The 283,754-nt window shown below is 49.5% G+C and overlaps 4 protein-coding genes across 8 annotated transcripts in view; all 4 read left to right on the forward strand.

The window, feature by feature from the left end:
- Positions 1–29,484: 29,484 nt before the first annotated feature.
- Positions 29,485–43,774, forward strand: SALL4 (spalt like transcription factor 4). 3 transcript variants are annotated; one of them, XM_066561528.1, is made up of 4 exons: positions 29,485–29,560; positions 37,134–39,665; positions 40,256–40,563; positions 41,631–43,774. In XM_066561528.1, the coding sequence occupies exons 1-4, from the start codon at positions 29,491–29,493 to the stop codon at positions 42,051–42,053; spliced, it is 3,333 nt and encodes a 1,110-aa protein (XP_066417625.1). In that variant the 5' UTR covers positions 29,485–29,490; the 3' UTR covers positions 42,054–43,774. The 3 variants fall into 3 exon arrangements, with proteins under 3 accessions (XP_066417625.1, XP_066417626.1, XP_066417627.1); XM_066561529.1 differs by lacking the exon at positions 29,485–29,560 and having other exon boundaries at positions 37,115–39,542; XM_066561530.1 differs by lacking the exon at positions 29,485–29,560 and having other exon boundaries at positions 37,115–38,177.
- Positions 43,775–52,881: 9,107 nt separating this feature from the next.
- ATP9A (ATPase phospholipid transporting 9A (putative)) lies at positions 52,882–101,194 on the forward strand. 2 transcript variants are annotated; one of them, XM_066561886.1, is made up of 28 exons: positions 52,882–53,039; positions 58,883–59,027; positions 59,341–59,454; positions 60,878–60,986; positions 66,068–66,126; positions 67,021–67,072; positions 67,621–67,715; positions 68,044–68,124; positions 68,300–68,375; positions 70,404–70,480; positions 71,088–71,248; positions 71,920–72,062; positions 72,798–72,910; positions 75,001–75,213; positions 80,125–80,286; positions 83,696–83,788; positions 84,699–84,782; positions 86,690–86,860; positions 88,588–88,686; positions 88,942–89,031; positions 89,992–90,136; positions 90,609–90,673; positions 91,425–91,580; positions 91,932–91,996; positions 92,752–92,860; positions 94,098–94,155; positions 95,999–96,202; positions 97,331–101,194. In XM_066561886.1, the coding sequence occupies exons 1-28, from the start codon at positions 52,972–52,974 to the stop codon at positions 97,465–97,467; spliced, it is 3,144 nt and encodes a 1,047-aa protein (XP_066417983.1). In that variant the 5' UTR covers positions 52,882–52,971; the 3' UTR covers positions 97,468–101,194. The 2 variants fall into 2 exon arrangements, with proteins under 2 accessions (XP_066417983.1, XP_066417984.1); XM_066561887.1 differs by having other exon boundaries at positions 75,004–75,213.
- A 16,059-nt stretch (positions 101,195–117,253) lies between these two features.
- NFATC2 (nuclear factor of activated T cells 2) lies at positions 117,254–190,369 on the forward strand. Its single transcript, XM_066561587.1, has 10 exons — positions 117,254–117,413; positions 125,371–126,397; positions 127,725–127,893; positions 138,408–138,610; positions 140,438–140,610; positions 149,729–149,869; positions 160,689–160,744; positions 161,527–161,653; positions 163,186–163,878; positions 189,839–190,369. Exons 1-10 carry the CDS (start codon positions 117,254–117,256, stop codon positions 189,892–189,894), a joined length of 2,805 nt encoding a protein of 934 aa, XP_066417684.1. The 3' UTR covers positions 189,895–190,369.
- Positions 190,370–281,423: 91,054 nt separating this feature from the next.
- Positions 281,424–283,754, forward strand: part of KCNG1 (potassium voltage-gated channel modifier subfamily G member 1) — an 8,993-nt gene continuing 6,662 nt past the window's right edge. For both annotated transcript variants that reach the window (XM_066561524.1, XM_066561525.1), the window contains exon 1: positions 281,424–281,626. The gene's annotated coding sequence lies outside the window, so the exon portion shown is untranslated. The remainder of the gene's footprint in view (positions 281,627–283,754) is intronic.

Below are 283,754 nucleotides of genomic sequence, written 5' to 3' on the forward strand. Positions count from 1 at the left end.
TCAAGCCTTGCTCAAGAGAAGTAACCAGATCCAATTTTCATGTTAATTCTCAAACTTGATTTAAGAGAGAGGAGTAAATTTATGAAGAGTCTTGATTCTGCAGACTGCAGGCTCCCCATGGGGGTGTTCAGTGATTTTCTGGGGAGTTCTGGTAACAGACTCAATTCCCACAACAACAGCTTGGCTCTTACTGGGGGATTTCTGCTGTTGCTACATAATAAATCCCAATTCTTATAATAAAAAAAAAAAGAAAATCTACCAACATTCAAATCATTGATAGTTAAGCAACTGTTCAGGTTTTGGGAAGCATTTTTTTTCCCAGACAATATAAGAAAGTCTTTCTGGGACAGAGATGAAGTAAATATCTCAAAAATACATCACCATGTAAATCAATGGCAGTAGGAGAATGACAATCTGGTTTTTCCATTGCCATTCTGTTTTTTCATGGAGCCCTTCTAAAACTGTGCAGGAGGAATTGTCTTATTGAAATTGTCTTATTCAGTTGAAATCTATGGAACTTTGTTCCATGCTTTTGGTGCAAACTGGGATTTCTCAACAGGAGGAGATGGATCCAAAGCTCCTGTCCATACAAACCAGGATGTCACAGTGCCCAAAGAACCTTCAGATATCCCATTTACCACAGGATGCCTGCAGGCCTGGCTCTAAATTAATAAATATTCCAGTCCCCTGAATGAGAGAATGAAGGAAAATTTAGAGGAGCTAGAAAACACCTCTAAAACTTAGGTGATAACATCACCAGGCCAAAATCCTGCATCTTTCTGGGAAGGAAAAATGAAGAAACATCAGTGCCAAAACTCTCACAGGTGACTTGGGCAGCAGCTCCCTTGGCCAGGAGCCCTGGGATGGGCCCGGGGTGCTGGGGCCATGGAGGTCACTGGGATTTGCCTCCCGAGCAGGGGGAGCCACAGGGGACGGGGGCAAGGGGCAGATGTGTCTGGGACCCCCACACTCCAGCCTGGTGCTCCTCCATGGCTTGCACTGCTCAGGAAACTCGAGTCCAGCACTTGGCCCCTGAGTGGGGAGCGTTTCCTGTCTGGAGACACCAAACTGTGCTTCGAGCACGGCCAAAGTGCATTTTCTTTGTCTGTGGGAAGGTCAAAAGCACTGAAGCACCAGACCTGCAGTCAGAGCAGTGCAGAAGGGAATTGTGAGTATAAAAACTGGCAAATGTGAGGCAAGTCCAGGAATATCTCGTTCCTGTTTGTTTCTGCTCCCTCACTCCCCAGATATTTGTGTGTTGCCAGCACAGCATCAGTATCTGAGTTGTTTTGGTTTTTTTTTTAATTTTCCTCCTGAATTAAGCATCCAGAATCCTCCCAGAAATGCCCATGAGATTTGAAGTTAGCCTGGAAATCTTTCAAAGAACCCCAAAGATAACTGCACTGGGTCTTCTATTGCATTTCCATTTTATGGCATCTTTTTATATTCTGCAGTAGCCTTTTCTGAATAAAAATGAGACAGCCTCTTAAGAGGCCTTTTTATTATTTGCATTTGGCAAAAACAGCCTTAATGAGCTGTTAAGAGTCATTCCCCAGTCCTATTGTTGGCGATGCATGGGAGCCTGTAAAGTGCTGAAAAGCCAAAAGACAATTTATGATCCCTGATGCTATCCCTTCCTGAGACAATCCCACAGAAAGGAAGATATCAGGGAGTAGGAAGTCCCATTATTTAAATGCCTGGGTAAGTTTTACTGGAGTCATAACTGTGGAATTTGCTATTTTCATTTCAGAGCTGCCCCAGCCCCTGCTCCCCGGCAGAGGAGCGATGGCACCGAGCTCCTTCCCCTGCGCACAGAGTGGGAGATGGCTTAGGGAAATCTCCCCATTCATTCCCGCATGGAGAAATGGCCCCAGATTCCCAACAGGCAGAGATCAGTTGATGAATCTGCTGGTTTCTGCCGGCTGGGGCAGCGGGTCTGTGCTCACTCGCTCTGGGAAGGGCAAGGAACTGGAATTTCCTCAGATAGGGCACAGGAGGTGACTCAGCACCGGGCAAACCCCAAATGCAGAGTCTCTGCAGGCTGTGCAGCCGAGGCATGGGAGGCTCTGGGGTCCCTTGGGAAGGGGCAGCAGCCAGCACCCCACCAGTGAAAAGGAGAGCAGAGGAGCCCAAAAGTGTTAGAGAAGAGGGCTTGTGGCCAGCTCCAGCTCCTTGCCTGGCACTGATTGACAGAGGGAGCAGCAATGGAAGGTTTGGTGAATTTGGGCTGCAGAGCCACCCCCAGCCTGGCACACGGGGACTCATCCCTTCCCTTGCCTTGGTCCTTGGTGGGTGCTGGGAATCTGCAGTGGGGATGGAGAGAGCAATCCCTGATTTTGGGACACACAGACCCAGCACTGGGCATTCAGGCCATTGCTGCACTTGTCTCTTCACCTGGTTCCAAAGGGCACTCTGTGAGCTTTATTGGAATTGAAATGTATCATTTACAACCTATTTTTTACTGAATAATCAAATCTGTGACTTGATGATCTTTCTGTTATTGTGACATGTAGTAGCCATGTTCTGCACGAACAGAACAGTTCCAAAATGAAGAGCTCAGGCCCACTTAGAACACCAGCACAGGTTCTGCTTTCCATCTCTGTCCCCCAGGAAGTTTGATAAAGGATCTCAACCTGCAGTGGTTTTCCCACTGATCTATATTTTTTTCAGGCACAATTGAATTTGATTTTTGAATTCCCCTGAGACATCAGGCTCTGACTCTGACCTGGCATCCCAAAAGGAGCTGAGTGATTTAAGATTATCCCTTCCTGCACTAACAGCCCTGGAGCTGCTGTATAATTTTTTCTTGCAGTGGGGATCTCTGTGCTGCTGCTGGGTCCCAGGCCCAGCCCTTTGTGTGGAATGCAATCATCAGCAATTCCCCATGTGCCCAGCATTTTGTCACAGCTCCTTACAGCTCTCAGCCACACCAGGGAACTCCTGGGAGAAGGGTGACAATAACCTGATGCAAGCCCACAGCAGCTGGATTCTTGGCACTTCACTTGGCTTCTGATTCTTTAAATGTTCTTTCCTTGGGGAACTTTATTTGCATGAAAACACAGCACAATAATTTGACGAGTGCTCACCCTCGTGATGTGCAGAGAAACAAAGCAGCTCAACAGTGAACTAAGCAATCAGTTATATTTAATTTTTTTTTCTGAAATCACACCTCTCACTTTCTTTCCTCTGCTGTGACTTACAAAGGTGACTTACAGTGCAGCTGGGTTATGCAGTAAAACGAGGAACTCAGAGCTGCTGAAAGAAAAGGATCATTCTTCTGTGAGCTGGGGGAACAAAGCTCCCCAAGAAACGTCCTGTTCTGCCTGCACCAAGTGCTTTTGTGCAGCTCTCAGCCCCAACCCCGCTGCTCCCAGTGCTCATCCCAGCAGCTCTCTTCAGTGCCTAGCTCAGTGAGCTCGCCAAAATAATGGCTGTGGAGCAAATGTTCTCAGCCTTTCCTTGCAGACTGAAGGGAGAATTGTGCAAATTGTGTATGGGAATGGAGGGGAGCAAGGACAGCAGGACCCCAGCTGAGGATGGGCCCATGCACAGGACAAACCTGGGGCTGACAGTGCTGTCCCTGCCTCAGTGATGTCCCTTGTCCCCTGTCAAGTAGGGACACTTGCTGGGAGATGCTGCTGGCCTGAGAAAACTGCAAACAGCCCAGGGGCTGAGAACCCAGCCTGGAGAATGAAAACCCAGCCCAGAGAATGAGAACCCAGCCTGGAGAATGAGAACCCAGCCCAGGGGCTGAGAACCCAGCCTGGGGAATGAAAACCCAGCCCAGGGACCAAAAACCCAGCCCAGGGACCGAAAACCCAGCCTGGGACTGAGAACTCAGCCCAGGGACTGAGAACCCAGCTCAGGGAATGGAAATACAGCCCAGGGATCAAGAACCCAGCCCAGGGACTGAGAGCACAACCCAGGGACCAAAAACCCAGCCCAGGGACTGAAATCCCAGCCTGGGGATTGAGAACCCAAGCCAGGGACTGAAAGCCCATCCCAGCTGCTGCCATGGAGAGCACCCAGTGACCTTCCCAGCCTTGTTCTCAAGTTAAAGTTCCAGCTCTAACTGCCAGCTTTGCCTAATTATTATCCCCCAGATGAAAACTGTAATTATTTATGTGCAACTTTACACAGGAATGGATCAGCCCAGTTCTCCCTTCTCAGAATAAATCTGTATAAAAAACAGAATAAATCTGTATAAAAAGTCCTGTGTGAAACTTTGGGGGGTCCTTCACATCACCTGGGGTCCTGTCCAAGCTCTGCCTCCAATCTGGCCCAGCAGAGCATCCCAGTGCCGACCCCAGGCCTGGCAGCTCCTCGGGAGGGAGGCAGAGCAGGGCACAGAGGAGCAGCCCCTGCTCATTTGTCTGCCCATATATTTATATTTACATTTATATTTACATTTATATTTATATTTATATTTATATTTATATTTATATTTATATTTATATTTATATTTATATTTATATTTATATTTCTGTTAAAATATGTGTGTTTATATTTATATTATATTTAACAAACTGGTTTTTCTTCTGATGTTTGGAGGGCAGACTATCTATATCTATATCTATATCTATATCTATATCTATATCTATATTTATTTGCAGTTCTATTTCTACTTTCAATTACATTTATATTTACGTATAAAATGACATTTACTATTCTATTTATAGTTATTTTGTTTTCATGTTTACATTTTCATTTCTTTGCGTGGACACGTAAATTCCCGGCGGAGGAAGGGAAAAGCCGAGCCCCGGCTTGGAAGCGGGGTGGGAGATGGAGCAGCAGCTCGTGCTTGATGTGCATGTGATAAAGCGGAGCACAAAAGCCGCTTAGGACCGGCCCGCGGAGATTAGCTAACAAGAACCGAGCCTTTCTTTTCAGAGGCGTTATTAGCATATTTTTCATCAATACTACACTTAACAGCTCCTACATAGCAGGAAGTGGTATTTAACCTCTTGTTCCAACGTAACGAGATTACTTTGGTGGTTATGTTCCATTCCATTCATAAAGAGCCTCCTGTGCCCGGTTAATGAGATTCGCTGGGCTCCAGCTGAACTGGGAGCAAGGCTCCAGGATGGATTCGGAATATTGACATTTTAACCTGGGCTTGTCTCTCAGGCTGCACTGAGGGCGGTGTAAAACTCGATGGTGGCAGATAAGGGGTGTCTGTCGCTGGAAAATCCTGCCAGCTTCTGGTACTTAACTCTCATTCTGAAAGGTAAACGATGTTTGAAATACATGAACATCACCTGAGGTTTGAGGCACAACCAGGTGAAACTAGGTTTTCCTTTATTTGGATATAAAACTCTGAGCCAGGGGAACTCTGCTGCCACAGAACTTTGCTGTTTCACTGAATTCAGTGAATTGGAAAATGACAGAAGTAGAGTTTGGAATAAAACTTCAAAGCAGGTGAGCCTTATGGGATTTCTGTTTTCAACACCTCCCTGCTCCTAATAGTTTCCTTTTTTAATTATTTTTTTGCCCTAGAGAGTTTGTGGGTTGCAAGAAGGGTACCAGCAATGTTTTTGTTACTTGAAGGATGCAGCATTAATTCATAAAAAATAACCTGAAAGAAAAAAATACTTGCAACAGCTGAATTTAGTTTAGTAGAGAGTTACAGCAGCATCTCCCTCCTGTACAAACTGGTTTGTTCTTCTACAAAAAAAAAAAAAAAACCTTCCAAAATAATTAAAGGAGTCTCCTTTCCCATCTTCTGTAAGAACAGGGGTTTACCTCTGGGTAAAAGAAAGGAATAAATATAAAAGCTAATTAAACTCAGCCATTTAGCTTAACAATGCAGCTGTTTTGCTGTTTGGCTGTAGCGTTGCATGCAGCAGCAGCACAAAAGAGACACTTTGGATTTTTATCCCACTCCCACCCACCTTCCCAAGACTCATCAGCACAGCCCTGACCCTCTGCATTGTCTTTAAGCCAAAGGAAAATCTCCAAGTGAACAGTGACAATGAGTTTTCATGCCCAAGATTAAAATTACAAAATTAGGAAAAAATCAAGATGGGATTTTTTTTTTCCTCCTCTATGCTGCTGCTTCAGAGAAAGTCTTTAAACCCTTTTGTTTGTGCATCTTCAGCCTGCAAAGTTAATTTAAAGGGGCACTGCCAAGGTTAGCAAGCTCAGAATTTGATTTGACTGGCTGTGCATGTTCCCTAATCACTGCTTGGAAAGTCTGCATAGTTCTACATCTTTTTATCTTGAGGGAGGAAAAAAAAAATCCTCCAGGAAAATACATCAAAACTGCAGGTCTGACTCCATGGGCAGCCCTGCAAAACCTGCCCAGCCTTTGTACAGAATAGAGGAAAACATTTTTGAATGAGAAACAACTTCCTTTGTAAGGTTCCCAAAGGAATGAGTTCAGTCAAAAAAGAAAAAGGTGACTGAGGAGGAGGAGGAGGAGGGTTCTGTCCGTGGTGTGCAATGTGAAACCCAAACCAGCACAGCAAGGACTTGTCAGTGGGTTTGGGGACACTTTTTATTATTCAAATAAATATTCTGAACAGCAGCCCCAAAGTTATTTCCTTCATTTTGCTCTGAAAACATTAAGTATTTACTCATGACTTGGAGTTATAGTCAGATCCCATGGAATTATTCCTGCAGAACAGAACATGGAGCACTGAGCTTTCTGTGTCCTCCCAGCTCCTGTGGGTTTTCCTGGGCCACTGCAGAGTGAGGGCTGAGCTGAGCTGAGCCCATCCCCTCTCAGTGCTCAGGTGAGCTGAGCTCTGCGGGAGCTGAGCCCATCCCATCCCATCCCCTCTCAATCTCAGGTGAGCCGAGCCCATCCCATCCCCGTTCATGTGAGCTGAGCTCTGCCGGGAGCTGAGCCCATCCCATCCCATCCCCGCTCAGGTGAGCCCAGCCCATCCCATCCCATCTCAATCTCAGGTGAGCTGAGCCCTGCCGGGAGCTGAGCCCATCCCATCCCCTCTCAATCTCAGGTGAGCTGAGCCCATCCCATCCCCTCTCACTGCTCAGGTGAGCTGAGCTCTGCCGGGAGCTGAGCCCAGCCCATCCCATCCCCTCTCAGGTGAGCTGAGCTCTGCCGGGAGCTGAGCCCATCCCATCCCATCCCATCCCCTCTCAATCTCAGGTGAGCTGAGCTCTGCCGGGAGCTGAGCCCAGCCCATCCCATCCCATCCCCTCTCAGGTGAGCTGAGCCCATCCCATCCCATCCCACCCCCTCTCAATCTCAGGTGAGCTGAGCTCTGCGGGAGCTGAGCCCAGCCCATCCCATCCCATCCCCTCTCAGGTGAGCTGAGCTCTGCGGGAGCTGAGCCCAGCCCATCCCATCCCCTCTCAATCTCAGGTGAGCTGAGCCCATCCCATCCCATCCCCGCTCAGGTGAGCTGAGCTCTGCCGGGAGCTGAGCCCAGACCATCCCATCCCATCCCCTCTCACTGCTAGGGTGAGCTGAGCCCAGCCCATCCCATCCCATCCCCTCTCAGGTGAGCTGAGCTCTGCGGGAGCTGAGCCCAGCCCAGCCCATCCCCTCTCAATCTCAGGTGAGCTGAGCTCTGCGGGAGCTGTCCAGCAAGGGCTGCCCCGAGCAGCAGCTCCTGCAGGGATGCTGAGAGCCCCGGGTCCTGCTCTGCTGCTTTGCACTTGGGAAAATCGCAGGGAAATTGGGGACTGGGCGTTTCCATCTGCTGGGAATGGTGCAGAGCCACAGCTGCTGCTGCAGGGATGAGTCTGAGGAGCACAAACTCAGCCAGGGCCATGTCCCCGTGCCTCAGCCCTGCTGCCAGCCCTGGCTGTCCCACCCATGCTGATTTCCAGGCACTTTCTCCTGTGATTTCTGAAATGTTTAAACCTGGGTACGAGCATAAGCAGTTTGTTGAATCAGGATGTGAAGTGGCACCTTCTGCTCTTATAAATTGCATTTTAAAGCTCGTTTTGGAGCATCATGGTAAAATAAATCCTTATCTTAGTGCTAATAAAAACCACTATTATTGGGACCTTTCCTGGAGGAATTTATGGGAAGAGAAATGCTGTACAACTGCAGCTGACCTTGCTTCTTGATCAACCTGATAATTAATAGGAATAGGGAGAAAGCCCTGTATTTCTGAGTGCTGATCAGGCAGCAAAGGCACTCCAAACATCTGAAGAAAAAACAGTTTGTTAATTGCTGTCTAGACAGTTTATTGCTGCAATAAGATCAAAACACAGAATACTGAGGTTTGTGGTATGAATCATGCAGACTAAACAATTGTTTTATTGCATTTACAGAGCACTTGATTTATAATGCAGTCAGCTCGGTAATAAAATTCCTCCATTGTATATCCTGAATAATTTCAGCTCGTTTCACATCCCCCTGGTTGGATTCTATATGGAGATGTTTTAAAAATGCCTGGATGGAGAGGGGATTAGTGCCATGTGGGTATAAAGTTCCTTATCTGGGGTCTCTGCAGGATCATCAGAGGCATCCAGTGCTCAGCCAGCACTGCCTGGATCAGCTGTGGCACTGGGGACACCCCAAGGAGCAGATTTATGGGGCTGCAGCCCCAGAGAGGGCACTGCAGGGACAGCCAGGCTGGCCCATGGCAGGAGAGCTCATCCCATGCACCTTCAGCCAAAAGGGATCAATCAGACAAGAGGCTTTTCCCCTTTTTTTAAACTTTATTACTATTACTTTCTTTTACTAAGAAGGAAGATTTATCTGTCTGCTTCTGTGGGCATCTCTGGGGGTGAAAGGAGCTTCTTTGGAAACCAAGAAACTTTTAGGATGATGGAAATTCCTCTTTGTTAAGCACTGAGCTGGGCTAAGGGAATAACTGCATGACTCTGAGTCTGTGCAGAGTGCCAGCTTTCCCTGGGAGCACCAAGTGATGTTCCCTGTGCTTTGGGTGTTTGACATCTTTGTATTATTTTCATTTCCTAGTTTTGACAGATTATAATCATCCCAACATCCCTGAAGACCAAAGAAGTAACAGCTGAGATTGTAGTTCTGGAGCAAAGTCAAAGCAGAATCCCAATTCCCCAAAAGCTGGGCTGCCATTCTGCCCCAGTGAGAGGAAATGCAGCCTCATTCCCAGAGGGATGCTTGAGAGAGAACCTGAGATGCAACCAGAGCCCAGAAATCCAGGAACTGTCTGCTCCTTTAGAACTAGAGATTTTCATTAATAGAGTTGTAAAGGAAATCCATAACATGGATGTCAATAATGCAGAACTGTAGCTTTGCAGTTTTGAATGTCCAGACAAATTATTTGGGTACTTTCTAACAAAAGTGAGAATCTGTTGCTGCCTGGGAGGATTTGACACTAGATCTGCAGGTAAAAACAGCAAATATTCTATTTAGAGCCCAACTTCTCTGCAGGTGGAGTAAATGTCTCCAGAGGGGGGGTGTGGTTTGGTGTGGCAGGGCACTGGCCCACGCTGCTCCAGCTGCCACAGCTTCTGGGTACAAATTCAGGCAGTTTTGTGCTCAGGATGTGCAGCAGGTGTCAGCCACCAGCACCACCCCTGGGAGCACCCATGGGCTCCCCAGAAGGCTCTGACCAGAGTCAGGGCACTCTTGTGAAGAATTTTAGGAGAGAAATATGAGAATTTGGTTTGCCCCCTTTTCAGCCTAATTTTGATGTTCTGCTCCCTGATGGCCTTGAGGATTTATTATTATTATTATTATTATTATTATTATTATTATTATTATTATTATTATTATTATTATTATTATTATTATTATTATTATTATTATTATTATTATTATATTGTGGTTGCTATTGTAATAATAATAATTTTATTAATTTATTTAATTATATTAATTTATTTAATAATAATATTATTATTGTTTTATTGTGGTTGTAATAATAATAATAATAATAATAATAATAATAATAATAATAATAATAATAATAATAATATTCTACAGAGAACAGCTTCAGAGTGTGAGCCCAAGCAGGAGGGTGGCACAGCCAACGTGCCCTCTGCTCCAAAGCTGTGCTGGGGACAAGAAAGCAAATGAATTTATGATGGGGAAAGAGAGAGAGGGAAGGATTCTCTCTGAGGAAAGGCACCAAAATTTTGGAGAGACTGTGAGCAGCACATGCAGGCTCTGGAAGGCTCCCAGGCAGCCCAGGGTGTGCCAGTCCCTGCCCCTGGCAGGGCACCTTCTCCCCCAGCCCAGCCCGAGCTGTTCCCAGCACTCAGCCCTCCGTGCTTTATTTTATTTTTTACGTGCCTTTAAACGCTGTGAGCAGCATTTCTGTCGTTTATTGCTGCTCAATAAAGTTTTATCTCATGGAACTCCTGATTTATTTACTCCATCTTGCAGAACAGACACGTGCTCTCTCCCACATCAGCACCCCTTTACCAGATTCATAAAACGTGTTAACAATTCATTTAAAATTCATGCAGGAGGCAGGCCCAGCTCCCTGGCAGGGCAGAGCAAAGCAGCAGCAGGGTCCCTGAGCGTGGCACAGGCTCTCAGGGGCTGTCTGAGCTCCCTGCCACTGCTGCCCTGTCCAGCCGGCCAAACAACATCCCCACGCTGCCCACTCACCACCCAGCTTCTGCTCATTTTCCTCCTCAGCCAGCAGGAAAGCACAGACTGTGAGAGTGCCTGGTCAGGAGTTTATCTGCAGCCTTTCCGTTTCTGCTCTCCCTGCTCAGCAGGGCTTTCACCTGCCCTGACAAGAGGCAGCTTTGCCGCTCTGCCTGGGGGTCAGCAGCACAGAGGTCAGCCGAGAATCAAAATGAGGGGGTTTTATCCCTGGGGAAAATCATCCCAGCCAGTAGCTCTGGGGATGGCTGTGGAATACCCTGGTGACTGCTTGGCCCCGTGCATGGGGTTACTGCCTGCAGCTGCTCTCAGCACTGCAGTGATTGCATTTCCCTGCTCTCAGCACTGCAGTGACTGCATTTCCCTGCTCTCAGCATTGCATTTCCCTGCTCTCAGCACTGCAAATTGCATTTCCCTGCTCACAGCACTGCAGTGATTGCATTTCCCTGCTCACAGCATTACTGCAGATTGCATTTCTTTGCATTTCCCTGCTCACAGCACTGCTGTTATTGCATTTCCCTGCTCACAGCATTGCTGCAGATTGCATTTCTTTGCATTTCCCTGCTCACAGCACTGCTGTTTTATTTTCCAGCACCAAAGGACCCTGGCTCTGAGCCTGAGCACCAACATCCCACCCCAGGCTGCTCTCAGCAAGCTGCCCCACTCTGACCCTTGGCCAGCCAAAGAAGATTTCTGGGACACCTCAGGCTTCCTTATCCCCTGCAATCTCATGGTATTTGCACAATTCCCAGCCCAGGGAGATGGGACTATCTCTGCTTGTTCCCTTCTATCCCAAACCTAGCTGGAAGAGACAGTCTGGTGTTTGTGAATTCCAGGGGGGGAATTATTGGCAATTATTGTGTGCTGCCCCAGCTAGGAACACAAAAATAATTGTGTGCTGCCCCAGCTAGGAACACTAAAATCTGGGCTGTGGGCAGGTCCCAGGCGTGTGCTGCAGGCACCAAGTGTCCTTCAGAGGAGCGCCCAGCTGGGTGTGCATTCCTCACCCATTGTACACACACTTGTGCAATATTTGGCTTATTTGTGCAACATAATTAATGAAACATGTCTCATTTGCACCAGCATCCCCAGGGACCCTAAAGCAAATGGGGGCCTTTGAAGCTGAGAGGCTCTTAAAAGCAGAAGATATTTCCCACAAGTTTATTAAACCAAGCTTTACTGGTGCTAAATGAGCAGCCTGCAGACAGGCCCTTATCTGGCAAAGCTGGCACGGATCTATTGGAGAAATACAGCAACAGTTTGCAGTGTCCACAGCAGCTCTCAGTCCTTCCTTCTGCACTGCTGGTGCACTTGGCTACCAAAAGCCCCAGGTTTGGGGTGAGGTGTCCCTGCCTGAGGCAGCCCCTCTGCAGGAGCAGCCCTGAGCCCCAGGGCATTGCCCACGGGCAATTCCCAAAACCCAGGGAAGATGCCAAGCCCTGTAAAGCCCCTCGGGGGGTCACTCCTGCCCCCACAGCCACTGCCCCAGGCCTGAAGTGTTTGAGAGTGTCAGGACTTCTGGGACACTCAGGCTTCCTTATCCCCTGCAATCTCATGGTATTTGCACAATTCCCAGCCCAGGGAGATGGGACTATCTCTGCTTGTTCCCTTCTATCCCAGTCCTAGCTGGGAACAGTCTGGTGTTTGTGAATTCCAGGGGGGAGATGATTGGTAATTATTGGCAATTATTGGTAAGTTTTTGAGGTGCCCCAGAGTGTCAGGAGCTGGGCTGGGGTGCTGGCAGTGCCCACCCTGCCCCTGCAGGTGATGGGAGCTCCCTGTGCTGCTCCAAGCCCTCAGAGCACTGGGGGTGTTTGTGGGTTTGCACATCCCTCACCCCACCCCACTGGATGGCAAATGGTCCTGGAGCCTCTCCTGAGCTGCTGGACAGAGCCCATTGTTGGAGGGTGCTCATCCCTGTGCTCTGCCCAACACCTGCCCCTGGAGCAGCTGTGGAGTGAGCTAATGTGAGAACTGTTTGCTGCTATTTCTCTCTGGGTTTTAATGGCATTTGTTCAGGTGCACAGCTTTAAAAGGGGCTTTTTCCTCATTGGTCCAAATTTCAGCTGGAGCAAGAGCCCTTCACAGCAATCTGAAGGTTGATTTTTAACAGTGCTCTCCAAATTTTGTGTTGCACCACTGAGAATTGCTCAGTTTTATTTAATAATGATGTGTTTGAGTATCTTAAATATGTTTGATAGGTGGGGGCAGTTTGTGCCAGTGCTAAAAGAAGCCAAGGCAGCTGAGGATGTGTGCAGCTATTCACATTCATAAGTTCATTTCAGTGCAAATGCTGTCTTAGTTAATAAGCAATTATGTTTAATTGCAGAGCCAAGCCTCATTATGTGGCATTCAGCCCAATCCTCATCCTGATAACCACGGCAGAGCCCAAACCTCTGGGCTGAGGCTGTGCCTCCATGGCAGCAGGGCTCAGTGCACCCTTGCCCCATCACACCTTTCCCAGTCTCATCCCTTGGTTTCTGAGTCTTTTCAGGCTGGACCAGTTCCCTGGGCAGGTGACAGAGCTCAGAACAAGGGGGGCAAGCACAGGAAGGATTTTGGTGCATGGAAAGGAATCGTGGATAATTGGAAAGCAGAACTGTGCCCAGCCCAGGCTGAAGGGATCTGCAGCTCAGGTGGGTGATGGCCCCAGCCTGCCCTGATGCCTGTTCCCATGGGAGAATCCCTCCCAGCAGGGCTTGATTCTCTGTCTTTGGAATTCCTGGAGGGCTGAAGCTTATTTGTACATCAAACAAGGCCCAGTTGGAGTCTAGCAGGCAGAATTGTCCCCCTAATATAACTCAGCTGTGTGTGTATTTCATTGCAAAGAAAATACAGCCATGGCTTGCACCAGGTTCCCTCATCAGAGGCCACAGCATCAGTGCTAAAAGCTCATCTGACTTCTGTGTGCTGAAAGAGGGGCAGGAGTCTGGATAAATGCAAATTTATTCAGAATCATCTGAGGTATTTGGAGGTACAGGCACAGGAGATCTGAGTCAAGCCACTTGTCCTAGTTTCTGTCACCCAAACACTAACCCTCTATAAATCATTAATTTCCAGACTGTTTATTATCCAGGGGAAGTAACAAACCAGGAGTATCACATAACACATCCTAAGAATGCCTTGTTCATTTTAAGAGCAAATAAAACTAAATAGCACCAAGTTGTTAGTGATGCAGCCTAGGAGGCTGAGCAGAACACAAAAAGGGGCCTTAATCAGACAGAGGCCACAAAATAAACAGGGAAAAAAGAAGGGGAAAAGGCTTTGGACAAGAGTGAGCACACGTAGCCTCCCTCACATGGATATTCTTTGTTTGCTGTCCCAGGAAATGCCTCTGCTCCTCCTGTGCTGGGCTTTGGAGCAGCAATGCTTTCCACAGCTGCTGCTGCCCCAGCCTCCTCCTCACAGCCCTGATTTCACTCCTGTCCCCAGGCAGAGAGCAGGGCAGAGCCTCTGCTTCAAGAAATAATCATCACAATTCATTACTGCACGGGGAAAGCAAACTTGTGGGTGTTTGGTTAGCAGGGCCACCCCTAATGTCCCTAATGTCCCTAATGGCTTTGTCAGGTGCCGCACCAGGAGCGGGGCAGGGACATGAATTCCCAGCTGAGGATGAGGAGGAGCAGAGGCAGCTTTATCTGAGCCCTGCCTCGTCTGGAGCTCACCCTCCAGGGCAGTGCAGGGTCAGAGCAGAGCCTGCCAGGGCACCCAGGGATGCTCCAGCAGCCAGCCCAGGCACAGGGGCCATCCCCTGCTCCAAAGGGCCACCACAGAGGGGCCAGCAGCGACAAGGAGTGAGATCCACGAGGCGGGAATTGTGATTTATTGGGTGGCCTTTCAGTGGATAGTGCTGACAGCTGGGAAATGCAGATCCCCTGGCAGCTCTGCTAATGCAGCCCAGCCAGGCTCTGAGCTGCCTCCTCCTGCTCAGCCCTCCCAGCCCCACTTTCTGTCCATTTAGCTTAAATGCCTTTCAGCTTCCCCCAGTAAAGTCCTTTTCTGGGCAATATTTCAGAGCTCCTAGTGAGCTGGGTGTTCTGCTGGTCACACTTGTCAGGAAGGTATTGTACTTCTGAAAGTGATGGTAGCAAAACTGTAATCCAGGCCTCACATGTTATTTTGCTCCATATGTTATTTATTTTAATCCTTTAAGGTCCCAAAATACTATTTATTTACAGCTGCCCTTTAAAGTTATTGTTAGTTACAAAATATTAGAAACATAGTTTCATCTATAAAATGTATAATTAAATTAATCTTTACCATACTTTTTCTTACCTCACACAGGAAGCATTTTAGGCTGATGAATACCATGGACATATAATTAGTACTTTATACCATAAACTAGATTATAACTTACACTGTCCACCCTGGCTCCAAAAATCCTTGCAGATTTTAATTCAATTGCTGCCCTTTATCTGCATGAAAGCTTTTGAATTCAATTATTGGTTTGATTCTCCAGGGGGGGTTTGTGCCTTTGTAGGGGTGGTAGTTTTAAACTTGGGTTTAGTGGAAGTCTCAAATTAGGCACTTGTATCTATATTTAGGCAACTAGCAGAGTTTAAATGCTGAACATCTGATTTTTCCAGCTGAGGTTTGCCTAAGTTGGGGTTTAATGGGAATCGAGGCTGCACATGAGAGTGAAGGGAAACAAATTCTGAGGTGTGTCTGAATTCCAATGGGAACTGGGCACCTGAAATGCTCAGGCTCTTCTGAAAGCCCCCTCCATGCCTAACTCCACCCTGCAGTGCCTAAATCCCTTTCAGAACCTGGCAGGACACTTGGAGGAAATGTTTACCAGCAAACCCAGCAAAACCTCCTCATTCTCTGTGACTTGTCCTTTCCATGCCTGAGAAATTTCAGATATTTACACCCCCTGGGGCAGACCTGCCCTTTTGTATTTTAGCTGGAGATGATGGGTGCAGTTGAAATACATTTTGGACAGGGGCTGGGAACCAGCCAGGGTCTCTGCTCCGGGGTTCTCTCCCAGCTGGGGCTGCTTGGGGTTGATGCTGCAGGTCCAGGCTCCGTGGGACAGAGCAGAGCCAGCCCATTTATCCTCCTGGCCCTGCAGAGCCAGGCCTGTGTTTATAGCAGCTTGTTTAGTTTACCCCTAATGCACATCCTAGCACCCACCTCCCATGCACATCCCCAGACATGTTTATGAAAATTCTTTATAAGCAAAATATTTTACTCGCATGGAGCGAGTTCAGCTACAGAACAGCCTCAGCACCAGGGGCTGGTCCAACCCTCCCTGTGCATCTTTTATTTGGGAATTCATCCTTCAGCCCACCCACATCAGCACAGCAAAACTGGAGCTGCAGCACGTGTGGAACACCCTGTGCTGGTTGTGCTGCAGTTGCTCTGGAGATTAAACACCACTGGAGAGGCAAAGGTGAGCTGGCAGTGGAGAACAGCAGCTGGGATTTGGACCCAGGTTTGGATTGATTCTTTAAGTGTGTCTTTAGAGCAGGTAGTACATCCAACAGGGTTCAATAAAGGCAGCATTGAGCTGCCTGAGCATCCACACCTGCCTTGGTCCCAAGGAGATCTCAGGCTCTCACAGAGCTACTGACTCCTTTTGTGGGTGCTCAGCACTTCTGAAAGTCTGGCAAGAGGCTTTGAAATATTAAATAGCCCCACTCCAGCAGGAAGTGAAATCATGTAAAATTAGCAGAGAGACACATAAAAAGGGGACATGACATTCAGGAGATATTTTATTATATTAGACAGCAACTTCATAGGAAATGCTTTCTAGGGAAGTGATTTATTGGACTGTGGGACTCGTGGCCACCCAGACAAGGTTTTTAGAAGTTTCATGCACAGACTGGATGACAGAAGTATCTTTGTTTAACTGGTGGTGTTAATGGCATTTCTGCAAGGCTGGTTTAACCTCAGGCTTCAGAATCTGATCTACACTGAAAACAGAACCAAGTGTGGTGCCTGGTTATCTTGCTGGTCTTTGACACCATCTTTCCTGAGCATCAAGTGATGCCCAGTGTCAAAACTCATTACTGGATGAGACAGGAACCTTCCCCTCCTCCTGGTTTAGTTATTTCTGTCCCACACACTCATTTCTGTTCTCCTAAAATCAAATTTTGGTGCTCACACTCTGCAGGAAAGGTGAAATGTCCCTCAGAGATGGAGAGGATGAGCTCTAGAGCCAGCAATCAGCAGCAGCTCAGACAGGTCTCCCTCCCTGGATGGAGGTTTGTGCCCACACTGATCCCACCTGCCCTAATTCCAGGCTCATCAGGATTCAGGGGCACCACTGAATGCTGCACTCAGCCTTCTGCTGCATTATTTATGGTAATTCTTTCCTGAGGGGGGAAAAAAAAAGAAAGAAAATAAAAAATAGGTGCTTTTTAAAGGTGCTTTTTAAACTCATAAATATCATGAATCAAAGGCAGTTTGGCAAATCTGTTTGATGGCTTCAGGCCCACTGGGGATGTGCCCACGGTGAGAGGCTGAGCCTTGCTGAGGGATCTGTGTGCCTGAGGGAAGAGTCACAGGAGCCATGGACCAGGAATCCTTCCCTTTATCCACCACTCCCTCCCTTCCTGCATCCCCCATTTCCTCTCCTTACTCTTGATACCTTTCCCAAGTTGTAGCTCCACAATCCATTCACCTGCTGTGATCCTCAGACTAAAAGCAGAAAGGGACTGAAGCTCAGATTCCAGCAGGCTGAAATCTGATTTCCTGCCTGTTTTATTCACCTGTCATTGAGAGGATCTGGAAAGCTGAATATTCACTGAGTTTGGATGAATAAATTCCGCATAAGAGATAAACACAGCATTATGCTCATAGTTCTAGGAGGAAAAATTCCCTATAGAGCACAGGCATACATGCTCACACTGCCAGATATTAGCTTAAATTATCCCCCAAAGCTCCAGAATTACCTTAAAGTTATCTGCGACTTTAATGCATATAAATAAATATATATATATATACACACAGAGAGGTCATATATAAATACTGGAAATATCTATATACTAGAAATATATATACTAAAAATGTTCTGTTTACTTTCTGAGGGTTTATGACCTTAGGATGAACCCCACATTTTCAAGCTCTTCTTTATTTTCCCGTATTTTAAGATTACTTTTGAGATCTGCAGAAGAAAGGCTTCTCTGACAAGCATTTGTTTCTCCAGGAACTCCAGTTCTAAATGAAACCTCAAATATCGTGGGAGCTGGAAACCCGAAACCCCAGAGTTTGTATCAAGAACCTGCTGGATTGAACAGTGAGGCTCTGAATATCCTCATTCATCTTCAGAATCACCATCAGCTGCCTCTGTAACTGCAGAGCCCCAAAATTATGGAAGTTTGCAGAAATATCCCCTCACACCATGGATTAAATTCATTTTTCCTTGTTTTTGAGCACACGCGGATGGAACTTCCATCGTGTTTCACAGATAACAAAATCCCATGGAAGGCTTGGTTTACAGGAGTAAACCAAGAGTTTGAGTGGTTTACAGGAGTAAACCAAGAGTTTGAGGGTCACCTGGACAAGACTCTCAGGTGGGGTTGTTGGGGTGTCTGCAGGGCCAGGAGCTGGGCTTGGTGATCCTTGTGGGTCCCTTTTAACTCGGGAGACTCCGTGGTGCTGTTAAAAACGGGACCACACTCCCACTACTGAAAGTGATACCTATTTTGGACAGTTCTATGAAATAAAATCCATTTTTCTTGGAGTAAATGTTGAAGGCAGAAAGGAGCTGGTGGGTCACCAGCACTGTGGGCTCGGAGCCTCAGGTGTTCCCCATCACCCCAGTGCTAATGAGCACCCCCATTTATCCCACCAGGGCCATCCCAGCCATCCCAGGAGGGCTCTGGAAGATGGGGCTGGGAGAAGATGCTGTTCTCTGGCTGCAGAATGAGAGCAGAGCTGGACATCCCACTCCTCAGGACTCAGTAAGTGTGAAAAGGTGAATTTATGGATTCCTCTGTCCTTCCCCTCCTGTGTGGCACCCCCAGGCCAGGCTGGCAGAGCAGCTTCAGGGAGGGAATCCCTTGCAGGGGAGGCTGCAAACACCCCTTGGGACAAGAAGTCCAGGGACGAGATCAAGCCTTGCCTTGTTACACCAAATTTCAAGGCCTTAATAAGTTATGTTTCTATACCAAACCATTTTTTGCCGTTCCTGCCCCTGCTTAGCTCTGCAGACACCTCAATATTAGAAAAGCTGCTTCACCAAGGCAGCCCCCAGAGTGCAGGGAGAGGAGGATTTTAGGGGATTTTAAGAGTTGTGCTGTGCAGTCCCTGGGGAGGGAAATGCAGCCTGGCCCAGGAGATGCATCCCTGCATCCCTGGCTGTGTGAGCCTTGCCCGGGGCTGTCCCAGCAGCACTCCCGGAGCTGCAGCAGCTCTGCCCACACAGGCAGGGGCTGCAGAGACAATCCCTGCCCTGGGCTCGGCCTGTTTGACAGCACTCCCTCACTGCCGGGACCAACAGAGCCAGGCAGAGCTGCAGGACAAATCCCCCGGTTCACGTTTACAGAACAGGCTCCCCCTACTCCGGAAGAGCTACAAAATGCATTAATTGAGCTTCAGGGTGGCTGATAATTACATAATTGCAGACTAATTTCCCCTTTCCTAGAGGTGAAGTTACACTGGTGGCAAAAAAAGACCCACAGAGTCTTTTCAGGAGCAGAAATGTTCCTGCACAAACCAGGCCTGAGCCTGGCCTGGGGGGGGCCTGAGCCTGAGCCCGGCCTGGGGGGGCCTGAGCCCGGCCTGGGGGATCTGAGCCCGGCCTGGGGACAGCTTTGGGGCTGGGGGGCTCCAGCCCCATGTGCAGCCTCCCCTCCTCCCTGGGGGGACCCACACACACTTTTTGTGGCCGTGGGCTGAGGAAATGACCCAGCTGAGCCTGCAGCTTTTTTTTTTTTTCTTTTTTTTTTTTTTTTCCTGGGTTATTTTTCAGCCAGTGCAGCACAAAATGAACAAAAGCGAGCTGGGAGCACAGGCTGGTTTAGCAGTGATGCTGTTCATGCTGAAACTCCAGTGGCACTGAGCTGAACTGGGGGGTTTTGGCTCTGTGGGCTCAGAACCCTGCCCAAACCCTGCTGCCACCTTCCTTCCTGTGCCCAACCTGTAACTTCATCATCATCATCATCATCAGGGCTCCTGGCTGGGCCTCCTGGGCTTTGCCGTGTTCTGGTTTAACAGCCCTGAGCACACCCAGGGCCCAGAATAAAAACCAGGGGCAGGCTGAGGGGATGGGGCTGCAGTGGTTCCATTTCTGACAGAGCATTAGCACCCAAAGTTCAGGCTCCTCTGCCTTGATTTCACCCAAAATTCACATTCCTTAGCCTTGATTTCACCCAAAATTCAGGGTTCTTGATTTCACCATTTCTCATCTGAGTTCAGTGACTCCCTTTGAAGCCAGAACCAGCCCTGGGTGTTCAGAGGGGGTGATGAAGCTGTTCCACCTCGAGCTCTTTCTCACCTCACCTGCAGGTAACACCCCACACCTTGATCAGCCCTTCCAGCCCCAGGCAATAACTTTATGCCGCTGTAGGGAGGATAAAATCTGTGTATTTCTTGGGATGACCTCATCTGGTCTCTGAAAGTCCAAGTGCCTCCCAGTCTTTTGCTTTTCCCCTTCAAGAAAATAACAAATATTTCTCAGTCATTTTAAAACTTGTAGCTTCATACTCCAATAACAACTTGGAAAGGTTTGTAGGAAACAAGTCTGCAAATGTATTTAGTGTATGGAAAATGATTTTTCTGAAGAACATACAAGGTGTTCTATTTCACCTAATTCTCTGTATTGATTTCTGTGGCATCATCTTCTTCCTTCCCTTTTTCATCTTTTAATGCATTTCTATTTCTTCCAAACACACAAAACTCCCCGGTTCTTTTACAAAACAGAACAAAGAAGTTTTCCTTCCCAATCAGTAATTTCGTTTTCTTTTGTAATTGTAAAAAGAAACTCCTGAAAAATCAATACATTGTTGCCAAGTCGTACAAAACCGGGAACGGATCAAGGTTAGTAAATAAAGGAAATTGCATTTTCTTCCTCTCTTTGGTCACCCCTTTGCACACTCAAGGTGACTGCCAATCTCTTGGTGCTTCCACCCCAGCTATTCTCCCTTCCCTCCCTGGAAATTTCCAAGTCAGTCTTGGAGATGAAAAGAAAAGTTTGAAAAGAATCGTTCTTGGAGCCCAAATTGCTGATGTCCCGAATGACAGCAACCCCCACCCGGGATGGCTGGCTCCGGAGGGTAACCCGAGCCCTCTCAATTAACCAGCCCGAGATAAAGATTGCTCATGCTAAAGATGTCACATAACACCGGCCTTGGAAATTGGAAAGTCTCAGCGACAGGGAAGATACCTGCTCGGCTGGATCAATAGTTTCAACATATATCAATATTTGGAGACGATTTACTCTCTTGATGTGCAAAACTGAGTGAATTTGTACAAGGGCAGCTTCTTGTGGAAAAACCTCTTTAATTAAAATGTGGAAGGGCCCATTTACAGGTGAGAGCTCAGATCTTTCTGTGAGGCTTTTTGCCATCTGTAAATCCCCACTCGGATTTTGGGAGCTCAGATGTGAGCTGCTCCCAAATCTGAAGGGGCAGAAGAGATTTGTTACCAGCTTGATTTGCACCTGCAATTAAACAGACACCCAGGCCAGGCCAATTTACACTAAAACTTAATTGCAAGTATAAATCTTGTGTATACAAATGACATATAAATAAAACCTCTCCCAGATACCCGTGATCTGTTACACAAAGGAGCCAAGAGCCCCATATCTCCTTTTTTTTTTTCATGGTTACAGGTCTCACTTTGGGCCACAGAATCACTTTAATGCATTTGTCTTTTTACCTAAAAATACCTAACTGTGGGATGTCAAAGAAATAAATCAGGACCCAGTGTGTCCTGGCACACTTTTAAACAGTGATGTTGTTCACAATTAATCAGCAAAAGAGTGTGGGGGTTACAATTTATTAACTGTTGTTCCAGTGTCTGTGAAGGGGCTTTGCTGCTCTTGAGTTTTGGTGGAGAGAGCCAGGAGTGAGTGTTGTGAGGAATAGGTCAGGGATTGTGGTTTGCTGAGGCTGTTTTTTGTTTTCTAACCCATATTTCATGTGTGGAAGGCACTTTGAGAGCTCAGGGCTGAGCTCTGCAGAGCTCCTTCTGTGAGTGCCAAATTCCTGTGCAAGGAGAAGGTGAAGAAAGGGAACATCCAAAAAAGAGCAAACAGCAAAAAGAGCAGCCCAGGCTGGGTGCTTCCCCTGGAAACGCCTCTCACATAATAATGTACAAAATTGAGTGTCTGGGGGCTTTGGGGAAGCCTGGACTGGAGATTGGAGGGGGGTGAGATGCGAGCTGGAGTGGTTTGGTGCCTGGACCAGGCTGGAGCATCCTCCCAGGAGTGTTGGGATCTCCAGGGAGGCTCACACCGAACCAGGGCCGGCTGTTGGAGGGTGGAGCTGTAATTTCCTTCGGTCTCAGGGCTGGTCCCTGCAGAGGCAGTTAGATTTTTGGTTTTCTCCCCAGACTGTACCCAGGAGGTTTTTTGCACTGCTGTTGTGGTGATGAGCCCGTTCTCGGTGTGCCCTGCGTACCCAGGGGCTCACAGCAGTGACAGACCGAAGGCCACAAACAGGAAAAGATATCATATGAAAAAAAAAAAACCAAAAACGTTTTCAGCTTTTGTCCTTTCCGTGCTGCAAGGTGTCAAGCGCTGAGCCGGGCCGGGACCATTGTTCACCCAAGTGCCCCTTTCAAATGGAAATTTGCAAAAGCCACATCCACCAAAGGGGTTCTTTCCCTCAACCCTGGCTCCTGCTTCTACCCCAATAAAACCTGAGGCCTCTTAGTCCATACTTAGGACTTGTTACTAGGTTTTAAAGCTTCTTTCAGGCACAGTTTTAGCCTAATCTGGCTGTACCACCACCACGGGCAAGATTAAAATAAGGCAAGGTTACACTGCCTTCTACTTGAATGTAAGGCAGGAATCTGATTTAGGGTTTTTACGAGTGAACTGTCTGTTAAAAAATATCTTTCTGGAGCTCCACGGGCCTGGCTGTGTCCCCACAGGAAACAGGCTCAAGGATCCCCAAAGGTTTGTTGATTTTTCAGCTTTCATGCTCCGAAGATGTATTTCCTTTGAAGTGTCTCAAATAGGGTAGTATCCAATTATATTTGTAATCCCAATCTAATTCAATCAGGGGCTCCAATTATAGCTGATCTGCCTCTTAATCTAGTTAAAATCTGTAGAGTAGACTGGACCTTAGCAAACAAAACTACATTAAAATTTAGCTGTTAACAGGGATGGCCAAGTTACAAGACACAACTAGCTGAAAAGTGGGAGGTTGGCAATGGAAATGGGTTTATCCTCCTTGAATCCAAACCCTGCACCAGCTCTCCTTGCAGCCAAATCCCTGCCAAGATTATAATTATGAAGGGCCCTAAAAAGTACTTTTGTTCTGAGTGAAATACAGCTGATTCAGCCTTGGCTGCTTGTTTTCTTCCTCCTGAATTCTTCATCCCAGCTCCCCCCACAGAGGAAGAGCCTCAGGGGCGTCCTCTTGGAGTTCTCTGGAGCCCTGCACCTGCCTGGCACCTTCCTGCTCACCTTGGCACAGCCGGAGCAGCCAGGGGTGCCACAAACCCACCCTCCCCTGGCACCCCAAGAGGAACTGAGGAGCTCAGCCGTGCCCGGTGTGAGCCGAGATATCAAATAATATTAAAAGTGTAACCCTGACTTCAGCAGGCTCGCTCTGCTGCGGCACTTCAGCATCTCTGAGAATGAATCTCTGAGGGTAAAACCCCTCAGTTCATTTCAAGGGGTGGTATTGGAAATGTCATCCAAGCTGGAGATAATGCACTGAAATCAGCTTTTTGAGGTAATTATGGCAGCAGAGCACAGCACCAGCTTTGAGTGTTGGACAAGAAAAGGCCTGTAGGGAATGGGGAGAAGGAAGGGATGGGCTTCCTTCACCCCCTACTCTTGGTACCAGATCTATACATTGTGAGACAATAACACTCTGTAAATTATGCAGATGCTGAAGGGTGATCATTCTGTTCTGACCCCTGCATTTCCCCCTCCCTCCTGGCATAGAGAGTAGAGCACTAAATTTGATCATTTTAGGTGTTCAAGTCATCATTCCAAGCTAACACTTCATAAGAAACCAACTCATACATTTGTGTCCTTTTTTCTATCAGCTTCTATTTGGATAGTTTTGTGTTGATTTCTATTCATGCTTTTAAGTGTTAATGTTTTGGGTTGGGTTTTTTTCCTATTGACTTCCAGCCACAACAGTTGAAGACAAGGGGCTTGGTGATTTTTTGTTGGTGATAATATTTCTTTTTTTTTTAACTAAAAGTTGAGTTATCGAAGAGCAGACGGCACCTCCCAAACCTGCTCTCAATCTCCACTAACAATTGGTTGCCAGTCCTTCTCCAAGTCTGGCATGAACCAAATTCACCCATATGGAGAGTAGCCAAATTTAGGACTGGGTTATAACTGATAAAAGTAATTGGAAAAACTGCTGTAGCAGAAGAAATGGAATTAGGTCTACCACATTCAAAAAAATGTTATTAATCATAGTCATAAAAGCAGAAAATGAAAGCTAATTTTACTAAGTAAAAGCCCCCTGCTAAGTGGTATTTTGACATCTGAAAATAATTCAGTTTCGATCCTGGTGCTCCGCTGACACGAGCGAGGAAATTGATAATTCTCTCTCGAGCTGCTGTTTCAAGTCATCCCCACATGGATGATTTTCTCTGCAAGCAGCAGAACCCAGAGCTGGAGCCCAACTCAGCCCTTTGCTCCACGTGCCTTTCACCAGCTGCTTTTTGGGATAACACAAAGTGTGACAACAAATGGATTATGGAGCAGCACTGCCTCAATATCTGAGACAAGGACACAGGAGGAGGGAGTCCTCATTTGCTACCCACTAAGTTGTATTTTTATTGCCATCTGGTTCAATATTTCACTGGCACATTCAGATATTGCTTGGTATTCACTGGGAAAAAAAATCCAATTCCAAAGCATGCAGAGGATTGAGCCAAGGCTGTGGCAGCCCTGGTGCACCCTCACACCACTGCTGTAAAAAGGGGAATAATGAGACATCTCCCTAGGCTCCATTACAGCCCCGTGCTAAAGAAAGGGTTTGTGTACCTTGTCTGGGAGGAAAGGATCTCACAGGATTCCTGTTACTCTCCCTGATGTATCACTGGGCCATGAAATTCAAAGAAGACAGCAGACAAAGCCAAGTTACACCTACCTCTGATCTTGGGTTTATTCAGAAGCAAGTAAGTGTTTGAAATTGAACAAATATTGCAGAGGAGGGGGAATGTTATTCACTTTACACCCAGGTAACCCATTCTGAAATATGCAGGTACTCCTGGGGAAAGCTGGACCTCTTGCTCTCAGCTTGCATCTGACATCCAATACAAGACATTGCACAAGGACACTGAGAAATCAGAGCTGATAGAGCATACTCCTGCACAGGTGAAGTGCTGAGGCATTTTCACAAACACCCAGAGATTTGTTTGTTTACCTGCCTAACCCACATGCCTCTCATTCCTCCTGGCTGGCAGCTCCTTGGTGGCTCTTTCAAAACTTCCAGTTCCTGTGATATTCCCTTCCCTTGTGGGGGAGAGCTGAGCTTGGAAAGAAGTTTCTAACGTTGGCCTGAAGGGTAGTAAAGAACAGGGTACCCTGTGATTATATGGGCCTGAAAACACATTTAAAACCAGGAACATGGCCCAGCTGACAGCTCAGTCCTGTCTGCATTAACATTAATTCCCTCGTGGAAGGAGGGAATTCAGCTTCTCCTCTTTCAGCAGTGCTGTGCTGCATTTTCTGCAGCTGGACCCAAAGCACCACCAGGAAGAGCAGGGAGCTGTTCCCTGAGGCTGCTGAAGGATTGGTCTCCATCCTTCTCCCCCTGCTCAGTCCCACTTTGGTGCCTCTGCCTCGCTGGCTGCTGTCTGGGTAAGTCTGAGACCTAACTCTGCTTCCAACAGCCACATTAATTTGGATATTTCTTCTCTCTCCAGGTGATGATTGCCACACAATGAACACAAACTCATGTCTTCAGAACTTCTCCCCCGTGACCAGGTTTGACCGAGGTGCTCAGCAGCTTCTAGAATGGAGGATGGACTGAGGGAAAACATAACCTTTATTTTGCTATACAGGAGAAAAAAAATACAAAAAAAAAGTCCCTCCGTTATCACAGTTATAATGGTATAAAAGGTGTTTAAGGAAGAGTCTCCCGGGTTTGGATTGGGATGGAGTCTGCTCTGGAGGAGTCACTGCCCTTGCCAACATTAGGTTTAGCACCCTTATGAACTGCCTCTGAATTTGAATGTCTGAGTCTCTGCACTCAATCTTGATAAACTGGCCCGACCATGAATGTTAATCACCCTGATTTACATTGCCTGCAGAGCTATGGACAACTTCATATCAGCAACCTCCAGCTCCCTTGGCATGTTCCAACGGGGAACTTCCCTGCTGCCTCCCGGGCACTGGAGAGGAGCACTGGGAGTGAGCACTGGGAGTGAGGGAATGAGCACTGGAAGCTTTGTCTGGAGGGAGCTGCAGCCAGGAGCAGGGCAGGAACACCCCAGCCAAGGGCACTGCTGTGCCTCAAAGACCTTTCTCTTTTTCTGCTCTCCAAGCTCTAAAGATGTAGGTAACACACAGGAAAAGACATTTTCAGTTATATTTGGATTCTGAACACATAAAGAAAGACTTAAGTTTGAAACTTGTGTGTTCTTCCCAGCAACGAACGGAGCTGCTCAGAGGAGCCAAGGCAGGATTTGAGGCAATGTCCTCTCCCTTGGTGGGAGTTAGTGAGTGAGCACAGGGAGATAGACACAATGCATGCATCTTCAGCAAACACCTCTATCCGGTTTTTCCATGGATGTAACCATCTTGCAGCACCATTCCAGAGGACAGGAATTTCCAGGGCTGGGCAGAGCTGGCTGCTGGCGGGTTCCTGGTGGCAGGAGCTCCACGTGCTGCTGGGGCAGGGTGTTCAAACATCTCCTGTTATCACCCGAGCTGCTCCTGGAAATTCGCCTGCCAGGGACGCTGCGCAGCTCCGTTGGTGGTAGAAGATTGTTCCTCTGCACTTTTCTTAAAAAAATAAATAAAATGTCAAGCCCGAAAAGGAAGCCTGCTATTTTTCAAATCCGGGAGCTGTAATCATGCTAATCCATATGATCGTGCTAAAGCCAAGCAAAATGCCTTTTGCATATGATGTAATCAGCCAGGGCAGCCTATTTATAACCACCACGGGCTGGGAACACCTTCCCAGAAAAATACAATCAGGACAGCTTTCCCTTGGTCACGTTCTTCCTCCCCGTATTTTTCACTTTCTTTGTGCTCTTTCCCCTACTTGTGCTGTCTTCCCAGCCTTAAATACAGCAACTTTTTAATTTTTATTTTAAACTGATGCTTCCCATGCATTCTATTTTATCTGTGCTTTAGAGCCGTGCTGAGTGAAATCGCAGTCCTGCGAAATCAATACCAAAACTTCTATTGATTTCATATAATATATTCCTTTAAATTCAGTACAAATGCTCCACAGGAGTTGTCTATTTTAAGTATGGATCTACTGTACAGGGCTGTCAGTCTCTCAGCTGGATACATAAACCAGCGTGGTTTAATAAATTCATTGGTGTGGCTCGGGAGCTTTCCGTGTAATAACTGAAAATCTGTTGGTCATACTGAGCATATCAAGTGTAAAAGGAGAGGATTCATCAATGTGAATATCTATCTGTGGATCGATTGGTATCAATCTTGTTTAACAGTCTATTTCCTCAGGACACACTTTGGGAACAAAGAGCATTTCAAACTGTTGGTTAAACAAACAAATATAGAGAAGCTCTTTGGGCAACATGGGGGTGGAGTAAACACCAGAGAAAAATGGTCAGCAATTTCAAATACTTGGTAATCTCTCCCATTTCATATTAGTAAATACAGAGTTTCTCTTGATGTAATGTGCCCATTAAAATGCACCAAGAATGCTGGTTTTAAACAATTTTTTTGATTGCAGAAGAAAGTGGCCTGGAAACCAACATTTGTCCCCTGACCTCCATGTTCAGAAGTTGTCCAAGGAGGAGGGTGACACCTTCTGCTCTGCAAGATTTGTGTTATCCTTAGCTAAATAAAACCCCCTTATGAGACGCTGTAAAAACAAAACCAAGCCCCGAGAGGATACACGAGCTAATTAGATCAGGATGCACTGCTCACCTCCATCTACAGCAGCAAGAGATTTCATGCCTGTCCCATCCAGGTCTCCCCCTCCTCAAGCACCCCCAAAATAAAGAAAATCCTGACCAGTACTTGACATGACTGTGCAAAAGCACACATTTTGGTACAGAGTAAAGGTTGTACAGCCCCCGGGGGTTTTGCAGGGTAAAAGTGCCAGTGAAGAACCAGGAGAAAGGAGCCCCTGGCGTTGTGCAATGCCCTGTGGCAGTTGTGCGGCTGCCTGAGGTGCCATCGCTTCCTCCCTCCGCCTGCCGAGGCAGATTTGGGGTTTCCAGCGTGCACCACCCTTGTGCACCGCCCCGTGCCCCGGGGTGGATGCAGCGCTGAGCCGAACCCTCCCTAAGCTGAGCCCTCCCTGAGCCGAGCCCTCCCTGAGCCGAGCCCTCCCTGAGCAGGCAGGAAACTGAGGCACAGACCCCGCTCCATTGCTCGCCGATGAATGCAATGGCAAGGGCAAACCCAGTGTGCCTTCAGCTGGACCTGATTCTCCTGAGCCCTTATCTCACGTCCCCCTCCTCCAAATCAACATCATCATCTCTTCATCAAATAAATCCCCAGTGTTCTCCAGCAAAGCACTTCATTTTTCATAGACGGACCTGGGGTGTGCGTGTTGTTCTACGTTAAATCAAAAAGCAATCATGTGTCCCACAGAGATTTCACAGTTTTTGGAGTTGTTTGGAGTGTTTGCAGGTTTTGGAGATGTGCAGTCCACATCTCCTCACATTCAAGGATCCTCACATTTTTGCTTTTGTGAGATCAGTGACGGTGCAGGGGTGACTCTGCCTGTGGCACTCGGGGGCTCTGCGGCACAGTTCAGTGCCAGGCTCAGCTGAGCCGGGTCCTGCAGCCGCACGGACCGTCCCCAATGTGCCACCCAGCGCCGGGGGCCACCCGGCTGGGGCTCGGGGGAAGATTTCCGCGTGGCTCACGTTCCCATGGAACCCAACAGCCGAAAAGGGGAGTGAAGATGAAAATTATTCCGCTCTGCATTAACGCAGCCAACTTAGTGTGGGAAAACACTCTCAAAGCGCCGCTGCTTCAACTTTTTCACACGTGCCTCACGTCTTTATTTGTTGTTAAAAATACTACTGTCTCAGCTTCGCCTGCTTCCCAGAAATCGAGACTTTAAAGCGTCCTCAAACAGCTGAACCAAACCAGCCTAATTACGCTCCGTCTGCATCCGCTTTTAAAGCCCCTCCAGCCGCCCTCCCCACCGCGGGACCCCGCGCTCGCCCCTTGCAGCTCCCGGTGCTCTTCCCTTGCCACCTTATGGAGCGACAAAGGGAAGAATGAGCATTGTCCCGGGCTGCTGCTTGCTTTAGGGGAGGGGGGGGAAAAACTCTTTAAAGCACGATATAAACCGCGCAGGTGAGACAACAAAGGTACTGTCGGTGTGCGGCAGGAGAGCGGCGCTGCCCGGTGTTTGTTTACCGGGGGTGGCCCGGGCTGCCCCGGCCCCGGGGGCTCTCGCCTTTGTCGCCCGCCGGGGCGGGCCGGGCGCGGGGACTACATGGCCCAGCGTGCCCCGCTGCGCGGATCAATGGGGCTGATTTGAATAATCTGTGAGCCCTTGGACTCAGGCCAATCAGCCGTCAGGGACCCATGATAAATCGCAATGCATTATTGATAATAATAATTACTCTGACATGCGCATTCCGCCCAAATTTCCCAACTCTAGGAATTTGTTGTGAAGAGGAAAATAATTGCTACTATTGCATGCTCCCGATGCTGGTGCACCATGTCGCGACGGAAGCAGGCGAAGCCCCAGCACATCAACTCCGAGGAGCAGCCCCCAGATGCTGCAAGTGGTGAGCGCAGAGGGGCGCGGGGCGGCCGCGGCTCCGGGCTCCGCTGATGCGCGGAGGCGGCGGCGGGAGCGAGGGGCGCTTCCCGGGGCGCTTTTTCCACCCTCGTGCTTCACCCCCCGCGCCTTTCCCCCCGCGGGCTCCGCCGCCCGCCGGCCCAAGGCTCGCCCCAGGTTTTTTTTGGGGGGCCGAACTCCCCGGCGGGGCTGAGCGAGGCGCGGGCTCCTCGCTATTTTCGGGGAGGTTCGGCTTGGGGCGGCTGCGGAGCGCAGCACTGCCCCGCATTGCCCCGCGATGCTCCGCACGCTCCCCCCGAGCCCGCGGAGCCTCCGCCGGGTCCCGCGTGGGGCCGCGGCCGCGTGGGAGGGGAGCCCCAGAGGCTCCCCGAGGCGGAGGGAATTGGGGGGATGGGGCTAGAGGGGTGGGGGAGCAGGGGGAGAATTTACAGAGAACTTCGGAGGGCTAGGAAATGGTTCGGGCTGCGTTTCCTCGGCGTGCTTAGCACTTTGTCGGGAGTCAAGTGAGAATTTTTGTGGGGCTTTAAAAAAAACCCAAAAAAACAAACAAAAAAACCCACAAAATTGGGGGGGGGAAGGCTCCACGCTCGGACTATTTTTGTTGGAGATCACAATCGCCCTGGACCTTTTGTAGCTTGACCTCCAGCCATCTTTGATTTCCGACTTCCTAAAATAACTCCGGTGAGCTAACGTGGGGTGTGCGCGAGCGCTTTGTACTGGGGCGGCGAGGGGGACCCGGCACCGCCGATCGCTCTCCCCGCTCTTGGGGAGCTCGCGTTCCTGGGCCGCGCTTCGGGAAACGCAGAAATCCTGGCTGAAATCGGCCGGGAGCGGCCGTGGGGTGGGCGGGCAGGGGAAGGGCAGGGGGCACTCGCCGCTGGCCCCGCGGGAGCGGCGCTGCCGGAGCGGCATCTCCCGAGCCGGGCTGCGGGCAGGCGGCTCCCGGCTCTTCCCCCGCTCGCCGCGGGGCTCGGGGCGCTCCCGCCGTGCCCGGGACGCTCCCGGGCGCAGTGCGGCGGCACCAGGGCACGTCCCGGCCCGGCCGGGAGAGTTTGCTCGGAGTTGTTGCGGTTGTTGTGCCCAAATGATTCCGTGTGCCCCCCAAGACCTTTCTTTGGGACCTTTGCTTGCGTTTGGGACTGGTTTTGTTTCCGTGCCTAGAACTGATCAAAACCCATGCACGTTACGGGAGCTGCTTATTCCCAGCCCGCAGGAGGTTCGGGCTCTTTAATTTTTTTTTTTTCCCTCCTCCCCCTTCTCTTCTTTGAGTCGAAATGTGCAATTGTTGGGTCCGGTTAATGGTGACTTAAGAAACAGCATGCTGGCCAGAAGGCAATAAATCCCATGTTTAATGCATGACTGTTTTCCTTTGTGCATATGGTTAGGTTGGGGGATGGAGGTGATGTTTCCACATGTAAATCTCTGCCCGCTGCTGGAAAGGCACCTCCGGCCCCGCGCTGAAACAAAAGGGTTAATCACTCCTGATGCGGCGCTGGGGCGGGGGAGGCGTGCGGGAGGCAGGGAGGGAGGATCGCTCCACACCGCGCTCTCCGGGGCAATGGCCAGCTGCTTTTTTGTTATTGTTGTTCGGGCTTCCCCCCCCCCCCCCCCCCCCCCCGTCCCGTTCTCAATTTTAACAACCAAACCCTGGATGAAATCCCTCCGGAGCGCTCAGCGGCCGCCCAGGCCGGCGGACTTGGCGGAGCTGTGGCCCCGCCGGGGGGATTCTCCTGCTGCTCGTGGGGTGCTGTGGATTTTTGGGGTCGGGGCAGGTCCCGTCCTGCGGGATCTCCGCTCTCCGAAACGCAACCCGGGGCTGCGGCTCCGACGGCTCGGACCGCCCGCCAATCTCCCAAATAATCTTGATATTCCCCGCTCCAGGTGTGCCCGTAAATAATAAGTGATGAAGTTGCATAACAAAGTCGAAATTCCGCAGGGATTTGTCTGGGGCATTAGCGAGGATATACACATACTCGTAATAATAAAATCAAGCCCTTATCTCCTTTTTTGCAAGTATTCCCTTTTTTCGCAAAGCGATTTGGGACCCACCCCTGTGAACAATGCAGCGGGTTAAAGTGTCCCGCGAACCTGGGGTTCCATTAACAGGTCAAAAAATCAGCAGGTGGTCACAGGGGAATAATGCTACATACTGAAAATTAGCATTTCCACAAAGGGCTTGAAAATGCCTATTGTGCTGGATTGCTGCCATTAAAAATCGGATTCATTCTTAAAAATACAGTATCAAACTGCAACTTTTTTTTTTTCTCTTTTTCCTCAGGGTAAAATTAGCGTAGCTTTGCTTCAATTATATCTCCGATTCGTGCGCCGAGTTCTGTAGGACTGGAGAGGGATGTTGGCCGAGGAGAGGTTGAGCAAGGAAAGCCCAAGTTTTGCGGTGGTTTATCCTGGGTTTGTTTCGGCTGCCCGAAGCTGCTGGCGCGGGCCGGGAGCCCCGGGTGCGGGAGCATCCCCGCCGTGCCCGGGGTGCCGCAGCCCTGGCCAGGGGCAGAGGGTGCCGGGGGGCGATGCCCGGCTTGCTTTTCCTTTTACGTAAGTGAAACATTATATTCGTGGCGGGGATGGAGCCCTTTCGCCGCGCTCGGCGGCATGTGACGTTTTGACAGAGCTGCTGCTCTAACCTTTGCCTCCTCCTGCTTGCTGTGGGTGGTAAGTTGATGTCAGGCTCACAATTAGGACTCTCATGCAATTGACCTTGGCAGCGGGGTTTGTGCCGTTTAGCTCGCTCTTAAACACCGTGCGGGTGTTAAGTGTGCTCCAGGTAGGGCCGGGCGGGGGGCTCGGGGGGCCGCGGGCTCGGAGCCGGCCGGAGCCCCCCCCGTGGCCGCCGAGCGCGGAGCGGGGCTCGCTGGCACCTCAGGTGGGCCCGGGGGGCGGCGGCCCCGCCCGGGCTGGTGGTGCTGGCCCGGAGGGGCCGGAGCGCGGGCCGTGAGTGCCCTCCACCGACCGGCCCCGGCAGCGAGCACCGGGGGCTCCGAGCACCGGGGGCTCCGAGCCGAGCCCGGCCCCGGCAGCGAGCACTGGAGAGCTCCGAGCTGAGCCCGGCCCCGGCTCCGAGCACCGGGGGCTCCGAGCTGAGCCCGGCCCTGGCTCCGAGCACCGGGGGCTCCGAGCTGAGCCCGGCCCTGGCTCCGAGCACCGGGGGCTCCGAGCTGAGCCCGGCCCTGGCTCCGAGCACCGGGGGCTCCGAGCTGAGCCCGGCCCTGGCTCCGAGCACTGGAGGGCTCCGAGCCCGGCCCGGCCCGGCCCTCCACTGACCGGCCCCGGCTCCGAGCACCGGAGCCTCCGTGCCCGGCCCGAGCGGGGTGAGCCCTCGGGGGGCAGCGTCTCCGCTTTCCCCGCGGGTTTTAGCGCTTATTCTGCTCTTCACAAGCGCCTGTTCGCTGTGGTTTTTACTGTGTTCGGCTGAATATCTCGTTTGAAGTTGTGGATAGGCCAAAGGGGGAATTAGTCGGTAGATAATCAAATAGTTGAAGCATTGAGAGAGAGCCTGCAAGGATGTGAAATGGTGATTGTGGGGGAAACGCGTTTCTGCGTCCTTCTTGGGTAGAAAAACGCAGCTGATGAATTCAGCGTAGAGAGCATCGAGGCCTTTGGAATATCTTTAAGTTGTCAGTCGTGCGTTTTACTTACTCAAAAAAGTGATTTTGTCACAGTTAAAATGCACTAAATGTTGTTTGAGAGTGGGAGAAGGGCGATTTGGGGCAGTTAGGAGCTTTTGGAAGCCCTCTCCTTTGGAGAAGGAGAAAAGCATCAGGGACCCTGAGAGCGACAGCGAGCTGATGGCAGAGGGTTCGTGTCTGGGAGTGGAGGGTGGAAATCAATCCTCCCTGAGTTAATTTAAACCGGGGAGGTGCATGGTCTTTGTTAACCTTAGAGTAAAAGTAGTTGGTCACATGTAGGCTGTGGGGAAAGTAAGCTCATGAAAGGTATCAAAACTCCTGAATAAAAAACGTGGGTGGGAAGGCTTGAGTTTTGTTTCATCCCAGTTCAAGTGAAATAAAGTTGAGGGAAAAAAAGTCACTAATGTCTTAGATGAGTGGTAGGCCAGCAGCACCCTTCTTGAAATCACATCAAACCAGATTTACTTCACTCCTTTTACTGTTTTCCTTAAAAAAAAAAATAAATCATTTGAGCGGTGTGGATTTTATCAGCCTTCCTCGTCGATGACCGCCTTGTCCTACACAATAGTGGATTTTATCCATCCATTTGCCAGTGATTCAATCTAACCCCCCTGCTGGGTTTACTGCATTCTTCTAACTTATTGGATAACTAGATGCTGAGAGATAACATTCCTGAAATTCGGGGGTGGGGAGATAAAAAAACCACAGCAGAAGTCCTGTCCCTTGGAAGCCTTTGGAGTGGGTTAAGTGAAGTGCAGAGGAATTGTCGTGGCAGGGCAGTGCTGGGTAAATCCCCATCGGTCGTGGGCAGAGCTGCCTTCCTAGCATGAAAAACCCCGAGCTGAGGCTGTTGCTGCATTTCGGGGGCCACTGGTGGGCTCAGGCAGCTGAGGGGCTCTGATGGCAGCACTTGGGGCAGGGAGAGGAGGTCGTTACAAATCACCATGATTTTCACAGAAGCTGTTGGGTTTTTTACAGAAACAGTCAGTTGCTCCTTTGTTATTCCAGCTACTGTGAAAATAACCCAGCGCCCTACTTGAGAATTTATCTAAAACCCTTTCTCTAAGGTAAAAAGGAAAATAATGCATAACTTCCCTATTTGTCATGCAGCAAGTCGTTTCAAGCTCTGAACTGAATTTATTCAGAGTCCAGCTAATGCTTCACTGTCAGGGAAAGGAGAATATGTGACAGGGCAGGGCTGCCAGCCTCTGGTGCCCAGCTCAGGCACCCTCAGTGCACTGGAGTCTCTTTCTCTGAGATGGCCACTGCTGCTCAGAGCCAGCAAAGTCACCAGAGCTCCTCAGAATTACAAAAATGAGGAGCGTGGGCTGTGCTGGAGATTGGGAAAGGGGCATTTAATTGAGTGTGATCTTATCAGCGCAGAAGTAGAAAAATAAGAAGTATTATCATGGGAAAGGAGATAAATGATCGGATGCTTTGAAGCAGTTAAAGTTTGAGGACTTGTCTAGACATTATCCTGGAATATCTCCTTGGGGGTGGGCAACAGTGTTTGGTGCAGACATTTCTGTGCCACTGGAAAAAGTAAAAGCTGAGGTTATTTTTTATTATTTCGTGACGTGGAAACAGTGTTGTTCTGCCTGGGGGATGGGACTGGGAAAGCCCCAAACCCTGGAAGGATTTGGAAGCGATTTTTATGTTTTAGTATTCTATGAAATTCTAATTTACTATTCTGTGAAACAGGAAATTAGTCAAAGACCTCTCAAGTCAGCATAGAGTAGTTCTAGAGGTTTTCTCTTTTTTTAATCCAGGTGCCTTCTTTCCAAGTGTATCTGCTCAGACTCCTGCAAAACAAGTTTAAAATAATCTGTTCTTAATCCTGGTTGACTCTGTTGATCAAGTTCTGAATTGTGCAGTAGATGTACTTGTCTGCAGGCTGGGGTTCCCTGTGTGTTTTTGGAGTTAAATCAGCTTTAGAGACATCACTTTAACGATATCTGGGGTGGGAAATGTGTGCTGCCATTCTTGTTTCTGTCACTTGCAGGAGTTGTTTGGGCTGAAGGGAAAGTGTTTAATTTTCCCTGCTTAAATGGGAGGCATCCAAACATTTTTGATCGCATCTGTGCTGAGAACTCCCTTCCTTCCCATTCAAGGACTTGTGCGGGTTTGGATTTATTGCTCTGCAGATCACAGCAGAACAGGCCTCTGATACTTGCGAATTTTTGTTATTGATCAAATGTTTATTTTTACAAGTAAACTTTCACATGGACTTGGTGCCACACAGCATTAAACGGTTGAAGTTTGCTCTGTTGAGCACACACAGTGCCCTTGTTGAGGTCGGAAATGGCGAGGGTTGCCATATCCTCCCTCAAGCAGGGTGATGTACTTGAATTGTCACCTGGCCATGGTCCCTCCACATTCGGGACACACCCAGGTGTGGTTTGGCCGCACCTTGCACAGACCAAAGCCACAAGAAGCTCCTGAGCTTCACCTCGTCCCACCCTGGGGGCAGCTGGGGACTGGGGCTGGAGCTGGGGGGTGTGGGCAGGGGTGGCACCCTTCCCTGAGCCCTCTGCGCCCGTGGCACCTTCCCTGAGCCCTCTGCGCCCGTGGCACCTTCCCTGAGCCCTCTGCGCCCGTGGCACCTTCCCTGAGCCCTCTGCGCCCGTGGCACCTTCCCTGAGCCCTCTGCGCCCGTGGCACCTTCCCTGAGCCCTCTGCACCCGTGGCACCCTTCCCTGAGCCCTCTGCACCCATGGCACCCTTCCCTGAGCCCTCTGCACCCGTGGCACCCTTCCCTGAGCCCTCTGCGCCCGTGGCACCTTCCCTGAGCCCTCTGCGCCCATGGCACCCAGGGAATAGGAGCAGAGCCAGGGGGAGCCCATGGGGGCCCAGCCCTTTCTGCCTCCCCCTCGCTGGGAGGTTTTCCCTCCTGCCCTGAGCTCTGCCCCACCTCCAGCAGCCTGGGAGTTTCTTGTTTGAGGGATGGCAAGGCTGAGCAAAAACATCCTGTTTTGGTTATAATTTCTCTTAACCTCTTGCAGTTCAGATATTTCCCCGATTTTTTTTTTTTTTTTTTTTTTGGTCCATGTACAAATTCTGCTCAGTCTGAGCTGTGGCGTGCTGGTGGTGGAAGGGCAGGAGAGGACTCTTGGCTTTCCCTGCCCCTTCCCAAAGTGGGTGAGTTGTGGGTGCAGCTGAAGGAGGCCTCCTGCGAGGTCGGAAATGCCCTGGTGTAGTTTTGTGAGCAGGACTTGTTACTTATATTATTGTTTAATAATCATAGGTATCAATGCAGGCGCATACTCGAGTGTCAAGTTCCAGATTTAATCATTCTCTGCTACTGTGTCCATGTAGAGATTATTAGTGGGGTGGGTTTGCTTTCAAAGGATTTCAGAGCTAATATTAGCCTTGCTTGGCTGTTGTCAGCCTTCTTGGCTTGTAATTACTTTCAGAATGGCAGAGCAAAACTCGTTTAGATCGGTACAGTAAGAATTGCTCAAAATTCCTGTGTTAACGACCTTTTATGAATTTGTGAGAGATGGTTTAGAAAGAGTTAGAACCTGAAGTGTAAACAGCAGATAACTCATGTGTGGTGTTTTGCTCGGCGCCTCCTCTGTCCTGGTGTTCCTTTTAAGCTGTGGTGCAGGTGCTGCCTTGCAGAACTGTTCCAGGGGATTTTTACCTGTATAAAGGGATTTGGAATGAATCTTTTTTCATTGAGCCTTGTGAGAGTTTTTTTAAAATACGTTTTTTCTTGTAAACTGAACTGAGATTAATATTTATTTTGGGTTGTGAAGGAGTTGGCATCAAAACAAAGAGCAGTACTTCAGCTTAATCTGCAAACTTGATTCCAGTGTCTTGTACTTTAATTTGCAATTGGGGTGGAGGCAGTGATCTTAATAGTGAATGCTTGATCTAAATCTGGCAATTAATAATGTGACTTTCTTTTATTTTAAGGGAGTCCACAAGACGTCCCAGGTGATAGAGATGGTGAAATGAGTTCCAAAAGGTGCCGCACGGAGGAAACCAAAATCTGTGAGAAATGCTGTGCAGAATTCTTTGTTCTCTCTGAATTCCTTGAGCATAAGAAAAATTGCACTAAAAATCCGCCTGTTCTAATCATGAACGACAGCGAGGGAACAGTCCCCCCTGAGAGCTTCTCCGAGGCTCCTCTGGGGACCTTCCCGAGTGACCGCATGGACGGCAGGACACGCAAGGACATTCAGGCCAAGGGCTGCACTGCCTCCGTGGAAAAGAGAGAAGGAAAGATGGATGCTGAGCCGGTAGGAGGAATGTACCTTAAAATAGAACCCCCCCTGACGCCTGCGGCTCCCGGCCTGAGCTATCTACCAAAACCCAAAGTACCAAACACTAACGTGACTTTGCAGACCATCCGTGGCACTAAGGTGGCCGTCAACCAGCGGACGTCGGACGCCATCTCCTCCTCGGCGGCCGGGTTCAACGCCATCCCCATGATCCTGGAGCAGCTGGTGTGCCTGCAGCAGCAGCAGCTCCAGCAGATCCAGCTGACGGAGCAGATCCGCATCCAGATCGCCATGATGGCTCCCCACGCCCTGCACCCCTCCATCGCAGCTGCTACTGACCCGCTCAAAGCTCTGGGTGCCCACATGTCCCAGCAGCTCTCGGCTGCCGTGGCTTTAATCGGACAGAAAGCTGGGAGCCAGAGCCTATCACTGGAATCCTTGAAGCAAGGAAAACTACCTCATTCTAACACTGGCATTGCAGCCGCCAGCTCGCTGGCTGCTGGGCTCTCCTCCTCCTTCCCCCTGAAGCCAGAGGGGAGCCGAGGCCTGCCTGGCTCCATCTCTCAGTTCCCAAATCCTTTGCTACCTCAGTCCTCCGGCTCGGTCATCTTCCAGAACCCGCTTTCGGCTGTCTCGTCCGTGATGGATTCCTCAAAGAAGGGCAAGGGGAAACCGCCCAACATCAGCGTGTCTGAAAGCAAACCAAACGCGGAGGAGCCGTTCTTCAAACACAAGTGTAAATTCTGTGGGAAGGTCTTTGGCAACGACAGTGCCCTGCAGATCCACCTCCGCTCCCACACCGGGGAAAGGCCCTATAAGTGTAACATCTGTGGGAACCGCTTCACCACCAAAGGAAACCTCAAAGTGCATTTTCAGCGTCACAAAGACAAGTACCCCCACATAAAGATGAATCCTTACCCAGTTCCTGAGCACCTGGACAATGTTCCTACCAGCACTGGAATCCCATACGGGATGTCTGTGCCACTGGATGAGTCCAACCTGATTGTGGACAGCAAACCTCTCCTAACAACTCTGCCTACCTCTGCGGCCACCGGCGCACCTCAGGCCATCTCCAGCCTGGCAGGCATCAAGGAGGCTCTGCCTGGTACGTTCTCAAGTGAGCTGCAGTCGAGGCCCTCCCCCGAAAGCGAGGGTGGCTCCTCCTCATCGGGGGCGGTCGGCCACGAGTCGGGAACGGAGCAGAGCTTGAGCTCACCGCAAGCTGCCTGCAGCGTGAGCATCTTCCACGTAGGTGGGTCAAACGAGCAAGGCTCAGAGACATCAAAGCTCCAGCAGCTGGTTGAAAATATCGACAAGTCCACTTCTGACCCCAACGAGTGCCTGATCTGTCACAGAGTGCTGAGCTGCCAGAGCTCACTGAAGATGCATTACCGCACCCACACCGGGGAGAGGCCATTCAAGTGTAAGATCTGTGGCCGTGCCTTCTCCACTAAAGGGAACCTCAAAACCCACTATGGTGTCCACAGGGCCAACACCCCCTTGAAGATGCAGCATTCGTGTCCCATTTGCCAGAAGAAGTTTACAAACGCCGTGGTGCTGCAGCAGCACATCCGCATGCACATGGGCGGGCAGATCCCCAACACCCCCATGCCAGAGCCCCCCTGCGACACCGAGGGGGATCCTGCCGTGCCCGAGAAGAACGGAGACATCGGGCGCCCGGAGGAGATCGTGGAAAGCATAGACATGGAAGATGACATGGACTCTCAGGATGGCCCCAGGAGCTCCTCCAAACCTCCTACTCCATATGATGCACAATCAGAGTCGCCCGCCGCGGCCGCCACCTTCTCTGGGGTTGGAGCGCTGGAGAACCAGATGAAGATGGTGGCCTCCTCGCTGAGCTTGCAGCGGCAGAGCAGTCTGAAGTCCAGCGACAACGGCTCTGCAGAGAGCGACGGCATGACCAACGACTCGTCCTCGCTGGTGGGTGATGCTGACTACCAGAACGGCCGGAGCCCCGCCGCCTCCGAGGCCGCCTCGCTGCAGGCACCGTCCCCGGCCAACAGCCAGGCTGAGAGCGTCAGGTCCAAGTCACCTGCCTTCAACAGCCAGGAGGATTCGGGCCCGGGGAGTAAATCAGAGGGTGCTGAGAATGCTCCTGCAGAAGTGGAAGGGGTTGTTGGAGCTTTGGATTTAACGTACGGCAACATCGGGCGGAAGGTCATCAAGGAAGAGCCTGGGCTACACTTTGCAAATGGAGAATATGGTGAGTAATGCAGAGTGCTGGCAGGGATTTGGGGTGGGGCAGTAGGAAATCAATCCTAAAAGGAGCAACAGGAAACCAAACTTCCTCAGCTTTCCCCTCTTCCTGCTCTTCTGTTTGGATAAGGGCATAGGCCCTGTAAAGTTTTCCTAAGTCAAGCCCAAAATTCTAAGGCTTAACTGCTGTCATCTCCTTAAAATTAATGTAGACTGTGCCCTCTCTGTCTTTCATGGGCTCATTTGGTATCTCCTTATAGCTCTTTAAAAATACGCATTTATGTGTTTAAGGGAAAACTGCTTATCCCGAGAGTGTGATGTGGAAATTCTAAAATAGTCTGTGAGGTTTTCAGGCTCTGTAGCAGTGAGCTTAAGGTTGATCTAAATTTGACCTGAAAGATTTTCTATCTCCTAAGCTCAACAACAAACCCAGGGATGAACTGATTCCTTTTGGGGTATCCTAGGAAGTGTGGTGGCCTCTGCAGATGTGCTCTTCAGGCGCATACAGCTTCAAAGGCAGGGCCTGGAGTCTCAGCCAGGCTTAAGCTTGGAAGCAGAATTAGGCTGGGATAAGCACCACCTCTGCTTTCTTTCCAGGTCGAAGCAGTATTCCAGCTGCTTTTGTCAGAGCCCCACCAGCCCTGATAAAAATGGAGCTGCCCGGCGATCGTCCCCTCAGCACTGGCCACTTCATTGGCCCCCCAGCTCTGTCCCCCGGCGTCGCCCCTCTGCTGGTGCCGCGCCCCAAGTTCTGCCGTCCTGCCAAACAGCACATCTGCACTACCTGCGGGAAGAACTTCTCCTCTGCCAGCGCCCTGCAGATCCACGAGCGCACCCACACCGGGGAGAAGCCCTTTGCCTGCACCATCTGTGGGAGAGCCTTCACCACCAAGGGGAACCTGAAGGTGGGTCCTGTCTGCTGTCATCTCCTTGGTCTCTGAGACTAAGACTAGGGATTAGAAACTAGGGTTTCTAATATTTGACCTGCCTCCAGCACTGATTTTTCTCTTAGCTCCTCAAATACTTAGTTTTGACCCTTGTCTCCTTCCTGAGTTTCTCCACACAGTTTTTTGTGTAAGTGTTACTGAGATTCACCCTCGGGTCTTTGCTGCTGTCTTTGACTTTCCTTTTGGGATGGAAGGGGAGGCTTAGCCCTCACTAAGCAGATTGCTTTCTTTTTTAATTTGGATTTGGATGTGTCAAGACATAAGCATTTCATAGACTGCTACAAAATGCTGCCTGCTGAGTAAATGCATTACACTGCACTGCTTGAAATTTTGAGAGATGAGGAGGGATAAACTGGGATAATCCTGAGATGGCACAAAGTGCTTGGGGATTGTGGCTAAGCACATGCTGAAGAAGTGCTGTGAGTCTGTCCTTCTGCCAGATGAATCCATCTGTCCCGTGAGGGATTCAGCTCCTTCACTTGCACAGAGGCTTCTCCCTCCCTGTGAGAACCTCTTCAAGCTCTTCAGTGCTCTTGCATAAATGCTGAAGGGGAGAGAAAATACTCTGCAGAGTGTGAGCAGTGCCTTGCTGGAAGCACCAGCAGAATGTGGTGTGGAAGATTTCAGCTTAAATGAACCTCTGCCAAATTACTTGGTGTTTTTTTTTGCATTACCCAGTATTTTTTTCAGTATGGTCTGTTTGCAGCAGATAATGTGGTTTCTGTTTTGAGGGGAGAGAGGGTGTCTTTGCCAACAACACTTATTACAAGTGTAAAACACAGTCCTCCGAGTCCTCTAACAGCCAGCTCCAGAGAACCATGGTGATGTCAGGCAGTGAATGACTGTCTTACACATGCCAGGAAGGGAACTCTGACAAGAACCACCCAACTTAATATTTACCTGAATTCAAACAGAGCAAGCCTGACTTCTTTGGGCTACTTGGCTGCAAGCACAGTAGAATTTGGGTCCACCATGGAAGAGCTGCAGAATTAACGATTCTCTTTGCTTTCCCCCCCCTCCGGAAGGTCCACGTAGGAACCCACATGTGGAACAGCTCAGCCAGGCGGGGCAGGCGGCTGTCCATCGACAACCCCATGGCCCTGCTGGGCAACGACCCCAAGAAGGTGTCGGAGATGTTCCCCAAGGAGATGGTGGCGCCCTCGGTGAGCATCGACCCCGCCGTGTGGAACCAGTACGCGGCCGTGCTCAGCAACGGGCTGGCCGTGAAGGCCAACGAGATCTCGGTGATCCAGAGCGGGGCCCTGCCCGCCCTGCCCGTGCCCCTGCCCGGGGGCTCGCCCCTGAACTCTGCCCCGGCCGCCAAGGCAGACCCGGCCCAGGCCGGCACCGCTGCCGAGGCGGAGAAGGCGGGCAGCGCTGCTGCAGACAGTGTGCCAAAACACCAGTTCCCTCTCTTCCTGGAGGAGAACAAAATCGCCGTCAGCTAAGGACTCGAGAGGAGTTGACCTACAGAAAGAACAAATATATATAGACACAAACATATATTTTTAAGAGATTCCACTTCGGCCTCCTATTTTCCTATTGATGTGCAAATGATTTTATGGTTGTCTTTGTAAGAGTTGCCCAGAGTACAATCATGATATTGCTTTGCAAATAGTAATTAATAAAGAATAGGATTTCCTTCTATTTGGAAAGATGCGGGTCTTGCAAAGTAGTTCTTACGTGTGACTTTAATGTGTACAAGCCTTACAGAAGTTTCTACAACTTGAAATTCCAAAGGTTAGAATATTTACCTCTTTGTTTAGAGTGATAATGGGGGTTTTGAATAGAGTGGAAACAACCTACTGTTGATGGAAAAGCTTCTATTTACTGATGAGAAATGGAAACTATTGATGCGGGTAAATATCCTAGAATGTCTGCCACCCTCTTAGAGTTTTTCTGTTTGGATTTTTGGCTCTGTGTGGTTTCTGAATGTACTTTTTCTTAATAATTGCTATAAAAGCTACAAAGTTTTTTTTTTAATTCCTTTGGTTTTTTGCCTCAGAAGTTCTATGAAAAGCAAGTTGCTGTTTTTCTTTAGTCACTGCTCCTAAGTAATTAATTCTTTGTGTTGTTGACTGCTGCTTATTTAATACTACTACTAGGACAGTCCTTCAAGTATAGTGCCAAAATTCCTGCTTCCAAAGATGTGCAGTTTTTCCTAGATGTTTTATTTCAATACCAAGAGCCCCAAACAAGCATGGGTGGGTATGTATATACTTTTTTTTGTTGTTGTTGTTTCCTCTTGAAAGGGAAGACTTGCCTTGGGAAGTCAGGTCTGAAAGCTCTGCAAGGAACCTCAGGTGACTGTTGCAATTTGCCATGGGAACTGGTTTCCTTAGCAAGAGACTTTTTGTTTTTATTTTTTATTTTTCGTTTGGGTAATTTAGGAGATCAGTCTGTGTAAACCTGTATTTAAATATGAAGTATTCATGCTTAGGTTAAATGTTTTGTGGGTTTTTGGATGGCATTCCTACTCTGGTCATTAAGGTTTTTTTGGTGGTCTGTGAGCTTGCATTCCACCAAAATGGTAATTAATGATCCACGTGTGTTGTATGAAGGTTGCTGGAATAGTCATCTGGATTCTAAGTTATCTACCTCATTTTTTTCCTTTTGTAGTTGTAGTGTCTATTTTTTCTAATAATGACCACTGTAATGACTGAGATCCAAGCAGATGCTTCCATGCACTATGTGAAACCAAAACCTGTTGTATTATTAGTGGAAGCACCTGAGGAGTTGCTGGACTGACCTTTCACTATTCCTCGAATGCCTGCTGGAACTGGATGTGGAGTGGGATCTGAACCAGGCTGCAAAGGGAGCATTTGGTGTGGAAGGACTGAAGGAGGGAAAGAAACCTGGCTGTGGACTGCAGGAAATCTTCAAGTCCAGTCTCTTGTGGAAGGCCCCAAAAATGCAGATTTACCAAAAGTTTGTGTGATGTTGTTGCACCTGATTCTTGCTTATGATCTCTGTATGCCGAGTTGTGCCTTTCCTGCTGGACTCGTGGGTAAGAACATACCAGTACCTGTTTACACTGTAAAATGGATATTGTTACATAGACCACGCAAAAGGCATCCCAATTGTCACATTTCTACATTGTGAATGTATGACTTGGAAGAACTCTGTAGTTTTGAGTATCTACTGATGCGTTTCTGTTGACATTTTTGAGAATAAATTTTGGGATGGCTTTTTCACACTTGGTGCTGAACATTTTTCTGGCAAAAAGCTTTTTGTCTGCTTCACTCCAGGGACCTGAAATCCAGGAGCTAGAGTTAGGCTTTAGTTCATTGCTTAGAACAACAGGGGCTAGGAGGCCATGGAGGAGTTGGAGATCCATTGCTCAGGAACAGCTGGGCTTTGATGCAGGGCTTGGGATGTGCCAGGGGTGTTGATTTCCCCACTAGAATACAATGACAGGAATATGGGCGATCCTTTTTGTACTGTGATCATCCTACAAAGAGAAAACAAATATTAAGTTGTCAAATTGCCAGTGCCTGAAGATGCTGGCTGCTTGGAAAAGGGATAAATAACTTCTCCTAAAGAGCAAAGAAAAACAGTTCTGAGATAAAATGGAAAAGTGCTGAGATCCTGATTCTGGCAACAAAATCCAGTGAATGTCTTTTGCCTTTGGGAGGTAACAGAGGAGGAAAAGGGAACCCTAAAGCTGCACTCTTCCAACATCAGAGCTGCCTGATTGTGGTGCTCCTTGCTCAGTCCTTGGGAGTGCAAAGAGAGGCATGAACAAACACTTTCTCATCTCTGTCAAGCTGTGTTGTCAAGCTCTGAAGGAACGTGTAGGGAGGGCAGGACAAATCTGAGGAAGCTCTGACCCTTGCAGTGATGGGTTGGATTTCTGGCCAAGCTGTGGGGCTCTGGCTACCTCTTCATTACCATCCATAGCAGTGTAATTCCATAAATCCACACCTCTGCTGCCTTCAGCTGTATTGTCCAGCAGGTGGGACAGTGAGGGGAGATGAGGAGGGAAGGAGTTTTATCAAGCCTGAGTGCAGGTCTAGAACTAAACAGGAGGAAGGTGCTGGCACAGCAGGACAGCAGAGGCTGTGCTGGGGCAATGGGGCAGACCCCAAACGCTGTGAGCTGGCCTGGGGCAGTGCAGGGGCTCTGCTCTCCAGGCCTGGGGCAGTGCAGGGGCTCTGCTCTCCAGGCCTGGGGCAGTGCAGGGGCTCTGCTCTCCTGGCCCAGGGCACTCAGGGCTCTGCTCTCCTGGCCCGGGGCACTCAGGGCTCTGCTCTCCTGGCCTGGGGCAGTGCAGGGGCTCTGCTCTCCTGGCCTGGGGCAGTGCAGGGGCTCTGCTCTCCTGGCCTGGGGCAGTGCAGGGGCTCTGCTCTCCTGGCCCGGGGCACTCAGGGCTCTGCTCTCCAGGCCTGGGGCAGTGCAGGGGCTCTGCTCTCCTGGCCTGAGGCAGTGCAGGGGCTCTGCTCTCCTGACCCGGGGCACTCAGGGCTTGGCTCTCCTGGCCTGGGGCAGTGCAGGGGCTCTGCTCTCCTAACCCGGGGCACTCAGGGCTCTGCTCTCCTGGCCTGGGGCAGTGCAGGGGCTCTGCTCTCCTCGCCCTGGGCAGTGCAGGGGCTCTGCTCTCCTGGCCCAGGGCACTCAGGGCTCTGCTCTCCTGGCCCGGGGCACTCAGGGCTCTGCTCTCCTGGCCTGGGGCAGTGCAGGGGCTCTGCTCTCCTGACCCGGGGCACTCAGGGCTCTGCTCTCCTGGCCCAGGGCACTCAGGGCTCTGCTCTCCTGGCCTGGGGCAGTGCAGGGGCTCTGCTCTCCTGGCCCAGGGCACTCAGGGCTCTGCTCTCCTGGCCTGGGGCACTCAGGGCTCTGCTCTCCAGGCTATGTGCCAGGTGCTGGCTGTGCCCCACACTGTCACAGCCTAGTGACAAGGCAGCTCCAGGCTGGAGCAGGGTGAGAACCCTGGCTAAGCCAGCAAGTCCTGGATCTCCCCACAGCTCCTGGGTAGCAGGTAGGACCTATCCGAGCCTGTCCCCACAGCAGGAGCTGGGCCACAGGGACGTTCCTGCTGCAGGGAGAGTGTTTGCAAAGCAAGCTGGGGATTACCTGCCCTCCCATGCGTGAGAGCTGAACCCACGCCTTGGGCAAGTCAGTGTGCTGGCACTGCCCACAGTGGCAAGTGTGCTCAGCTCACAGTAACATCTACAGTTGCATCTCAGCAGTTAAAAGAGACAGCTGATTGTCTTGTGGCCTGGCTGATGTGACTCAGGAGCGAGTTTAGGGGGCTGCTGCAGTGGTGTGAGAGCACAGTGAGCTCGGTGTGTGCACTGTCTCTGCTCATCAGCCTCTCCTCTTGCCTGGAGCACTCTGTTTTTGGTGTTTGTTATTGCTTGCTTTGCTCCTCACTCAGAGAATTTGCAGGCTGTTGCTGGTGTTTAAGTAGCAGATGTGCTTGCATGAGCTAAGGTAAAATCTGGCTTGCTTAAAATGTCAAATTTGAACTTAAACATGGCATTGCTTAAAACAAAAACCTGAACGGTAAGTAAGTACATTTGCTTTAATACATTACCTCAAGTATTCCTCTAAGGAAAGATTTCTTTAAACCTACCCTTTCTGTTCAAAGCCTCCCAAAAAGTCGGTGGGAACTTTGAGGAGGGAATTTGACAATTGTAGATGAGCAGCTCTGGGCTGAGCTCAGCGAGGCTGATTTGCCTTTCCACAGCTGGCAGTGGGGGAAGGACCTGGCTGAGGTGCTTGAACTGATGCGATGGCAGAGAGGGGCTGAAACAACAGGAAAGAGAGGAGTATGACATTACTTTTCATTTTTTTTTCTGTTGAAGGCCATGGTGCTCCTGGCAGGGTTTGCAGCCTGGAGTCAGGGAAGGCGATCATTTCTGTCTGCAGAGACAGAAAGCTGCCCTGCTGTCTGTGTGATCCCCAGAGGTTTCTGCTCAGAGCTGAGGCTTTCTTGGTGCTTTTGTGTGCTGAGCGCTCAGCCCAGAGGGCTCCTCTCTGCCTGCCCTTGCCCTGCCTCCCTGCTGGCCGGGCTGTGCTGAGTGCTGGCCTCACGTGTTTGACTTCAGCTCACATTCACCACTGACCTAGAAAAGCTCCTGGCACTGCACAGCCACAGCAGGACAGGAAACAGCTCAGAGGCACAGAAAGAACCAGCAATTATACACTCCTGGAGCCTATTACCATGCTATCTATGTTGTTATCATGGTTTCTGCTTTGTACACGTTGAGTTCACTGCACATAAGGGGCCGTGTTCTTTGCAGCATTCTGATTGCTGCTGCTGCTGGCTGCTTTATTGGAAAGCTTGTTTGTTAATGCCTGTTCTAAGTGATTTTGTGCTGGACTTCCCAACCACTCTCTGGCAGCATCACTCTCCTTTTAAACTTCTTTATTGACATATCTGATTGTCACATCTCACAAGCCAAAGATTCACTTCTCTGACTCAATTACTTTGTGCAGAAAGTGGAGTCTCAAGTCAGAATGAGAACAGGTGGATCTCATCATGGGCCTTGTTTTCCATACTTGGCTTAGGCAAAATCCAGACATGACAAAACATTTGTGTAAATGACTCCCTAAAGAAAACTAAAACCCCAAGTCCAGTAAAGTTCACAATATCTAGTGCTATTAAATATGTACGTTTGTTTACTCAGAGCTCTGAGTGCCACCTCCAGGAGTTCCTGGGGCACCTCCAGGGATGGGCACTCCAAACCTCCCCGGGCTGCCTTTCCAGGAGGGACAAAACTGAGCAAACTGAGCTCAGTCAAACACTCAGATCATGAACCCATGGGAATCTGAGGGCCAGCTTGTTCTGTTCACACAGTGTGCTGTGAACAGAAGGTGATCCATGAGGAATGTATGGGGAAAAGAATGACAAATAACCTGTATTCTCAGTGTAGTGATACAGAATCAGTCCTGAAATCCTCTGTTCACTGCTTTTCCCAGATACTCCCTGGCTCTGCAGCCCTGTGCGTGTGGTGACAGAGGCTGTTTGTAAATCCGGTTACCTGGGTTGGCTTCACAGCCCTGCACAGTCCTGTCCATCCTCTTGGCAAAGTTTGTTTTAGAAAAATTTGTCTCCATGCAGTCTAGATGTTCAGAATACCAAACATAACTTTTTAAATTTTTTTTTGACACGCTGTTTTGGTTCTCTTTCCCACGAAACCAGTTTGATTACTTAGGTCCTTAAAGTTCAGCACACATTCAGGTGATTTGCTGCCTCAGGGTATCTAAATTTCTGTATGTATTAAAAGTACTCCACCCCTCTCAAGTCCCAAAGTGCAGATTTGAAAAACATCAAATTCCTTCATTACTTATTCTTCTGTCACCCCCTAAATTCTTCCAGTCCTAAATGACAAAATAACTGCATTATGTAGGGATTTGGGGTTTTGGTTTTTTATGTTTTATAAAAGTTGCACATATGAAATGTGTAACAAATATTTTCAGTTTATAGCTTTACATGTTTTATTACACTCGCAGGAGGTGTAACACAAAAACAGCATGGCAAGAATTCACAGAACAGCTACAGCTAATAGTCAGATCATGTCAAGAACTAACAAAATACAAACATAAAATACAAGTGGGAGTGTATTTGTCTGGAAAGCCTTTTTCTTTCTTCATTTCTTAAGCTGACAGCTGTCCTAGCTGAACGACAGTTTGACTATTATCGTTTTAAAAAGTAGGTGCTAAAGGGTTGTTTTCTTCTTGATCCACAACATATAATTATGCAAGGAAGAAAAAGATCCTACACAAAGACTGCACTTCCTCAGAGCAGTATCTGCTCTGAAACTTCATTATGGGAATGCCAAATGTTCCCTGCACAGCAGAGCCCATGGCAGTGGGAGCTTTATTGTAGTTTCCCTTAGCAAGTGTTGATGGATTTATGGAGGGCTTCATTAAATATAGGCTTAAAGGATATCCGCTATCGCCCACTTGTCAAAAGCCAAAATCATATCAAAGCCGTGGCTGCAGCTCGGGGCTGCAGGTGTTAACAGTGCTCGCTAATCTGGGAGTGTTTCAGCCCCCAATTAATGGCAGGGCTCTTGTCTGAGCCCAGCCCTCTCAGAGATAAATTTCCAAGATGAATGCATCCCGTGGAGGCTGAGGGCACTTGTACAGCGATCCCACCCTGCTGATGGCTCCTGCTGGGCTGTCCCAGCTCGGGCTTGGGCTTCCCTGTGGTGCCTTGACAGGCTCCCTGCAACAGGGGCTGGGCAGAGTTAAGGAATAAAGCAGGGATTTATTAAAGGGCCTTAATGGATACACCTTGGGCAGTAAAAGAGCCTGGCCAAGCCTACACCCAAGATGGATGGTGAGTCGTGAGTTTTCACACTTTTATAAGTTTTGGTCCATTTCCATATTGGGGTTAATTGTCTAATTACAGCTCCAGGTTAAGCAGTCCCATCCTCCCAGTTTGCTCTCCTCAATTCCCTGCTGTTTGCACTTTTTGGGCCTGAAGCTACATTGGTTCTAGGGCTGGAAAGGGATTGTTTCGTGTGACTGAGCTGTGAGGAGAACTGGCTAACACTTTATATGCAGTTCAGAGTTATAAACCAATGCAGTCCAGAATCTGGAAAACATGAAAGCTAAAACATGGGGCAGCACCTGGCTCTCAGTGCTCCTTCCCAGCAGTGGCTCCGTGTGTGGAGCTGAGCTGGGAATGGGCAGCTTTGGCAGGTTTGCTCTGATTGTGAGGGACTGAATGCCCCAGCCCAGGCTCTGATTTGGGGGGACTGAATGCCCCAGCCCAGGCTCTGATTTGGGGGGACTGAATGCCACAGCCCAGGTTCTGATTTGGGGGGACTGAATGCCACAGCCCAGGTTCTGGTTGTGAGGGATTGGATGCCACAGCCCAGGTTCTGGTTGTGAGGGATTGGATGCCACAGCCCAGCCCTGTTTCAGTGCTGCTTGGGGAGCAGTGATGTGTCACAGCACCAAACTCTTTGCCTGTCACTGTGGGAATGAGTCGGAGCACAGGGAATTATCCCAGTGCAGGAGCCCAGTGCTGCCCCTTTGCCCTTGGCAACCAAATCCCTTCTCCTGCCTTCCTCACAAGTGGGGCAGCTGCAGACACAGCCCTGGAACAAAGCTGCAAATACCATCTGCAACGGGCTGTGCTTCCAGACAAAGGGGGTGCACTCTGGTGTTTGTGAAACATGCCCTTATGGAATCAGATAAGAACAGGTACAAAGAATAATGGCACAACTCGGGTTGCCCTGCCTGTGGAATTATAAACATTTTGTTCAACCAGTCGTACACCCTTAGTCTGGGCCAACTCCTTAGATGTCAGAATTCTCTATATTTTGATATTCATGGTTAGGGGAAAAAAGTAAAGTAAACAAACCCAAAAGTAGTTCCAAAATTGAATTAATCTTTCACCTTATAAGAAGTCAAAGAGGATATAATTATTATGACTTTCCTCTGTGTTCATCAGGAAAAATACAATAGTCCTATGCATAAAATACCCAATTATTTATTTAGTAGAGAACTATAATGGAACAAAATTTATAGCATATTGTGCTAAACAGGTAATGAGTACAATTTGCAAATGCATTGTTAGAACCACCCATCCATTGTTTGAGTGGGAAACTGGCACCAGGACTTGCTCCTTGAAGGAGTACCCCCAAAACACAATTTATTTACATGTTCTTTGATCAGTGGAGCTGAGAGACCTGGGTGCCTTTGAGGGTCAGGCGGGCCCTGAAGGCCTCATGTGTGGGTGAGACATTGGTGTCATGGGCAGAGAGCAGGGGCCAAAGCCAGGGGACAAGGAGGGGACAGAGCTCTGCACCACACAGCTGAGGGGGAGAAAGGCAGGAGAGGAGGCAGCAAGGCTTCCAAAAGCAGTGGGAAATTGTGGCAGGGACTGATGGACACAGGAATTTCTGGTTTGGTTAAGATGCACCTGCAGCCAGGTGTATCCACAGGCTGGGCTTTGCCAGAATCAGTTTCCACTTGTCTGTGTGAGCCTGAATTATGGGAGACAGTGCACAAAACACAATCCTGCTGGCAAAGCAGGTGTGCTTGTGCTGCCTGCTCAGGAAAAGGCATTAAATCACCCCAATCCACAGCCTGGTACTTTCACCCAACCTCTGTGTTCAAAATGGGGCTCAGCCTTGGACTGCCAATAAACCATTCCTGGGCTAAATGGGATTTATGGGGTGCAGTGGTGAGAACTGTGACTGAGTCTGAGGGACTCTCCCTACAGGACAACCTCAGAGGGGGCCAAGGGGCCCAGCTCTGGTTTTAAGATAAATCACTTGCTGGGATCACAAGGAGGGATATAAACTGCTTGCTCAGCTGTTAATTTAATCATCTGGGGGGAAAAGTCCTGGAAGGAAAAAAAAACAAAAAACAACATAGATAATGATTTAAAATTATGGAAAATATCGTAGCTCCTTTTAATTAGCAGTGGTGCAGTATTAATTCTGGAGCTTGCAGGGCTCCTTTGTGGGCCTGAAGTTCTGTGCTTGCAAAAGTAGAGCATCAAAGCAAGCCAGTGGCATCAGAAAAAAACAAAATCAGTTTTATTTCAGTTGATTTAACAATTCTAACTTCTCAGACTGAGGCTGGAGGTTTTCCCTTGGGCATTCCTTCTCAACAGGAGAATGAAAATCAAAGGCTTGGAAACCAGGAGAGCTCATACCTGCTGTGAGTGCTGCTGAGATCACCAGAGGATCCTTCCAGCAAAGCAAATGTTATGCCAGAAATATGTCAAGGAGTGGGTTTAGCCCATGGGGCTACAGCCTGGTCTAGACCCTCCAGAGTGATTTTATAGCTAAAACCCAAAAGTGTCTCAATACAAGGCAGAAGATCAGAGTGCCCATAAGGAGGCTTTGAGCGTTTTTCTGGCTCCTCAGATGCTGTGTGAGGCTGCAGAGCATCCCTTTGCTCCTCCTGTAGGATTTTTGGGACTGAGTCACCTTGCAGCAGTCAGTGCTTCCTTCTCCCACGTCCTTGGATGTTGGAGTGGGGCAGGAATGATGTGGGGGAGCTTCAGCTGCTCCATGTAAAAGAGAGATGTCATGAAGTTCTGTCTGACACAAAGGTGTCGAGGGCATAAAAGAACATTGGATGTTTTACAAATCCAGTGCCACTTTCACATCAAAGCAAATAAAAATGGCATTTGATAAGTTTTATTTTAATCGAGGCTGGAGGCTCAGACTGGCATTCCAGCCTGTACAGCATTAGGGCAGTGGGTTTGTGGCAATGGTGTGATAAGGTCCTCTTTAGATTCTTCAATTGCTCCTTTTAGGAAATTATAATTTGCAGTGAATTCTAGCATCACATCCTTTCATATTAAAAAATTTCAGATGTAGAATATGAGAAAAAATAGAGCAAATATGTTTCGTGCCCTGAAGTGTTTGTGGGAGAAGGGATTTCTGTTTCTACTTCAGCTGTCTCCAGGAGGTGGTAAGAACAGTAGATTGAGAAATAATAAATTAAAACATGGTATTACTTAATTGAAATACAGCCTAAAAATCAATCCTACAAACAGTTTTTGTAACAAGACAGCCCAAGTTAGGATGGCATTGGAAATATGTGTCTAAACAGTACTGGTGCCTGAAACTGGTGTAACTCTTCATTGTCTTGCTGAAATGTCCTCATTGCAAAATGCCAGGATGACTCTGCTTCAACTGTAAGGGAAAATATTAAATGACAGTTGAAGGTTTTGTGCTGCTGTAATCCATAGTGTAACGAGATGCTTGAAATCAGAACCACAAATGCTGGAGCAATTTGAGCCCAAATTTGCAGAGGACATCTGAATTTGGATCCAGAGACGGGCGTTGAGAGGAGGGGGTGAAGGTCACGGAGCAGGCAGGGTGCGAGCAGCAGCAGCAGCAGGGATCCCATCCCTGTGCCGCGGGTGGGGTGCGCTACAGGAGGGGAGCCGAGCCCGCAGCTGCGCCAGGCGGAGCACAGAGCACGGCGGGGTGAGCTGCGGGCCTTGGGCCGGCCAGGGGCTGCCGAGGCTGGGAGAGAACGGGAAACGAGCGCGGGGCGCCGGGGAAAGGGCACGACGGGTGAAGGGCAGAGCGGGTGACGGCCGGGGACGGGACAGGGCGGGGCAGATCAGGGCGGGGCTGCCCTGCCCTGCCCGGTCCGGGGCGGAGCGGACCCGACCCCACCCGACCCCACCTGGCCCCTTGGAGCCGCCGGGTGCCGGCGCTCGGGGCCGGGCCGGCGGAGCCTCCCTGGCCGCTCGGTGCGGGGTGCCCGGAGCGCGGGGCGGAGCCGGCGGCGGGGCGGGCGCGGCACCTGCGTGCTGGGAGCCGGCGGCGCCGGGCCGGCCCCTCGGCGGTGCCGCCAGACGGCGGCGGCCGGGCTGGGCGCTGCCGGCAGCCGGAGCATCCCCGCTCCGCTCCGCCCCGCCCCGCAGCCGCGGCCATGACCGACAACATCCCGCTGCAGCCGGTCCGGCAGAAGAAGCGCATGGACAGCAAGCACCGCGGCGGGTGAGGGGCGGCGCGACCCCCGGGGCGGCGGCGGGGCCGCGCTCGGGATGCGCGGGACGGGGGCGGCGGCCCGAGCCCGGGCGGGAGGAGGAGGAGAGGATGAGGAGGATGAGCGGGGGGGAGGCAGGCGGGCGTTGACAGGTTGCTCCTGACGCCATTGCCGCGGCACGCCCGGCGCACGGCAGGATGCGGGCGGGCTGCGGGAGCGGGGACAGCCCCGGCGGGGAGCGGCTCGGCCCGGCCCGGCCTTCAGCGCCGGAGCCGCGGACACAGCGGGGCAGCAGCGCCCGGAGGGGCCGGGCCGGGCGGGGGCCGTGTCACCGCGGCCGTGTCACCGCGGCCGTGTCACCGCCGCACCCGCCCGGCCCGGCCCGGCCCGGCTCCTGCTTGTCATCGTCCATCCCCGCTGTGGAATCAGCCGGGGCTGGAGAATCCCCGGCCTCGGCTGGGAGGAGCGCAGGAGCGTCGGTGGTGCGTGTAACAAAGGCCCGGCTCCCATTTACTGTATCAGCTCGGCAATACAATATCCTTGGTGGCGATGTTGCCGTAGCCCGGGCGTGCGATGCGTCCCTAAAGGAGACGTAGGGAAATGTTTATACCGGTGTGCCCATGCAGGAAGTTAAATAAGGAAAATGGTTTTCCAATAGTCTGCCATTACGAAATCGCACCACTGTGCAGACAGGTTGGTTTGCACACAGCAGGGTGTACGTGGTATCCGAGTCACCTGGCTGTCAATTATCACAGCATTTCATTCGTCCCTGGAGAATTTGGGTTTTTTAAATGTGGCGAGTGATGTTAGCGAAATAAACCAAAATATTGACAGAAATTTTCACTATTAGAGCAAGGGGAAATATACACGTTTGCCTTGTTTATGTTTTTGGTTGGTAGTTTGTGTTCAGAGCCCTGTGACTGCCATTGCTGTGCACAGTTTATTCAGCATTAGGTGTTTTCCTTGTTGCCAGGTTGTTGGCGGTGCTGTGGCCGTACCCGGGGCAGGGAGGTGTGTGTGATGCAGCAGCAATCCCCGGTGCCTGTGTCACATGCACTGCTGAGCCAGTGCCACAAGGTGCAGCCACCACGGCCTTGCCTTTGGTGACGTGATTGAAGGGAGCGGGGAGAGGTGAGGGCCTGGGAAATTTCTCCAAGCTGCTCGATTGGATTCTTTTCCTGGAGTTCTGTAATCTCCAGCAAGAGCCTCCTGGGTGTTGGATGTGGTTAGTGCTGCCTAGCAGAGCCTGCCCTCAGCTCACCCGAGCCATGGGTCATTGCCTGTGGATTCTGCCTGATTAGCAGCCACTGAGAGGCTTCCAGTGGTGGCAAAAAATTCCAGCGGCACAGGAAGGAAGCTTGCCTAGGGCTTTTACTCAATAGCAGTTGAAATAAATTGGATTTGGGGTTTCTGTTTGGTGCAGTAATTGTTTGGGGGTGGGATTTGTCAGACATGAGGAACCCTTGTTTTAGTGATGTGATCTCTTGGTGTTTGATCAAGTGATGGATAGCAAAGCATTGAAGTGAAGCCAATCCAAACCAGTGTTAGAAACCACAGAATAAATCATCCAGCAAGTGGAGGGGTCCCTGGTGTCACAGCCAGAATAGAGTCCTGGGAATCCTAGGCCATAATCAAGGCCTCCTTTCTTCTGTTCCCTCTGAGGAAAAACCCACACGAAAGCCATCCAATTTATGTTCCTTGGTGCATATGAAACCCAGGATGAGCAAGTGTTGAGGGGCTTCACTTTAGCACAGCCCCAGCTGGTTCCTGCTCTGGGGGTCCCCCAGCAGTGGGGGTGAGTTCTCAGACAGATTTTTGTTGGTGTGGTCTTCTGGAGTGGGGAGCAGATTTCTGGTCATGAATGCCTCCATAGAAATCTTGATTTCTGTTAAAATAAAAGCAAGAAATGGCTAATTCACCTGTAGGGCAGGTGCCATCCAGCAAGGCTTTCATTTCCCTCAGCTTCTGGCATGCTTGGAAAGGAAGCCAGGGAGGAGCTGGCTCAGGAACCTTGCAGAGATGAGTGATGGCTCAGACAGCTCAGGTCTGTGCTGGAGAGAAGCCATGAGCTTAAAGAAGCGAGTGGGAGAGTGGGAATCTGTTCCTGAGCACAGCTTCAGAGGGGCTGAGCTCTCAATTCCCATGCTGTGCCTTGATTCTGCCCTGTTCATCCCGAGGCTTTGCAGCTCTCTGGAGCCCTGTGAGGAGGGAGGGATGGCAGAACTGCAGCAGCCCAGCTGGGCTGGGGGTGAGCCCGAGCTGCCCAGGGCCCAGGCAGGAGCTGCAGGTTCCTGGAGCACCCTGGGTGCTCTGCTCAGCACGTGACACGAGTGCTCCCCTAAATAGCTCGTGGTGTCAGCCCTCAGTCCTGCAAGGCTCCTTTTAAAGCAGCAGACTGCTGTGCTCATGCAGCTGCTGTGTGGAGAAGGCCTGGCTCCAGAGCTGCAGGGGAAGGAGAGGGAAGGAGGAGCTTTACAGGAACACTTGCTGAGGCTGTGCCACGGTGCTGCCTGTGTACTCTGGCTCTGTTTAAAATGGCAAATTCCATTTCAGAGTCAACAGAGAGGGATGGCAGCTCCTGCCCTGGGAGAGCCTGTGTGGGTGTGCCCTGGCACATGCAGCCTGGGGCTGGGCTGCCTTCCCACAGCCTGGGAATTGCAGGAATTGCAGCTCCCCTGGCCCTTCCAGAGCCATGCCAGCTGCATGGCTGCAGCAGGAGTGTTGCAGAATGTTCCACCTGCAGGGTCTCATGTGCAGGTGCATAAAAGGGTGAGGTGGTGGTCATGCATGGCTCTGGTTTTCTTTAGCCGTGGAAAATTTGTCCTCTGTTTTTGGAATGATGTCACATGGGGGTTGGTTTGTGTGTTAGAGGTGCCAAGCACAGCCCATGAGGGTCACAGAAACAAGATCTGAGAAATGGGCTCGGTTTAAAAGTGACTAAATATGCCAGTGAACTTCAGCACCAATTTGACAAATGCCACCTCAGAACTCATTTGGTTGTAGGTTTGCACACCTACAAAAGTGGCACTTTTTTCCCATTGGGTTTGTTTTACCTGGGAGTATTTTTCATTTGATCCTCAAATACTTCTCTGTCGATCATTTATAAATAAAACCTGCTTCTTGCTAGTGGCTGTTCACCTGGCAGCCACTCTGCTGTGTTCCTGCCTCTTACATCACCACTGGGAATGTGGTTTTGTGAGCAAATATAATCCCAGGTGAAGTGCAGAGCAGACCTGTTCTTCAGTTCCTCCTGTTCATTTGGATCCCTCTGCAGACTGAGGGCAGCATCCTTTACAGGCCTGAGCTTCAGGTACAGTTTGCATCCTGAGAGTTTCTTTTCAGTGGTTGTGACTCTATTTGAGGATTTTTGAGTTTGTTTCCCATTGTTATTTTTGCCAAGTTATGATTTAAAATGTGAATTGCACAGTGCTGTATAAGCTGTCCTCATGTGTTTTTCGTGGTCTTTCTGCAAGGTGATGGTTTTGAAAGTCCATTATTTACCCTCACTTGCTTTTCTATACTTCAGGGTTATTGCAGGACTGTTCTTCAGTCCTTCAGCTTCAAAATGGAGAAGGAGAAATGTTTAGGAACGTGTTCCCAAACTTTTACAGAAACTGTTTACATTTCTGTAACATTGTGATTCCTCTTCTTGGAAAGTGCACGTTCATTTTATCAGCCTTTCTCAGCAGCAATGTAAACTCCCAGCTGTTTTTCTAGACAATCTTTCCCTTTCCAGGATGCAGTCTTTAGATTTCATGATGGAAAACATTTTATTATTCCTACTAATGCAAATAATTCTCTGCCAGAAACTTCCTCCTGTGCCACTGCCTTTGCTCTGAGCAGAGAATTTTGTAGTCATGAAGCCCCTTCCCTCATCATCTGCATCTCTAAGCTTGGGACTTAAAAATAGGGATGGCAGCCAGAGAAACAGCAGATCACAGAACTACACAGTGCCTGCAAAACTCTTGCAGGGAGGAACAAATGAAGTGACTGGAAAAAGCTGCTCCAGTCAAAAGGACTTGATATTTAATGGGCACCAAAGCTAATCAGAAAACGCCTTTGTATGTGCTCAGAGTACTTTGTTTCTGGTGCCCATATGAATAGATTTTTCTTTTTTACATTAAGATTATTCAGTTTCCAGAGGAGAAAGGGAAAGGAGAACTAATAATCTTATTGATTCTTCCCCAGTGAAATTTAAGACATCACTGAAAAGTTTAAAAATAATTAAAAATTAAGGCAATTGGCCACCTTTGGGAGGAGTGATAAACATTTGCCTGGAAGAATGAGCACATGGTTCTGTGCTTGAGAAATTGCTCTGTTCTGACCAAAAGTTCACTTTTAACTGATTTCAGCAGTTCATGGGCTGGCACTGGAGCAGTTATTGTGAGATAACATTCCTGCTGGAGCAGGGTTTGGGCAGTGGATTGCTCTGAGCCCACCCAGCACAGCCCAGGAGGGGCAAACACGGTCACAGGGTGCTGAGGGTTAAACACCAGCACTGGGGTTGAGTGGGTGCCTTCAGAACAAAAATCCTGGAACTTTGTGGGGTAAGAGTCAGGATTTGCTGTCAGGATTTTCCTCCCTGGCACAGGAGCTCCAGGGCTGTGATGTAATGGGATTCCTGAGGGTTGAGGAACCTCCCCAGTTCCAGTGTTGCAACCTGGGGCTCCCAGTGCTGGTTGTAGTATTCTGTTCATTGGGAATTTCAAAATTAAATATTGTACAGGAAGCTCGTGCCGTAAGGCTGTGGAGGAGACTCCCAGCAGAAATTCTGGATATTCTTTACTCTGGCATCCACGCTCCTGATATTTGCCTTCAAAACTTGCTAGGCAAGAAGTTTTCCTTTTGTTTGTTTAATTAGGTTTTCAGTTTGCTTTCCCTGTAATTCAGGAGCTTGCAAAAACTGACTCCAGCCAGGCAGGGATTTCACAAACCTGTTAGTTTTACTCAGCAGATTCTCCCATGCCCTTTCTTGCATATTCTTGGAGCTGCATTATTTTTAGGTTGTTTCTCAGGCCCCGGAGTAGCACAGCATTTGTAAATTACCATTCTTACAGCAACAAGTGTGTTTGTGGGGGAAATGCTGCAAGGGGTCACCCTATTGTAAATATTATGATATAGGTGTGGGGCTATTTTGCTGTTGAGTACAATCCCTGTAAGAGGCCCACCCTCAAAAATAAACAAAGGTAAATGGTTTCAGATGTCTGATTGCAAGGACTGGCTGATTTTTCCTAACTGGAAAGCACATTGTGATGAAATAGGCTGTGTGGAGACCAGATTTGCTCCCTTGGGTAAAGCTTCATTTTGGAGCCTTTTCTCCTTTGTGAAGGAAGGAAAACCACATTTTTCTCCCTTTATTCCTGTAGAGCATATCTATATTCTGTTGGAATCCAAATAACACCATTTATAGCAGTTTCTATTCCAATATATTTGGGATGCAAGTGGCTATTTGTCTTAGGTCTTCACCTGCAAGCACAAAAGCAAACTGAAATTGAAAGGTATCTAGCTCATAAATACATTTCTGTAGTAGAGCTTCTGAATTTCAGTGTTTAACACCAATTTTGCTATTTGTCTGATCTTGGTAACCAGCTGCCTTTCAGTGTGGATTTTATACATAAATGTGGGGGGGAAAGAATCTACTAGTTTGTTTTTTTAACAAGCAAAACTAGTTTGTAGAGGTGACAAAAATTGAGAGTTTCGGGGGCACGCAGAACTTCCTGAAGTGGTTATATTGAGGGTATTTATATTAATTCTGGTTGTATGGCACTCCCTAGGGAGCAGCTGAGGCAGGGGGTGTGTGTGACAGAGGTGTGTTAGGAATGAACTCATTCATTAATGAACGGTCCCTCTGCAGGTGCTGTGAGTGCCTGAGGTGCTGTGGCAGGAGGGAGCCGAGGCCTCGGAGTGTCTGGCTTGGGCACCCAGAGAAGAGAGACCAGAGGTACCCTCGCAATGTCATCAACAACCAGAAGTACAACTTTTTTACCTTCCTCCCTGGGGTAAGCATGACTAAAGTTGCTTTTCATCGTCCCACCCCAATGCTTTCCCCGTTTTTCAGTGGTTTTACAGTCGATAAGTGCAGAATCTGGAACTGGAGAAAACGCTGGGGTTGTGTTTGGTGGAGTTGATGCCAAGGCTGCCTCAGGGCAGCAGCAAACCAGACACAGAAGTGTCCTGAGTGTCCAGGACTGCTTTAAAACTGCCCCAAGTCAGCATTTAGTCACTAGGAAAGCATGCAGAAATGTTTCTGGTGGTTACTTCAACATGCATAACATCCTCCCTTCTCTTTTTGTCTGCTTTTTTTTTTTTTAGGTGTTGTTTAACCAGTTCAAATACTTCTTCAACCTTTATTTCTTGCTCTTGGCCTGCTCTCAGTTCGTGGTTGAGATGAGGCTTGGTGCACTTTACACATACTGGGTTCCTCTGGTAGGTCCTTCAAGGTTATTTCTCCAAGTTTTGGTGTTTGACAAAATTTCTTGTGCTGCCTTTTCTGTGAGGTGTAAGTTTGCACCTTCAATGGTATTTTTAACTTGCTTCCTGCGGCCTGTGCTGTGCATGTTGTAGGGTTTGCCTTTCAGTGCAGTGACATCCCTGGGAAAAGCCAGAAAGGAGTGAAGGGGCAGCTCTGGGACACTGCTGTTAAAATTCTATTTGTTTTAAAGCCTGGATCTCCATGAATTCTCCATGAATGACATGTGAGATGACACAGTCAGCTGGAACACGTGGGAATATTTGGGGGTGATTATTTGAAGGCTCTTCAATCAGCTGAAACCTAAGCTGAAAATAGCTGATGCGTTTTTAGTTTTATTTTGGGAAGCAGGTAGGAATTTCTAGGTAAATGAATGAATGCATTTCATTGTTATATTAATTAATTAGATCACACATTTAGATATGTGTAAGTACTAGAAACCTGCAGTTTCTAACATCCCCTTGCTCCCTTCCTAAAGCTCCTTATTGACAGAGGTAATCAGTAGCTGGTTGCAGCTTTCAACAAAAGTTGTAAAAAGTTCATTTTCTGTGGTGCATGAGGAGTCTTTTAACTGTTTAGTTTGAGCTAATAGTCTCTGGTAGAAACATGACTTTGTGATACCAAGCCCACAAAGAATTGCCTTGCATTTATTAATTATTTTTTATACAGTGAAGGATGGGATGGAGGCATTTCCTCATGGCAAGAGGAATGCTCAGATGTACAGAAGAGTAGGACTGAAGCCATAATCAGGCAAACATGTAATTATACCATGAGCAGAGCACATACATATTTTTAGAGTGTTATTTGTGTAGGTGGAGTGTCTGTGTACATACACATGAAGGCACATGCATCCTCTGTTTATCTGAATATATAAAAAGGGGTTTATACAGATTTCTCTTTACATTGCTATACAAAGAACTCTCCCAAATGAGTTGTGCTGAGTACAGTGGCTCTGAGGTGCTGAGCACTGGGATTAGAGGGGTCTGCCTTACCCTGGATTTCTCTCTCTTGGTTACTCAGCTGTGGGGTGAAATGAGATCTGGTCCTTACATTCTTCAGGTAAACTCCACGGAGGTTTTTTTGGGGATAAACTTTATAAAGATTTGCTTGGGGTATTACCTTTACAAAGATGTGCCTGGGGAGAGCACCCTGATAAAACTGGGAAGTTTCTTAAGCAGCAAGCGTGTTTTTAAGGAGCTGCTGTGGGTTTGGTACTGGGGATTGCACAGCAGCACATCTCAGTGCACCGATGCAGGAGGATCAGCTAGAGAAAGGAAATGCAGACTGTTACATTGGCACTGATAAATATGGCTGTTGTTGGAGGCAGATGTGATTTCTCCCTGACCCTTTGCTCCCTCTGTTTCCCTGTGCTGCTGGCAGGGGTTTGTGCTGGCTGTCACCGTGATCCGCGAGGCGGCCGAGGAGCTGCGCTGCTACATGAGGGACAAGGAGGTGAACTCGCAGATCTACAGCAAGCTCACAGCCAGAGGTCAGCCCCAGGCTGGGAACGCAGCCCTGCTGACAGCCAGAGCCAGAGTTCAGGCCTAGGAGGGGGCTCTGGGCTCCCAGGCACGTGGCTTTGTGGCCACGGAGCCCCGGCACGTGGGGGCTGCTCCTGGGTGGCTCCTCAGCGGCTCTGCTGGAGGTTGGGGTTTGCTGGGGGATTCATGGCATGGGCTGGGTGGGAAGGGACCCTAAGGATCACCCAGTGCCACCCCATCCATGGGCAGGGACACCTCCCACTGTCCCAGGTGCTCCCAGGCCCTCCCAGGCCCAGTGTCCAGCCTGGCCTTGGGCAGTGCCAGGGATCCAGGGGCAGCCCCAGCTGCTCTGAGCACCGGTGCCAGGGCCTGCCCACCCTACAGAGCCTAAAAAGACCCTAAAAATGATGAGGTGTGTGTTTGTCTGCAGCAGCTGCTGTGGTTCCTGAGGACTGGCAGGATCAGCTCCTGCATTTTCCACGTCCATCCCCTTGAGCTCCTCTGCAGCCCTGAGGAGTTTGGAGCCCCCGTTTGGGAGAGAGCCCAGGCTGGGCTCAGCTGAGCCTGACCCTGCTCTGGCCATTGTTTCCAGCTGTGCTGTACCTAACAAAGACATTAAAATTCTCATTTGAACAATCCAGTGCTGCCTCACCATGGAGTTACTTCTAATACCATGACAAAGATGGTGAGGCCAGAGTTTTGTTTCAAAAAGAGAATGACCTGAATTTGAGCAAGTTTTGGTTCTTTTCCGTTTCCAATTTCTGAGTTATAAAAATTTATACCCCTGGATTAAGATGCAGTGATGTAGGTGTAGTAAAAAAATGCTGCATTTGTAGGAATAAGGCTGCTTTTCAAATATAATTGCTTAAGGCTGGATATATTTCTCATGCCAGGAGTTATGAGGCAACTCCAAACTGGGGAGTTTGAGTTTCTGAATATTAAATCCCCTTTTAATAACATGTTCTTAGTACAACACTTAAAATGCTTGGCAACCAACAAAAGCCTCATGCAAGAGGGGTGTACTACATCTATTTAAAGATATAAAAGAGTTGCCTTCTGGATTCTATTCAATGATCTATAAGGGGCCTGACCTCTCCTTTAGTTCTTTTCATATTGCTATTACGTTTCCCATGAATGATTTCCCTCCCCCCAGTCCTTTAACTTCTCTAATTTTTGTGAAAGAAACCAAGGAGGATTGGCAGCTGGGCACTAGCTGAAAATCTCAAGCCACTGTATTTAACATGATCTTTGTGCTGAAACAGGAATGAGACTGTAGTATAGCTCAGAGTAGAAAAAAATGTAGAAAATTATTTATGATTGTCACATGGTTTGGGGAGAAGAGTAATTTTCTGTCTCTCACTTAATCTCAGAACTTATTTCTTTGGGAGAGCTGATCATCTTTTCTGCTGATTAAAACCTCAGCTCCTCTGGGAATTACCTGGGAGCAGGGAAGGGCCTGGTGAGGCTGGGGATGGAAATTTGGGGGTTAATTTATCTCACCCCTTTATACAGTCAGAGGAAGGAGCTGGCTTTTCAAGGGAGAGTGTCACCAGCTCAGAGGTAGAGGCAGCAAATATCAAAATAAATTTGGAACAGCTGATGTGAACAATTAATTTTCAGTGTAGCTGACAGTAGGACTTGGGGTTTTTACAAGCTGTTTCTTTTGTTGCTGCTGTTGAAAAGCACAGGTCATGCTGCAGGGGTTTGGTACAGCCCTGTGCTGAGACCTAATGACAAAACCCTCCACCCTAAACCTTTTTTATCTTTTTACCCAGATGATCCATTTATGTTCCAAAATGACAAAGCCAGCAGACTTCTCGAAAAGTGGGTTTTTTTGGTTTGGTTTTTTTTTTTTTTAGTGGAAAGCTCTGCATTTAAAGGACAGTTGTTTGGATTGTTATAAAAAATAATCAAATTTCAATCCCCTATTCATAAGCCACAAGCCTTCCTGTGTTCAGGGCTCTGTGTTCTGATCTGCTTGATGGAAAGCTCGAACTGTGCTTGCAAATTCCTGGCTTGTTTTTCTTCTCCTGCAGCCCCCCTCCCTGGGTAACACTGCATAATAGAGAGAAACTCCACAGAAAAGTGGGAAGGGACCTCCTACTGAGGGGTGCTACTTAAGATACAGATCATTGGCATTTACCAGCCATAAAAAAAACCAATATTTTCCCAAACTCTGCAAGTCCTGCTCCACAGCATAAGGCTACAAAAGCCAAAAGTTTGGTGCAGCACATCAAACAAACCCACCCCCCTTCTTTTTTTATGTTTTAGATGCATTTAACTTGTTTTAGTAAACCTCTGGCTTCATCTTTAATTCCAGAGTAAGTGTTTGGGTCTGTACTTCAGTGCAGCTTTGCAGATCTATTGTGAAATTTTGACCTAAGTGTTCATAGGGCAAAAAGGGGAATCTTTTCTGGCTAATATATTTATTCCTTGAAATGATCTGCTTTCTGGTGCATCCATCATGCTGCAAATCTGGTGATAATTTCAAAAACCATAGCTTAAATTGGAGCAAACTGTTTGCATTTGATTATGTTTACTTTCTTGTCTTTAAACAAGATAAATCAGGGCATAGCAGAGAATGAAACAAATACCAGACAAATTTTAACAATAGATTTATTTGAATGAGAGCTCAAGACTAGTTCCTTTTAAAAAGTGATAAACACCAACTTCTATTCTGATAAACTTAAGAAAGTACAAGCTGAAAGTGATATAAATGCTGAATAAACCTGTGTGTATTTAGAGGAAGCATTTCTAGTTGCACTTACAAAACCAGGAGTTTATAATTACAAAAATATTTAAATAGAGCAGATGTGGGAAATGGAACAGTTGTGCTTATTAGCTGGTTTTAAACATGCATGAGAAAACATCTGATGTTTAGGTGGCACTTTCCCCACAGAAAGAAAAGGGAATTTCAGAATTCCCAAGCTCAAAATAAAACTAATTCAAGTAAGTTCTTTATGGGAGTCCTGAGTCAAAGGAAACATCTGGTCCTGGGCCTTCTTAGCAGGACGTGTGTGCACACTGCAGAGATGTCACCCACGGGGGCCAGGGAGAAGCAGAAGCAGAATTAGCTACCTAAAAAGGGCATCTCATTTATCCAGGAGTTATAAAAACGTGTGCTGGTTAGAAAGGTCCCCTCTTTGTTTTACCCTCCAACAGCTGAGGTTGGGAGGGTTCCTGAACAAGACAAATCTGCTCCAGCTGCTTTGGGTTTTCTCAAATTGGAAAAATTCTACAGCAGATGATACTGTTTTCAGCATAATGATCCCAAAAGCCTTTTATGTACGTAATGATAGGAAATCATCACATTACAGCTTTGTCCAGGCATTAATTTTTCTTTTGCAGAATGATTTTTTTCCTTGTTAAGGAAAACCTAAAAAAGTAAGTTTGCCTGAACCCTGCAGGTAGCGCTGCTTCTGCTGACAGTCACCAGATAAGTCCTTGTGATCTTGGGGAGAATACAGAAAATATGGTTAAACAAATCCATAGCTTTTCTGCACTTTGGGTCGGGAGTGGCTGTGCCTGTGTGGGGAGAGCACTTGGGCTTTTTCCCCCCCTTCCTTTGCACAGGAGAATATTCAAAAGCACTTTTTGTTGCTTTGTGAATAACCGTATTAAAAGGGGAGGAAGAGATGTTATCTGTCAGACCCTTTTAGTGTCATAGTACCTAACTTTGTATAGCCCATACAGAAGACTGCCAGGGATGCTTTTTTTGATCCTCTTGGAGTGCAGCTTTTCTTTTCAAGCCCCAGCGTAATGGACTCTTAATCCCCGGTTTGCTTCCTGCCCCGGCAGAGATGTCTTTAGCCCAGCATTCGTTTTGTTTACCTTTTTTTTTTTTTTTTTAACCAAAAACCCTCACAAGGCAAACTCCAGAATCCATGAAAGACCTATGAGATATTTGTGAAATGGGCCATGACTGCTTATAATTTGTAGGAATAATTACAGCATGCAAGGAAGTCTGCATTTATTAGCAGCAGTGATGAAGCATGTTCTTAGGCACACAGTGTGTCACCAAAGCAGCAGGCTGCCCCAGCCCAGAATGGCTTTCATTGTTAATTTGGAGCAGAAACACTGAAGCATATCCTGAGAAGGATGCTAATGAAGGGACTGCCAGTAGTAAAATCCCAGTGACCTTTGTGCTTTGTGCTAATTTCTATTCCCCCTCCCTTCCCCCTCATGCTTTCCCCTGAGCTGCTATCTGGCCAGTTAGCCCGTGAATTTTGAGGTACAGTAGGAGTGTTGTCCGTGCCAGGGTGAGCTCCACGTGCCTCCCCCACTTCCACTCAAATCACAGCAGATTAAAGAGGCTTTTGTTGAAATATAACAGACGCGTGGAGGCAGGGTTCAAATTAACTGATTATAAATCACTCGTTAGTCTGAGAAGCCAAATCTAGAGCTGGCTAATGATTTGAAATTACTAGCCAATTGTTAAATTAATCCCCTGTTTTAAAGCAACTGGGAAATGTTTGACAGCTGCACAGGAATAAATATTTACATGATTTCCGTAGGACCTGTTCTCTGCTGGTTTGGCCAGTGCTGCAAGAGGCAAAGGAGAGAGGTGGCAGAGCTGAGCCAGAGACTGTAGCTGCAGCAGGGCAGCAAGTGAGGCTGGATTTTGGAAGGACCCATTGTACTTCCAGGCCTTGGCTTGAGCGAGCTTTGCATTTCCAGGCACCTGAGATAAAGGAGTTGGAGTTGATGGTTCCCTGCTGTAACTTTCTGTTCTTGCTCTGGCACCTGCCTGATGCTGAAAGTGTTTTTGAGTTCATGAGTTAAGCAGTACAAAAAGGAGTTTAAGGAGTTGTTTCAGAGTTGTGACTAAGGAGTGGCTGGGGCTTTCTGCAGCCAGGGCTGGTGTCTGGAGCTGTTACAGGAGGGGCTTCAGCCCTTTGTGGGGGACCCACCCCTTAGTGGGGATAGTGAGCTCAGAAATCCTCCCAGGGCAGCATTGCCCAGTTCCTGGGGTGGAAACATTTCCCATTTTCACCCCCATAGTGCAGGGGAAGGAAGGGAGGGGAGGAGCAGCACACAGCACCCAAACCCTGTCCTGCTCTGCTCTGACACCAGCGCCTTTCCTTTGCAGGGACTGTCAAGGTGAAGAGCTCTAACATACAAGTGGGTGACCTCATCATTGTGGAAAAGGTTTGCCTTTATATTCATCTTTACTGTGGAAAGTTGGTTGTATGGTGGTGGTTTTTTTGTTTTTTTGTTGTTTTTATTTTTTGCAAGACCACAGAAAATGAGATCTTTTGAATTCCTACTTAGTTTACAGCAGGCTTAGAATATCAGGTGTTGAACACAAGTTTAAATATTTAATCACTTTACGGTGTTCTCCCACTTCACCAATGACATCATTATCTTTTCAAATGAGCGTAAATCTGTAGGTATGCCTACAACCTCTTCTTTTACTTATACTATAGCAAGATAAAGAGCTTCCCTATCCTTTCTGTGACCGTTGGACACAGGTTAAATACCTGGAACAAATGCGGCACCCAGGTGTTTCTTTGGGTATAAGCATTGCAGTTTTGGGAGACCCAGTGATCTGTTTGTAGATACTGGTATATACAGGTATATTTCCCCCTTTGTACAACTTTTAATGTGTTTTTTTAAATCCACTGATTTTATGTTTTTCCCACCCACTCTCTGCAAGCAGCCGTGACCTCTAAAACCATTAGTATGAAAATACTGAGCACAAAATGAGAAACTTGGTAGCTGCAGATTCCAGATACAACCTTTCTGCTAGCATGGGACTCCTTGAAAGGAAACCAGCACTAGTTTAAGATTTCTTCATACTTCTAGAATTACTCCCCAGCCCTTTTGTAAACCTAACCCTTGGGTCTGGTCAGTGGGAGCTGGCACCAGTTATTATCGTGCACTTGGAATTCTGCAGGGAAGCGAGTTCAGGATTCAAAGCAAACTGAATCCCAGGCTCCAGGCTGACAAAGGAATCCTCTTTGTGCCTCTGCTGCTCTGGGGAAGGCGCTGCACACGCATGCAGGGCTGGCTGCACAATAATGGCCTTTCTTCTCCCCCCAGAACCAGAGGGTCCCTGCTGACATGATCTTCCTGAGGACGTCGGAGAAGAATGGTAAACATCTGGAACCAATTGTCAAAATAGCCATTAACCTTTCACTGGTTGTTTGGAGAAAATTATCTTTTGGAAATGTGAAAGAAATAGATAATAGTAAAATTTTAGAGAGAGGGGGAACTCAAGTGGTTTTATGGACCACCACTTCTCAGGATGTTATACTCTAGTTTTGTTTGCTAATCAAAGAATGTAGGGGTTCAGTCCAGGGTAAATGAATCTGGTTGTATTTTAGATATATTTACTTACTGTTCAGACTTGCTTTGTTAAGTGTGGGATAAGGAAATGTTTGATCAGAAGGGTTAGAAAACAGATTAATGGGAACATTTCAAGTGTCTTAAAAAAAATATAGCACAGAGAATTCTGTCCTAGTGGAGGGAAAGGAATGCGGTGCAGGAACACCATCATTCCATTATTAACAAATGCAAATCAGCCCGTGTTTCCGGAGGAAGAAGGATGTGGGTGTCCTAGAGGGGAAGCCATGCCCTGAGTTACCTGCAGGTGTGCCTGGCAGAGGTGGCAGGGTCCCTGACTGCTGTTCCCGTCCCCAGGGTCCTGCTTCCTGCGCACGGACCAGCTGGACGGGGAGACCGACTGGAAGCTGCGGCTGCCCGTCACCTGCACCCAGCGCCTGCCCACGGCCTCTGTGAGCACCTGCCTGGCACTCTGTGCTTGGGAGCTGTGGACAGGCTTTACCTGAAAACCTGGGGCTGCTGCAGTCCTGTTTTCAGGCTGTGGTTTCTTTCCTGGGGCACAGATAAGTCCCAGGAGTCTCTCAGGTTGTCACCCCAGGAAATCCCCTGCTACCCCAGGTGTGTTTTCTGGGGGACTCCTGGGCTGCAGTAGGTATCAAGTCAATTCTAAAATCGTGCCAAGTAACTCTTGGTGCAGTATTCTGGTGAAACTCCTGTACATTATAAGCTGTGGCTGGCTGATAGGAGCTGGTAGGGCTGATGGATGTGTCTGTTTGACAGGACCTGCTGCAAATCCGCTCCTACGTCTACGCAGAAGAACCCAACATTGACATACACAACTTCGTGGGGACCTTCACCAGGGTGAGTCAGCTGGCAGGGCCTGAAATCAACCAGGGTTTATGAAAATTCTCCATCCGATCAGAAATCCCTCTGCCAGCTCACCCAGCATCCCTCCCCAAACACCTCTGTGGACTCCTCTCATCCTCTGCTCTTTTCCATTACTGACAAGTTTATTTTTCTCTTTTTCCCATTGTAGGAGGACAGTGACCCTCCAGTAAATGAAAGTTTAAGCATAGAAAACACCCTGTGGGCCAGCACAGTGATTGCATCAGGTAAGGTGGAGACCCATGTAAAATTGTTTTTAAGGGAATATGTTAACAATTTTTAAAGGTATTTCTGTGATGGAATAATAATTCTGTCAGTTGGAGAAATTAGCAGTTGGAATGAGGTTTACCCCTTGTCCTGACACCTCTGGGGAGCTAAGCTGACATCTAATTGCCTCTTGGACATTCCTAGATGAGAAAGAAGTGGAGTGGCCTTTGGGGCCCTTCTTTAGCATCTAGGAGCAGAATAGCACTTAATTGCTCTGCACATTGACATCCTAATCTGTAACAGAAATGGTGTCAAATGGATTCTGGGAACAGAAGCTGAGATGAAAGATTTTCAGGTAAGTGCTGCCATCGAGTTTGTCCTATATACTCTTAAGAAAGGAAAAAAGTCAAGTCTTTGACAGATTTTGACTCATATGTACGATAAACTCCCGAGGCCTGAGATTAATCAATGCCCCCCTGTAGAGGCTTGTCAAAGTAAAAGCCTTGTTCCTCTCCTGCCCAGTGTGTTTGCTGGGCAGTAGCTGGAGGAGAGTGGAATTCTGGAGTCCAGCTCTGGAGTTAAACTTGTCAAATGGAGAGACTTGACAGTGCATTTGCAAATATAATTTCAAAGGGTTTATGCAATTGAGTCTGTTTGAAATGGCCATAAACCAGCTAGAAACGCTCCCTTTTCACAGATCAATCTGTTTTCAAGCTTATTCTAGTCCTGGCAGGTGCTTCCTCTCATTTTGACTGACTGATCAATACAATACTGGATTTTGTTTCTCCTGTGGTAATAACAAATAGCATGTTGTAAGTTATTTCTGTAAGGAGAAAACGTGGATATTATTTTTCTTCTGCTGTCGGGTTGTGGTGCCATCTCACTGGGGCAGCCCCTGTAAGATGAAGCAGAGCAATGTGTCTTTCTCCATCTGCTGCAGGAGGGCTGGGTCTGACTCTGACTGTTTGCAGTGGATTTGGAGTAGCTGTGCCATCTGCTGATCTGAATTGTGATGATCTTACCACCACCTGCCATCTGGCTCCAAGGATTTGTTGTTGTTTTTGGGGGTGTTTTTTTAAAGGAATGTTTCTCAGCATATTTTTAGAAACCACCTCCCTTGAATCAGCCTTATTTTAAAATAAGTCACCTGCAGCTTGTTAAAACTGATCATTAGTGAGAGCAGGGGAACAGTAGAGTATAAAGTAGCAATGTATTGGCATTAGTGCTTTTTTTAGAGTTGGTTTTCTCCATTTTTACAGACTCCTAACTCTGGGCAATAGCAGCTTTTAAGCTGTTGATGGTAGACAGCTTTTTCTTCATGGCTCTTTGAAAAGTCTTTAAGAGAAAACCCATAGAAACCCTGTATTTTATGGTGAATTATGTTTCTGCAAGAAGAAAATTGAGGACTTTGTTGCTCTCAGCTCTTTAGCAACTGTGGGACAGAGCATTCAAATTCACTGATGGGCTCCCAGCAGCTCCATCTGTTCCAGGAAGGTAGGAGTTGGTGTGATTCACTTTGTGGTAGGAGCAGTATTTAGATAAATACTTAAAGTAAATTGTAGATTTTAAAATAAGGTAATTCTGTCTTTGAGCTCTGGAATTAATTAGATTTGCTCTGTTTGTTTCAACCTTTGCCAGTAAATAGCCCTAGCCCAGAGCTGGTGTAATTTGGAGACACAATGAAGGTTTGGTGGAAGGCAGCACCAAAGTGGGATTCCAAGTGGTGGGAGGAAATCCAAGAAATCCTCCATCCCTACCAACATTTATTTATAGTCTGGAGAGACAAATGGATCAAAAGGGGGTCAGGGAAGGTAGAGCAGAGCTGGCTGCTCTTCCCATGAGCTGATGGAGTCTGTGATGCTGCATCAAGTCCAGCCCTGAGACTGAATTACTGCCTGCGAGGATGTTTCCTGTTCCAGTCTGTGTTTTCATAGGTGTGGTGTTGCAGATCTCAGCTTTTTGAATTTCTGCTTGCTTCTGAAATTAGCCTGCTGAAAGTGCTCTCCACCTGAGGAGTATTTTTATGGAGAAAACCTCTGTGTGTGCAGGTACTGTGGTGGGAGTTGTCCTCTACACAGGAAGGGAGCTGCGCAGTGTGATGAACACCTCCAACCCCAGAAGTAAGGTATGGTGAAGAAACAGGTTTGTAATAAATAACAAGGGTCAGAAACAGATCATTTTTTAAAAGGAGATCCTTCCAAATTCTCTATGTACACACTCTAGGGACAACCTCATAGGAATAATTCATATTTTCCAGCCTGTGATTTAAGATAGTTACCAGGACAGAAGCTATTTCTCCTGGATTTCTATAGGATTTTTTTCATCCTACTATACATATGTCATGACACTTTTTTAAGGTTGTCCAAACCATTGTTTTATATGTTTATAATGAGACAGTTCCCATTAGAATAGAAAAGCTTCTTTTGCTGTATTTCTTCCACTGTAGCACAGCTAAGACACAGTGCAGGGATGTTTACACAGCTTTTGGCAGCGTGAGCCCTCTCACACCTCTGCATCCTCTGCTGAGCTTCTGAGGGATGGAAATCTCATGTAATAAGCTGGCAAGCATATTGATTATAAATTTAAATATGTTTGTAGTGTTTTGAAAGAAGAGAAGCTGACTAGTGGGAATGGCTCTTTGGATGGAGTGGCAGCTCACTTCCTTTGTGAATATTGCACTGAGCTGACACCTTCATCTGTGTGCCTGAAATCTGTCTCTCCTGCTGTTCTAGATTGGCCTCTTTGATTTGGAGGTGAACTGTCTCACAAAGATCCTGTTTGGGGCTCTGGTGGTGGTGTCCCTGGTCATGGTGGCCCTTCAGCACTTTGCAGGCCGTTGGTACCTGCAGATCATCAGGTTCCTGCTGCTGTTCTCAAACATCATTCCCATCAGGTGAGGGGACAGCTGGGAGTGCTCCCAGCACAGCACTGCCTGCTCGGGCCCCTGAGCTCTTACCTGCTCCTCACTGCACAGCTCAGCCAGGCCAGAAGTAGAAATGAAGTTAGAACATAAGAATTGCTTTGTAGTTTCTGCTGAATTTGTTCAGTTTATTAACCCATTCACTGGCTCAGACTGTGGATTAGGCATTTAAATTCCCTTCTCTCAGTGTTTGAGATACTTGGTTACTGTGATTAGAACAGAGTAAAAAATGGAAAAGGAGGGTGTTTTATACAGAATGTAGGGGAATGCATTTAGAGGGCAATGAAACTTTGATATTAAATTGTACTGTATTAGAAAGTAGATTAGTAAATTTGGGTGCAGGACTGGGATTCATTTCAGTTCCAGTTTTAATCTGCTCTCTGGTATCCATCACTGTCCTTACTCTGTCCACCTTCCCCTCAAATCATATCTGCTCTTCTCATTCAATTTTGTCATCTGTCTTTGAATGACAGGGTAATTACACTGGCCACCAGAGCACTGACTTTGAACAAACTTCTGAAACTCTCCTTTGGTTCACTGTGGAACTTGTTGTCCTTTCATTGTACTGTGGCAGTTCACAAGGATTTTTTCCAAAGTTTACCGTGATAATTTTTATTTTCCTTTTTCTCTTTCCTCCTGTGCAGTTTACGTGTGAATCTGGACATGGGGAAGATTGTGTACAGCTGGGTGATCCGCAGAGATTCCAAAATCCCTGGCACTGTGGTTCGGTCCAGCACCATCCCTGAGCAGCTGGGGAGGATTTCCTATTTGCTTACAGACAAAACAGGTACTGGTGCAGAAAAATACAGCTTTGAGTCATGGCATGCTGTTTGGATTCTGTTATGTTTTTGGCCAGGAAAAGATAATAATGTGAGATTTCTTTGGACTGGAAGAAATATGAATTTCCTGTCACTTTGACAATATGATTTAATCAGATTTTGAAAAAAAAAGTTCTGCTTTTTTTTGTTCTGAATGTGCTGTAAGTAAGGTAGGACAGGAATATTATACTACTCAAAGGAATACTTAAAGCACACTATTACAACAACAGCTGAGGGTAAAAATAAAATTAAAATCAACTTTTTAGAGCTGGTTTTCAAAGCCAGGTTAAGATAACATATATATAGGCAGAAGCTGTCTGCTGCTGCCTTACACTTTTGAAGCTGAGCTTGAATTGAAGGCCTGAGCTGTAATGAAAAGCTTGGTCTGACATAAAATCCTGGTCCCACTGAAGTAGTTTCCGATTTTTTTGGTTCCAGTGAGACCAGAACTGTGCCTGCAGCTCCTGCTGGCATTGACTGTGGGGTGAATCTCATTGTTACTTATACACTCCCAGTTCCCAGGAGAATGAGCCCTCAGGTCTGTTGATTTTGGGTTTTTTGCCAGCCCTGGCTGTGCTGGGAGTGCTGCAGTGATGGCTTCAGCTGCTGGCCCACATTCAGGTTTCTGTGCTGGAGGCACAGCGGGGACAGGAGGTGCGCTGGACAGGGGGTGTTGTTCCCACCCCATGGTGCTGTTTTCCCAGGGACTCTCACCCAGAATGAGATGGTTTTCAAGAGGCTCCACCTGGGAACGGTGGCGTACGGCCTGGACTCCATGGACGAGGTGCAGAGCCACATATTCAGCATTTACACACAGGTACAACCACCTGCATCCCCTGGCTTCCTCTGCCCAAAATTCCACATCGCTGGGCCAGTGGGGAATTCATGTGGTAGGGATCTGCTTATGAGCTGTTTTGGGAAAGCCTGAAGGTCACTGGATGCTTAATTCATAAATAATGTTGTGATTGCTCGTTATGTTCTGTGGGTTGTTTCACATCACGAGCAAGTGTGTTTTGCTGCTGAGGTCTGAGTCTAAAATAACTTTTATTTGGATATCCAGCTATCTCTTTTCTTTCTCCTTCCTAACATTTAGTTCTTCTCTTGTGTTGAGACCCTTAAATGACAGAACTGTATTTAAAAAAACCAAAAAACAGAAAACCCCCAGACTTCAGCTTTATTTGCCTTCATTTTGTACAGAATCTCTAGAGAAAACTTGACTACTGATTAATTATTTGCCAAAGTGCCCAGTCAGGAACCTTTGGGTGACTGACTAGTCCAGTGTGTGAGCAGTGACTGAGTGCACTTCAGCTGAGGGTTTGCTGTTGGATTTTGGCAGCAGTGCTGATGAGCAGTGATACTAATTTTGAAGGTCTTATGGGTCCTAATCACTAGTGTGGAAAATAACATGTGGAATTACCCTGGTGAGGGATATATGCCTCATAAAACTTTCATAATTACCAAGTGAGATTCCTTATAATGAGAAGCATTTGCTGGCAATGATTCATGTTGAACTGTAGTTCTTATTCTTTGCTCTTATTTTTACCATGTTGTGGCCCTTTGACCTGGAAGTGAAACTTTTGTCCTCTTGACACTAAAGGTTAACAGAGCAGGAAACTGGATCGCTGTGTGTCCCTTCTTCAACTGGGATAATTTAGTAATTGTGCAATTATCTGAAGACTCCCATTCTTATACTAAAAATAGTATTAAAAAATAAATGAATGTAATTAAGATTTTCTAGCTCCATACCAGTCATCTGTTTTGTGTTTTCACCAATTATATTCTCTTGCACATGAAACCCAAGTGACTCTAAATTTCCCAAACCAATGGTCTTTTGTGGAGTAAAAAAGTGGTTTTGCTGAGTCTTTTGAGGCTGGTGTGTCCCCTTTTGGTGGATTTGCACCATTTTTCTTGGTGTACTGTCCCAGAACTTCAATCTATTGGGGCCCTTCAGGAGCAATGCTCCAGGAGCTGAGCTGCACTGGGGTGTTCCTAGGGGACAATGAGTGGCCTGAGTGAGGGGTGGTATGGCAATGCTGCGAGGGCCCCGACAAAGGAGGAATGATGAGGAGGACTCCATCGATATCAGAAAGCTAATTAATTACTTTATTATTCTCTATTATTCTATACATCTAAAACTGAATCTGCCAAGCACTCAACCCTGCACACACTGCCCAGAATCTTGTGACTGTCACCCAATAGTCCCAACACACACACACTTGGCCTTGATAGGCCAAGGAAACAAAACACCATCACTCTGGGTAAACAATCTCCATGTTGCATTCTACTTTGGCACAAACACGGGCACAGCAAATGATAAGAATTGTGTTTCCTTTCTCTGAGGTTCAGAGAATGCAAAATCCAGAAATATTCTTGGGAAGAATCGTGCCTTGCTTTTCTCTGTGAAGAGAAATGTGAGGCTGCAGGGTAGATAGTGTGCCTGGTCTGTCGGGACACGGGCCTGCACGGTCTGTACAAACTGATCCCAAATGTAGTTTTTCCCCTCAGTAAGAGCATGCCTGGTCTGTGGGGACACAGACCTGTGCAGTCCATACAAATGGAACCCAAATATCATTTTTCCCCTCAGTAAGAGCGTGCCTGGTCTGTGGGGACATGGGCCTGCACAAACTGAACCCAAATGTCATTTTTCCCCTCAGTAAGAGCGTGCCTGGTCTGTGGGGACATGGGCCTGCACAAACTGCACCCAAATGTCATTTTTCCTCTCAGTAAGAGCATGCCTGGTCTGTGGGGACACAGACCTGTGCAGTCCGTACAAATGGAACCCAAATGTCATTTTTCCCCTCAGTAAGAGCGTGCCTGGTCTGTGGGGACACAGGTCTGCGCGGTCCATACAAACTGATCCCAAATGTCATTTTTCCCCCCAGTAAGAGCGTGTTGTGTGTCCCCCAGCAGGCGCAGGACCCCCCGGCCGTGAAGGGGCTGTCCCTGGCCACCAAGGTGCGGCGCAGCATGAGCAGCCGCGTGCACGAGGCCGTCAAGGCCATCGCGCTGTGCCACAACGTCACCCCCGTCTACGAGAGCAACGGCGTCACCGACCAGGCCGAGGCCGAGCGCCACTACGAGGACTCCTGCAGGGTGTACCAGGCCTCCAGCCCCGACGAGGTCAGTCAGAGCAGCCTGGGACCCTGCTGGCTGCAAAAACCCCGTGGTTCTCTGGGGGAGGGCTCGGGGTTAGTGAAGGGGATAATATTGTAATGTGTTTGTAGCTCTGATAAGCTGGGAATAGGCTGTGAGTGCCCTCTCAGCTGTTCTGCCTCTCTGCCTGAAGCTCCAGACTGCTGTCTGGCTGTTCTGTCAGCCTCTGCATCACATAATTTTGTCCCTGTTTCTGCACCTTTTGTCCTGGGCGTATTTTTCATTTCAACTCTGAGAATCCCTTTGACTAGGTTAGGTAAATTATGAGCAATCTTATCTTGTCTGGGGGAGGATGGCTTGTGGAAGAGGGTTGGAATGCTCCCTCAGGTCAGTGAGGGAGGTGATGTTCCAGACGAGGGAAAAGCTGGGAATCACTGTAACCATGGCACATCCCACGTGCAGGTGGGCAGAGCCAGTGCCCAGGTTAATTCTGGGGACGGAGTGAAGTGCACAAGTTTATTGGAGAGCAAAGCTGGGCCCTGCCATTCTCTGCTAGCACCCAGTGCAGCCAGGGCTGTGCAGGTGGCATGGTGGGGAGAAGCTTTGGAGCTCTCCAGACACCCCCTGGAGACTTTTATTGAGCATTTGGGAGATCAGGTTCAATACAGCACTTACAGTTTAAGTGCTGTTTGCCACCCCCTGCAAAATCTGAGAAATGTAATTATAGTGTTGTTTCCTTCTGTGACAAAGACAGGAGGAATAAAATGTGGTTTCATATATTGGTTAGGCTTCTTGGATACATCTTTTAGTGCAACAAAAGTAACACATTTTGCTTTCTATCAATATGTACAATTACATTTGCTCTGTGCTGGAGAGACACTGAAGTTTGAGATTTCTCCTGAGAATCCCACTGACTGTGAGATCAAATCACCCTTTTGACTACATTCAAAGGATTCTTCCATGTATTGCCTCAGACAAACCAGCTTTGCCTCTGATAATAACCTTCCCACCTTTGCCATCACAAGAGAAGCTGGCTTGCCTCATTGCTGGAGAAATGGAATTCAATGCACTCGTTGGAAGCCCAGCTGAGTGAGGATTTTGGGGCTGTTGTGCTGCTGAAAGACTGGCACAGAGCTGGTTTGCACATTTACATACATTCAAAATATTCCCTATAGTGTTTTTCTCCCAAAGTAGGCAATTCATTTGTTTCATATATATTTATATATATTAATTTTCTTCCGTGCATCACCCAAAGGCTGCATTTCTGCAGTGCCTCCTGCATGGCTGGGCTGCAGTGAGGTGCCAGCAGCACCTCCTCCCTGGGCAGGGTGTGGGTGTCCTGTCCCACATGGCTGGGGCAGGGTTGCTCTCCCCTGAAAAGGCAGTGTACAGAAAGTAACTGCCTTTGCACTGAAACGAGTTCTGAATGATTTCCAGATGGTCATTTTTGTGATCTGCATCAAAGTTTTTTTTTTTTTTTTTTTTTTTTTCTCCTAAAGCATTTACAGGCTATTTTTGCACAGATTTCTGTTTATTTACATATATACTGTGGTATATTGTGAAGTCAGTGATTTTTCTTTTACTCTTTATACTGTTCTGTCGTTAAAATATTTAGACAGCAATTTGTCTGAAATACCCAGGGGATATTTTTTATTTGTTTTACTATAGCGTGATAACTAATCCTTCCAAGATTATTGTTTAAATTCTTTTTTCCTTTCCTAAGTAGAGAATTACAGCAGGTTCAGAAATCAGATATGCTTTGCTGCACTGAGGAAATCTTGTCTGTAGGTCTTGGATATACAAATATTATTTAGCCGTGTTCTGTATGTCATCCTAGATGGTACAAAATGCAGGAGCTACACAAGTGGAGCCCTTGAGAAGGGAGTAATGCTGTTAAATAACATTCCCTGTAGGGGAATGGCTTTGGACTCCTGTTAAAGCAGCCTTTGAAATCCTATATCAATAAAATATTGCCATGGCAGGGAAGGTCAGTTTATGAAATGAGTACAAAAACTTGTATTCTCTTTACTTTAACAGCAAGGGTAATTTCTACCAGTTGGCATAGGATTCATTTCCTGTAACAGAAAGCAGGATTTCCTAAATTTGTTTCCTGTGCACGCTGCCATTTAGAAGTCTTGAAGTATCTTTATTCAGGTATCAGTTACAGCCTTGGGGCTCTGCGAGCCAGTTGTCAGTTGTAGCCATACAGTAACTAACAGGGGAAATGAAATAGATATAATCTGATCAGAGATAAGAGGGCTGGGATTCCTGGGCAAACAGTCTTTAACCCTGACAAGGGCGGCAGCTGCCAGGACATGAAAGGGTGTGGGATCAATTGGTCTCTGCCTGCTGTCTGCCTGCCTAGGCAGCCCAGAGGGGACCCTGCAGAGCAGCTCATGGCACAGAAGGATCAATTTGTCTCTTTAGAATGAAATTTATTAGTCGATACTCACTTCAGTGGTGGCTTGGGTAATTTAATTGTCGGGGAGAGCAAAGTTGGAGGGTACTGTGCTGGGCTGCTGGGGCTGCTGTGCTTTGAAATGCTCAGATCTGTATCAGGCCTGGCCTGGCTGGAGCTGCAAATGCTGGCAGGGACTTCATTGATTTCCCCCATCAGTGAGCATGGGCTCCCTTTAAGGTGTTCGAGGGCTTTCAAACCTGCTTGTAATTCTCCTTCCTCTAAGTTGTAAATACACGTTTGCATCTTGAATATTTCTCATCTTTCTGCTGTGGCTGAGAGCACCTTGAGTTTTACAGGGGGAGCTGGGATGTGCTCCCCATCCCAGCCCAGTGCCCAGACATGCCAGAAGAGCTGGCAGTGCTTCTGGTGCCATGGGTGCTGGTGTCCCCTGTGCCACCTCCAACCTGCTGCTTATCCGTTTGTCCCTCTGCACAAAGCTTTGCTTGCAGAGCTCTATGGGATGGCAGGGAAGGAGGGAGGAGGTGTTTGTGCAGAGGAGACCTTTAACAGGCCAGGCTGGAGCAGAGGTTTGTACCTCCAGGCATTTGGAGCTCACCAGCACAGGCTGAACAGCCAGGGCTGTTCACACGCTGAACACCACGCAGCATCATGCTGGAAATAATTCCCAATAATTATTTATTAACCAAAGTATTAGAAAGTCAAGCTCCATCTCTGCTCTGGGAGGCTGCTCTAGGAGGATTATCTAACTGCACACTTTAATGCACTGAGGATGGCTTGAAGAAACTTTTGAGAAAGATAAGCTTGAAAGAGCCTTTGATTTGTCGTAATCTTTGGGAGTAAGCCTGCACAAACTTGTTAATATTAAGCCAAATATTGATTCAAATTGACTTAAAGGTCTTTCAAGGCAAAGCAACTCAATTACTTTTTTTTTTTTAATCTGACAATTTAAGACTACTTTATGAAAGGAAAAGTTTGGTTTAGGGTTCTCTTTTAAGCTTTTGGATGAAAAGGAGCCAAGTTCACAAAAGCTTCTTCAGTTAGTCCCGAATGTGTAAATTCATTAATAAAATCTCAACTCAGTGCAAGTATTTACAGGTTCTGATTTTATTTATATCTCTTGTATGGGATTTTCCAAAATCAATTTCATTTTTAACTGAGGTATTTGTGGTCGCTTGAGGCAGTAGAGGCAGAACCTGAAAGGCAGAAGGGATAATTAACCTTCAAGTCGACAGCAACCATGTGCCCAGCACTCTTGTGCCTTTGAAAATGTCACTGTAAAACACTTCCAGTATTTCATGTCTGTTTATCCCTTGATCCTTTCTGGGGGCCAGTGATAGATGGGCTCGTGTCAGCTGCTGCTCCATCTGTTACTGCCCAGACAGCTTCTGCAGCTAAATCTCAGCAAGCTCAGGCTGAGATGGATGTGTCAGCTGAGCTGGGCACTCTGGGGGAAGCAAAATAAAGGCTTTGGTTTTCTGGCATGGCTCTGGTTGCAATTGAGTGAAAGTTTGCAGAGAATTCAGTTTTGTAGATCCTGAAATAGTAGAGGCTGCAATCAAAATGATGCCCACCTCAGTTCAGTTAAACCTTGAACAATCTGGGGTTTTTTGGGGGGTGTTTTTTTGGTTTTTTAATGTTTAGGAAGAAGGGTTCTCTGCTAATAAGTGTCTGAGCCAGCCTTCAGCTGTCTTGCTGATCACTGCAAAATTGTTGAAATTTGTTGATGAGCTGTTACTGCTGAAAACACAGAGAATACCACAGAGCTCATTTTGTTTGGGTGTTTTAATATGAATTTTTAATGTGCTGCATTAGTGTCTCTGGCTTTGAAATTGCAAATCCAGGGTGAATGTGTTGTTTTGAATTCTTAATTTCATAGACAGCAAGCTGGGAAATAGCTCTTTCCAAAAGTAAATGTTTGTAAAGGGGTTTCCCTGATGTGCCCATGAGGTTTGGGCACCCTAGGGCTGGGTGGAGAATTCCAGTGCCTGCCCCTTGCTGAGGGTTGTACTTTGGAATGAAATCATGGAATCATTTAGATTGGAAAAGCCCTCCCAGCCCATTGTGTCGAAACCCTGCCCAGTGCCCACCTTGTCCCCAGCCCAGAGCCCTGAGTGCCACCTCCAGCCCTTCCTGGGACACCTGCAGGGATGGGCACTCCAACCCTCCCTGGGCAGCCCCTGCCAAGGCCTGAGCACCCTTTCCATGGGGAAATTCCTGGTGTCCAGTGGAACATGGCAGGCAAAGGCAGGGAGGTGGCCACGGACACGTGGGCAGTGCCACAGCAGTATCAGACACGAGCTGGGCTGCCTAAAGCCTGGCAGGAAGGGTCTGGAAAAAGCCACTGGGAAAGCCATGGAGGAACACGTGTGTTGTCAGTGGATGTGTTTGATAGCACTGCTAATGGCTGGTGAATTAATGGCTGGTGAATTAATGGCTGGTGAATTCTCTGCAGCCACCTGCTAGCCCTCCCGTCGGGAGCTGTGGCAGGAGCCCTCACCGTGCCCTTCTCCTCTCAGGTGGCCCTGGTGCAGTGGACAGAGAGCGTGGGCCTGACCCTGGTGGGCAGAGACCAGTCCTCAGTGCAGCTGAGGAGCCCAGGGGGGCACATCCTCAACTTCACCATCCTGCAGATCTTCCCCTTCACCTACGAGAGCAAGCGCATGGGCATCATCGTGCGGGTAAGGGCTGCCAGTGCCGGGTACCTGGGGACAGCCACACCTGGGCCAGCCTGGGGCTTCACCTGGGCTGGCCTCCTGCTCAGGACTGTCACCAGAGCACAGTGGGACAGCCAGCCAGGGCTGGGCCATCAGCAAGGCAATCCACTCCCTGCCTGGGCAGCACGAGGGGAAGCACTTGGAAGGCTCTGGAGTAGGAACACATGCCAAGAGCAGGGATGGCAGGGCGAGGGAGCTGAGAGGCTGAGCTGGTACAAACCAATCACTGTGCTAAATCTGGGAGTTCAGAGAGCCACAGGGTGCATTGAACAGACACTGAGTGCTCCCACAAACACCTTGTGCTGCAGGGGAGACCTGCAACAAGTGCAGCGTGCATGCAGTGCAGCAAGGGTAAATTCTTCAAATCAATTGCTTCTATAATGGAAATTATGTGGAGACTCTGGGCAATCTTTTTATGACCTAGAATAGGAATACTGTCAATAGAAGAGGGAGGACTAAAGAACCTCCCTCCCCACTGCTTTTATTGCAAGTGCAAACTTTTGGTGAAATGCTATTTTATCAAAGGTATAAGAAGTGGACAAACAATCAAAGCCAGGGTGAGCTTCATTAAATCGTGGTTTTATGCTCAACAGAAGTGAATGCCCTGAAATTTTCTTATCATGAATGTAAGAGTGTTCCTTTTTCTTTTTCCTTCTTTGATTTGAAGTTTATTCCTTTTAAATTATTTATTTTTTATCTTCTCCCCCACTAGGAATAAAAGGGTTTCTAGTTTGTATTTCTCTGTTTAGATTTTGCCGTTTGTATTTTAGGCAGAACCAGCAAAACTCCCACTTGTGGTCAGTGGGAGCAACATCAGGCCTGGATCCTGACTGTAAATACCTTTAAAGGAGCATTGGTCCCTCTCTGTGAATTGTCTTTATTTTGCAGCCATTCAGCTGCTCTAAGCCACTAAAATCAGCTCTGTGTGTGCTCTGTGCAGAATTAGGGTTAAGTAGCAGACCTTGACTGCCTGGGTATTACTTTGCCACGTTTCTGTATATTCCAAAATCGTATCTTCAAGCAGGGTTTTAATTTCCATTTAAAAAAAGACATTTATAAATAGATAGTTACTAAGTAAAATTTGCTTTAATTAGACATTTATTTTTGATTGTGTAGGCACTCCATTTGGTTTGATCCACAGCTTGAAGGGTGTTCACCTTTTCAGTGTTTCTCCTAAACTGTGCTGCTTATTTAAAAAACAGAAATAGTGGGAGGGAGAGCAGCATGAAGCATCCAGAAGAAAATACCCCCAGGGAGGGAGATGAAGCTGCACCCAGCACTGCAGTGAGCAGAACCCAAAGGGAAACATTCCTGCTCACCTGCACAGGTATTGCCTGTCCTTATAAACTGCAGTTTTCAGGCTCTTGAGAGCCCTGGGAGAATTTTGCCAGGCTTCCTGCCCAGCCTGGGGACAGAGTGTGAGCAGCTCCTGTGTCCAGCCCAGCAGTGCTGGCCCTGCAGGCAGCATCTCCCTGCACATCCTGTCTGCTCTGCCCCTAGGAAATGATCTCCTTCAACACAGCTTCTAGTAAATAAAGCAATAGTTAATAGTGAAAACAAGTGGCAGATGCTGCCTGCTTTGGGATATTTTTACAATATCTGAGTGTTTCCTTGCACTCAACTGTCATTTCTGTACCTGATTATTTCAGTTCTAAGAAATCCTGTTCTACCCAAGCAGCCTCCTCACCATAGTGTGCACTGACTTATCTTCCTCTTTGAAGAAGGCCTGTTTGTTTGACCACAATATTTTCCATTCTTTGTTTGCTTTGTTTTTTTTCCCCATACCCGTGTGGAATGATCTTTGTTGTAGAGCAGAGATAGTGCTAATGTCATATCTGGAATTGAAAAGGAGCCTTTGAACCGTGGCCAGAGGCAGCCCATGGTGGAAAAAGATGCTTCCCCAAAACAATGTAACTGGCAAATCTGTGTGCAGATTTATAGAGTGATCTTGCCACGATCTGAGAACGCACTAACCTCCTCCTGAACTCGGGCAGAGGAAATGACTAATGCAAGGAGATAGCTGATACAGTATTTATATTGGACAAAAAATCTAAACTATCTTAAGCCAGCTCTGCAGCACGGGAAGTGCAGTCTTTATTCAGCTTCCTACAGAGATGTTGTTAGACACTCTTTAATCAAATAATTTCATAGATAAACCTTTACCTTTGGCTACTGCCAGAAGTGGTGTGTTTTATTTAAACAGGTTCTGGTTGTTTTGGAAGAGTGACACCCATTTTCCTCTGGGGATGTGGGATGTGTATCACTCAGTGAGGGTTGGATGTTCCAGGACATTGAAAACCACACTTGGGCTCAATTATGAGCATCTTCCTTGTGAATATCTCTGTGAGCTTGGCAAAGATATTCAGCAAAGGAGCTTCATTATCCTTGGCTACTTCTTCATTTCCTCAGCAAAGACACTTTATTTCTTTGCAGTTTTAGTGTCTACATCAGGTGCTACATTTTGCCAAATTTTTTTTTTTTTTGCTATGGATTTAAACTCTGTTTTGCCAGTGCCACAGAACCTGGGGCTTTTAACCTATTCATGTATGAGAGCCTCCACCACTAATTTCCATAACAGTGGAACAGACTGACCCAAATACTAGGTGAGAGAATGAAGTGTCCACTTTGCTTTTCTTTAATTTTTCTTATTTCTAAAGTTCTTTGGTCCCTTCATTCACAGCTGTTTATTTCAGATCTTCCTGGGCTTTTTGGTTTTGCATTTTAAGTTTGTTTTCCTCCTATCCCTGGTGGCTGTCAAGGTTTACAGAGCAGTTTGTTCCTTACTCATAGTTTTGTCTCCTTTGAGGAAATTGCCAGGGTTTCCATTAGCTTGTAATACTCAGAGCTGTGGCCCCCTCACCTATCTGCCTGCTTAGAAGGGACCTTTTAATTTGTGGTAATGTAAATAGGCTTTGCTTGCAGCCTATAAACTCCTTGTATCAGATAAGACAGGCAGCAGTCTAAGCTTTCTGTGGCAAGCATGAGCTTTAATTATGCATATTCCATATGGTGTAACAGAGCAGGTAAATCAGAGGCATTTTTACCCTGCTAGGCTTTGTGCATCTGTTCTGTTGTTCAGGTAAGCAGAGAGTCAGGTTTCAAGGTGAGGGCTTGAGGTTATTCTGGAGGCACAGGCACTCAGGGCTGGGAGGGCCTGTCTGTGTGGAGATGCTGATTAAAAAGCTGATCCCCCTTGTCTAAAGCATGAATTCCTGCTGGGAGGAGGTGGGTAGGCATCTCCTTGTGGCCCTAGAGCAGGAGCTGAGCTGGTGGCCCCTCACTGCCCCAGAGCAGAGAGCTCTGTGCCTGCTGTGCTGAGAATTCATGGCTCCCTTTGCCCCTGAGCTGTGTGAGTGCTGTGTTGTGTCTGCAGGATGAATCCACAGGAGAGATCACGTTCTACATGAAGGGGGCCGACGTGGTGATGGCTGGCATCGTGCAGTACAACGACTGGCTGGAGGAGGAGGTACGGGGGCTGCTCTGCTCTGCTCCAGCCCATTGCAGCAGGCCTCAAATATCCAACTCACTGCTGAAATGTCTGCAAGCCAGAAGGTTCTGATCCTGGCAGTTCCTTGGATTAGTCCTCAGCCAGATACACCCACAGGAACAAGGGTGTCAGTGGCGAGTTCAGCGTATCGAACGTGGAATAAGTGCTGGGAATAAAATGGGTTTGGCTCAAAATTGACTGACACTCACCAGATTTGTCCTGGGCTTGATTCTGTGTTTGGATCTGTCTTAGCCTGAAGGGTCTGGTTTCAAAACTACATTTGGCAGCTTTGTGCTGGGGTGTGTTTGTCAGGTTAGCAGTAAAGGTGGCACAGAGTTCATGGAATCCCAGAATGGGTTGGGTTGGGAGGGACCTTGAATCTCATCCCATTGCACCCCCTGCCATGGGCAGGGACACCCTTCCCAGGATGCTCCAAGCCCTGTCCAGCCTGGCCTGGGACACTTCCAGGGATCCAGGGGCGTCCTCAAAAGTAGCTTCACTTACTGATTCTCTGGTGTTCAGAGAAATAATAATATCTTGGGCGTATTTTAAAGAGTTGGTTGCCAAAGATGTGAAGTCTACAAATCACAGGCTTGTGCCCTTTTACTTAGACACAGAGAAAATCTAATCAGTGGGTTTGTTTTTGCCCCCCTGGTGTATTAGCGAGGACATTTTTCTTCCTGATCACTGGGCTAGGTCACAAACCACTGGAGATCCCCCTTTCCTCTCGAGTTTATCATGCACTTTATCAGATATTGCAGACTCGCTGGGGTTGCTCAAATGGGATGGTTATTTTCTTAACCTGCTATCTTACACGGGCATCTCCACGCTGCTGTGCATAAATCATTTCAGTGCAGTTTATGGTTTACAATGTGATCCTTCTTTGCAGTGTGGTAACATGGCTCGGGAAGGCCTCAGGGTTCTTGTCGTGGCCAAGAAGTCTCTGACAGAAGAGCAGTACCAAGACTTTGAAGTAAGTTTTTATTTGTTTTTTTTCCTTTGTTTTCAAACAGTCACTGAAGTGATTCTCACAAAACTTCTGTGATAATGCTGCCTCTCACCTCCCAGCTCTCTGCTAGAATTGTTCTGAAATGTCTTGATATTCTTTTTATCAAAGTTGCTTTTCAAGTGATAGGTATGAAGTGTTTATCCCAAGGAAGACCCTCCCAAGCAGTTCCTGAATCCTGAATAACCAGACTATAAACCAGGCAACAATATAAACCTGCCTGGCAACAGGGGCTCCACATGTGGGGTTTCGGTCTCTGCTCAGGGCACTGCCTGGCTTATCCAGGTAGACAGAATGGGAAGGGGAACTGTTCAGTTAATGCAGGGATGTGGTGCAGCTGCTTAGGGTTCTGTGGTGCCATTGTTTCTGGAAGTGTTGCCTGCGGTGGCAGGGAGCTGCTTGCAGGCTCTGCAGGTGCCCCTCCAGCAGCTGCTGTGCCTCTGTGTGCCCTGTGCTGCCCACCTGGAATGCCCAGGGACAAAACTGCAACAGCTCCCTGAAGCATGTTCCACCTCGAGCTCACCAGCCCCAGAGGTTCCACCTTGAATCGTGCAATCAGAATTGCCTGGGTTGGAGGGCACCTTAAAGAGGACGTGGTTCCAAGCTGTGCACGGGGACACCTTTCCCTAGAGCAGGTGCAAGGCCACAGAGGGTGGCTGACTGCTTCCCTCTGGAGCTGGCCAGCCCTGTGTCCCCAGTCCCAGGCTGGCTGTGCTCTGTGTGTCCCCAGTCCCAGGCTGGCTGTGCTCTGTGTGTCCCCTGTCCCAGGCTGGCTGTGCTCTGTGTGTCCCCTGTCCCAGGCTGGCTGTGCTCTGTGTGTCCCCAGTGCCAGGCTGGCTGTGCTCTGTGTGTCCCCAGTGCCAGGCAGGCTGTGCTCTGTCCCCAGTCCCAAGCAGGCTGTGCTCTGTCCCCTGTCCCAGGCAGGCTGTGCTCTGTCCCCAGTGCCAGGCTGGCTGTGCTCTGTGTGTCCCCAGTGCCAGGCTGGCTGTGCTCTGTGTGTCCCCAGTCCCAAGCAGGCTGTGCTCTGTGTGTCCCCAGTCCCAGGCAGGCTGTGCTCTGTGTGTCCCCTGTCCCAAGCAGGCTGTGCTCTGTCCCCAGTCCCAAGCAGGCTGTGCTCTGTCCCCAGTGCCAGGCTGGCTGTGCTCTGTGTGTCCCCAGTCCCAAGCAGGCTGTGCTCTGTGTGTCCCCTGTCCCAAGCAGGCTGTGCTCTGTCCCCTGTCCCAAGCAGGCTGTGCTCTGTGTGTCCCCTGTCCCAGGCAGGCTGTGCTCTGTGTGTCCCCTGTCCCAAGCAGGCTGTGCTCTGTCCCCTGTCCCAGGCTGGCTGTGCTCTGTCCCCAGTGCCAGGCAGGCTGTGCTCTGTGTGTCCCCAGTCCCAGGCAGGCTGTGCTCTGTGTGTCCCCTGTCCCAGGCAGGCTGTGCTCTGTCCCCAGTCCCAAGCAGGCTGTGCTCTGTCCCCTGTCCCAGGCTGGCTGTGCTCTGTGTGTCCCCAGTGCCAGGCTGGCTGTGCTCTGTCCCCAGTCCCAAGCTGGCTGTGCTCTGTGTGTCCCCAGTCCCAGGCTGGCTGTGCTCTGTGTGTCCCCTGTCCCAAGCAGGCTGTGCTCTGTCCCCTGTCCCAGGCTGGCTGTGCTCTGTCCCCAGTGCCAGGCAGGCTGTGCTCTGTGTGTCCCCAGTCCCAGGCTGGCTGTGCTCTGTGTGTCCCCTGTCCCAGGCAGGCTGTGCTCTGTCCCCAGTCCCAAGCAGGCTGTGCTCTGTCCCCTGTCCCAGGCTGGCTGTGCTCTGTGTGTCCCCAGTGCCAGGCTGGCTGTGCTCTGTCCCCAGTCCCAAGCTGGCTGTGCTCTGTCCCCTGTCCCAAGCTGGCTGTGCTCTGTCCCCAGGCACGCTACGTCCAGGCCAAGCTGAGTGTCCACGACCGCTCCCTGAAGGTGGCCACGGTGATTGAGAGCCTGGAGATGGAGATGGAGCTGCTGTGTCTCACTGGGGTGGAGGACCAGCTGCAGACAGACGTCAGGCCCACGCTGGAGACGCTGAGGAACGCTGGCATTAAGGTCTGCCTGGCCCAGGGCTGCTCCAGCAGGAGCACTGAGACCCTCTGGAGCGTGTGGCCCTGTCCCACAGGCAGTGCATTAAATGTTGGGGGGCCCTGTGAGGGTTTTAAACATCACTGTGGGAACAGAATGTGCTGCAGGTGGTAAATCTTAACACATGAGTGTGGCACCTCTTGTGCTTTTCATCTCTTCTGGCACAGAAAGGAATCAGGTGGGCACGAGAGGGGTCCAACAGGAGATTTGGGGCAGTTCTTTCAGGGAGTTGCATGAAACAAGGCAAGTTTGGGCTGTGTTTGCTTTGTAGTACATGAACCCCCATGCTGGGCTCAGAGCTGTGGATATCCACGTTTCAGTAGCCACTAGAGGGGAGTCTGAGCCAAGAGAATCAGGGACTGGATTTTTTTTTCCAGCTTTCTGGGCATCTGTGACTCCACACCTACAGCCTGAGCTGTGCTCAGCTGTGAAGGAGCTGCTGTGGCGCCTGTGTAGGTTCTCTCTCTGAAAAATTTGTCAGGCTTGCAAAAGGGGAAAAAAAATGGATTTAACATTCAGATTTGGGTAAGAAAAGTAGGTGAAAGGTCCTGGTTGTGGTTTCTCTGCTTTAAGTTGCAAAGTGAGCGAAAATCTGAAGCCATGCTGTGAATGCAAAGTAGGGCTGTGTGTTGGGGGCTGAGGTAGGACAGGGAATTCAATACTTGGGATGAGCTTCCAAAAGAGCTTTTTGTTTGGGACCACCCCTGTAAACAACAGAGACTTCAGCAGAGAGGTGAGACCAGGGGAATCAGAGCTCCTCAGTGATGCTGGAGTCCTGGCCCAGCACTCCAAAGGGTTTTCCTGCTTCCCTTTCTCCTCACCTTGGCTGCAGCTGGAGGTGTGGGACGTGCTGAGCACCCCTTGCACTGCAGTGTTCATCAGGGCATTGCATGTGAGGAGTAAATCCAGAGTGGAGGGGGTCTTGCAGTTCATGACTGTCTTGTTAGGATCAAATCTCTTTCCAACCTCAGATTATTGAACAAATGAATGAGTCTTTGTGTGGGTTTTTTTGTTGATGTTTTGGGATTTTCTTAAGGTTTTTGTATTTTTCATTAAATATTTTTGGGCAGTGTCTTGAAAGAATAAAAACACCAGTGGAAAAAACCAAACTCACTGTGATATATTTACACTGGAGAAGGAATTCTCAGCCATTGCTGCTGACATTGCTTTCTAACTCCCTCCCCTCACCAGCACAAAATAAAAGAAGCAGTGTAGATTTAAAAAAAAAAAATCTAAAAAAAACCCTCAAGCAAGTTAGTGTGTTCCAGACGTACACATCAGCACTGAGCTAACCCCAGTTGCATCATCCACATTTCAGGCTGGGCCAGGAGGGATCTTTCTGCAGCAGGGCCCAGTTGAGAAATGGCTGGGGAGGGACACATTAACACACAAATACACATTTTTTTTACTTGCATTTTGTGGGTTTATCAGCAGAATCTTGAAATATTGCAGGTGGGAAAAATGTTACCCAGAGTTTGTAACTTCCTTTGTGTCTCAGCCTCTGTAAGAGCTTTGCTGTCTTTTGTGTGTGAGAATTTTCTTGCGTGTTTTAAAAGAGGGGGTTTTTAGAAGAATAATTTGTACATGTATTTTAACAGTCCTTTTATAAGCCTGAAGGGGCAGGTGGTACTTGCAGAGGTCCTGCAGACGTGGTTGTTAAGCTTCCCTTAACACATGAAATGTTTGGATTTTAGGTGTGGATGCTGACAGGGGATAAGCTGGAGACAGCCACGTGTACGGCCAAGAATGCTCATCTGGTGACACGGACACAGGACATCCATATATTCAGACTAGTGAGTAACACCCACAGACCCTGGCTCAAGGGGCCCAGGCTCTGGGACAGGAGGGCTGTGAGATCACAACTGTTTTCCAGCAGGGTATTTTTATTCTTTTGCCCCAGCTTTCTACCCCGAGTTTTTATTTCTGTGACTGCTGCCCTGACTCAGTGTGCTGCCTGTCCTGGCTGTGTCACTTTTGTTCCCTCTGGGACTCTTTGCTGTTTTCTCACCCCAGTGGAGCACCCCTTGCTCAGTTCCATCCTCCCCCAGGTGACAAACCGAGGAGAAGCCCACCTGGAGCTGAACGCCTTCCGCCGCAAGCACGACTGTGCCCTGGTCATCTCGGGGGACTCACTGGAGGTACTGATGCCTCAAGTGTTAGCTTTCACATTTTCCAGATGCTGGACTGCATAGTATGTAACTCTGAACTGCATATAAAGTGCTAGCCAGTTCTCCTCACAGCTCAGTCACACAAAACAATCCTTTTCCAGCCCCAGAACCAGTGCAGCTTCAGGCCCAAAAAGTGCAAACAGCAGGGAATGGAGGAGAGCAATCTGGGAGGATGGGACTGCAGAACCTGGAGCTGTAATTAGACAATTAACCCCAATATGGAAATGGACCAAAACTTATCAAAGTGTGAAAAATTGTGACTCAGGGTCCATCTTGGGTCCATCTTGGGCAGAGCCATGGCCGGGTTATTGTGCTGCCCAAGGTGTATCCTTTGAAGACCTTTTTAATGAATCCCTACTTTATTAAAGTATTTATTTAAATAGTTTATTTAGTTTATTTATAGTTTAGTTTATTAAATCCCTGCTGTCTAGCCTCTGTTCTAGGTAGCCTCTGTTCTAGGTAGCCTCTCAAGGGATCAGTAGGCCCAGCCCATAGCACAGGCTGGGGAAAGGCTGGTGCCCGCAGAGCAGGTGTAACCCAGGGCTGTGTGCTGTGTGTAACCCAGGTGTGTGTGCTGTGTGTAACCCGGGGCTGTGCAGTGTGTAACCAGGTGTGTGCTGTGTGTAACCAGGTGTGTGTGCTGTGTGTAATCCGGGGCCGAGCTGTGTGTAACCCAGGTGTGTGTGCTGTGTGTAACCCAGGTGTGTGCAGTGTGTAACCAGGGCTGTGCTGTGTGTAACCCGGGGCTGTGCTATGTGTAACCAGGTGTGCCTGAAGTACTACGAGTGCGAGTTCATGGAGCTGGCGTGCCAGTGCCCCGCCGTGGTGTGCTGTGTGTAACCCAGGTGTGTGCTGTGTGTAACCCGGGGCTGTGCTGTGTGTAACCAGGGCTGTGCAGTGTGTAACCAGGTGTGTGCTGTGTGTAACCAGGTGTGCCTGAAGTACTACGAGTGCGAGTTCATGGAGCTGGCGTGCCAGTGCCCCGCCGTGGTGTGCTGCCGCTGCGCCCCCACGCAGAAGGCGCAGATCGTGCGGCTGCTGCAGGAGAGGACGGGCAAGCTCACCTGTGCCGTGGGTGAGTCACAGCAGGGCCAGGCACGCGGGAATAGCAGCTGCCAGCTCTTCTCTCTCACCTTACACCCCTGGAGATGGAGATTTAGGGAGCGGTGGTTCTGTGGGGTCATAGAGAAAATGATGGAAATTTTGCATGTGGAAATTCAATGCCAAACTCCTCATCACCCTTTCAGGTGGCATCTTTGCAAAGCAGAGCTTGGACCTGATCAGGTGAAGTGCCACTGTTAATTTGAGCTGTGTTTCAGCATTGGAGATAGAATGGTACCACCTGCAAGGGAGATATATCAATCGCTGATCTGGGGGTCTATTAAAACAAAACTTAAGGGCTTAAGTTCGTGATTTCTGTTTAAAATCTTGCTTTTGTTGATTGGGTTGTTTCTTATAATATTCCAGTGTGGTGCAGATGACTTTGGTGGGGTTGCAGGTTGCCCCTGTTGCTTAACTCTCAGTTTTGTTTGTGCTCTGCCCTGCAGGTGATGGAGGGAATGATGTTAGCATGATTCAGGAGGCTGACTGTGGTGTTGGAGTTGAAGGAAAGGTGAGATTACCTCATCTTTAATGAGAATTTCTGTGGCCAGTTTTCAGGCCACTCTTAAATGAATCCTCAGATATTTGTGCAAGAAAGGGAGCAAGCTCCCACAAGAACCATCATCAGACCAGTAGCCCTATAATGAGAAATAATTTGGCTATAAAGGAGACTACTGTTAAAGGGAGTTCAAGTTCATTATTTGGTTTTTGGCAGAACCCCCGACTTTGTTACCTCATGGTTAGTTTTGGGGGTTTTTGATGCTCCAAGTGCTGGAGTTATAATTACACTGATAAGATATACCCTACATGCACAATTAAAAACTGCTCACATTAGTTTGCAAAACAAACTCTGGGTTAGAGCTCTGATTCCTGCACCTGGGGCTGTGTGGAGCTGCAGGACTGGGTTGGCAGCAGCAGACAGACTCTGCTTGCAGTGAGCCAAAATTGTGTGAACTTTTGAGACTGAGAATTTGTTCAGCACTGACTTGATAGGAGTGTCACGTTAACATGTGTGTTGTGAATCAGAATCCAGAGGTTGCTTAGAATTGGAGGCCAAGGTTCAAATGGGAATTCTCCTCATATTTTTGCTCTTTGCTTAAAACCCACAGTGGAAGGAGAAGTACTGAGGCAATGCTCTCCCTCACCTAGCATACTGCAAATATTCCTGGAAATTGTGTCAGTGATAACTCAGTAATAACACGATATTCTTTGTTTCCAGTGCTGAATGATCTCACTGTGCTTTTCCTTGCCCTTGTTCCCAGGAAGGGAAGCAGGCATCACTGGCAGCTGATTTCTCCATCACTCAGTTCAAGCACCTGGGCCGTTTGCTCATGGTCCATGGAAGGAACAGCTACAAGAGGTCTGCAGCCCTCAGCCAGTTTGTGATCCACAGGAGCCTCTGCATCAGCACCATGCAGGTAAAGGGGCTGCCAGGAGGGGCTTCCCAAAAGAGGTGGAGAAGCCAAATCATGAAGGAAAGGTCCTGTGTCTCATTTGGAATGATGCTATTTCTTCTCCTGAAAATTTTCATGGGTTAGGACTTGAAATTGTTACTTTGATATGAAAACACATGAGAAAATTCCTGGTGTTGGACAAATACCAGCAACTGCTCCAAAGGAATAGGAAGGGTTGATGTTCCATTAGTCTGTCTTCATTTCAGGAGTTGGGAGAGGCCACTGGAGGAATGTTCCAGTTTGAACAGAGTGTATTTTTAAGCTGTTACTTTTACTGCAGTATCTCAGTGCCTAAAAAGCTCATTTCTTTTCTAGGCTGTTTTCTCATCAGTGTTTTACTTTGCTTCAGTTCCTCTCTACCAAGGCTTCCTCATCATTGGGTAAGAGCTCACTTTTTACTGGTAATGAGGAGAACCTCTGCACAGTGAACACTTTTGGGCTGATTAACATGCGAGCCATGAACATCTCCACTCTGCTCACTGCACTGCTTCAGGAGCTGGGTGTGAGCCTTGTCCCCTTCAGTGCAGACACTTGCAGAAACCTTTCCAGCAGGATGGTTTGTCGTGTTTGTGAAGCAGCCCATCCTCCAGGAATGTTCCTTTGATCCCAGTAAAAGCAGAGGGCCAGCTGTTCTGGGCTGGTGTCTGCACAGCAGTGAGAGGCAGTGCCCAGCTCCTGGCAGTGTCAGGAAGAGAGACAACCCATCCTTAGTTCCTACCCAAAAACTCTCTAGAGCAGGGCATTGCAACTGTAATCCCAGTATGACTTCTGATACATTCTAGTACATAATTTAAAAACCAGCAAATTCATCTCCCTTGCCTTCTGATCAGAATCAGACCTGAGCTCTAGAGCAGACTTTGGGAAGGGCACAGGTCAGTCCTTGGCTCCTTTAAGAACCCACTGCAGTATTTGAGGCTGTCACTTGTGGATGAGTGTTCCTGATCAAAACTCACTCAAAAAGCCAATCCTGATGGCTTTTCCCTACCTGCAAAACTCTGGTGTGCTCCATTTGCTCGTTTTTATAACGTGTACATTATTGGGCACTTAGAGAATATGGTATTTCCTTTCTGGAGCCTAGCATTTGTTTTGCCTCTCTCCACCTGAGATATTTACTGGCCTCCTGCCTTCTTCCCAGGTACTCCACAATTTACACCATGTTTCCTGTGTTTTCTCTTGTCCTGGACAAGGATGTGAAATCTGAAGTGGCAATGTTGTACCCAGAGCTCTACAAAGACCTTCTTAAGGTGTGTGAGACTTTTGCTTGTGTGTTTTGCTCTAAGGCAAGATCCTCATCTTGATTTAAAACTGTAAATGTGTAAAGTCAAATATATTGCCAGGAGATCCAGAACTTTATCAGGCATTTTCAGGCAAAATTCTGTTAAAGTCAAATTTGAATCCACAGATAGAAACAGAATTTCTGGCACTTGTTTATTGAATGCTGCATGAACTGCAATTTATTAAAAACGGCTGGGCAAGTAGAAGTTCCATTCTGTGGGAAATTCTGGGGATTTAATATTACCAATTTGCTCCATAATAAAGGGAAAAGAGAAATTGTTGGGGATTTGGCAGTGTCCTGAAGCCAGAAGAGGGAAGAGGGGAAAGGATATGCTCATTTGATGGAGGCAGGGTCTTATCCCAGAGTTTCTTCAGTAGAAATTTGACTGCAGCATGATCTAAAGGTTTGCTTGTTGTGCCATTTTTGTAGCTTTAGCATCTATGTCAGGTCCTTCTCCTTAAACAAAGAAAACTTTATTTTATGTTTGCCACAGAAATATGAGGAAGGTAGATCTTGTCTTAGGTTCCTTTTTAACTTTTTTTATTCCTCCCTGGAAAATGTTTTGAATAACTGGGGTATGCAGCCTGGGAACATCTTTCTTAGTTGGAGGAAGGGGTGGACTGAGTCTTCCCCAGCTCCCTTCCCTCAAGGATTGCTGTTTAACAGATACTCTGAGAAGCACAGCCTGTTTTTCCAGAGCCTCAATAAGTCTCCATCTGGTTTCACTTGGATGTTGTCTCTTATGTCATAAACCACTAATTCTTCAACCATCCTTAGGCCTGGTCTAAACATAGGGGGTTTTGTGCTTGTATAGCTGTGTTGGCTGGAGATGGTTTTTTAAAATCTATCTGCCTTCAATATGAGGGTGATTTGTGTGTGTCTAGAAATACAGCATTAATGTGTTCACATCGATGTGTGTACACACATCTTCTATTTCATGGGGATTCAACTCCTGAGGCATCTTTGCACTGAATTAATTGTGTGTGCACTGAGGGCCAGGTTGTGCTGAGGGAGCCCTGAGCTGCCACAGCCCCTTCATGCACCCAGAAAAATGAGAGTAAAGGGGCACTACCTGAGCGTTGCTTGATTTGTTTTATTTTCTTTTTTTTTCCAAAGCACCTTCCAGTTCTCTTATTAATTTCTAATAAGTGAATTTTAATAAAAGAAAACCCCAATGGAGCTTTATCTTTCTTTCCCCCACCCAGGGACGACCGTTGTCATACAAAACGTTTTTAATCTGGGTCTTGATAAGCATTTATCAAGGTAAGAAATCAACTTCTGCTTGTGCCTTTAGATTTTGTAGTGTGTGTGGCTATCTAAGGTTTGGTATTGCAGAAGTAAGGCATGAAATGAATTTCCCAAAGCATCCTTGTGCTGATGAATATATAATTTTTTTGTCTCAGAAAATGTCGGTAGTGTTACCAAAGGAAAAAATGATCTAAACCCAAATATTGGCAGTAATTGGTCAATGCTGTGATGTAGAATTCAAACCATTGTGCCTCTTCCCATCAGAGCCATCCACTGTCACTCTGTGCAAGTTCCTTGCAGTGCTGTAGTTACCCCTCTGTAAAGCAGAGCTCATTATTCTCCCTCCCCTTCTTTTGGGAAAAGTTCTCCAATCTATGGATTTTGCAGGTTTTTGTCGACATGGAAAATGCATCATCTGTAGCCTTCTGTATTTTATCAAAAAATGGAAGTGGCAAGAGTTCTGGTGGCTTCACAGGCATCTGTGATTCAGGGTCACAGTCGAGCTCATGTTCTTGATCATATCTGATACGCTCTAATTAGGCTGCTAAAGCAATAAAGTAAATGCCTTAATTACAATGCATTTCAACAGTGGATGTAGTAGTTTGGGTATATATCTAAGAAGATATTTTCTTTCATTTTGTCTTTTTCTAAAATCAAGGACCCTCAAATTCAAATGGTCTCTGTAGATATTAATCAGGGAGTTGTAGAAAACAGGTCAATAATGTGGAGCTAAAAGCTGAAGTGGCAAAATTCCTTGTTTTCTCTTTATCAACAAGAGTGAGAATAAGGGATCAAAATAAGCAGGTAATTCTTACAGATTTAATTAATGTTGCCATCCTCAGCAGGGAGTGAAGTGTAAAATCTCCATTAGCTTTATTTTCTGAACTCTATCACAGGCATCCTACAACAGGGATCAAGGGCTTGGGATGCTGAGTAACACAATGGCAAAGCCAAGGCATTGAGAGAACACTCCCAAGTGGTGGAAGGCTGCAGCCAGAGGGTGATGCACAGGGGGAAAGATTCCTCCTTGAGCTAAGAGCCCTCTCTGGTTACAGGGTTTGGTTAAAGTGACCTCACCAGTGCTGTGCTCAAGAACCAGCAAACAGCGGCCAAACAACGGCGCCAGTTGCTAGCAGAGATGAGCCCGACCAAAACTTGAGCAGCCCAAAAGTTTGGAAAGTTCACAGCTGGGTTTGAACTCCGTGGCTGGAGCTGGGTTCCCTCGCAGGTTTTCCCTTCCGGAGGCGGCCAGGAGTGATGGATGTTGGTGTGGATTACTCATGCTGCTCACATGAGTTATTTGTGCAGGTGGCCTGCAGCAGCCCTGGCCAGGCAGCATAGGAGCACAAACAATGCCTCATTAGCAGGGCTCTAATGGGATTCTCTTAGGGGAGGTGTAAAGGGGAGAGATTTCAGCTCAGGCAGTGCAAATTGAGCCTCACTTGTATCCACTGAGCGTTTCAACACTTGGCTGCCTCTTGGCATGAGGCAGTGTGGTAGGATATAGAAGAATTTGATATCTTTTAGCTTCTGAGTAGTGATCAAGTGCTTTTGTGGGAGGATAGAGTTTCATGATGTTAGAGATCTCCAGTTGCCAAAACAGCATGTATTAATTTCCTATCTCCATGTGTCCATGAACATGATAGACTGTTAGAAAACTTTGGGTACCTCCGCTGTAACTTTTCCCTGCCTTCTCATCAGTTCTGTCTCCTAAATAGTAACTGATTCGTTGTCGTTACATTCATCAGGTTTCATGAAAAACAGCCTCAAGACAGGATTGTTTCAGCCTTTCCAAGACCTAACTGTGGGTTTGAGAGCTGAGCCGGTGTTTGACTGAAATAGTTCCATTCCCTTGCAGGTAGCATCATCATGTACGGAGCACTCCTCCTCTTTGAATCCGAATTTGTGCACATTGTTGCCATCTCCTTCACGTCCCTGATCCTCACTGAGCTGCTGATGGTGGCACTGACAATCCAGACGTGGCACTGGCTGATGATTGTGGCTGAGCTGCTCAGCCTCTCCTGCTACATCGCTTCCCTGGTCTTCTTGCACGAGTTTATTGGTGAGGTTCCATGCTCTCCTCCAGAGTCGGTTCATGGCCTGGATGGTAACAGGACTGAGCTGAGCAGAAGGCTCTTGGTGGGGCCAACAGCAGGCACAGTGACAGTGGTACCACAGTAAGCTCTGTGGGATTTGAAGGCACTTGGAAGATATTTTATGGTTTCTTCCCACAGCAAAATGCTAGAGAAGGTAAAGATGGTCAGCAGAGTGTGCTGATACCCGGTGAATCTCATTCATTCTTTGAGCTCCAGCACATGTCAGCTGTCTCATGTAGCAGTGACCTTTATTCCCATGTGGGAATTTGACATGGAAGGTTGAAGTCTCTGCTATTGGATTGAAAGATTTGGTCTTTTAAACTGGGGGAAGGAGCTGCCTCCTAAAACTTACCTTATTTTATCTGTTCACTGGGACCATTCTCTTATGGGTTTAGTTGTTGGTGTTTTAGTTGCCTGAAGCAGAACTAATCCTATTCCCTGGCTAGAGGAAGAAGGGTGAGGAGTTCCAGATTCCCCCAGTAACTGTCGAATTGCCAATATCAGACCCGTGGGCTCGTTCAGTGTTCATTCAGGAGCCACAAGATGTCACTGCTTCTTCCATAAAGCTCTTTCCTAACTGAAGACAACAGGAATAACTTCCCCCTGGCTGGATCTGTCTCTTGCATGTGGTTATACCAGTTCCATTTTGAACGATGCTTTAACTCTTTTTGTAAAGGTTCTGAGGTGTTTTGGGTCAGGAGCTGGGCTCAGCCAGGCAGCAGAGGCAGTTCCCAGAGTGGGAGGACATGCAGTGCTTGGCAGTGCCAGGAGGATGTCCCTGTTCCAGGTGGGGTTTGGGAGGGCAGTTACCTGTGAGAACCACATTCCTTACACCCCACTGCTCAGCACATCTCTGCATCTTCTGGGGAAGAGGAGGGCAGAGGAGTGAGGAGCCAGGTATCATGTGAGCTTTGATCTTGGAGGTGGGGCAGCTTTAAGAATTGTAAAATTATAGAATGGCCTGGGATGGAAGGGAGCTTAAAGATGATCTAGGTCCAACCCCGTGCCATGGGCAGAAGAAAGCAGTGGGGGATTGAGTTGCATTTCTGCACCCCTTCCCGTGGTTTTGACTCTGTGCTCATTTCTCCACACAGATGTTTACTTCATTGCCACCTTGTCGTTCCTGTGGAAGGTCACTGTCATCACCCTGGTGAGCTGCCTGCCCCTCTACGTCCTCAAGTACCTGAGACGGAGGTTTTCTCCCCCCAGCTACTCGAAGCTCACGTCCTAGGGCTGCTGCTGCTGGCACACAGAGACAGACATTGCCCAGGGCCCCGAGACACCCCAGCTGTTCCTCAATGACCAGGCCTGTCCCTGCCTCAGGGCCCCGTGGTGATCTCTGGTACCTGCTGCTGTGGTGAGGCACTTCCAGGCTGCCCTGGACGGGACCCTGGCACCACAAGGGACTGTTTGGAGGGTGGAGGCTCTGAGTTCATCCAGTTCTTGGCACTTTTGTTCTACTTAACTGGGGTCAAATGCATGGAACTGCGATGGCAATGGGTTTCTCTTGCATGGTTCAAAGTCTGTGGAAGCTGCTACCTGACCTTGGGATTTACATTTGACAATTTGAAGTGAATTTTTTAAGTGTCTGCGCTGTCCTTTGCATTGTGTTACCTTTTGTTAAGTTTATGTTATTCGTCTTTTTGATTCAAGTAGTTACATTCTTTTTACATCTTGGAAATCCCTTAATGTAGGTGATGCACTACACTGCTGACAGCTGATTCCTGATTTATGGCATGTTGTTTCCATAATGGGGCTCCAGCCTGTCGGATCTACACACACTGGAGAATCTGAGCGTGTCTGAGATTTTCCTTCCGTTGAAATGTGGTCACCCCAGTGATTTTGGAGGTATCCAGCCATTGATAACGACAGAAAAGTGGTAGCTCAAAACGAGAAAATTCAGTTTTGTTTAGCTTTTGTGCTTCCTGTTAAAAGGAGCAGTGACATAATAGTTTCACTCTGTATTTATTTGTGTAGGAGAAAATTATCTAAACTAAAGCAAATCCTCTTTGGAACAGAACTTTGCAGTTGATCATCCTTGAAATGTGTCGACAACGTGAGAAGAGTCTCGTACTGTTCTGCAGACAATGTGGCAGACGTGTCTTGAATCCTTGGAGACTGAAAGGAGAGGTCACAGAGCTGCTACTCCTCACAGCTCCATGAAATCTGTTTCCTGTTAGTGTGAAACTTTGAGGATGAGCTGCAAATAAGCAGAGGCACTCCTAGGTGGATGTTTTAATGACATGCTCCCTGCAGAGAGGCAGTTTTTGGAGCCTTGCACTTGCTTGGCTCTAAAAACCAAACCTGAATCACAGGAGTGGGTTCATACAAAGGCATTAGGCTGAGTGCAGAGCAAATTTATGTGGTTTTCATTCTCCAAAATTAAACTCAGTGAGTTCTGTCATTATGATAATTATTTAGTCCACATTGTAATCTCATGAGGAGAGCCACACGTACTTGGGCTTCTCAGTAGAAGGACAGAGACTTACAGGGACCTTTTAGAGCTGGGTTGGTGCATCAAGCACGGATGGGCTTTTAGTGGCAACCATCCTCCAAGAGTCTGAGGCTCTTCAGTCTGTGCTAAATTAGCTGCTTGCTGTCTTCTTCCCACATCAGAGAAACCACGGGCAGAGCTGGCACTGCTTGGGACCCTTGTTCCTTGGCTGCCCAGGGGGGAAAGAGCCCAGGGCCTGAGCTCCTGTCCCAGAGCAGGGCCTGAGCTCCTGTCCCAAGGCAGAACCAGGGCTCCCTTCTGGCAGGTGGGCTCACAGCCTCCTGTGAATTAATTAATTAATGCCTTTTTGCCAGAAAGGTCCGTAACGTTGTCTTCATCATGACTGGATAGTGTTGGCCATGCCACTGCTCTGGAGTCCCCAGACATCATTTCACAGAATCATGGAATGGTTTGGGTTGGAAGGGACCTTAAAGCCCATCCAGTGCCACCCCTGCCATGGCAGGGACACCTCCCACTGTCCCAGGTGCTCCCAGCCCCAGTGTCCAGCCTGGCCTTGGGCACTGCCAGGGATGCAGGGGCAGCCCCAGCTGCCAGGGGCAGCTGTGCCAGGGCCTGCCCACCCTGCCAGAATTTCTTCTATATAAATATCCCATCCAGTTTGCTTTCATTAGTTTACGTACAAGAACCAAGAATTCCTCTTGGCCCCAGGTGGTGACTGAGCAGCCCAGTCCCCCTGGGCTCTGGTGCCCAGCCCTGCCCCTCTCCTGTGTCTTGGTAGTTCAATGTCCTGAAACAGCAACAGTGCCAAGCTACTGTGTGTAAATATTTGAGACATATAAATGGTAGAATTCACTGTTTCCTCAAGTCAATACAGTTTACACTGAGTGGACCATATTTGCAAACTATTAGCTTACACCAAGAAGGGAGTGAACTGTGATTTCATTTGTATTTATTGAATCATAAGTTTAGTAGCATATTTAGTAGAGTTGATAGTGATCTAGAGCTGTGTTTTGGGGTGTGGATTATGTTCTTTGCAGTTTGTGTTTTTGCACAAGGTAGTAAATCCAGAAGTCATTTCTGCCTGGATATATACTACAGTTTTTCAAAGCAGTCAGAGGCTAAAACTGCCATCTAACAAACAGCAGGAAAGAGGAACACTTCTATTTTTCAAGTTTAGCACTTTATGTTCGCAACCCATTTCTCATAAGTTATTTAAAAATGTTTTTAAAAGCAAAATTTAACACACATGTTCCTATTACTGTACATTAAAATAAATGGATTCTCTGCTGGAAATTTCATCTTTTCCTCTAGTATGCCCATAATTTGTACTTTTGGGGAGTGAAGCATTGTTTTCTTCTTCTGTGCAGTATCTTGTTTGTGGCCTTAGTGTTCTTCCTATTCCTTTCTCTGTGTGGGTTGTGTGCTGTGGCAGCTCATGTGTGACCTGTGTGCTTTGGGGCTGCCCCAGGCGCTGCCCCTGGTGCCAGTGGAGTCTCCCCGTGCTCCTGCTGCCCGTGGCTGCCCTCAGCCCGTGCTGAGCTGCTGCAGGGTGAGGTTTTGTGGCACATTCTGCAGCAGTTCCAGGTGTGTCACACGCTCTCTATCCCCTCACCTCTGGATTTCTCTCCTCTGCAGAGCTTGTCCTGTTCACCTGTGCGAACATTTGTTCAGCTCAGCTCGTGGGGCAGTGGAAACACAACATTTTGGGTTCCACAGACTGTGCAGGGTCTGATCAGAGCTGTTTGAGGTGAGGGGTGTTCGGGACCATCCCTGGTGTCCCCCTGGGGTGTGTGCTGGGGGCTGCAGCAGGGGTGTCCTCCTGTGCTCCCAGAGCTGTCCCAGCCCAGCCCCGGCCTCTGGGGCTGCCTGGGGAGTGGTGCTGGGTTTGTCAGGGAGCCCCAGGTCGGGGAACCCCTAAAGCTGCTCTGTGGGGTTTCTGTGGGGCAAAGCTGCTGCAGCTCTGCTGCACCACAGCAGAGCTCTGCCCCAGCGGGGATGTGAGCCCTGCCTTGTGCAGCTCAGTGTCCCGAGCTGTTCCTGTGGGACTGGGCTCATCCCCCAGTGTCCGGGGCCCATTTCAGCAGGATGGGCTCTTTATTTATTATTAGTTAGTTCATAAGTGTTAAACTCTATGATTTGCATGAAATCCTGTGGTTCACAGCTTTGCCAATATGGTCCATTACTACTGCCTACGACAACTTGTGTACTTATATGCCTTTGAGAACAGTTTTCATTGTTAAAATTGTTTAAAAACTCAATGTTAAGTTAATTTAATTTTTAATGGGGAAATGGATTCTGGTGTCAAAATGGTATTTACTGTGATGCCGATGTTTTGTACCTGTCATCCAGCTAAACAACCTGTAAATATCCTGAGTCAAGAGAAACATGAATGCCAATTATTTATTGTTCTGTGGAGTTACATGTCGCAGATGTGTAAGACCTTAAAAGGGAATGTTGTAAAACAAGGTGGAAAAAATAAATTTTATGCAACTTCTTTACTTCACCCCTGTATGATGCACCTGGTTAGTCCTGGCATGGTCAGTCCCAGGCGTGTGGGGATTGTCAGGACACAGGGAAGTTGTACCATGGGCCTTTAACCTGTGGGTGGGAAATGCATCTCCAAGAGGTGATCAGAGCTGCTGTGATAAATTCTTTCCAGAGCCAGCTTTGGTTTTAACAGGGGTGGTCACTGCTGCTGGCAGCCCCTGCTGGGAATGAGGAGGGAACTGTCCCAGGAACACAGATGTGTCCTGCCCTGGGAAGAGCAGTGGTGCAGCAGCATTAGGAGCAGCTATTCTGGGCATGTTCCCATCCCGTGGACATTGGGGCAGTGAGTGCCTCAGCACGAGAGCAGGGCCAGGAGCAGGGGGAGAGGCAGGACTGAACACTGAATATTCTCCACAGGGGAAACGTCAATAATGGTGAGTACAAACACAGTGCAGCCATCTTCTACAAAAATGTAATAGAGCCATAAACACTCCTAGAAACAAGAAAATTAAGAGTGCAATTGGATAAAGTAAATCTCTGACTTGGGAGACTGTTTATTGAAAGCAGTGATGAGCTATCCCTGGGATCACTGGCCATCTATGGAAGTGTTTCTTTTAGATTCTATAGGACACAGATGCCCTTTTTAATGAATAGCTTTTTTTTGTATAAAGTAGTTAATGCAAATATTAAATAAACCATTTTTTGTGATGTTTGCACACATCAAATGAATGGTCTAGACTCCAGAAATCACAGGAACAGACTTTGCTCCCAAGTGTTACCAATTTCCCACTCTAAATGGGTTACATAAGCCCTGGCTAGTGGTTCCTTTAATTTATGGATGGTTTCTTTTTAATGGTGAAACATGTAATTAAAAAAAGCTAGAAATAGTTTTTCTAAACTTACTCTGGAAGGGAAGGAGAATTTCAGCAAAATTTTTTTCACCCAAACATTGCATAATAGTAGAAATGTCAAAGATTTCCATGGGGTTTCATTTCATTCTTCATGTGGCTGTGGTCATGCAAGAAGTTTGAAGACTGCAGGGGCTGGCAGATTTTTGGAAGATCACACATCCTGGGGTAAGTTTTCAGCCTGGGCTTTACCAAAGAATGCCAGTGGCCTTGTTTTCCAAACTGGGGTTGTATTAGACACTGGTGTCTCTGCTTTTCCTTTTTCTGAGGAGAAAGAATAGGTGCTGGCTGGAATTGGGTGTCTTGCTCTGGCCCTGAGCCTGATGGAGCTGTAGAGGCCTCCCTGCACATGAACCATTTGGAGAGAGGAAAACCTCATTGAGCTGCTCTGTCCTCACCTTCAGCCACTGCCTCTTCTCCCCTGCATTGCTGTGGCATTAAATAATTGTCTTACATCTTCACTCCTGTTCCCCTTTCCCAGGTAGGAGAACCAGTGGTCTGTGCTGGCCCCACAGGCAGAGCACAGGAAGCAGAAAAATATTTCTTTTTTGGTGATAAGATTTTCTCAGCACTTTAAACATGGGAGTCAATCTAACAGGAAAATTCCTTCTTCCACAGAGTATTCAGACGTCTGGTTTTAAGTGAGAAATGTGATTGCAGGCTCTAAAAACCTTCTGATTGGGAGTGTTGATAAACCCCAATCCCACCATTTCAGTGGCTTCTCTTCTGTGTTCTTCTGGAGCTGCAGATGCACATCACACCTGTGCTGAATGTTAGAGGTGAGTGCCAGTGGGAGCTGGGGGGCTCTGTGTGCAGCAGGGAGGGCCCCTCTGCAGTGCACAGGCAAACCCAGGGCTGCTGCACACCCTGCCCAGGGGCACTTCCAAAGCAGATGCTGAGGCCTCCTTAGGCCATGAGCATTTGATGGCCTTAAAACTCTCTGGGTGCTGTGGGGTGTCTGGGTTACGTGGTGCATCTCTGAAATGTTGCTGCTGTAATTAAAGCTAGAGATGAGGAGGCTCTTGCAGGATCTGGCTGTGAGAAGAATATCCTTCTATCCTTCCCTCTGCTGCTCTTCCTCCCTTCGTGGCCAAGACCTGAGGGTTACAAAAAGGGCTTTAAAATCACTGCATTCCCTCGTTAAAGCCTCCTGCTCTTGGCTTGCTGGAACTGTCCACGTGAGGCAGAATATTGTCTGCTCTTCAGATTCCCTCAGAAAGGAGGAGTAACAAGAACAAGCTGTGCAAAAGAATTTAACGCAGTAAAGATGGGGGTAATAGTCATTCTCATTTGTCCTTTTATGTGAAACAGATTTTATTTTAAATGTACACTCTGAGTAGCTTAACCATATCCAGAGAGCTGTTCAGCAGGGTAAAAGCAGAGTTACCCCAGGATGAATGAGAGCATGAGTGGAGCTGAGTGGTGGCACCCAGTGAGCCCAGAGCACACCTTGGTGGCACTGGGACACAGGGGTGTCCTGCCCCGTGCTGCTGGCAGGCAGCAGATTGACTCCTGAGCCTCACATCTGCTCCACAGAGCTCTGCTGGAGCTCTGGCACTTCTGTGCCTGCCCTGCTGCCTTTAAAACCTCACCTCAGGCTCCTCTGGTGCAGATGCCACCAACCTGTGACAAAAAGTGATGCAAATTGCTATTGACCAGCACTCCTACTAAAAATAAGAACAAATCAAATGCCTTGTAATGGTCTCACTGAGGCATTTCCCTGCTCCAGCAGCAACGGTGCCACTGCCATGGGGAGAAGCTGTGCTCAAACAAGCTCTGGGAAAGGCAAGGGATGGTGCCCACAGAGGCAGAACTCCTCTGCACCTTTGTATTCCGAGATTAGGGTTTGGAATTAAAGGGCACATTTATAAGGATCAGCATTGCCTCTGTCGGATTTTAATACCTGATTTTTCTTAGAGAGGCTCCAGAAGACAAATTCTGAGTGAAATCTGTTTGCAGCACTGAGCCCTGAGGAGAGGAGCTCCCAAAGCAGATGGAAATGAGCACGGAGTTGGTGTCTGCTGCAAGACCTGGGGCTGGTGGAAAGGAAGAGGTCACCCTCACCCACCCCTCACACAGCCCTCGGGTTTTGCTCAAGCCTGAGCTGAATTCTTGGCAGCGCTCATCACTGGAGTGTGGAGCTGATTCTTACAGGTGCTGTGCTCTCCAGAACTGCCTCCAAAGGAAAGAAGCCTCTTGTGTTTGACAGGTGGGTGCCAGCATCCCTGTGTTGTCCCCCCAGGAGCCCTGATTTACACAGCCCCAGCTCATCCTCCCTGCAGAGCAGAGTGCCACAAAGCCCTCAGTGAGAGCAGAGCCTACAGGAACCCCCAGGTGTTAACATCCACTAAAAGCTGCCACGCTTGGCTGAGCCCGGCCCAGGCAGGCCTGACCTAATGCGGAGCTTTGTGGAGGTGGCAGGTAAGGACTAATTCCAGACCCTGCACTCCATCACGGGCTGAAGGGCCTCTGGTCACCCTGGGGCTCTCTGCCCCTCTGCATAACTGGATGCAGTTGGCTCCTGGAGAAACGGGGGGAGTAAATCTGAGGTGCTGAAAGAAATACTGCAGCAGAAATTACACTGTGGGGAAGGTTTTATACGTGTTGGGGTGAATTAATGAATGGGTTTGGGGTTTTTGGAAAGAAAAAAAACACAACAAACTTTGTGCACAAATACATAGTTTAAAATATATTCTCTTTCAAACGCCAGCTATTTTAACAACAGTGTAAATCAGATTTTACAGACCACATATTTCAAGTATGAAGTTCATTAAATGTGTGAAATTCTAGATTAGCTGCCGGGTGTGGCCAGAGCCCCAGTAATGAATTGTAAATTCTGTTCAGGATATAATATCAGATTCCCTTGCCCTGGCACTGATATGAAAGGACTAAAGCCACCCTTTCAAAACAGTCATAACCTTTCTTTATTATCTTTATTTAGTTTAGCCATCATATGATATAATGAATGACTGAATCAGTGTTTCCATCCTGAACCTAATGCACAGGTGTTTAACCTCATTAATTTGTGGGTTTATTATTATTGAACCAACTTATGTCTCAATGTAACTGAAATAAATGCTATCAGTTTATACATGTTTTTGCCAGTGCCCTGCCAGTGGGTGGTTGGCTGTCTTTAGATTGAAGAATATCACTCTAAACTACAATTCCCTTGGAATTTATGTGAAACAAAATTGATGAATGAATGATGGTGTTCTCATTCCATGGGAGCCAGGTGCCAAAGGGAGCAGCTCTCCCGTGTGCTGCTGTGTGCAGTGACATTGAGGGACAGACCCCAGAGGTGTCCGGCTCCACTGGGCAGGGCAGGCAGGACAGAAACCCAGGTGCAGCTCCAGGGGTGCTGTGGGTTGATCCAGCACCTCTGGACCTGCACAGCCTGGCCTTGTTGTTTGTTCTTCTCCCTTTCCCTCCTGCACCAAAGGGAAGGAGCTTCACAAGTCCTGATATAACCAATAAGGGGAATTTTCCAGGTAGCTGGGCCTGAAATCCAGGGCTAAGGAGAAGAATTGGTACCTCTCATTCAAGAGGTTGGAGACCAACTCAAGAGGTTGGAGACTCTTCCCAATGCAGAATGTCCAATGGTGGATGAAAAGCCAGCTCTCATTGGGAGGAGATTCGAGCAGCTCTGGTTCCAGACCTGGAGAGCTCAGTGTGGGTGATTCCCTGGGCCAGCAGAGCTCAGTGAAGATCCAAGACTCTGTAATTCAGCCAAGGGAGTTGAGAAGAATGTCCTTCATTGAGAAGAGGTAATTTAGACAGGTGCACGGGCAGGAATGAGCCCAAAGCAGCCCCGGGCTGTGAGGATGCTCCAGGGCTGCTCGGGAAGGGGCAGGAGCTGCCAGACTCCAGCACCCGGCACTGCTGGGGCTGAGGGAGCCGGGAGGGCAGAGAGGGCACAGCCCAGGGTGGGAATCCTGCTCAGCCCCGCTCTGCAGCCCAGCATGGACGTGTGGAGGCTGCTCCAGGAGCCTCGGGTGCGGGGGACACTCGGGGAGGGCGCTGTTTACTTTGGAAGGGCCAGCGGCTTTTGTCAAAAATACTTATTGTTGCCGTGAGACTGAAATACCTTTTGCAAGTGGAAAACAGAGATGTCTCCATGAAGTCTCTGATGATAAAATCCAGGCAGCTGCCCCAATGGCCTGAGAGCACATCCTCAGGAAGCCTTGATGCCTTATCTCCTAGAGAGCATGAGAAATAATAATAATTTTTTTAAATAATGGGTTTTATTGCCAAATGCCTGCAATTTGGCAATAAAATTCGGATAGGGAGGTTCATCCTCCAGCAGAGCGATGCTGTGGGTGGCTGCCAGGGGAAGGCAGGGACCCCCCCGGGCCGGGACCTCCAGAGCCCCCGAGGCCCCCGGGCTCCTGCAGCTCTCCCCAGGTTCCTGCAGCTCTCCCCGGTCTCTCCTGCAGCTCTCCCCGTGCTCCTGCAGCTCTCCCCAGGTTCCTGCAGCTCTCCCCGTGCTCCTGCAGCTCTCCCCGGTCTCTCCTGCAGCTCTCCCCGGTCTCTCCTGCAGCTCTCCCCGGTCTCTCCTGCAGCTCTCCCCGGTCTCTCCTGCAGCTCTCCCCGTGCTCCTGCAGCTCTCCCCAGGTTCCTGCAGCTCTCCCCGGTCTCTCCTGCAGCTCTCCCCGTGCTCCTGCAGCTCTCCCCGGTCTCTCCTGCAGCTCTCCCCGGTCTCTCCTGCAGCTCTCCCCGGTCTCTCCTGCAGCTCTCCCCAGGTTCCTGCAGCTCTCCCCAGGTTCCTGCAGCTCTCCCCAGGCTCCTGCTGCTCTCCTCTGCCGGGCACAGAGCTCCTTGCTCGGCCTCCTGGGCTGTGAGCCCGGGGTGAGCACGGGCAGGGCCATTCCCGGGGACAAGTTCAGCTTCCAAATCCTCCCCCTGAGCCGGGGAGCCGCTGGGGTCGGGGCCAGCAGATGCATCTCTGCCCTGGCCCCAAAGCCAGGCACACGCTGGGCACATCCCAGAGGGTGCCACGGGCGTGGGGGGGAGCTGGGTTGGTTTTTGGGGGGTAGGGATGCAGTCCAGAATGTGCCCCTAAAAGGAAGAGGAAGTATTCTCCTAAAGAGGGAATAAATAGCTAAAAATATTAGCTATTAATAGCTCCCTACCTCCAAAAATAAAATCCCTTAGTGATACCAAAATAAGAAAGCAAAGGAAAGTCGGAGGTATTTGGCCTTCCTTTGAAAAATGAAGCTAAAAATAACTATATATATATAAAAATCTCTCGTTTCTAGGGAAAGTCTCTGCCCCCGCATCCAGCCTGCACAGTTATATAAGACTTGAACTACATCCCCCTCTCCTCCGCGGCCGCTCACAACGCGCTGGAGCCGCGGCCAGATGGAGAAAGGTTCCGTCAGGAAAGTTTAACTCAGCGGGGAAGCTGCAGCCAGTGGAGGACACGATTCTCTCGCTGAACTCTCCAAAAGCCTTGGAAATCTTACAGTTGTGTCATATGCTGGTTTGGGGAATGCTAGTCCGGAGGCAGCCGCCAGCCCTCTTTCACTTCTTTATTTATTTATTTCTCTTTTTTTTTATTTTTTTTTTTTCGCGTTGCACTGAGTTTAATTTGGGTAGCAGGATTCAGCAGTTTTAAGTTGGAAAAAACTTAGTGGAAGAAGATATTTTAGGAAAAGCCTGTCATGTGAACTAGCGGGAGCCGATCAACCCGGGCTATTAAAAGAAAGACATTGTATTTTTAAACGGTGCAGCCTAGGGCAGCCAACCTGCGTGCCCGGGGCCGGCAGCTCCGCGTGGGAGGCTCCAGGCCGAGCTTTCCATCGGGGTGGCCCAAAATCCGCTCGGGATCCCCCTGGCCGGGTGCCCCTGCCTTGTGCCCCCCCTCATCCTCCTCGCCCCCGGTTTGCCCCTTCCCGGCTCTGTTCAGTGCCCCCATCGCCCCAAGGCCCGTCCCCACTGCCCCCTGTGCTCCCCAGGCCATTCTGACTGGGGCACTGGGGGCACTGCTCAGAGCACAGCGGGGCTGCAGGCTGGGCTAATTTCTTACTTTTCCCGACTGGTATTTAATTAAAATCGGGTTTTTTCTTCACGCAAAGCAGCAGCTTTGGGAAACCTCAGTTTCCCTTCACTGTTCCCAAACAGGAATCCGGTGATTGTGACTGCGCTGCTGCTGGTGGTGGATGCGCTCAGAGCTGGCGGGGAGCTCAGGTGTGACGGGGGATGCGGGGAGCTCAGGTGTGCCACCTGTGCCGGGGGTGCAGGGAGCTCAGGTGTGCCACCTGTGCCAGGGGTGCAGGGAGCTCAGGTGTGCCACCTGTGCCAGGGGTGTGAGGGAGCTCAGGTGTGCCAGGGGTGTGTGGGAGCTCAGGTGTGCCACCTGTGCCAGGGGTGCGGGAGCTCAGGTGTGATACCTGTGTGGGGGAATGCGGGGAGCTCAGGTGTGCCACCTGTGCCGGGGGTGCAGGGAGCTCAGGTGTGCCACCTGTGCCAGGGGTGCAGGGAGCTCAGGTGTGCCACCTGTGCCAGGGGTGTGAGGGAGCTCAGGTGTGCCAAGGGTGTGTGGGAGCTCAGGTGTGCCAGGGGTGTGTAGGAGCTCAGGTGTGCCACCTGTGCCAGGGGTGTGTAGGAGCTCAGGTGTGCCAGGGGTGCAGGGAGCTCAGGTGTGCCACCTGTGCCAGGGGTGTGCGGGAGCTCAGGTGTGCCAAGGGTGCAGGGAGCTCAGGTGTGCCACCTGTGCCAGGGGTGTGTAGGAGCTCAGGTGTGCCACCTGTGCCGGGTCCGCCTGGGGCTTTGCGGGACCTCTCTCGCGTGGTTCGAAGCTGCTCGCCGAGAGGGCTGTGGAGGGAAAAGCCTCCAGGTCCGAGCCTGAGGGTCCGGTGCAGCTTTTGGGCCCTGCCCCGCCACGCCAGGGCTGAACAGGAGCATCCTCACGGGAGAGAGGCTCAGCCCTGCGGCCGGGGAGGAAAAGGCTCCCGGGAGGGACCGGGGGGTGCGAGGGGGTCCCGCCGCGGGGCTCGGGGGGAGCCGTGGCCAGCGGGGTCCCCGGTTGCATAACGGGGCGGGGAAGGGATTTCCGCCCCGACGTGTCCAAAGATGACAAAGGATAGGAAAGTGAGGTGCGCTGAGTTTCCCTGGGCTGCTGCAGTTGCTAGCCTGCGGGACAACAAACGCGAGCAGCAGAAAGTTTGATTGCGATACCTCCGTCGAGTCGATTTGGGGAGCGAGGGAGTGAAAAATGGAAATGCGGGGCGGGTGCCAGGCCGCCCTCCGCGCTCCCCCGGCCAAGCCCGGCTGCCGTGACTCACCGGGGCTCCGGTGACCCCGGCCGCTCTCCCCGAGGGGCTCCAGAGCTGCCTCCTCCCCGGGGAATCCTTTATGTGTGCGACCTCTGCATCCCTGCAGGAATGAGCTCTGTGCAAGCGCAGTCGCACGGAGATAGCGAGCCCAGCGCCCAGAGAGAGGCAGATGCTCCTCGCACAGCAGTGAAAACCATACATTGTGAGACCGCCGCAGTTCATGACATCCCCGGCTTTATTTTCCTGTTTTCTTTTGCTTTATTTTCCTGTTTATACATCGGACATGTAAACACACACGGGTTGTCTTGGTTTCGGAGGCTTCCTTGGCTATTTCGTTCTTGCTAAGCTCCACGTGTATCAGTGGAAATCCATGGGGTTGCTCCTCTCCTAAATTGATCTAAAAATAGGAACAGAGAGAGGTCTGTGCAATGCCACTAAACAAATTCACCGATTCTTAATTTTTCTTTTCGTCTTTGTATGAAGAATTGAGCCAGTGGTAATTAGAAGCCAAAAGCTGTGCCAGTAACAAGATGGGTATTAATAGAGTGCTGCTGAATTTAAAAGACATAAATATAAGCTGGGGACTTCGCTTTTCTGAATGATTTATTCAAAGGTAAATGCAGCAGCAGCCTGAGCTTGTCTCTGCTGGGAAGAAGGAAAACTTCTGCACAGAAGCCCCGTTGCTTTGAAAGGCTTTGCAGTTCCTGCAAGTTTTGTTTAAAAAGCACACACTGGGATTTTTAACATCATCCATATTTCTTTCTTACTCGCTCTCTAACTTTCTGCTCAACAATTAAGTGCTTGTGCTGCAGACTGAGAAAGCCGCAGAGCTGCCTTGGCCCGGAGCTGGGAGACGTCATGGATTCCTGAGTGTGAAGTTGCAGGAAAGCCCTCAGTTTGGGAGATGGAGCCGATCCAGGGGTTTCCATGGCACTGGGATAAACAGGAGGAAACAGTGAGGGAATCCCGTTATTTTACAGCATTCAAAGACTATAAACACTCGGAGCAGGGAAGGAAGTGGCCTTTCCCTCTCTAGTAACCCTCATCTCAGAGCAGAGAACTGACTTCACTTCAGGAACACGCTCAGCCCAGTTCGGATCCCTCTTTGCACCTCCAAACACTTACTGAGGAGGCGAGCAAGAGGGGTTCCCTCTGTCCGGGCGGCACTGCTTGAAGATGGTTTAAAGGAGATTTTTTTTCCTTCTTTTTTTTTTTTTTAATTTTTTTTTTCTGATATAGATTTTTTTTTTTTTTTTTTTTTTTTTTAATTCCTGATGCAGCGAGAAACTGCCTGCAGGCTGGTACACTACCACCACATCATGAGGTCTATGGATCAAGGTAGGGTGCGAGTGCTGCGTGTCCGGGTGCTGTGTGTGTGTCGCTCTGTCCGTCCCGCGGCTCGGGCCCGCTGGCAGGCGGGTGGGCAGGAGGGGTTCGCGGCCAGAAGGGCCCTCGGGGAAGGGACTGGGCTGCCTTTAGGTTTGCTTTGGTTTGAAGCGATCCGCCACGGCGATACAAATCCGTCTGGAGCAGCCTCCTTTCAACTGCAGCCAGAGGGACTCTCCTCATCCAAGCCATCACCCCAGGAGTCTCTCTGACTAACCCGGCCGCTTAACCCTTGCGCCGCCTGCCCGGCCCGGGGCTGGGGGCTGGCGCCGCTGCCCGGGCCCGGCGGAGGCGGCGGCGGCGGCAGCGGGGCCGGCCGGGGCTCGGCTCGGCGGGCCCGGGGTGCGCGGGGGTCCCGGCGGGGCCGGTGCCGCGGGGCGGGGGCGCGGCCGGGCCGGGCGGCGGGCGGGGGTCGGGGCTGGGGGCGGCGTGCGGGGCTCAGGAGGAGGCGAGAGTGAAGAGTTAAGAGTTAAGAGTTAAGAGCGGAGCGCGGCGAGAGGAGGAGCCTGCCCCGCTGTCAGCCCCGGCCCGCGGCACCGGGCGCTCCGCAGCGCGGCTGTTCCCCAGCCCGGGCTCGGCGCAGCCTTCGGGGATGCTGCGGCTCCCTCGGGCATCCTCCGGGCTGCCCCGCCGGGCTGCGGCAGCGCAGGGCAGGGCAGGGCGTGCGGAGGCGGAGGGGCTCGGACTCGCACGGAGCACGGGGCACGGAGCACGGAGCGCCTCTCCGGGCCGTGCCGGGCAGCGGCTCCGGGCCGGGCGGAGGATGCTCGGTGCGGGGGAGTCCTGGCCGCCGCAGCCCCGTCCCGCAGCGCGGCCGAGCAGCAGCGAGCCCGGGCGCTCCCCCGGCGCTCGGAGCGCTGCGCCCGCCGGGCGCTGCCGCTGCGGGACAGGGGCAGGAGGGGCACAAGGGAAGGGCTCTTCCATCTGGCCGCTCCATCCTGGATTCGCGGTTCCCCCGCCCGCGCTGGCAGCGCCGCTCGGAGCTGAGTCAGAGCCGCGGAGGCTGAGCGGCTCCGGGGGACGCGGCGAGCGCGGCACGGCCGCCTTTGAGGGCCCTTGGTAGCCGCTGTTTGTTTTCTCCTGCCGGAGCGAGCTCCCCGGGCACCTGCCAAAACACACTCGTTAACACCTACACCCAAAGGGGATCATCCGAGAGCTCCGATTCTCGGACAAGCCAATGGAAAGACTCTTGAGAGGCTTTATACCGCCTTAAGATCAGGCCATTGCCCTGCCTCGTGTCTCCTCGGCTTTCTCCAGACAAAACTCCCTCTCTCTTGAGCGCTCCAGCTGCTCTTAGTCACTCTCACAACAGCCCCTGGAAGTTATTTTCTGCGGGGCAGCAAAGGGAACGAGGAGAATTCGTGCTCCTGCCAGGGACCTCACCTGCTCTGCAGGACAGCGGCACCAAAGCTCAGGGCAGCAGCGGGGGCAGCACCACAGCCCCTCCAGTGCTGGGCAGCTCTGCTTTCCCCAGGGCCCTGCAGTCACACCCAGAAGAAAAAGCATTCATTTTATCTCTTATTTCCAGATCGAATATTTGAGAGCACAGTAGCCAGTGGAGCAGTGCAACCAGTTGCACAGAGAGCCTTGAGATGCTCCAGAAAGAACACGCTCCCGGGCCCAGAATGTGTTTTTGCCTTGTGCAAATGCCTGCTCCTGTCAGCAGTGCAGGAGAGATTGGAGCAGTCCCTGCCCCTGACTGTCCTCTGTGTCACAAGGCTGCTCCCAGCATTTCCACAAGGAAAAAGCAGCATGAAACTGCAAGGGGTTAATAATACACGGCATTTTTGGGATCAGTCTCTGCCTCTGGGAGGATTCCTGCACCCACAACAAAGTGTTAGAGTCTTACTAATGCAGGGTGTGTAAATGATGATGTGTTAATAATTTTAAGCCCTTATCCCCTTTTATGACTGGAGCAGGCTCAGGATGAGGAATGAGGGCTCTGCACAAACACCCTGCCAGCAAAAAGCTGCTTCGGTGGCTTTGCTCCCTGAGCTGGGCTTCAGCAAGTCCCAGCCGGGGCAGAGACCTTGCCCAGGTGCCCCTGGGTCCCTGTGCCACCCTGGGGTCCCAGGGCTGTGAATTCTCTGTCACTTGACCTTTCTCTCCACCAGCCTGTCCTGTGGGGCAGCAGCCACAGCCAGCAAATGATTCCAGAGTCCTTCGTGCAGGGCAGGAATCACATTCACAGATGGGACCCTGTCAGAACTGGAGCACTCTTTTATAATATTCCAGCAGATATTCTAAGTGAAATTTCATCACTCATTTTTAAAAAAATAGCCAAGGATAATAATATCCTAGAACTTCTTTTCCACTACTGGTCTAATCTATTTTTTATAAAAACTATGATATGTGCATTCCTTTGGTTTGCCCAGCAGACTTCAGAACTTAATGGGAACGTGGAGATATGAGCAATTTTTCCATTGTCCTTTCTTGCCAAACCACTTTAAGCTTGAAATTGGGGGGTAATATCTCTGACTCGAGCTGACCCCAAAATTGAAAAGTGGTGTGTGTGCCTGTGCCTTTCAAAGGAACTACCAGATATTTCTCCCTTCTCTCTCCCTTTTTTTTCCTCTAATAACACTCCCCACTCTCCAGACCAAGCAACCAGTCACTCACAGGCTGAGCTCATTTTAAAGAGCTTGGATTAAGTCCATGTGCAAGTTTTAGTTGCCTGTTAAATTTCTAATGCCTGCCACATACACCATTAGAACACTTAGATTTTTAAGACAGCATTGACTCATATTTTCTTTGGGGTTTAGCAGCTAAATAGACATGCAGCTTTCTTAATCCACTTTTTCTGCCTCTTTTTCTTTTAAAAAGTTTAATGTGACAGTATTGCAGTATTAGAGGTCCAGAGTAAATTATGTATCATGTGGGACAAATAATAATTAGCACAGACATTTCTGAGATCAAACAGAATTTCTTCACCTCAGAGCATCCTCTGCTCCCTTGCATTAGTGAAATTATTGGTGCAGGGAATACAGTGGGGCAGTACAAGCAGAAACTGAAAATAGTAAATGAGAAGTTACATTGGCAGTGCATTTAAACACTGAGAAATCTGTGGAGTAGTCTCTAACTCCAGTCAGTATTACACTAGAAGTGCTCTTTGTAGCTTTGTTTGTGGATTCCCCGTCCCCCAGCACCTAGGCCGTCCAGTATTCACATTCTTCTGAAGTTTTATTGAAGCACAGCCCCGCCAAAGGGCAGCACGGATCCAAGTCTGTGGAAAAGGCCTGCTCCCATCCTGCAGTTCCCTGAAATGGCAGCACAGTGATTTCCAGCTCTGCTCTGTGTGGAGCCTGCTGCAAGCATACGTGGCTGCAATTTCTGTTAATGCTGCCAAGGACAGGCTTTGCTTCAGTCCTTCAAACACCTTCTTGGCTCATGAAAACAGCTTTAGAGAAAAACCCCAGAGCTAGTGCTGACTCCTGGATCTCAGGGTGGCTGCTGAGAGCCCGAGCAGAGCCGGGACCACTCTCCATGACCCTGACACAGGGGAAATGCATGGAGGATCCTCGGGGAAAGGAAGGCTCTGGTGTGAAAAGGATTGAGATTTAGGAACACCAAGCAGTATTTCTGGTCTTTGATCACTGTACTCCAGCCTTTCACTCCAGCCCTAGTGAAAATCAAGCTTTGGGAAGCATTTGTCACATTATCTGGGTTTTTTCTTTGATGTTTCTGAGTGTATATGCTGGGCTGAAGAGCCCACAGTCTATTCAAGTCTAGGAGCTTCCCTGCCTTTCCTTCACCACTAATTATTAATGACAGACTGTGGGCAGTATTTGTCAGTTATGTAGTTATTAACAGCTAAAACTTAATTTATAATGTTTTATTTTCACTGTGGGCTCAAGAGCCTGTTTTGGGTCTAAACTAAACTCCAAAAACTAGAAGGCTCCAAAAACTACAGCTGTCACTTGAGCTGGATTCTGCAGCTGCCCACACCTACCAGCAGCTTCATGCCCCTCCAATATTTAGGCCAGATCTATGTTCTGTGCATTTGTAACATTTCTGCTCGCAATAACACACAGGTGGGTGCAAACCCAGCCCACAGAGCACTCCAGCTGACATCCCTGTGCTCTCAGAGCATGTGGGAGCTCTGTTCCTGTAGGCTCTGAGCAGTGACCATATGGGACGGTGTCCTGGTGTGCCCTGCAGGGAGGAGCAGCAGGGACACACTGCATTACAGCCCGGTGCCTCTCGCTCCCTGACATCTGTCAGGCTGGGCAAAAATCCCTGAATCCTATCAGCTCAGCTAATTCCTATGTTTCTCTAGCACTTTTCTCACTGCTGTCTTGTCACCCTCGCTCCTGGGCAGGGGCAGGGCTGACGATTCCGTGTGTCAGCAGTGACACGCTGCTCTTGGAAAGCAAAGGGTACATTTTCCATTTGTGGAGCATTACTAATCACACGAGTAGCTGAGGATAAATTTGAAGCTTCACATGCCTAATGGGAAGCAAAGCATGGGATAGAGCTTTAGCAGAAGTCAGGGTCGTCTCCCCATGCCCTCCTGCCAATCACCTGTATCTCACTTGAAAAGCCCAAAGTTTTTGTGTCATTTCTTTCTGAGGCTAACCCAATAGATGCTCTCCAGTCGTGCTCCGTGTGGTGTCAGCTGTGAGGATGACAGCTCTCTTTAGTGCTAAGCCAAGATCAGCAAGTATATTTTGTTTTTCTAATGAATTTTAAATAGAAGAGGCAACGATAAAAGACCAGTGCTCAGCAAAGGGTTAGGATCACTGGATAACAGATACAAACAATCCAATTTAATAGATGTTTAAACAATTCAGAAGAAGCCAGGCTCTCAGAGAGAGCAGCACAGGCTCCCCAAAGGGCTGGCAGTGTCTGTGAATGCCTCAGTGAACATTCTCTTTGCAGGCTCACCTGCCCTTTCTGACAGGCACTTTTCCCTATCCCCTGGCACCTTCCAGTAACAAATTAATGCCACAAGGCCTGACTCTGGTGTGAGTGCTGCCCACCTGGCCTGGTGCAGCCTCCCAGCTGGTTTGGCTGCTCCCTGAGTGCCCTTTCAGCCCCAGCCCTGTGTGGTGGCTCTGCTCACAAAGAGGTGCCCCCAGGAGCTTCAGGGGGACCTGCCAGTCCTGGGCTTCTTCAGAACTCAGTGAAGAACCTGACTGCAAACTACAGGGAAAGTCTGAGTTCTTGTCCTCTGGATGAGCACAGGATGGAGCAAAAGGGTGTGATGAGAATGATTTGTCATTACTTGGCTGGACACATTAATGAGAAAGGCAGTAGGTTATAAACCCAACTGCAGAGATTCTAGTTCATGTGTGCTTTAAAACAGACTTTCTGTGACCTTAGACAAGTAATGTAACTTAAAGATTTGTCTTGCAGTAATGCCGCTGTGCTGACAGGCTTAGCAAATAAAAACAAGCTGAAGTAAACACCAAAATACTTTTTTAATGATCTTGGTCCCTCTGCCTTTGCCTCCCTGCCCTGTCTACAGACTGGGAGCATTTTTCAAACTCACAGACCCGATGACAGCCATCTGCACACTCATAAAGGGCAGCACACAAACAGGTAAGCGAGGCAACCACAGGTGGCTGAGCACACAAAGCCAGGGTCCCCAGCCACCCACGAGTGAAGTCACTGCTGGTGCTAGCAGCCGTCCCAGGGGCAGTAGGCCGTCGGGGGGCAGCGGCCAGCACCCTGTGCAGGCCCAGGGCACATGGGATGAATGCAGTCAATGTGGTGGAGGTGCCGCGGGGACCCGGGGAAGCTGGCAGCACCCGGCTGTGGTCAGCAGGGACCGCGGCGAGCGCCCATCCCCCGAAACGCTGTTTGTGAGCGAGGCAGGAGGAGAACAGAGCCCTTGTGCACGGCGGGCCCGGTGCCTCTAAAGGTGCTCCAGCTAGGAGAGGCTGTCCTGTGCTCTCAGCAGCCGCTGTAAGCGGAGCACATGGCGCGGGATGCGCGAAGCCCGGAGCGGGCAGGGGCACGGCCGCGCTGCCGGGGCGGCGGGGACGCTGCAGCCCTCCAGAGAGGGGCTGGGGCACACAGCCGGTCACACCCGACGAGGGGCACCAGGGCGGAGATGCTCGGCCAAGGGTGCCGTTTCTGGAGCCCCCGAGCCGGAGCAGCCCCGTTATGCCGGTGCTGCTGCCGGAGGGCGCGGGGCCCGTGCGGTGCTGCCGGGCCGGTGCCGGCTCCTCCCCGGGGGCGGCCCCGGCGCAGGTGGCTGCGAGGAGCAGGAAGCTGCCCCGCTACCGCCTGTGCTGTGCCGTGCCGTGCCGTGCTGTGCCGGGCCGAGCAGTGCCGTGCAGAGCCGTGCCGTACTGTGCCGTGCCGTACTGTGCCGTGCCGCCCGGGGCTCGCCGCCCGCACCCGCCGTCGGGGCAGCGCGCCGGCCGCAGCCTCCCCAGCCAGGGCATTTCTTGGTGTTTGCTCGCGTTGTTCTCTCCGTTTCCCCGCTGTGACCGCCCGGCTCTCGCTGCCGGAGGCTCCGCCGGGTCGCGGCTCTCGGGGCAGCCCCGCTCCCGAGCCGCCATGAGCGCCGCGGGCCCCGGGCCCGGGCCCGGCCCCGACCCCGGCCCGCAGGAGGGGGGCCCCGGGCACGGCCCCGGCCCGGCCCGGCCGGACAGCCCGCAGGAGGAGCTCGACTTCTCCATCCTCTTCGACTACGACTACGACTACAAGCCGATCGAAGGTTGGTGAGGGGCCGCCCGGGGCGGCGGAGTCCCCGGCAGCTCCTCGGAGCCGACCCGGCAGGCGGGGCCGGGCCGCGGCCGTCGGGGGCTGCTGGGCCGGCAGGTGCCTGCCCGGGGCCGCTGCACTGAGCGGCTCGGTGTGAGCCGGGATGGAGCCCAGCGGCTCGGTGTGTGCCGGGCTGCGGTGTCGGTCCGGCCGGGGACATCGCCGCTGTCCCCGGGGCCGTGCAGCCGGCAGTGAGCGCTGCTACAGGGCAGCGGAGGCGCTCGGCACAGCCCGGCCGGGCTCTCGCTACCCCCGCACCGTGCCCAGGCAGCTCCCGGGCAGCCGGAGCGCTGGGGCGTGCAGCCCTCGGAGCTGCTGCCAGCCCTGAGCGGCCCTCGGAGCTGCTGTCAGCTCTGTACGGCCCTCGGAGCCGCTGTCAGCCCTGAGCGGCCCTCGGAGCTGCTGCCAGCCCCGTACAGCCCTCGGAGCTGCTGCCAGCCCTGTACAGCCCTCGGAGCCGCTGTCAGCTCTGTACAGCCCTCGGAGCTGCTGTCAGCCCTGTACGGCCCTCGGAGCTGCTGCCAGCCCCGTACAGCCCTCGGAGCTGCTGCCAGCCCTGAGCGGCCCTCGGAGCCGCTGTCAGCCCTGTACAGCCCTCGGAGCCGCTGTCAGCCCTGTACGGCCCTCGGAGCTGCTGCCAGCCCCGTACAGCCCTCGGAGCTGCTGCCAGCCCTGAGCGGCCCTCGGAGCCGCTGTCAGCCCTGTACAGCCCTCGGAGCCGCTGTCAGCCCTGTACAGCCCTCGGAGCCGCTGTCAGCCCTGTACAGCCCTCGGAGCTGCTGTCAGCCCTGTACAGCCCTCGGAGCTGCTGTCAGCCCTGTACAGCCCTCGGAGCTGCTGTCAGCTCTGTACAGCCCTCGGAGCTGCTGTCAGCTCTGTACGGCCCTCGGAGCTGCTGCCAGCCCTGAGCGGCCCTCGGAGCTGCTGCCAGCCCCGAACAGCCCTCGGAGCTGCCACCCGCAGCCGTGGCTCCAGCCTGGGGACAAGCAGCACCAGCTTAAGTTAAAATTGAGAAAAAAAAAAGAAAGGTTTGCAGACTGTTCTGCCTTTCTGGGCTTATGCTGTGGTACTTTAAAGTGCAGTGGCAAGTGTTCCCTGATTTTCTAAATGGTAGCTCTGTCTGTTGTTGGTACTAAACAGGAATATTTCCCATAAAGTATAGATTTGTGTGAACAAGACAAAGCCGAAGGAGAGGACCCAGAGGAATGATTTGTTGGGATGTTGTCTCTAAGATACACTGGTTTCACTGGTTTGGATTCTGCTCAGTGGAGAGCTGGTGTTTCCCTGGGGCATCTCAGAGATGTTGTGTTCCTCTGAAGGAGGAGACCTTTGAGGCCTGAGTCGTGGTGTCATCAGTGAAATGGAGAGCTGTTGCTGAGTTTTATTCTCTTTGTCCATGTTTAAGTGTACAGATGTGCACCAGCATCAAAGCTGCCTGGGGATGGTTCATGCCAGCAGGTGGACAAAGCTGAATTTTCATTCAAGGTTTCATGTAGATCAAAATAAGCTACAATAAATCCACGATGGGGAGGGGTTAATGGTTTTAATGAAAATACACTGAATGTCAGTGAAAGCTTCAGATGCTGGTGTGTTCACATCTTTACAGTACACAGTGCTGCTGTGAAGCCTTAAGTGGGAAGTTCTACAGAATATAATCATACGTAGGTGGGGGTAGAAAGTTTAATCTTCAAACCACATAAATGCGGAGCAGTGTGTGCTTGTTGTAGAAATAACTTCCTTCTTGAGCCTGCTTTCTTCACTTTTGAATGACTGGAAACCATAATTAGTAGTAATTTTGTTCCAAAGATGGAAATCATTAGCATTAAAATAAAAAAAAAAGATCCCAACCATATATATGAGCATTGTAATCTGGAGAACATTCTCCCTGGCTTTGAAAAGGCAGCAGCTCCAGTCTGTAAGCAATCCAGGATACATCCGCAAGCTTTAATGTACAAAAGATTAAAGCGTGTTTACATGAGAGCAGAAAATGGTCCATTTCTGAGCAAGGGCTTTGTCCACGTGCTGCTGGTAACTGATGCTCATTGTTCATGTGCAGTCCTGGCCTCATCTGAACTGCACTTGGGCAAACAGTCCCTGTGCAGGACAGGATTCAAAGTGGAACCAAAACCAAAGGAGTGGGTCCCAGCTCCTCAGTCTGGTTCCTGCATTTGGTTCCTGCCTCCTAGCCTGGGCTGCTCCACCCACTGCTCATGACAAGTCCTGAAATTGCAACTCTATAAGCATCCTAAAAGGGACTTTTTAAATTAAAAAAATACAGGAAAACGTAAATTTGGGGCTCTAGGGATGGATTGGGGTGAACGTTTATTCCTGAGAAACAGTTTTTTGAAAGGTTGGAATTTGACAGTGTCCATCCAAAGTTTTGTTTTAAAAGTAGGACCTATATCACAACTTCTTGTCATGGGGATGCCAGAAATATCCTTCCTGAAAGTGTCTGGCATTCAGTAGTGCTTGTGTGTGCCAGGGACTGATATAAAAGCAACAGGGAAAAGAAGGGTCAACAAAAACCCTGCAGTCAATATTGTTAATATTAGATGTTCCTCTTGAAGCCAGCCATTTCCAAAAGCAGCAGTGCTGTAGAGAGTGCTTTTTACCTTTACTTACCAGACTTTAATTAGCAATCTTCTCAGGATTTGCAAACAAAAAACATCTGCTGAACTCAGGGAAATGTCCAGGTGAACAGGATGTGGGAGTGTGGGCAAGGCATGCACTGCTTTCAGGTGGAAGCTGTGATTTCATTTCGCCATTGAGGATGTTTTCTGTGTCCTTTGAGCACAAAAGTGTGAGATGCATTCCCTGCAGAGTTCCTGTGCAGGTGTTGGTAGTGGTATCAGTGACAGCCCAAATTTTAGCTCATTTCAAACATGCCAGGTGAGCTAATGAGCATTTCCAAGTGAGCTCCTACAAGCAGGGCTCCCAGAGGAGTGAGTTCTGATAGCTGCTGGGTGTGCTCTTCCCTCACACCTGTTGTTGGCTGCTGAGAGACAAAATGCTGAGCTGCAGACAGTGCTGTGCTCCAGCAGCTCCCCTCGGGGTTGCTGGGCTCACTGTGGCATGATCTGCTGAGAGGTAAAGCTGCCACGTCATTTTTAATGCTTGAGCTCAACCCTTCTGGGAGCTGATGCTCTGAGGGGTGTTCTGCAAATCCAAACAAAAGCTGTGTTTAAATGAGATTCCAGATGAAACCCTGAGACAGCAGGTAAGAATGCAGATGGGAAGGAGTATTTTCTGGAGGCTCAGGCCCTTGCTGTAGCTCATTAGAGTCTGAGACTGCATCTGGTGATATGGATCTACAAGGTCTGTGTGTGTGTAGTGTAGGGAGGGGAGGCAGGGAGCATCCATAAATATTAATATTCTTCCAAATGCTTGTTTGTATGTAGACAGGCTCCCAGGGACATTGCCACGTCTTGTAGGTGTCAAGCCCTGAATAATTTGCCTCGTTCCTTTTTTGCTTCTCCCAGATGCAAAGCTATTAAAAGGCAAAAAAACTGAAAGTGCATGCAGTTGGGTCCTGGGGCTGGCTCAGGAACACAGGAGGCAGTGTTCAGCACTGCCATAAGGAAACAAATATGCACATCTCCCAGAGAATTCCAGATTTCACTCAGGAAACCAGCTCTCACTTGCAGCTTCCAAGCAGTTAGTGTAAATAACAGACAACTCAGCTTTTGAAAAATGCAAAGAAGCTCTGGACTGGCCCCTTCAAATGACAATAAGCAAGTTAATTAAAAAAAGAAAATCGACTATTTTCCTTTTGCAAGTAAGGGACTCCAGTTAAATCCCGGGAGCTGCAGCCAGCGGATGTGAGGTCAGAGCCCAACTTGTGCCCCTGGCCTGCACAGGGCTATCTTTAGCTTTTCCTAGAGGATGGTTTGGATAAACCCAGCATGGAATGCAGCTGCTGGGTGGGCCTTTATTCCCTCATTTCATGCTAATTGTCACATTTGGCCGAGTGGTGGCTTTGAAGGCGCTGCCTTTTTTCAGACCAGTGCAGAGCCACCCTCCCCAAGCCATGTGTGCTCACACTGCTGTGGCCTTGGGGAGCCTTTTCCTTTTCCTTTCTGCCGTTCAGAGATGTGTGAAAGAGAGTTTGGTAAATCAGGGGTCAAGTCCTTTGGAACTGTAATCCCTTGATCTCTTTCACCTGTGGTTCACCTCTCCCTGGGTTCCTAAGGGCACTGCTGAGGGTCTCCCCCTGGGGAGGCTGCCTGCACCCTTCCTGGGCCTGGCCAGAGGAGTTCCTTGGTGGTTCTTTGCGGTACAGGAGCATCCAGACCCTGCTGTGGTGAGAGAGACAGTCGTGGGGCTGAGACCTGTGGGAATGCGGGGCAGTGAGAGCTGGCAGCTCGTGGGCAGTTTGGGTGGGATCCCAGAGGGCTTGGGCCACACTGCTCTGGGCAGAGGAGCTGAGTGACACAGGGAAGGGTGTTTGCTGACAGCAAAGCTGACTGAGAGCCCAAGGAGGTGCCAGTGCTGCCTGGGTGTGAGACTCGCTTTCTTTTAACCCCCCTGTGAAAGCAGAAGGATCTTTTGGTACTGAATCAGAGGGTGAATCAGCAGTGAAACCTCAGGCTGGGAAATGCTTGAGTGCAGGGAGGGGGGAAGTGCTGGAGCTGCCCATGCTGAGAGTTATCTGTGAGATATCCATCAGAACAGCAGTGGAGAGGCCAGTGCTTTGCTGGAGTATTGCAGGCTGTGTTCTGGGATGCAAAATGCAGAAATGGATGAACCCTGGATGGTGGCACAGCCTTAGGAACAAAGCTTATCTCTGAGTTACTTCATTCCTTGGAAAACACCTTTGCTGGGCTGATCCATCCCATACCTGTTCTGTGTAAGGGCTCTCCCTCCCTGGGAGCCCAGCTGGAGGGTGGCAGGGCTGTTCCCTGCCATCCCAGTGTGGCAGAGGGCCAGCACTGTGAAGTTTGCTGCCCTGAGCTCCTACCCAAGCTTGCCTTGGCAGCTCAGGGAGAAGTTTGAGTGGCGCTGGGGCCATCTGCCTGGAGCCCCTGCTGTGTCCTGGGCTCTGTGTCCCCACTGGCATCTGCAAGGGCAGGGAGAAAGCAGCTGAGCTGCTGGCCAGCATCCTGTGCCCCTCACAAGGGCAGGGCTGGACGCTGCTCACAGAAGCAGCTGCTGCTGGTGATGCTCCTCTCCCGGGGCTGTTGGCTCTGCCCTGCCCTTTCCTCGAGCAGATTCCTGACCTCAGCCGAGCTGGCTGGAGCAGAGCAGCCAGTCCCCTCCTGCTGAAGCAACAAGCAGCATTCCTGCTGATTTCCGTGGAAGAGCCGTTGATTTGTGGGGGCAGCCGTCGCTGTTTCAGCGCGGTGCCCGCATCCCTGCCCGGTGAGGTCAGAGCCGCTGGAGCATCCCCGGCGTTGCCGTGGGGACAGAGCCGGCGTGGGCAGCAGCAGTGGGACAGTGCCTGCGTTGTGCCTCTGCAGCTCCCGCGGCCCCGAGCCGTGCCCGTGAGTCAGGCTCAGCCTCTCCCCGGCTCGGGGCAGGGTTTGTGTGCCCACGGGCCCGGGCACTGACAGCGTGCCATGCGGGGAAGGTAAATAAACACTGCTGCTGCACAGGAGCTGTGGGTGTTTGCTCGCACGGGCTGTGTCCCGCTGCCGGGGCAGGCTGGGGCTTGCTCTGTGTGTGTGTGAGCGTTGTTATTCACACCTGCAACGTGGGTCCTGCGGGAGAGGCAGTGCCAGGGTGAAAGTGCTCTTTGAAACACGGTGTTTCAGGGGAAGGCTGGGAAAATGTGCGTTGTCTGAAGCCCCGGTTTTGCTGGGCTGTCACTGCGAGGAAGGGGTGTGTTCTTTATTCAGCAGACTTTTAAAATTACACGTGCACGTACAAATACATTTGCTTTTCCCATACCCAACACGAGCCTCCCCCCCGGCTTTGCTGCTGTGTTGAGTTTTGGTTCTGTACCAGTTGTACCTGGCACAGGTAATTCAGTTTAAGGTGTGGGGGGCAGCCTTAGCTGTGGCTGTGCTGAATGGGGAGCTGAAAGGCTCGCCTGCTCCTTGAGGTGAAGCTGTTCAGCCTGGAGAGGTTTCTGCTCCTGCTGGTGCACAAATCCTGCCTCGAGCCTGGCATCCAGCCTGGCTCTGCCTGGGGCCGGTTTTGCCCCTGGTGTCAGCTGGAAGGGGGCTGGTTGTCCCCAGAGCTCTGGGAGCCGTGCTCTGAGGTTGTGGGGGGTGTGTTTCTCTGCTCATTGTGCAGACATGACGAGTTCTGTTCAAAGGGAATCTCAGCAGCAATCTCGAGGCTTGATGTGTCAGACCTGAGTGATGGGGATGACACACTGCTCCTGAGTGCCAAAGCTCTGAAATCAACGGCGCTAAAAATACGTTTGGCTCACAATTCAGTGACTCGTTGCTGTTTTCCTATCCCCAAACCAGCTGTGTGCTGGGATTAAAAGCCAGAGGGAACCTTAAGAAATGTGCAAGCTGGACTGTCGTGTGCAGCTCCCCTCCTGTCCCAGCCATTCTGTGTGTTGGTTTGTTTGCTCGGCTCTTGGGGTTTCCCACTGAACACAAAGGCTCAGCAGTTCCTGAAAATGAACAGAAGCCCGCTGAAAATAAGTCAGAATCTCTCTGCGTGTAGAAGTTTCACTGGGAACTTCTGCTACTTTTGCAGAAAGCTCAGTCAGCTCCTGCTTGGCTTTCTGTATGGTATTTTCTCATGGGAATTGCTGTCTAATGTCATGTAGATGTTAGACAAAATGCTGGAGCAGTAATTTAAATATTTAAATGAAACCCTCTGCCTGTGACATGCACTGATCTGTGCCCAGAGCGAGCAGATAAGGTGAATTAATCCCAAATTGTGGAGCTGTTTCAGGTACTTCCTGCTGGATACACTGAAATCTTTAAAACATAAACAAATCCTGGTAATGTTTTGCATGTTTTTGTGTCATGACAAATATTCTTCAGCTCCGGGGGCTGATGTCCATGGGAATACCTGCCATGGCTCTGCTCTCTGGGATGCCACTGCCATTGCACACCCTCGGGTGCTGGGACCAGACTGGAGCTGGGCTCTGCAGTGCTGGTAGGAGTTCTGTGTTCCCTGGAATCATCCCTGTGCTCTGCAAGCTGGGCAGAGTTTGCAAAATGGGAATCTCTGCAAATTGAGGATTTTGGTACCAGCAGAGAGGGGGTTCTACTGAACACTTACTTGTTATTGTGTATTTTATATTCCCTGTCTGAAAATGTTCCCTGGGCTGAAATTGGAATGTGATTGCGCTTAACCACAGGGCTGGATTCTTTCTCCCTCTCTCTTCTCTAACAAATATTTGTGAATGTGTTTTCTGACTCACATGAAACCCGTCACCAAACTTGCTGTCATGACACAGAGCCAAACAAATCATCACACAGAACTGACTTTTCAATGTAAAAGTTTGAGCTCAGCTTTGGTTCATGAAGCCTTTCCGGGCTGGGTTTGGCTGTGTAAAGAAGGTGTTTCTCCCTTCTCCAAAAGCTGTTCCTCAACGTTTGGTTTTATGTAGACCTGTTTGGAAGCGATTTTGTGATGTGCTGGTTTCAGTCCAGCTCCCGGTTGGCAAAATGTGACCAAAGTCCCAGCACCTGGGGTGTCCCTTGGACAGAGGGGCTGACACGCTGCTGCCCTGCCCAGGGGATCCCTCAGGTGAGGCTCAGGCAGCAGGAGCCTGGCTGGAGGTGTTTGCAGTGCTTCTGTCCATGCTGCACCTGCCCTGAGCACTTGAGCTTCCCTGGCTCTTAATCCAGTACTTCTCACAGGCATTAACTGCAGTGGACAAGAATTAAATAATAAGATAATATCAGATCACAGCCAGTTTATAAATATGCATTTTTTTAATCCATGATTGCTCAGCTTCTGTAACAATATTTACAGTCTTAAAGAGACCCTTCTTTTTCCAGAAGAACCGACTCCACATAAAACCAACAGCCCACCCTCTGGAGTTACATACGCTCATGATGTCTTGGACTGTGGCCTCAAGCCATGCCCCCTGCCTTTTCCTAACCTTCCTGCAGATCCCATGGGCAGATATGGACAGCCAGATAGCATAGGGCCAACACCTACACACCCTGCCAACGCTGCAGGGGCCTCTGCTCCGAGCCCTAGGATTGAAATAACTCCATATCATGAACTGATTCATTCGGGGGGCCCCTTCCGCAGCAGAGACACAGATGTTCTGTTGGCAGAACATCAGCCAAACTCAGCCACCACTAGCCCGAGGGTTACCCTGCCTGTCCCTGGCTTTGAGGGCTACAGAGAACCACTGTGTCTGAGCCCAGCTAGTAGCGGCTCCTCTGCAAGTTTCATTTCAGAGACAAATGTATCTCCTTGCACGTCTCCATGTGTTTCACCAAATAATGGTCCTAGTGATGACCTTTGTCCACAGTTTCAAAACATCCATACTCATTATTCTCCTAGAACCTCTCCAATAATGTCACCACGAACAAGCACCACGGAGGAAGCCTGCTTGGGACGCCACTCACCATCTCCCTGTCCCAACTCAAGGTCCTCGTCGCCAGGTGCAAAGCGGAGGTTCTCTTGCACCGGGCTCTACAGCGCCCAGCTGCCCTGCTCCTCGCCCCGGCAGTCACGGAGCCCCTCTCCACAGGCCTCTCCTCGCCTGCCCCCGAGAGAAGAGACCTCTGCAGCCACTTACACACAGCTGGCCAGCGCTGCCCTTCCCATGGATGCTATGAGCAGCCTTCCCACGGATCCTTCCTGTGGCGTCCCCACGAAGATCTGGAAAACCAGCCCCGATCCTTCACCCATGTCTTCCCACAAAAACAGCATTCCGTGTCACGTCTTTCAGACTGTCGACTTCCACGGGCCCTGTGAGCAGGAGGACAGGAGAAACTCGGGCCCAGAATCCATTCTGTTGGTTCCTCCATCCTGGACAAAGCAGCTGGTGCCTGCAATACCAATCTGCAGGTATGTAATGCTTCCTGTGGGTGTGCTTTCCGTGTTTTTTCATGGTTTGGTGTCCTCTGTCACGGCTGATGATCCCTAGGGAGGGTTTTCTTGGGCAGGTCCTGCTGCAGGCCAGAGCTGAGTGCTCAGGGACAGCACTGGTTAATGGGAGCCTGGTCCACAGGATTCTGAGATGAAAAAGTCAGGGCTTGGAATAAGCATCACCAAACAGGTTAATTGATAGCACAGTACACTACAAATTTCCAAATGATTTGTGTAAATAGCAGTTTGCAGACAGCCTTTGACAAAGGCTGGACACTCTGGTGCCATCCTGCTGCTTTTAAAATAGTGGGATTTCTTTTGTAAAGTCACTTACAAATTTCCTTCAAGGATGAAAATGCTATGCCTGGTTCCAAACAGAGCTCACTGCTCCAGGTCAGACTGAGCGTTCGGTCGGCACTGGTGACGTAGTGTTGGTTGTCACTTTGTCAGTTGTCCCTTAGCCCAAATCTCAGCCCTCCATTGTCTGCCTCTGTGGCATGTGGCAGGACCAAGGGTGCCAAGTGTGTGACTCTGCTCTCAGTCCCTGCTGGCACCCTGTCAGTGCCATCCTGCTGGCACTGAGGTTGTCCCAGGGTGTTCCTGACCTGCTGAACACAAACTGTGAGTGAAGGAGCACAGGCTGTGACTTCCTTGGCTTGTCAGACCGGTCCTGGCAGCAGCCTGTGCTCACAGAGTGAGAGTGGCTTAAAATCCAGTGCAGGCCTTAGTTGTACCTTGCAGTGTATTCATTTGATGTCATAAACCCTTATGTATTTTCATAACAGGAAAACTAGTACCAGGTAAGAATGTTTAGCATTTTATTGATGTGCATTTTAATATTTATGGAAATTGTAACAACTGTTAATTTACACAACTGGTAGGTAGTGGCAAATTGAGTTAATATTTCACAATACCTATGCTGTGATCCAAGTTGGAGACGCACAGCAAAAGCAAGATAAAAGAGGGGGATCTTTGGAGAAACAAAAGCTAGGTAAAAGAGGGGCATCTTTGGAAAAACAAAAGCTAGGTAAAAGAGGGGCATCTTTGAAAAAATGTAACTGCTACAGATATTTCTGTTTAAGAAACAGAAATATCTTACCCTCTTCTGCAAGGAGATGGGCCCACAGAAATTGTCTGCTCAGCAGAGCTTGCAGTCAGGTGTGAGCAGTTCAGCAGAATCTCACGGGAGTTCAAGCAGACTCCCGAACGTCTCAGGTGGGGCGCTGGGAGGAAGGAGGGAGCAGGCTTTGAGAAATGAGGTTCTCAGGAGTTTCCCTGTCGGTGTGTGTGTCTCTCTGTGTCCCAGCTTGCCCGTGCAGTCCCTGCCTCCCCTGGAGTGGCCCCTGTGCAGCCAGTCTGGCCCCTACGAGCTGCGCATCGAGGTGCAGCCCAAGCCCCACCACCGCGCGCACTACGAGACCGAGGGCAGCCGCGGCGCCGTCAAGGCTCCCACCGGGGGCCACCCCGTGGTCCAGGTAAGGCTCTGGGGATCTCCTGGAGGAAAAAGGGGGGCAAGTTCATCTCTGAGATGCTCGCTGGGGGCTGTCCCTGAAAGAGGAGCGCCCTGTGAGCTTTGGGATGTGCTTAAAGTGTGTGAGCTGAGCCATGGTGAGGTCCAGGATTTTGGGAAGGTTGGTTTGGGTTGGCTTCTGAAAGCTCAGAAATGTGGGCAATGTATTTGCTGCCTTTTCTGGGCTGTATAAACCTTGTGTGATCCCCTGTCACGACTGTCATGAGGTGCCTGGGAAGTCACTGCTGAAACAAGTGAGCAAAACTCAGGCTGCCCGTGGTGGAGAGAACGAATTTGTCCCTTTGCTGACCTGAGAGCTGAATGAGCTGAAGCCTTCTTCTGTTTGGAGTGTGAACAGCTTTTCCTTCACCTTTCAAAGGGTGGTATAAAATACTGGCTGAGTAGCTGCAGTGTGGCCAAGTGGGGGCACATCAGTCATTTCCCTCATTTCCCCTGGTTTCAGCCCATGTTTCCTGAAGGAAAGCCAAAGCCAGGCTGGGGTCAGGGCTGTGCTGTATCACTGGGAGAGTGCTGGAATGATGTGTGGAAGCTGAACAGGTCAGCCACAGCTTCAGCCCTCACTAAACAAAGTTGGCTGCATCCCACAGATGTTCCTGACACACTCAGGGCTTGCAGGAACCAGGAAAACATTAACATTTATGTGTAATTTCAAGCATGTGATCAATACCACTAATTTCACTGGGTTGATTTGTACTTAACTTCAAGCATATGTTCAGTATTCCCCTGCAGGCTCACCCCCTTTTAAAATCAAGCCATAAATTGTTAAATCAATGAATTTGTTTGCTTTGATGGAGCTGGATGTACATGTATGGCCTGGGTATTTGAGTAAAGCATGCAGGGTAATAATAAACAGCAGTCCCATTTGCCATACCTCAGTAATGCAGGCTTTTTGGTTTGGGTCTGACAAGCTCACAGCCTCCTGTGGTGTGTTTGAAGCTGCCTGGAAGCAGGAATGATACCAATCAGCACTTGCTCCTTTCTCAGTTGGGCTGCAGCTACAGTATCACTTACCCTCCCAAGGTATCCCTATCAACAGGGTCCTTATTGCAGTGAAGGAGTTTTTGTGACATGGGGAAATAGAATTTGTTTCCTTCCTGCAATCAATATCAATCAAAGAGGCATTTATATTTTCTGTTGAGGACAGGAACCAATATTGCTAGTTTTATCATAATTTGCCATCAAGCTTCAGGATCTAAAACTATAAATTCAAATGTCCACTTGAGTTCCCCAAGCAGATGTGCCTCTGCACAGCTGGGCCTGCATCTGGGGAAAATATGGACAGTTTCTTTCTGAAGGTTTCTTGTAAAGCTGGAAGTATTTGTTGAATTTGTGTTCACTTGAACACAACCAGGTTCATATGGATGCCAAGTAATGAGATAGTTGCACCTGTATGGTTTATGACATCTCAGACTGGGGGAGGCTAGTAAAATCCAAAGTTTTCATGTTAGAAGTTATTTGGCTTTGGGGGATCTGTTTTTTTTTTCCCTCTCTTTCTTTCCCCTCTGTGAAGCTTAACTTTGTCTTCTTGTTAGATGTAAACAGAATATTTTTCTAAAATACAATCCCTTTTGGAACAAATCTGATTTAAAAAAAGCCTTCAATTAACCCTTCATGTGACTAATTACCCAGCTGAACCTGCTGGCAGAAGAGATCATGGCTGGTTTTTGCAGCACAGTGCTGCCCTGCAATATTTATTTTTTGGAAAATGCATTTTGCATGCAGATTTCTTCTTTTGGGTGCTCTGAAGCTACAAACCAGCAGATCTCATATCCTCCAAGCCTTATCTTGTGGTTTATCTTTCTGATGCTGCTTCCTCTTCTTCACGTGTCACGCCTCGAGTTTGTGCCCAGGCTCTGCACCAGTGGTGCACCCCAGCATGGCAGGGAAGGGCCTGGTGGCCAAGCCTCGGGGGAGCAGCGCAGGTGGAGTGGGGCATTGGCTGTGCCAGGAGCAGGGGGAGAAGCCCTGCATGCCATGGAATGTTCACTTGTCTGATTTCAGGGCCCTGTGGAGTCCCATGGAGGAGCACAGGCTCCCAGCTCAGGTGTTTGAGTCACTGCTGGGAGGAGTTTACAGCTTGTGTTAACTGTAGGGAAGCTCAGGTTTTAGGGGTGTGAGTATCCCCTGGATGTTAAGGTGCTGAGAATAGCCAGGAGATGGTTTGTAGCCAGGACAAAGGTGAAGTTTCCATGATCCTTCCATCCTGAGGTCCCCCCAGTCACTGAGACCACAGAGGAGGGGGAGGCACGTTTGGTTCCCAGCTCTTTTCCCCAAAGCTGCTTATTTGTACCCAGCTGCTCCAGTCAAGGCTGTGCAGGAGCCTGTCCATTGGGAAAGGCAGTGGCTGCTCCTGTGCAAAGAGCTTGTGGATGTGACTGGGATGGAGATGGCAGAGCAAACACAGTCCTGGAGTGGAATGGCAGAGGTTAAATACCCACTGTTTACCTTGGTACAACATCCAAATGCAGAGCAGGGCTGCCAAACCCCAGTGCTCAGGTGAGGGCAGGGGCAGGCACAGGGACCCTGAACCCTCCAGCCCTGTGTGCCAGGCTCCCCCTCACTTCTCCTGTCCCAAGCAGGAAAGCTGTGCAGAGAGGGGCTCCTGTTCACCACAGCCAGCCCAACGTTCCCCTGGGTTTAACTTTAAAAATTGTGGTGGCTTTCACTGCTTCTTTTTATTTTTCTTATTAAAAAGAAACTGGAATGGCAGAGTTGTTAGTGGAGCTCACAGGAGCTGCTTTACAATAACAAACGTATGTTCCACTTTCCTTTTATATTTGAATTTTGCCGTCTGTGTTTTCTTGTGGTTTCACAGTCAAAGGAGACATTGTTTCTTAGCCTGGGCTTCCCATGGGGCTCTGACTTTTAACTGTATGTGACTTCCAACATTCAGCTAATTCATTGGTGTGTTAGTGAAACCAGAGCCTTTGATGGAAACTCAAAACCAAATCACAGCTCATGGGGTGATTCACACTCTCACACGTGGGGCCGGGCTGGAGCCGCTGCTGCTGAAACCCTGTCAGCCCTCCCAGAGGGTTTGCTGCCCAGGGCACATCCCAGCAGCTGAGTTTATCCTGTCCCTACCTTCCCCAGGCCCCCGGGCAGGGCAGGGCAAGGCCAGGCTGTGCTGGAGCTGGCTGGTGCTGCGCAGCATCTTCGTGCCACGCTGGCCTGCTCTGGAGCTGGGTTTGGCTCCTGCAGGGGTTTTGGTGTCACAAAGCACCTGCACCTTTCACACCTGATTTACTGCAGGCCTACAGGGCTTGTTTGCACAGCGGGATCCTTGCAGGGGCCTCTTGAGCTTTGAGCTCTGGGCCCTGGGTTTATTTACTGCTGTTCCCCGTGCTGCTGCAGGGATTGATGTGTGGTGGCCAAACCAGAGATTTCAGCTGCATCTGGGAAATTCTCTCCAGAACCAGTATGCCATCAAATGTGAGGGTAGGTCAGCAGCCCCGTGCTGTGCTGCAAGCATGGCTATGATTCTGAGTGGAGGTGAATGGAAAGCTCTCACTGAAACTTCTGAGCCTAACTGAGAATACACAGCTTTTGATGGAGAGGAGTTTTGGCAGAGGTGAGGGGAAGCAGCGTGTACCAGCTGGTTTGAGGGGGATGCCTGTGCAGGTTTTGTGGGTCACAAATACTCCTGGAAGAGGGAGATGCAAGATAATGATTTCCTGTAGGTTCTCACTTCAGGGCTGTGCAGAGGGGGTCAGTGTGCTGTAAAGCAAAGCTGGAATTTCACATGTGGGCACTTCCAGCACAGAGCTCACCCCATCCAGAGCCTGCTGGAGTATCCTCAGGAGGAGTTCACACAGGGTGGGCAGTGTCCTGTAAATTCCCACCAGAGCTCTCTGCTTCTGGGCCTCCCTGCCCAGCTGAGCCTCCAGCTCTCCCTTGCTCTCTCAAGACTGATGTCTGTGCAGTTGGAAGTGCCCTTGTCACCATGGCTGCTGTCAAGCTTTGTGGCACACCAGGGTGGCACAGGGGATGCTCCTGGGGAAGGATGAGCTGAGTGTGGCAGAGGAAGGTGAGGTTTTAGAAAAGCCCTCCTTTGCCACCCTCTGCTCTGCTCCAGCTGGGCTGGGGCTGTTCCACAGTGCCTCTGACAGCTGGCAAGGGTCCAGCTTTGCTAACTGGTGCCAGAGCTCCGTGCTGAGGGACTCCCCCAGTGTGATTGTGTCAAAATCATCAAATTTTCACCCTCTGGTTTCCTGGTGGCACAGTGAGTTCTGTCGTGCTGGGGAGGTTTAGCTCCTTTGTCATGAGTGTGCATGGAAGTGCTTTAATGGCACAGTTGGTTTTCTTAGCCAGCTGTGAAAATGAGAGCTCCAAATCCTCCTCCCTGCACATGGACAGATGCTTTGTGCCTCTTCTTTTAAACTGTCATCTGAGATAGCCAAAGCGTCCTGAAAACAGGAGCAGCTCTTCACAGGGGCAGGGAAACTGGAGCCCAGAGAGGAAACAACTTGCTTACATTGCGGCGTGAGGTCAGGCAGGAGCAAACCCTCCTGACTGCTTTCTTCCAGGGGCTGCTGTCTCTGTCCCAGACAGAGACATTAATTATTATTATATTAACCCCATCTGAAAGCAGCAATCCCAGTAAGACACTGAGGGGGAGTCTGGTTGTCATTTACTGTAAGAAACAGCAGAGCAAGGGAGATTCAACCCTTGGAATTTTGACTAAACTGTCACCAAAATAAGAAACACTTAAAACTGAGTATCAAAAAATTATAATTTAGCAGAATCAGATGTTCAAAGGATTGTCTACAGAGGCCTTTTTAGACAGCTTTGGTAGGGAGCAAAGGAACTAAGGCAAAGATTTCCTTCTGGTTTGAGTTCTTTTGCAGTGTCCCAAGTATATTAAATTGAACAAAACCATGTGAGAAGATTGGGCTTTGTTGCTCAATGTCAGCTCTAAGTGAAGCAGGCAGAGGAGCTGCTACATGATACAGTGGCTGGACGAGGTCTTTGTTGAATGCCTGACAGTTATTGATATGCCGCTCTCCCCGAGACAATGCAGTGACATTTTCCATCTCGCTACGAGTATTGTTGAGCAAAAACCTCCCCAAGAAAATCCTTGTGGTCAGCGGGTATTAACGATGGGGATTAACGATCCAAATCCGAGGCTGGAGCTGTTTGCAGCAGGAAGGGGGGGCAGAAACGGGGCAGTCGGCCCAGAGCATCCTCTCGGAGGGTCCGAAAGGCCCGAGGAGAGCTCGGGGAGCGGTGCCGGGGCTCCCTCCCTGCTGGTCTCGGGCATGGCAGCAGGAAGGGAGCCCCGGGAGGAAGCGAATTCTCAGGGCTCTGTGCTCGCCTCTCGTTGAACGCTGCTCGCCCGGCTCTGCCGGCCGGGATGAGCGCGAATCGCCGAGCTGACCGCACACATGCACATCCCCAGGGACTTCAGGGGACACAGCTGGAGATCCACGGCCACGGACCAAAGCCCGGCTCACCCTGGGCTCAGAGAGCGGCTAGCCGAGTGCTTTCGAGCAGATAAAACCCCCAAGCCTAGAGAATCCATTCCCCACGTTTATACTTTCCTCCTGGCCACGGCTTGCCTTGTCTAGACAGGAAAGTGCTTGAAAGATGCAGCTTTGTCCATCCCAGGGAGAAAGACCCACAGGCAGAGCTCTGTTGGGGTGAAAGGGAAATAAATGACTCCCTTGTACTCTCCAGAGCAGTTGGTCCCACACAGGCTCTTACTGGGACCCTTCAAGCACACCAGTACCAGTTGCAGATGCTGCTGCTCTCATCGTGCAAAGCCAGCACTGCACAGAGGATTTTGATGTGCAGCAGCCAAACCAGAAATCCCCAAGAAAATTTGGCTTGCAGCCCAGCAGTGAACAGGTAAAGCTTGCAATACTGCTGGGAACTGAGGTGCTGCAGCTGCTGAGTGGTGCCTGAAGTGCCAGTTTGGGGTGCTTGCAGGACAGGGTCAGCATCCCCTGTCAGCATCCCCTGCAGCAGGGCACAAGGCACCACGGGTTTCTCACTGGGCTTTGGCTGCTCATCCTCTGCAGGACCTGGGAAATCACTGCCCCTCTCTGGCCTGGCTTCTGGGTAAGAATAAAAAAAAGTTATTTTCTATGAATCCCTCTTCTTCCTGCTAATAATGTAATTCAACATAAATTATAATGATATTTAAATTCAAGAAAGCATATCCCAGATTTAATGATCTAAATTTCAAAATTGCACTGATTTCCCCCTGTATAGGTATGTTGTTATCTACAGATAATTACCTACAGAATCTTTAAAGAATTTGCCTTGCTTTCTGACTCTGCTGTCAATGCATCCCTCGATTCCAGCTCAGCTGAGCAGTGTTGCAGCCTTCACCTGTGCAGAGCTCTGCTCTCTGTGCAGCACAGCAGTGACCCTGTGTTTCACATCCCCCCAGCCAGGGGCACTGCCAGCTGCTTGGGTGCAGGGTTTGGTCATCTCTGCACTGGGTAGGGAATGGTTTAGGAGGGAATTAACACCTGGGCTTTAAGTGCTGTGTATTTGGAGCTGAGGTCTCAGTCTGTGGGGAGATCTGAGTTTTGGAGCAGGTCAGGAGAAGTGTTTCACGTGCCTGATGTGTGCTCCCGATGGCTGCGGTGCCAGGGCCATCACAGGGTGGTGTTGGGTGTGTAACTGAACAAACTCAGCAGCTAAGGGCACATCTGCTCATTTTTGCATGCAGAATTGCACAGGTGCCTTCTGCAAATGGCACTCAAATCCCCCCCTTTCCCAAATTTGACTGGTATTGATCCATGGATGGAGTGCAGAATGAATTTGATTTCTCTAGAGGTGAGATGATGCTTTTAATCGGGCCACACATTTCCATTTTGTTTAGGAACCCAATCATAGCAGCAAACCAAACAAGAAAAGTCTCCTTGTTTTCGGAATGATGTTATTTGTTTATCTGCCAAAGTGCTTTGCATTTCCTCAGGTCACAGACCAGCCCATGTCTGGCTGTGTTAATATTGTAAGAGTTAGGCAAAAGCAAAGTTTAAGAAAAATCTTTCAACTGAAAGAAATAGGATCTTAAAGTCCCAAAATAGAGTATGGAAAGGTACACATCATGTCTGGCTTCTCTTTCCCCTTGTGGCAAATGTGACTCAAAGGAGTTGGGTTTTTTCCAACTCGATCTGTATACAGTTTGGGGGAGTTTTATTGTGAATAGGTCACCTTATAATGCACAAAAATATTTCCTCCCAGAGTTCTGTATTCATAAATCTTTCTTGATCCTCGCTCTCTTGAAACTGAAATCCAGATGATTTTGTTTTCTTCATGGAAAGAGAAGTGAGAAAGAGTGAAGGCACACCTTGGTGTGGGGCTGGTGCTCCCCTGGAAGGGCTTGGAGGGAGCAGCTCTGATGAGCAGAACAACACTGAAGCACAGAGATTTTAGAGCAGCTTGGTTGTTGCTAAGGGAGGAAAAAATGAATTTCAAAGTTAGTATTTTAAAAAGCATTTTAAATCTTCACTTCTCAAGGTTTGTTTAAGGGTCAAATTTATTCCACCTTTGCTTCTCCAAAGAAAAGATTGGTGCTTTGGTTAGATATTAAAGCAGCTGCCTGGTGTAGTGGAGGTGAGTGTTTATTGACAGTGACAATCCTCAGCAGTTCAGCTTTAAGAAGAGACATATCTCTGAAGCATAGCTTTGATATATTCATTCATTCTAGCTCACAGAATTTTCTCTACACAAAAGCAGCACAGATGCTCTGTCCCTGCTGAGCAGGGGCAGCATCACTGTTCCCTGGTGCTGGTAAAGAGAGAGCTGCTGTGACATGACCAGAGCTGTGCTAAATTGGTGGTGAAGATGAGTGTAAAACTCTGATTTTCAGGTTCCTGGAGTGTTTCTGTGAGCTGTTCATCTCTGTTTTTTTTTATTCCTTAGTCATCCTACTGTGTTCATAGCAAGTGAAAGGTAGATGGAGATGGTTATGGTAAATGATCAATATATTGGCCCTGAAAATGCAATCAATTGGCTCAAGGATAAACCTTTTTAAATGGGGACACTTGACTCTTTTATATATATATTCTTTCTCTTTGTATTTGCATTTTATAATGCTATTCTGATTTTACAATTACATCATCCCACAGCATTGCCATAATACCATAAATTACAAAAAAAAGAAGTAATTTTCTTCCACTGACCAAACTGATTTAAAATCTGGTTCTGTGGAGGATCAGGAGGCCTTTTACTGTGTGTTTTATGCCCCTGGGCCAGCAGATGATACAGACAGTGCCCTATGAACAGGGAATCAATTCTTCTCTTCTTTAAGTCTGTATGCATTTATACAACACACACCCACAGGCATGCACATTATTGGACAACCATGAGCAGTTTTGTCTTGGGAACTCATTCTGTACATGAGCAAACACCACTTAAAATTACTTTTAAAGATGGCCAGTAAGAAACCCTGTGTATGTAGCCAGTTCTGTTACAGCTGCTACTGACTGTGCTCACTGGGGGCAGATTTTCTTTTGTAATTTATTATCTGTTTTCCTCCCTTTCAGTCTCCCACCCATAACTCCGGGATTTTGTTCTGCCAGTACAGAGGGGAGAGCAAAAGCTGCTTTGCTGTCCCTGTAATAACCCCTCCTGTCCAAAGGATGCTCTCCTTGTTGTAGCTGGCTCCACCAAGAATTACTCTGTCAGGCATGACAATAAACACACTCGGTGCTTAAAAACTGCTCTTCCCTCACCCCTTGTGCAGACAGGATGGCTTTTGGTGATACAAGGGCTTTGCACTGAAGGCCAGGAAAGGCTGGATATTGAAAGCCCTGTGCTTAGGGTGAGTTTCTGTGTGGTTCCCAGTGGATCTGGGCTGTGGATCAGCAGAGCCTGACTCCTCCATCAGTGCCTGTTCCCAGCAGATCTGCCATTTTGGCCTCTGTTGCTTTTCATCTCCCATCTGCTTTATCCCTTTCTAAATGTGCCCGTGGCTGCTGCTGTATTTCTCACAATCCTGGCCATGCTGTGTCTCCAGTACCAGCCCTGGTGCTCCGAGTCCAGTTCCCTGCTCCTCTCCTGGCTCCCAGAGGCAGCTGAAGGCTTGCACAGAGCCTCCTGCTCCTCTCCTGGCTCCCAGAGGCAGCTGAAGGCTTGCACAGAGCCTCCTGCTCCTCTCCTGGCTCCCAGAGGCAGCTGAAGGCTTGCACAGAGCCTCCTGCTCCTCTCCTGGCTCCCAGAGGCAGCTGAAGGCTTGCACAGAGCCTCCTGCTCCTCTCCTGGCTCCCAGAGGCAGCTGAAGGCTTGCACAGAGCCTCCTGCTCCTCTCCTGGCTCCCAGAGGCAGCTGAAGGCTTGCACAGAGCCTCCTGCTCCTCTCCTGGCTCCCAGAGGCAGCTGAAGGCTTGCACAGAGCCTCCTGCTCCTCTCCTGGCTCCCAGAGGCAGCTGAAGGCTTGCACAGAGCCTCCTGCCCCGTTCCCCTCCTGCCCATCTCCAGAACGCTGGTGCCAGTGAGGTGTGGGATAGTCTGGGCTGTGCCTGGGCTGGGCTCTGCAGTTTGCTCTTGCACAGCCCCTGCCCAGGGCCTGCTGCCTTCAGTGGAGCTGTTCCTGGAGCTGTTCCTGCTGTGCAGGGGAGGCTGCTCCCTCAGCCCTGCCTGGGGGTCTCTGGGGCACAGCCCCTGGCTTTGTTGGCTCCAGAGTGTGTGCTGGATGAGGAGTGGTGGCTCTGGAGAGTGAGTGTCACTTACATCTGCCACACTGGAGGAAGGCTGCCAGCACTGCATTGATGCTGCATGTGGTCCCCTTCCAGGGGGGAATTAATCCTTCTGTGCAAGGATACCTCCTGCTGACTGGTGAAAAGAAAAAAAAAAAGGAAAAAAACCCTGGTTTGGCCATGAATACCATTAGCTTAATCTTCCTTTTCTCTGATCTTCCAGTACTATTTGCTTTGTATGGCTTCATCAAGGTTTTGTATGTGGACAGAGTAATTGAAAACAAATTTGGCATGTCTCAGGCCATAAAATCCCTTTCAGCTCGATCCCTGGCTATGTGGTAGATAAATGTCTGGTTCTCATTTTTGGTTATGTGAGAAATTTAGAATGGTTTGATTTGTAATTTTGAACGTTAATAAGGAAGGAGAAATTTCCTTGTCTCCCTGCTCTATGGAGGCATTTTGGTTTCCTTGCAGCAAATGGTGTTTGTGAAAAAAACAACAAAGAAGACAGAATAACGTGTGTCCTTGAGGCCTAGCAACCCCAGGCTCTGAGGTCAACTAAGCCATCCTTGTGCTGTTCAGTCCCAGATCCAAAATGCCATCTCTACCTGTACAGGTGGTGTTTTAGTATAGTGTAAGAGGCATGGTTGAAGGTGAACCAACAACTGTGGGAAGGATGAACTTCCACGAGCAGTGTGTCAGTGCAGATACCCACATTTGTACATCTGTACATGTCTGCAAACCTCCCTGGTTTCCTGAGGGCTTTGCAGGCCCAGTGTGTGACAGCAGTTTCCATGTCTTGCCAGCTGCACGGGTACATGGAGAACAAGCCCCTGGGGCTGCAGATCTTCATTGGCACGGCGGATGAGCGCATCCTGAAGCCCCACGCCTTCTACCAGGTGCATCGCATCACGGGCAAAACCGTCACCACCACCAGCTACGAGAAGATCATTGGCAACACCAAGGTGCTCGAGATCCCCCTGGAACCCAAAAACAACATGAAAGCAACGTAAGTAGATTTCTTTTTGTTAACAAGGTTGAGGTGGATGAAGCTGGCACTGAAGTTCTTTCTCTTTGGAAAGGAATCACTTAAAGAATAGTGATGCTCTGGAGGGACTCCCCTTTCCAGCACGTTGGGTGGTTTGTGAGGGCAAGACCCTTTTACAAAACCAGCTACAAGCACCTGGGTTAAAGCTGCTGGGACAGTTCCCATCCAGCAGGTGACCACGCAGGCACTTCTGCTCTGTATTCCAGTTTCTGCAGTGACTGTGCTGTAATCACAGAATGGTTTTGGGTTGGAAGAGCCCTTAAAGCCCATCCAGTGCCACCCCTGCCATGGCAGGGACACCTTTCACTGTCCCAGGCTGCTCCAAGCCCTGTCCAGCCTGGCCTTGGACACTTCAGGGTGGGACATCCAGTGTCTCACTAATCCATCATCTCACAGTCAGAATGGGTTTGGAGTGCACTCAGGAAAAGAAGACTCAAATCTCAGGTCCTTGTGCTGCAGGGACACAGTGAGGAGCAAGGGCAGGATGCATTTTACAACGTTTAATGGAATACAAAGCGTCTCTTCTGAACTCAGGCAAGTGCTCTGGCCATGAGATCTCCTCTTGTAACAGGTTAACAGAAAAGCAAGTACAGGCACATCTTGTCTGTATTACTCCTTTCAGTTTTATGGAGGCAGAAGGATGAAGTGGGCACCAGTCTGAAAACTTCAGGCTTGAATGTGTGCCAGGCATGAGAGTGATTGCTCTGCAGAGGGAAGAGCTGTATCTCCATCCTTCAGAGGAGCCTGACAAAACTGGCAGAGCAGTTATGTTTTTAAGCCCCCCTACTTCATTGCAAAATCCACATTCTTTCTTCATATTTTTTTAGAAAATATACCTCATTCCTAACAAGGAACCCTGGAATAATAAACCCCTGCACATATGCAAGGGCGAGGAACAGTGTGGGTGTAGAAGCAGCTTGGGGCTTATACCTCCCCAAACGTGATTTTAATTCATATCAAGAGAAGAGAAATGATGTGTTTTTAGAACTGATATCAAAATGGGCTGGCAGTGCCTGTTTAATAGCAGTGCTCACTGTCTGCTCTGAGAACTGTTGCTGAGCTTGACAAATAATTGTCACATTTTCCTAACACAGGCATGTTTGCAAGGTTACACTGGACTCTGGAGAAGCTAATCTGCACTTACACCAAATACTAAGTTGCAGTGCTGATTTAAGCAATTCTAATCCTTTCATTGCTGCTCAACCCCATCCTACTCCCTGCACTCTCCTTTTGTGCAGGGACACAGTGAATGGGAGAATGAATATCTGCTCTTGCCTTGCCTGGGAACAATGTCCCCGGGTTTTGGAAGATGACACAGTGGCCTGGGCCAGGCTGGAGCAGTCAGGAGGAGCCAGCAGTGCTTTGGAGCTGAATTCCACGTGCCTGGCTGGTGCAGGCAGTGTGGATTCTGTAACCAGCTGCCCGAGCTGCTGTGATTCCCCACGGGGCTGAGCTGCCCTGCCCAGGTGTGGGCAAGGGATGGGATGCTGGGCAGTCCCTGGGAGCTGGGCTCTGGGGAGAGCTGCTGATGGAGGCTCCTGCCCTGGGCAGGGCTCTGCCTTCTGCTCTCCTGTGCTTAGCACTGGGAAACAAGATTTGGGGTTTTAATGCTTGGAGAGCAACTTCTGCTGTGGCCAGAGAGCGGGGAGAGGTCCAGCAGCACCCCTCGTGTGCTGCGTGTCTGGGAATGTCTGGATCCCGAGCAGAGCGTGTCCTTGGAGCTGCTGTGAGCCCCGGGGAGGGAGCAGGTCCCGGGCAGAGCAGTGAGCTGGGCTCTGTGTGTTGCAGCATCGACTGCGCAGGGATCCTGAAGCTGCGCAACGCGGACATCGAGCTGCGCAAGGGCGAGACCGACATCGGCCGCAAGAACACGCGGGTGCGCCTGGTGTTCCGCGTGCACATCCCCGAGCCCAGCGGCAGGGTCGTGTCCCTGCAGGCGGCCTCCAACCCCATCGAGTGCTGTGAGTATCCCTGCACTGCCGCTGCTCTGCTGCCCTGCTCCGGGCTGGCTCTGCCCCCTGTGCCAGCTGTGCCAGCTGCGCCTGTGGGGCTGTGGCTCTGCCCTCCCTCCAGGCGCTCCCTGTCCTCAGAGAGCTTTGGGGGGCAGGTGGCTCTTCAGGGGGGCTTGTGAGGGCAGCAAGCTCTGTGCTGCAAGTCTGGGGCCTGCTGCAGAGTTCATTTATCAGTGCATTGCTGCTGGGTCCTGCTGGCTCTCCTGGAAGCAGCATGGGGGTGTGTGTAGGGACACACCTGTGCTGTCCCTGTTGGTGAAGTGTTCAAGCTGTCTGCTTTCCTGGCTTTATTTCGAGTGGAGGCACAATCAGAATTCGTCCTCCACAAACTGGCAGGTGGCTGGAGGTTTGAACTCAGACTGGGCTGGCTCCAAGCACTGTGGCCAGTCCTGTGCCAAAGGAGTGACCAGAGTCCTCTGGTCTGAGCTGTGGCGGGAGCACAGCTGAAACGGAGGCACAGCCCTGATTCTGGGCTCAGGTGCATTCTGGGCATTGTTTTTTCTAGCTGTCAGTGCCAAGGGGTGCACAGCTCAGGAGGCTGAAGCACAGGTGGTTCTGGTATTCCCCTGAGGGACAGAAGAAAACTGGCAGTTTTGATTTCTGAAGTGCAAATCCCATAAACGTGTGAGCTCACAATCTGCACCTCCCACTCATTATAACTGACTGGATCCTGAGAAAGAGAGGCCTCTGATGAGGCCCCCCGTGTCACAGTCATTTCTGGAAGGGCTCTACCCACTTTACTGGTTCCTGTGCATCCTGTGATGCTTTTTGTTGTTAAATGGTGCCTTTTTGTGGTTTGGGGATTTCACAAATACATAATGAACAGTTTTCCTCTGCCTTTGCTGAATGACTCACCCCTTTAGCAGAACCTGTCTTGCCATAAGTCATGTGAAGAAAGCCATTGAGTCTCTCATGTGTCAGTTGTATTTATTGAGATGCAGACTTTACTTGAATACAGCTGCTTAGAATGAGAGAAGCCAGTTCTGGGTGGGAAATCAAACTGGCTGGTGAATTATTGATGGCAGCTTCTTAAAAAGCAATACAAATGAATAGTCCAGGCAAGGCTGGGAGAGGATGATGGCTATGGATGATCTCTTGGCAGTGTTTCTGAGAAGGTACCAACTATCAGAACGTTTTAGCAGCTGAGTGAAGTCTCTGGGCACTGTGATGGGGAAGGGACAGCAGTGGGAGTAGCCAGCACCTCTGTCCATAGGAAATTGTCCCATTCCTCCGTGGGAGCAGATGGCTGAAACAATAGTGGCCTCCACCCCAGACGTGTCCCTGCTGGAACAAAGGTCCATTTGCTAAAGGAAGCACTCAGAGAGGAGCTCCTGGGGTGGGGAAGCTCCAGGTGTAACTCCTACACCCTGCAGGCAGGAAAACAGCTCCAGCCCAGGGCAGGAGAGGCTGGCCCTGGGTCCCCCAGGGAGCCCCACAGATCACCCCCCACCTACTCAAATTCTCCTCAGGAAAAGCAAGCATGAGTAAGCCAGGCATTCCTGGGGCCCTTCCACAATGGCACGTTGTGTTTGTGCCCATCACTGCATTTCAAGCAGAAATCCAGGCATGGTTTGCAGAATAAATCACATTTTTCTGAGCTGTATGCACACACCTAATTTGCCTGTGCAGTGAGTGCTGTGGCAGAGCCTTGGTTAAGATGTTGAGGCATTTATTCTGAGATGTCTTTGCATTGATGAGTCTTAGGGGTATTAAAAAGCCAAGGGTGGAGATACCAGTATGAGTGGCTTATTGTTAGTGGTTTTTTTTATAATTTAAGTATTAAAATATTGCCTGCATAGAAGACAGCAAAGCTCCTACAAAAAAACAAAAACAAAACAAACAAACAAAAAAAAAAAAAAAACGTATTTGATCCCCAAGGAAATAAAATGAGAAAGTTTGATTTTTGGAATAGTAGATATACAGGCAGTTTGGGGAGATATGTTAAGGACTGTGCTTTTCTGAACTCAAGGAAGCAGGGAATGAAGTGATCTGGAGTACTAAGCCTCTGCCATTTAGTGTGTATGTTGCATATTTAGCTCTGTTTTTGCATTTCAGTAGCACTCCCTATCTCAGCCTGGTTCTGGGAAGACAGTTACAGACATCAGGGGGCTCAGCCAGCATTAGCAGTGCAGCCCAGATCTCACTAGAGGAGGTAACCTCAGCTTGTCCCAGCCAATCTGCACACCTTGCAGGGCTCCCAGGCAGTCCCAGGTAGGCTCAGGTGCCCTGCCAAGAAGGGGCCCTGGGGCTGGGGGATGTTTTCTTCTTGTCCCACCTTCTGTGCTGCTGGGATTCACTTTTTTTCCCTTTGTTTGGGTGTTTTTTCACCTGGCCAGCTGAGAACCCTAATCCCAGGGGCTCTCCTCGGGATCCCTCCTGTCTGGTAGCAGAAATGCTGTCCCTCTGGGGAAGCCTTGGTGAGCAGCAGCTCCAGGATCACGGCCCATTTCCCTTCCCAGGGCTCCCCCAGTGCGTTGCTACCAACAGAGTATCCGAGCGCTCTCCTCCCCAGAAGCTGATCCCCAGGAATTCCCAGCAGTGTCAGCAGATCATTAGCTGCAGTGAAGCAAGAACTGTGAAACAGCTGCTTTTCAGAGGGCTGTTTGATTCCACCTCATCTGTGTCACATTCAGCATTGACAGATTTTCGGAGGGGATTTCACAGGTTCAGAGCATCATCCGGAGCGAGCTCCTCCCCAGGAGCTGTGTGGGAGGACAGGGGGTGATGTGTGGTTAGATGATCACTTGTGCCTTAAAATGGACCTCAGACCCAGACAAGCCTGCACTATTCAGCAGCTTTTTTCTGCTGTTGCCTGTTGATTCATCCTGAAGCCATTGGGGAGGCGCAGGCATTTGAAATCCCTCTGAGAACTGTGGCAGCAGGCCATGGCTCAGGCAGGTGTGGGAGACCACGCTGCTGTAGGTGTGTGCTGGAGAGGTGGGAGAGATCCCTTCTCCTGGTGTGCTGCAGCTGAGCAGTGAAGTGCCAGCCCCACGGGGGATGTGGGGGACCCTGAGCCCGTGTCCTGCCTGCCCTGGCTCCTGCCCCATCCCTGCTCAGGGCTGGCTGTGTCCCCACGTCCGTCCCTGCTGGGACAGCTCGCTGCTCTGGGCTGGTGCTGGGTGAGCTCTTGCTGGGCCAGCAGGGCTGTCACAGAGCTGCTGGTGACATTGCAGGTCAGGGGTCACTGCGTTCACCTGTCCCTTCAAACACAGCCACGTGGAAAACCACCCCTGGAGAGGCTGGACACTTGCAGCCTGTTAGTTTTGAGCTGTGAGGATGATTTCTGTAACATCAGCTCCGTTCCTTTGCCTTTCCCCAGGAGCTGGAGCTCGTTTCTTGGGGAGTGGGTGGGCTCTGGTGTTACAGAAATTGTTAACCTTGGGCTGCCTCTCCAAGGCAGATTTGTCATCACCTCTGGGAGTCAGGCTGGGTGCCCCAATTCCGTTTGCAGTCCTTGGCTGCAGCATCCTGGAGCAGAGAGAGCAGGGTGGAATCCAGGGTAGTAGGGCAGCTCGTTGTGCTGTCAGCAACCAAAAACTGCTTCATGCAAATGTCTGAGTGGGAGGCTCAGGAGTGTCCTACACTGGGCCCCAGGTTTTATTCTAATGAATCCTGTTAAACCTTCCCAAAGTCTGTCACAGTTCTTGCTTTGCAGAGTCCATGTTTGCTGACTCTGAGCTGTGCTCATGAATCCCCTAAAACGCAAACTTAAATTGCACTTGGCACGAGAGAAGAGGACTAAAGTCTTGTTCTTATAATAGATATTCCAAGGTGGTGAAAAGCAAAACAAACAAAACTTATTGCTAAAGAACCGTGTGTCCATCTAGAGGAATGTAAATAGTTTCTATTATTGGCCGTATTTTGTTCCGTTAAATTGGGTCAAATTTCTTATTTCCCTTTAATCAATTTCCCTGGAAGTTTCCTTTATTTTTCTCTCCTTCTAGTAGATTTTCCCATAATATTAGACAATCTGAGCCTATGATTTGTGACACATTAATAACTACAGAGGAAAGAGCTAGTCATGTAAAAGAATGTTGTCTTGGCAAGGCAGCGAGTGCTTTTCCTCAGCTGGGAGTTGTGCTCTTGGAACACAGCAGCAGGCAAGAAGGAGCCCTGCTTTATTCAGATAGAAAAGCAGAAACAAATGGTCTCTTTGCACTAGGGAGATACCTATTTGCAAGTTTAACCATAACCATGATTATTATGGGAGTCTCATGGTTTCCAGTTGAATTGAATGAATTTTTTCCCCCTTTCATTTCAACTTCAAGACAGTCCCGCAGTTGGCTGCCAGTGCAGCTGACAGAAAAACTGCTGCTTTCTCTAAAGAACACCTTGTCTCTCTTGAAGCACCGAATGTAAAAGCTAATTCTGACAACATTTGCCACTCTGAACGTGCAGCTGAAATATTTCAGTCTTTAAAGCTGGAGTCAGAGTGAAGGGGATGCCAGCCTTGCTCTGGGTCAGCTCCTGCTCACTTCTGGTCTTTAGTGCTGCTGTGGTACAAGCCAACAGCCCAGCACACACAGAGTGCTGAGCAGCATTCCAGCAGAGCACATCCCTGCACAAGGATTGAAGGGAAATGCTGTGCATACCCACAGGGATGAGTGACAGAGAGGCGAGCCCAGGCCATGGCTTCCCTGTCATTCATCACACACTGGCTTGCTGAGCTGGCTGCAGTTCATAGAAAGTTTCACACTTATCTGACACTGCTGCCATGGCTGCTTGTCACTTCTCCTTTGCGAGGACATCATAAATTATCTGCAGAGGAGGAGGTGGAGAAAAGCTCTCTATTTTTGGTGCTTTTTGCTTGGATGGCTCTGCACAAACTGCTGATTAAGTCTTGCTGGCAGCAAATTAGAAACTGTTGTCAGTCACACTGTGTTCTTCTTTTCAGAGTGTTGAGACCACATTCTCCAGGTTTCCCCATGAGGGCTGGAAATCAGCTTTATTTACTTGGTTTGTACATCTTCCACTGCTCCATGCTCCTACCAGGAGGGAAATTATGCTGTCCTCCTGATCAGAAATGTGCTTCTCTCTAGGGTGCCTTGCTGATGTCTCCCTGGCTGCTGGAGATGTCTCCTGCCCTTGGTCCTCCCATGGCTGCCCAGCCTTTGTCTTTGCTCCCACTGCAGAGCTCAGGATGCTTCGGGGAGTGATGCAGGGGATCAAAGTCTCTCAAACATTAATGAGTTGGATGAGTGTTGAGCACAGCAGCTCTGTTCCTATCAGTCCTACCTCAGGCAGCTCGTGGTAAATAAACCCAGTGTGACAGCAGGAATGAAATATTTGCTTTGGCTCATTGAGGTTTGCACCGAGGTGGAAGAATTAATCCCATAACAAATTACACCTCTGCTATTGCTTCCAGGGGTCAGGGTTTCTTTAGCAGCAGACATCCTGCTCTAGCTGCTCTTCTCAAGCCCAACAGGAATCAGGGGCTGGATCAAGAGCCTTTGGAGGTTTGCAAAGACATGGCAGGGGTGGTGAGTCCCAGCTCGAAGGCTTCCAGCAAGCTGGGGTGAGCTGGGGCTGCTCTGGGCAGGGTAAGGACAGAGGTGTCCAGAGAGGTTCTGAATAGTTGTTCTGGTGAGGCCACCTCTCTTAAACAGCCACAATTTTGGTTTGTTGGCTTGTGAGTTAATCACAGGTAGCAGTGGCTTTGTCCTCGCTGAGCTGCACTGAGCCTCAGTCCTGCTCCTCCTGATCAGGTGTCACAAGGATCAAATCTCTGCTGTCTCACTGCCAGCAGTGGGGACGACAGAGAACCTGAGATCTGGAGTCAGTCTGCATGTGTGGGAGAGAGTGGAGGGGCTTCGCTCTAGCAGGAGGTCATGACAGAATTATAGAATTATGGGATGTCTTGGCGGGGAGGGGACCTTAAAGCTCCTCCAGTCCCACCCCCTGCCATGGGCAGGAACACCCTCCACCAGGCCAGGCTGCTCCAGCTGACATTGTCCCTTGTCACCTCCCAGCAGCAATGGGTGACACCCTCCTGGGGGACATTTGGAGCTGCAACAGACTTGTCCAGGTCATCAGTTTTCTCAAGACATCCCCTTTCCCCTGAAAGGCAGATCTCCTCTCTGCTGAGGAGGAGAGGGGTGGATGCTGTGGGCAGGTGGGGAAGCAAGCCCCACCTTTGCCTGCCTTGGCACAGTCCCCGTGGTCAGTTGTGCATCCCCTGTGAGGCGCTCAGCCTGCTGCCCGTGCTCAGCTGCTCTGCAGCTGCTGGCACAGGCTGGGGCTGGCAGCAGTGGGTGCAGGGGAGCCTGGGGGGGCGGTGGCCGCCCCTGCTCCCTGCAGCCTGAGCTCCCTGGAGGTGCTGCAGGGCTCTCGCTCAGACAGTGGCTCCCTTTCTGTCTTGTGTCACTGCGTGCATTGTGTTTCTTGGCACCACGAATCCATGACATCTTGATTTGCAAACAGTCAAATAAAATAGAAAAATAATGTCCCCTGTTAATAGGTTGACACACTGCTTCAGGCCAAGTGTGAGTATTTCTATAGCATTTGCTTTGCTGCCTTATGTCAGTAACTGTTGCTATTGAAAGTAAACACCCCAACTGGTTAAATCAACAGTGTTTTGTTTATTCAAAGCTCATAAACTCCAGTAGCTGTAGGTCACTTTATGAAGTGCCAACCCCTGGGGAAAGAGAAGGAATAGTGTGAAATTATTGCATGCAGTGCACCCATCATGAGCCTTAGAGGAAGGGGATTTATTAGCAATTAATATTTCTTGCAGAGGAAAAAAAAATAATCCTATTGAGGCAGCTCCACACTGAAGCTTGAACCTCTGTACTGGTGGAAATGGGGAAGGGGGTGAAGCCTTCTTACACGCTTGGGTGAAAAAAAGAGACCTTGGAAAATGAAAAGTGGCTGGGGCTTTTATTATTCGAAAAGGATTTCAGACCACCCAAAGGGAGGAGAGGAATTCAGGTGAAACAGGGCAGGGGAAACCCTTGAGTGGTGTCTGCACTGGGGAGCTCAGTGGGGCTGCTCCAGGTGGGATTGTTGTGCAGGCACAGCTCTGGAGGTGCCCAAAGCCATGCCAGGTGCAGCAGCTCCAGATGTGACTGAGAGGAGTCAGTGTCACTTCCAGGCCAAAATCTGTCCTTCCTCATGCTGAAAAAGCCTTGGACACCACTGATCTGTGGGATGGCAGGTACCAAGCTCTCTGTTAAAACAACAAAGCTGGAAAGAGATGTAGGTTAATCTGGAATTTCGATGACTTAGGATGTTTTGGAAGTGAAATGTGATGATTGAATAGGAATAAAGAGTGTCCAGGGCAATGCTTAAATACTTAAATGTTTTCTCTTGACTGTTGTAGACATGCTTTTTCATGATTGCTATTTACTCTTAAGCCTTTGAGGTTACAGATCTGTCTTTGTGATAAATCCAATTACGAACTCATCAAAAATGTTAGTATTTTGGGAAATAAATTAATCCTACAGCCATGTGAAAGAAATTCAGCGTCTTTGAAAGTAATCTGAATCTATATTTTTCAACTGGCAGTATATTGGCCCAGATGTTATATACTTGAAAAGAACAATGAGTCCTAAAGCAGTTTTAAATAGATTTCAAAAATGCCTCTCAAATGGCATAAGAAAGTTACAACTATTCAATTACCTCTATTCTTTGATAAGAGCAAAATCTCTGTCTCGTGTCTGAAGGGTTCAGCAGAGCTAGAGAAGTTGCTGTGAAAGGTTTAATGCTTGAATTTTCTCACCAGATACTCTAACATTTTCTCCAGGTGCCGAGAGGATTTGTTCTTTGCGAGGGCTGCAGAGCAGTGCCAGGTCAGGTCACAGCCTGCCTGGGTGTGAGTCAGGCCCAGCACTGCACATCCAGGATCACATTCCCTCATTTCTGGCTCTGCAGCCAGCGGTGTTCAGTGAAGGCACAAGTGCTCAGGGTCTCTGTCAGGGAGAGCTGAAATCCAGCCAAGGCAGCTGGGAAAGAGATGAGCAGGATCCCCTGGAGGCCTTTCCAGTTGGGGTGGATGGATCTGGAGGAGTTGGAGTGCAGGTCATGAACTCACAGTTCACCAGCCCCGAGCTGCTGCCCACCTGCTCTGCTCACAGGGAAGCTCCTGATGTTTTCCAGCTGTCTGTAGTGTAGGGAACAGCTCTCACATCTTCACTTCCTTCAGCTCTCACCTCTCGACAGCAAACACTTGGGATGGCTCTGCAGAGCTCTCCAAGGCTTTTCTGACCATGCAGTGGCTGTTCTAATGGCATCAGAGGAAAGCAGGTGGAGAGATGGTGCTCTCCTGATTTTCTGGCTGGGGAAAGAGAGAATAACTCGCTAAAGTCACGCTCCAAATTCGTGGCCAAGAACAGTAAAGACCTTAGAAAGCCTTGCTGACGTCCGTGTCCATCTGGATCCCACCCTACCTTTCCTTCCCTTGCCTTTCACAGTCAGGCTCAGTCTGTGACACAGGGCCCTGCTCCTCAGATGTTCAGGCTCCTGCAGAACATGCTTGGGAAGCCCCTGGGCTGCAGCAGTCCTGCTGTGACCCCTCCTGCTCACAACTGGGGGTTCATGGCTGCCCCCAGGGCTCGGTGCCCGCACTTGGAGCTGGAGATGGAGCTGTTGTTGGCAACCCCTGTGCCAGGCCTGCCCTGTGGGAGGCACTGGGATTTTGGAAAAGAGGTTGATTTTATTTTTTTCCCCCCTCTGAAGGAATTCAGTGTTATTCAGTGGAATCCTCTGTGCAGGTGGAATTTTTGGGCTCTAGGGCTGTAGTGTGCCTGCACTTGAAAATTTGGCCGTTGACTTGGAAACAGGCATGGGCAAGTTTCAGCTCATTCATCCAAGCTGTCCTTTCTCAAGGACAAGGAGCAGGGCCAGCACAGCTGAACCACTGCAGCCAACTCCTGAATGTTTCCAAATAAAATGCCTTGAGTAAGTTTATTTTTCCCTCTCGGACCTAAATTTAGCGCCCTGGAGAAGCTGCTTTGGCAGTCAGGGGATGGTAACGATGACAAGATCAATCTGTGGATAGTTCTGGGAAGATTTGGAAAGTCCTGGTAAAACAGAGCTGGTTTCATTCATGTTTGCAATTTGTCCACAGCCCAAAGGTCTGCTCATGAGCTTCCAATGGTTGAAAGACAAGACATTGACAGCTGCCTGGTTTATGGAGGACAGCAGATGATCCTCACTGGACAGAATTTCACAGCAGAGTCCAAGGTGGTGTTCACAGAAAAAACATCAGGTAAGGCAGGTTTTTCCTAACTTTCCCTAACGGGATAAGGCAAAGCTGTAGTGCCAAATCTCATCATAAGATTTGTGTCATGATACTCAAGTGAGTAGTCCCATTCAAGTTCATGTAAGTAAAACCATGTGAGTAAAGTTAGACTTGGGAGCAACTGTTTGTGTTGTTGCTTCACAAGAATCCAGGCACTGGGAATCAGCAGGGACAGGATTTGTTAGCAGAGAAAGGAGATGAGCACTACAGTGTTCCTCTGTGCTTGCTTAATCTCATGTTTAGCGAATGCTACCGTAGAAATCATCATTGAAATGAATATTTTTATTGATGTGAGCTACAGGCTAAGATTTTTTTCTTTCCTCTAGAAATCTGTGGTGGAAAAGCAAACATAGTGTGTCTTTTTATATAAAATTATTTTTATACATAATGAATCAATCCCTTCTCCTTCTATATTTTTGATTGTAAACTTTGTGTTCCCTTTGCGCTGTTAAGAAAACCTGGTGCTTAGAAGTTTTCTGTCAGTGAATTGAGGTAGAGGTACCTTAAGTGATATGTCCAGTGACTTGCAAGGAGTTTAAGAGATTGCATTGCCCAAGTGAGCAGCATGTCCATGATCTATGGGGTAATGCCATTGGAAAAAAGTGAGAATTGAGCCAAAAATGAATGTACATTCATGAACATACATGGGCACCAGCTGGTGACATGGGGGGGGAAAAAAAGCATCCTGTGGGTCCCAGCTCCTTCCCACAGCAGCAGCAAGCCAGGCTGTTTTTGCAGGTATGAAAGGCTCTGAAGAGCTGCGGAGGTTCAGATGAGCCTGTGCAGTCAGAGGATTTCTTTTGGCACGCTCTGTTTCCTTTCAGCCCATGGATTAATTCCTTCCCACTGGGCTGCCACTGTTCCACCATGTCAGCGCCTGGGGAAGGTGCTGGGGAACATCTTGGCAGCCTGCAGTGCTACCTGTCCCAAGAATGCTCTGCAGTAGCTGCAGGAGATGATCCACTCAAAGGAGGCAGCTCTTGGTGCCATTTCGAGGAAACATCCCAAACGCCCTGCCCCTGTTTCCATAGGAGAGCAGAGAAGGCTCTGGCTGCAAGAGATGTTAGAAAGTGAAAAGAACAACAATATTTTCCACACTAAATCTAAAGCTTTTCTTCACTGCTGGGGAAACTGCAGAGTTTTTTCCTCTTTTTTTCCCTCCTGGTAGGGGAGAGACAGGACTTATCCCAGCAGCAGTGCCCAGTCTGGAGCAGGGATTTGCTTGCTGGTGTTCCATATCCTGCCTCCCCCCAGCCCTCGGCCTCTGCAGGCAGTCTCAGTCTGCTGGACTCTGAGTAAATGACTGGCAGAAGGGGATTTGGAGGATGGGAGGTCCAGAGTCAGGCTGAATCAGAGCTCTGTGTGGTTTGCAGTGGGTTATCTGGGGGACTCTGTGCTCAGTGCTTCTCTGTGTGTTCCATAATGCAGCAGCACCTCTGGCAGAGGTGCCTGAAGTGCTTTTAAATGAAGATTGCTTTGTTTAATAGGTGTGTCCTAAGGTGAGGAAGGTTAAGAAGCTGGGCTGGACATGCAGGTCATGCATGGGCTGAGTGCAGCAAACTGAGAATTGCTTTGTGCCTGCCTTGTCAGAGGTTGATGAGTATCCCAGCTCACCTGAAAATCAGGATCTTGTGCACCTGAGGCTTTCAGCCTCCCTCATTCTGCACTGTAGACAATTCTAAGTACCTCTGGGTTGTCTGTTGATAGTTGCCATTGCCTTGGGCTGCAGGAGCCCAGAGCAGTGAGCCCAGCTGTGCAGCCCCAGGCATCGATGGAGCAGTGTCTGGGTGGAAGGGGGAGCAGCTCATCCACCCACGGCTCCCCTGCCCTGCACAGCCCGTGCAGAAAGTGCTGATGAGCTGCTCAGGGGCAGGGGAAGCCACAGGCCCCGTGCTGGGGTGGGTGGCAGCACAGCTCTGCTGACCCCAGCTGCAGCAGGCTGTGTCTCTTCCAGAGCACGCCGCTGCCGCAGAGCCTGTGAGGCAATCACACCTCTGTCGGGGCAGGAAGATGCAGCAAGCTCGCAGGGGGAGCTTGGTTTGCTTAGAGTTTCATTTTAACAGCTCACAAACCTTGTCTGTGCTAGCAAGTGGTGCTGGATTTCCCACTTCTGCCACCAGTTTTAGCTGTGCTGGTAACAGCGAGGGTGAGAGCAGCGGTGTAGGCAAACATCCCACAGCTTTGGGCACGCCACGCTTCACAGAGCTCCTTGGCTTGGGTGTCCAGTGGTTAGGATGAGAGTGGCAAGGCTCTTTTCCCCCCCCAAAAAATCTTTCTTCAAGTATTTTTGTGCAGCCAGATTTTTTCATTGTTCCACAGACTCCAAACTCCAGGTGCCTTTGGATCTGGGTGAAACGGTGCTGGGAGGGCGTCACTCATGTGCTTTACAGAGCTGAGGGAGCTGCTGCTTGGGGTCACAGTTGTAAATTAGGTTTCATCCCTGAGGGAAACACTCAGAACCTCTTTCCATTTCCTCTGGATCTTGTAGACAGTTCTCACCCACCATTAGGAAGGCAGAGGAACGTGGAACTGGTCACATTTGTGACAAAAATACGTGTCCCCGTGAGCAGTAATGAGCAGGCTTGCTTTGTCGTTTCACAGAAGTGCAGATAGTATATTTTTCCATAGAAATACCTGGAAAAGAAGGACAATTCCCTGCATTGTGGGGGATGTCATTGTGGCAGGGAGTGTCGTGTCACGCGAGCCGCCGGCGGTGGCGGGAGCTGCTGGGGACAGGGCTGGGACAGGCTCAGGCTCAGCCTCACGACAGGAAATGGCAGCAGGAAACACAGTGAAGGGGCTGGAGCTCAGTGCTCCGAGGGATAAAGTGCTTGTGTTTGAAATGCTGATGCATAAATAGCGTTGATTTTCTGAATGCTCAAGTTTATCAACATGCAAGCCTTAGAGTTCTGAGTTCTTCTTACGGTTATCTCTTGCTGATGCAAGATCATGAAATGTAGCTGCTGTGAGCCACGGGAGCTCATGAATTCCTTAAGTCCAGCACACAAATGCAGAGTTTGGCTGATGGAGTTTGAAGATCTGAACTTGGAGACACGTAACTGAGCCCAGCTAAGTTAAAGTAGGTCAGGGAAGCAACCAGATTGGACTGTATTCTTGTAATTTTGATCTGGAAGACAAAGCTTGAAAAGCAGTGTTGGAGCTATCAAGGACTTGGAATAGGGTGAAGGTCGAGGGTGTTAGTGTTTGGTTGGGGCCCAGATCTTACAGTGCAGTTAAAAAAATAAGAGATCTGGAATTCCCCCTTTTATTTATTTTAATTGTCTTGTAATAATTTGCAAGTCAGATGCTGGTTGCGTTGTGTTTACTCCCAGTTGTGTACTGGTTACTGCTGCTCAGCTGTCAGTGGTAGAGGAGGTTCGTGTTTCTCGGGGAGAAAAGTGCAAATGGGCTGTGATTTCCCCTGCCAAACTCTTCTGGTGGCCACATGGACATCGTGAATCATCTCTAGGACAATGTGGGTGGTGGAGGAACAGCCCAAACACAACGTCCATCCCTGGAGTGGCTCCACCATAAATCTCCAGCTTGGGCCAGGCAGGGTAAGGAGAGGAGGTGCTGCCTGTGCCCTTTGAACTGGGGCAGCTGCCAGGGCCCCCAGGTGTGGACATCCACAAAATAACAAAACAAATGGGACAAAACAAATCTGCCCAGCTCTGGAGCCCAGCAGTGGTGCTTGGCCACACCTGGATGTGTCCTGGCTGCAGGCTCGGGCTGGGGTGTGCAGGGTGGCGGTGCTGGTTGAGGTTTTGTGTGCACAGTGCCCAAAATGCTGCACCCCACGTGCTGGAAACAAGCATGGAATGTGTGCCAGGGGATCCCAGGAGTCCTGCAGGACAATGCACTGCAGGGCATGGTGGTGGGATGGCATCTGGGCAGGTTTAATGTGGACAGAAGCTTACTGTGTGTGGGTTTGAGGGTAGGATCGTGTTCTCTATGGGAGACATGAAAGGAAATTCCAACTCTGTCTACAGCAGTGCTCCCCTTTTTGCTAGGTCAGTTCCTCACCATGCTCCAGACAGGGAGCTGAATCCCTTTTTGTAGTCTGACAGTTTCATGAATGATCCAAGCACTCCTGGGAAGTGCAGAAAATAACAAACAACTTTCAGCAGTTAACTCTGTGAACTTAATAATGCAACATTAATGATGCAATTTTCCCAGGCAAATTCAAGATAAAATAGACAAAAAAGCTTTTTAAAAAACTTTCAGTGTTTTCCCAGGTTCATTCAAAAGAGATGTTTGCTACTTGAACAAATAAACAACTTTGAATATCGAATGTGAGGGTAAGGAGTATTAATCAGGAGGATTGGTTTGCCTGGTTCTGCTGTGCAAATTAGAAAGTTTCAGGATAATGGGGCACCTTGTGCCTCTCCTTGCTGCTGTAGCTGCTGAAAGCCAGCAAACCTTTCTCCCCAAAGGTTTTCCCCTGGCTGGAATGTGCTGCTTCCCCAGGTGTTCTTGTAATCCTACGGGGCATTCCAAAAAAACAGGGATTCCAAAAAAACACTGCAAAACAGGAAAAAATCCAGGGCTCACCCAGAGAAAAATGCAGAAGAGTGTGGCTGCAGAAACGGAGTTGCCATAGCTGTTGGAGACTCAGCGAGACAGGGTGGAATCCAGTGTTTTGGAAGGTTTCCCCGTATGACACAAGATTTTGGAATTTTACAGCTGGTAAATCCTTATTAACACAGGCAGCCACTGCTGGCCTGGATTCCCTGGCTCACTGTTTACCATGGGGGCGCCTGATGGAAGTGTGCCTGGTCCTGATTATTCAGCTTAATTGTTTAGGGAGAATATTAAAAAATAATCATAACTCTTGGCATAAACAAAAGGCAGAGAGACAAGCTCCCATCACCTGTTGACAGAAAATTGATCATGAAGAAAGCTGGCATGGGGAGTGGAATTCCCTGTTCTCCCACTTAGTCATCGCATCCTGGTGTGACTCATTTTATTACATGGAGGTTCCCAGTGGTTTTATTTTGAGAGAAGCTTTTGTTTAATAATTTATACACACACACACACACACAAACACACTTATAATCTTAAAAAAACAACAAATCTATTCTGATGAATTGGCATAAGGAATCATTTGGAAGAGCTCTGGAATGAAATACTGTTCCTCCTGCTTCACTGTTCAACTACTGTATTTATGTTTTATTTTAATGGGAATTGAATTCCTCAACAATAGATGGGGAGAATTCGCCTCTAGACTTGTTCTCACTGTGCAAAATGTCAGATTTGGGGCTGGGCTGGCTGGTGGATGAGTAATCCATTGCCCTTTTACCTCCCAGACCTTGCCCTGTATCTCCAGCCTTGGTGACTCAAACTTCTGTCCTCAGTGCAGCAAAGGCACTGGCCTCTGCTCTTAACAAACAGAGCTCCATTAACTGCAGTGGGCAGTCTTGCTTCAGAAAGAAAAAGAAATCCATGAAAATGAAGCTCAGGGATAAATTTAATAGTTCTGCTTTTCATGAGTTTTAAATACACTCATGTTGTGTTTGCTGTAAAGTTTGAAAATGGTTTTGAAGTAAGAGTTTAGAAGGAGACAACTGCTGAGGACCAGATGCTGAGCAGCCTTGTGCTGGCCTGAAGCAGGGTAAGTTCCCAGCTAAAATCAGAATTTGTCCCTGAATTTGTCTGGAATTTGTCCAGAGCAGCAGAGATTCTGAGTGAGGGTTCCTCATAAGGTTTCTGCTGCCCAGGGTGGTTTTGTCCAACTGGAAATCATTCACTGCCCTCCCTTTGTTCTTGGAGTGGCTCTAAAAACCCTCCTTTGTTTTCCAGAGATGCCTGTCATCTACTGATAAAAGCTGACAGGGATAATTGTGCTTTTCTGGAAGTCCTTCCAAGAATCAGAGTGCATGGGGACAGTTCCTGCAGGCCCAGGGGGAGCTGTGCAGAGCTGAACTGTGCAGAAATGTGCAGAACTGAGCACTCAGAGCCCTGCCCCTCTGGTCACCAGGCTGGCTTTCTCTGGGGAACCAGTAACAGGTTGTTCATTAAGTAATTTGTGTAATGCTTGACTGAAAAGCAGTGTACATTTGCAGGCCTAAAATCACATGCAGGCGTGGAATCCCATCCAGAATCAGCACAATAGTATATTTAGTCTTCAGCTGCAGAGAACTGCAGAGAACATTTCCTGAGCCTCTCAGTCCATCAGTCATGTTTGTTCAAATAAAGCAGTGAGTTTGTTTCCCTGCTAGTTACTGACCCCAAAGTCATGAGTAAGGGATCCTGAATAATGTGTAAAGGCTGTAACTGGTTCAGAAAACCTTTAATTGGCTAATTAAAAAGGGTCCTATAAGGGACTGCAGAGAATCACCCAAAATGTTCCTAATGCAGCCTGACATTTTGATTTCCCCCAGTTTGAAGCAGGACTCTTGGTATGATGGCAGTTTGGGTTAGGAAGGGTAGAATTACTTTCTTCCAACAACTCATTCATTCCCCCAAAGAGTGCTGACACAATCAGATCTCTCATCGGGGTTTAATGCTAAGTCTCATAGCCCTGAAGCAGCACAAAAATCTCTATTTCCTGAACATTTCACTGACCTGTGGTGTTAAAGACTTGCCAACTAAGACAAACCATTAAATGAGCAGGGAACCACAACAGTAAAAATACTGCATGAGGCAGCTGTGGCTGGTAAGACCTCAGGGTCTAAATCCAGGAATATTTTATCATCCTGAGTGCAACTGCTGCCCTTTCCAGAGGCAGGGCTTGGATTCCCTGTGGTGGAGGCACAGCTTGAAAGGCACCACACACACAGACCTGGCCCTGGACTCCTCAGTGATCCTTACAGCTTTCTGTCCTGTCCGAGGTGGAGGCAGCTTGAACTCTATGCAATCAGCAGCTATCTGCACTTGTAGACTTTGGATTAAATTATTAATCGAGCTGGGTTTAGTCTGCTGTGTTTCCAAGCAGGAGCTGTTTGTCCCATTGTGGTGTGACTGAACTATGGGGTAATTCAGGCAGAAGGGATCTCTGGAGGGTTGAGCACAGCCTCCTGCTCAGAGCTAAACATTTCTGGTGCCCGGGCATCACCTGGGTTCCAGGGAAGGGCCTTTGGTGTGGCAGGTTTTGCCCTGGGGCTGTGCTCCACTGTCACATCAGCCTTAGGATTTTTAGTACATCCTTACTATAAGAATCCTGATTTTGTTGAGGATTTTCTCCAAGCCCCCACTTTAATTTCCTCCTAAAAATTTTTGCATTTACGCACATTGTAAAGGTGATAAATGTGTTGACAGTTTGGTGCAGGTTTTCTCTATTCAGAATTTCCTGAAATGATCCTGGGACTTCTCAGTTTATTCCTCCTGCTCTTCATTAGCTCCCAGGGTGTGCATAACCAAAAGCTTTCTTTTCATTACCAGGAAAAAGAACAGGTTAAAGCAGAGAGAGAGAGAGACTTGTGAATGCAGTTGTATTTTTCATTTTCCTCACAGCCTCCCTCATCCTCCTGCCAAAAGCTCCCCATAATGTGCACATCCAGAGCAGTTAAAGGAAAAGCAAATATTGATTGTCTCGAGCTGAAGTGAAGCAGTGAGACAGATGGAGCCACATCATCATATTGAATATAAAGGTCAGGGAGTGAACTGCAGAGTGCTTAAATCCAACAGGGCTCAAAGAACAGGAATTGCTGCTGCTGACAGATTTGTTAGAAACCTGTTTAGCTGCCACAAATATGGAATATATCCAAACAGAAGCATCTATCATTGTTGGAATGATAACCCCAAATACATTTATTTCTTGTTTGCTTTTTCTCATTCTTACTTTTGACCCACACAGACTTTGGACTCAGCCTGAACATCATTTGATTTTTATGGTTGGCTTCATTAGCTTTTAGTGCAATTTCAGTGGCTCAGTTACTAAATCAAATCCCCTGTGGTTGTGGTTGCATGTGTTCCACAGGCTCCTTGGATGTGGCACATGACTTGGGGGCCCGTTTCTACTTTAGTTTATGCATTTTGGACCAACAAATCCTTTTGATTTCCACCTTCTTTGTGAAGTTAGTGCTGTTGTATCTGCACAGCCTGTTTGAATTTAGCAGTACAGAAACAAAGATGAAAACATTCTGCCTGGAGCAAAAGCAGTGTCAAATATTCCTTCTTGGCTGTCCTTGTCAGGACATCTTCATGTGGCATTGCTGAGACAGCTCCCATGTGTGTCTCTGTCAGAGCTCTCCCTTTATGATGGATTCTCTTGTTTCCTTTTCCTTCCTCTTTTCCTCACAGAACTCTAAAAAATTATCCTTTGGGATGTTTAGGATTGTGGGGAGGTTCCTCACACACTGTGATGGTTTCTTTTCTCAGAGCTCACCTAGAGGAGGAATCTCCCCTTAGAGCATTTCCTACCTCATAGTGAGACAAGGATTTGCTGGATTAACCCCCCCAGTATTTTGGCTCCCCCTTCCCTGTTCCTGTCTCAAGAGCAGCAAGGAGTTGGCTGCATTAACAGGGCTACAGATGGAATATGGCAGTGGCCAGAGTGGAGGCTGATGTTGAATGACATTAACCATGGAATGTTTTCCATGCCTTTGCAGCAGTCCCTGGGCTGTGCAGTGACACACGGCTCTGCTGAGGCCATCCCAGACCCAGCAGCCGCTCAGCCCCAGGCTAGAAAAGAACAACTCACGGGAGGGAACTTCAAAAAAGAGAAAGAAAATTCAGAGTTTTTCAGTGTTCCCTCCTTGCAGCTGGAAGCCTGGGATCTCCTGATGGGGCCACACTCCCAACTCTTTGGGATCTCCTGATGGAGCCACATTTCCAACTCTTTGGGATCTCCTGATGGGGCCACACTCCCAACTCTTTGGGATCTCCTGATGGGGCCACACTCCCAACTCTTTGGGATCTCCTGATGGGGCCACATTTCCAACTCTTTGGGATCTCCTGATGGAGCCACACTCCCAACTCTTTGGGATCTCCTGATGGGGCCACACTCCCCACTCTTTGGGATCTCATGATGGGGCCACACTTGCACTCTTTGGGATCTCCTGATGGGGCCACACTCCCAACTCTTTGGGATCTCCTGATGGGGCCACACTCCCAACTCTTTGGGATCTCCTGATGGAGCCACACTCCCAACTCTTTGGGATCTCCTGATGGGGCCACACTCCCAGCTCTTTGGGATCTCATGATGGGGCCACACTCCCAACTCTTTGGGATCTCCTGATGGGGCCACACTCCCAACTCTTTGGGATCTCCTGATGGGGCCACATTTCCAACTCTTTGGGATCTCATGATGGGGCCACACTTGCACTCTTTGGGATCTCCTGATGGGGCCACACTCCCAGCTGTTCCTAGCTGTGTCCATGGCCCAGGGAGGGTTGGGTGAGGGAGCCCAGCAGGGTCCTGGTGCCCCGTGCCCCACAGCAGCCCCAGGAGCCCACCCCAAGGGAGGGATGAGAGCTGTGAGCTCCAGGACAAGCTGCCTGTGCCCAGTGGGTGTGAGCAGAGCTGTCCAGGTGTGGGACAGGTGAGGTTCTGTCCTAGAAGGGACCCTGGGGCTGTGTCCTGGCCACAGCTGGGAAGAGGCTGCCCCAGAGCCTGGCACATCTGTCAGCTCATTGTCTGGGCCCAGCACAGAACAAAGAGCAAACAACAGAAGAAATGCAAAATGCATTTAAAAATACTCTTTCATTTCCCTTTTTGCCAGAAGCAGAAGTGCTTAAATAACAGAGGACAAAAGCAGCTCTTGCAGAACTTCCAAGAGTTGGGAAAAATAAAAAGCTCTGTGAGAAGGACTGGGTTTAGGAGATTTTCCCCCTTGTCCTGCCCTTTTGGGGAACCCCAAAGCAGGCAGAGCTGCTCCCCTAAAGCAGACAGCAGCTCCTGGCTGCAGCATTCCCAGTCCATCAGGTCATTGGGATATGTGTCCTCTGGCCAGTTTAAAAGCAAGCTTTCAGAAAGGTACGAAGCAATTTTTTTCCCTCCCATCAGTACTTTTCTTCTGCAAATTGCTTGGCTAAAAGCTCAATGGAATATGAAAATCAAAGGGATAAAGATTAAAATCTAACAAAAATAAAGAAGGAAAGCACTGCAAAAAATGTTTCTATATTTAAGGAATATTTGTAACCAGAGGAAGCACCCAGTCTGTGAATGAATGTCCTGTCACTGCTGACACACTCTTGCAGCACAGGGGTTACTGTGGTGCTGCTCCATACAGGGGGATCACATTTTATTTTCTCTCTAATGTAATTTTGTGTAACTCAGGATGGAGATGAGCTGCATGGATGCAATAATTAAGGGCAGCAGAGCTTGCAGGGGTTCAGGGCAGAGGAGTGCTTTTGCACCAAGTACAGTGAATATCTGGTGCTTTACCACGGCTTTAGGGCTGTCGGGGCATTCTGTGGGAGTCCAAGTGGTCTTGGCTCAAAGCAGCAGAGTTTGCTGAGCTGCTGACCCAGTGTGACCATTCACAAGTTGTGTGACCTTCTGGTGCCCTCCACCAGTCAGGCTGGCTGGACTCAGGCCTGGTCAAAAGCAGATGTTGCACCTGTGCTAAATATTTAATTCCTCAGTTTGGCTAATTTCTACATAAACATTGAACTTTAATATGTATGTGAGCTCTTTCCTGGTGAGAGAAGTGTTCAGTGATGTGTTTCAATGAAATGCTGCTGCTTTCAGTTAGGACTGGGAAGGTGCTTGAAATTAAGTCCATTTTGAGAGCTTTGCTAACTTAATGCCCTTGATTTGTCTCTCTCTTTTTTTTTTTAATAAGTTCTTTGATTTAAAAAAACCAAAACAACACAGTGAGGTTAATGTTGTGATATTCTTGTAGATGGGCAGCAGATCTGGGAAATGGAGGCAACAGTGGACAAAGACAAGAGCCAGCCTGTGAGTATGAAACACAAGGGCCATGTCCTCTCCAGCTTGTGTTCAAGGGGAGCTCCCAAAGAGCAGAGCAGGAGCAGAAAGAGCAGCAATGCCACGATGACCAAGTGCCAGATGCTGCAGCAGTGCATGTGCTGCAGGAAGGATTGATTCCTGCAGCAGAGCCACCCCCAGGGGAGTCCCTGCTGGATTCTGCCCTGCACACCCACAGTGCCAGCCCAGGCTCTGCAGGATGCTGCCCCCGGGCCAGCCCTGGCTGCTGTGTCCAAACCCAGGGTTTGTCCTGCAGGATTTCCAGTGCTCTTTGGAGGGAAGGAGCCCCTCTGTTCCCTTGGCTTGCTTGGGCAGGCAGAGCTCTCAGGAGCCAGCAGTGACTCTGCCATGGGCCATGGTGCCCCAGGAGGCAGCAGGGTCTGCCTGTGGATAAATCCAAAGCCTACAGAATAATTGAGTTACTCTGACAAAAAGAGAGAATTCTGCAGTGCACACTCCTTTATCAGGCACTGTGGGATTAGCAGAGCTTCTGCATTTGTCACCATTTCGTGTTTTATTTGTAGCTGAGACTTCTCTCCAGGTTCAGGAGGGATACAGTCCATAGAAACCAACTTGTCAGTGCCAAAAAGCTGCTGGTCTTTCACCATCTGCCCCTTTTTTCTCTTCTTTATAGGGATGAACAGGGAGGTTCCTCTTGTCATGGCTGGAGGTGTAGCAAGGGCAGCTGCACTGCAGCCCCTGGCCAGCCTCAGGTGCTGATCCCTTGCTGTCCCCTGTGTCATTTCTTTCAGAGCATGCTTTTTGTGGAGATTCCTGAGTACAGGAACAAGCACATCCGCACAGCCGTGAAGGTGAATTTCTATGTCATCAATGGCAAAAGGAAAAGAAGCCAACCCCAGCATTTCACCTATCACCCAGGTAATTCTCAGGGACAGAGCTACTTGTTATCCAAGTTCATGAGCAGGGTTTGATTTTCTGCTCTGTTGTTTTCTTGCCATTCTTTGAGGATCTAAATGTTGCTAATTCAATTCAGCCCTCAGCAGCTGCTTGGTTTAAAGGATGCCTGTGATTTATGATCAGGAATTTCCATCAGTTTGGGGTGTCAGTGATCTGTTATTCTGGCAGTGGGCTGATGCTGCCCCATTCACTTGGTGGGAGTTTGCCAAGAGCCTCAGTGGGAACAGGCTCAGTCTGGGACGTGGTGTGACCCTCTGAAAACCATGAGTGTTGCCTTCTCTGACGTGTCCAGCAATAAGAAAACATCAGATCTGGGAAAGGGCTTGGGATGGAGGAAGGCAAGCAATATATATTCTTCAGAGTGAGGCTAGCTGGGAAAAATATGAATGCTTTTGTGATGTTCTTCCTCTGGGGGATTGGTGAGCCATGTCACAATAAATGCAGCAGGATTACTAATGAGATTCCCAGAATTTCTCAGCTTTGGCTGGGGGGAAATTATTGTGAGAAAACCAGAGTATTGTGTTTGTGGAAAGCAGAAAGCATAAAATAACAGCACCAGATTTTATGCAAGCTTCAAATGATGTCTTTATTTGACTGGTCTCTAAGGAAAGGCAAACATTCATTCAGACTCTTATTTTGGTCTCCTCCAGCCTGAAAATCTCTGGTCCTCTCCCTGAATTCATGAACTCTATTGGGTATCACCAATGTGAAGGGTTTGTTCAGTTGCTAAATTGTTCTGCTCTGGAACAGTATTGAGAAGCACACTTCCATCTCAATATAAAACCTAAAATACACAACTTAGGAGAAGGAAGCTTTACTTCCAGACAGGAATTTTGCATGACCACTGCATGGTGGTGGTGTGGTGTTTCTGTATTGAGTTTTGGGGAAGATTTGACCAAAAAATCATCGGAAATGTAGAGGACCATCATTTACCCCACCAGGATTCATACAATCCTTACTAAATGATGGTCTTTTAAAAGATGGTGTCAGACAGGTCTTCAGCTCTCAGCACTGAGGGAACTTTGTGCAGCAGAGACAAAAGCTCTAGAATATTCAGCTCTGCCTTTGGTCACTGGTTAGATGTTGGACAGAAAGATGGGCAGTTGTTTATGTCCTGGGATTTCTATTGATTCGGTCTCCTTTGAGATGGAAGTACTGCATGAAACACCTATCTATGACTTCTTATTTTGTCTGTGTTCCAGAATGGCCCTTAAATGAATTAAAACAGGAGCTGAAGTGTTGAATTTTTCAGCTTTAGCAATTTGTGCTTCATTAGTGCATTTACGAATTTTCAAGAACCTCTTAGCACAGAGTGCTTTGAAGAATCTTTGCAGTGGTTGCATGTGGGTGATTTATTAAACTCAGTGCTTGTGACATATGAATTTAGACACACAAATCTTGTAGAAGGCTTAAATCTCTTATTGCTTCAAGGAAAACCTCTCTGTTTCTCCTCAGCTCGTTACAAATAACGTCCTTTGCATGCTTTATTCTAGTACCATCAATCAAAACAGAGCCCATTGATGACTATGATCCAGCCCTAATCTGCAGTCCAGTGCACAGTGCTCTGGGGACAGTAACACAGCCTTACTATTCACAGCACACACTGGCCACCGAGTCCCCCTCCTGCCTCGTGGCCACCATGGCTCCTTGCCAGCAGCTGCGCTCAGGCCTCTCCTCTCCCGACTCGCGGTACCAGCAGCAGAACCCGGCTGTCATTTACCAGAGGAGCAAGAGCCTGAGCCCCAGCCAGCTGGGCTACCAGCAGCCCGGCCTGATGGCCACGCCAGCTGCCCTTGGGGACGGGCACAGGTCCGTGCTGGTGCACGCCGGCTCCCCAGCCCAGAGCGCGGCCGTGCTGCAGCACTCCCCGGGCCACCAGCAGTCCTCTCCTGTCATCCACTACTCTCCAACCAGCCAGCAGCTGAGGTGTGGCAGCCACCAGGAGTTCCAGCACATCATGTGCTGTGAGAATTTCACGGGCAGCGTGTCGAGGTCCAGCCAGCCCCAGGGCAGCCAGGCGCAGAGGCTGAGTCCCAGCTCGTACCCCACAGTGATCCAGCAGCAGGCGGCCCCGGGCACCAGGGCAGCCAAGAACGGGCCCCCAGGCACCGAGCACAAGGACGTGCTGCCAGCAGGAGTCACCATCAAGCAGGAGCAGAACCTGGACCAGGCCTACCTGGACGATGGTGAGTGCTGTGCCCCTCTCAGGGCTGCTTTGTTGGAGGGAGGGGCTGAGGTTAGAGGTCCCAGTGCTCCTGTTGCACGCTGTGGATGTTGGTGGCTGTGGACATTTGCTGTGCTTTCAGGCTGGATTGGGTCGCTCATTAGGTGCATTGTTGGTTGATGGCAAAGCACTTTGGCCACTCACCCACAGGACCCCTCTGCTTGCTCTGTGCCACGTTGAGCTGGTCCCATTTTGTCTCCCTTTGCCAAAGGGTCCATTGCCAGTTTGGAAAATGGCGGATCTGAAATTACTTCTTCATTATTTTATTATATTTTTTCATATCAGGGCAAAGTCCACTTTGTAAAAATGCTCTTGTACATTTTGTACCAAAAAAAAAGCCCATTGAGCAATCTATCAAGGCCTGTAATGAATGGGGTAGTGCTGCAGGCAAAACCATTGCAGATGTTCTAGATGAACAGTGGGACATTGATAAGTTAAACAATGCTGTTCCTTTGTTGTGAGCCAGCTGATTTAGCCTTTAGGAATGAATATAAGTTAGAGTAAAGCTTTCTTTGAACATATCCTGCTTATTCTTAGGTAGGCAGCCATTGGCAGTCTGGTTGATTGGTTCTTTTATTAAAGCATGTTTCTGGCAGGAGGAAATCAATGCAAAATTAATAGTGCAGCTGGACATGGCAATCACAGAGAGCAGCAGCAAACCCAACATTGATTTTGGTGGGAGCAGCAGTGAGGCTGCTGGAACTATTGCTGCAAATGCAGGATGTTCCTGTGCAGGAAGTACAGACCTGGCTGTCACAAATGGTAGGTCTGCTCCCCTCTCAGTGCAGGCAGTGGCAGCTGGATCTCCTGCGTGTGCACCAGGATGTGCTCCAAGCACTCAACAGTTTGGGATTTTTACTGCACTTACCTGGAGTAATTGTGAAGTTGTGCCCGTGAAAGTTTTGCTTTCCTCAGCTTGGGTCCTGGGTGCTCTGTTTCGTGTGCAGCCTTCACTGCTGGGTCTGTGGGCAGGGGTTGGATGGTTTCCTCTGTTACTGTGTTTGCAGAGCGGGTGATGCAGCTTTGGTGCCATCGCAGTAAAATCTGGAGAGTTTTTACTGCTTCCCTTCTCTGAGCAGGAGATTCAGGAGATTCATTTAACTTGGGACATTTACTTTTCATTCAGGGACTCGGGCATAATAACGAGGCAAGAGAATATTTTTGACAGGAGAACAAAGCTCTGTTGTTTAGGGTGTTTTTAAGATGAGAAGCTGAGAGATTCTTCCACATTTCCAAGAATACTTGGTACTCACCTTGTAAAAGAAAGAAAAGAGATTGCTTTTACTTCAAGATTCTATCTTCAAAGTCAAGCCACAGTCCACTTAAAAGAACTCCTAAGATAGACTGCCAAGTTAATTTTGCTGAGTTTTGCATCAGGCCAGTGACACCCAAGGGCAGCACAGCTCACCCAGAATGCACTCAGCCCCCCTGCTAAGGGAGCCATTAGGAGAACTGCAGCAATTAATAATGAAATCCCAGGCTTCTCCTTGGCTGCCTGCATCATCTTCAATTGATTTCAGCTAGGGATTGCTTTATCAATCATGCCACCCAAGTCAGGCCAGGCAGGATGGGCCACATGCAGTCTCTTTACTGACCTCAGTGAGTTTATATCAGCTGGAAGTGTGACTTGGAGAATTGTGATTTACTTTAGGGCTTTGCAAAGCATTTCATTCTGAAATGTTCAGGACTTGAATTGAAAAGCCACATTGTTTGCTGCTGGGGAAAAGTGACTCAGAACATAACAAAAGCCATGTTTTTCCTGACTAGAAAGTTTGGGTTTGTGCTTTATGGTATTAAAAGAAAGCAAACCCAAAGGATTATGGAGGCTTTGCCCTTAAATCCCCTTTATCCAGAGAGCTCTTGTGAGATAAAGTGAGCTGTGAGGTCTTGCAGTGATTTCCACGGACAGACACGGAGCTGGTGCTGGCCCAGGCAGGCTTGGCATGAGCCAAGTGCTGCTGCTGCTGCTGCCCAGGCTCTTGGGCAATCACTGCTGCTGCCTCTCACTTCCCTCTGCTCTTCCTCCCTTCCCCCATCTTCCTCCTGCCCCTGCCTTGTTCTCCTTTCTCCAGAGTTCTGCTGACATCCAGCTTTCGGCTCTTTGTTCTGGTGCCTCCTCTCCGCAGCCCTTGCCCGCTGCCTTGGTGGTTAACCCACAGCCTCAGTGTTCTGGGCTTTGTTTCTGTCCTGAGCTTTGTGGAGTGGCCTGGGCATGGCCCACGCTGGCAGTTCCTCATTCCTGGAGCTGGTGCCTCTCAGGGTGGGCACGCTGAGGGTGCTGGGGCTGTCCTGGCCGTGCCCAGAGCAGAGCTGGCACCACTGTCCTTTCTCTGCACCTCTCTCAGCCCTCTGAACTCACTGCTGGCAGCACCCCTCATTGTTGTCTTCTCTTCCCTGCTGTAAAAAGAGGTGATTTGTCCTTCCTGAGAGCATGGCTTGGTTTTGCTCAGAGCCTTCACTGCTCCACAGGGCACAAAGCACTGGGAATTCAGCACATTTAACCTGCTTTGGAATGGTGAGAGCTGCTCTCCCCTCTGCAGGAGGACTCCAGGCCTGGGGGCTCTCGAGGTTGAGTGCAGCCAGACCAGCCTGGAGCCCAAGGCAGGTGATGGCAAGGATTTACCATCCTCTCAGATGGGCTTTGCATGTGCCAGGAGTGCCTGGTGCCCAGCTGGTGCCCTCCCCAGCCCCCTGGGGACCACTTCAGCAGAGCTGTAGCTGGTTCCTGGCCCTGCTGCAGATGTGCAGAGATGCCTCTTGCTTTCTGGAAGGAGACTCTGGCCCCTCTTCTCCTCTTTCTGTGCAGCCTCAGCCCAGCCCAGGCTGCGGTGCCTCCTGCAGCCTCCCAGCCCTGCCCTCCCAGCCAGGGTGACAAAACAGGCTTGCAGGAGGGAAGGCTCCACTCCCCAGTCACAGAGGGTGGATTTGGATGTGCACCCATCAGGGACTGATGCAAGTTCAGCGTTTCCACACAGGACTGCCTTCACACACATACCCCTCCATATTTCTCTGTAAAATAGATATATCTGTAACTTTCTGATAGCAAATACTGGGAAGGGTCCCCAGAGGAGGGGGCTGTTCATGAAAAAGTGACAGGGAAACCTTTGTTACACACCTCTGCCTCAGAGATTCACTACTGTGGATTCCCTGGGGAGTGAGGATTGTGGCAGGAGTGTCCCTGAGGGCCAGGAGACCCTTGGGGATGCATCAGGTGTCCAGGCTAGTGCTGGCAAGCAGGGACCAGCCTCAAATGCAAGTGAAAGCCATGGGGTGACAGAGTCATAAGCTCCTTTCAGCCGAGGCCTCATCTTAATATTGTTCATAACCAAACCGCCCATGATGGTAAAAGTTACCCAAACAACCACATCAGTATGTTGACAAATAGAATGTAGTTCCTGCAGCGCCCTCAGAGCACTGAGATTAACTCTTTAAAGCACAAACCCAGCCCAAAATGTAGTTCTTTGCAGCACTGTCTGCAATCCCCTGGTGGGGCAGGGTCGAGGGGGTGACCCAGGGCTGGGGCACTGCCTGTGCTCCTCCTGCAGAGCCAGTTCCCCCTCTGGGACTCAGACACGAGGCTCAATTCCACACACAGATCATGGCCGTGTAGCTTGAGTGTTATCAGCTTGCCTGCCTTAGATTGAGATCTTTGCAAAGAAAAATGATTGTCATAATTCAAATAGTAACCGCCTAACCACATCTGACACTCCCAAGTCTGCTGGATACAGCAGCTGTCAATTATTTTTGGTGCACAGTGATGTCCTCTGGGGAGGAGAGGAGCAAGGCAGATGCTGTGTAGTGGTTTATCAGGCTGCTGATCAGCAGAGATGTTTTATAGTGAGCTCAGGTATTTCGCAGAAAACTCGAGACACGTCAGATATTTCTTTAGAAAGCGGCTGTGCAGGATGTGCAGTGTGGTCCTCACACCACCCAGCTCTTCAGATCCCCTCCATGACAAGCTGTGTGTTCAGTGTGCAGTTTTGCTCATCCAGTACTACTCAGAGTGTGTTACATTTCATCCATGCATTTCCTTCCTGTGTTCTTTCATTCAGTAACAAGAAAACCCTCAGTCTGTCCCCCCAGTACCGTGACATGAAATTCACATTCAGCAGGAAGCTTTCTTTTCTGGCCAGCTCTGTTCTCTCTGGGCAGGGAGTGCCTGCAGCAAACCCTGTCAGAGCCCAGAGTGCTGCTGCAGGGCAGAGCTCCCTGTGCCAGCCAGCCCTGGCGGCTCTGGCCCGTCCTGAGCATCCTGCTGGCCCTGCCCTGCCCCTGGATGCAGGGGTGGCACAGGCACCTCTGGCAGCTGGGGCTTCCAGAGAGAGCCCCCCTGAGCTCTGGGGCTGCTCTGGCAGGGCCAGGGTCCTGCCTGCCTGAGAGCAGCTGCTTTTCTCTCCAAACACTGTCTTGAGCCCGTGCACAGCACAGAGGTTGGTGGCTCTAGGGGCAGATTTTCGGTTGGTTTGAAGTTGTTTCCATCTCGTGTCCGTGCAGAGTCAAGTAGCAAGACAGGGCAGAGGGGAATGTTCTTGTTTGCTGGCATTTTAGACAGGGTGAATTTGAGTCCTGCAAATGGGCTGGGGTTCAGTTTCGAGCAACAATTTGCATCTAAAAAAGCCATGCTCTGTTTTTAATTAGAACTCCTTTTCATAGAAGGTGTGGTCACTTCTGCTCAGGCAGAGTTTGACTAAGAGTGAAGCCTGTATATTCTCCAAAGCATTTTGCTCAAACACTCTAGCAAATCTATGTATTCATTAGGCTCATTCCTGAAGCTCTGACTCACATTATTACAGATTTTCTGTTCTCTGCTGGGACCTTGCAGCACTCCCTCAGTACACTGCAGCTTTATTTTTGGATCACTACTCTTGTGGGTTTGTGTTAGGATCTCCATGCCCTGTCCTGTGCCTTGCTTTTCTAGAGGCAGTGTAAAAAGAGGAAAAGCCATCGTTCTGCTCCCAAAACCCTCAAGTCTGGCAGGAAGTAGAAGGATCAGTCTGGTAGGAGGAAGGTCTGGGTTCAGTCTGAGCTTGGTCTTTCAGCAAAGTATTCAACGTCCCTGCACTTCAGTTTACCTTTATTAAAAAATACCTTATCCTTCCTTCTTGTACAGTTAAGAATTAATTAATTTCTGTTTGTTACACACACGTGGATTCTCAGAAAAAAACCTACACTTGCATACCTGAATATGAATTAAGTATTTGTATTGTTATAGCAGTCTCCATCTGCTCTTCACCTCTAGCAAAAATTCAGTGTTTAAAAGTTCAGACAAATCCAGCCCCATTTGGAGACTGCCCTTTCCCCAGCAGCCTCAAAGCATGCAAACCAAAACAAAGCGAGAAAAAGAAAAACCCTTACATCCCAAATCAGCAGTAGAGGAAGGAAGAAAATGAACGGAGTGATTAAAACCATCGTTCCACTGGCACCTCTTTGTTCTGGAGCGCAGGAATCTTTAATTGGTGCAGGCAGTGCCCACAGGCAGTTGTGTGACAAAGCGTTTCCTGTGGAGCACACAGGAACATGCAGAGCCCACGAGGAGCCCAGGGCTGCACGGGGCCACTGCTGCCTCCTCCCTGGGCAGCAGAGCCCAGCTCAGGGGACTGAGGTGCAAGGCACGTCCCCCTTTGAAGGCTGGCTCTTATCAGCTGAAAGCACTCAGCTTTTGGGAGGCATCAGGCCATTTGCAATGATAGTTTTGAAATACTGGCAAAGAGTTACTTGAAAAAAAGAGCTTGTTCGTGCAGTTGGGAATTGAAAGCTTCTAAACCACAATAAAGTCCTTTCCCAGACTTGTTGTCCATTTAGTCCAAGCTCGTGGCATTCCTTAGACAGTCTGAATCACAGGCAGCAGACAGCTCTTACAAAGGAGACCATAGACACCCATCTGTTGGGAGGCATCTGCCAAAATAGACCATACATTTACTTTTATTCCTTCAATCCACTTTCAATTTAAAGGGATAATAGCAATAACATTTTTCACTCCAGTGCAAGGAAATGGTAATGAATTAAAATTATTCCACAGCAGAAGGAGGCAGACAGGCTTGTCCCCAGCTCTCACAGATGGGTGAAGCAGGATCAGAGCTTTTGAAGGACTTGGCTCCAGCTGAGGCAAGAAGTCAGAGTGAAGCTGTGGCTTTCCTGGAGAATCCCAGACTTCCAGGTGCCCCCAGGTGTGCAGGAGCTGGAGCAGCACTGGCTGTGCTGTGGGTGGTTAAATCACGTTGCACTGACGGGAGGAACTGGCAGAGCTCCTGCCTCCTTTCTCTCCTGTCGTGCTGTACCTGTCAGAGAGCTGGAGGTGCTTCCAGCAGTGAGCATTGCTGGCAGGTCTCTGGCACTGGGGTCAGCCTGCCAGAAGCATTCTCATTGCTTGGGGATGAATCTGGAGACTGAGCAAAGCTGTTGTGTGAGCAAGTGCAGGTGTGAGGAAAAGGGATCTTCCTACAAGCTGGGAAAACTCTGGGTGCCTCTCACAGAAATTCTGTCAAAATCGTAACAGTTTTAACAGCAGGTTTTAAAAATGGGGACTTTGGTGATGAGAGGTGTGCAGCTAGAAAATGGTTTATAACAAAACCATGTGAAGTTGGAAAGGGGATGAACTCATTCTAGTGCTGAATTCTCCATTTTGCATTGAACCAGAGAAATGCTCTCTGCAAACCTCGAGCAGGGCTTGTGTTACACTCCAGCAGCTCACCACAGAGCTGGGCTGGTTAAGGTGGTTGGGATTTTTTGTTTTTTAATTTTATTTTGCTAACACAGCTATTCTGGTGAAAACACAGCTCTGCTGGTGTCAAAGCCTGGGATCAGCAGAGTCAGGGAACAGCAGCAGCTCCCTCCCTGCAGGGGTTTGTGCTGGGGTGGCTGTGCAGGGGCAGGGGGTTGTTCCTGCTCAGCTCGGGTAGCTGATAGAGCCAATGTGAACATATGGGGAAATAGAAGGGATTTTTATGTGACAGTCATTGCAGAGCTCAGCCTGCTTGGTCTGTTGAGTACCTCAGGATGAATCCCAGTAACTCCCAGCACAGGTGAAGCACTGAGCTGGGCTCATGTCCAGGAGCAGGCTTTGCTGAGGGACCTTGTACCTGCAGCAAGGGGGTGTTTGCCCTCACAAATAGGGAAAATCCTAAAATCCTTTTAGCTCCCCTTCAGAATGAGCATGATGTAATTGAATATTAATCAGTGAACAAGCTCACATCCACATGGCAGCTCCAGGCTCTTGCTAATTCTTTGCAAATTTCATTGCATTTTTGGAATATTAATGGCAATTTACAAGTCCCTGTGCAGGTGACTTTTCTTACTGATCTTTTCAGGTCCTATCCGAGGAAAAAACCAAAATGTTAAAAATACAAGTGGCATGTTTTGGGCTTTCAAAATTGAGACAGACAAAACTGATGCAACTTTGGGGCGGGAGGTTGATTGCATGATTGAAAAACCAGTCTCATGATTGTTGGAGGCCTGACTCATGAGCCCTGAACGCCTGGGTTTGGCATTGCTGCTCCTCACAGCTTCATTTGCTACAAACTGAGTTCGTGCTAGGAATGCACAGAGGTGGGGAAAGGTCTTTTCTCCCCTTAAAGCTCGATGTAAGAATTGGGAGGATTCAGCTCCTCCTGCAATGGCTCTTGAAAAGGACTCGAGTCCTTTTTGAGCTGCACTTTGAAATGCTGGGAGCAGCTGCAGAGCCTTGCTGCTCAGAAAAGTTTGGAAAACATCTGCACTTTTTTTTAACTGTTGTGAAATAAAATGCTTGGCAAGAATAACCATCTTAAAGATCTACAATCTTTTTATGGTGCAAACTGAAAGGCAGTTATAAACTCTTCTACTGTAGAAAAATGCCTGGATTCTCAGCATTACTTGCACAAGCAGAATTTCTCAGCTCAGGTCTGCTCCTGCCAGGGACCAGGGATAGTTGGTGGGGCACTTTTTGTCTGTATAAACCTCTTGTCTCACAAGAATGGGGACCTAGAATTTATTAGCTTAAAATCTGGGGGTTTTCCACCTGTTTTTCATAGTTATAAATAATAATGTAATTTATTTATAATTACCCATACCTCTAGAAATATAAGGATAATTTATAATATGTATTTATTGATAAATCTCTGGCCATTTTTAAATTAAGAAAATGAGGATGAATCATCTGAATTTCCCATCTGAGTTAGTTTTCTTGGGAGAACTCAGAGCAGTGAGAGCTGCTTTTCTGCCCAGCAGAAGCTGGGATGGCCTTACACTGCCCAACCCTTTTATTGCTGTTTCCTCACCAGTTCCAAGGGAGTTCTGTGCTCACATTTGGATGCAGTGAGTGCTTAGAGGCATTTTTAAAGCAAATGTACAAGACAATCCTGCACTGGCTGTGCGAGGTGCTCCATGACCTCATAGGTGACTGCAGCTCCTGTGATGTGAAAAGCAAGCAGCACATCCCTGGCTGTGCCAGGGGAGAGTCAGGGATGGGGGAAGAGCAAATACTTGGGACCATAAAACTCCCTGCAGCACTTCAGCTGCTGGTTTGGATTTTGAGGCAGGTGCTGGCTTTCACACTCTCACTCTGTAATGCAGCTTTTTCTGTGTTTACCAAGAAGAAACCTAAAATGTATAAGCGATGCAGTTGTGTCTGAATCATCACTGAGTCCCCATGCTTCAGTTTTGCAAGCACAGAAATCTGGGCATGCATCCAGCTGGGGATTTCACAGATGACTCCTCGCTCTAAGAGGGGTCTGTGCAAAAACCTGAAATCCAAGGATTCCCAATTTTGCAAGCATTCGTATCCTCCAGTTTGTGTGCACATCTCCAAGGGATGCTGCAGTCTGTTTGGAATTAAAACTCTGATCCCTACAAATTTGCATGACTAATGGTCTGCAAATGACTGAGAACTTGGTCTGAGTTGGATTTAGCCAGTGTTAGGTACAGAAGAGTTAAATCTTCAGCTACTGTTAACTGGAGTCAAAGCACTGAGGATCACAGAGCTTCACCACGAGCAGCTCCTGGTGACCCAGTGACAAACAAGGCTGACGCTCCTCATCTTCTGACACGTTCTCCTAATCCACACAGTTCCCATTTTAATCAAGCCATGTCCTTTTGTGGATTTTTAGTTTGGAAACTTTGCACTCCAAAGCATAGACTAACCTCTGCCTTCAGCTGAACAAACACTGCTTCTTTAGAGTGAGATTGCAATTTAGATGTAGTGAGAAAAGGGTTGTTGACTTCTGCCTGTGGATGTTGGGGTGCTAGGCTTGCACCTGAGGGGGAATTTTTCCACGAGGATAATTGTGGATAACTGTGCTCTGCATGAAGCTGAGACCCTGCACAAGCTGTGGGGTGATGTCCCTGCAAAGTGCCAGCAGCGTGGTCCTTCCTCAGTGGTGACTTGCTCTGACTCTCTGCAAGGAGGGCAAAGGCAGCAGTAAATTAGAGAAGTGTGAGTTTGCAGTCATTCCCTGTGATCAGCTCTGCCAGGGCAGTCTAGTCAAAGGTTCCCAAATTGTGGTGTGGTGTGGTTTGGTTTGGTTTCTTAATGATGAATGACTTCATCAGCCCTGAATGAATGGAGTCAAATGTAGGACAAATAGTGAGACACAGGAATGACTCCTGTGACATTTGCAATGGATGGCTGCTGGTTTATTTAGGTGGTTTCTCAGTTTCTTTGGAAAGAGTGAGAGTGCCTAAAAGAAGGGGGAACCACTTCATAAGTATGGGGGTCAGTGGTGAACGTACTGTGACAGTTGAAGCTCCCGGGGCTCAGCATCTGTCATTGTGAGCAGCTCTTTGCTGAGGTCTGGGTTCCAGAGACTCCACAGCCACGGGGCCACAGGCCTGGCTGCTGGAGCAGGCATTGCATTCCCTCTGGGGTCAGATCCCTCCCAGTGCTGGGCCTTCATCAGCTGCTTGTGGGCTTCTAGTTCTGCCCCTGGTCACCAGCAGAGGAATCTGAGCTTAGGACTCAGGGAAGTGCCCCAGTTCAAGTCACTGCAGATGAAGTCATTCTAATTCTGTGCAAATGATGTTTGCAAAGGCTGGAAATAGTCTGGACACACCAGGCATCAGGCAGATCCAGGCTTAAATCAGGACTGAGGCAAACATGAGGGGAACTTTTAGCAGCTGCATTTTTTAATTGTAGTTTGGGTGTGTATCTTTCTTCCTTAAAATTGCATTACATTTTCTCTTATCTGATTTCTCCTGCGCCCTTGTTTGTTTGCTTTGAGTGGGGTGCTGTCTCTTTCCTTGGAAAGGAGTCCAAGATTGCAGCATCCAGCAGGTAGACCCTGATTTTCAGCTAGGTAGGCTGGGTTACATGAGGGCTTTTCTGAGGCCATCCTGCAGCTTCATACCCGAAAATAACTTAGTAGTGTTGTAAGAGATATTTCCTTTTTTTAAAAATGCCATTGATCTTTATACAAATTTTTCTTCAGGACAATTTTTATAGGCTATTATTAAAACACAAAACTAGTGCTTATGTCTGTTTTAGAAATTAGTATCTCTGGCCCTTTGTTTTGTTCTTGGTTACACTTCTTAGCTCTTCAAAACCAATGTAAATTTTAGATCAAGATTATGGCTTCAGAGAATTTCAGGCTGTTCAGATAACAGTCTTGGTTTAGATGCAGCACTGAATGCTCCTCCAGTCTGTCGTGCAGAAACACATCTCTGCTTTCAGAGCCTGCTGCTGAGCACGTGTGTGTGTGCAGGGGCTGGAGGGAGCCTCTCCCACGGGGACACTGCAGTGCAGCCCTTGGGGCCAGAACCTGGCAAATGATCCAGCCCTTGCTGCCAGAGAGGCTGCAGCGATGCCTTGGTCTCAGAGTCTGTGTGAGCAGCACCGGGCACTGGTGTCCTCCTGAGTGAGCACACCCTGCTGCCTGGGGTTTGTTCCCCACCTGCGTGCAGTGCCCGAGCTCAGGCTGGCAGGATGGGAGCCTGCAGGATGAGGGGTAGCACAGGGCAGCCTGCCCAGCCCCTGAGTGCCACAGAGCCTTTGGGGATAGCACAGGGCAGCCTGCACAGTCCCTGAGTGCCACACCTGAGTGCCACAGAGCCTTTGGGGATAGCACAGGGCAGCCTGCACAGCCCCTGAGTGCCACACCTGAGTGCCACAGGGCACAGCCTCTGGGGATAGCACAGGGCAGCCTGCACAGCCCCTGAGTGCCACAGAGCCTCTGGGGATAGCACAGGGCAGCCTGCACAGCCCCTGAGTGCCACACCTGAGTGCCACAGAGCCTCTGGGGATAGCACAGGGCAGCCTGCACAGCCCCTGAGTGCCACAGAGCCTCTGGGGATAGCACAGGGCAGCCTGCACAGCCCCTGAGTGCCACAGAGCCTTTGGGGATAGCACAGGCAGCCTGCACAGCCCCTGAGTGCCACAGAGCCTCTGGGGATAGCACAGGGCAGCTTGCACAGCCCCTGAGTGCCACACCTGAGTGCCACAGAGCCTTTGGGGATAGCACAGGACAGCCTGCACAGCCCCTGAGTGCCACAGAGCCTTTGGGGATAGCACAGGGCAGCTTGCACAGCCCTTGAGTGCCACAGAGCCTTTGGGGTTAGCACAGGGCAGCCTGCACAGCCCCTGAGTGCCACAGAGCCTTTGGGGATAGCACAAGGCAGCCTGCCCAGCCCCTGAGTGCCACACCTGAGTGCCACAGAGCCTCTGGGGATAGCACAGGGCAGCCTGCACAGCCCCTGAGTGCCACAGAGCCTCTGGGGTTAGCACAGGGCAGCCTGCACAGCCCCTGAGTGCCACAGGGCACAGCCTCTGGGGATAGCACAGGGCAGCCTGCACAGCCCCTGAGTGCCACACCTGAGTGCCACAGGGCGCAGCCTCTGGGGTCTCTCCCACCACCCCTCGGATGCTCGGTTATCTGGGGAGCCCCTGTCTGTGGCACGGAGGCAGAAATGCTTTGGCAGGGCAAGAAGTGAGGAAATGAATTTTCTTGTCTTTGAAACAGCGTGGCCATCCCGCCTGGACAGCTCGAATTTGTTGTGATAGCAAAACAAGTTCTATGGAAACCATTGTGAGCCCCGAGCGAGGCTGCCCAGGAGAGTTGGGGAAAGCCGCTTTTGTTTGTTGTGCTTGGCATCGCTCTGCTCTGGATGAAGATGCTTTAATTTTGTGGGGAGACCCAAGAGAGCATTCCTCTTTTTCCATAGCAGAGAGCCTTCCAAGCTGGCATAAGCGTCCCCTCTTTCCAGCTGCTCCTTTCCAAACACACTGTGCCTCCTAAAGATAGTCTGTACAGTGGCTGGGGCCGGTGGAAAACATGAAGCCTGCATGGATTAGCCCAGGAATTCATTTGGGCTGACGAATTGGGTTTCCCTCTATAAACAGCAGTAGTGTTTTCATCTTCTGGACAGCACAGCCAGCTTCACGTCCTCCTGCTCCTCGCCCAGCCCTCTGCCCGTGTCCAGCCCAGCTGAGAGCACAGCAAGGCCTCTGCTGGGGGATGGAAAACAGCCCATGTTCAATGAGGTGTTTGCACCTATCTCCCCTCTCAGACAGGTTTTTTCCAGCCCTCAGAAGAGGTGGTGGGGTTATTTTGTTGGACTGGTTTTTTTCTCCAGTTTATTTTCCTTTCCAGGTAAAAGGGAAATTAAAGCAGTCCCTTCTCCCCGGCTTAGTGACCTTACAGGCAGCCCACACTATGTATTTTCTGCTTAGTTTAATTTTAAGTACAATGTGCTTAGCATCAGCAGGAGTTGGGGTTCTCTAGAGGGGATTTTGCCTCCCTTTTTCCCCCCAGGGCCCTGCAGAGCATCCCTGCCTCCAGAGCCTTCCTGCCCCTGCCAGGGGAGCACCCCCAGCACAGCACTGCTCCAAATACACTTTCCTGTCACTTAGACTTTCTTTTATAGCTTGCTTAGTAAATAATGAGGAGTTATTAATCACCCCACATCGTTCCTGTGGTTGCTCAGGAAAGGTGTGAAAGCCAATTTTGTGATCAGGCTGCAGTTAGTGGTGGTTTGTATTTACCTGACTGTTCAGTGATGGATGGTTTTGTCCATGTCCCTGAGTAACTGAGTGTGGAATTGGAGCCGTTGTGGATAAAAGTAGGGGATTTGATATTCAGCTGTCAAATGGAAGAATTGTTCAGGTAGTAAAGCTCTATCCCCTGATCACCCTGTTTTCACATGTATAACCCACACCCTGTTAAAGATTTGTTCCTTGGAAAGAAGTCTCAGCAAGCCTCCACCTCCTCATAACTCTGCAGTCTGCCCTGCCCTTTCAAGGCACTCTGGTCCAGCCTGTCCTCTTTCTCAATCATAGATAGCATTGATTTTTCCCATCACAAGATGGGATTTTACAAAAACAACTGCAAAAAAGCAGAAAACCAGAAAGTGGGTAGCAATGCTGTAATGGTTTGCAGTTTTATTGATGGGTACATATTTGTGCAGCTTCCCCACTCTCCTGCTGTGACTGCAGGGCAGTTTAGCCTCATTCCCACCTGAGTGGGAGCCCTAGGGTGCTCTCAGGACGGGCTTTCCTGTCTGGGTCCTCCAAGCAAACTCTCTGGCTGCCAGGGGTGTGCAGCTGGAGCATCAGCCACACGAGGCAGACAAAGCCCAGCAGATTTCCAAAAGGCTAACAGCTGGATGCAGATGACATTCTCAAATTAAGCCAAGCCCAGAGCAGTTGCTCTCTGGCCCCTTCCCATGCAGGGCCAGGCTGGGCACCTCACACCATTGGGAGGAAAAGAAAACAGCTGGGGGTGTTTCTGAGCACCTCGAATGAGAAGGAGGGAGCCCCCAGTGGGGCCAGTCACCCTCCTGAGTCACAGGAATTGTGGCCAGGAGGCTGCAGCCTGTCTCTCCTGGGGGTCATCCCACCCTCAGCCAGGGTCAGCAGTGACCAAACCCTCTGCAGACTCTGCTGGCTGTGTCCACTCCCCGTGGTGATTTCCAGCCCAAAAAGACACACTGGGTGATTATTTTCAGTGTTGATTACTCATGCTGAGGGGTTGCTTACGGTGCTGCCGAGGGGACCCCAAGGAAAGCCCCGTGGTGTGACCCATGTGTGACCCAGCCAGGGCAGAGCACACTCCCAGCTCACCAACAGGATGTTGGCTGCTGACTTGGCCATGAGACATAACCCAGCTCTGCTTGAGGGGGCTCTCCCAAGGCCTCTGCTCGCTGTCAGTTCAAAACAGGGGAAGTTTCCAGCTCTGTGATGCTCCTTCTGCCCTCTCCCAGCACCCACAGTAGCATGAACTTGTTCTGAAGTTTCCAAGGCTTAACCACCCACTTCAGCTTGAGCAAATTTTAGCTTCTTGGCCGAAGAGCAGGAACACACAGCCTCAGGAATAGTCTGTTTTTTTCCCATCACTTCCATGTTTAGGTCTCTTGATGTGGGATTTTTGTAGTACCTGGGATATTCCCTCCCCTTCACCAGGCCTGTTTTGGCACAAGTCCAGTGTGGTTGGAAGCATGGCATGTGCTCCCTGCCAGGCAGGCCTGCAGTGCCAGGGCACAGCCAGAGCTGGCTGGGACAGGCTCTGCAGATGGCCTGCAGCCCATGGCCAAGTGTCTGAGCCTCTCGAGCTGGGGCAGCACAGCTGAGGATGGACACATCCTGCTGCTTTCTTTGGCCATCCCAAAGGCCGTTCCCTTAGGCCATCCCAAAGGTTGTTCCCTTAGGCCATCCCAAGGCCATTCCCTTAGGCCATCCCAAAGGCCGTTCCCTTAGGCCATCCCAAAGGTTGTTCCCTTAGGCCATCCCAAAATCTGTTCCCTTGGGCCATCCCAAGGCCATTCCCTTAGGCCATCCCAAAGGCCGTTCCCTTAGGCCATCCCAAAGGTTGTTCCCTTAGGCCATCCCAAAGGCCGTTCCCTTAGGCCATCCCAAAGGCCGTTCCCTTAGGCCATCCCAAAGGTTGTTCCCTTAGGCCATCCCAAAGGCCGTTCCCTTAGGCCATCCCAAAGGTTGTTCCCTTAGGCCATCCCAAAGGCCGTTCCCTTAGGCCATCCCAAAGGCCGTTCCCTTAGGCCATCCCAAAGGTTGTTCCCTTAGGCCATCCCAAAGGCTGTTCCCTTAGGCCATCCCACGGCCATTCCCTTGGGCCATCCCAAGGCCGTTCCCTTAGGCCATCCCAAAGGATGTTCCCTTAGGTCATCCCAAGGCCATTCCCTTGGGCCATCCCAAGGCCGTTCCCTTAGGCCATCCCAAAGGATGTTCCCAGTCCTGCTCAGGACTCTCTGTGGTGTTCCCAGAGGTGCTGGGCACAGCCTGTGCCCCATCCTGAGGGTGACATGTGCTGTGTGTGTGCTGTGACACATGGCTGGGTGTCAGAGCTCCAGTTCAGAGTGAGCTGCCCAGGTCCCTTTAGGAGCTGGCCTTGCTGCAGGCTCCGTGTGGGGGCCCTGCTCTGTGTGTGTGACCAGGCCATTTCTGTCCTGCTGGCAGCCACCCTCCTGCCAGCACTGCTCACGGGGATTGCTGGGGATGTGCCCTTGGCCCTGCTGCTGCTGCTGTGTGTGTTCCAGCTGTCCGTGGCTGGTTCCCTCTGCAGGACAGACAGCATTCCCAATGAATCCCCGTTCCCAGCCTGCCAACTGCTGCTGAGTGTGTGCTGGGCTCCAATGAGATCACGTCAAAGCTAAGCAAGTTTGATCTTTCTCTCGGGCAGGAGGGTGTTTTATCATGCTGTGGTTCCAAGGGCGCTGTTGTTGGGTTGGAATTCTCCCAGGAAGCGTAGCAGTGCATGGTTAAATGCAAAGTAATAGGTTCAATATGAGGCACGGAGCTCTGAGCTGGCTGAGCACACTTGTGTTTGAAGGAGAACGTGGTTACACAGCTGGAGAGATCAGGATGGGCCTGCCAGGTATCCCAGAGCTTGCAGCGTGCCCCTGGGACACTGCCTGAGCACAGCATTCACCTCCTGCCTGCCTGGCCTGGGGACCCACACAGCCCCAGACCTCACAGCTGGAAACTGGGGGTGCTCATCACTACACCCCGGGAAGGATTCCCTGGGGCAGTCTCTTTGGGTGGTGGTTCCTGCATCTTGATCTGGAATTGGGATATCTGAACTAATTGCAGGAGATCTGGAAATAATTGAGGGCTAATTTCTGAACAAATGGAGGTTATTGCTATTGTGCTGTAATTCATTATTGGGAATTGCCCAACCTCAGCAGTATGGGCTGCACTTCAGCTAAAGGTGAACCTCTGCTGGACATGGAGGAGCTCATTGTGTTTCTGGTAATTGATAGCCCTTCTTTTCTCTTTCCCTTAATGCTTTTTCTTTTCTTTCATCTTCTCTCCGTATTGAAAACAAAAGTTTTCTTGTTCATGCCATTGATTCAGATTGAAAGTTTGAAGGCTTTGGATGATGCAGATAACATTTTTCTTGTTCTCTCAAGCTGTTTACTGTCAGATGTTCCTGGCCTTCTTGAGGCAAGATGTAAAACCAGTTACAGTATCTGCTCCCCTGGTCTTTTGCACTCCTTTTCCCAGTTATCCCTGTCTCTTTATAATTAGGTCTGTCTCGTGTTCTCTGATTTGTACATGTACCCCATAGTATTGTGTAGTATTTTTATTAGTACATTATTTTATGGTAGAAACCCCAGCACTCTGTTGTGGCAGATGCTGCTTTGACTCCACAGTTAAAAAAAGCAGTTCCTCCCTCAAAGGAGTTCCAGTCAAAGTGCAAAATAAGAGCAAACAGCTGGATGTGGGCAGGCACACAGTATCTTGTATGTGGCACCTCCTTGACATTATTAGATGTGAATTGTAACACTCTGTCAGTAAGCAGTTAAATATTTCATGGTCTGGCTGCTTTCCAGCTGCCTTGGGAGCAGTAACTGCAGCCCCCAAGTGCTGGACTGCTGTTGGCAGGACTGCAGAGCTGCTGCCCATCTCTGCCCTTGGAGGCACTTCCCAAAGGGGGGAACAATCTTCTCCCAAATATTCATTTGTGGAAGGATGTGGAGGCATGATGGAAGAAATAATCCGTGTGCGAAAGTGATGTTGTGTGTTCCCCTGCTCAGTGTGGTGCCTGTGCCCGTGGTCCTGCTGACAATCAAGCACATGGGAGCTATTGCCCCGTGCAGGCTGGCTGGGCTGGGGCTGCTTGTCCAGCAGAGGAATTGCAGGCAGAGGGAGATTTGCATGTCTGGGCAGAGGGGAGCTGGGTTTGCTTGGCACAATTCCTCACAGGCCACTTGTGCATCTTCCCTGTTACCTTAGGATGGGGATTTTCTGCTGTTTTCCCCTGAGAACCAGGCTCAGGATTCAGTTCAGACATGTCAGGAGGGAAGGCTGGAGTGGGGAGAGGCTGGGGTTCTGCAGGGCTCACAGCCCTTCAGAGGGGACGTGTCAGAGTGAAGACACAGCACAAGATAAGATGCCAGAGAATTAGAGCCAGTGAATAGTTTTGTGGATTAACAGACATAAGCACTAGAGCTCAAGGGAGGGAAAAGATTCCATTATTGACTGTTCATCCCCTGCAAAACTGCCTAAAGGGAAGGCTTAATATGGTTTGTTTTCCCTTAATTAAATATTTGTTACATGGTTTGTTTCCCCTCAATTAAATATTTGTTCTGGGGGTTCCTTTGTGACAGAAATAAAAAAGCAGCAGCATTGCCTATCTTGTACTTTCAGCTAATCCTGAACGTGCTGTAGCTGTTCTTCTACCCTCCCCCCAATTATTTCCTGTAAAAAATGCCTTTCTCACCTCCATTCCCTTTTCTCTCTCTGTTTTTGAATCACTTTGCTGAATGACTCACCCTGCCCCACTAAACAGGTTAACTTTAGGAGAATGATGAAACTGCACAGTGACGTGGATAGAGAGTTGTTGCTCGTGTGCTTTCCCTGCAGTTGCTGTTTTAGGGGTGTTGTGGTGTCCAATTCCAATTTCATCCGGTTTTAAACCACGAGGTGCTGCTGCATCGCCAGCCTCCTCTGGTTGTGCTGCTTTTGATCTAAAAGAAATGTGTCTCAGTACCAAATGACACTGCTTATCTCAGCAGGTGTGGATCAAATCCCTGAGGTCCAAGCCATGCACAGTAAACCAGACAGGAGCACACTTCACCCTTGTGCTTTGCAGCAGCACAGTCAAGAGTTAGCAGTGACAAAATGAGGATTCTTGCCTTGTGTTTCCTACGCCTCAGTCCATCAGCCTAATATTTCTGCATGGGTTTAGCCAAGTTACATGGTTTATAAAATTAACTCCATCCCCTTCTGGTATAAGTTTTTGTGTATTTATTTATTATGTGCTCATTCTACTTGGAATATTTTACTTGGTCTTGTTGCATGTAAACTAAAGCTAAATACAAACTTCATCTTTTCTCAGTAACTCACTAAGTATCAAGGAGAGAGAGCCAACTCCATGACTCAAACACGTGTCCCTTCCTTGCAATTGCAGCCAAAACTCTCTGGCATCAGAGTGCTGCAGAATGAAAGTCAGATCTAAATATATGTGAGCAGAAAGAAAGTCAGTTAAAAAAAGACTTTGTTATGGAAAGCTACTACAAACCAAATCCACGGTGGCCTGGAGTTCCTCATCACACCCAGGCTGATCTAGTTTTCCACTTTCAAGGTACTCTTCCCAAAGCAGCTGCTGACACTGGTGGAGGAGCTGCACAGAGCCAGCTCAGCTCCTTGCAGCCCCTTTCTGCCTCCTGTCTGGTGACTGAACAGGCTTCAGGGGTTTACCTGATAAAGCACAGGATGTTTATCACCATCCTAGCAAACAGGAATACAGGAGCTTTTGTTTCATGCCCATGTAGTTCTGGCATTGATACCCAGAGCCAGTCCTTGGTCAGTAACCTGGGAAGGGCCTGGCCCTGGGTGCCACCCTGAGCACCATCCTTGGCTTTGTGTCAGTGTCTGCAGTGCTCTGGGCAGAGAAAGGGTGTAGAGCATGAGATTTAAAGAAACAAAACCACCCCAGTTTGCTGAGGTGCCTCTCCCAGCTCTGCTCCAAGGGTCTGACACAACCCTCCAAACCCAGCTCAGGGAGTCTGAGCCTGCAGAACAGCTCCAAGGGCTGCCCACAGGCACTTGCTGAAGCCTGCTGGGGCAGGAGGAAAAGGACATGAAATTGTTCCTGAAGGTGCCCCTTCTTCCACCAGTGCATGTGGAAGGCAGGGCTTGCACCAATCTTAGAACTGCCTGTTGAAAAAAGTGGTGACTAAATACTGAAATCCATCAAGCAAACAGGAAATCATCCTCTGGAGCAACAACTGCTCTTTGTGGTAGCCAGCAGCCAGGATAGAATCCCAGCTCATGTGTGTGCATGTGTGCCTGCAAATATCACAATTCCCTGGCTCATGGAAAAGTGCCTCGAAAACTTAACCCAGTGGATTCAAACAGGGATCAAATGGATGAGATAACTGAAAGCACCACAAATGGCACCCATCAGCCTTAGGACTGTTCCCTGCAGCTCATGCAGGGCAGCCTTTGGCAGCTGTTTCTGCAGGAGAACGTGTCATTTGTGCTGTAATTGTCCTCCTGCCCTATTTTCTGTGTCATTTGTGCTGTAATTGTCCTCCTGCCCCATTTTCTGTGTCATTTGTGCTCTAACTCTCCTCCTGCCTGTGTGAGCTGAGCACCTGGTGGTGCTTTGGGCTCTCAAGGGTCTAAAGTCCTGCCTAAGGACTTTAAAACACTCCTGCAGGGCTCCTGGGGGTGCTGCTCTCTGCTCCATCCCCACACACAGCAGAGTGGATTTGCAGAGGGTGTAGCTCGTGTTGTGGAGGTTGTCACCTCTCAGGCTGTTTTCTCTTAGCTGAGCAGGGATTATTGGGGTTCCAGGAGTGTGACCTCCCAGCCTTTGTGCATTTTGCATCCCAAAGCAGATCTGTACCAGGTCTGGTCCTTCAGGGATGCTTGGCCAGGGCCACATGGCAGGATGATGACAGAGCTCCCAGCCCTGGAGTCCCCCCATTCCCCTCTGGGTCACTTTTCCTGCCAGCTTTGAGGCTCTTGATCTTTTCTGGAAGTACAGTGACAATAATGAAAGTGCTTAGAGAACCTTTAGTGTTTCTGAGGTGGTGTCACAGACAGATTTGTGTTTTGAGTACTTCCTTCCTGCTGGTTTTGATCTACAGTGCATTTAGGGCATTGAATGTTTTTAGCAGAAATGCTATCTTTATTTTTTGCTCTTTTCTTGCAGGCACACCCAGCTTACTGTTAAATTTGGGTAGGACAATACTGAAGATACCAATTGTTTTAAATTTTGCACCTCACTCTGGCACTGTGCTGAAATATAAGGGAAGGATGTTTAAATGTCATGGTGCAATCCAGATCCTGTAAATCCAGAGCAGTTCAGATATTGATTTCAGTTGGGATGGGCTTTAGCCAAAAATATGCATTTTATTTAGATTCTGTTTTCCATCAGATATCTGCATTCTGTTGCTAAATTCATGGAAAGATGCCAATGGCTTTGGAGTCTATTGATACTCCCACAGCAAAAATGCATCCTGGGACTTGAGTTGCCACTTAGTTTGAGGTCAGCAACCTCTTCCAAGAGTTGGCTTAATTAATGGAGGGGAGCTGATTGCTGCTGGGCTGGAGGGTGTTGAGGAGGGTCTCGGGTCACACAGGCTCTGTGGGTGATAAGCAGGACAAGGCAGATGCAGGGTGCATCTCTTGGCATTATTTCAGTGAGGAGGGAGCCCTGGGTTTGATGTGTAATTAAACCTTTACACCGAGAACACCTCAGTGATTGTACGTCCCCATTTTCCAGGAAAAAAGCCTTTCATTGCTGTTGGTTTCTAAAACAACCCCACACACTCCCAGTACTTTTCCCCAGCACAGTTTGTTGGTTTGGGCTCCCTGTGCCTGGTGCACCCAAACTGGTATTTCCCAGCCAGGGAGTCGCTGTGCTCTCGTGTGCAGGAGCTGATTTTCCAGGATGCAGAATATAAAATAGGCTGTGTACTGAGTGGGAGGTTCCAGGGCATGATACGTGGCTGCACAATCCCTGGGAGCCAAGGAAAATACTTCCTTTCTATATATAGTCACCTGAAATCCAGCAGCAAAGACACTTCTGAATCTTGCACTCCAAACTTGGGTTTTAAGAAGCACTTTTTGCTCCTTAATATTGCGAATTTTTATTATTTTTTCCACATGGTTTTGCAGGAGTGCCAAATGCTTTCATGGTGAATTCAAAAGAAATCTAAAAAGATTAGGAAATTTAAAAAAGGCACAAAATTTTAAATACTGCCTTTTCCTGAGGAAAATAATTCACCTTACTTGCATTTGAAGCAAAGACTGTAACTTTCATGACTTCTTTACTCAGATCTTTCCTGTTCTGTGCAATTAAGGCAAAGTCTGATTTTCACAGCCACTGTGGTTGGATCTCTCAATTGAAAGGGACTGACCTTGGATCTTATTTGGGCACTGGGGTGACCAGAGAAGTGAATTTTGCAAAGGCAGTGACGAGTCTGACCCAGGGACCCTCAGGCCTCTGGAGTCCCAGACCAAATCATCAGCTTTTCACTTTTGTCACCAATCTAGGAGTGTAAGTTTTGGAATATTCATTTTTAGATAATATCAGTGGAGAAAAGAGGGGGGGAAAAGTAAAATCTACTGCTGGATCTGAGCAAACAGAGAGGTCAGGGGTAAAATTCTGCCTTGTGTGTTGTATATGCTGAAATGTCCTTTTATGAAATTAACCCACAAAGTGGAAGAGTAGTGAAAGCTGTAACACTTGGCCATGCAGCATAGGTCAAAGGTTACCTTTTTTTCTCAAAAATGGTTTTGCAAATCTTTTTCAGAGCTGATAGATACACACCTTAGCTGGATACAAAACATTATATGAAAAAGAATGACTGTGATCTTTGATCCAAGCAATCAAAAAGAAAGGTAATTGGTATTTTTCTGCCTTTTCTCCAGCTGTGTGTTTCTCTTAACCTTTATTTATTTATTTTTTCAATTAAGAAGTCATGCCACCTTTTTATTTGGCGTAGAGGGTTTAAAATATTTAATTTTATTTAATTTTTTTTTATTTTAATATTCTTTTTCTTCCCCACTTGTGTAGCACAGAGCTGTCCTGAGGTAGCTGGGGCCTGGTGGGCAGGGAAGGAGAGGTGGGGCTGTGCATGCTGGGCTGAAGCATCCAGAGGATCCCATCCTTCCAGGCAGGGCAGGTTTGAGGGCACTCTGCCAGCCAGGGTCAGCTTTGCTGCACCAGTTCCTGCCCAGGGCTTTGCTTTGCATGTCCCAGTTCCTGCTGGCCATGGCAGGACAATGGAGCACTGCAGGGAGGAGCCTCTGGGGCTGAGCTTTGCCTTCCTGAGGAGCCCCAAACTGCTGCAGGATCCCCAGAGGGTCAGTGCCACCTGTGTGCAGCACCCATGGCACCCCTGGTACCCAGGGGATCTGTGGGATTGTCCCCAGAGGGTCAGTGCCACCTGTGTGGAGCACCCATGGCATCCCTGGTACCCAGGGGATCTGTGGGATTGTCCCCAGAGGGTCAGTGCCACCTGTGTGCAGCACCCATGGCACCCCTGGTACCCAGGGGGATCCGTGGGGTGGCACAGGTGCAGAGGGGTGAGTGTGGCACCTCACAGGGTGACATTGCCCCCTCAAGGGGCTCCTTTTGTCTCTGGGCTGCTGGGACACAGCCCAGTGTCACCCCACAGGAACTCAGCCCAGTTTCCAGCTGGGAGGATGAGGGGGAGGCTTGGCTGTCAGTGGGGCCTGGGGCAGGGGCTGATGCCCACCAGGGACACAGACTGCCCCCACAGTTCCAGCAGCCTCTGGGTCACCTCCCTGGGCTCTGTCCCACTCCTACAGCAGCAGGAGGTGACACAGGACATGCTGAAGGGTGCCCAGGCAGGCTGCTGGCAGCTGTGATCTCAATATCTTTCTTTATGATTTAATTTTTCATTATCTTTGCATATGTGCCTGTGGCCTCATTTAATCAGTTCTCTCATTAACCAGATCAATAGTGGTGTGCTCCAGAGCAACCAGTGCCAGGCACCTTAAACAGCAATGTTTTATTTATTAATCACATCATCTCCTGTTCCTCTCAGCCAGAAATGAGCAAATAATGACAACTGATACTTGAGATACATTTTAACCACACTGCCAAAAAGAGATAGCTGGGAGTTCAGACCAGCAGGTTCAGCACATGCTCTGGGCTTCCTCTGAGGTTTAGGCACAGCTCAGTTTGCTGATTTAGTCCAGGCAGATTTGGTTTAGGCTCAGTTTGCTGGTTTGGTTCAGACAGATTTGGTGCAGGCTCAGTTTGCTGGTTTAGTCCAGGCTCAGTTGCTGGTTTGGTTCAGGGTCAGTTTGCTGGTTTGCTCCAGGCAGATTTGGTTCAGGCTCAGTTTCTGGTTTGGCTCAGGCTCAGTTTCTGGTTTGGCTCAGGCTCTGTTTCTGATTTGGTTCAGGCTGTTTCTGGTTTGGGGCAGCCTTCTGTGGAAGCCCAGGTCTCTTGGGTAGCCCTGGCTGTGGGCACACAGTCCTGGAGCAGATCCCCAGGGATGTGTGATCTCACTGGCCTTGGGCTGGAGGTCATTTCCAGCTTGGAGAGCCAGCCATGCCTTGGGATCATTCCTGTTAATTTATTTACATGTTAATTGGCCTTAGGGACTCTGGTTGTGGGGTTTAGTGCTGGGACAAGCCCTGACACACTCTAGTGATGCCCAGCCTCACCTGCACCTAACACTCCTCTCACCACTTGGATTTGGGTGAAGCTCAGGGTGGCTGTGGGGCATTCAGGCCAGCTGATAACAGGAAGCTCTTGACACTCAGGTTCTCACAAAAACCCCAATTTTCCACGTGGGAGAGCTGGCAGGGAGCAGTCCTGGGTGTGCCTGTCCATGGGGTTCATGCTTCACACTGTTCCCCTGCACCTTTCAGCCCTGCTCAGGCTGCAGCCCCCTGTAACCTCAGCCCACAGAAGCCACTGCTGACCTCAGGGGAGGGAAAGTGAAGTTTGCAGGCTGAGTCAGCACTTCACCACAGCATCCAACCTGGCCCTAAAGAGGGAACAACCAAAGCTGGACCCTCAAAGCCTCTTCAGAGAGCCCCACTGAATTATCTGCTGTGTTTCACTTCATATTTAACCCTTCCTAGATGCAGATGACTGCTGGCTCTGCTATTTCCATGACTGTAGTAGATGAAAGGGATAGGTAAAACTCATCTGTGGTATTTTTGGTAGCACAAACAAGTGTGTTGATAAATAAATTGCCTGCAGCCTCAGCCCACTTGTTTCTCAGAAGGAAATGACCCTCTAAGAGTGGGTGCCCACTTCTTTTACCTCACTGCTATTTTTAGCTGAGGCTGTGAAAACTTTCCATTGAAGACCTGCTCCTGTCATTTCCTGGGTAGAGCAGGCAGGAAGCTGTGAGTGAGCAGGGGAGGCTCTGCTCAGGCTGGACCAACCTCCCCTCCCTCTGGCTGCTGCCCTGCACTGCAGAGCAGCCCTGCCCGAGCACCCAAACCTTCCTCCTTTGCCTCAAGTCACCCCAGAGCCAGCAGCTGGCAGTGGCAGGTGGGATGCTGGGCAGGAATTCTGCTTTTCTCGCCCAAATCATCTCCAGGAGGCCCCAGTCTGGCTCAAATCAGGCATCTCCCAGCCAGAATTGGGAAGAGCTGGGCCATGGGCTGTTACTGGTGGGATCTCTGAGCCCCCCATGTCCAGCAGCAACATGGAGCTTTGAAAAAATGCAGATTTTACTTCCTCAGAGACAAATCCCAGCATGCAGAGGGGAATGAGATTTCAAACCATGAATTGTAAATACTAAAAACTAATTCATGTGTTCCCCTTCCCAGAGACTTGCCAGAGACTAGGCACCAGGTCTTTTAGATAGGGGGAAGTACTGAAATTCTATGTAAGTTAATACTATGTTAATTAATGTTTCTCATAAACATTTATTAGAAATTTGGTAGAATATAGAGGAGTCTTAGAGCTGCAAACCTGAGGATTAATCAGTCTTGGGTGAGGGCCTGCTTTGGTTTGAATTAGTCCCTGTTTCAGCCCTTAAATATCAGCAGGGAGAAGTCATTTAGATCTGGGGTCTGGAACCTAGAAAATTCAGTTTTCTTGTTTTAAGGCAAATCAGAGTAACTGAGCAGTTTGCACACTGTGCTGAATACAGCATGCAGGGGCTGCAGGTGAAATGGAGCTCCAAAAAGGCAGTTCTGGAGTTCTGCATCAAGTGCTCATGGTTTAGGGCTCTCCTAATCAAAGTGCAGAGATTTCTGCACCTAAATTCCAGGGAGCACCTGAATTCTAGAGAGAGAATTCTTGTTCCAGGAGGTGCCAGAGGGTGCTTTAGGCAAGTGAGTGTGGAAAGTTCCCAGGAGACGTTGGCTGTTGTAATTAAAGTGATATTGTTCTGACTTTTAAACAGACAGCAGAGGTCTTCAGTGTCTTCCCTTGAGCTTTATTGACAAGCCTGTCCCAGCCTCTCCCACAAACAATGCAGGGTGTTTGTGCTCCACTCTGCAAATAAATGATAATAGAGATGTAAAGCAGCTAGAGTCTAGAGTGGGATTTAAAAATTCCAAACATAAACCACCCAAATGCAAACTTTTTCACCTGAATTGCAGCCTCTGTGTTTTCATCACTGTCCACTGTATTTCCTCCAAACCTGGCCTTTTTCTCTTTAAAGTATTTCTCGTTCAGCCTAGTGAGGCTGTTGGAATGCTTGGATAGCTAGAGATGCTCCTTCCTTTTCCCCTGGGGTGAGGGCAGTGCCTGTGGCACAGGCAGTGTGTGTGAGGGCTGGGGCAGGCCCTGGGCACAGCCTCTCTCTGTTCTATGGCACCTGAATCATGGTGAATACAGTGAAACCCCCTCTCTCCCCTCCTTCCTAAAAAACCCCTCTCTCCCCTCCCCTCCTAAAACTCTTTTATTTAGATTCTAGTGAAATTGAGTTATGAATGCAGAGGGGATGTTTGCAGCTTGACTGCCCAAGGATTGCTTTTACTTTTTACTTGTCCTGATGTTGGAAGTGCTTTAATGTTTCCTCCTCTTTCTTTTATTTCCCAGTTAACGAAATTATCAGGAAGGAATTTTCCGGACTCCCTGCCAGAAGTCAGACATAGAAGAAGAGATTTGTGAGACAACTTTTACCAAATCCTTCCACAAGTGACCTCTTAGATCCTTCCAGTGCCCCTGCAACCTCTGGCTTCCTTTGCAGTTCATCTCCAGGCAGAGACTCAGTGCAAGGAACAATGAATTGGCACCAAGTGACAGCCTTGGCTGAGCACCTCGCACCTCTGCGTGTAAACAGCACGCAGGACACCCTTCCTTCCATCCAGAGATCACATTGTTCTCCTGGAACAGAGCATCTGTCTGAGGAAACACTTCAAGCCTGCTGCAGCCCATCTGTCTGTGCGTCCATCCATCCATCCATCCATCCATCCATCCGTCCGTCCATGGGGGAACACAGGAGCCGTGCCCTGGGCAGGGCACTGGGGGTGGGTAGAGGGAACACAGCAATCTATTCATGGAACAGGAGCACCATCCTGCAGGGCACCAACAGTGATGTGCCCTGCAGGTCACAAAGCCCTCCTGAGAAATGTTATTATTGCAGGGAACTGAGGCAGCCAAGCTCGCTCAGCCTTCAGCCAGTCCAGGATCAAAGCCAGTTTGCTCTGAGCACTGGGGTTGGTATTTCAAACAGGAGATCTCAGCTCAATCCAGTTTTCTTCATTTTTCTTGTCAGATTGGATAGGAATTTGAAAGAGAGGGATTCTCATAACCAACCAGTGAAAAGAGCAATTCAGCAGTTGCAAATGCTTGCCCCAAGATAAAATAAACCCAGGTAAACCAGAGATTAATATATAGGAGTCACAGTAAATCCAAAGATTTTATGATTGATCCTTATTAGTATTTAGGCAGTATATGAACACACCTTAGATATTTTCTCTCTAACAAATTTTTGCTGTTTCTTTTCATGTAGAACCTGCTCTTGGCTCATAACTTGTCTCATTTAGCAGCTGGAACATTTACTCACCCGAGCTGCAGAGGAAAATAATTGCATCTTACAGAAGCCATACATTCCAGAGAAAATAGACACTTATTTATATTCACCTGGCCTCTTTAGCTTTGCAAAGCTACCAGCAATTCCTGGAAAGGTTCCATTTCCATGGGAGTTAGTATTCTGTTATGTTTTGCTTCGTGTGTTAGAATATCCTGTCCTGACTCCTGCTTAGCACATTCCAGGTAACCACTGCCACCTGCAGTTGTACAAGTTAGAATATTTAGGGAGTCAGGGATAAAAGGCTTCTGAGTGGGTAACCAGTGTACAGTAAAAGATAGCCATAACATTTTAGGAATTCGATAGCAATCTTTCCTGGTTTTATAAACAAGGAATGCTGATATTTTCAGGAATGCAGAGCCTGAGCTCTGCTCTAGAGCACAGTGAAATGAATCCAGTTCTCAGTTGTGTCACAGTAAACTTGGCAGTGTCCACTGCTCACAGCAGGAGTGAGGGGATGGGAATACAGCAGAGCAGCCTCAAAATTGGTTCCCCAATGTCTCAAGAAAGGTTTTGCACAATACCTGCACAGCATGGCTTGGTCCAACAAAAATCTCTTCAGGACTATCAGAAAGAATATATTTTCTGCCACTAAAAGCTTAAACTCTGCAAGGTCTTGGGGTTAGAGTGGGAGACAGAAGCATTAGGTTCTTCAGAACACCTGACCTGGGGCTCAGCTAAAATTTGGCTCTTGAGCAGAAGTCTGAACGTCACAAGAGCAGCTCTGAACTCCAGATTCAGCCCAGCGCAGATCCAGACCCAGAGCAGAGCCCTGCACATCCCACCCTGGCATCAATGGCACCCCTGGCTTCTACTCCTGCTTTGTGGGGTTCAGATCTTTCACCCCCAAAGGAGTTCCCTGTATCCCCGAACTCCTGGGGTGCCTCTCTGGTGCTCTCCTGGTGAGCTCTGCCCTGCAGGTGCCCTGGCCAAGCCCCAGCCTGGACCTGCACAGGTGAAAATGGCCTTTTTTCATTTTCATTTTAATTTTTTAATTGCTGCCTTTTCCAGAAACAAAAGTGAGGCCCAGCCCTGCTGAAGAGGGGAATTCCTGTTAGGCAGCACTCAGCAGGCCTGACTGGCTCACACGCCTCAAAAAGCTATTTTGGATTGTTAAAAGCTGTCACTGGGCCAGAATCTGACACATATTAGGGGTTTTTAGTGCAGTCTGATGAATGAGACAATTTTGACATATTCTAAAGGCCAAAAGTTGCCTTGTCAGAAGTTCTGTGCTATAGCTGAGTAAAAGAACAGACCAAATGCATCTCCCCAGTTTCATACTTGGATGTATCAAACATTTTCCATGATCCAACCTGTAAAGTATAGGAGAAATTTAAAAAACAACCCAGAAACCCATCCACAAAAAAAAAAAAAAAATCTTCAGATTACTGGCAGAACCTTCTCTTTTGCTGGATGTTAAATAGAAGCTGAAAGAAGCCCAGGAAGGTCTTTTCAGATGTGAGATGTGCTGCTGCTGCTGCTGCTCTGGTGATTGTCTGCAGCAACTACTCATCAAGTTAGGAGAATAATTTTTTGCATATTTATTTTTAGATAATATCAATTTAGAAAAGGGGGTTGGAAGTAAAATCTAGTGCTGGATCTGAGCAAAGGGAAAGGTCAGTGTTTGAGTTCTGCCTTCTGGGTTGTTGAGGCTGAAATGTCCTTTTAATAAATTAACCCCCAAAGGAAGGAATAGCTGAAACCTTGGAGCAAAGGCTGTTCAGGGCCCAGGGCAGCCAGGCAGGCACAGCCCTGCAGCCAAAATACACCAGATTATTTCCACTGTGCTCATGTGTTCTTCAGGCTCTTTGCTATAGAGGGGAACAGAGGGTTGCGTTTGGATTTGTTGGATTATTTCTGGGGGTTGCTTTTTCTTTTGTTGCCTGTTTTTTTGTTTGTTTGTTTGTTTGATTGGAGGGTTTTTTTTAGGGTTTGAGGTTTTTTTTCCCGTTTTTTGGGGCTGATGTTTTTTGTTTGGGGTTTTTTTTGGGGAAGGGGTTTTTAATGTGCTACAGGTGCTCCAGGCACGCTTGCATTGGCTGTATTCCCTCCTCCTCTTTAATGCATAGGTATTAATCTGTGTGCACATGCAGTGCACAATGTCATTTATATAATACACCCACACAGAGAGGGGCTCTTTACACAGGCTGGCAGTGATGGGACAACGGGGCAATGGCTTCAAATGGCTTTAAATCAGAAATTAGGCTAAAAATCCTCCCTGGGAGGGTGGGCAGGGGCTGGGCTGGAATTCCCAGAGCAGCTGGGGCTGCCCCTGGATCCCTGGCAGTGCCCGAGGCCAGGCTGGACCCTGGGGCAGTGGGAGGTGTCCCTGCCGTGGCAGGGTGGCCCTGGCTGTGCCTGGGGTCCCTGCCAGCCCAGGCCATGCCCTGCTCTCTGTGGGTGCATTATTTTATCCATGCTTAGAAATGAACACCCCGTGCAGAGCCGGGTCCCTCCTGTGTTGTCTCCCAGCAGCTCAGCTTGGAGGCTTCACCCCATGTATTCTGAATTTTAGGGCTTCAGCCACAGCTGCACGAGCTCAGGCTCTGCTGCCCCGTCTGCTTTTCCATGCAGCAGTAGTTAAACAATTCAGCTTCAACCACCTTTGTATTTATTTCCGGAGAAAAGGAGCATCCTCAGGCGTAGTGTTGTGCATCGTTGTCTCTTTAAAAAGGAAAATGATATCTTAAAATATATAGCTAGGCTGAAGAGTTTCAATATATACAGTACTAAATTATTTCCTGTTCTTGCTGGGCAGAGTTTTTCCAGTATTAGTATTTCTGTTACTTAGTACAACTTTCTCTCTGTAGAGGCACGAGCTTAACCTTGGAAGAGTTAATAGCATTTTGTGAGCAATTTGTTCTCACTTTGTCTGGAAGATAGCCATATTTGCACATGAGGAAATTCTCTCTTTCCTCAGTTATCTGAATGTTTCACCACAGTGCCTTCCTGCCATTGTACCAAAGGCCTACAAATATCTTGTCTGCGGGGTGAACAACTCTAATGCATTTTCCATCAAAGTTGCACCATGTGAAGTTCATGTTGGAACTCAAAAGTTCATCTCTTTTTATTTGTCTTTTGTGTGTGTGTATTTTTTTTAACTTCCATTTTTCCATCCGAGCTTTGGCTGCGAATACAGGATGAGCTTCTATAAACTCTGCATCAAATATACGTAGAATAAAAATCATCATTCATGATATGTAAACAGTCTGAGAGTGGAGTGGGAGTGGGCAGATATCAGGAAGATTTTTTTTTGTCAGTTATGAGTGTTGGAAGTCGAGTTTGCCAGGAGAGGAATTGCTTGTGAAGATACTTGCAATGAAATACAAAGTCCTGGTTTTGTTTTTCTCCATGAGAATGAGCAGAAAATGAGATCTGAGCAACAGCAGAGGAGTGAAAGTGTCTCATGTATGTTGTTTTTACTGGGAGAAAGAATGTAGAAGAGTCATGGGTTTTGCACTTGCTTTATTTGTATCCATGTAAATATGTACCCCTCCATTCTGTAGGAATACAGCAGTTCCTGAATGTAGAGGATTTCCAAAACCAGCACTATGTTATTCTCCAGTGTATAAAAAGCTGCTGCTTCATAACATATCTAGACCAGTCCTCAAAGTAGCTAGCATGTTTTTTAAAGTGCATTTTGTAATCCATATCTTTGCAACAAAAGTGACTGTGCTTCTTGTCTGACCAAATATGCAACAACTTTTGGATTAAGGTTTGTATTTATAAAGGATCAGTTTTCATTTTCTTACTTTTCTATGCAATTGTTGTTGAATTGTCGTTGTTCTAAAAAAAAGAAAAGAAAAAGATGTATTTGATAAATTTCCCAAAGACTTCAAAGACAGCTTTAAACGCTTCAGAAATATGTTTCTAAATATTTCAATCTGACTTTTTCCCCTGCATTTCTTTCCAAATTGCTACTTAATAGGGAACAATGATCTGCCAGATGGGACTCAGGAAAATGACTGTCTTAATTTCAAATCTTAAACCCATTCAGATCCTCATAATTTTTACACCACTTAAAATGATCTGATGTTCCAGTTTAGCTGCAATTCTGAGTGTTTGTTATTTATGTTCCATATTCCTGTGCAATAGGAAGAGATGCCACTGCTGGGTCTCAGTGGGGTGAATTGTAAAATTCTCCAGAAACCAACTCTTTTCCTCATCATTTACATTGCAGTGGTTTCTTACCTGTGAGGCAACACTCTGCCATCACACGTGGAAGATTGTAATTCTTTATTCATCTCAGTTCACAGTGAATAATCCACCTTTTGGAATGTTTTAAATCAGATTGGCATCTGTGTCTTTAATATCTGCTGGTTCTAACTGCAGGGCTCCCAGCTGACACCAACTGCAGCTACCAGCCAGTGTCCATCCCACCCTGGTCTGTTTAAGGTTTTTTAGCCATTTGTGTCGTTTCAGCGGTACAAAAATATAAATTAGTACCTGCACATTGCAATAAATTTCATCCGAAGGTGCTGATGCTGCAAAGATGTCCTCAAATGCAAAAAGTTACCTGGGGGGGTTGAGTTTCCTTCTGTAACTCCTAAAATAGCAACATTGGGTGGAAAGCTCCAGAAGTCTCAGAAATTCATAATGTTTGTAAAGCCCAGGAGTGCCCAGATGTGCTGCTGGTACCTGCAGTTATTGCAGGATGGGCTCTGCTTGGGGCATCGCTGTGCTGGTGGCACCTGGGCACAGGGAGCCTGAGCAGTGCTGGCCTGCCTGGCACTCACATTTTTCTCTGAGTGTGTAATTATGAAGTGATTCCCCCCAAGCCAGCCCTCCCTGCCCTGGATCTTCAGGTAAAGCCATATTTTGACACATGAGTAAGCACTGTCACTCACATCATCCTAACTGATGTCTTTTGAATCAAGTTGCCTGTTCAAAAACCCAACTCTCACAATTGAAAAGGGGTTTATATCATTTACATTCCTACAACAACGTTGTTAACCTCCAATGTAATGATTTTTTGCTATCTGTAAAGTATTTTTATATATTGCCTGTACTATGGTAGATTAGCAATAAATGAAAGGGCATCATCTGCTGCAAGAGTGTTTAGTCTGTTCTTAAACACCTTTACTGCCTTTGATAAATGAATATCAGGGGGCTGAGTCACCCACTTGTCTTCTTGTCCTGTCACCCTCAGAAATTCTCAGCAATGGTTGTGCAAAAGGATTGCAGAGCATGGAGCATTTCATCACTAATGAGCTGCTCAGCTCCCCTTTGGGTCGGGTCCTGTGCCTGAGACTGGTCACACTGAGACTTCTTCATTTCCCTCTTTTCATTTTCTATCTTCACCACCCCAATAAAAAGCCCCAAACAATCCACACCAACAGGTACTGCAGAGGCTTGACCTTAATAAAGCAGTCATTTCCACCTATATGTAAATGTCCTTCTGCAGCAGCAGATGCTTTTTGATAGTCTGAGGATGGACTCCATTTCACTTTTTTTCATCTGAATCTTAATTCTGCATTTCTCTGCTGGAGACACTAAAAGAGACATTTTCATACTGCTGTGCTGGAGGGATGCCCAGAGCCCATTCTGGCCCAGTGAGAGCTGAGTTTATGCAGCGTCCAATTAAAGACATTTACCTTAACAAAATCAATATTATCCTTTGCATTTAAACCCAGAGAATTCAAACCATATTCCATGCATTTGTTGGCCATGGAGCAAGTGTTTTGCCTTGCTTATTCACAAAAGCCTCAGAGCAGGGGCCATGTGGAAGTTCTTAAGTCCCAAACCCTGCACAAAGGCTGGGAGCCTCAGGAACCAGACAGGCTTCGCCAACAAAGAAGCTGTTACTGGCTAGGAGAGAACATTTTATGATGAGCAAATATATGGCACACAGGATTTCAGCTTTATTCAGCAACAGGAAAATTTAAGTAACTTAACCTGGAAATTCCACAGCTCTGCTCTGAGAACTTGAGCACCTGACCTGCTCCTCTGGCTTTAATTTACGTCTTGGGGCTGAATTAAAGCACCACAACACTACCCCAGGTTTTTCGTCTTAACGGGAAATTTCCTGGATTTTGTAGACTCAACTCGCTCTTTTGTAACCCTTCAACATAGCTGAGTTTTCCCAGTTTCAGGGTAGCAGCAAGGCAGAAAAGCCCATGTTTCTAATGAACATCTGGGTCTCATATGAGCACTCGCGTGCTCCGCTGTGTAAATATGCGATTTACAGCTTCTTTTTCTTCCCTGAAATACAGATGTAATTTAGGCAATTTAAGGAGCTGCCTTTCAGCTTCAGAGCAGATTCTTTTCTCCATACATCATCACTGGCTTGCTCAGGTGGCCAGGCTCACTGGGCTGCTCCTCACGGGGAAGAGGAGCTCCCACCCAGCACCATCCTCACCTTCCCCATCCCTGTGCCTGACTGGGACTGGCTGCTCCTCTGAACTCAGCAGCTCCCGGGGTAGAGGGGCTTGAATTTATTTTATTGCGGGAAGGCAAAGGCCCAGCAGAGGATCTGAGCTCCTACTGACCCAAAGGGCAAAACTGCACAGAAAATTGCTGAGGTTTGAGGGATCACTTACCCGGGACTGCTGGGAGAGGCTGGCACTGCAGGAGCTGCAGGCACTGGGGGTGACTGCAGCACAGAGGCACCTCTTTATTCCACAGACCAAACTAAGCCAAATCCAGGTGGGCACGGGGGCAGCCACTAAAATAAACCCTTTACCTGTTGCTCACCAACAGCAGAAGGATGCATTTCCTCGGGTTGCTGCAGCACAGGGTGGCAGTGCCATCTGCAGGGAGCTGGGCACAGCCTGGCTGGGAGCCCACCCGAGGGACCCAGGGGAGCAGGGCTGGCCTGGCCATGGAGGGGCCCTGGGGTGTTGGATTATGCCCTTTTCTGACCCAGAGAGGAGTTTTAAAAACTTTTATTCCATTTTCAGTCTCCTGTGAAAGGTGAGACAATACAGATGTTATAATTCACACCATCACAATCAAAAACTATTTCTTAATTACCATACATTATAAGTGTTCCTTGGCCTATCAGCTTTAGCCACACCATGCTGGAAATGCCTTAAAGCCAATCATCTAAAATGACCCTTGATAAGTCCTACTACAATACATCTTTCACATTCCATTTCCCTAAAGTATCCAGTCTTATTTACATCCTTTGAAACTTGTTTCTAGTTCCATTTGTCTCTCAGCAATCTCAATCCTATTCAATAGCATTTCTCTGTGCCATTGCAATTCCCCTCTCTGGAGCCCGAGTCCTGAGCTGTCCAGAGGCAGCTGGCAGTGGCTGAGGCTCCTGGAGGTGCTGCACACCAGCAGCACACACTGACCCAGGGCTTTCCCAAAGCTTCTCTTCCAACTCAGCTGTTAAAAGACAAAAGGGGGAGTAGGGAGAGGAGATCATCCCACCAAGTATATTTCTTGGTTGCTGAGAGACTTCAAATCTCCCTAATGAATAAACACAGCACACTTAATTTTGTTTATGAAAACAGACTTATTGTGATGGCAAAAAGCATGAGTCAGTGCCCGGGCTGAGGGGAGAGCAGCTGGAGACACTCACCGAGGAGCAACGCCTCGGAAAGCAGAGCAGCTCCTCTCCAGCAGAGCCAAGAGCCGCAATTCCTCCTCTAACACAAACCACCAGCACACTGGGAGTGGGAGAGGCTTCCTCATGGCCTGCCTGCTGAGCAGATACTGCCAGGAAAGCTGCAGGTCTGGGAGGGAGCAGCAGACAGTGCCCAGCCTGAGCCCAGCCCAGCCCAGGATGCTCCTGGCACAGCCCAGCCCAGCCCAGGATGCTCCTGGCACAGCCCAGCCCAGCCCAGCCCAGCCCAGCCCAGCCCAGCCCAGGATGCTCCTGGCACAGCCCAGCCCAGCCCAGCTCAGCCCAGCCCAGCCCAGGATGCTCCTGGCACAGCCCAGCCCAGCCCAGCCCAGCTCAGCCCAGCCCAGCCCAGGATGCTCCTGGCACAGCCCAGCCCAGCCCAGCCCAGCTCAGCCCAGCCCAGCCCAGGATGCTCCTGGCACAGCCCAGCTCAGCCCAGCCCAGCTCAGCCCAGCCCAGCCCAGCCCAGCCCAGCCCAGCCCAGGATGCTCCTGGCACAGCCCAGCCCAGCCCAGCCCAGCCCAGGATGCTCCTGGCACAGCCCAGACCAGCCCAGGATGCTCCTGGCACAGCCCAGCCCAGCCTGGCCTGGTCCCTCACTAACCCAGCACAGCACCAGGGAAGGGGAAGGTCTGAGACCCTCGAGGAGGAGGAGGAGGAATTGCTGAGCCACAAAACATTCCCATTCATCCCTGCATTCCCCATTCATCCCTGCATGCCCCCGATGTGTTTGGCATTTATTTTGCTTGAAAATCAGCCAAGTGGGACCTGAAACTGCTCCCATGGCCAGGTGGGACCTGAAACTGCTCCCATGGCTTCCTGACCTGGTGAAGGTCCTGAGGCTTCACACCAGCAGGTGCAGCAGGGGCATTATTTCCTTGAACTGATTTTACTGTCCAAGCAATGTCTCACCATTGGACTCCCTTCCCAAGTCCCATCTTCCAAAGGGGGCTCCAGTGTCCACACCACCTGAGGAGCCCTGGGCTGTCCCTGTGGCACTGCCACGTGCCAGCAGCACCCTGCAGAGCCAGCCTGGCAGCTCTCCCTCTGCTCCTCAGCATGCCTTCATTTCTAAATGAACCAATGACCCCAGCCCTCCCTGCCAGCAGAGCCTGCTGCTCCTTTCCCCAGCTCCCCTGGTGCAAATCTGCCCCATCTGCAGGAGGGATGGAGGGTCCTGAACAAGGAGCCTCTCAGGCAGCTCTCCCTGCACAGAGCCCCTTTGTGTGCTGGGGGGTAACACACAGGGCTCTGTTCAAACAGAAAGGGCCAGACACAAGCTCAACGCTTTTCCTTCCTTCCTTAAAAAAGAATTTTTAAAAAAGGAACTCATTTTCAGAAGGCCAAGCATGGAGGAAGGAAAGAAATTTCAATTAAAAACCCTTAAATTGCAATTAAAAACCTTAAAAAGCTAAAATTGTTCATCTTGCATTGGCAATGTCACTACACACACCACAGGAGACAGGCCAAGCTGTCCCAGCTCCCTAAAAATGTCCCACAAAGACTGAAACAAGTAGAGATGCAAAACTCTGAGTGCTCCACTGTCCACGTGAGGCAGAGAGGAGCCTGGCCCTGCAGTCACAGCCTCTGAGGGCAAAAAGACAACAACCCAGAAAGGATGATGGACTTTAGCTTGTCCAGCACCAGGGCCCTTTTGGGCTTCTGCCATACAGCAGAAGGAGGTGAGGGCTCCTGCAGGCTGGGCTTTGCTCTACAGGCACACAGTCATTACTGCCAGATATTTAAACCAGCTCTCTGACAGGTATTTGAACCAGCTCTCTCACAAACTCTTGCCTGTCACACCTGCTGGCACAGCGAGGCTGGGGCTCGTGGATTTTCAGCACTAAAACCTGCACCTTCAGCCAAAAAACCACCAGCTATAGAAAATATAAATCAACAGCTATAGAGTAATAATCATTTATAAAAAGGAAAAAAAGAAGTGACTCCAGCAGACTGAAAGGTCACATTTATCCATGGTGAAATGGTGTCTGGGGTCCAGGAGTCCCAAGGCTGTGTGGGTGCAGGATTTTCACCCAGGTTTTGCCCTAACTGACACAAAAGGCAGGCACAGGGCCCAGAGGTGTGACTGGGATGGTCCCAGCCCCTCTGCTGGGCTCAGGGGCTGGCTGTGCCTGCTCTGGCCTTTCCTGGCACTGGTGGATGTGCTCCCTGCCCCACTCCCAGGGAAACTCCTGCCCTGCCCAGGGGTTACTGCTCAGCCATTTCCAGCAGGAACTGGATGCTCCACTCAGAGAATTCTTTTTAAAGAATCAAATGAAGCCCTGGATAAATAAAGGTCAGCAAGAAATACCAGAGGTCCTTCTGCAGCCTGTGTTAGTTCCAGGCCAGTCTTTCTGTTAGTGCAATTCACAGAGAAATTGCCATAAAAGAGTGAAAACTCTGTGATCTGAGACCTTCTGTTGTTTTCCTTTTGGTACCAGACTTGTCCCCTAAAGCTTGAGCTGCTTGAATCACAGATGGATCCTTTTCCAGCTCCTTTGAAGTTCCTGATTAAACAGTGACTTTTCATGGATCTTCAGTACAAAGCCAATTCCTCATCTGCCACAGCAGCACAAATGGGAGAGGATGTGACACCAGCCCAAACAAAGTGCCAGAAGTTTCACATAAAACCTGGGACAATTCCTCCTCTGCTTCTCACAGAAGTGAAAATTTCAGGTTCCCTGGCTCCAGAGGAGGGAGCAGAGGCAGCACCTCCCCAGGAGCATCCCTGGCACCATGAGGACCACTGGGTTCCCATTTTGCTGTGCCCCTGCTACAGGAGGGTCTTGGGCCTTCTTAACATACAAACAAATCATGGTGAATAATAATTCCCCCTAAGATCCATGTGAAATACTCTATACCCAAAAGTACTTCTAATTCAGGGGGGGGAAGTGTATTAAAAACCAATTCTGTGGTACTGAAGTTGGCTCAAAGCAGCCCCTTTAAAACAAACAAAAACCCTCCCTGAGCACTGTAGATGAGCTGGCCTTTCCCCAGGCAGCTCTGATTGAAAATCAAAGGCAGATGTGAGGGCAGAGCAGCAGCTCCAGCTCTCCCAGCAGTGCCTGGCACTCCCAGAGAATCTCCAGCAAAGGGAACAGGCTGGGCCCCAGGGCCACCCCATGGCCAGAGCCCTCCTGTGCCCCTGCATCCCAAACAGAGCTGCTGGGCTCACACTGCAGGGCTGAGCCCCAGGGCTCAGGGAAAGATGAGTTTCCTTGCACCTGAGGGCTCTGTGTGCAGCTCAGTGAGAGCAGCTCACATTCACCCCTGCCTTGTGCTGAGGGTGGGAAAAATCCTCCTGCACAGAGGGACTCCATCACCCCAGGGTGAGGAGCTCACATTCACCCCTGCCTTGTGCTGAGGGTGGGCAGAGCCCTCCTGCACAGAGAGGCTCCATCACCCCAGGGTGAGGAGATGAAATTCACCCCTGCCTTGTGCTGAGGGTGGGCAGAGCCCTCCTGCTCAGAGAGGCTCCATCACCCCAGGGTGAGGAGATGAAATTCACCCCTGCCTTGTGCCCAAATGGGTGAATCCCTCTTGCACAGAGGATTCACCCCAGGGTGAGGAGCTCACATTCACCCCTGCCTTGTGCCCAGATGGGCAGAGCCCTCCTGCTCAGGGCTGCATCACCCCAGAGTGCAGCCAGCAGCACAGAGCTGGCACAGGCTGGGCAGGAGGAGCCCTGAGCAGCTCTAAACTCCTCTAAAAGAGAACTGAAGAAGAGAGTGAGATGATAAAGGAGGTTTTGTGCTGTGCTGGCAGAGGAGCAGAATTGATGATGTGATGAGTCAGTTCCCTCTCCAGCATTAACAATCTCCACATCCCTGCTCCAAAAGCAGCCTCTGTTCGAGGCCCCTGGCTCCAAGATCATCCTTGGGACAAGGATCTGTCTTCTCTCAAACGTGACTCTTCCTCTGTGGGAAGAGAAAAGCACCCCAGCACCACAACAAATGGTTCCAGGGCTGAGGGGCTGCCTGGCCCCTGGGCAGAACAGGATTTTGTGGCAAAGTACATCCCTTGTGAATGATCCTATTTACAGCACAAATTTCAGCCCATTCCAGCTTGCCCTACCCAGAAATATTAGGAGAAGTGAACTTGAAAATTGAAAATCAGATCCACTTCCACATGCAGACTGGAGCTTTGCAGGATTCTTCTTTTTTTGGGTTTTTTTTTTGGAAGTTCTTAGCCCTAGGAGCACTCCCCTGCACTCCCACCCAAACTCTCCCTCTGCAGGATGTGCCTTTCACACCAATGGCACTTTGTCTCTTGGCAAAGATGTGCCAAATGAGGCCTGACTCAGGGACCTGCTCACCAACAGCAGTGAGAATCCCCCTGGAAGTGTCCACAGAAGCAGAGTGAGGAGATAACCCTCTCCCTGAATTAGCTCTGTCTGGAGAGTGAAAATTCAGAATATCCCTGCAGCAGGGCGTGAGCCTGCCATAGCAGAGAGCCTCAGCAGCATCAGTTTTACTCATTTTGTCCTTTTCTCTAAAACAAAATGATCTGAGAATGGCAATGCCATTAGAACAGAGAAGGTGGAAATCAGACTCCTGCTAAGAAACCTCTCACCAGCATGGCCAAGATAAAAGATCAGCTCTGCTTCATGACTCACCTCTGAATCCACAGTGAGTTACATACTCAAGTGCTTTGAATGTGATGTGGTCACAATAAATAACAACAGGCAATTGAATTCCCATCCTCAGTGTGCAACACTTGGTTAAGGGGAGCTCTCCACCTCACCATCTGCTCTCTCTTCCCCCTTTCTCTTATTCCTAAAATATCTTGCATTTCTACCTCCTTTTTCTCCCAAGGGAGCACAGAACCCTGAAAAGCACTCCCAGCCCTGCAGAACCATCTTGAAAGAGCTGAGGAAATAGTCCATGAATCTCTACAGGAGCAGCTTTCAAGCTCTTTACACTCTCACCTGCAGGCTTGGGGCACTGGAGGCAGGGTCCCAGTGCAGCTCAGTCCATGCTGGTCCTTCCTCCACCAGGGAAACACGCTGGCTTCACTAAATAATAACAATAAATACATCAATAAATAAGTGATAACAACCTCTGGTCTAAGAGCGCACAGTAAGCACCATCCCTGCAGGAGCCCTGCACACACAGCCCCGTGTGTGTCCCACTGAGCCCGGCCTGGCTCTGCACAAAGGCTCCCATTCTGCTCCAGCCCTGCCCTGCAGACAGAGCTGGAGCTGGATGCAGCCCAGCAGAGCCCTCACAGGAGCCCAGGGCAGTCTGGAATGGGCTGGGACACTGCCCACACACGGCCCAGCACATCCCAGAGCCTGGGCAGGGTGGCTGTCCTGAGCCCAGCGCCTGCTGACCCTGGAACACAAGGAGCAGCACGGCTGCAGTGGCAGGAACCTCAGCAGAGCATCCAGCTACTCCAGAGCTGGCTTTTCAGCCTTCCTCCTGCTGCCAGAAAGGGTTTTAGTGCTGAACCCAAAGGCTCCCTTTGTTGTGCAGCTCTGTCTGCACTGGGGCTGCCCCAGCCGGGAGCCACCCGGTCCCTTTAGGGCACAGAGCTCCCTCCTGCAGCACCAGCAGCTCCCACCTGGTCCCTTTAGGGCACAGAGCTCCCTCCTGCAGCACCAGCAGCTCCCACCTGGTCCCTTTAGGGCACAGAGCTCCCTCCTGCAGCACCAGCAGCTCTCACCTGGTCCCTTTAGGGCACAGAGCTCCCTCCTGCAGCACCAGCAGCTCCCACCTGGTCCCTTTAGGGCACAGAGCTCCCTCCCGCAGCACCAGCAGCTCTCACCTGGTCCCTGCAGGACTCAGAGCCCCCTCTGGCTCAGCAGCTGCCCCATTCTTCCCCTCGTGGCCAGGTGTGCACCCCCATGGCAGCACCTGCAGCACTCGCAGTGCTGAGGTTCCTGTGGGAGGGGGTTTGGGTCAGCCAGGGGCTGTGCAGCCCCAGCCCACAGGGACACAAGGAGCTCGCTGTTCTGGGCTGCTCTCTGAGGGACTGGGACATCTGCACTGCATTACAGCCTGCTCAAAGAAATGCTGTCTACATTAAGTACAAGTATTTAATTAGCACTTCATTTAGAGCATGTGGTACAGCTCACAGCTCCAGTTTGGGCCAGAGATGGTTTTCAGGGGTGGGTGGAAGCCGGGGGTGATGCCAGGAGAGCAGAGCAGCTCCCAGCCCCTGCAGGGAACCTGCCCTGGCACAGGAACCACAGCCACGAGTCCTGCAGGACCGAGCTCCCTTCCCTGCTCACCCGAGGGCTCTCCCAGCCCAGGGCGGGAGGCTGTCCCTGCTCCTGGGGCAGCTGCAGGCTGATCCCATCCACCCTGGATGAGCAGGGCCCGAGCCCAGCCAGGCTGGGGAAGCCCCGGTGATTCAGAGCCGCTGTGAGTCACCCCCATCCCTCCATCCTCCCCAGGGAGAGGCCGATGAGCTGTGGCCAGGCCAGCACCACCCGGGCTGTGCAGAGGGCCCAGGCCAGCAGGAGCTGCCCCTCCCAGGCGCTCAGGGTCCTGCTGTCCCAAATCCCACTGCACCCCTGCTCTGAACCATTCCAAAGCAGCCCCTCCAGTCCCCTCAGTGCAGTGCCCCTGACTCTGCTGGTTCCTCAAGCATGGGAGACTCCAGTGTCCGCCCTGGCCCCAACATCCCCTGGAGCAGAGCCAAAGCCTCAAATGTGAGTTCCCTGCTGAGGGCAAGTCAAAAGGCATCTCCAGGCAGGCAGAGAGCAGGATCCCTGCCCCAGAGCTGCTGCAGGATCCTCTCTCTATTTCACACCTCTCAAGCACAAGTTCTGATCTGGCCAACCTTGGATTTTAGCATCTGCTTGAATCCCCAACTCCAGCTACTTCTGTAGTACCTACAAAAAGCACAAACAAACAAAATTCCCTTGGGACACGCAGCTGTAATATTATCAGAATAAATCTCCACCAGACAGAGCAAGCAGCTGTGGTTTTGTGGGGTTTTATACACAAATGCACACACATCTATCTGCTCATGTACATGGAGATCTATAAATACAGCTATCTGGGAATATATGATAAAAAATCTTCCTTGGCAGTACCTAAAACTGCCATTAAAGTCAACATGACTGTGGGGAACACACACATAAAATCACTGATTGTCTCTTTTCTGCTTTATGAGCAGTGCCTCCACTTTCCATTCTGCAGCCATATCCTGTGCTATCTCTTTGCAAGGGGCACCAATAACCTGTTTTTCACATTTAATTCTCTTAGAGTATTTATTTCTAGTGTCACACTCCACCAGAATATTCCATTATCATCCAGTTATCACTGGGGACAGCAAATGACACAGCTCAGGGACAAACAGCACTGCTGTTGTTTGGTGTGACACTCACAAAATCTAAATGTTAAAGGGATGGAAGGCAGCACACATCTCTGCAACAGATTTCTGAGTTCCAAATACTGTCCTGTCACTCCAGCCCTTGTAAAGAGTCCCTGTCCATCATTTTGTGGGTACTGGGAGCTCACAACTGGGTGACCCCAGAGCTGCTCCTCTCCAGGCTGAACAACCCCAAATCTCCAGGACAGCTCTCCCAGGGTCTCGCTGAAAATGAAAAGGTTGGTCCCAGCTGGATGAAATGCAAATGCAGAAGGTGCTTGTCCTGCTCTTGCAGTGCCTGTGACACGTGTCTGCCACAGTGGGAGCAGCTGGGAAAGGCTGGGTTTGCTCTCAGCATGAGCCAGCTCCCTCTGAGCACCCCTGGAGCTGAGTGCTGGGGGAAACAAAGGGGAGGAGAGGGAGCAGGAGGAGCAGGGATCTCCTGGGGCAGAAACTCCGATTTACACTGCCCAAAGGAACAGAAAGGGGACACAAGGAGGAGACAGGAAAGACATCTTGGGCTGGGGCTCTGCTGGCTCCCCTGCTCCTCTCTGCATATTCCCTGGAAGTTTTCCTTGTGGCACAAACTGCTTCATGTGCATCTTGTTTACTTTTGGCCTGGATCGCTTCCTTTGGAGGCAGCCCAGCCCCTGTTGGGAACATCAGACAAATCTGGATTCATTTGAAACTCCCTTTTGGAAGAGGCAGGGCTGTCCTTGTCAACATGTCAGATTAGGAATGCTCCATTTGGTTTAATGGGGCTGGCTTTTGGTTTAATCCAAAAGACTCCATAAACTTCCATTGTAATTTATGCTCCAAAGCTTACAGCCTTTGGAACTCACATTCCCCTCCTTTCCTTTCTGGGTTTTCTGGAGGTAGTGCTCTCCTTTCTAAGCTGTCCCTTTGCTCTGCATCAGACCAATTGTATCCACCAGAGAGGCTCCATTTATTCTGCTGCAAGGAAGGGCTTTATCAATCGGAAAACAACATGATTTTTATGATCTGCAATGTTTAAAAATGCATCAAAGAATGAAGGGAAACCAAGGAACAGAATATTACAGAGGGGTACCTGAGATCACTACAGGATCAGTGGGACCAGATTTATTTCTCCTAACAAAGAATTCTCAGCTGTTACTGGCAAGTGCTTTCAGTCACAATGGAACAGCAACTTCTGAAAAGTCTCTGTAGTTTTCTTTTGCTCTTCTCTTACCTCACAGATGGATGAACTCTCCATTATCTAAAGGAGATAAAGAGGACAGCAAAAGCACCTTTTACATTGGGAACTGTAGAGTTCTCTGAGGTATCCCCACAGCAGGCAAAGTGTTCTAAGTACTGAATGAATCAGGAAGGTTCTTGGATATCTGAGGATGGTTAACCACGAATTTAGTGCTGAGCTGGCACTCAGGACATCTGGGTTTCAATCCCATCTCTGGCATCTCCAGCATCTGGCACCCACACATCTATTGTGTGACTTTGAATGAGCAACTGCCTGCCATTCCCAGCCCATGGAGCAGGATAATGACACTTCCTCACGCTCCCCTTTGGTCTGTCTGATCCACTTAGGTGGAAAATGCATCAGCTCAGAGCTGTCCTTCCCCAGCCAGCCTGGGACGGGGTTTGGCCAACAGAAAATGCTTTCCAGAGATGGCTCAGCCCTTTTGAAGGAGCTCAAAGGTTGGAAGGGACCTCATTCCATGGACAGATCCACTGTGCCAGGCTGCTCCAAGCCCTGTCCAGCCTGGCCTTGGGCAGCGCCAGGGATGGGGCAGAAGGGATGCTGAGAAAGCACCTTGAGGACAACATCCCCCACAGCCCTCAGAGCTGGCACCAATAAAGCTGTCAGACATTTCTAATATTTCTCAGCTATTTAAAATGTGAATATTCATCATTCTTGCAAACCAGAGCCTAATTAGAATCATAAATTATTGCTTCAAAGTAGAGCAGAAGAGCAGCTTGTGTTCTGCAGCTCATTTCACCCCGAGGAGCCCCAGTCACACCTCGTGTGTCCCTGAGCACAGCAATGAGGCACCAAGCACAGCACAGCTTTCACCTCTCACTAAGCATTAAAGGGCAAACCCAAATCTCCAAGCTGGATGGCTTAAATACACTTTTTACTCCCAAAAAGGCTTTTGAGGGGGATGCTGAGCAGCAGGGGTGGGTGGGGAGGGTGTTTGTGGCAGAAGGGAAGAACCCAGCCCTCCCTAACCTCTCCCATGCCCAAAGGCTGCTGGTTTCCACTTTCAGGGAGGATCTGAGACCTCTGCACCTTGTTTCTTAAATAAATAAAGCTCTCAGAATCACAGAATCATTTGGGTTGGAAAAGCCCTCCCAGAACACCCATTCCGAGCTGTGCCCATCCCCACCTTGTCCCCACCCCAGAGCTCTGAGTGCCACCCCAGGAATTCCCTGGACACCTCCAGGGATGGGCACCCCAGCCCTCCCTGGGCAGTTCCAGTGTCTGACCCCCTTTCCATGGGGAAATTCCTGCTGGAATCCTACTCAGGGTGCAGGGAACGAGCACAGCAGCTCCCAGCCCTCATGGTGCCCTTCCCTGCTGGGGCTGTGCCTGGGCTGGCTGCAGTGCCCAACCCTGGCTGTGTTTGTCATTCAGGAGAGAACAAACCCTGGCTGCTCTGGGGCTGTGCCTGGGCTGGCTGCAGTGCCCAACCCTGGCTGTGTTTGTCATTCAGGAGAGAACAAACCCTGGCTGCTCTGGGGCTGTGCCTGGGCTGGCTGCAGTGCCCAACCCTGGCTGTGTTTGTCATTCAGGAGAGAACAAACCCTGGCTGCTCTGGGGCTGTGCCTGGGCTGGCTGCAGGTGCCCAATCCTGGCTGTGTTTGCCATTCAGGGGAGAGGGAACCACCCCTGGCTGCTCTGGGGCTGTGGCTGCACCTCCTGAGAAGCCCCAGGGAGCTGAGGATGTGCCCAGTGCCCGTGGGCTGAACACAGCAAACACATCTGGGGGTGTTTCCAGCTCCAGAAGATTTTCTGTTGGGCAAACACAGAGGAGCACTCGGGTCCCTGTGGCCCTGCCCTGCCTCAGCCCCTGTGATAATCAAAGTGATATTGATGGGCCCAAGGGCAGGACATGGCCGAGGACAGGACACAAAACCAGAGAAAAGCCAGATTTTCATCAGCTCTGAGACATTGTACTCACACCAGTGTTGGGAGCTCCTCTGGTCCTGCTCTGGCTCTGAGATCAATTCCATTTCCATCCCATTTTCAGGTGTTCTGAATAGATCTGCTCAACATCAGGAAAAAATGACAAGATTCGGTTCCACAAAGTAATAATTAAAAATGAACAATTCTACTGTGCGTGTCAAAGCATTGGGCCCATTACAGCCCATTTTAAATAACAGTAGCAATAGTAATAATAGCAATATTAATAATTTTTATTATTTTAATTATTTGAAAGTCATGCATTTTCCTCAATAGAAAAATCTAGAAATCAAAACCGCATTGTTTATATTTGGATTTTCATTAGATAAAATACATCCCCTTTTTAGCCTGTTTTTAGTATAAAAATAGCACGAGGGTAAGAACCAAAATCTAAATCTGTTCTATTTGTGTTAACAACAGCTCTAATTTCAGGCTGCCTCTTTCCTACACCACATTTTTCTGTATTTCCTTTTGAGAGTTGTCCAAGATCATAACCTTGAATCCAAACCTTTTTCTATTTCCTTGTAGGTACAGCATCAAATCCCAAGGATCAAATTATTTCCTGGAATTTAGGTGTCTCTGCAATAGATCAAATACATATTTAAGAAAAACCCTTCAGATTATTTGATATGTGTTTGTGTTTTAAGAATATGCACATTTAAAGAGGAAATATGAAATAATACCAGCTTAGAGTGGGGCCTAAATTAAACACCAGCTATTTTAAATTTTATATAAACTATTTCTATATTCTCAAATAGTGCATCACTGCTGCTGATATTGTAGAGGAAGTCAAGGGAGTAATGCTCCAAGAAGCTGGACAGTTAAATGAGTAAATGAGCTTTACTTGGAGCAGGAACAGGGAGAAAAGGAAATTCAGTGTATTTGAATTTCAGTACATCTGTGCTCAATGAGAGGGCCTTCAACACTGAGGAGCCAATAAGGAACTGGAAAAGCAAGAAAACTTCTCCTCTTTTTGCCATTTATCCACAGCGAGGAGGGGTGAGAGGCTGAGTCTGTGAGCTCCAAACCTCTGACAGACACAGATGAGGAACAAGCACTTGGCTTTCCTGGGCTTCCCTAGGTCCATAAAAACCTGATTTTAATTGGAACTTGTGCCTGTGTGAGCTTCTCTTCCCGATGCAGCCAAAGCTTTTCAAGACAGCTTCTAAGTAATAATTTCAAGCTGCTGTTTTTAAAGCTTTTAAATTGAGTTTCAGGTTTTATTCAAAAGCAGTTTCACACCAACTGGAAGTGAAACCAGGTGTCCTGTAAATAACAGATGCTTTCCAGCATTTCTAACCTAGTAAAACCAGAAAACCTGCTCGTCTGAATGGGTGCCTCCTGATTTACAGAATGGATTGAACATTCATCTATCAGGTCTCCTCTCCGAGAACAGACTTTATAGAGCAAAATAAATCCAACACATAAAAGTCAACATTTACTAAGCAAGCATTTTAAAAGAGCAAATGCAAAACAGCTTTAAATCTGCTCTTCACCTCGAATGTTTCTGACTGTTGATATAGATCATGACTTTTAGTTGTCATTTAAATAACTTCAGTCAATTCCCTTCAAATATTTCCCTTTCCCTGAAGCAAACAGGGCAGAGGCTGCTGAGCCCCTGCTGCAGCACAGCTGGCAGGCTCTGTGCTGGGCTGGAGCACCACGATAATATATAATATATAATATATAATATATAATATATAATATATAATATATAATATATAATATATAATATATAATATATAATATATAATATATAATATATAATATATAATATATAATATATAATATATAATATGATATGATATAATATAACGTAGTACAGTATAAATATAAATATAAATATAAATATAAATATAAATATAAATATAAATATAAATATAAATATAAATATAAATATAAATATAATGTAATATGAATATAATATGAGTTAGAATTCTGTAACTTACTTCTGTTTCTCCCCAGCTCGGGAAGGGCAGAACGCAGTTTTGTGCAGAAAATGCCGTTTTCCCTCGCAGCCACGAGAGGGGAGCCTTTTCCTTCTGTAACTTAGGGAAAGTCTCCTCACCTGCCCAGCGCATGGAAAGCATCGGAGAGGGAGAGGCAGCCCCTCGGACTGAGCAGGGACGTTTGGGATCCCTTCCACAGTCAGTGAATACATACACCCAGGATTAAATACACACATCCAGGATTAAATACACACATCCAGTGCACTAAAAACGATCCAGCCAGCTCATAACCGCTCTCATGATTTATGTGAGTGTGCTGAAGGCTCTTGGTCCCAGGGCTTTGGGATGAAATGTGGATTTCCATTGGAGCCCTGGTGCTTGTCCTGCCTCGCACGGGTGGGATGGATTCCCTGGGAAGCCGGGGGCTGCTGCTGAAAGGCCACAGTCCCAGGCACACCCCGGTGACAAAGGACAGGCTGGCAGCTCATCCACTGCGGGCTCAAGTGCCACAGCTGCTGCTCAAGCTCAGCCCTTCCTTGTGCCTGCTCTCCTCTCCATGGTTCGCTGTTTGGAGATGAGGTTTGCACCGGCAGCACCAGCAGGGGTTTTTCTCGTGGGGACAACTTCCCTTGGTCCAAAAAGGCCTAATTTAAATGGTCACTTGTGGAGTTTCTGGCTTCTCTTGCTGGTGGGTCCAAAGAGTCGGGCCAGAGCTCAGCCAGCAGGTGAGAGAATCCCTGAGCTGGCTCTGAGCTGTGCTGGAGCAGAGCAGAGAGCTCCCCTCATTCCATGGGACACACGGAGGCACATCCTGCTGTCCCTGCAGGGTCCAGCCCTCTCTGGGGTACAACCCATGGCCCTGCCTGCTCAGAATTCACTGGCCAAGCTCACCCAAGGGAAGGACACTTCTTCCTGTCAACATGTTTTGTTTTCAGACAAGAAATTGCACGTAATAAAAAAGTCTTCACTTGAAACTGGTCCTCGGAAGAGCAAAATAATTGAGATTATGCTCTTTATTTATCATCGGAAAGGGATGAGGTTTTAAAGCTGTTTTGTTCTTCTTTACAGTTGCTGTCAATTCTGACCTTTCCATGCAACTCATCAGCAGTCTCTTATTTCTCCTTCTTTAAATAAAGGGAAAGAAGTAATGAATTTTAACAAAGACTTTTTATGCCTCAGCAATTCTCAGAAGTCTGAGTTAAAGTAGCACTAAGAAAACTTCAAACTGTTTGAAAAAACGTTCTCACTCTCACCATTGATCAGATCAGCCCTTGCTGTCAATATTTCTTGCCTCATTACCCACAGGTTCTCCAGTCATCTTGGTAGAAGGGACTTGATATAAAAGTAAAACAGAAAATGAAATAATTCAATAAGTTCAAATGTTTGAGGCTTCTTTAAACCAGTATCTTGAAGCACTAATGACATAAAAAATTCCACACGTTTTTCACACATTGAGGAGTTTCTCTCCCCAGGAGAAATGTCCTGGCTGGCAATGACTGACCCTCTCCTCCTTTCAGCCCTTGCTCCCGGACAAGGGGCAGGCAGGCTGAGGTGCTGATGTCCCCCACCAATGCCAGAGCTGTGATTTATCCCTGTTTGGCCTCTGGAAATGCAGGAGGGGAGGGGGCACCGAGCACAAAGAGATTTCAGGGACATGGGAGCTGCTCACAGGCACTGCTCACTCGCCAGTCTCTTCCATTTCTCCTCAAGACGCTTGGCACTATTTGTTTGAGCAAATAACCAGGCCAGCAGCTGGTGTGGCAGAATCTCCCTAATTCACCTCTTTTCTATGTATTTAAATTTCCATTTCTATGTATTTAAATTTCCAGAATAAGTCGGGTACATGCTGAAAACTTTGTGTCTCCCACCCAAGCAAAGCAATCTCAGAACTTCACTTGGTATAGACACCAAGGAGCAGAGCACCTCTTCTTCTCTGGTCACCTCAAGAAAGAAAGGCCCCATTAATGCTATTGGTTTGTCACTTTTACTCTCAGGTCAGAAACCCCTGTTTCTAACAATATTTCACTGTATTTACCAGTTTCTGCCTGCAGCTCTAAGTGGAACCAGGCACAAAATACCAAAACACTTTGGCACTTGCAGAGATTTGTGGGGTGGGAGAAACTGCCCACCCTCGGAGAGAAACAAAGGAAATCTCATTAATATCCATGTCTGCAGGGAGACAGAGCGTTCTGTTTCTTTGGATTTAGCCATTAATCTGGTTTTATTACTTTCATTAGCATTGTCATCTATGCTTCTGCTACTTTATACTTTACCAAATTAATTAATGCTAAAGATTAAAATGCAGCTGCCTAAAACATCCTACCAGGATTCAAACTGAAAAAAACCAACCCAGAATTCTAGAAATAAAGTTTTATGAAAGAACCAGCTCTGAAAGAACTCGTTGAGCAACTTTCTTGGCTTATAGGAGCTGATCTTCAGCAAGGTCTAGGATCTCTGTGCAATGGTAAGGCAGCAAATGTTTGGGGCTTGTGAAAGCTCATAAAAACTAAGGTTTATAATATTGTTTACTATTGAAATCTCAGCCTTCAGAGATCAAAAATGGAGAGATGAGTGGTTAAATGAGGATAAACCTCTATACTGCACTTAAAAACCAGTTGTGCATCTGGGAAGAGCAGGATGAGAATTTATGAGGCTGCTCTGGAGGAACTCACAGGCGTTTGAGCTCCTACTGAAACTCAGCCATCCTGAGTTGCTCAAGGGGGTGGGGGAAAGGAGAAGGAGAGGAAAATCAAAAATGCTGGGAGGAGAGCTAAATGCATAAATTGGCATATTGGTGCCTGTTTCCATTCTTTTCATATTTCTGAATCAATTTGGCCTTCATAAAAAAATAACAGCAGCCTCAGAGGGAGCTGCAGAGCATTTCAGGCCATGGCACAGAGCAGGAGCACACAGTGGCTGGGCTGGAGGCAATTGAACATCACCCATGGCAGGGACACCTCCCATGTCCCAGGTGCTCCCAGCCCCAGTGCCCAGCCTGGCCTTGGGCACTGCCAGGGATGCAGGGGCAGCCCCAGCTGCTCTGGGCGCCTGTGCCAGGGCCTGCCCACCCTCCTGGGGACAATTCCTTCCTAATCTGATCTCAGCTGCTCTGTGCCAGGCTGCAGGCACTGCCCCTGTCCTGTCTGTGTCTCCTGAGCTTGCCATTCCAGGCACGTTGGAGGGCAGGAGCTGCTGGACCCTGGAGCCCGGCTGGCAGCGCCTCTTCATCAGGAGGAGAGGGATGTCTAACGTCTCAGAGTACTTAACTCCAATTAACTGATTAGCTGGAGGGGAAATCCGAGCAAACACAAGGCTGTTTGATGTCTGGAAGTCAAAGACTGCCAGCTGTCTCTGTTTGGAATCCAGAGACCATCTGGGCTTTAGCGTGGTGTGGAACTTGGGGTGGCCAGGGCTCCACGGGCTCTGCCCAAGGTCTCAGCAGATCTGTGGTGCCAAAGCCTCCCCTTGGGGTGCCCTGGGTGCCTGAGGGGGACACGACTCCAGGGAGGAGAGCTGGACAGGGCAAACGTGGGGCTGTGGGTGGCACCTGAGGGAAAGGATCACTCTGGCAGGAAACTGTTAACAATAACACCAGCAGCACCTCCCTGCTCAGAGATGAGGCTTTTCACCCACAGCTCAGACAGCTCCACGTGCTGCTGCCAGTTATTAGGGACATCTCACAGGAGCAGGACAATGTCGCAGCCCCATGGGACAATCTGCCTGCCAGCAGAGCCATGGTGCCCAGCCTGGCACCACCAAACCACTGCCAGACCTCTCTTTTGGGCTGGAGCCCTGTGAGAGCACACCTGGGCTGCCTGCTGCTGCTCCTGGCTCTGCTGTTCCTCCTCTCCCTCCTGTTTTCCCTTCCTCCCCTCCTGTTTTCCCTTCCTCCCCTCCTGTTTTCCCTTCCTCTCCTGCTCCTCGGGTCTGGCTGGACTCGATGATCCCCGAGGTGTTTCCCATGGGAGGTGTGCAGCCAGCAGTGAGTTTGGGTGGGGCAGCCAGGTGAGCCCACACCTGCCCAGGGCTGGCAGCAAGGGCAGTGCCAGGCACCAGGGACTGGCACCTGTGGCCCAGGAGCCCGGGCAGGGGAGCCTGCCTGCCAAGGGAGCTCTGCTCTCACACCTGAGCAGGGTTTGGGGCACAGAGCAGCACACACAGAGCAGCACACACAGAGCAGCACACACAGCACACAGAGCAGCACACACAGAGCACACACAGAGCAGCACACACAGAGCAGCACACACACACACAGAGCACACACACACACAGAGCACACACAGCACACGCATACACACACACAGAGCACACACACACACACACACACAGAGCAGCACACACACAGAGCAGTACACACACACACACAGCACACACACACACACACACAGAGCACACACAGCACACACAGAGCAGTACACACACACACACACACACACACACAGCACACGCATACACACACACAGAGCACACACACACACACACACACAGAGCAGCACACACACAGAGCAGTACACACACACACACAGCACACACACACACACACAGAGCACACACAGCACACACAGAGCAGTACACACACACACACACACACACAGCACACACACACACACAGCACACACACACACACACAGAGCACACACACACACACAGCACACACACACACACACAGCACACACAGCACACACACACACACACACACAGAGCACACACACACACACAGCACACACACACACACACACACAGCACACACACACACACACACACAGAGCACACACACACACACAGCAGCACACACACACACAGAGCAGTACACACACAGCACACACAGCACACACACACACACACACAGCACACACACACACACAGCACACACACACACACACAGCACACACAGAGCAGCACACACAGAGCAGCACACACACACACACAGCACACACAGAGTACACACACACACACACACACAGCGCACACAGAGCAGCACACACACACACACAGCACACACACGCGCACACACACACAGCAGCACACACACACACACACACAGCGCACACAGAGCACACACACACACACACACAGCACACACACACAGCAGCACACACACACACACACACACAGCACACACAGCACACACACACACACACAGCAGCACACACACACACACACACACACACACACACAGAGCACACACACACACACACAGCACACACACACACACACACACACACAGCACACACACACACAGCACACACACACACACACACACACAGCACACACACACACACACACACACACAGAGCACACACAGAGTACACACACACACACACACACACACACACACACACACACACACACACACACACACACACAGCACACACAGAGCTCTCCAAGGCTCAGGAGCTGCCAGATTCCTTCCCCTCACTCCCTGCCTGCTCCCAGCCTCTGCTCTGCTCTGTGTCCTGCAGGAGGTTTTCAGCTGTTCTGGTTAATCCTCAAACTCTCCATGTCTGCACCAAACCCAGGCCCTGGCTGAGACTGGGACTGTCAATTCTCATTCCTGCATTTTTCTATTAAATTTACTGTCCTGTTTCACTGCTTTACCTCATATAACATTTGTGCTTTTCTTTCCCAGTGTTCTTTTAACAGCAGTATTGATTCAAATGGATGCAATAAATCTTTTTCTAAGAACATGTTCCTGTTTAAGATCAAATCAGAACACTCAGCCAAGCTAATTGGCTTAAAAGGTGTGCTGAGGATCAGTGGAGAAAAGTTTCTTTATTGGATCAGATTCTGATCACAGATTTAATGAGACTTGCATGGTATGAGACAGGACAAATCTGGCCTTTAATATTCACAGTTCTCCAATAAACCTTAGCAATTAGTTTTTAAATAGCAGTAGCAATATGCACACTATTACTTACTGTGAAAGCTTCAAACATTTAGCATAGGATGGTTTTCTTACAAAAATAACTTTTAAACTTTGATTGACAAAGACATTAATATAATACTAAAAATATCTTCCTGTAGAGAACATAAATGTTATTTATCCCGAGCCATCCTGTGTCCAAACCACACAAAGTCCATGTGCTTCAGAGTCAGACATTTTCCATACATATTCCGAGTTTATATACAGAGTACATTGGATTGCTGGGATGACAGGGATCCAAGATGAGCCTGATACAGCAAAAAGATCAGAAGAGAGCCTGTCCTGCCTCCAACCAAGCAATCACAGCAGGCAGCACTGCTGCAGCAGGCAGGGAAAGGGACACAGTCCCAGGAAGGGAAACCATTTCCAAAGCATCCTGCTTAGCTGGGAAGCAAACCATGCTCAGGGAATGGTGTTCTGGGCAGCAAATGCAACCTGTAAAATGCTCTGCAAGCCCCCAAAGTGCTGCAGTGTGTGATGCAGAGCACCAGGACAGCTCCTCCTCTTCCCCCCGACAGGCCCCAGAGGAAAGGCTCCTAACAGGCCAGCAGGGCTCAGGAAAATTGGTTTGGGGAACATTCTTGTTGGTCACAGTCACTGAACCTGCAAAAACCTGCCAGCACAGCCTCAGCCAGACAGCTCCAGCAGCACTCCCTTCAGGAAATCCCTCTTCAAGCACAAAATAATTGACATTGCACCCCTGTCCCCACATCCTGCTCTGTGCCAATGTGTCACTGTCATATTTTCTGAAAAATCCTCTGAAAAATCCTCTTTGCCCAGGATTTCCCCCCTGAGAAGCTGAGAAGCCTCGGAGAAAAAGGAAAACAATTTGATCTCATTTGCTTCTCCTGTGTTTTGCAGGGAGGGTGGGATGCAGGGGGATCATTCTCCATCCCAGACCTGTTTCACACCCAGCCAGGGTGGCTGAATTACCAAATCTCCCTTTTGTTACAAATCTCTGCCTCCAGGTTCCTCTGAGCCCCTCTGTAGTGCACAGGAGTGTTTAAATGTGTGCAATCCTTAAGTGTCAGTGGCATGGCAAGCAGACGAGTCTCTTATGACAGCAATTTTTCTTTCATTTTTCCCACTAAAACGATGCAGCAGGAATAAAAACAAGGTTTAGATGGTGAGAAGCGTGGCTGAGCTCAGGCACCACAATAATTCTGCCTTGGCCACGGGAGGCCCCGCAGGGCACGGAGGCTCCAGCCCCTTTCAGGGTGCTCTGCTGCACACGGAGCCCAAGGAGCTGCAGGAGGATCCCCCCGGCGCTGCCCAGCCCCTCTGCAGCCAGGCTTCGTTCTGGGCTCTGCTGGAGCTGCCCCAGCTCCCCTGGGCACCAAGGGAGCCAGGGCTGAGGGCAGTGCCTGCCCAGGCAGCAGCAGCACAGCCCAGCTGCAGCAGAGGGGAGCAAAAGCCATCCTTAGCCTGCTCCTCCTCCTGCCTCGCTCCCAGAGTTTGGTGCGTGGCACTGGCAGAGCCTGCAGAAGGAGCCGGGGATTTAATGAGCATTTGAAAGTTAAATAATTTGTGGATGTGACTGTTCTGAAGCCTCTGTTTGCAGAGAGCCAAAAAAAGCAACGTCTCTGTATGCAGAGGAAGCTGAACCTCTCTAAACTTCTCAAAAATCTCTTCAGAAAGTCCTGGAAATGCCAATTGAGGCAGACAGGCACCAGTTTGGGAAGGCCACAGACTCAGGACATGTTTTGATACAGCTGCCAAAGGATGGAGAGATCTGAAATCCACCACGAGTAGATGGAATAGATTTTCTTTGCACCCTTTTGAAAACAACTTTGCAAACATTTATCACAGTGGCATTCAGCTGAAGCACAGTGAAGCCTTGAGGTGTTTCTGCTGTCAGGCTGAGGCGGCACAGAGCTCACTTTAAAACAAAATTGTAATAGCATTAAAAGGAAAAAACACACACGAGTAGTAGGGGGAGAAAGAAGGCAACACTTCAGCAGGTTGGATGCTGACTGTGAGATCACCTGGGCTGCTTTTCTTTTATCTGGACTAGGGATGATTGCTCTGGAGGGGAACAGAGCAGCTCCTGTGCTGGGGCACTGAGAGAGCCCCAGCTGTGCCTCCCCCTCTGCCCACCCCAGCAGGGAAGGCAGAGCTGCCACCAGGTCAGCACCTAAACTCACAGCCCTCCTGCCAAAGCCCATCAAACATGCCCTGGACAGCAACATCCCTCATCAGGAAAAGTGGGAACTGCTCCTGAACCCTCAGCAACTTCTCAAACTCAGCTCTCAGGCCAAGCCAGAAGCTCCCCCAGGCCTGTGCCCTGCTGGCCTCGGGGACTCCCCAGCTGCTGAGCAGCAGCTCAGGGCTCTGCCTGCTCCAGGGGCTGCTCTGGCCAAGGCCCAGGCGCTCAGAGGGGCTCTGGGGCTGTTTGCATCTGTCAGAGGCAGCCCCAGGCTGCTGCAGCTCCCCTGGCCCTGCCCGAAGCCCCCAGGCTGCCCTCCAGGGCTGCTCTGTGCCACAGCCAGCTGATTCTGACCACAATGTGCCCCCCAAAGCTGCCCTGGCACAGCCAGGCCGGGCTGGGTGCCCTGAGCAGGTCCCCCCCTGCTGCCCTTTGGGCAATAGAGCACCCCAAAGGTGGTTAATTCTGCTCCACAGTCCAGCTCTGCCGCACAGCACTGTGCACACACACACATCCACAAACACCCAGGAAATGCCATCTCCACATTTCCAACGTGCTTGGAATGAAAGCATCAGGATCAGGGTCTGAGCCCAGGTGTCCCCCCTGAGCTCTCTCTCAGCTCTCCTGGCATTCAGGCACACAGATCAGCTCTGCTCCCAAGGCTCCCTGCCTGTTCAGCATGGGAATGACCCAGCAGTCACCCTCAGCTCTTCCACGTGCCCAGAAAGAAATCTGCCATGAAATTACAGCTTCTGAGGAGGAGCAGCCAGGAGCTTTGTCCATGCCCTGCATGGGGAGAACCTGCTCACAGCCTGGCAAAGCCTCACCCTCTCTGCTCTGTGTGCTCAAGAGAGCTCATGAACCACTGCAGGAGCCTGGTTTAACCCCGCAGGTAATCTCTAATGCAGCTGTAATTAAAAATCTGCCTGGAACTGAGCAAATCAGCATCAATCCTTCAGGCCTGAGGGAGAACAGGACTCCTCTGTGGCCTGGTAATTCGAAGGTGGCTGATAAAAAAGAAGTCAGGAAGTTGAATAGCTGATGTGTTCAACACGGCATATTTTTAATTTCCCCTGCCTTGTTTGTGACTAAGATCTTTCCCATGCTGAGCCACGGAGCTGCAGCATTATTCACATGCACAATTGGAACAAAGCAGCAAACAGCTCACACTAATTCCCTATAAAGCCAGAACAAATCGTGTCATTTGCAATGCAAATGCGATTTCAAGCTTCATTAACATCTTCTTTAGGGCCTGGTGCCTCGGTGGTAGGACAGTGATGCTCCCCTGCTCCCAGACATGTGCCCACACCCTGGCACCCCCAGCTCCTCTGCCAGGGGAGGAGACAGGAGCACAACGAGCAGCAAAAGCCACCAGCAGGAACAGAACTTGCTGTGCTCCACTTGGAAAGGTTAACTTTCATTTTAGTGGGGTAAATTCCAGGTGCACCCAAACCTTGCCATTTCTTCTGCCTGTGCTTCAATAACTTCAGATCACAGCAGTGAACGGGGATGAAAATGGGAATTAATTTCCTCAAAAACAACACCCAGACCCCTGGGAGCTTCCTTTTACTCTCAGGACCGAAAATGAAATCAGATTGTGAGATAAAACCTTTGTACCGATGGAGATGTGAGATAAGAGCCCTCGTGGTTCCTCCTGTACATCCCTGGTGCTTCCAGCAGCATCCAGAGCCTGCTCCATCCTGAGGAGGAGCAGCAGCCTTGGGGCAGGAACAGGCTGTGCCCATGGCAGGGCACAGGGCAGTCCCAGGGCAGGGGTGACTCCATGGCAGGCCCTGCTGGCTGTGCAATGTTTAATGCCCAGTAATTGCATTTAATGGAGGCTGTGGGAGCAAACACGAATGGACAGTTTGGAAACACAGCACTGGAGAGATTTAAAGGCTGCTGGCAGAGGAAGCTCCACTGGTTGTGTTGGTTTGTGGATTCAGGCTGATACTCTGAATTACAGCAGAGCAGCTTTCCATGAGGGTAACTGAGGTGTAAACTCCGTAATTTGGATATTTTTGTGCACTTTTTAAACTTTGTTGGCATAGCTGGAGAAATTGTCCCTTGCAAGCAAACCCCAGGGGTTTGGGAGTGCCAGGTTTTGGTGGAGTGGCCACGAGGGGTCCTGCTCAACCCAACATGTTCTGCACCTCCCTCAGCTAAATGTGACAAAATGCAAATGCAAACAGGCACACGGGCTGGCTCCAGAGCTGCACACGCTAAATTTAGGGAATGCAAATATTCCTCTGATTCATCTGCCCCGGGAGTGCCAGTGCAGGGATAAATCAGAGCTGGCTCAGGCCACAGCAGCTCTGGGTCAGCCCAAACCCTGACCATGCCCAGCCCCAGCTGAAGCAACACCTGGGCACAGCCAAGCTCGGCTGGAGGTGCTGAAGCACTCCCAGCCAGGCAAGGGCACTGCTGGCACTGCAGGGATGCTGAGGCACTCCATGAAATGCTGGTGGCACAGCCCACCAGGAGCTCCGCTGGGAGAACAAAATTGTGAATGGGGAAATAAACCCCTGATAAATATCTGCCCTTTGTGTGCTGGACCTGGAGCAGCAGGGCTGGATCTCAGCACTTTGGGAGCTGCTGTGCTCCCTTAAACTCCTCCAAAAAGTGAGCCCTGGCTGTTCTGTCAGGAGGAGCTGGGCAGGCTGTAGGGGATGAGGGGCACAGCTCAGTGTGAGGGCTCAGCAGGCGCCTCTGCTCCTGCCAGCCCACCTGAAACCCTGGGGCAGGGCAGCAGAGCAGCTCACTCAGCTCCTGCTCTGCCCTCCACTCATCTCCCTGGGGTTTCCTGACCAAAGCGGCTTCTGCAGCTGCTCAGCCTGCAGAGCACACAGGGAGCAGATCCCAGCCTGCAGAGCAGCACAGGAGCAGCACAGGAGCAATCCCAGCCTGCAGAGCAGCACAGGAGCAGCACAGGAGCACTCTCAGCCTGCAGAGCACACAAGGAGCAGCACAGGAGCACTCTCAGCCTGCAGAGCACACAAGGAGCAGCACAGGGAGCAATCCCAGCAGCACAGGAGCAATCCCAGCCTGCAGAGCAGCACAGGAGCAGCACAGGAGCAATCTCAGCCTGCAGAACAGCACAGGAGCAGCACAGGAGCACTCTCAGCCTGCAGAACAGCACAGGAGCAGCACAGGAGCACTCTCAGCCTGCAGAGCACACAGGGAGCAGATCCCAGCCTGCAGAGCACACAGGAGCAGCACAGGAGCAATCCCAGCCTGCAGCCCAGGTGCAGCACAGCATCCCTGCCACAGCTCACTCTGAAGAATGGCACCTGCAGGCTCACAGAACCAGCTGGCACAAAAAACAAACTCCTCATGTCTCCTCTGAGACCCGACTTTTCCTCCTCATCTGAGAGGATCCCTTTAAACCAACATGAGCCCTTCCCCAATGCACACATGCCATTGCTCTAAAAACTTCTATAATCACATCCTGTGAACAAACATGAGTCATGAACCAAACTCTGAAAGCAAAACAGGCTCCAAAATGAATCTCCATAATGATCCCATTACCCTCGGTGCTGGCTAAGCTCTCCCCATAACTCACTCTGGCGTTTTTCTGATGGAGATAAGGGGCAGAAGGAGTCCAGTGGCAAACAGCCTCAGGCTGGGGGAGATTATGGAAGGAGAAAAACAAACCATTACTGAGGGTCAGCTGGAAACCATCCAGTGACCTGCAGGCAGGGAGGTGCAGAGAGCAGGGAAAGGAATTCCTTTTGTCCCCCAGAGAATGTTTGGAGCTGAAGCATCCAGAGCCGGGGCTGTGAGGAGCCCAGAGCTCTGCCCCTGACGTTTGAGTGTGCAGGCAAAGGCAGGGTGAGCAGGCAGAGCCAAGGGAAGGATGGGGAGCTGCCGGTGCTGGGAGCACAGCCCAGAACTGGGGTCAGGGGTGCCAGGCCTGCAGTGACCAGGGCAGAAATGTGAGTTTCAGGAGCTGCTGCTGCAGCTCAGGCTCCTTGCAGAGCTGTTCTGACAGGAATCCAGGCTCTCATCCATCACTCCTGACTTCCACAAGTATCAGTGGGAGCACACTCCCATCTCCACCGAGTCCCATGGAGCCAGGTCACCACTTTTGTGTCAGATCATACCTAAAAGGCATTATACATATATTTATTTCCATCTGTTTTATAGCCTTCATCACCATAGTAACTTATCCTCCTGTCAGGGCGGAACTCGGGAGAGGGAAAATCCACTTTCCCTTATCAGCACTGAAGGTTACTGCACCATTTTCACAAGGGATCTCAGGAACCCATCCTGGCTGCCACATTCTGTGCTGCTGCTGGTGCCACTGATGGCCTGGGCCTGGGGCAGGGAGAGGAGGCTCTCCCCAGCAGGGCACCAGAAATGAGCTGCACTGGAGCACAGAAAACAGCACTGTTCATCCTTGCATTCAGCTCCAGCTCAGGCCAGAGCAACTGCTCTGAACACTGGATTCTTTTCTGATGCTTCAACTTTAAAAAAAAAAAAGAGAAAGAGGCAAGATAGAGACTATGAGTCCAAAAAGAGGCTGCAGGCACCAGTTGCTGCATGTAATCACTGGAAGCTGTAGCACTGTGAATATATTTCTGATTATGTTTCAGTGTTTCATTATTAAAAATGGGCTGCAGTTGATTCATAGTTTTGCTGCAATCAGCTGAAACCCCATTACCATCACAGCACAAACCACTTCTGAGGCAGCCTGGGGCTGCCAGGGACAAACACCACTGAATTCCCAGGGCCCTGCACCTCCCCGGGGCCCAACAGCTCCTTTGGGTGGGAATTTTCTACAAAACTTCACAGCTGGATTTGCCCTTCCCAGAGCTGCCATCCCTGAGCAGGGCCCTGCATCCCAGCATCTCCAGAGCTGCTGCCATCCCTGAGCATGGCCCTGCATCCCAGCATCTCCAGAGCTGCTGCCATCCTTCCCCAGAGCAGAGCAGCCTCTGCTGGGCTCCTGCAGAGCCCCCTCTCCTCCTCCTCTCCTCTCTCCTGCCCAGCCTGTTCTCACCAATTCTCATCAGGCACACCGAGGGGTAGCAGCAGGGTGGGGAACAACGTTTGTATTTTTGCCAGACGTTCAGCAGGAGCAGCAGGAGCAATAATGGCTTGTCACTCTGCCCATCCCTCTTCCTTCCCTCCCTCCAACCTGTCACTTAGCTTTGGGATTGCCCACGCAAAGAACCAGGAAATTACTGCCATTTCCCTGAATATCAGACAATTTATCCGTGCCTGTACCTTTGGTGGGTTCTTCCTACACAATTACAGCCCAAAGGGTGTCGGTAAAGTTGTTAAGAGTGTGGCAAGAATCCACAAATCATTAATCCAGTCCTGTGTTCTACCTCTAATTAGAGGCAATTTGCATCTGCTCCATATCCATATTGGTGCCAAGAGCAGCTCGGGCTGAGGAAGAAGATGGATCTGAGCATCCCTGCAGGCTCAAGGTGCAGCAGGGGGAAGAGAGAAGGGAAGGGGGCGAGCAGGGATGGGGCAGGAGGGAAACAGAGCCCCACTTCATGTTCCTGTCCTTCCTCAGGGCTGTCAGTGAAGTCACATCTCCATTGGCAACATCACAATCGTCTCCACAGCAACAAATGTGATGCTGCAGATCGCTGAAATATCTATTTTTGAAAAGGTAGGAGGAAAACACAAATGTGGAGCATGTAGGGGTTGAACAGCCACACAAGCCTAATGACTATAATGGGAGGTGCACAAAAATACTGGGAGAGGAGCTGAGCAAAACCACCCTCTGCAAACTCCTTCCTGGAGCCCCCCAGCACCTCAGGGGCAAAGCAGCCGAGGGGGCCCAGAGGCAGCCAAGCCCCCTGGCCTCAGTGTCCCTGTCCCTGCTGGATGCCCCCAGCCCCAGCAAGGCCAGGGAGGAGCTGTGGGACCCTCTGGGTGCCAGGGGCCAGTGAGCCAAGGACCAGCCAGGATTACACCAGGATAAAGTGCAATTACTCCCCAGAAAAGGACCTAAAGGGGATTTGCATCCATAAAACACAAAGGGAATAAAGTGAAGGGAAATTTGTTCCCAACTCTAATTTAGATGTAGCCAAGGGCTGTGAGCAGCACTGCCCTCAGGCTCCTGCAGCTGCTGCTGGAACTTCTAGGAAGTTTCTGCTGTGATTTTTGTGCCATCCAAGGTTAAAACACGCCTGCAGGTGAGCAGCTCTTGGAAATGTTTCTGACATTTTGGACAGAGCCTTAAAGAGCTCTTCAAAGGCAAGGGGGTGTGAATCCAGACTCTGTTTGATGCAGGCCTTGTGCCAAACCTTCCTGAGCCAAACCTTCCTGAGCCAAACCTTCCTGCTGGGGTCAGGGCTCTGAGCACCGAGATCCCATCACCTCCTCAGCACAGAGGAGCACCCAGGAGGGAAGGCAAGAGCCCTTTCCTCATCCTGGGGACACAGCAGAGCTCCAGGGCCACTCGGGCTGGGAGTGGGGCTGTGACATCATTAATTCTTCATTGCTGAGGCAGCTCTCCTGGAAAGCCATTTCCTCAGGAGATGCAGGAGGGCTTGCCCCAGAAAGGGGGATGGATACCCCAGAAAGGGAGGTGGATGCCCAGAAAGGGAGGTGGATACCCCAGAAAGGGAGGTGGATGCCCAGAAAGGGAGGTGGATGCCCCAGAAAGGGAGGTGGATGCCCCAGGAGGGGAGGTGGATGCCCCAGAAAGGGGGATGGATACCCCAGAAAGGGGGATGGATACCCCAGAAAGGGAGGTGGATGCCCCAGAAAGGGAGGTGGATGCCCCAGGAGGGGAGGTGGATGCCCCAGAAAGGGGGATGGATACCCCAGAAAGGGGGATGGATACCCCAGAAAGGGAGGTGGATGCCCCAGAAAGGGAGGTGGATACCCCAGAAAGGGAGGTGGATGCCCCAGAAAGGGAGGTGGATGCCCCAGAAAGGGGGATGGATACCCCAGAAAGGGGGATGGATACCCCAGAAAGGGAGGTGGATGCCCCAGAAAGGGAGGTGGATGCCCCAGGAGGGGAGGTGGATGCCCCAGAAAGGGAGGTGGATGCCCAGAAAGGGAGGTGGATGCCCCAGGAGGGGAGGTGGATGCCCCAGGAGGGGAGGTGGATGCCCAGAAAGGGGGATGGATACCCCAGAAAGGGAGGTGGATGCCCAGAAAGGGAGGTGGATGCCCAGAAAGGGAGGTGGATGCCCCAGAAAGGGAGGTGGATGCCCAGAAAGGGAGGTGGATGCCCCCTCTGTGAAGCATTATGAATAAGTAAGAGAATTAAGAATAAATAAGAGAATTAAAATAAATAAGAATAAAAAGCCTCCACAGCCTGATGTGGTTATGAAGTGGGTATGTGTTATCAGCAAGGTTTCTGCATTCCCTGGTCCTCTCCTGGAATTGTCCTTTATCACAAGAAGCTGCAGAAATTGGCATTTTCCTCTGCCCTTTGTACCATGGCAGAGGTTTCTTAAGTAAAAGGTTAAAATTCAGCACATAATTCTGCAAGCTAAAATTTAAATGCTTAATTCATATTGCCAACTTGAGCAAATCCCCACCACCTCCACTTGCTCTGCTCCTCGGGGCTGCCCCTGCCATTCCTGGAGGGTTTGGACGATGCCCTCAGGCCCAGGGTGGGATTGCTGGGTCTGTGCAGGGCCAGCCCTGCACCAGTGACCAGATTGGTAAATACCCAGAAGCACAGAAAGTCCCCAAATAACTGGAAAACGAGAGCGTGGGGTAAGAGCAGGGGTGGACAAATGAACAGAGCTGTGGTGCCTCCAAATCCCTTCTGGCACATCCCAGCCATCACTGCTGTTCCTGCCTTTGGGAACTGCAAATTGTAATCAAACTTATGCAAAACAGAGCCCTGAGAAGACGAAAAAGCTGTGTTTAAGCTTCATATAGGAAGTGCAGCGCAGTAAATATTTTTAATTGGTGCTGTGAGTTATGCTCTGCTGCTGTGGCTGTGCCCTGCTAGGGTTTGAGATCAGCACTTTATCACTGAGCTGCTGATGGCTCCCACTGAATGCACACTAACAAGGACCAGGAGATGAGAGCACCATAAATAGTGGAGAATAAATGGGAATACTTTTCTCTCCACAAATAATAAATATTTCTTCAAAATGAGTCTCTCTGCTCTGGCACAACTGAATTTGATTGTCTTGGGTCTGTTTGGGAGAAAAGCCAACCCCCAGAAAATGCCACTTTCTCAAAGAACGGAGGAATGGATCCATTTTTGAGAAGGGATCCCCTGGGAACATTTGAGACCCTGGGAGGGCTCCCAGAGAGCTCGGGGGTTGTGCCAGGCCTGCTCTGCTGCCCAGGGTGTCTGGACTCACAGCCAGGCTCCCCTTGCCCCGGATCAGCCCAGAGCGCTGCCCACACCTTGGCCCCAGGGCTGGGTCTCCTCTGAGCCTTGCAGGGCTTCAGCCTCACCTCCAGCACAGCCCAAAATGGGTTTTATGCCACAGCAAACATCATTTTTGGGATGGGAAATCGATTTCCTTTCCAACTCCATTTTTAACCAGCGAGGCAGAACAGACCCACCTACTGTTCATGCTCCTGGAGGATTCTCTTCCTCTGCACCTTGCAAGGCTGTGACTGAGAGATGGGCAGGAGCCGAGATGTACCAGGGACGGGCACAGCCCCACTCTGCCCTCTCAGGGAGAGCAAAGCCACCCCATGGCCCTGACCGAGAGCCCCAGCAGCGTCAGCCCCTCCCAAAGCAGGCATGGGCACTCCAGGGGCTGCCCCCGGGGCCCTGCAGGGGTGACCTCGGCTCCCAGAGCTGTGCAGAACATTCTGGAAAACTCCAAACAAACGGGCGGTCACCCCCTCAGTCAGCCCAGGGTGCAAAGAGATTGTCCCTTCCTGACAACAGGAATTTAGAGATCTACATCCCTCCTGGAGACATCATTTTATCTCTCATTTTTATATGGATAACAGAACATTAGCATGCACAAGTGCAATTAATATTTTCTTATTTTCCTACCTCATAAAATACAGAAATTTAAATCACCAAGGAATTAGAGGAATGAAGGGAGCATTATGTTTAAGCAGCCAGATAATGTGGCTTGCATCGTGTAATGGGATGTGTTTAATGCAGTTTTACACAGCAGCCTTTCATCATTTACATTTGCCTCTGGCTTACTAAACTGTGCCATTCTGTTTGGTGCCATTCTGTTTGGGTTTGTTACAGCTGCAAACGTTTCCCAGGCAGAACCGCACCTGGAACAGGGAAATTGGCAATCTGCATTTTCACACTTCACTTCCACACTTCTGCCCCTCAGCCTGCAGGCTCAGGGCTCTGTTCAGGAGTGTGGGAGAGGCCAGGCAGGACAGGAGTGGGAGCTGCTGGGTGGTGCCAGCCCCCCCTGGCTGCAGGGGTCACCGTGCTGGAGCCCCGAGGGGCTGTGACACCCACCCTGCTGCCCCTGATGGGCTGTGACACCCACCCTGCTGTCCCTGATGGGCTGTGACACCCACCCTGCTGCCCCTGATGGGCTGTGACACCCACCCTGCTGTCCTGATGGGCTGTGACACCCACCCTGCTGTCCTGAGGGGCTCTGACACCCACCCTGCTGCCCCTGATGGGCTGTGACACCCACCCTGCTGTCCTGAGGGGCTGTGACACCCACCCTGCTGCCCTGATGGGCTGTGACACCCACCCTGCTGTCCTGATGGGCTGTGACACCCACCCTGCTGCCCTGATGGGCTGTGACACCCACCCTGCTGCCCTGAGGGGCTGTGACACCCACCCTGCTGTCCTGATGGGCTGTGACACCCACCCTGCTGCCCTGATGGGCTGTGACACCCACCCTGCTGTCCTGAGGGGCTGTGACACCCACCCTGCTGTCCCTGAGGGGCTGTGACACCCACCCTGCTGCCCTGAGGGGCTGTGACACCCACCCTGCTGTCCTGATGGGCTGTGACACCCACCCTGCTGTCCTGAGGGGCTGTGACACCCACCCTGCTGCCCCTGATGGGCTGTGACACCCACCCTGCTGCCCCTGATGGGCTGTGACACCCACCCTGCTGCCCTGGACACCCACCCTGCTGCCCTGATGGGCTGTGACACCCACCCTGCTGTCCCTGAGGGGCTGTGACACCCACCCTGCTGCCCTGGACACCCACCCTGCTGCCCCAGGGGCTGTGACACCCAGGGCATCACCGAGCTCCACTGATGGGGCAGAGAGGAACAAACAAACAAACAAACCCAGCTTTTCCCAGCCTCCAAGTGAGGAAAACACATCTGCAGACATTTCTGTGCCCAGCCTGGCCCCTCTGCTCCCCCAAACCCCCAGGGGTTAAAGGAACAAGGGGGGCTTTGGGCCCTCCTGGCACCTGTGCAGCTCCAGGTGCTCTGTGGGACCCCTGAGCATCCCCTCAGTGCCCAGACACAAACCCCAGCAGGGAAGGACACTGACCTGCCCACAGCCAGAAATGAAGAGAGATTTTGCCTTGGAAAACTCTGTTTTCCAGTGTAAACATGAAGCCAAGAGCATACAGGGAGTATTGGGTTTAGTATCCAATAAAACAAGAATAAACTTTATGGGGATTTCTTTAAAAATTACCTCTCACAGCCGTTTCTATGCAGGCAGAGCTTCTGATGTACAGAGGTTCACTTAGGAGATTGCAAGTACAGAGATCCCTGATCTCTTTCATCTTTTTTCATTAAAAATCTGCGGTTGTGCAGGGTTGAAAGTTCTCCAAGATTTTATTAAATTGGGCAAAGCCAGAGGAGAAATAGCAAATAATGTTCACAAGGATAAAGTTGTGCTCTCATTATAGACTTCACACTCTCCTCTCAAGGCTGGGTTTTCATTCTGCCCCTCTGGCACTTTCTGGCCCCTGTTCATTTTGATGAACAACAGGCTCTTAGTCTTCATTTAAATCTAGATGCAGTGTAATCTTTGTTATGCCATATCACATATAAATCTTGTTTGGGACTTGCTTTTTTTTTTTTTTAATAGGCATGCCAAGGCATGGCTTTCATAAAATTCTACCTAAAATGTTCTTTATACTTAAATAACAGAGTTACAAAGTCAGCATAATGGTAGCAAACGAGGGTGGGGGGAGAGAAAAAAAAAGGAAATGAAAGAGGTAATAAAAGAGATTTCCAGATGAGATTTGGAATCCAAAGCAGTGCCAGGAAGGCATTTCAAGGGGAAGGAAGTACCCCATGCATTAGGCACTGCAGAGGAGAGGGCTCTGCTATAAACCTGGCAGCAGAGCTCAGGTGTGCAGGCAAACAATCACGGGTCCTCCACAAAAGCAGCAGAGCAAGGGCAGTTTGGGGGTGGGAGAAAGTTGTGGCTGCATCCCTGAGGCACATCCACAATGGAAGGGGCTCGGGGAGCCTGTGAAGAAAGGCTTGAGTTCCCAATTAGGCACCAAAACTCATGGGCAGAGACCTTGTATACAACTAACTCTCCTTCCAGGACCTTGTGGAGATGGGAATTTGGGACAGGGGGATGTTCAGAGCCTGGCACTCCTGGCCAAGGGAAGGCAAGTCAAGAATGGCAGCAAGAAATGGGCAGACACAAATGTGTGCTGGTGGTGTGGTCTGGTCTCCCCCTGAAGGAGGCTGCACCCAGGGGTGGCTCCTGCTCACAGCAGAGCTCCTTTCACCCAAACCACCCAGGAGATGAACCCAGCAGGAACAGGGGTGGTTCCTGCTCACAGCAGAGCTCCTTTCACCCCAAACCACCCAGGAGATGAACCCAGCAGGGGCAAGGGTGGCTCCTGCTCACAGCAGAGCTCCTTTCACCCCAAACCACCCAGGAGATGAACCCAGCAGGAACAGGGGTGGTTCCTGCTCACAGCAGAGCTCCTTTCACCCCAAACCATCCAGGAGATGAACCCAGCAGGGGCAGGGGTGGCTCCTGCTCACAGCAGAGCTCCTTTCACCCCAAACCATCCAGGAGATGAACCCAGCAGGGGCAGGGGTGGCTCCTGCTCACAGCAGAGCTCCTTTCACCCCAAACCATCCAGGAGATGAACCCAGCAGGGGCAGGGGTGGCTCCTGCTCACAGCAGAGCTCCTTTCACCCCAAACCACCCAGGAGATGAACCCAGCAGCTGCAGTGCCAACCCTGGCACAGGGAGAGGGAGCAGCCCAGGGAAATGTGGCACCTCTGCCACCCTCCTGCAATCACTGCACTTACCCTGAGCCCCCTCATCAGAGCTCATCAAGCAAACAGAGCTGATGAAATCAGGAGAAATATTGCCTGAATAACTCTTGAGATGGGCTCAGAGATTTCTGCAGCCTTATTAAAAATGATGGGCAAATCCTGATCAGCTTCTAATAATATCAGGTGTAATTACCCATGTGGTTTTAGTCCTTACAAGAAACAACTTTCCAGCACCTGTAGGATTAAATATTTCATACAATGGATGAAGAAAATGGACACTGGCCCTACACAGAGCAGAATTCTCCCAGGAACAAACTTTCTTACAGAGGTTTATGAATTTTCTGCTTCCAAATGCATTGGGAGCACAGGTTTGTCTGTGGTAAGAGGATCCCCACTTCCAGCCTGGGTAGGAATCAAGATTTACGGAGAAATGTGGAAATAATTAAAGGAGGGGGGAAAGCTACTCATGTTTTAATTTCATGCTTAGGTTCATTCAGAGTTTAAGACGAAGGCATGAGTCACCAGTTCCTATTTTATTCAAGCCCAACCCCTGGAGAGTGTTAGATTGCAGGGAGTTACAGCCTGTGCTCTGGCAAGAACCACTCTTGGGGCTATCCCAGTTTTGGGCTGCCATTTTCCTGATCCCTTGCGTTTGAGATTTAGCCCCCAGCAGAGGCTGTGCCACGCTCAGCCTGCCCCAGGAATGGGCTCCAGGGCTGCTCTCAGGGCTCAGCCCGGGGTTGTTGCTTGTGGCAGCCTCCGGGAAGCGCTTTCAGTCTCAGCTGATGGGAAAAGGCAGAGCTGGTGCTGTGCCCCACCGGGGCCCCCTCGGGGGAAGGAGGATGGAGGATGCCTGTGACAGGATTAACCAAAGATCCTGGAGTTCAAGAGGGAAGGAGGATGGAGGATGCCTGTGACAGGATTAACCACAGCTCCCGGAGTTCAAGAGGGAAGGAGGATGGAGGATGCCTGTGACAGGATTAACCACAGCTCCCGGAGTTCAGAGAGTCACCTTTCCTGAAATCCGTGATTTTCTGACAAAAGCCGTGTAAATGAGGAGGAGCTTGGCTGTGTTTAAAGGTTTTGGCCAGGGACAGTGGCCTTTTCCCTGGCTGTGCCTCAGCAGCTGCATCAGAGACGTTTCCAGAGCAGGGAGCAGGATGAGACTCCTGCAGCCCTCACCTCTTTTCCTTTCACACACTGCTTCAAAGATTGCTGTTAAAATGCAGAGCAGCCTAGGATCAGAATACAGGAAAACAAAGCCAAAATCCCTGCTTTTGGTACCTTCTGTACCCCAGCTGGAGCTCCTGACTGTCCTCTAAGAATGTGACACTGGTTTCACTGACCTCCACAAACACCCCCTGATGGTGGTGGTGTGAGACCTCCCCCCTGTCTGACCTCTTCAGACTCCCAGAGCCTTTATTCCTTACATTTCAGTAATTAAACATTGCACGTGGCACAGACTCCGTGCTTGGTTCGTATCCAGCTTCCCTTCATTCTCCCACTTGACTGAGAGCCTTTAGGTTGTTTCATTCTTCAGTGCTGGACAGAGCTTTACCTTTAAACAGCAGAGTATTTTCCTCTGCTCAGCATGAAAGGATAGTTTTAGCTGATTAACTCAGATATGCTCCAGAAAGAGTTTTTAAATTCAATTTTTACATGAACATCGTGTTCACATTAGAAGCCTCCATAACGGGGGGGAAAAAGGATGATTTCTCAATAATTATTAAAAAGACCAGAATTTCAATTAAATTCCTGACCAGTAACAGGAAGGGTAAGAGAATCCAATTACAGCAACTCTTGCTTCCATCAGATGCTCCATGGGGATAAAAATGACCACGAGTGTGAGTAGAAATTGCAATCTGAGATCCCACATTAGGATGTTGGCTCTGAACTGCAGCTTTGATTTTCTGCCACTTTCCCTGACCAGCAAGGTGCTCCCCCCTAATCACACAAAATCAGAATTTATCAACAAGGGCTCTTTGGGGTTTGGAGATACCAAGAACCCATTACAGGCATTTTGCTCTCCATCCTCTCAGCGTGCATTCCAGATCTGTGAATGTGCCATCAGCTCAGCTAGATCGTGATAAGTGGCAGCAGAATTGTGCCAGCCACTCTATAAATGGAATTTTCAAGACAGGGAAAAAAAAATAACATGAAATGAACCAAACCAAAACAACAACTGAGTCTGTGCTGTTTAATAGGATGAGAGAGGGAGAAAATTCTGGATTGTCAGAACGACTGTTGTTGTTGTGGGGAGAAAAAGGATGCCTGTGCCCAGTGTTCCTTGGGCCCAAAAACAAAGGAGAAAATAAATATTTCCCTTTTGTCTCTGTCTCATTGCAGGGCAGTCTCTCAATGGCATGATTTGGGAGTGAGCTGTGCATTGAAAGCTGAGCCCTTGCAGAGGGCAGCACACACAGCATGGAGCAGTCCTGGCTGTGCAGTGATATTTACCCCAATATCCCACCCAGGTAAGCAGGAGAGACCAAACTGAGAACTCCTACAATGAAAGGGCTGAAGTTTGGGGGGTTACAGCTCGAGAGGCAGCTCCAATAGAGTTTATGAGGTTGGGTTTCTGCACCCTCGTGCTGCCACCTACGCTCCTCCGCCTTGGTAAGGAGACACTCCAGCTCTGCCAGCACCACAGCACCTGGAAAAACCCCAGAACTCTTCAGGGCTCAAATACCTGAGCTGGGATTCATCACACCCAGCTGGGCTACTCAGCTTCCTTTGCTGGAGCTCCGCACACCAAGGCCTGGAGGGGAGGGCTCACCTGGCCTGAGGATGCTGCCATGAGTGAGTCAGGGCGCTTTGTCCCAGCCCCACCAGGTCCCCTCCCCTGTGGGGCTCAGGTGACCCAGATGTCACCCCAGAGCTCCCCAGGGAGCCCCCAGCACCCACACATGGCACAGACACAGGCAGGGCTGCTGCTGCTGCTGCTCTGGGAGGTTCCACACGGGGCCAGGGCTGATCCCATCTGCTGCTCCCTCTGCTCCAGGTGCTAAAATAGCCTCACTGTTAAAGCCCAAATGCTGGAACACTGAGAATATCCATTTTCTGCAGGAAAACACAGAGGAATATTAACAAGACAGAGCTGGTTCACTCTGGAATTTCACCACGAGGAGATTGGCTCTGTGCACCAGCAGCCACCCCTCCCTCAGAGGCTTTCCTCCACAGAAATGGGCACACACCCTTGCCATGGCACCTTTGGAATGCTGCACTTCCAACATGACCAACACTTCCATTCACCCTTTCATGCTGCAATTCCAACATGACCAACACTTCCATTCACCCTTTCATGCTGCACTTCCAACATGACCAACACTTTCACTCACCCTTTCTTCACAAGTCCAGCAACTTTCAGAGAATCTGACTGCACTGGCATAATGGTGCCATTACACTCATATTTCATTCATGATGAAAGCCAAAAAAGCCACTTTTACTCCCTGAATTCCCAGTTCTTCTGTGGCTTGCTGTAAGGCAGGCCACAGTGACAGGGATTATTTCTCTGTTTCAGAAAGTAACATGACCCACCAATTAAAGCCCAGCACTAAAGCTCACCCAGCCTGTGACAGCAGTGACACATCTCAGCACCCACTACAACAGAAAAGCCACTGACCACAAAATACAAAGGACGGGGTTGTTTTTTTAAAAATGATATATTTGTTTCTTAATAAGGACAGGGCATTGTATATAAAGGAATAGGAGAAAATTACTAATTTTGTTTGACAACAAATGACCCCATTTAGCTGCAACAAGACCTCAGTGGGATTTAAAGCATCAGGCAGAGCCTTTTACCTCCAGCCCAGTGGAAGTCACTGAGCATAAGCTGCACAAATAGAGATGCTCAGATGTTCCTGTCCTCACTTTAACTCAGCACACGCTGTCAGAGGGAGAACATGCTTTTGGAAATGGTGGGGGGGTTCCCAAGGACAAACACACTTCAAAGGAAAATATCTAGTGCCACTTTTTTTTTTTTTAAGTATTAAAATGGATTTTTAGACAAATAATGGCACTGCACAAATACTGTCCTCATTTTCTCCTAGAGGTTCTCCCACTGATGCTAGGGCTCAGAAAATGAATAGCTGGAGAAGCGAGTCACAAATCAGCACTGGAAGGAAAGGGAGATAGCACAAAACTATTACCTGACAGCAGATAGCTCCAGAGCTCAGCATTTTTATCAGAGTTTGAGTAATGGAACTTCCACAGCAGGAGAGCAGGGAGGGGAGCAGGCCAAGGCCAAACTCTGACCCTGAAAAGGATGCTGTGACAAAGCAGGGAGCTGCCACACCCCTCTGGAGGCCCCCAGACACTGAGAAAAGCCTGGCTGAGGCACTGCTGCACACACTGCACCCAGGCCTGGCCAAAACCCAGGGAAACCACACCAAAAGTCCCGCTGTGCTTTGCTCTGCAGAACACAGCCCCAGGGTTTGCTCTCCTCTCCGAGAGCCAGCAGCACTGGGGGTCATTGAGTGTCCGGCTGGATTTGTGCTGCACTCAGCCCTGGCCACCAGAGCAGCAGTGCCAGGGGGCAGAGATGGGGCAGCTCCCAGGAGCCTGGGTACCCCTGACAGAGGCAGCACGAGGCAGCTTTGGGCCAGGAGGGCAGGCCTGGCACGTGAGAAACAATAATTTCTGTTCTTCAACCAGATCAATGCAAGTGCTGTGATAAGAGTGCTGAATAACCTCTCACCCAGCACTAATCCCCTCCTGGGCTCTCCATCCCTAAATTGCTGTGACTGGGGAGTTTAGGATGCTTCTGAAATGCTTTGATTGTCTTCAGCTTTCCATTTTCTTCCCTCATGCAGCTCTTCCCTCTTACTGAGTCAACAGAATAATGAGGATGCTGTTCTTAGGTTTAAAGCTGAGTAAGTGACATTTCTATCCATTATTTATTTGCCTGGAAACTCTCATGAATACCACCAGTGATCATCACCTAATTCCTACCAATTTATTTCTAGATCGCCATCACACACCAGGTGTGCTGCAGGTAGCAGCTCAATCCAATAGTTATGAAGTGGTTTTTTTGTCAGTGAATGCAGAGAGCCTCAGCATGGTCACAAGCACAGCTGCTCTTTGGAACTGGGGACACATGGAGTAAAACACTGTGCTACAGGAGTCACCCTGCACACAGGTTACTCACACCATGCTACAGGAGTCACTCTGCACACAGGTTACTCACACCGTGCTACAGGAGTCACCCTGCACACAGGTTACTCACACCATGCTACAGGAGTCACTCTGCACACAGGTTACTCACACCGTGCTACAGGAGTCACCCTGCACACAGGTTACTCACACCATGCTACAGGAGTCACTCTGCACACAGGTTACTCACACCGTGCTACAGGAGTCACCCTGCACACAGGTTACTCACACCATGCTACAGGAGTCACTCTGCACACAGGTTACTCACCCTGTGCTACAGGAGTCACCCTGCACACAGGTTACTCACCCTGTGCTACAGGAGTCACTCTGCACACAGGTTACTCACACCTTGCTACAGGAGTTACACTGCACACAGGTTACTCACACTGTGCTACAGGAGTCACTCTGCACACAGGTTACTCACACCTTGCTACAGGAGTCACTCTGCACACAGGTTACTCACACCTTGCTACAGGAGTCACTCTGCACACAGGTTACTCACCCTGTGCTACAGGAGTCACCCTGCACACAGGTTACTCACCCTGTGCTACAGGAGTCACCCTGCACACAGGTTACTCACACCGTGCTACAGGAGTCACCCTGCACACAGGTTACTCACACCTTGCTACAGGAGTTACTCTGCACACAGGTTACTCACACCTTGCTACAGGAGTCACTCTGCACACAGGTTACTCACACTGTACTACAGGAGTTACTCTGCACACAGGTTACTCACACCTTGCTACAGGAGTCACCCTGCACACAGGTTACTCACACTGTACTACAGGAGTTACTCTGCACACAGGTTACTCACACTGTGCTACAGGAGTTACTCTGCACACAGGTTACTCACACTGTGCTACAGGAGTCACCCTGCACACAGGTTACTCACACTGTACTACAGGAGTTACTCTGCACACAGGTTACTCACACCTTGCTACAGGAGTCACCCTGCACGCTGCAGTTGCTGATAAAGAATGATCATGAATGGATAAAATACAACTGTGGTAGAAGTGGTGCAAAGGTGCAAGAAAAGCAGCATTTCATGAGTGCCATGACAACAAGCTACACATTTATACATTCTGCTCAAATCAAAGACAAACAACTGCATGGGACTTCAGATTGAAAACCAAACTACATTTCTCACTACAGCCTCTGCCAGTTCCACAGGTCTGTATAAACCATAATTTTTTTCATACTTTAGGAATCCTCACAGATCTCCTGCAGAGGGTTGGAGGTCACGGGGCACCCCCCTGTCCTGGCTGCTGTCAGACAGAGACCCCAAAGCCCCTTGTTTCCAGGCAGGGCCAAAGCCCAGCCCGTCCAAACCTGCCAGGTCCTGGGGATGTTTTGACTTGCAGCCCGTGATGCCAACATCATCCTGCTCCACCACCACCATCCATCCAAACCCCTGAATTTCACCCGCTCAATCTGCACAGCCAGAAGGATCTCACTAAGACGGGTGACTGAAAGATTTCAGGGCAGCTCACGCTTTTTTGGGTGGATTTATGAGGATTTGTGAGGTTCAGGTGCCATCCAGTTTGAGCCCAGGCTCAGAGGTGAAGCCGAGGCTGCTGTACCTCAGTGCCAGCAGCTCTCCCCTCAGTCCCACTGCTCTCCCTGTCCCAGCTCCTCCCTGAGCCAGGCCCAGGCTCTTGGGAGTTATTTTCCTCAGAATCTGACAAACTTCACTCTGACTCAGCCTGATCTCCATTCCAAAATAGGGAAAGGGAAAGCAGCCAAGCTGGGGAGAGGAGGAGGAGGAGGAAAGGGAGGAGCAGGCAGCTGATCTGTTTTTAGAAAGAAGAGCAAAAGGAAGCTCAGATGTCCCTGGATCCCAAGCAGAATAGTATTCCATTGCTGATCTTTCTTCCCCATTGGATTCAGGACTCCCACGGGCCTCGGGATCAGTGGAGCAGGAAGAATGGGCACAGCATTCCCTTGGCAGGGATGCAGCAGCAGTGGGTAATCACACTAAAGATGGTTTTGGCACACACCCATGAAGAGGATGATCAGAAACCCTGGCAAATGGCACAGGAAAAGATCCAAAGGGGAAAGCTGCACACCAAGGATGCTCCAGCCTGTGTCAGGATCACAGGGAAGAGACTTTGCAGTCCTTATTTGATCATTTGCTCTTTTCTCTCCCCCTCAGAGCACATCACAAGAGTAAATCCTCCCTCCCTCAGAGCCATTTGTAGAAGAAAACCTCCATGCCCAGCTCTGCAGCCCCTCAGCATCAAACCTGGGCTGCTGTGAGCTGCCCCTGGGACTGGCTGGAACCTGGGGGCTGTTAGCAACAGAAACGAACCAGAAAAAATCCATAACGAACACAGGACCAAAAAGAACACCTGGAACTGAGAAGCCTCCATTAGGCAGGCACGGGGCTGGCTCCCTGGAGCTCTCCTGCACTGAGGGAAGGTCAGGAAAGCCCAGCAGAGCTTTGGGTTCGGCTCTCGCGCCGTGCCCACCTCCCAGTGCCTGCAGAGGTGCCAGGCCCTTCACAAACCCTGCCAGGGCTTGGAACATTCCTTTGTGTGGTTTATTTGCTCACAAGATATCAAAGTGATGATTTGTCAAAGTTTTTCTGTCTAAATGCCAGAGCTGCTGCTGGTGCTCAGCTCCTGCTGCCTCCCCTGCCACGGCCAGGACCTCTCAGCTGCACAGGCCATGCAGACAGACGTGCAGAAAATAGAAATAAAACGCTTCCCAAGGAGCTGGGGATGTCCCCCGTGCTCCTGGCCCCTACTGATGCTGGGCTAAACCCCAAAATGAACAACACACTGCATTTCCCACCGCCTTTCATGTAATTAATGGGTACCATTAGTCAACCAAAGAGAAAATCGTCGGGCAGAAAGTCCATAGCAATGTAAATTTCAGTCTATTTTTTTGTAAGTATTTTATTTACTTGGCACCTTTGGCTTTGTTTTTCATTCATCATAATCCTTTTATCCCCTGAAATCTATACTGATTCCATTTCAAACTCTGCTCTTAATCTCATTTAATACATGTCGTCATTAGACCATTTCATATTCCAGTTGCCTGGGAAGTTGACAAAACCAGCTTTTTATAATCTCATTTTTCATTTAAATATTTTTCAAATTCTGTTTGCAGCCCCCTCACTCCTCTGGTTTTCTTTATTCTGAGCCTAAATAAATGTGTATCATGACAAACACCTGTGATTACAGGGCAGTAAATTCCCAAATTCCACCTGCAAAGAGCTGATTCCCAAATTTGTGTGTTTGATTTGGGACCTCTCAGGCCTCCACGTGAGGGTACAACATTGGCACATGCTGAGGCTCCTCATTAATGTGCCCTGCACGCCCACAAATGGCTTTTTATTTTTTACCCACAGCAACACCACTTGTGCATTCAATGCCATTAACTCCTCCTGTCGATTAGGCAAGGAATTATGTGAATGTTTTACCGAAAAAATGGCAGGAAAAAATCAGAGTACGGGTATGGGAGCAAGGGAGACTGATCTGAAAAACCTGAACCCTCATTTCTCAAGCAGCTGTAACTTTCATTGATGCTTAAAGCCAACTGAAGTCAAGCATGTGAAGCAACAGCAAAATCATTTCTCTATATATTCAAGAGATTTTCATCCCAAGGGCTGCTGAAGAGCTTTTCCAAGATACATAATGAGAGCTAAATCAATGGATCTCAAAAGAGAGAGACTTCTGGGCTGGAATTTGATACATTTCTGGGAGAGAAACTTAGAAAGGATGGGCAGAATATGTTGTGCATTAAAATGACAGTGAAATCCAGCACTGAGTCGTAGGGGTGATATCACAGGACTTTCAAAAGGCACTTGCATTGCCACAGGAACGTGGTAAGGAGAGATAAAAATGAACCATCAGCTCTAAACAGCTGGAAGAGCTCATTAGCAGAGCCCCACGTGCTCTGGTTGCTGGGGACAGCCACCCATGGGGGCACAGCCTGCAGCCCTGCCCTCCTCAGCAGCAGAAATCCTCTCCTGGGGCACGGGGCACAGGGAAACCTGGGCTGGGAGCTGAATCCCGGGTGGGAAACTGGTAAAAAAGTGACAGCAGAACAATAGTGCCACAACACTGGCAGCAGGACGGGCCCTCTGTGCAGTGGCAGTTTTGGTGTTATGGATAACCCTCACATCCATAAAGTGGCAGCTGGCACCTGAGGGCCAGAGCAGCTCCCCTGGGACAAAACCAGCAAATTCCAGGCAGCATTCCCAGGGATGAATGAACTCCCCCAGTCCCCTGAGGAGGAATGAGAACCTTTGTGAAGAAGCTTCCTCAGAGCAGCATGACCCAATGGTCCATGGTCTGCAGTTAATGCAACAAACCTCTCCTCTCCCACTGACCCTGGCAGGGCCTTCCCTGGAGAGAGGAGCTCCTGAATCCCCTGGGCTCAACCCCTCAGCCCCTCCATGCATCCCCAGGCTCACTGAGAGCTCACACTCCCTCCATGGCAATGAAGGCAAAGCTCTATATCTGTATATCTGTAAATATCCATAAATCCACCAAGGGAGGGGGTTAAACAGTGTATCTATCTGCAAACATTCTTGTAGAGAACGAAAAAAAATCATGGCTAAATGTTGTGATAATTGTGGGATGCCTTTTCCCTGAGTAATAGTGGTTATAGATCTGAACTGAGTATGGTGAGGAGCAGAAACAGCTCAGAAACTTCAGGTCACAGCTTGGAGAGAAGCAAAAACCTCCCCAGATCAATATCAGCAACGAGTACAACCCATGTCAGGTTTGGATTTTGCAAAGCCACTGGTAATCAGACAGGAGCTCTTCTCATCTCAGACCCCAAAGTTCAGAGGAATATTCTAATATTGATTTGGCTCTAAACATCTCCCCTGGAACAGCAAGCCCAGCAGAAGAAAGGCAGGCACATGAAACCATGAGAATAAAGGAAAGTCTGCAAAGAGGACGTTTTCGTTCTTACCAAAAAGAAGAGAAAAACCCAAGCAACAAAAAAAAACCACAACCCAAAACCCCTCAACAAACAAACCCAACCCAACTCAGCTGTTACATCCCTTTCCAAATTCTCTCTACACCTCTACTTTGAAGATATTTTTGCCTTGAAAGAAATAATTTTAATGTAAAATTATTCCATAGCATTTGCGGTTGAAATGTGCCTCTGCAAGGATTACTCCATAGTTCATTTAGAAGAGAGAGAATAAAATGCAAAGGAAATGTTTGTTTCTGTAACATCAAAAGTCAGCTGTAATTTAATTAGCAGCTATGGCAGATTACAGGATTTGTGATTCCTCCAATAAAGACAGATTTTTTTAGGGGCAATTAACACCAGACCAGATGTGAAGCCTTGAAATTCAGAGAGAACAAAAGTGGGAGGTGGAGGTGACAATAAAAACGCAGGAAGTGGAAACAAACAAGGTGTTTTCTAATTTTTATCACAGTTGTCCTTGCCTGGGGGGAGACAGGTTACTGTTACAGGGAGATTAAATAACTAAAATTAGTGTGCAGAGCTTCCTCATGTGCAAAATGGAGTTCCTGTTCTCCATGCCCCTCCATTCAGAGCAAAGTTGTTTATTCATTAAAAAAAAAATTACTTGTAGCAGTATTTTGGGGGTTCATGAACTTTTATTATTTGTGCCATTTAATAAGCACAGGGAAAGAAAAAGGTCATGTCTTGACTGGAATAGCTTGTAAGTGAATTTATCAGCAAAACACAGAAGCTGGAAATAAAGACAAACCATGTTTAGTTGCTGTATTTGATTGTTTTCCTTGTGGCTTAATAGTGTAAATTAAAAGAGAGCTTAAATGTTAGCACCACTGACAAGATGGCACATCCAAAATTATGAGGAAGCAAATAAAATGATTCATGTGGAATTTTGAAATATCTCAAAATATGTCAGCCACCAGATGTCACAAAACCTGCAGGGGATGATGCAGTGCACCAGGAGAAGGGCAAGGCTCTGGCACAGCACAGCATGGCAGGAAATTATCCTACCAGTCCCCATAAATCTGAGAGCCTGGGAAGGAAAGGAATAAAACACACCAAAGACAGAACAAACTGAGATTTTCTCTGCCACCATCGACCCCAAAGGAGAAGTGAAGCGCTCAAGACCAGCATCTTGAGCATGGCAGAAAACAAGACTGCCATCAACTAAAACAGAGCATTAAGAAAGCTCCAGGGCCAGTCTGACCTCACCTGGGTGTGACAAGGTCAGTGTTCAGCATCACCCACAAGTGCTACAGACCAGGCAGTCACCTGGAACTGCCAGCAGAACAAATTCCCAAATATTGATTTTTATTTGCACACAAAATGCAACAAATCCCATGTGAAAGGCACCATTCAGAGCAACTAGAAAGTCCTTTCCCCACTGGCTTTGCCAAATGCATTTCCATGTACTTATGGAAACACAGGAAATGTGTATGAACTCGTTTCTATCCCAGCTTGATGCTGACAGCAAAGTCCTCAGCCTAAGCAGTGATGCTCAGTAAAGAACTGGACAAAACCTGACCCGATTTGCCAGAGCAAAGGCAGCAAAGGGTGCAAACAAGCATTTATCCTGTGCAGGAAGGAGCCCCAGCAAATAAACTCTCTGTTAAGACCCTTGAACACTTCTAAAGGCCCTGCAAGAGCATTTTTCCTCCTGATCCTGCATTTGTTCATTGGGCTGAGGGACTGAGGAGCTCTGGCAGAGCATCACCCCCAAAGCAGGGCCCCCAGGCAGGGATGCAGAGCCTGGGGACAGGGGTGCAGCAGAGGGACTGCAGAATGGCAGGGGAGGGGGCGTGTGCTCAAATTAATTAATCCAATTAAACATCAGCACTGAGAAAGGTCAATAAAGAGAAAGACAGATTTTCAACCACCTTGACCTTGAGTTGTTAATGAGGTGCAAATCCTCTCCCTAGGAAATGTGGCTGCTTGAGACAGTCTGCAAGAGAACCTGCAGAGCAGCCAGAGCATCCTGTTTATCTCCTTCTGGCCATGGATACAATCAGGAAATGTGGGAAATATGGGGCTCCTAACTCGAAGCAGCTTGTGACATATAGAAAGGAAACAGAAGCGGTGTTTCAGTCAGAGCACCCACTACGTCCAAAATAACAATCCACCCTATCCACTCTGACAAAATAACACATAATAGAACTAAAACTGTGCTGACAAAAATAGTCTGTTAAGCTTCCCATTCCTCTGAGGCCTGCAGTCTATTTTTGCTGCTGAGAGCTGAAGTTACACACGCCCCACCGAAGCTCAGCCACTTGAAAGAAGCAGCCTGCAAAGCATTAATAATTCATCTGATTGAGTTTAGCTGGCACACTCTGCAACCAAACTGCACCAAACTCCTGCGAGGAAGGAGAGGAGCTGCTGCAGAAGGATATTTCCTGCTTTACAGCACATTCCTTTTTTCTCCTGGGTGTGTTTATTGGCCATGAAAAGCAGTCCGAGAGGAGAAGGGGCTCATGTAGCACCAGGGTAGGAAAAGAGACATCAGAAGGGTGAAATTCTCCATGCCAACCATGATCCACCAATCCAAGTCACTTCTGATAGCTCTGTGCTCCTTGATGGTCCTGTTGAGGAGTTATCCCTGGCAGGGAAGGGCAGCACAGAGCTCTGGTGCCATCCCTGCCCTTCCCTCAGCCCCAAAAGTGCCCAGAGCTGAGGTGCAGCTCTGGCCTGGGACACCCCATTGCTCCTGTGCTGGCACAAACAGCTCCAAAGGACAGTCCCTGTGCCACAGCAGCACTCCATGAACTCAGCCCTACCTTTAGGGCCATTCTTTTGAGTTTCCAAACATTTTCCAGAAAATGGGACTGAACTAAACCCCTGGCAGCCTCCAGGTTTATTCGCTCTATCGATTGCTCTGGAGATGAGTGGGAGCAATCATTTTGAAAAGGTTCATTCTCCAGAGTGAAGATGGAGAAAGTTAAATGCATTGCAACTGGTGAGTAACAGCTGAAAGGGAGAGCAGATGCAGCTAGGAGTGACTGAAACAGGAATGCACAGAGCACTGGGGTCTGCAGCAGCAATTTCTGATGGCACAAAGGGGATGCTGAGCATACCCCAAAGCAGAGATTGCTCCTGAGGTGAGATGGAGAAGGCCCAGCTTGATTCCCTGACAGACCTGTTCCCTGCCACGTGGGACTGGAAGAGTTGCAGGGTTTATTTCCAGTTCCCTGGACCCCAGCCCTTGCCTGTGAGCAGAAGTGGCACTAAAGCAGCCAAGAGACCCAGGGCAGCCCCAGCCCCACCACAGGAGAGGAACAGCAGCTTCAGGACACGTGTGGTGAGGCAGCAAAATGATTTATTATCTAAAAGGATTTGTCCCAGTTTAGTTACAGTGTTGGGTTTTAGTGTTTTGTAACTAACACAGGCTCTGGAAGGCCCACAATTACCTTTTGTATTACAGTTAAAAGTGCAGGTGTCAAAACCTGAGACAGATGATAATCCATGGGCATTCATCATCCCAGCACCTGGGAACACAAAGCTCTGCAAAAGGCAGGACACAATGTCTGGCAAAATGTGTCCAGGAGAAAATCCATGGGCTGAGTTTCATCAAGAAGAGCTGCAGCTCACAAAGAACTTCGTGCTTTCAGCTCTCTGCTTCTCTATAATCTCATATATATATTTATCTATATAAGCTAGATCTTAACAGATGGGGAAAATCCATAAATTAGGCTTCTCTGGCATTAATTTGTTGGCGATTTTTCATTTGCATGAAACCAACCTTAAGTAATTTGTGTTTATGAGAAGAAAAAAAAACAACAAGATCTTTCACCATATTGAACCTCACCATCTCATGGAACAGGTCATTCATTGAATCATTATTGGATTATCTTCCAGTAATTAAGTCTCCTCGGTACAGCAGTTATTCATCTGAGTAGGTCTTAAAATACCACAGCAAGAGAGCATTAGCAACCACTTTTAGAAAAGTAATTCAGCCTAAAGAAGATGGAATATCATTTGTCCTTCCCAGTGTGTTATTCTGGCCCCCAAAAGCCTCAGGTCCTGCTGGAGCATCCAGAGTGGCTCAGAAACACCTGCTCACCCCACAGGAGACCTTCTCTACTCCCAGCAGATTCAGGATCCAAGCAGGGTGCTCATTTTCCTGCGTTTTACAGCTGCTTGTGCCACAGCAGTACAAAATGAACACCCAGGTCTGTCATCACTTTGGTACCTTGTGAGCAAATAAACCGCACAAAGGAATTGGCCAAAGCTTCTCCAGGGTGTGTGCACCAAGCCGTTTCTCTTAAGAAGACATCCACTACATTGGGACTGATTTACTCTTTTCAACTGAAAAACGTGTCCATGCAGGAGGAGAGGAATCTGATCGTTTGTCTGGGGGATTTCCAGACCTTCAGTGCTGCAAATCCCAGGGCTGCAACCATCAGGAGGGCCCAGACAAACTGCTGCTGAGTGGGCTCAGTTTATCCAGCAGCACAGGACACCTTTTGTGGGATAAAGACAAAGCCCAGTAAAACCACGAGCAGAGGCACAGCATCTCTGCTGTTTGCTATCCCCATGGGCACATCCAGCCTCTCTCCTGGGAGCCTCAGCCCCCAGAGCCCCGGCACGGGGGGCACAGGGGGCCCCATGGCCACGGCTGGGGTTTGGTGCCCCAGGAGAGTGCTGCACTCGCAGGGTGTGAGCAGCTCATTGCTCAAAGCAGGACATTAATCAGCTCCAGGGTGGCCCCCCCTGCCCTCTGCTTTCCCCTCTCATTTGCTCTCCAGTTTGGGTGTCCCAGTCTCCCTGCTCTCAGCTGCCCAGCACGAGGGGTGCTGTGGAACTATGGAAACTAAAGCCAACCTCACTGTTGTGATAAGCAAACATAACACTTTTGAGGATGAGGAGTTTTGTATTTCTGTGCTTGTTTGAGTTATGTTTATTTTCTGGTCTGGCACTTCCCAGCTGAAGTTAAACCTGAAGTTATGGCCTATCACACTGCAGAAGTCATCACCACACAAATCACCAGTTCAGCACTGTGCCCTCCCACACAGAGCTGTGCAGGCAGGGACACATTTTTGTTCCATTCCATGGAACACATTTTAATCACCTCACAAGGGAAAAACATTGCCACCCTCTGCTGCACCTTGCCTGGTGATGCCACAGCACTCAGCTCTGACCCTGCAGCTCTGGGTGCGTGAAAAGCCAAAAAGCCCCCACAGAAAAGCCAAGATTGGGAAAAACAAAGCAGCTACCAAAAAGCCAACCCAGCTTCTCCCTGCACCAGGATCTGCTCAGGCAATAAACACCTCTGAAAAGCAAGCTGGCACATGAAGCCAGCAGTTACCTCTGGTGGGTTTTCATTTATTCTGTTTTGGAGCTTTATTTTTAATTCAGTGGCCTGACAGTGCTGCCCTGCCCTGTGACAAGGAGCAGGGACCTCCATGCTGAGGCTGAACAGCAGCTGTGGACAAGTGCAGCAGTGAAAGCCAGCAAATGAAGTATTGTAATGAATAAATAGAGAATTCAAGAGAACTCAGGCTGGAGTCCCTAAGCACTGTTATTTGAAACTTGCAGTGAATGAGGGACAGAAATTTTCTGGACGTTAACGTTAAAGTTTTATTGAAGTTTCTCTTCTAAGTGTTGGTGATAAAATTTGGCTCATAAACCATCTGAGCTCAGAATATTAAAGAGACATTACATTATTTATGGCTGAAAAAGGACAAAATACCTGACCAAATTACAGAGAGCCAGGCTATGCCAGCTGTTTCACGACAATGTGTATTTTCAGTCCTTAAGTAAAAGAAGAAACATGAAGTCCCAAATCACAATCATTACAAAGCTTTGAAGGAAAGAACTAAATCAAGTTTCTCACGATTCTCTATGGACTTAAATTAAGTTCCCAATAAAGTGGGCAGTTAACCATGTAAGAACAGATCTCTTCAGGGCTTTAATTCAATGTCACTCATCTAAGTCACAAATGCCTTGGAAACTTCAGGGTCTCTTCTCAAGGGGGAAAGCCCAGGTTACACAACAGGACCAAAGCTGAAAGTTCACACTTTGGAGGTCAGATGTGCAGAATATGGAGGACGAGGAGCAGATACAGAGAATCTGTAGGCTGTGCCATGCAGTGGACATCTGCTTCTCCTGCCAAGGGGGGGTAACAGCAAGAAGCAGTTTTTCAAGAGAATTGGAAATTATAACACATACAAATGTACCCTGAACTCCAGCCCCCTCAGGAAAGAGTAATACAGGCCTGCTTCTCCATTTCAGAGGAGCAAGACTTTTTGTTTTACACAGTCTGGGGGTGGAACCTTCAGCCTCAGCAGATGTTCCTTCCTGAGCTGCTCCTTGCAGGTGGGCAGAGAAATGTCCTGGCTCCTGCCCTCTGCCCGCCCTGAGAGTTTGGAGGGCTGATCCAGCGGGGACAGTGTTCTCAGAGGCAATCAGGACATTTTGGAACACAAAGTTCTCTGCTTAGGCAGGGTAGTTTAGTGCAGGTTGTTTTCTAACCCCTCCAGGGCTGTCTGCAGCATAGGCAGGGGGCTGAACACTGCATTCACTGAGCCTGAGGCTTGTGTCACCACAGCGACAATCAGTCAATTCTTTCAGACTGAAATAACTTCAGTTTTCAGCGGGAATTTCGGTGTGAACTCAAGTTTTTAATTACAGCTAAACTGTTCCCAGCCTGATGAAGGAGACTCCTCAAACACAGGACAGGCTGAGCAAAGCCAGCGGAGAAGTGACTGCAATAAATCTCTGGCAATCCACACATCTCCAAACTGCCCACTTGTCTCAGATCCTGTTTCCAAGCACCCATCCACCTTCTTTACAGCTGCCTTTCCCTGCCACAGCCTTTATGGGCTTTAAGACAAGGCAGGCAGCAGCGCTAACAGGGTTTGTGCAGCTGACTCTTCCCCAGGGGTCACTGTGCCCCCGACTGAAGCACAGATTGTTCCAGAACGGCCACGGGGCACCTGGGGCTGCAGGGAAAGATCCATTTCACTCTGGGACATTAAACCACGCTTGAACTTCCAAAAACCTCATTTTCCTGGGGATCAATATAGTCAATGCAGGTGTTCAGGGAATTCTGGTGATGCTCAGCTAGAGGAAAAACCGCTGGCAGTGGGCACAGCCTCACAGGTGGCACAGCCTGTCATTATTCCCTGCAGTGAGCCCAGTCCTGCTGCTCTCACCTGGAGATTCACCACAAGCCAGGTGCTCTCCCCACCTCTGCCTTATCTGACAATTAATTTTCTGGCATATAAAACCAGTGATTATTAATGGTGCCCCAGCTGTCCATGCCAGTGATTGGGATCAGCTCAAGCTCTCTTCAGCAGATAAATATTTTTCTATTTAAACCTAGCAACCCTGGATTTATGGGGAAAACTGTCAGCTTCTCAGTGAAGAAACTCTATCTTCTCAAACATTTGTGCAGTGTGTAGTAAAACATAACCTTGATCCAAATATAAAAAGTGTTTAGGTAGGAGATGAAAGGGGTGGTTTCTTGAATTAGAAATAATATCCTAGCCAGGAGTTATTCATGAAAGTGGAGTCTTAATATTTACTGAGGCTTTCAGCAGCACTGATGTGCACTAGAATTTATTAACTTTTCAAGTATTGCCCAATGTACCTGGGCACTGAAATGTTCCCCAGAAGCTCACCAGAAGTTGGGTCTGTCAGTGTCTATTTTAAATATTTAGCTGGGCTTCGTTCTGCTTCACCTGGAATCAAGGTTTAAAATACTCCTTTCTGTAAGAAAACCATAAATTTGGGTCTGGAAAGGGCCCAGGAAAGGCTCTCGGAGCCCTGCAGGGTCTGTGGGCAGCTGCTGACCCCTGACTGCTGGGGTTCCTGGGCAGGGACAGAGCCATCCCCTGTGCTGGCCCAGCAGCCAGGGCAGCTCAGAGCTCCCAGGGGTTTCTGCAATGCCAGGACCCACTGGGGCTCTCCCCAAAAAGCCCAGGCAGATCCCAACCCTGCCAGAGGCAGAGGGGCTGAGAAAGCCCCAGGGAGGCATGGGCAGGTGCAGGAGCTGCACACGAGCACAGAGCACAGCACAAAGCCTCTGCTGGCTCTTCACCCTGCGTGCCCAGAGCTGTGGGCATGGCTCTGCCTCCAGCTGCTCTCAGCACCCAGAACCATTCCCTGCCTCGCACCCTGTACAGAACTCACTGCACTTCACATTGCAGCGGGTGAAGCCCTGACAAGACACACAACTCATGGCATGGCACTTAGAAGTTCCCTACAAGCCTTCTCTCTGCTCAGTTTGGGTGCAGAATGTCTATTTTGATAAACTGGGTTCTGAAAACACGTATCTGAAGATTTCCTTAAAAGAATAAGTCAGATGTAATTCACAAACAGAAGCTGCCCATTTCTTTATGGCATCAGGCTCACGAACACACCTGGGGAAGTTGCACTTGAATGGTGAAAGGGCAAAATGCACCAAGCAGCAGAGATGTGGAAGTCACCAGATGGGAGCAGGACCTGGTCTTGAAGGGGCCAGAGCAGGTGCTCAAGAAATACCAAGCTGTGTCTCAGGGCACCAAGCTCATCAAGAATGGATTCCTCACTACCCAACTGCATCTCCTCCCCATTTTCAGTTTGATACAGTTTGTTCATTTTCAGGAGATATTTTTTCCCCAGGAGCCCCAACACTGTTGTCACAGCTCCTGGAACTTCTCTGCTGGCTCCTGGCCCAGACAAGTTGTTAGTGAGCACATGCCTTTGTTATTGCTGAGACAGGAGATTGGACAGCTCCGCTGTGAACCAGGCCTGGCTGCTCCAAGGGTGCTCCCTGGGCTCTAAATGCTCAAATGACACCTGAACACCTGCAGACCCCCAGGCCGAGCCTGACACAGTGAGAGCTGCACACCAAGCACTGCAGAGCTGCAGAAAGGCCCAGGTACCCTCTGGAAATGGTCAGTGCTGAGCACTGAGTTAGTCTGGCTTGCTAGAACCTAATCCCAGGTCAGGGCCTGGTGCCCTGTCCCAGCTCTGGGCTGCTCTCAGAGCTGCTGTTTGGGTGGTGCTGTTGACTTCTGCAGTTTTCCCCATTCAGAGTCACTAGAGCCTCTCCCTGCTGTCACTTGGCTCAGTCCCACTGAGGTGGGACACCCCAGGATGACAGATCTCATTACAAGTTCCCAGATAGCCCAAGCTCTCCTCCTTGGACTCTCTGTGCCAGAGGATTTTGCCTACCCAAAACCATATGGTTTTCCTTCTCATGCCTGGAGACCCCAGTGCTTCCCTGCTCAGAGCTCTGCAAACCGCAGATGGGGCTGCCATGGATCCCTCCCAGCAGCACCCAGGGCCACCCCAGAGCCTGCTCCCACTGCTGGGAGCTCCAGAGCTCAGGGAAACATCCATCACCACCAAAACCCTGCCAGCAGCCACTGGCACTGGTCAGACTCAGAGCCAATTCCAGACACGAACTAAACACAACATCCAGTTCTGTCCAAATCAGGTGGGAGCTCCCTATGAAAATGGAATGAGGAGTTAAATTGCTGTGCCTCTACATCCTCCTTGCAAAGGACAGGCCAGCACTGTGAGCTCCAGCCAGAGCCCACCTGAGGCTGGTATTTCCCTTGTTGGGAAGGGAAATCCTTGTTCTCCTCCCTGGGAGCCACCCAGGGGGACACTGAGAGTCACCCCCAGCAGGGGCCCTGCAGAGGGGTTAGCACAGAGCTGCACCCCAAGGTCCATCTGCTCTGAGACCCCAAGGGAACCCTCTCTGCACAGAGAGGGGACTGGCAGCACAGTGTGCTGTGTGTTTGTAACACACCTCAGGGATCCATGCACAAGGAACCCTTCTCTGCACACTGTGCTGTGTGTTTGTAACACACCTCAGGGATCCATGCACAGGGGAACCCTTCTCTGCACACTGTGCTGTGTGTTTGTAACACACCTCAGGGATCCATGCACAAGGAACCCTTCTCTGCACACTGTGCTGTGTGTTTGTAACACACCTCAGGGATCCATGCACAAGGAACCCTTCTCTGCACACTGTGCTGTGTGTTTGTAACACACCAGGGATCCATGCACAGGGAACCCTTCTCTGCACAGTGTGCTGTGTGTTTGTAACACACCAGGGATTCCATGCACAGGGAACCCTTCTCTGCACAGTGTGCTGTGTGTTTGTAACACACCAGGGATTCCATGCACAAGGGAACCCTTCTCTGCACAGTGTGCTGTGTGTTTGTAACACACCAGGGATTCCATGCACAGTGTGCTGTGTGTTTGTAACACACCAGGGATTCCATGCACAGTGTGCTGTGTGTTTGTAACACACCAGGGATCCATGCACAGGGAACCCTTCTCTGCACAGTGTGCTGTGTGTTTGTAACACACCAGGGATTCCATGCACACTGTGCTGTGTGTTTGTAACACACCAGGGATTCCATGCACACTGTGCTGTGTGTTTGTAACACACCAGGGATTCCATGCACAAGGGAACCCTTCTCTGCACACTGTGCTGTGTGTTTGTAACACACCAGGGATTCCATGCACACTGTGCTGTGTGTTTGTAACACACCTCAGGGATGCCATGCACAGTGTGCTGTGTGTTTGTAACACACCAGGGATTCCATGCACACTGTGCTGTGTGTTTGTAACACACCTCAGGGATGCCATGCACAGTGTGCTGTGTGTTTGTAACACACCTCAGGGATTCCATGCACAGTATGCTGTGTGTTTGTAACACACCTCAGGGATTCCATGCCAAGGTCCAGCTTGCACTGAGGGCAGGGAGGACCCTGAGTGATGGGAGCCCTGGCACAGTGGCAGAACCTGCAGCAGATGGGTTAGGGTGAAAACACAAGTGCTGCTGGGGAGCTGCTGCTGCTGCTCTGAAACACAGCAGTGACTGTGTGCTGGCGAATACTCTCTGTGCTGAAAACAAACTTCTACTCATGTTATTGGTTTTGAGGTTTGAAAGTGGTTTTCAGCCAGAATTCTCTGTGGGAAGGGTTTGATCTCTTCAGTGCTACTCAATTCCCAGAATCAAGTCAGATCCAATAACACAGAGCAGCTTGCCAACAGAATATTTGTTTCTAACCCATTTCTGAATGATTTCCATTATTACTATTGAAGGTGTGAGGATCAGACAGCCATTGTACCAAAGACTTCAGGGGTTTTCTGTAAAGCTTAGGAAGTTCTGCAAGAGCAGAACAAGAGCTTCACACTGCCAGTCTGAGCACAGGTCTGAAGTGAGCACCAGCAGGCAACAAACATGCACCAGCATCAGCAGGCAACAAACATGCACCACCAACAGCAGGCAACAAACATGCACCAGCACCAGCAGGCAACAAACATGCACCAGCACCAGCAGGCAACAAACATGCACCACCAACAGCAGGCAACAAACATGCACCAGCATCAGCAGGCAACAAACATGCACCAGCACCAGCAGGCAACAAACATGCACCACCAACAGCAGGCAACAAACATGCACCAGCATCAGCAGGCAACAAACATGCACCAGCACCAGCAGGCAACAAACATGCACCAGCATCAGCAGGCAACAAACATGCACCAGCATCAGCAGGCAACAAACATGCACCAGCACCAGCAGGCAACAAACATGCACCACCAACAGCAGGCAACAAACATGCACCAGCATCAGCAGGCAACAAACATGCACCAGCATCAGCAGGCAACAAACATGCACCAGCATCAGCCTTTGCAGGGGATGGAGCCAGAGCTGAGTGCTGGGCAGGCTCCCAAACTCAGTGCTCTGTAACCTGCAGGCAGAGGTGCTGCAGGAGTTAACTGCAGCTCCACAAGTGCCAAGCCAGCCCCTCATAACCAAGGGAGCCACTCAACCTGTTAAAATGAGGAACATTCCAGAGTGCTGCCTTTCATTTCTGCCCAAAGAACCCCCCTGTGGCAATGGGCTCCCTTCAGAGCCCCTTGCAGCAGCTCTGCTCTGCTCTCCCCACCCTCCTGCAGAGCCCAGAGGGGGAGCAGAGCTGCAGTTGCTGCAATTCCTCCTGCCTGGAAGCTCCCACAGGTTTGGCTGGGACCCTCTCCTCCCTCAGCATCCCCTCTGGAGCAGCTCCTTCCCCAGAGCTCTGGCAGCACAGGGGGGCAGGAATCCCATCCCCAGCCCGGCCAGCAGGAAGGAGAACATTCCTGGGGATGCACGGAGCACAGCAAGCCTCCCACACATAATTCTGATTTAAAGTCACCTGCAGAACACCTGAAGCCAAGCCTGTGCTTGGAGCCAGCATTACCCACAGCTGATGCTGCTTTCAGCAGGAACTGTATGGAAATGAAAAGAACCTGAGTGAGGGGCAGTAAAATCTGACCAAAGCAGCTCCAACATCAGCCTTTGGCTCTCATATCACAATAACAAAAGCACAGCACAGCCCAGAGTAATGAGAGCTGGGCCAGCTTCACCTGAACTCCAACTCAGCCTCTGCTTCACTGGAGGTTATGAAATGCATAAATTGGTACAAATCAAAAAGGTGCTCTCGAGAATGCCCACGTGGCTTCCCAATTTTATTAAAGCCTTTGAGGATGGAAGTTCTTAATTGTCATGAAATCCATCTTCAAATACCAGCAAGCTCTTGCCTAGACAGGTGAAAATGAATAATTTTGTAGCCAGTGCTGACAAACTGCTGCTCTCTGCCATGGCAGGGGTGTGTTTAGCAGATGCTCCCCAAACACCTTTATGTGAACATTACTTTTAAAATCCATGTGGTCCCATTACCTCATCCTCCCAAAGGGAAAAAGGCTCAGCATCTCTCCATCATCAGGGAAATCATTTCAACACCCCCAGGAGCACCAGACCTTGTCCTGACACTGTTTAGTGCAGCTCCAAGTGTTTACACAGTTAACTTCCCTATCAAGAAATGACAAAAAGCATTAATGACTGCAGTGTCTCATTAATTAGTGTAAATACAGGTGAATCAGGCAGACTAGGCGACTCAGTAGAACTCTGGTGCTCACAGCATGTTAATATGTTCCTAATTAAGACCATCAGCTTTCCTTTTAATTAATACATTGACTTGCTTAAGATTTAATTGAAATTTTCCTCGCTCTCATTTTTCCACTTCAGAACGTGCACAACAGCAAGAGTGAAGCTGTTCCCTTCATGTTGTGGGGATGAATTCAGCATTTCAGCTCCCAGCTCGCTCCACTCTGCAGGTTGGGATGGAGGGTGAGAGAGCCCCAGAGAACATTTGGGAACGTGCACACACACTCAGAGCTCCCTTTGGGCAGGAGAGGAGCTGCTTCTGCTCCACAGGTGACACGTGGACACCAGAACTGCAGAACTAAAGATTCCTGTGGCTTTGGTGCCTCTGAACCCAGAGACTGAGATCCACCAACATCCACAGATGTCTCCAGAATTGCAGGTTTGGAGAAAAACCCTCAGGGACAGGATTCCCTTAGCTCCTGTCTCATCAAGTGTAAAGTTCCAGACTGAATCAGTGAATCACTGGTATAAATTTCTGTTTCCAAAGGCAAAATGAGACCTATTTCCACTATATCACTGCATTTTTTAAAAACAAAGAGCACTCAGTGTATCCTCCCATCTGCTTTCTTCTGTGCTTGAATCACTTCAAACCTAACAGAGCTTCTGAACAGTTGTGTGTTTAACAAATACCCTGAAGAGCTGTTGAATTGAGATTCACAAAGTGTCAGATAGAACCTCCAGAGAATTTACTGCAGGCAGAAGAGGGAGATGAGAAACAAAACTATTTCCATTTTCCCTTGCTAGAAATATTTCAAAACATTAGAAAAATATCCGAGTGGTTTGCATATATTAAAACTGAACAGGGAAGTGCCTTTTAATTGCACAGAAACTTCAGTTTCCCAAAGTTCTGGAGCACTTTATCAACCCTTAAATCATACTCCCATTCCCTCTCTACAATGCTGGTTTCCCCTGAGGCTGAGCATTTCAGGAACGGGAGATTTCCAGGCAATATCAGAGAGCTGCATCTGAGAACCTCTGCCAGGGTTTGCAGCGAGTCCTTCCCATGGACCAAATGGAGACACAAGATCCCAATTCCCTGGGCTCAGCCCAGGGCCCCTCTCTGTCACACAGAGTGCTGGCGGAGCACACACAGAACATCCCCTGCCTTTCCTTCCTCTGAGCATGGGGCTCAGCACAAACCCCACCCCTGGCCATTTACAGCAGTTTGCTCGGGAACGTGGGACTCCTGTCCCAAAACTGCACTAAATTATCCTGAAAACAACCCAGCAGTGAGGCAGAAGGAGAGGGAATTGCTCTGGGTTGGTACCAGAGCTGTACCCACAGCTGTGTCCTCTCCCCAGAACAATTCTGCCTGTGCCACACTCCCAGAGGAAGAGAGAGAAACTCCCCCCAAAGAGCAAAGGCTCTCTAGAACCTGCCCCACTTAATCTTCCAGAGGGAAAACAGCAAAAATCCTTCAGCCATTTCATCTTTTCCAGGGGAATTCTGCAGTGATGGAGACAGCCCAGGAGTGCAGCCCCTGCCAGTGTGGTGTTCCTTGAAGGGCTGGAATCCAAACCACAGTGCCTGGGAGGGAGAATGGAGGGGGAAGCACAGAAATAGAGGCATTAAGAAGGACAGATATTCTGCTGGTAGGCAGGCTCACGATGGAAGGGGGATTACGATTAAAGAAAGCTCAAGAAGGGAACTTTAAAACAAAGAGAAGAACTGCCCAAGTTACAGGACCCAAACCCAAACAGAGCTGTCCTGGCAGAGGAGGCTGCATCTCCCCAGCCCCTTACATGGCAAATCCCTGAGGAATCCCAGCCTTTGTTTGGATTTCACGTTGCCTGTCGAGGCAGCACAAGGGCTCTGCTCACATTTCCCGTTTATCTTTGGGACTTTCATGGGGATTTTAAGGCCTTTTTTGGGGGGAGGAAGCACAGCTGGTTTGTCCCCATGGCTTTGCCAGGCAGTGGCTCTGGGCAGCACCAGCCAGTGCCCCCAGGAGCCTCCCAGGCCTGGCAGCAGCAGGGCCAGGTGGGCACGTCCTGCACTGAACAGGGCAGAAAACACCACCCAGGGGCTGAAACCCCTCCCTGCCATGGGATGTGGGGCTGAAACCCCTCCCTGCCATGGGATGTGGGGCTGAAACCCCTCCCTGCCATGGGATGTGGGGCCAAAACCCCTCCCTGCCATGGGATGTGGGGCTCAAACCCCTCCCTGCCATGGGATGTGGGGCTCAAACCCCTCCCTGCCATGGGATGTGGGGCTCAAACCCCTCCCTGCCATGGGATGTGGGGCCCAAACCCCTCCCTGCCATGGGATGTGGGGCTCAAACCCCTCCCTGCCATGGGATGTGGGGCCGAAACCCCTCCCTGCCATGGGATGTGGGGCCGAAACCCCTCCCTGCCATGGGATGTGGGGCCAAAACCCCTCCCTGCCATGGGATGTGGGGCTGCTGTCATGGACATATTTTATGAAAATTTTTTTGTTAAGATCTTTTTTTTTATTTTTTGAGAAGTTGAGAGGCTTCAGAAACAAAATGTAAACAATAATTATTTGTTGCTGTAGAATGCAGCAGGTGCATTTTTAGTTAGTTTTATGTAGTTGCTTTTAATTAATGGTTAATTACAGTCTAGCTGTCTCAGACTTTCTGGTCAGTTATAAAATTTTATCATCATTCTATTTCTTTCCTTTCAAGCCTTCTGATGAAATCCTTTCTTCTATTCTTTTAGTTTACCTTTAGTATATCAATTTTCTTTTAATATAATACATATCATAAAATAATAAATCAACCTTCTGAAACACAAAGTCAAGATTCTCACCTCTTCCCTCGTCCTGAAACCCTGCAAACACCACCACAGGCTGCTGCTCTCAGGCTGCTGCTCCCTGCCCATCTTTGCTGTCCCGCCCTCAGCAGGGCCCTGAGGCTTTGGGCAGACACAAAGCACTGCAAACACCCCCGCGAAACCATCTGAAATTGGGCACCTCCGTCGTGCTGATAAATCAGCCTGCTGCAGTAAATGCTGCTCTGGACAGAAACATTTGACTCTGACCTGCCACAGGCACCTCTGGAGGAAGCCTCTGCTCCCCTCCTCACAACCCCAGCACCAGGACAGGGTTTGCTGGGGAATTACTAATTACTAATTACTGGCAGCACTAAAAATGCATCACTCCAGGTCCCCCCGTGTGGGTCAGCTGCTTAACCAGTCACCTGTTTTTAGCTCTGCCAGGCAATCAGGATGCTGTTCACAAAACACTTTACCTCAAAATAAAATTGCCTTCCTCAATTGACATTGTCAGGTTCTGTCCTTTTCACGTTTAATGTGAAACGTCAAATAAAAGATAAGGCAGTTTATTGAGAAAGGAAGGACTGTTCTTAATGGGAGAGAAAAATGAATGTATAATAGGCTAAATTTGAGTGATTATCACTGAGAGAAGATGTTGAGATGCTAAGGACAAGAGATAAGGGGGGAGGAGTGAGGCAAGGAGCAGCACTGGCTGGAAGAAGCCTTTCCAAGGCCACAGCCTCAAACCATGAGAGCCCTGGGGTTAAGGGTGATTTCTTCAGAGCCTGCACAGCTCCCAGGGGCCTCCTGCCCTCCAGGGACTGCCCAGAGCCTGGGGGAGCCCTCCCACCCAAAGCCCAGCTCCAGCACCATTTCCAACCCCAAACCATCCACGGTTTCCCTGCCAGGCTCTCACCCTGCTGGTGCTTTCCCTTCTCCCCTCCCTCCTGACCCCTCAGATCCCACACAAATGCACTTCCACCTCTTTCCCAGGCTCCAAAAGCCTTTTCCAAAGCACAAGTTTTTCCCCAGCTGTCCACTCTCCCTAACCCCACAAGTCCTGGCACTTTCATCTTCTCAGACTGAAGATGAATGAGAATCTGAGGTGCCAAGGGATTTGCAGACAAGTCCTGCTCTGCTCTCTGGGGTGTTTGTGCAAGCCCAGAGAAATGCCCTTTACAGCAGAGCCAGGCTGGGTGCGACAGAGCATCACCAAGAAAAACCCTGAGCCTGCCACAGAGAGACAGAGCAGAGCAGGACAGACCCCAAACAGAGCCCTGGATGCCAGGGATCAGAGCCTCTGAGCAGGACAGACCCCAAACAGAGCCCTGGATGCCAGGGATCAGAGCCTCTGAGCAGGACAGACCCCAAACAGAGCCCTGGATCCCAGGGATCAGAGCCTCTCAAACAGGACAAACCCCAAACAGCTGGAGCCCAGGGATCAGTGCCTCTCAAGACACCAGCTGAAGAATGCAGCCCCATTTGTGTTACCACAAACCAGAACAGGCACAATTAACCTTGCAGAGTGACAGGAGAATTCTTTGCTGTGTCACAAATCAGCCCCATCCTCAGCAGAGTTTTTGACTTTCACACAGTCCCATTTGCAGAAGGGATTCATCTTTATCTCAAACTGTAATTGAATGCCAGTAGTTACCTTGGTGACATTTAAAAATCTATCCCTGTGCTTTGCTGTCAACACTTTATAACACAATAAAGTGCCTCATGGAAAAAGTCAGAGCACAGCTTAGGGAATAGTTCCTATGACAACTCCATGAATCAGGGGATGGCAGAGATCCCCAAATGTCAAATGGACAGCAGCACACAGGTAGAGAAGGGCCAGGCTGAGGTCAGTGCGGTTCCCAAAGCTGTGCTGAACGCAGCTCCCAGCCCAGCCCCAGCCAGTTCTGTAATTAAACAAAGCCTCCCATTCTCCAGGCACTCTCGTTGCACTGCAATTGCCAAATCCCTGGTATTTATTGTGCAGTCAGTCCAGCTGATTTCTGCAGCATCTGCTGGGGCTGACCACTGCCAGCAGGGGAGGAAGAGCCACGCTTCTGTCAGTGCTGTTTGCTGTGCTTCAGGTGTTAAATACAAGTGGGAATGGAATTATTGGTCAAAACCAGGATTCCCATTCTGCTTATGGCAGCACATCCCCTGAGACCCTGGGACAGAGGGCCCTGGGCATTCACCCCTGGCAGCTCCAGGTTCATTGGTCACCAGAGGCAGATTTGTTCCACTGGCACGGCCCCACAGCTCCAGCTCTCCATGAGAAGCAGGGAGAGGAGCTTGCCTGAGGCTCAGCATTGCTGAGGAAAGGCCCCACTGCCCAAGTCCACCTCCTCCTGCTGTCTGCCCAGGCTCCTTCCCAGCACACAGCCCTGGGCACTTCCATCCCTGCTCTCTGGGCCCACAGCACACAAACACCTGGCCCTTGGGTCCCTGGAGCAGAGAATTCATTCTGTTTTGTTGTAAAACTAAATCTGAGCACCTGTTTATTTGGAAAAGGCTCCAAAGCAGCTGTCCATGGCCCTGCCTTCATGGCAAAGCTGTGCATGGCTTCTGTGGCTGTCCCACATCCACACCCCACAGTCCTCCATCCATTTCCAGGAGACAAAACCCAGCCTGGCGTGCCCTGAAGATAAGGCTGAGCTTTTCAGCTGCTCTTGCCCTACCAGCAGCAGAGTGCATCAGAAACCCAGGTTATCCATTTTATTAAAGAGCATTTTTCCACTCGCACAAAAGTGATGGGCCCTGCCAAGCACAGGCAGGCAGATATATGAGAAGTAAAAAGGGCAGATCTCAATCAGAACATGCAACAAAAACTGAGGCTTTTCAGCACTTCCCAAAGATGCCAGAAGTTTTGCCACTTCCACTGGAATTTCAAATAGAGGGAACAAAACACGAGCAGACTGATGATAACAACATGCCTGAGAAATGCAAACCAGGTAAAGCAGCAGATTACAATCTTGCCCTTCAGTAAAGGTCTTTTCACCTTAAATCCACTCAGTGTGGAGATAATCTTGCAACTGGAGACCACAAAAGAAAAGTTATTTGCATACAGAATAGGCTCACAGAAAATTAAACTGCTGTGCAAAACTAGAGCTTATTATGCAAGAAATGTGATAAGCTAAAACATACAAAAAACCCTCCTCAAGATCTGAGCAACATGAGCTAAAAATACCTCTATTGCATGTCATTTACAAATTCAAAGAGTTGTTTAGGCTGTGTTTAGATTGTGATCAAACAACACTCAATACATATTTTTTTTCCACTTATGATTAAAGATAGTGCTGGATTTTAGGTGTTCTGATTGCTTTCCTCACTTCATTTTAGTGCTATTTTTAATTTGCACTTGATGTTCCCTGCACCCTTGCTGAAGGCACACTGGGAGGGTACCCAAGCCCTGCTCACCTTCTTCAGGCAGGCCAGGAGGGCTGGCAGGGAGCAGCCCTGGGCAAACGCTGGAAGATGAGAAATGCTCGGTGCCCCTGCTCACAGCCCTGCCCTGCAGGGCCCGGCACAGGCACCCCCTGCACCCCCTGCAGTGCTGCCACCCTGGGACATGGCACAGACCCCCTGGGCCAGGGCTTTGTGCATCCAAACCCCTGGGACACTGCACAGACCCCCTGTGCCAGGGCTTTGTGCATCCAAACCCCAGGGACATGGCACAGACCCCCTGTGCCAGGGCTTCCTGCATCCCAAACCCCTGGGACATGGCACAGAGCTCCTGTGCCAGGGCTTTGTGCATCCCAAATTACTGGGACATGGCACAGAGCTCCTGTGCCAGGGCTTTGTGCATCCCAAATTACTGGGACATGGCACAGACCCCCTGTGCCAGGGCTTTGTGCACCCAAACCCCTGGGACATGGCACAGACCCCCTGTGCCAGGGCTTTGTGCATCCAAACCCCTGGGACACTGCACAGACCCCCTGTGCCAGGGCTTTGTGCACCCAAACCCGAGGGACACGGCACAGACCCCCTGTGCCAGGGCTTCCTGCATCCCAAATTACTGGGACATGGCACAGAGCTCCTGTGCCAGGGCTTTGTGCACCCAAACCCCTGGGACATGGCACAGACCCCCTGTGCCAGGGCTTTGTGCATCCAAACCCGAGGGACACGGCACAGACCCCCTGTGCCAGGGCTTTGTGCATCCCAAATTACTGGGACATGGCACAGACCCCCTGTGCCAGGGCTTTGTGCATCCCAAATTACTGGGACATGGCACAGAGCTCCTGGGCCAGGGCTTTGTGCATCCAAACCCCTGGGACATGGCACAGAGCTCCTGTGCCAGGGCTTCCTGCATCCCAACCCCCTGGGACATGGCACAGAGCTCCTGTGCCAGGGCTTCCTGCATCCAAACCCCAGGGACATGGCACAGAGCTCCTGTGCCAGGGCTTTGTGCATCCAAACCCCAGGGACATGGCACAGACCCCCTGGGCCAGGGCTTTGTGCATCCCAAATTACTGGGACATGGCACAGAGCTCCTGTGCCAGGGCTTTGTGCACCCAAACCCCTGGGACATGGCACAGACCCCCTGGGCCAGGGCTTCCTGCATCCCAAACTTCTGGGACATGGCACAGACCCCCTGGGCCAGGGCTTTGTGCACCCAAACTTCTGGGACATGGCACAGACCCCCTGTGCCAGGGCTTCCTGCATCCCAAACCCCTGGGACATGGCACAGATCTGTGCCAGGGCTTCCTACATCCCAGGCTCCAGGTGTCAGACCCTGGGCTGGCACTGCCCCTGCATGGCCCAGCTCTGGGACAGCTCCAGGCCAGCTCAGGGCAGGTGTCCTGTACCAGAAATGCTGTGCAGGTGCCAGGGCAGGTGAATTAATTCTCAGCATAACTCCTCAAACTTTCCATTCTTTCCAACTGCAAGGAACAGAGCTCAGTGCTGGGATGAAAAATTCCTGGACATAAATTACCATCATTTTTCTGTTTCATAACATGATTTATCCAAAGCATGCACTGTGCTCATTCCAGCTTCCACCAAAGTCAATAGAATTAAAAGTGTTCAGCACCTCTGAGAAACCAGGACATGCTTATTCATGGGTATAATTTATGGCACCCAAATTAGAATATTCTGTCCTGAAGTTCCCAGTGCAGAACTCCTTCCCTTGTGCATGGACATTAATGGAGCAACGCTGGGATTTACCCCCAGGTCTTCAGTGGAATGCCCAGGACTGCTCACACTTTAAACAACCCCAAAACCCCTGAACTCCTGACTGGAGTCTCCTCTGCCCATCCACAAAGTGCCTCCAGCCAACATCCTCCTCTCCAGGAGCCCCTGCATCCCTGGGGTGCCAAAAAGGAGCAGCTGCCAGAGACGCTCAAGCTGTGCATGAAGAGCAGCCATCACCTGGGAAGGCCATGGGGAAAGCTAAAGCAGAAATGGGGAGGAAATTCACTGTGCTGGGCTCTGCTCATGCTCAGGGCCGCTTTCCCAAGGCAGTTCCAGTCACCAGCCCCTCCTCGTGCGTTTCTGGGACAGAGCTTTCCTCCCTTCCTCCCTCCTGGACTGTGCCTTCAGTCCTCCCTGTGGGGTGGCTGCTGGCTGCTGCCTTGGTGGCACTGAAACCCCCCTGGAGGCCTTTTCCACCCTAAAGGATTCTGTGAAGGAGCAGATTCAAGCCTCCCTCCCAGGAAGCTGTTCCTAGAACTGAGCCTAACAAAGGCAGCCAAACCTTTCCCCCAGTGCTCAGGTCCTGGAGAGTCTGAGTGTGCAGCCCAGTAACTCAGGACAGGATTTGTGATTTTTTTTTTTCCTTAAATATGAAAAAATTAAATCCACTGAAAACCAAAATTACTGATGTTCCACAAGATGAAAGGTCTCAACGAATACTTCAGGCACAGAAATGCCCAGAGTCCATCACATCCTGCCTAACACAGCATTCCTGTGGCCTCCACTGCTGCTCAGCGTGGGGCAGGCAAGGCCAGCAGAGGCTTTGAGGGGAGGACAGGTGGCCCCTGTCCCTTCCCAGCTCTGTCACCCCCAGTGCAATGATCTGTTTATTGAGCCCAGCACACACGTGGGCAGTTCAACTTAAAAAAAACTAATATTAGGTATCATGTGTTACAAAGTAAACTTTTCACAGGGAAGATGTTTCTATAGAAACTAATGTTTTTCTGGCAACACATTTCACATCAGGGTTGCCATGGAAACAGAACTAGAGATGTGTTCAGCAAATAAGTTGTCAGTGCTTTCCCCAGCCCCTGCACTCTGCCCTGGGAGCCTCAGGGTGAGCACAGCACCCTGGGCTGCCCTGGGGCACCCAGCCCAGTTTTTATCGGGGTGTGGAATCCTCCCTGCCACGGGCGAGCAGCCTTGTCCCCACACAGCCCATGCCCCACTCCCCAGAGCAGTGAAGTGCTCAGGTTAGAAACCCAGACAGCCCAGGACTGCTGGAAGGAGAGTGCCAGAGGGACACCTTCATCTGCAGGAGAGCAGTGAAATTCCCCTGCTGGAGACAGCCCTGGAACCTCAGAGAGACCTGGGGTGCTGTCCCAGGGACCTCAGCCCATGCCAGGGAGAGCTCTGAACCCCCTGGCTCTGAGCCTATTTAGGCTGAAACATTCCCAAGGGTAACATCCAGACTCCCACTCACCTCCAAGGAGAGTCTGCAAAAAGATCACAGCTCTGATCTGGCATTTACACAGCAGCTGGGATTTTAATGACTATTTGTTCAGTACCTCCCCATTCATCCAGCAGCCCTTTGTGCCCCTCCAGCCCTGGCACTGCTCCTGACCTTTGCTTTCCCACCCTCTCCCCTGGTTTCCCCTCCCAGCTCCCTCCACCCTATGCCCCCAGCCCAGCAAGCAGCAGATGCTCACATTCACTGCCCCAGCAGGCTGCTCCCTGCCTTGCCCTGTCTTCCTCAGGAGGAACCTTTGCTCCTCCAGGCAGCTTTTGGCACCTCACTGTTGGCTCAAACACAACGCCCCCATGCAGAGGTGCCACCCGAAGGGAGGAAGCTGGGACTGACTCTCCCATCAGCTCCAAATCCAGCAGCACCCCTGGAGAGTGCCCAGCCCTGTCCTTCAGAGCCTGCTCAAACAGCTCTGAGCACTGCACGTGGCAGGCAAAGGGACTGGCTGCTCAGGTGCCATTGTGTTTGGGTTCCCAGTCAAAACCAGCCTCCAAACCAGAACAGCCAGGGTGCTGAGACTGAAGGAGTGAGGCTGAAACTCCCTGCTGGCCCCAGTGCCTTTAACCGGGCTCAAAGGGCAGCCCTGCTCAATTCCTGCTCAGTTCCCATTTCCGGGAGTGCAGCCAGGGCTGGTTCACATTCCCTGTGCTCAGGGCGTTGAGATGCAGGGCTTTGCCACAGGGGGAATGAATCCAGGGGAAGTCAGTGCCAGTGCAGCACAGAGGTCCTGCAGATGGGCCTGGTATCCCAATGGAAGGGTCACTTCTGCTCCATTCCTTACAGAGATCCCACATGAAAACACCACACTGGGCTGGGTGATAAAATCTGAGTCTTCAAGCTCATCCTCCAGCACTGGTTGGAGCATTTTAAATTATTTCATATTTCTGTAACTATGCAGTGGAATAACACAGAATCTGACACCCTCCCCATTTCACACTCTGCCCCCTCCTACCTGCTACGAACAGAAGGAGCAGCCCCACAGCTCCTGGTGCTTCATCCTGAGGTGTTACAACGAGACAGTCCAGACTCAAATGTCTTTAAGGAATCATTTTCAGGAGCAGAGTGATAGTGTCCTTGTTCCCACTAAAGACTCAACAGAATAACCTACAACAAATAAGTAAAATTTCCTTGGGATAGCCCACAATTGGAATTTTGAAGGAGCCATGTACCAGCCATGATGATAAGGAAATATCTGAGCTTTGAAAAATACCACCAGACTTGCAAAATAGCTTTACATGGCCTGGGCAACAATTGGAGCGTGACCTTAAAGCTCCTCTGCTGACAGATTGTGAGTTACAGTGAATTTTACTCATTCATATACAGAGGTCCTGCTCACCCTGGCCTCTGCTTGCAAAGCCTTAGGCTGGAATCTGCTCAAGCCAGGAGCTGCTTGCACATGCTCAAGAAATGCTAAATATAAACCAGATAATATGCAAAGAAATCATTTTAATGAACGTTTTAGGTCAAGGTCCAAGTCTTCGTTTGCCCCTAAAAAGCACCAAGGGGACAGTGAACACCTGTCCCAGGTACAAGGCCTGGAGCACTGCTGCAGCTCAAACAGCATCTCAGAAGGGAAATCTCACCAACCCAAAACATCCTAAACCTGTAGCACTTAAGAACCAATTAACAGCCCCTCCAATAAAGACAGAAAATAAGTCTCATAGAATGAATTACCTCTTACATCATCACATTGCCCCATAGCTCTAAATCTCTCCTTTTATCACTGTTTTAAAAGCAGATTTTCAAGGGCACTGCCTCTTGATGAAGACCATTTCCTACATCCCCTTCAAACACTTCAGATTATTTAATGAGCAATCTGTAAATCAGGAATTGCAAAGGCATCATTTCACTATAATCTTTTCATTGAGTGGGCAGAACTTTGAGTCTGCCAAGAAGAAATTAAGTACCAGACCAGAAAGGTCTCACATTCCGGTGCCATCCAACAGTTCCTAGCAAGCGCAGTTATTTCATTCAGTCCTAAACTGAATCCAACCCACAAAAATAAAAACCTCTGGGATTACAGCCAGGGCCCGTTTTCCTTCTCCTTTCCAGGAGCAGTACCTGGAGGCTCTGCCTGGGGCAGGGATCCACTCCCCACAGTCAGAGGAGAGCAGCACCACCGTGTGAAACGCACATTTCCATGTCTGGGGTCATTAGAGCTCTCCTTAACCAGGCACCAATCAGGGCCTTACAGAACTGTCTGGAAGCACAGAAGGTGCCCTTGGGAAGAGAATGGAGTTTGGTACTGGGTAGGGTCATTCCCCTAAGCAAAGAGAAGCAGTAATGAACACAGAAAAAAAAAAATAATAATCCAGTCTCTGAAAGGCACAGAAAAGCCTCAGAAGGGGCCCCTTTGCTGCACCTCACTGCAGCTGCTGCTCGCCAGAGCCAGAAGCAATTCCTGCAACAAAATTAGCTGTTCCAAATGGCAAAAGCAGAAGGTGGCAAACTGTGACCTATTCCCAGGCTCATACATTAACAAAACCTCTTGTAAGCATTTTTTAAAAAATTATTATTAGGAAAACTCTAAGCACACAAGCTGGAAAATAGTTACATTCTTAATACAGATGAAAACTACTACCCTGCAGTCCAATCACACAAAGAAATAGAATAATAAAGCAGGTGACATTTCCTATTAGCAATCTCCACTGGCTATGTTTGCAACTCTTGAGAAGCAAACTAGTGAAAAGTATCAAGCCTGTTTTGTTAAGACAGTGAATAAATTAGGTGCTTGTTAATCCCTGATTGCTTCTTAAATATTTGGCTAGACTTGAATTTCTTGAGAGAAGGAGGTTTAAGGCCTTTTCAGTCTGATCCTGTGGGACCTGAATACAAAGCCCATCTTGTGAAATACCCTCCTGCTTGTGTGCAGTCTCACAGAATCAGCTTCATTACTGAGACTGGGCTGAACCCACGGGGCTCAGAATCCAAATAGGAAATGCCCATTCAGGGTTGGGCTTCTCTACTTGCTCTGGACACTTCCCCCCCACACCTTTTATTTTTTTAGTTCCAGTGCATTCCATGGCCTTGCTCCCTGCCCCTGGATGAGCCCAGAGCCCTTGGGTCTCCAGATGGATTCACCCTCCCAGCCTGCACGTGTGTGAGCACACGCATGCCCTGCACAGGGTTTGTTGCAGGAAATTGGATTTCCCCAAGCTCTGCATGCCCTGCACAGGGTTCATTGCAGGAAATTGGATTTCCCCAAGCTCTGCATGCCCTGCACAGGGTTCGTTGCAGGAAATTGGATTTCCCCAAGCTCTGCATGCCCTGCACAGGGTTCGTTGCAGGAAATTGGATTTCCCCAAGCTCTGCCCCTGCCTTTTCCCAAGGTCATTTTGCCCCAGCAGGCGCAGGACCTTTGGAAACCCTTGGGATGGTTGGTGTTTAGGATGTGAACAAAGAGGGGAAAACAAAGCACTAAAGAAAGACAAATTTACTCTCTTGCCAAGAGCAAACCAGCCAAGACCTCTTCACAAACCCCATCAGGGCACCCACCATGCCACTGTGCAGGGAGCTGACCTGGCACCAGCAATGTCCCCACCAAGGTCCCCATTTCCCCTGCAGCAGAGGGATGGGAGCTTCTGCAAGTCAGAGAGGCTCCAAAGGGTCTCAAAGCCCTGAACCAGCTCCAAGTGTGCTGGTGCCATCACAAGAGCTATAAATAAATCTCAAATCACCCAAACTCTCATGTCAGTATAATTTCAAATGAGCCTGGGCAGAGAAGATCAGCCTCTCTGGGGTTGCATGCTTGGTTCTAATAGCATTGACTGCCTGGTAACAAGATGAAGAGCTCTCATAAAAAGAGACAAGCAGCAAGAAATTGTATTATGTACTAATACCCCCTCCCTGACAGCACTTATCTGCAGGACTGAGGTCTGCACGGAGAAAGGGAATCAAAAGCTCTGTTATCATCAACAATGGCTCTGCCTCTGCACCACGGGGATTCAGGGAGGGTTGGTGCCTCCCCTGGAGCCAGGAGCAGCATTACCTGCGCTGGAGCCAGGTGCCAGCTGCTGCACCTGTCCACAGGTGTGCACAGGGACAAGCACAGAGCTGTGCAGCTTTCCTGCAGGGGAGCCTCAGGGAGAGCCCAGCACTCCCCAGCAGCAGCAGCTGCCCCTGCTCTGTCCTTCCTTTCCATCACCCACAGCCCTCAAAGCCTCTCTGTGCTCAGGGACCGGGGCTGGGCCCAAGGAGAGAGGTGGCAGCACAGGAAACAGCAGAAGCTCAAGTGAATGTTGAAATTCTTACCTGCACCGGGCTGTCCTCCTCATTCACCTCCCAGACTCAGCAGCAGCTCATGAATCTGCCTCTTCTGATGGGAGGAATTGAAAAGGGATGGCTGAATATGTTCCATTGCAGAGCTCCAGGCTTGGCCTGAATTTTAAGTGTTACTGGAGTTTAAAAAAATATAAAATAAAAACCAGGAAAGTGAGAGCAACACAGGGCATGGAGGAGAGCAGCACTGGGAGCGTTTGTGGGAAAGGGGAGCAGCAGGGAAGCAGGAAGAGCACACGTCCCCACACACAAAAATTGCTTTCAGCTGTTCAGTAACGAGGGTTAAATAGCCCTGCACGGCTACAGGTGTGACCAAAAATGCAGCAGTAAGATGCTGATTTTTGAAGAGAAATCAACATATTCTTCTGAAAAGTAAAACAACATTAAGGCTTTTTTCATGGAAATATTTTTGACTAGCCCCCAAAATGCTCTGAGGACTGTTGAGCCAGCACGTGGCACAGCCCTGCTGCTGGGAGTCCATGGAGCAACATCCTGCTCTCTCCCAGAATTTGGTTTTTAAGGTTGCCTTAAAGGTCTAAAGAAAAATCTAAGAGGCTGCTATTACAAAAATGCCTTTTCAACGTTCTGCTTCAATCAGCTGAGTACGCTTTGGTTTGGGGGTGCCCTGGATGCTCTCACAGACACATCCCCTCCATGGGCACAGAGCTGCACCTCTGCATCCACAGGGACATGGCTGGCAGCCTAGCAGGGCAGCAGGAGAGCATTTCTGGTCCTTTTTCTCCCACAAATCCCCATCTGAGGAGCAGTTATTATCCAGCGGCAGCTGGATAATAAAACATCCCAAATCTTCCACGTATGCCCACGTACGGCAGGAAGGAATCACCCTGCACTTCACTTTGCTCCCTCTGCCACAGGTCAAAGGACAAGAAACACGAACAGAAAGCAGAAATCATCTCAGAACCCCTGGGCATGGGGAATTATCATCAGGGAGGAGCCTGGGATCAGCATCCCTGCCCTGCTCAGTCATGGGCAGTGACCCCCGTGAGCCCTGCAGGGATGGATGATGGATGGATGGATGGATGGATGGATGATGGATGGATGGATGGATGGATGGATGGATGGATGGATGGATGGATGGATGGATGATGGATGGATGGATGATGGATGGATGGATGGATGGATGGATGGATGGATGGATGGATGGATGATGGATGGATGATGGATGGATGGATGGATGGATGGATGGATGGATGGATGGATGGATGGATGGATGGATGGATGGATGGATGATGGATGGATGGATGGATGATGGATGATGGATGGATGATGGATGGATGGATGGATGGATGATGGATGGATGGATGATGGATGGATGATGGATGGATGATGGATGGATGGATGGATAATGGATGGATGGATGGATGGATGGATGGATGGATGGATGGATGATGGATGGATGGATGGATGGATGGATGGATGGATGGATGGATGGATGGATGGATGATGGATGGATGGATGGATGATGGATGGATGGATGATGGATGGATGATGGATGGATGGTGAACAAGAGGGGAAGGAAAACTCCTTCCAGGGCTGGTTTTGGCACCCCCAGGTGAGCTGAGCCATTGGAACATTTCCCAGGTGTGTGAACACAGCTGTGCCTCACACAGCCCTCACAGAGGCCCAGTGCAGTGCAGGGTTGTTGTTCTACACCTACTGATGCTGACAGGCTATGAATAGGATAAAACAGAATTGGCTGAAAGGTTTCTGGAAACCCACTCAAAAACCTGAACCACGTTTGTTTTATTTTCAGTCTGCATCCCTAAATAAACAAAGACTCAGGGAATGTGCGCAATCTGCAGAGGTGCCTCCATCAGCTCCTTCATTTGCATCTCTTCCTTTCAACTCCTGACGTACATCTTTATCCAGAGAAAAAAATCAATGTTACTTTCATTCTCCTTAAGCCCATTTTTGTACTTTTCCGTGACAAATTATTCTTTTAATTTGGAGTCTGGGAAAGAGACTGAAAAGCTTTTTTTCTGAAAGCTGAAACCTCGTTGTCAAAGTAAAATGAACTCATCCAGTCGCACAAATCCAGAGTTTTTTGTAAGTATAAACCTCTAAAGAAGTAGTGGTGGAGCTGTTCAGAGGCAGGGCAGCAGGCACTGATGGTAACCTGACTGCCAGTGACAGAAGCAAGCAGAGATAATTTAGCACACATCTCTCTTTATTCTTGCTCTTTGAAAAGGCCTGGTCTCTATAGCAGCACCACTGTGGATAAATATTGCCTTTGTTTCCTTTCCTTCTGGGGGTAAATTTACTTTTTCCTCTTCAGATAGCAACTCTCATCCTAAACTGCCTCTCCTGAGGGCCAGATTCACCCTGGAGTGTGAATATCTCACAAGAGGTTTAGGCAGGAAAATACTGGAGTAAGAAAAATTAAAGCAAACCTAAATCTGTTATTATTACAGTTGTCTTTAACCAGAAAGTGTCACAGGCATAAGGAAAACAAAATCTATGGGCCAGTAAGGCCAGAATCAGCCCCAGCTCTTGTGAGCTTGGGCAGAACATGGTCCAGCACTTGTCCCTCCAGGCGTGTTTGTGACTTACCTGCCTTAGCCCGGAGCTGGAAGGCAGCACCTGGCCGGGTTTGGGCCCTGTGGTACTGCACAGCACAGCTGGAGCTGCTCCTGCCCCCAGAAATCCCCTGCTCCAGAGCAGCACCTCAGGCTGATGGCTGGGACTGGTGAGCCTGGGACCCCAGAGGTGCCCAGAGCACCAGAGATCCAAGGACTCTTCCCTGAGGAGCAGCAGCTGAGCCCAGGGGCAGCACTCAGTGCTGGAGTGCTGCTAAGGACCATGGAATTGTGCTGTGCCCCCCTCTCCTGGGCAGCAGGACCAGGGACAGCCCTGAGCTGCTTGGCCGTGGTTCGCTCAGCTCCACACTCTGGGTGGTGCCTCCCGTCTCCTCCTCGCCCCATGGATCATCCCTCTGGCATCCTGCCACCCTTCTCATCCCTGGTTATCCTTTCAGCTTGATGGAAAACCTGTTCTGAGTCATGGCAGGGAGGAACTGTATCATTCCAGAGGTTTCATTTGTACCTGCCAGCCTTGGGGCTCAGGGTGTTCTGGGAAAGGGCTCAGAGACAGAGACAAACAAATCTGCCCTGCTGGAAACCTCAGCTGTGCCAGGATGTCTTCATTTTATTGTGTAAAAAATGTAAACAGTGAGGAGATCCTCTCCAAGAGGAGAGCAGGTAACTCTGGCATGGGTGTGATGGGTCTGTTGAAATAAGCTTTATTTACTGGAAGGGATTTTCAGGGGGGATTAGGAGTTGGTTAAAAATGCAATAAGCTGTGCTCAGGGCAGCGCTCTGGGAAGCTGGGCTAGAGGAGAGCAGCAAGAACTCAGCCACAGGAACTCTCACAGGGAGTACAGCACATCTTCCTCTGGAGCAGGAGCCAGAACTGTCCAGGCAGCACTGAAAATACTGGGAAGCTTTTCCTGCCCAAAATAACAAGAACTAGCATTTGTGGTAGAATGCTGCAAGATTTTAGCATCACTGGAGGGTTCATCCCAAATCCTGGGAGCAACGGGGCAGGTGGGAATGGCTGTGGGATGGACACTGGGAATGGACACTGGGAATGGCTGTGGGATGGACACTGGGAATGGACACTGGGAATGGACACTGGGAATGGACACTGGGAATGGACACTGGGAATGGACACTGGGAATGGCTGTGGGATGGACAAGGAAGGAATTCTGCTCCTCCAGAGAGGGCTGGACAGGCCCCAGCCCTGCACAGGGCGTTGGGGCTGCAGCTCCCCATACAGACAAAACCATTGCATCAGCTCTTGAGGAATAACTGTGGCTCACAGCAGGACACAGAAGCATTTTCCAGGAATTAGCAAAGTTATCCACTGACTCAGAACGAAGTCATACTCTGAGTGCAGCAAATAATTATTCCTGCCTACAACGCAGCATCAGGGAAGATATTAACGAGTCATTATGTGGTGGCTTTCAGAGGGAGCTAATTGGATGTCTCCAGGTCAGTGCCTAAGTACTGCTACTTCCAGCAAGAGAGGAAAAGACCAACAGTAATGTCTGTAATTAAAATGGAATCGGTGTGTGCTCAGCCCCCTCCCGAGAGAGCCAGCCCAGCCCAGCCCAGGGAGCTGTGCAAGTGCTCCTCTGCAACCTCTGCAACCTCTGCAACCTCTGCAACTGCTCCTCTGCAAGCTCTGCAACCTCTGCAACCTCTGCAACCTCTGCAACTGCTCCTCTGCAACCTCTGCAACCTCTGCAACTGCTCCTCTGCAACCTCTGCAACCTCTGCAACCTCTGCAACCTCTGCAACTGCTCCTCTGCAAGCTCTGCAACCTCTGCAACCTCTGCAACCTCTGCAACTGCTCCTCTGCAACCTCTGCAAGTGGAACTGCAAGCCAAGGCCAGGGCAGGGTGTGAATGCCTGCTCCAGCTCAGCCTGCCTCAGAGCTGCAAGCAGAACGGCTCTGTCCCTGTGCCATCCCTGTCCCTCTGTCCCTGTCCCATCCCGGGCAGGGCACTCTGGGCAGGAGGGCAAGGGGATCTCTGCTGGACCACCCTGCACCCTCGTTCTTGTGTTCTCCCTGGCAGGTGAGTTTAGCAAAATGCCAGAGATGAGAAATAACAGCCCTGAGCTCCCCTTTGCTGGCACAATCAGCTGCAGTCCCACCTGCACTGTATTTTAAAAGCAGTAAGAGCTTCTTCACCTGCTGTTTGTCCTGCAGAGCTGTGCCAGCCCGTGGAATTCTTACAGAAATGCCAGTGCAGCCTGAGCTGATTTATTCCATTTCCTCTTGCTTCTCTCTGGAGTGCTGTATAGAGAGGTTGGACAATGCTAACACTGCTCCAGTTTCCTAAGGTGCCAGTGGCTGGAAAACCATAAACCAGGAGGAATGAGACTGAAAAACAAACTCGGGCAGAATTCAGTACCAAACACCCCACAGCACGTCCATAAAAACAACTGCCTGAATTAATTATTAAAGCAATTTTGCACACTCTACACTACAATTGCAGAACTACCTGGGTGACTCCCAGATGTCCCCAGTGAAGCACTTCTGAAAAGCCCACACTGCAGTGAGTCCTGTTCTGCATCCCTGGCCATGGCACTCCCCTCCAGAGGACAGCTCAGGCACTTACCAAGAGACAGGAGATGGGATCTCTGCCCCACACTGTGCTGCTGCTGCTCCAGTGCCCATTGCCCAATTCAACTGCTCCAGTTCATCTTCCTGTCTGACAGAAAAAAAGAGTAGCAGCCAAGAACTCATTAATATCTTTCTATCAGAGCACTGCTAAGCTAAGATTTGATCAGCAGAGCAATCAGACCTTGTTATAGCCATGACTTGGCATTGCAGAGATCATTTAAAGACTGAAAATATGGAGATTTTCCTTAAATTTGTATAAAATCAAATGAATCTTTACCTTTTGCTGTCCTGGAATGCCTGCAGATGCAGAGGAGCAGAGTGACCTCAGAGTGTGTTTGTTCCTGCAGAGGAACCATCCATTTGTGAGTTATTTCAACAGATTTGTCAAGACAGTGCTGGTTTATCTATTTTATGAGAGAAACAACAAATGCTAGCATTGTTCTTCAGTTCCCAGCAGCCATGAGATCCAACAGAGAACTCAGTTTTACAGTGCACCCCCCCAGTTCCCCTCCTTTGCCAGATTAAACACAGAAGTGGCAAAAAGCACAGATTTATTGGGCTCATGCTGGAAAATTACTCTTCTTTATTTGTTTGGTGGCAGCTTCAGGAGCTGCAGCAGCAGAGCCCATCGCTGCTGCACGAGGACAAACAATCCACAGTGCTAATTAAACCTCAATTTGCTCACAATCTGAGCCAAAAAAGATGCCAAATTAAAAGAACTGGGATCATCTGTGAACTCCCCTTCGGTCCACGCTGTGCCAACAGAGCAGGGAAAGCTCTGGAGGCCAGGAGAGCAACAGAGCAGGAGGGACAGAGGAGCCCCAGGTGTGTCTGAGCCCTGGCCAGGACGGAGCCGGGACCCCCCAGCAGCTCCCGCTGACTCCAAGGCACTTCAGGCACGAATTCCAACGGCAAAGCAAGCCCAAAGCTGCCATGCCCCAGTTCCGAGGGTTTGCAGCTGCAGCCTGCAGCCAGGAGGGCTCAATCAGACAGGAAATGCCCAAAAGTATTGTTTATTTTTAGATAGATCCATCAGCTTCAGAAGTGCAGTAAATGTGAATGGCTAACCCACAATAGGCTGCCAGTGGAGAACCTGATCTTATTCTTATGACTTCTATAAGAATTATTCTCAGAGCAAGATTTCATAAACTTAATGAGAAGGGGAAGAATTTTATTAAGCAGAAAGCTGGTCTGCATTTTGTGGTGATTTCACTGTAAGCGAGTCCTAGAGCTGAGCAGTAATTAGGTAAAATAACTGCACTGTGCAAGCCTTGCTTCTTGGATGTGGGGTTCCACTTCTGAGTTATAAGAATCACACTCAGGTTCAACTTTGAATTTGTTTATATTGATTTTATCACATACTAGGAAAGATAAACCTCTCCATGAGATATCTTACCTGGCCTCTACTGCATTTTCTTTTATCAACTGTTAAGAGTTTCAGCAGTTATTGAATTATAATAAGGTGAAATTAGTAGTCTGGATTTAGCAGAAGAGATGTTCAAGTTCACCATGTGGAAGATTTATTTACTATTTTAGAAAGGAAACAGTATTATGGAACTATATATTTCCCAAAAAATAATATTATTTTATAATATATATTTTATATATATTATAAAATATATATTATAATATATATTTTATTATATATATAACATATATTATAAAATATATATTATAATATAATTTTAAATAATATTATGGAGCTATATACTTCCCAAAAAAAGGAGTAACCCACTGGGAAATGTTAGAAGCAGGATCAAAAGCATTTCTTTCAGAGCTGCATACAGCTAAAAATTAATTAGTTCCTGTATTATTTGTGCTCCCAGGTTTATCTGAGGTAAACACATTACAAGTTCATGTATGTGGGACTTGCACAGAGCTGCACCTCTTTCACAAAGAAAGAATTGAAAAGATCAGAAGGAAACTCCACCAAGGTCCCTTCAGCAAAGCACAGAGCAGGGAATTGCTGTGTGTTTGCTGTGCCCAGCCCCAGATTGGGCACAGAGCAGGGAATTCCTGTGAGTTTGCTGTGCCCAGCCCCAGATTGGGCACAGAGCAGGGAATTCCTGTGAGTTTGCTGTGCCCAGCCCCAGATTGGGCACAGAGCAGGGAATTCCTGTGAGTTTGCTGTGCCCAGGCACAGAGCAGGGAATTCCTGTGCCAGCAGCCCCTGAGCCCTGCCTGGGTGTGGGACTGTGGTTACAGCTCTGCCTGCTCCTCACTGAGCTCTCCACACCTCCCACCCAGCCTGAGAGCTCTCCTGGGCCCGTTCCACCAGTGACTCTCCAGAGGGTTCCCTTTCCAAAGGGAAGCTCTCCAGCAGTGAACATGTGCATTCTTTGCTGGTGGGAATGTTCTGCTGTGCAGACACAACAAATGAGAGAGGGAAATCAGCCCAGGCTGAGCAGGAATTTCCCCAATCTCTCTGTCCCATCTCCCCTTGTCCCATCCACTGCCTTACTTGCAGAAATACTGAGATAAAATCATTTCCATTCTACTGCATCCCCCCAGCTTTTAGTAACAGCAATTACAGGAGTCATGCACGATGGCTTTTGCCTAATAATTTTTTTCCTTTATACTGTCAAAATAGTTTTAAAAGCTCAACACAATATATATTTTTGTATGAATCAAAAGTATTATGACTAAGATAATTATTTCCCATCCACTGAATATATCACCAGCATTAAAAACTGACTGAGCTAGAAAAAGAGATGTAATGGAAGCTGATCTCCTCTTAGGTATATTTCTGAACAGAAATAAATGACTGGAAATTGTGTGCCAGGTGCCATTTGGCAGTTTGAGTGATCCATCATCAGGGAAGCAGCAGATTTAGCTTGGGTTCAAGGACCCTCTTGCCCCTGAAGTGTTTCAGAGCACAGGCTCTGTTCAGGTTCTAACCTGAGGCACAGGCAGTAATGCAGTATTCAGGAACAGTATTTAGGAGCAGTGTTTAGGAGCATTATCCATTCTCACTCACAAAGCTGAACAACGCTGCTGCTGCTGCTGAAGCACATGCTTGGGAAGGCATTTCTCAGATCCTTGCAAGGCTCTTTCAGTGCAGTAATCTGAAAAAAAACCATGATATGTTTTTGGAAGCCTGCCAGAGCAGTGATAAATAATCCACTGGTCCTGACAGTTTCAATACAGCACTTCCCTGAAGCTCCTTTCAGCCCCAGAACCTCCCTCTCCTGTAAACATTTTCCACTGCTCTCGTTGATACACAATATAAATTAGTTATTTAAACACACTCGAAGTTCTGCATTTTACCAAACATTTTGGAATACAGACATTTTTAAGGCTGGTTCCTGGTTCAGAGCCACAGTTACAATCCCATTCCCCAGCTGCAAAGGAATCCAAAGGGACAGGAATCACCTGCAGACAGAAATTCCCCTGTTCCTCCCTTGCTGGGGAGTTAATCCCACACTCAGAGCAGGCAGGAGCTGTGCTAAGCACACAGACACAGGCATGCAGAGGCTCCTCTCCTCACTCCCAGTGTTTGCCAGGGTTTTCCTTGCTGGGTGCAGCCTGGACTGGAGCGGAGGCTGCTCAGCCAAGCACCTGAGATAGCCCTGAGGAGGAGAAGCTGCACAGCTGAAACCACCCTGGGCAGGCTGGCTGAGCTCATCCACCCCTCTCCACTTCTCCAAATTAAAGAGTTTTCTGCCCAATTGAGCACCTGACTTCTGCCTGGTTTCCAGTTCATTTCCTGCTCGTTTCCCGTTTTCCTGGCAGAGCTGGGGCTGATGCTGATCCCGCTGTCCCAGCCTGCTCAGGCACTCTGCAGCAGGGCCAGCACTCCCCATCCAGCCAGGGGAGGATCCAGACACTTCCCCGAGGATCTGCAGGGGAATATGGGGGAGGTTGGCAGCACGAGGCACTGGAGTAGATTCTCAAGGGTTTGTAAATTAATTTTAGCCGCACCGGGCACCTTGCAAACACAAACACAGCGTCCCCAGAGCGGTGCTTGGAGGAGGGATGTGTTACTCCTCGCTCCCCCAGTGCCACTAACACGACACAGACGTGCAGGAGCTCCTCAGGAGCTCTCCTGGATGATTTGCAGCAAGGACAAGCAGAAGCAGAATGGGAGAAGAGCCTGGTGCTGCCTGTGCACAAACACACAGCTCCCAGCAAGCTGTACAAGGAATAAGGCTGAAGGAAAGCTTCTCTGCCAATGGAAAGGCCCCAGGAGCTGTTAAATGATGAAGGTGACAGTAAGATATCTCAATGTAATCCCCTCTCTGCTGCAGACCTTCCGTGATCCAATCCAGGTGGCTGCAGGTGGGATCCTGCTGGCCAGAAGTGAACATCAGTGCCAGAATTCTGTAAAATGCCCTCACAGGGAACTGAGCCTGAGTCACCCATTGAGACAGACACGGTTTATCCATGGTGGGCACCCACAGCTCCTCCAAAGCCCCTCAGCTGGCAATAAAGGGACCATGAGGGGATTAAATTCATGTTTACCTCAAGCAGGGCTCTATCCATAGGCAGGTGCACTGCAGAGGCGCTGCACTGAGAGTAATGGAGCTGCTCATGAGAACAGACAAGAGAAGCAAGCAACAAAACTGCCTGCATGGGCCCCAAATCAGCAAGGAAATGTGTCAGCATGCAGTGAGAGGAGGATGGGGTCCAGCTGCAGGAAATCTGCTCCCCTTGAGGGGCCAGAGCTGCCCTCAGTGCAGCCTCCTTGACCTCAGGGGATGGCAGCAATAGTGCAAACAGCAATTACCTCCCACCCAAATCATCCAGGCTGGCACAGCCCTCTTGGAAAGCCCTCAGGAGCCCCCAGGGCCATCCCTTCTCCCGGCTGCACAAGTGTCCCAGCAGAGCAGGTGCTCCTGGCACTGACCATCCTAGAGGCCCTCTTTGAACACAAACACACTCCAGCCTGGGGATCTTTCCTGCCCTGAGTGCCCAAAATGAGTGCAGCTCTTCAGCAGAAAGGAATTCAGCCTCCTGATTTGTTTGGGAGGTGAGAGGTGAAAGGTGCTGTGAAACTGAAATTCCCTGTTTTGCTGGCAGCACTGCTCCTGAGCGTGGAATCCACCTGAGTGCAGAATGATGCTGGAACTATCTTAAAAAGCCAGAGAAACTGATAGAATAGGATTTCAATGTCAGCAATCAAAGGAACAGAAGGAAAAGCAGCCACAGGCTATAAAAGTAATGAAAGTGGGATTAAATTTTTTTCTCTGCAGCACTGCCAGTTCCTCAAGGAGCACGAAGTAGTTGATTGACTCTGGGGATCCTTGGCCAGTCCTCCATGAACAGCTGATCACTGCAGAAAAACTGCTGGGGCACTCCTGGTCACCCTCAGGGGCAGGGACCACCTCTGGTTCCCCAGGAATTCTGTGCTCATGAAGGATGGGGTGAGGCAGGCCTGAGCAGGGAAGATTTAATATTGGCCCCAGTCAGTGACCTCACAGCCACTCCTCCCAGTGGTGTCCACAAAGTCCTTGGCCTCACCTGAACCTGCCAAGCCAGGGTCCAGAGGAGGGGGAGTCCTGCAGTGGGTGCCAAGCAGGTTTGCAGGGCATTCATATCAACACTGACCATGGTAATGACCATTTTCAGTCATTACTGCTCCAAACTGGACTTGAGAACTGCTTACTTGCAGTGGAGAGTTCCACTCTGTCTGTCTGCAGATGGAAATGGGATCCTGATCCAAACAGCACAGTCAGGGATGATTTACTGGATAGCAGAAAGACTCTGCATTAATCATATGGGGGGGCAGTGAGTTGTCCTTTTGTGCCTCCTCCTTTAGGATTGCTGTAACTCCATGGGCAGCCAGAACTCACAGAAATCAGAGCTGGCAAGTGAAGGTTGCTGGAAATCTCCCTTGCCCCAGGCATGGTCACAGCCAGTCCTGAGAGCTCTTTACCCAATCTTTTCTTTAAATCTCCACTGAGCAGATTTACAGCCTCCTGAGATTCCAGCTACTCTCCATCTACTCACAGGGCAATCGTTTTGTCTGGTTTGTTTGTTTTTTTTTTCCCCTGATATCTAAAGTAATCTCCCTAATTGCACTTCAGCAAATTGCTTTCTGTCCCATCACTTGTGGTCAGAGGACAAGTGTTTACTGTCATCTTTGCAAATGTGTTTATACATTCGAAGACAGTTGCTGAGTCCTTACATTGTGTTTTCTTTTCCGGCTCAAATAATGAATTCCAGCCTTGCACACAGCCTGCATTTCCGAGCCTCTCGCTGCTGTGGCTGCTGTTCTCCTCTCTGCTTTGCCCACATCTCCCTGGCAGGGTGAGTGACACGCCTGGAGCGCCCCAGCCGGGCCCGGCCAGCGCTGCAGGATCGGGAATGCCGCGCTCTGATGTCTCCGGGCCGCTGCTCCCGCTCTGAGCGCTGCAGGATCGGGAATGCCGCGCTCTGATGTCTCCGGGCCGCTGCTCCCGCTCTGAGCGCTGCAGGAGCGGCTGCTCCGCAGCACTGCCCGGGCCAAGGCTCCAGCCTGAGTCTCCTCTGCCGCGTGTGCCCCTCACAGTGCTCATTTCACGGGTGATATTCCTCCTTTGTGGCACACCACATCGTTTTCTCCCCTACAGCTTCACTGTGTTGAGTTCAGACATGCTCTGCAGTACCTCGGGGTCCTTTGAAATCTCAGCCTGGCACTCCGTGCTGGAATCACTGCACATCTTCTAGAAATGCCCTCCATCTTGTCACCCAAGTTATTACAGCAAACACTGACCAGAACTGGTCCCAGATTGCTCCCTGGGAGACCCTACTTAGTATGTCCTTCCTCTCTGACAGCAAAGCCTTTTAAAATACAGGCTTTTGTTAGCAAGATATTCCAGACTCTTGTACAAAAGCCAAAACTCTCGTACCTGTCTATCAGTGTGGCCAGTGACACCAATCTCCTCCCTGCTAAAGGCTGGGAGCCTGCTCAGAAACCTTTCCAAAGTCAAACAAGCATCCTGTGCAATATCAGGGGAGAGCAGCCCGAGCTGCCAGCCCTGAGCACAACTGCTGCTCAACAGCTCCGGCTGAGGAAAATCAGCACGACTGCGTGCCCACACAATCCTGAGCCACAGTCCCGTCTACTTTAGGGGGAGAAAAGAGGTGTTTGGCTAAAATTACCATCGTATAGATTTTTCATTTGTACTACCATAGCAACAAAGGACTTGGCTTGAACGGAGACCCCGCAGTGCTCCGGGTGAAGGGCACGATGCCCACAGGAACAGACGGCCCCTGTCCCTTTGAGGTGTCTGTCCCCATCCCGCACGGAGCTGCGGGACATCACCTGCGAGAAATTCCCTCCGGGAGCGGTGTCTGGGCAGGGAAGGGAGATCAGAGCCCGGAGGGGTGGTGGTCTCTGCACGCACGGGGCGACAGCAGCGCACGGGATGGGAGCGTTCACTCGGGTCTGTGACAGAGCTTGAGCTGCTGCTGGCTCCTTAACCCTGGCTCCGAGATTCAACTCGTGCTTTCAAGTGGAGATTGCATCCGCACGGAGTAACTTCCCCCCAGATGTCAAACAAATGCCGTTAAAAAGTAGAGCGAGGCAATATTCTCCAAGTCTGTGACAGCGACCCAGGGTCTGATTGAGCTGCGAGGGCGCCCCGGGAACAAAGCACGGGCTTGGCTCTGCTGGAGCCTCTGCGCACATCGGGGACACAGACGGGATGGGATTTGTGCTTTTACTCCTAATCCCACTTCTGCAAGCAGCGACCGCCCGGTGCGCACGGCAGGGGCAGAGCAGCGGGATCTGCGGGCAGCCCGGGATGCCCCCTGGGCACGGGGCAGGGCTGCGGGAGCTGCGGGCAGCCCGGGATGCCCCCTGGGCACGGGGCAGAGCTGCGGGATCTGCGGGCAGCCCGGGATGCCCCCTGGGCACGGGGCAGGGCTGCGGGAGCTGCGGGAGCTGCGGGCAGCCCGGGATGCCCCCTGGGCACGGGGCAGGGCTGCGGGAGCTGCGGGCAGCCCGGGATGCCCCCTGTGTGCGGGGCAGGGCTGCGGAAGGACGGGATAGCCCGGGATGCCCCCTGTGTGCGGGGCAGGGCTGCGGAAGGACGGGATAGCCCGGGATGCCCCCTGGGCACGGGGCAGGGCTGCGGGAGCTGCGGGAGCTGCGGGCAGCCCGGGATGCCCCCTGGGCACGGGGCAGGGCTGCGGGCGGCCCCGGCCCGCTGCGCTCCTCCTCGGCTCCGGGAGCTCCTCCTCCTCCTCCTGCCGCTGCCGCCGCCGCTGCTGCTCGTCCGGCGCGGGCGGTGCGGGCAGGGCTGCCCGGGGGCCGTTCCGGTGCCGGTGCCGGTGCCGGTGCCGCACCATGCGCGGGGCCGGGGCTCGCCCGGAGCGCTCCCGTCCCGCCCGCGGCCCCGGCGGGGGCGCAGCGCGGTAGCGGCCGCTCCGAGCCAGCCCGGGCTCCGCGCTCGCCGCCGCCGCCGCCGCCTCCCGGGCAACTCGCAGGCGAGTTCGGGCAACTTGCCCGGCCCCGCGGGAGCCGCGGGGGCAGCGCCCGGCCGGGGGTGGCCGGAGCCGCCGGGCCCCCGGAGCGGGCGGGGCCCCTCGGCTGCAGCAACAGGTTGTGTCCGTCCGCAGGGATGGAAGGCGGCGAGCGGCCGGCATCCCCCGCCGGAGCCGGGCCGCCCGCAGCGGGAGGGGCTCGGCTGCTCCCCGGCTCCGCTCGGCTCGCTCGTGCCCTGGCCCGGCCCCGGCGCGGAGGAGGCTGACGGCGCTCCGGGCTCATCCCGCCGCTCGCTGCTGCTGCGGCTCCGATCCCCGCCGGCGCCGGGGGCTCTCAGCGCACCATGGAGGCTCGCGGGTCCCGCTGCTGCCGCCTTGCCTGAGCTGAAGGTCCTTTATAGCTTTCATTTCTAAATCATTAAGGGGTGTCTTTTATGTTGGTGCATTTACTGACTTCTGCTCGTTGGTGACTGACAGGCACATCAAGCGAACTGTTCTTGACAGGCAATGTCTTTCCGGTAGATTTTTTTTCATTGGGAAAGACTTGGGGAGGGGTCGAGGACAGGACGAGCATGAAAGAACTCTTCCATGACTACGTATCTTAATTTCGGTAGCAAAATATTTATCTGTACAAGTAAATGTCAAATCCTTTACTTTTTAAAATTATGTTTTAGAGATTGCTATGAATGTGACTTGCTAAAATTTGTTTATATAAATGTTTCACAGCAGGAGAGTAACTGCAGTTATTAATCCTGATGTATTTCAGAACATTCTCCTGGGGGTATAAGTTATCTGCAAAGTTATTTCACTTTGATTATTATCAGTAGTAGAAGGCTCAGCTTTATTAAACCGAACAGTGAGTAGCATATTTGACATAATTCTCTTTGTAGGTTGTCATAAGGTGCCACAACTGTCCAGCTCAAGGAGAGCAAGACAGACAATATTTTTTTCAGCTTATCTGCTTTTCAGGAGAGTTTTATTTCATGTTATACATTGACCTTTCTAAGTTTTACTTTGATTTGGGTGGAAGTCCAGTTTAGCTAGCAGAGTTGAAGTTTGAGGTCTGTTCTCAGGCTGTAAAGAGCTGCAGGAGTGTGGCAGGAGGTGCCTGGCAGTGAGGCACAGCACAGAAATCCTGTGCCAGGAGAGAGCTGAGTGTGGCACTGCTTGGAAATGCTGCCTGCTTAACTAAGGAAAGACTAAAGGAGATGGGATCATTGCATTGTTCCTTATGGAATTCTTTCCAAAAATTCACTATATTCATATTCAACCTGCACTGAAATCTGAAACTTTTTTTTAATGTCTTTTTAAACTTAATTTACAAATGGTAAAAAGAAACAGAGATGAGCTGCAGGCACTGGAATTGATAGAAGAGACATGGGGGGAGTTCTGCATCTTGTTTGCAGGCTTGTTATCATCCAGGCACAACTTTGGATTGTCTGTGCCGTGGAGCAGGAGCAGGACTCCTTGCAGGAGCTCTGATTACATCAGAGATGCACTGCAGAATTCAAAATACTGCAGCGGACACTGGGGGGGGAACAACACTTGCAGTGGAATTTTGTCATGTTTCTCATGAGTTCTATTTCCTTCTCTCAGAAGGGCATCTTTAATAATTCTTTTCCCATTGCCTCGGAGTCTGGCATCCTTCCTGAATTTTGGCTGCAAGTAAGGGCAGCACGGATTTCTAATTTGATTTCTTCACCAGACATAATGGATATCATCTTGTGCAGGACAGATTTTTGAAAACGCGTCCTCTCTTACTTGCCATGCATGATCCACCCCTTGGAGGCACCCAGAGCTCCTGCCCTAGGCCAGTTATTCTGTGTTACTGCAGGTTCTGAAAGCCAGAGCAATTCCCAGGGTGGATAAGGCAGGAAGGGACAGTTCTTGCCCCAGTAAGTTTACAGAACATGAGGGCAGTGGTGCTCAGAGAGAAGGGATTTGCCCAAGAGGAGAGCACACTGCCAGCAGGGCAGCCAGGAGGCTGAGCTGGGCTTGCCTGGCTCCCAGGCACTCCAAGGGCAGAATGCTGCTCAGAGCTCAGGCCAGGAGGGCTTTTACACTGGGCCTGACTTAGCAGAGCAGAGCAGAGCAGAGCAGAGGATTTCACTGTCACAGAGAGCCCTAAAGTTCACCTCGTGTAGCTGCTGGGAAGGCTGGGGCTCTGGGCTGATGTGTTTGTGTGACCTTACATTGCCGTGTGCTCCTGGAGGCATTTCCTGCCTGCTGTCCCCAGTGTCATCAGGCTGCAATGGAGGAACAAAGCAGCCTGCTTGGGCTTTAAGCTCAACAGCAAGGAGTCCTTCCATCAATTAGATCCCTCTCCTCCTAAAGCAATGCTGACCATCATTCAGTCGAGGCACCCTCAGAAGGAAAAGAAGAAACACACAGAGAAGTGCATTGGTTTATTTTTTCTCCTTTCTCCCTTCCTTCAAGTCAGGCCACGTTTATTATTGTCCTTTATCTCCTCCTACTCTTCCCCTGTAGATATGATGCTGCGTGTATCTGAGGCAGAGAA

This window comes from Molothrus aeneus, chromosome 17 (genome assembly GCF_037042795.1).
Source record: "Molothrus aeneus isolate 106 chromosome 17, BPBGC_Maene_1.0, whole genome shotgun sequence".
Lineage (NCBI taxonomy): Eukaryota > Metazoa > Chordata > Aves > Passeriformes > Icteridae > Molothrus > Molothrus aeneus.

What these genes read in the sequence shown, in the direction of transcription:
- SALL4 (XM_066561528.1), top strand. Translation starts at nt 29,491, where the DNA reads ATGTCGCGACGGAAGCAGGCGAAGCCCCAGCACATCAACTCCGAGGAG. An exon ending in GCCCCCAGATGCTGCAAGTG is followed by an intron (nt 29,561 to 37,133) that starts GTGAGCGCAGAG and finishes TTTTATTTTAAG; the next exon opens with GGAGTCCACAAGACGTCCCA. An exon ending in CTTTGCAAATGGAGAATATG is followed by an intron (nt 39,666 to 40,255) that starts GTGAGTAATGCA and finishes CTTTCTTTCCAG; the next exon opens with GTCGAAGCAGTATTCCAGCT.
- NFATC2 (XM_066561587.1), top strand. Translation starts at nt 117,254, where the DNA reads ATGAGCGCCGCGGGCCCCGGGCCCGGGCCCGGCCCCGACCCCGGCCCG. An exon ending in CCTGCAATACCAATCTGCAG is followed by an intron (nt 126,398 to 127,724) that starts GTATGTAATGCT and finishes TCTGTGTCCCAG; the next exon opens with CTTGCCCGTGCAGTCCCTGC. An exon ending in CCAGGCCTACCTGGACGATG is followed by an intron (nt 163,879 to 189,838) that starts GTGAGTGCTGTG and finishes TTTATTTCCCAG; the next exon opens with TTAACGAAATTATCAGGAAG.
- ATP9A (XM_066561886.1), top strand. Translation starts at nt 52,972, where the DNA reads ATGACCGACAACATCCCGCTGCAGCCGGTCCGGCAGAAGAAGCGCATG. An exon ending in ACATCCATATATTCAGACTA is followed by an intron (nt 88,687 to 88,941) that starts GTGAGTAACACC and finishes ATCCTCCCCCAG; the next exon opens with GTGACAAACCGAGGAGAAGC. An exon ending in TCTACAAAGACCTTCTTAAG is followed by an intron (nt 92,861 to 94,097) that starts GTGTGTGAGACT and finishes TCCCCCACCCAG; the next exon opens with GGACGACCGTTGTCATACAA.